This window comes from Gopherus flavomarginatus, chromosome 9 (assembly GCF_025201925.1).
Source record: "Gopherus flavomarginatus isolate rGopFla2 chromosome 9, rGopFla2.mat.asm, whole genome shotgun sequence".
In the NCBI taxonomy this organism is placed as follows: Eukaryota; Metazoa; Chordata; order Testudines; family Testudinidae; genus Gopherus; species Gopherus flavomarginatus.
Window position 1 is genome coordinate 30,692,217 of NC_066625.1, and position 252,933 is coordinate 30,945,149.

A 252,933-nucleotide genomic window follows, 5' to 3' on the forward strand; every position below is an offset into this window, starting at 1 on the left:
ATAGACTCGACAAAGGGGTTATGAAGTTTTCCTGAGCTTCAATGACTGAATGTTCAGAACCAAATTCTGATCTCATTTACACCACTGTGGATCCAGAATAACTCTTCTGACTTCCATTTTGTTACTCTGAACTGACACAGCCTAATCCCCGGCCCTTTAGTTGAAATTCATCCTTGGTGTCAATTCATTGGCTTCAGGTACACCAGGGATGACTCAGACCCATATAAAACTAGATGTCATGGTCTGCTTTGACTCAGCCTTCAAGCTCAGGCAGCATCATGTGATTTGCAATGGTTCTCTCTCACAGAGGGGTTTCCCCAACATCTGCACCAGGCCTTGGGGTTTTTTTCACCATGTTTGACCTTGATGATCTCCTTCCTCTCCATCTTGGAGCCCACCATTTTAATTCTGAGCCCCTGATCCCATGTGCATGGAAACGTGGGGCTGATCCAGCAACAGGGAGTGGGGGAGAGAAGCCATCCCCAAGGTTACATCACTGTATTGACCATCAGGTGCTTGTACGCAATGAGACACTATTTTTCTCCCATAGCATTTTGGAGCTCCTCTAGGCCAGGAGTCAGATCCCTAAGGCTGCTCCAAAACTTGTGTGCACATGTCACTGAGTCCCACCAAGCCACAGGCAACACCATGATCCTTATTCGTTCACATCCCTACTGCACATTAGCCCACAGAGTGAGGAACAAAAGCATCTCCTGACTCCTGTGCACCTACGCCATAGCACGGGTATTAAGCCACTGACCCACGCAGTGAAGGGCCCAAATGTAAGCATAAGACATCACTTTGCTACACACCCCTAGTGTGTTTAACACAAACACCACAAGCCATTGCTTGGAGCTCTATGACTTTGAGAGCCGTGCAGTCTACATGAACTTGGCAAGTCATGGAAGCCATCCAAAGCATGACCAACCCTCCAGCAGACTGGGGTCTCCTGCGTGATAAGGCCACCCCCACATGTCCTGTTGCATACACCAAGCCACTGAAAGGAACAAGTCCAGTTTCCATCTCTTGCTCTCAGTCCCCCTGCTCAGATGTTAGCATGCTGAGGGTGTGGGGTGGCACGCAGGGAGATGTGGGAAGTGAGTTTGTGGCTTTCTTACCAATAGAACTATTGATTTGCATAACCACCCTGGAAACACTCCCCAGCACTGGAAATTCTTAGCATGCCAAATGACAACTGTTTCTCCATTGAGGATGCAGGCATGGGAGCTTGAGACGATTGTTAGGTTTGATTCACAGGGTTTTCAAATCCTTGGTTGGAAAGTGCTACCGGAAGGCAAAGCATTATTAATTTACAAGGCTGTAATACATTAACTGTCACTAAGGTCCCCTGCTGCCTTGGTACTAGACAGAAATAAATTGTGATGTTTTCAGGTGTGAAAGATGGCAAGTCGGACTCGGGCAATGAACTCGGTGGGCCCAGGAAATCTCCCTTGTTGTTCTCCTTCATGCTTCTCAATCTTCAGACCTGTGCTCTCTGATTTGCCCTGTCCTACCAGAAGAAGATCCTCCTTGAGCTGTGCAAAGCTTGCTGAGAGAGGATTCCCATATACTGTATATTGCCTGGTCCAGTCCAAATGGATCATTTGCCTGCGGTAGGTTTGGCTGGTTAGGTTTGCTCCCCTCCCTACAAAGAGCCTGAGGCTGCCCGATTCACTGAGCACCCTCAGCTCTCCTTATAGCTGTCACTCAGCACCTCTATGGATTGGGCCCAAAGATTTATAGAGTGTTACACTCATGGCCTGTGAGTGAACCACTGGCTTGGGGAGGCTAACCCCCAACTCCGCCCCTTCTGCCCAAGGCCCCGCCCCTTCCACACACGCTGCCAGAGCCTAGACTCCCACACACTGCGGCTGCTGGCCCTCGCGCCGGGCTAGCGCCCCCAGGCCCAGAGCCGGGTGGCCAGGCAGCACGGCCCCAACCTCCGCAGCCCCGCAACGCCAGGAGAGCAGGCAATGCAGCCCCAGCTGGGGCCATAGCACAGGGAAAGAGACACCTGCGGAGGGGAACTGGGAGCAGAGCATGGGTGGGGCCACACCTGGCTGTTTGGGTAGGCTCAGCCTATGATAACCAATACCTGCCGCCCATGACTCCTTCTCCCCCTTTTCAGTTAGCTTCATTCTCTGCATCCCATGTGGCTTGGCTCTAGTTTCCCCTTCTTCCTCCTCCTCCTCCTCTCCACCCTGGTGATGATTTCTTCCCTTTCCACCCCTATCACTAGCTTGGCAGCACCTCACACTATTTGTTCAGTTCCTCTCCAGGTAGCAGAGTGACGTCACCTCCCGTTAGCACCTCAAATCCCCTCTTTCATTGCAAAATGCTGGCTAATGAAATAGTTCTCTCTCTAGCTAGCTACATGTGCCAGCCTCACTCTGTCACTGGCAGCCAACGTGGAATGGGATAGCTGATCACAGACTAGCGGCACTGGAAAAGGACAAGCAGGAGCTCTGCGTTCACTAAACCAGCTTCTGGCATGCTCATTTCACTTGTCAGGATTGCTGCTGATTATTTGTTAATCAAGCACTAGCAATGGAGTCAGTGCTGTGTATTACAGGGGGAAAGATGGAGAGGCAGATCCTCAGCTGGTGTAAATTGTCCCAGACCCCCAGCCTCAGCATTTACCCTGTCCTTTCTCATCCCTATGTTAATGTCAAGGGAAGGTTAAAGCACTGGCAGGAGACCTACATTCCCACCTCTCCCACAGACTACCTGGCAGGCCATGGTCAAGTGACTTCGGCCCAGATCCTCACAGGTACTTAGGCTCCTAACTGCCACTGACATCAGCAAAAGACTTAGAGGCTTGGGCCCATTATTGCTCAGTGGCTCAGTTTCCTCATCTGGAAAATGGAAGTAACCTTTACCTACCTCACAGGGGTCTGGTGAGACTAAGATTTCACTGGGAAGTGTTTGAGCTCCTCTGATGGAAGATATTGTAGGAGTGAGAAGTAATATTTATTATAAGCAAACCCACATGAACCAGTCTTTAACACACCTGCTCATATACTGTTACCCTATTTACCTATGTAGATTGCTAGTGCCTCCAGATGTGGAAATAAAGACTTAGCCACACAGAATAGGTATACGGGAGCATCCCCATCCAGTATGTTCAAGTCCTAGTTAGCGGTTCAATAGAGTTGGCAGAGCAGATTTCTCTATCCCTTCTACATCAGCACTACCACTGGTACCTATCTATGTCCACTCTTAGGGGTAATTCACAAGCCAGCTGCCTACAGTGTGGTGGCACAAGTCACTTTTCACAGTACCAGGAGAGAGGCATGTTATGGTGTGATACTAGATAGCTGGTTGCCCCTGGGTTTAGCATGTGGTTACTGTGGAGTAACCACAAAATGCAGCAGTTTGCAATAATGCAGTAAATACCTTGGTTGAGCATTTCACTGCAGACTAGGAGATTTAGACACATCTCCTTCATACATCTCCTTTCTCGGTCTCACCCCCATTCAGATCTCGGGCTCCCTGCAGGGCTCTCTGAGGTCTGGATAAGAAGGGGAAATGGGGCAATGGGGTTAGCTGACACTCCCTTTCATGTGAGAGGGGCGAGATCTGTGCATAGAGAGGCAAGAGGTCCAGTGTTTAGGGCACTAGCCTAGGACTTGGGAGGGATGGGTTTGAGTCCTTGCTCCACCACAGACTTGCTCTATGACCTTGGGCAAGTCACCTTGTCTCTCTGTGACTCAGCGCCCCATCTGTATTCCGTGGACAATAGCACCCAAGGGCATTGGGAGGATGGCTACAGGAAAGACCGTGAGGTGCTCAGATACTGCAATGGCGCGATAGACCACACAGAGTCCACTCTATGCACAGCCCTGTGGGGCACAGGCCCCCACTCGCACACGGAGAGGGCAGCCATGGGGCAGTCCTGAGACTGCCAAGGCCTGCATTTTTCCAGTGTTGGGCAGCGCAGGGAGTGCATGCCAAGGTTACACAGCCAAGGTGATTTTAAATTATTAATTAATAGGAGTGTTAAGAGAGGCCATAGGTACAACATACATACACCCATCAGCACGCCCGCTCCCCTGGAGGAACCATGGGGCTCTCTTAAAAGGATCTGAATTTAATTCAGATCAACAGGCAGCTCTTTGGAGCTCACGTTTTCCTGCCGACGAATGAGCCTATAGCTAAACAACCCAGTGTCCTTTGGCCTGTCAGAGTCATTCATTATCCTACCACTCCCTGACTCGTATGCGGGGGAGACTGCCTGGGCCACGTTTGGCAGCACTAGCAGCCATGAATGATTGGCAATGCTGGGGAGAAGGAGCGGACTCTCAGCTCCTAGAAGAATCCTCTGGAAAGTCTGATGAGGAATGTGACACTAGGGCTGCTGCCATGAACTTCTGTAGCAGCTTTCAGCCACAGGGCCCCCAGCCCTTTCCTAGTACTCGGATGCTAGGGCGAGGGTGGTAGGAGAACCTGACTAGAACAGAATTCGAGACATTAAGGCCAGAGTCTCATTTCTATTACCCCTCTTTGCACTGCTCAATTGATGTAAAGGGGCCCGAGTGTGAATGAAAATCAGGCCCTTTAGGTACATCTATACAGCAAGAAAAACCACCTCACAGCAGCAGATCTCAGAACCTGGGTCAGGCTCCTGCTACAGCACTAAAAATAGCCACGTAGATGTTCCAGCTCAGGCTGGAGCTTGGGCTCTGAAATCCACTCTCCAGGTGGCTACACAGCTGTTTTGGTACCGTAATGGAAGCTCTACAAGCCTGGTCTGTAGACCCGGACTCCGAGCCTCGCTGCTGCACTGTTTGGGGTTTTTTGCTGTGCCCATGTGCCCTGAGTGAATGAAGCCTCTCAGCTTCTCAATGTGGTAGATTGAGATCATTGTCCTCATCGAGACAGGCTATGAGGAACAGACAGGGTAAGGACAGAAATCTCAGACAAGTTACTCCTGTTCTGTGCCCAACTTGCCACCACTTTGGCTGCTCTTCAGCGGCACGAAGCACCCGCAACTCCAACTGAACTCAATCGACGCTGTGGATGCTCAGCACCTCTCAGAAGTTGTCTCTGTCTGGGGCTCACACCCAGTGAACAAATCCCTTGCCTCTGTGGAAAACATAGCCATTACCAATCTGCCCACAGTCACATTCTGCATCCAATGAGTGACCTCACTGAGAGCAGGCCCCATCCCCTGCTCTAACCACTCAACTGTTCTGCCTACCAAGCAACCACTCCTGACCAGTTCGGACACCTGCATCCCACACAGTGCACAGGGAATGGGTCTAATGCTGATCTCCTGTGCACTGGTGCACGCTCGGATGAACTGCCCTGATATCAGTGGAGTTACAGGGTCAGTACGCCAAATCCTGCACTGACTTGCCCTCGGGACCTAACCGGTGTTGGATTCGGCCCTGATTAGGGCTACACAATCCTGTATTCATTTGTTTAATCTCATATGGCAGCAAAATCCAGACAGAACAGTTGCTCCCAATTGCTTAATTATATACATACTCCATTTTGTAGAAGCAAGACTCTGTGATCAATTTCCTCCATTTTGCAGTTGAACAGAACAGAACATAGTGACGTTTCCTTAGATTTTGTTTTATAAAGGTTTTAAAAAACTCAAAATCAGCATGAAGTGTTTAGTTTTGGGTTGAGTGAAACATTGCACTCAACCTACAACTTATTAAGAACATAAGAACAGCCACACTGGGTCAGACCAAAGGGCCCTCTAGTCCGGTATCCTGTCTACTGACACTGGCCAATGCCAGGTGCCCCAGAGGGGATGAACAGAACAGGTAATCATCAAGTGATCCATCCTGTCGCCCATTCCCAGCTCCTGGCAAACAAAGCCTTTTTTTCAGAATTGCCAGGGAACTGAAAAATAATCAGTTACACAGCTCTAATCGGCACTTGTTTTGCAAGGCACATTCTGGGGGCTCAATCTCTAGTCATTCCCTACCTCTGTTAACAACATGACGGCAATAGCCTGCAATGCTTAATTCCTGCTAGTGGCTGTAGTAAGCCCTAACCTTCACTCACACACACACAGAGATTTATATTGCTCATCATCACGTTTAGTAACCTCTGCTCTGCTCCAGGCAAAAGCAGACTGGGGAATTGCATGTAGCTCCGCCTGTGTCAGTGACATGTGTGGTAGGTAAGCACCACCTTCTCTGGGAGAGCCCTACCCAGTTTAGTGGGAGAACTCACACCCCTGGAGTAGTGACAGAGCAGGACTGGAGGCAGCTGCAAGTTTCCCTGTTCCTTCCTTCCCGAGAAGTGCACTGTACCTGAAGGATCTAGCAGCAACCTCCTTTAGCCAGCTGGGGAAGGAGCTGGCAGCCAGCATTTTGCACTGAGGCAGCTGCTAGCACCAGGGAAACCACGATGAACTCTCTCTTCAGGAAAAGAAACAAAGGGAAGTACAGCCCCTCGGCACAGAAGAAGAGGTGAGTACTTTGTGTTTCTTCATACTAGGCTACTGGCATTGCCAGCCATTGCAGCCTGTAGAAGTCAGACTCTCTTTGAGCTGGGAAGATGCAGATTATAAAGTGGAAAGGTAACAATTAGCAATTCCTACGTGTTCCTTGGAGAAAGCAGAACCAAACAGATCTGTAGCCGGGCTTCAGAGCAAGAGTCCAGCGAGCAGGTGCTAGCATGGCATCTGAGAGGTGCAAAGACCACAGACACACAGCAGAGAGAGCGTTACTTTGCATGCAGCTTTTCTGGGGTTGCACAGTGTTAGGCCAGTAGAACTGGTGCTGCTGTTTCCTTTGGCTTCCCTGCTTTTCAAAATAGGGCTTGTTGGGGTTGTTGGCACATTCCAGAATTTAATCTCTCCAGGGTGTGGCCACACCTCTGTGTCTCCCCTTCCTTCCTGCAATGCTGCCATGCACCTTATTTACATCTCCTTGAAAGGGCCAATTCCAAGGCAGAAGAACATGTCTCGATGTGTCCAGCTTAAAACATCAACCCACGCTGATTAATTTGATAAACAAGATATATTCCGTGCACAGGGGACCAGTGCCAAAAGGAGACACCCAGTGGGCGCTGTGCCAGCTCTGGCCAACAGGCAAGGGAACTCCAGAGGCCGAGCTATTAGGATGCTGCACAGTGCTACCAGGGCAAGTGCTGCAAATGTTCGGTGGCCTCCATGGGGAAGTTTAAAGGGCCCGGTTCTGTGAGAGGCTAACTGTCCTCAAACACCCATTGATTTCAATAGGAGCTGAAGGTGTTCTGCACTTCACAGGATCAGGCCCTAATCCCTTGGCAGAATCTGGCTAGAACAGGGGTGGGCAAACTTTTTGGCCTAAGGGTCTCATCAGGTTTTGTAAATTGTATGGAGGGCTGGTTAGGGGAGAGGGTCGTGGCCTGGCTCCCATCTCCTATCTGCCTGCCCCCGGGACTCCTGTCCCATCCAAGCCCCCCTGTTCCCTGACGGCCCCTCTGGGACCCCTGTCCCCTCACTGCCTCACTAACCCAGACCCCCACCGCCCCATCCAACCCCTTCTCTAATTCCTGACAGCCCCGTGACACCTGCCCTATCCAACCACCCCTTCTCCCTGTCCCCTGATTGCCTCGACTCCCCATCCAACCCTCCTCCTTCCTGACTACCCCCCTGGGATCCCTGCTCCCATTCAACCCTGTTTCTCGCTCAACCACCATCCACACCCCCACCCCCTGACCACCACCCCAAACTCTCCTGCCCTCTATCCATCCCCCCTGCCCCCTTCCCACACTGCCTGGAGCATTGGTGGCTGGTGGTGCTACAGCCACAATGCTGCTGCCACCACGCAGCAGAGCACCAGGTCAGGCTGGGCTCTGCACCGCGCTGCCCCAGGAGCTCACATCCCCACCACCCAGAGCATTGCGCCAGCGGTGGAGTGAGCAGGCAAGGCTGCGGGCAAGGGCGAACAACGGCAGAGGGGCCGGGGGCGAGGCTCCCGGGCCAGGAGCTCGGGGGCCGGGCAGGACAGTCCCACGGGCCGTAGTTTGCTAGAAGCACCTGTTAGCAATGAACTGTGCCTGTTAGTACATACTGGATCCCTGTGGTAAACAGGCCCGTGGATGGATTATCCAGTCTCTACAGGGGGCAGGCAAACGCCCCCCTTGGAGAGCAAAGCTCTGTCTAGGGTAGAGAGTCAACCTGTTGCTGACACCCATCCTCAGCCATCCAGCTAGTGGTGGAAACAGTTTATCCATGAGAACAGATGGCACAAAGCACCTGCCACTCCATTACAGAGCAGCTTGCTTGGATTGCATCAGAGGCTCTTTTCTCCATGAGGTCTTGTTAGCTAATCTATCCCCCTCTCAGTCCTTTTTGTTAGTTACTCATCCCTTGTGCCATGATCCCCAGCAGTGACAGAGCTTGTCTCATCCTCTGTGATGATCAGGCCCACTGTTGTGGGGCAAGCCTCTTTGGGAATGTTGATTTGAGAGCAACAGGTGAATTACATCTGCTAGGACTTAACCCTGCCTCCACTCTATTATTCCACTCCTTCCCCATCTAGGATCCCCACCACCTTCTAATATTCCCCGGTGTAGGATCCCTGCCACCCTCCACCCACAATCAGCTCCACCGTCTGCTCCCAGCTCCAGCTCCAGGACCTTCTCCCCCAGCAGCCCCCGCTTTGCTAACAATGATCTCTCTCTTTTCTCCATATACCCTCCCTTTAATCTGGAGCTCCTCCAGGAGCTCAGAGAAACCTCTTATCTCCCCCACCTCCTGCATCCCTGGGCGCATTCAGAATTTCCATGCTAGTGGAGGATGACATTCCTGATCACTCCTAACAAACCTCCAGAGAAAACTGAAAGAGAAGTTGGCCCAATTCCTCTGCAAAGTTGAATGGAAACTCTTTTGTTGTGTTGATGTTTTTGGAATTGTTAAAGGTTTCCCTGATGCGCTTCTTTCATCGAACTCTGGTGAGATCCAACAAGCTTGTCATCTGTGTGAGTTAGTTTCTTTTTTAAAGGATCGGTTAGGACGAGGCATCTAGGGTGGAGACTTGGAAAGGGCCTCTGTGTTTGTGTTATACACAATCTCCTTCATTAACTCAAACACACCCACTTCAAAATGAATGGGAAGGAACCAGCTGAAAAACACACTCTTGGCAGCTTGAGTTACACCGTGCTCCCGCAGGCCTGGCAAGCCACAAGGCCACAGCTAGCCAGGTGCTAAGTTATAATATCCAGATGAAAAAAAGAATCAAGACAGAGCCAAGCAAGAGAATCAGGTGCTAGGGGTTAACATTTCCAAAGGGCCTTTGGGGAGAGTTTACAGCAGCAAAAATGAACTGCAGGTGCAAATCAGAGTCCTTGCACCTCTACTTATCCTGATTTGCCCCCTTGGGCAGGTAATTAGAGGTGGAAAGAACCAGATCTGCACTGATAACTGAACTGGGGGTAGAGAAATGTGTGTGGAAATTGCACGCAGAAAGGAAGCCACTGTTTTGATAAGAAGTGCGTAAGTGACACCCACCAGCAGAGATATTAGCAGGGGAGGTGATGTAGCTTTGGAACTGCATTAAATACAACCTCTCTGGTGATTTTATTTTTCTCTTGAATATATTATGCAACCTCAGAGGAGAGATGCTGCTCATGCAATGTATTGAGTACACCAAGAGGTTGGACAGCAGGGCTAGGCAGAGTGGATCTATAAGGGAAAAGATGTCCTGCCTGAGTGGAAGGGACAGGAGATGGACGTAAATGGAGAGACAGTGTTGTTCAGAGGGATGGCAAGAGAGTAGAGCTCAGTCACAGCCAGTGAGCTGACCAACAGTAGCCACTAAATTCCTAGGCTGATTGCTGCTTCTGTGGTTGAAGGAAGCAAGGTGACATTTTTCCCCTTTCTATTGCAATTAACCCACACTTGACAAAATACCTCTGCTTTTAGCTCATAATGGGGTGAGCATGCAGCAAGTGAAGTTCTCTTGCCAAGTACAAAATATGATAAAGGCTAGATCCTAAGGTATCTTTACTCCTTCAGAATCCATGGACTTCAAGGACAATTTTGACTGCATAATGGCTTTGGGATTTTCCTCCATTTTTTATATCTCCAATTATAAACAAGTGAATGTGTTAAAGCTAAAGAAGGTTGAGGGGGAACAGGGTTAAATAGAGTTCCAGTGTTCCTCCATGCACAATGGAAATGATGCTAAAATTCCCAAGAGCCAACGTTAGGCTGCTATGAAGGCTGAATGATTCATTGTAGCAAGGAGAAGGAAACCTGGACTCCCTCCAGCCTCCAAACACAATTTGAGCTTGCAAATTAGAACTAGGGATGGATGGTTTACAGAAGGTGCAGAATTTACAATTCATTTGGCAAAGCAGAGAAGTTTGATTCTTGTGCGGCAGCTTCTCCAAACTAGCCAGACCCCGTGGGTAGGCAAACCTGGCCTGGAACTTAACAGAGGATGAAGTTGTCTTATGAGAATCAGTGTTTTTGGTACTCCTAATCAGCCAGGAAGTTGGGGAGAAACAGGCTGTCTTGCTGTAGCTTGAGGCTTCTGATATGCTGAGCTAGATCAAAGCTATAAAGCGAAGAGCCAGGAAAATGATTTGGGGAGGGGAGGGGGAGGAGGGTGGAAGCTAAATTAAACTTTTTCAAACTTTTGAAAATTCAGTTCAAGTTGTGGGGGAAGATTCTGATCGGTTCTTGTTTTACCCCTGGTTCCATTACACCCCCGTCTCCTGGCTCACCATTACCCACTCACACTGCCTGGCGGCGCACTCTGCCTTTTACCCAGGTTTAGATTTTGATTTTTGAGCTACTTGCCCAGGCCTGCAGCTTGTACCTAACTGCTACCCACTGAACTCACCCAGCTCGCTTGCTCATTGCTGCTTCACACACAGAGGTTTTCCTTCAGTAAAGGAAAACTAAGGATTCAGTCTCTTTTCAGCCCATGCGCGAGTTGCAGAGACGACGAGATCCAGAAGTGTCTCCCACGACTGAGAGAAAAGCCCTGACCCAGTTAGCACCAATATTGGGCGTTAAAGACAATATCAATAGCTAGCTATTATCCCACTGCAAGGCCGGGGGATGGGGTGGGGAATGACAGGGGTTAAGAGGCTCAGGTTTGAACCCAAATCACCTCTCTTCAGATGGAGTGTAATGCAGATAGTCTGGTTTAACCTGAACTGCCCCCCCTCCCCTTGGTAAATGTCTCTAGCTGAACATTCATTCCAGGCAGTGCTGCAAACAGGAAAGCCAAGGGGTGCAACCCAATCCAGAGGAGCTCCTAGGTCACGCCAGCCCTCTCTGCCCCGATCAGCAGCCCTTACATTATTCTCATAGGAGAGTAGCACTCTTTTCCTTTAAAGTGTTACACTTAAATAGGCTAAGCTGCACAATTAACCGCCAGCTGGGAGTGCCTCCATGAGTAGGGTTACCAGATAGCAACTGTGAAAAAACAGTACAGGGGGTGGGGGATAATAGGTGCCAATATAAGAAAAAAAATCTCCCAAAACGGGACTGTCCCTTTAAAAACAGGACATCTGGTCACTCTGTCCATGAACCATCTCTGAACCCTGCCTGGGAATTAACCTCCACCAGCACCAGCTCCTTTTGGCTTGCACTTCCCCCTGGGGACACAAGTAGGGCAGCAGGACTTTGCAGGGGAGCCAAAAATACCTATGGATGTTTGGGGTCTGCTTCGGTGGTCTCTCCCACTGTCAAACAGCATCACCTCCCAAATGGGGCTTTAAAGACGCACCCATTCACCATTCAGGCAATCCAAAACAAGACGGCCCTCTGCGCTCATCACGAATGTTACCCAGGCGCTGAAAATGGAGACATTCGACCCTGCAGACTTGGCCCTTTGAGTATTAGGTGTAGGTGTATATAGGGCCTGATCCAGAGAGCTGCCTCCTGTGGTCTGCTGGGTATCCTCACCTCTGCTGGATGTCAATGGGAGGGGAGGGCCTGGACCCAGAAAGCAGGATGCTAGCTCTCCTGCTGGGAATACTTTGGACAGACACACGCAGCTTGGGAAGGCTGGACGAGGCTAAACAGCCCTGGCTCTGTGGATGAAGCACAGGCGTGTCATGCCAACTCGCTGGGTTTTAGCACCAGTCTCATGCTGTGGGGGGTTTTCCACCTAAGAACAGCAGCTCGTGGAGTCTAGTGATGACACAGGAATTTCAGCTTTGATATAACAGCTATTATTGGTATTACGGAAGGGCTTGGGAGTCCTTGTCGGGGCCCGGGGCCCCATTGTAAGTGTCTAGCCTCCATGAGTGTAGAGGAAGGCTTGAACCGTGCCCTGGAGGCTCAGAAGCCAGATAAAAGGAACCTGGAGCTGTTTAAAAATCTCATGATTTTAACCAAACTAGTGCTGGTGGGAGGGGCAGTACTGCACTGGCTCACTCCAAAGACTGATTGCTGTTTGGTAAGTGAGGCTTAGTGCTCGACTGGGGGGCCTAGAGACGCCACTCCAGATCCTCGGCTGCTGTAAATCAGCAGCGGGCAGGTGAAGTTATGCCAGGCTCTGGCTCTACCAGATCCAATAAACAGCTATAACAAGGGTCTCCATAGCGCCGGCTTCCTCCCTCTGCTTTACCGGTGTGCCCCAGCCCTGCTCTGGCCTCTTGGGCAGCTCTCAATTTTAAATTGCCCTAAGTTCTGGGACTATAACAGCGTTTAAAAGAACACTGGATAAATTCATGGTGGCTAAGTTCATAAATGGCTATTAGCCAGGGTGGGTAAGGAATGGTGTCCCTAGCCTCTGTTTGTCAGAGGATGGAGATGGATGGATGGCAGGAGAGAGATCACTTGATCATTGCCTGTTAAGTTCACTCCCTCTGGGGCACCTGGCATTAGCCACTGTCGGTAGACAGATACTGGGCTAGATGGACCTTTGGTCTGACCAAGTATGGCCATTCTTATGTTCTTAAACAGTCACCATTAGGTTTCAGAGTTAACGACACATCAGGCTGAATGGGAGCATAAACCCCCTTCCTCAGAACTATTGTTCTGGAAAGTCTTCAGACGCAGGTCGATGCCAGTGCATTGCTTTACACTTGGAAGGTTATCTTCCCGCCCAGAAAGGGTGGACACTTTTTTTGTTAATGAAACCTTAGATTCTGTTGATCAATTACCCAAGCTGAAAAACTAAGGGAATTATGTGCCCACACAATCACCTCAGACACAGGGCCCTGTCTGTACAGCATTCTGGAGAACTGGCTCGGAGCAGGTGCTGGACTTTCAAGTGTGTTTACTTGCCTAGAGGAGTGCTACAGTCATTAGGCTGGAATGTGGACCAAACGCTGTTTTAGTATATATAAATAACAACTGACAAACACCATCTGCAGTAATTAATCCTCAGAATGCTTCCAAGGTGGGGAAATCTCATCATCCCCCTGACAGAGATGAGGAAACCAAGGGAGGACAGGTTAAGTGACTTGCTCAAGGACACAATGGGAGTCACTATGAGAATGAAAAACCAGCATCTAGGAGTTTCTGACTCTCAGGCCTGTGTTAGGCCCTAGGCCTGACTCCCAATTCAGTTAGCCTGGTGTAAGTGTGGAGTAACTCTTCTGAGCCCAGTGGCACTACTCTGCATTTACAGCAGTGGAAATGAGATCAGAACATAGCCCCATCCCTCTCTTTCAGGCTGCAGGGGTTTGAGTGTTAAATAATAGCACATTCTCTAGCATAAGAGAGCCCCAACTTTCATTTTAATGACACCACCACCTACCTCTTACATAGAATTTTTCATCAGTGGATCTCAAAACACTTTACAAAAGGAGGTCAGTATCATTAGCCCCATTTTACAGATGGGGAAACTGAGGCACAGAGCATTGAGGTGACTTGCTCTAGGTCACCCAGCAGGCCAATGGTAGAGGTAGGAATAGAACCTGCATCCCAGTCCAATGGACTAGGCACGAGGGCAGTGACTGAGGCTTCTAGGCATGACTGTCATACAAGTAAGAAATAGCTAAACAATTTCAAAAAGAAGCCAGTACCCATCTGAGCATTTCTTGCGGGTAACAACTAGCCAGAAGAGCGATCCACTGGCAACATAGTGTCTTCTGGAGTGCTAACCTCCGGCTTGGCTGACACCAGGGAGTTCTACACTTTTTATAGCTTGAGTTCAAAAGCCAGATTGTGTAGCTGGCGTGGGAAGAGACACGTATCATCTGTGGCTCAGGCTCAGAGGGTAGGGCGAGCGGGCGGGCACTCCCCCCCCCCAGTTAGTTACATTTAGATTCTGCTCTCACTTACACTAGTGCAACTCCTTGGCCTTGAGTGCCTGCCCATTGAAGACAACAGAAAAGATCCCAGGGGGCCCTAAGTCCTTCCAGTTGATAAAAAAGATCTCGCTCATGGATGTCAAACACTCCCCACTTCATTTTCAACACAGTTCAGTTCCAACTTAACTCTTTAGAGCTCAACCAGAGACCTAAAGGTAATGGCGCCACATTTGTTTTGTAAACTTGTGAACAGCCTCCTTGGACTGGGGAAACATCTTCTCTTGCTGAAGAATGATGGAGGATGAGGATGATGGAGCCTCCACATGAAAGGAAAAGATCGTGGCAGATAATGAAGTCGGGATCGAGATAAATTGTCAGCACTACAGATCTTGAGCTCAGGTCAGCACCAACTGACATCCTGTACAAATCCCATTGAAATCAAGGGGCCTGAGTCATGTCTCTCTCACACCTGTGTAAGTCAGGAATAACTCCAATGAAATTAATGGCGTTACATCAGCATCAAACGTGCAAGTGAGAGGAGAATCTGGCCATTGACTCCAGTGGCGTTTGTGAGGGGGGCGTAAGTCAGTGCAGAATTTAGCCCATTATACAGAGAGGATTTTATTCAATACAGTGAAGCCTGCTCAGAAACATCTGTCAGGCCAGATGTACTAATTTGTGGATATGGGCAGAATCCAAAGCACTGACTTCAGTGAAGTTATGTCAGAGAATTAGACCCTGGATATCTTCATAGTGAAATCCTTTCGCCTGCTCAAATAATAAAACCATGCAGAGCTGTAGCAAACCCCCCAGGTACTGTAGGTATTGAAAGAGTCACCAGAAAGGAGCTGATTCTGCTCTCACTTACGCTATTTATATGCCAGGAGAATTCCATTGACTAGTTCCATTGATAGTGACTCACGATTTACCCCACTGTGAGAAGAGAATCAGGCCTGATGATATCAGACACATGAAGTCAGTAGCCCACTGTGCACTGGCTAGTCACGATTTGAAGCTGCAGCTTCTACAGTGCGGAGGACCCCAAGGAGTTGTAAGTGGTGTAGTGTGGACAGCATGCATCAGACTACATGCCCCATAATACCAGAGGCTTCAGCATGGAAGTGGAAATGGTATTGCAGAAGAGGAAGCTAAGGGATAGCCAGCTAAGAAGAGAACTGCTTAAACTAATGGGTGTGGGAACCATAATGAAGAAACTCAAAGGCAAAGGGTGCTATTGGTATTGGACAGATGAGCGTTACAGTAACACAGAGTCTTCCGGCACTAGTCCCAGCCATGACCGTGGTAACAATGGGATAGCTCAAGTTCCTGTATTGGATGTAGAGCTAACCCGTTCCAAAAGGGCACCAATACTCCATTTGAAGTTACTGAAAGTGTGGCTAGTTCTGCCTGCCTTCCCCACCTGTGGGGAAGGTGGTCCAGGTACAACACACCTGGGCTGTGGAGGAAGCTGCATGATGGGAATCCGTCACAAAACAAGAAAGATGCCCTGTCACCAAGTCCGCGTTTCAAACTTTATCTGCTCTTCGTTGCTATTGATCAGGCGGAGTCACTCCCTTCACTTTGTCGTAATAATTGGGCAGTGCAATGGGAAGAGCAGGAGCAGTCACGATTATCTAACCACCATTTGGTGAGCACAAGATGAACTGGACACCCTGGCTCAACGGAGCCTGTCCATTCACGGGTGCTGAAAAACTCCACTCTCATAGCAAGACATTTAGCAGCATGCCTGTCTATGGCTAGCAGAAACCCACACGGACCCCATGTGTCCAAACACCTGCCCATTCCTTGTGCATCATTCCTTCCACTCCTTGGCCGTCATCTCCTTGTCCTTCCCCGCAGGCTCCTAGCTACCTTTCTCCATAAACAACAATAATTATCTACACACTGGACACCAGCTTCACACCCACATGCAGGAGTTTGCTATCGCTTTAGTCCCAGTCATCCCCAGATGCGTCTCTCCCAAGGAAGATGCTGCTGTGCTCTGCTAGCTCTTACTTGTTGCATTTTACTTCATTAACTTTGAGATAGGAACAAGATAGAGATTTGGTCGATTACTTCCCTTGAAAATATTCCTCCCCTCCCCACCTCAAACAAAAGCAGGGCAAGTAAATACCTAAAACCCAGCCCTCCTGTCTTATATTCGCAGCGAGACCCAGAGAGGAGAGATGGTCTTGTGATTAAGGCACTGGGCTAGGACTCCAACTTTGTGCCAGGCTAGCTGATTTTGGGCAAGTTACTTGATTCCTCAGGGCCTTGCTTTCCTGTCTGTAAAATAGGAACAATAGTACTTCCGTTGTCTGTCTTGTCTATTCAGATAGATAGATAGATAGATAGTCCTTTAGGGCAGGGACTGCCTCTTCTCATGCACAGCAGCACCCATACAGCCCAAGGGCCCTTGGCCAGGGGCCTCAAAGGGTACATTTGTACAGTGAGCAACAGCAAGTCTCTGCAGCTGGGTTGACAGCTTTGGGCTTGCAAGTCTTACTCTGCAGTGCTAAAAGGAGCCGTGTAGAGACTGCGGCTCAGTCTGGAGCTCGGCTCTGAAGCCCGGGGACCCTCAGTGCTAGATTTTAATTTCACCAAAATGTTACTCACATGCGTAGGAGCTGATGGGATCATAGCCTGGAGAGAAACCAAATCAGAAAGCCTTGCAGTAAATGCTACTATTCTGTGCTTCCTGTGGCTAAATACAGAGCCAATAGTGTAATTCTCCCTGAAGTCAATAGAGAGACTGTCACTTATGCTTGAGCTGAATTTGACCTGTACACTTCAATGGAACGGGTGCGCTTTCACACAGCTTCAGCCTGCGTGATGAAGAGTAGCCGTGTGCTGAGAAAACAGTCATACACATCGTTCTTAAGGCTAGTCATTTTTCCATGGCTAAAACTTCCCCAGTTTTTGTGGGCCAGCTGTCAAGGGAGGGATTTTCCCCCTTTGGGCTGCACCAGTAATCCTAGACGCTAATAATAACAAGAGAAGACATAGGACCACATCAAGGTTGCAGGAGTGATTGTCAACACCTGTTGAAACTAGCACAGGGTATAATACAGAGCCATTTAAAACTGAATTGTAGTTTCTTCCCACCAAAATCCAGAACCTTTTGATTTTTGGACAAATCCCCTATAAAGTCGGATCCAATTCCCACTGGGAGTCTTTCTATGGATTACAGCAACCTGCAGCAGCCTGCTCTGATTTCTGTTGGATTGCATTCAGTTGTAGCCCAGAGCTGACTTGTGGTCAAAAGCGACCTGCGGGACATCCATGTGAATATTCCGCTATGAGATTTTGAGCAGTGAGGGAAACTCAAGAAGACAATGAAAGCCCCCCGAAGGGATTTCCCAGCACCTGTCATCAGGTGTAAAACTGGAATGCAGGATCATATCAGAGTGTGTGAACGTGTGCACATTCCAGAAATACCTGACCTCTGGACTTCAGGCATTTCATCAGTCAAATGAGAACCCTTTGGTTCAAAATCCTGTACGATTATACAAAGGAACTAACAGCAAACAGAATTCTTATCAGTTTAGGAGGCAGGCTGAAACTGCATGTTACAGAGTCAGGCCCTGATCCTGCACACATATAAGCTTTTGCATGGGAGCAGTCCTGTTAATTTCAAATGCCAAAAGTGCTCGAATCCTTTGTCAGACAAACATGGTGCCCTCTCAAAATGACAGCCAAGTTATTGGGTGGGGAGGAGAGAAAAGTAGGAGAACCACTACTTTGTTTGGCACTAGTTTGCCTGCCTGTTGCCAGTCTTAAGAGAAAGGCCAAAAGCCGAATGAAGCGTGAAAACGGAACTTCCATTCCACCGTAAAGCGATCCCTGCCGAACGGGGCTGGGGTGCACTGGTGCGGCCATGGGGGTTAACTTCTTGTTGCTGCTGCCCAGGGTGAATAGAAGCCTTCAGTCTCCAGAGCTGAGGAGCAAGATGGCCAAGAAAGGAGAGGGGTTCTGTACAACGATGAGGTCCATCCACTTTCAGTCCCTTGCCAGCTCACGTGTCTGGGTAGAGCCGTCCCTTGGGAGGGCGAATCAGGATGATCACTCCGGGCTCCACGCTTTGGTGAGCCCCACAGGCTGGTGTGATTGGCTGACATGGTTGGTCCTGGAAGGGATGAATCCGTCACTTCCACCACAGGCCTCACACCCCTCTGGGGATGGCCCTGTATCTGGGCAGAATTCCTCCAGGTAGCATCTGCCAACTTCTGGGACCCCTTCTCAGAGGAGCCAGCCTCCACATTCTCAAAGGCCATTTTCCAATGAAAAAAGGAGCATTTTTCGAACGATGACTAGCTCTATAGGATCCTAATCTCATTTATCCAAAGGACCTACCTGTAGGAACATAATGATTGCTGGGCTGGATCAGACCAGCAGGCCACATAGTCCTGTCTGTCTCCAATACTGGTGGCCAGATGCTTTAGAGGAAAATGCACAAATAACCTGCCATCAGCAATTGTGTAACAATCTGCCCATAAGACAAGCCTCTTCCTAGCCCCCTCAATAAATTGCCTTCTGCTGTGGAGCAGATGGGCTTAATATCTATTCCAAACTTTATTTCCAGATCATTAGTATTGTGGTGCTGGATGTTCACCCTGGTTACATTTCAATCCCCCAACTCCCTCACTCGCCTATATCCTTGTGCATCTAGAGTGATTTTATATCCCCTCATGACATTCCATTCAGACGATCAAACCTCCACTTAGGGCTCATCCACAAATTTTCCATCAAAACTCTTCTTACTCCCAGTGGAAAATTGGATCTTTAGTAAATGAACATTTTCATGTATAGCATACACTTCCCTTAAAATTATTCAATTTTTGGCAGAAAATGGAAAAGCCTAATTTTTTTTTAGTTTTCAACCAAAAAAAAAGGTTCTTTGGTTTTGTCCAATTTTTTCATTGAGTGAACGAACTTTTTCCAATCAGCTGTAGTTTCACTAAACATTTCCTTACGTCTTTTGGAACTCTCCAATGAATACTTTACTCCAGTACAGCATACCTAAACTCATCTGGCAGATCACTCCTCCAAGTGGGAGAACCATCTTACTGATGATGTGTGGAAAGAATATAGGGTAAAGAAAACTGACTTCTTAGGTTCTATCTTACAATAACAACAATGATGTGTATCCCAGTGCTGCCCTAATCATGTGCTTGTATACATCCATGATGCAGGAACCAGCAATCAATCAGGCCATATCTTCTCTTCTGATTCTCTAAAGATACTTAGCTGACTCATGATGAGCAAACAAGATGCAGAGATGATGTTTAACAAGTCTTCACCTCCTTACAAATCATTCTGTTGTCATGCTTTACCCCTAAGACAGACCAAGCTATTCGAGAAACAGGTCTAGGGTAAATTATAAACATGACTAGCACTTCTTTACAAATATTTACCTACCTGGGTAGGTTTGTTGATTAAGAGATATAGAAATAAGATGAAATTCTTTACACTAGGCCAAAGATTAGATTTAAAGTTTAATTAAAATTCAGGTGATTTTCCCCATTCGTTGTCCTGTAACATGTTCTGTTGCAAGTTTGGGGCTGGAAGATTTTAGGGTCACGGGATCAACCATAAAACTCACTTTACAAATAGTGGAAGGGGTTTTTTAGATTTCCCTGGGCCAGATCCTCAGCTGGTATAAATCAGAGCATCTGCACTGAAGCTAAGGAGCTGGTCCCTAGCTTAAACTGCAGTCTGCAAATACCCATTGTATTGCTAAGGTGCTTGCTTGAAGGAAACAGAGAACCGAGTGGCAAAGAGCTGCCAACAACACATGGAAACGTGTTCTCACCTGCTCCAAAGACCAGCTTCACAAAATCTTCCCGTGCTTGTCTTCTGCTAGTTACTTCTAACAAAACACCTGTAAGGCTAATAAAAAGTTTACAAATTACCATACAAATTGTCCTCTCATTACACTGACTTCAGTGGCCAGCTGCGAGGAGAATTTGCCCTATGGTGATTCAGCTTCTCCCCAAAGGGTCAGTTTCTGTCCCTTGTATCTCAGCTCCTTAGTCAAAACTCCTGTATCCTCCTTGGGAGGGTCTCATTGGCTTGTACTGTAGCTTTCCTCTCCATTATACAGCAGCAGTGTGTATGCATGTTGTTGCGGCCCAGGCAGTCTCTTTCTGTTCCAGGTGAGGGGTGGATTCCAGACTCAATGAACATAACTTTGCCATTACCCGCATAGGGAGGTCCTTATTCAGGGCCAGATTGTGCCCCCAAGGCCACATGGGAAGGCATCCCTCTGTGCCCAGATCTCCCCTCTTCCATATGGATGGGGAACGAATGCCATCACAGCACCATGCCTCCCCACTTCCCAAGACCCCACAAAAGGCTTTCTAGGAGAGGGATCAAGACTGGGCAGGCAGGGAGTAGGGAATGGGCAGCCCTGCCTTAGGAGAAGATGGCCATTGGGGAAGGAGAGACATGCTGGCCCCTCTATTAGCCCCCTAGAGGCTGTATTCCCTGACCCACAGAGTTCCCTCTGAAGTGGGGACCCCATTAAGATAGGGTCCTAGAGACAGATAAAGTCAGGTGGTGTCCATGGAACTCTATAGGAGCACATATTGGGGGATCATTATGATTTTGAGATGTGCCCTGCAGATCATTCCACTTGGGAGAGGGGGGCAAACCCTGCCCCGAATGGATCAGTCAGGGACCTGAGCCCTCTCCTATGGGTTTCGCTGCAGGAAGCAACTCTCCGGCACTCAACCCTCATAGACAACTCCCATGGAAGCCAAGAGCTGAGTAACAACCCAGCAAGGGGCACCGTGCTTGGCCCATGCGCTGGATGCACTGTTCCATCAGACCAAGGAGAGGCTGGTCTCTAATCAGACAGGACATCTCAGCTGTGGAGAGGGTTTAGTTTCACTGTTCAAACTCACTCTTCTAAGTAGGCAGTGCCAGGGAGCCCAGCAGAGTATCTCCAGCCTAAGCCCTCTGTGGCTGCAGCTTCAGAAAACCAGATCAGTGCATCCGTTCTCTGAATTGTTTAAAACAGTCTAACCCCAAACCAAAAGGGCCATGATCTCCTCCTTTACCAAGGCTCTAGCCAGTAAACCAACAGCCTCTTCTCCACCTCCTCACAGGAAGCAATCCAACCACCTACTTAATAAAAAAAAATACAAGCCAAGCAAGCAAAGCACAGCACGGTCCCATTGTCCAGAGTGACTGCGTGCCACATCTGCTTTTCATTAGCATTGCGTCCATTTGTTGTTCCAGTTGTAGTTATGAAACAAGCCTGAGCATTTCCAGCAGAGAGGAGGCCGGCGTCAAGAATCGCTGCATTTCCCAAAGGCTCTGTGGTCAGAGAGGACTCGTGAGTGCCACTCTTTGGGAAGCACGAAAAGGTTTCCCCTGCAGGTTTCCTGACATGGCCAAGCCAGAGCATCCTGGTGAATGGTCTGTGACACAAGCCAGAAAGCTTCACTGGCCAGCAAGCCTCTCGGATGATCAGGCTGATTCTGCTCAGCATTGTTGCATCAAAGGTCTTGCCGGTGACTTGGAGAGACTCTGGAGCTGTGCCCAAGATGACAGTAGCTGGTGGCACTCTTCTTGCGGCGGGCAGGCCTCAGGGCTGCCAGGGGACAGCATGCAAAGGAGTGGCAGCTACCACAGCCTTGGAACGTTTGCAGGGCATGCTCATCGCCACCCCATGTCACTAGCAAGATGCTTGGCAGGTAGGACAGCGATGACTCCCCTAATCCACATGGCCATGCCACTTCTGTTTTATGGCACTGATTCTCAGCTGCCATGCATGCTTTCACTATGCCTGGGCAGAGTGGGTATGAAATCGAGCCGCTCCACAATGTCCATTCTGCACAGGTGTAAATTATGATTCAAGGGGCAGTGGAGAATCAGGCTCAAGGAGCTCAAATGCCTGTGCAAGTGGAAAGGGCTGTGTATACCTTCTCTGTCTCACCTTGTGTGCCATGCAGGGGCCCACAGGGCCAGATCCTAAGCTGGTACAAATCAGTGCAATTCAATGGGGCTATGCTGATCTACACACCAGCTGAGGATCTGGTCTGTCCTGCTTGGAGTTGCATTAACACACGTTCTGTTGGTGCTCACAGCCTGTTGCAGGATCTTAGCAGGCCCAGACAGCCGTTAACTCGCCATTTCCCTCATCACTGCAGAGGGATTTTCAGCACCCTTTCCAGGCTGAATGAACTGAACGAACACAGCATACTGCTCACAGGGTGAGGAGTTAGACAGTGGAGTTGACGGTAAAGGGAGATGGGGGAGACATTGCTTAAAGTCTCTTAGACTCATAACTGGGACTAGTTAGAAAATATGGACATCCAGGCAGGATGATGCAACGCACCTCTCGACCAAACTACCATGCCTGTAAGTCTCAGTACAAGCCTTTCATGATTAAAGTGCAGAATTATAAGATCATAAGATGATCATTTGCTTTTCTCTTCCTCCTAGGATCTCAGAGCACATCGAGTGCTCCATCTCTAAGAGCTTAGTATTATTAACAGCCACTATTAATTCATGAACCCTCAAAAATGCCCCTTTGTGGTTGGGAAGATGTTTTATCTGCATTGCCCATCTGTAGCCCACAGAGATATTGGAGCAGGTTCTGTCCTGCTTGCCCATGGTGAACAGTAACTTTGCACCACCGAGGGCCCCAGCAAAGTCTAGTCAGCTGATTCTTCACTCACTCATGCTGGTTTTATACCAGTATCATTCCAGTGACTTCACTGAAGTCATTCCTGGGTTTCACTGAGGGAGGCAAGTGGAGAATCAGGTCTACTGGGGCCCCTTGTGGAGTAAGGTGCTACATAAGCAAAGGAAGGAGCCCTAACAGGATCTAGCCCAGGTGATGTGTCTAAGGTCTCTCAGAGATTCAGTGGCACGTTTAGGAGTCCTGGTTCCCAGTGCCTATCTATAACTAGAGCCCTGCCAAATTCACAGCCATGAAAAATGTGTCTCAAACTGCGAAATCTGGTCTTCTCCATGAAATCTGTTTTTTTTGGTATACTTTTACCCCATACTATAAAAGTATCCTATACTATATGGTAAAAGTGTACAAACGTACACAGCGCTGCCTTCAGAGCTGGGCACCCAGCCAGCAGCCGCTGCTCTCCGGCCACCCAGCTCTGAAGGCAGCACAGAAGTAAGGGTGGCAATACTGTGACCCCTCTACAATAGCTTTGCAACCCCTTTTTGAGGCGGTACCCCCAGTTTGACAAATGCTGAGTCTTAAGGGCTTTACGTGATTATATTTTGCCATTTTTAAATACATATTTATATTTTGTTACTACACCTTGAAATTTAAGAGTTAAATACCTGAAACCATGAAATCCAATTAAAAAATGCGATCAGAATGAAATTTATGAAAATGGACTGAATTTGGTAGGGCCCTATCTATAATGGCAAGAATTCTGCCAACATTAATTCTATAGAGGCATTTTAATCCAACCCCTTGAACTCTTACATTAAAACAGGACACAAGTATTTTTGGCAGGAGTCAAAACACAATGAAAGCTTACGAGGCTGACGTCTTCAATCGCCTTTCAGGCACCCAGTGCATCCGAACGGGGCTGCTCAGAAACACCGGGGAGTGTCTGCACAGCATGTTGCTTTGCATTGCTGGGAACACAGAGCCTTGTAATCCTCTCCTTAATCTAATCAACTCCTTGCACTGAGAGGCTCCATGGAAATGAAGTCACTGGCTGTATTGCAAATTGCTTCTAAAACAGACATAATGCAGGGTCTTTCCCTCACCTGCCAGATGGGTACACACACAGAAACCAGCTTGTGATGGAAAACCACACTCCCCTTAGGTGAGCTGCAGAAGGCATATCCTATCATCCTCCCTTGGTGCACTCCTCACCCATAAGTACTTTCCCCACAGCAATGTGGACTTGTGCTATTTTGAGACTCTGTAGAGACAGTTTCTTCTTGGCAATGAATTACTTGCAGCTGCAGGCAAAAGTCAGCAAGCAGCATTACTTATCTCGGAGCAGTCAGATGACAACACCAAGTGCATCTGCTATACAGCGACTGACCCCCACCTTTATGTCTGAGGAAGTTTCCGACCAGTAATAACTTCATTTGAGTCGATGTCTAGGGTCACATTTTCAGAAGTGGCTTGGGGCCAGAAGTGCAAAGGTATTTAGGTGCCCAGAGATGCTCATAGGTGCCTAGTAGCATTTTCAAAAGCACCTCAGTGCTTAACTCCCTTTGAAATCAGTAGAAGATAGGTGCCCAGGCACTTCTAAAATGCCTATTAGGTGACTATCTACACAGCCTTAGGTGCCTAAATACCTTTGAAAATCTGTCCCCAAGTCACTTTTGAAAATAGGACTTACGCATTTCTGAACATGTTTTTCACACTTTTGAGCATGAAGTCACACCACACTGTGCTCACAGTGGGGTCTATTATTTCCTGTTCATGCATAATCCACGTTAACACAGTGGGCCAGATTCTGATCTTAGTGACAGTGATGTAAATCCAGAGGAACTCCACTGAGGTGTAGCACTAGTGCAAGTAGCTCAGGCCCTTTATGGCTTTCTAGGATATCACGTCTTCAAACTGTTTATTTCTCAACATCTTGAATCCCATTTTGTCTGTGGAGCTCATAGAAAAAGTTACACACGGCACCACACTCCTAGATAATTTTCACTTCTGAATATTTGAAGAGTTGGGCACAAAACTGAACATTTCACATGCACGTGCAGTTTCTACAATTGTGCACACAAATCATGTCCGCACAATTGCTGTTTGTGCCTGTGATCACCCAGGTTGCCTGAGCAATTGCAGCATTTGCCTGCATGTTAGATGCACAACTGGGCATACATTTTGTGCGTGCAACTCTTCTTAAAAGCTGGTTCTGTGCTTTTAAGAGTGCCCCATTCTGGCCTGGCATTAACAATAGCACTGAACACGTGTGATGTGATTTGAAAGGCAAATGGTAAGGGTACTTTCTTCTCTAAAACCCCGTTCATTTGCTGCTGCTTTGAGAGGCCTCAGAGCAATGTTAGGACTTTGGAAATTAAGAGTTGCTAAACAGAGAGACAGTGACAGATGCTGAGACTAAGCTAATAACGAGTACCAGTGGTTAGCAATCTGATGACAGAAGCTTCCTGGCTTCCATAAAGGAAGACAGAGCCAAACATTGTGCTTAGATGGAGTGTAGAAATACTAGCATATGTGTTCACTGCCACAAGACAGTGGCTGGATTCCAGGAGGGGCTTGTGGTGGGCAATGGGTAGAGAGGTTGAATTTTTCTGATCTTTTGGAAAGGGCACTAACTACACCTAGCTAGTACGTGCTGCACAGCTCAGCCCTCATGCCAGTCAGCTTGCCCACATCCCACGATGTCCTGGGTGGTCCATGGTGCAGGAACTGAGAGTTGAGATGCATGTCCCTCTGAGAGCTCTCTTGACCACCAAGGTTAGATTGTGTTGCAGCTGAAATCACACAGCTGCAGCGAGAACATTGAGACCACCTCCTGCCCTCCAACCATTGGCGCTACCGGGAGATCTGCCTGTAGACGAAGGGCATGGCATGGCCCTATAGCTGTGTAAAGTCTGCAGAGAGTTTTGACCTGATCTATGGAATTGGACAGCTCATTATAAAATCCTCTGCTAAGTTTGGAGAAAATGGGTGTTGCTCAAGCAGACAGATAAGCTTAGTGCTTTGAGGAGCTTGGACAGATGAGAGTCTGGTTCTGAAGTAGGAGAGGCTTAGTCCATGTTCCACTAAGATACCTTCCTGGTTCATCTTTATCCCAGGCTGCGTTTGCCCGAGGCTCTGGTCTTGTCATAGGGCGTTTTCCTGAACTGAGTCAGGCCTTGGGTGGGACCTTGCCACGGAAACCCCAGGTGCTGTTAAAAGTGGGGTTATGGGACCAGCACTCTTGCAGCGGAGCTGGCACTGACCAGCGTTCCGCTAGGCTGTGCTGTTACTTCATGCTGCTACAAGTGCCCTACTTTGGAGGAAATATGAAACCCTGATCTTGGAATTATTTTAATGAGCAATGAATATAGTCAAAGCACTGTATCAAGGTTAAGCCTTCCACCGTCCGTTAGTCCCATTTTATAGAGGGGAAACTATCTATTGCCAAGAGGTTTAAATGTCTTGCTTAAGGCCAAACAACAAACTGGTTTCAGAGAGAGGATTTAAACTCAGGGCTTCCTAGCTACCAGGCCTATACTCTGGCCTGTGGACACTGCTGGTTCTTGTAAAACTGGCTGGGATTATTCAACATCCCCTGGCACTTTGCTCAAGCTTGCAGCTGGTGCCTTGGCCGCATGCCAACTCAGCAAACAACACCCTGCCTCACTCACTAACCCTGCTGGCTCTGGCTGGATGCCCTGCTCTTCAGTTCCCGACTGGCGCTAATGTGCAGAGTTGTGCTGTTGCCTCTTCAGGCCTGAGTGAGGTGGTTTGTGTCTATAATTTGTGAAGCATTTCAGGACCCTTCGGCAAGCCAGGCAATAGCAACGGATGGGGCTCGCTCTACTCATTGCTAGGAAATGAGCGGATCCGTTAGAAACCAGAGGTTCACCAGCCACCATTGTAAGGGGTGGTTGATAACGCCAATTTCCCACTTGCAAACTAGTAGAACGGACAGAAGATGTAGCCATCCTAAGCCATCACGGAGTCTTCCATACCCAGAGGTGGAAATTCACTCTCCAGCAGCTGCCACTTTGCACTGGCTAAGCTGATGCAAAATGTCTGCAAAGTGACCAGAAAGTCTGCCCCGCCCCGCTCCTACTAACACCTGCAGCTAGTTCCCTGGCAGGTACAGAGCCAGATAGCCAGCTCTATGCCACCCCTCCCCAGGCACAGCGGTGTATGAAACACTCAGTGGATGAGCAAACACTGGCAAGAAACAAGGAGCCTTCACTAGATGACCAGGATCACTGCATAGAAAGGAAGATGCATCTCCCTGTGAATTTCAGCGCTGGCCACCAGCCCGAGCACTGGGGCTCGGGGCCTTTCCTTACATTACTAAATCACAAGCGCAAGATCAGTTGGGGCCTGATCCTGCTAACTCGCACTCATGAGCTGTCCTGCTGACGTCAGCCAGGCTTCTCTTGTGGGGGAGTGAGGCTCCCCCAGCCACACCGCCCTGCAGGGACAAACTGTCCTTCTCTCAAGGAGTGCTCCTTGGGCAACCGCCCACATGGACAAAGCCGACCTGGGTGGGCCCATTCCCCTTTGTTTGGTTTAGATAGCAAGGTGCTTTCCTTACAGCGTGAGTGCCCTTTACCTAGGAAGCTGCCAAGGACAGCGTCCCCACTGCTGGCCCGTTCCTGCAGCTGATACACTGCAGTGGAAATGTACAGTGCTGGTCATGGAGCCTGACCACACCAGAGTCTTTGCTCTTACTGAGCTGGTGGCTACTGGGTTTGCTAGGTCCTCAGGCACTGGAGGCTCAGCTGGGCACCTCAGAGCTCTTTCAGGCCATGGATCACATCATGTTCCAGACACGCATCTCAAACAGCCTCAAGCACAAGACTCACAGGGCAGATTGTAAGATGTGTCCAAGGGTGGGCAACTTCCAGCTGGGACTTGCTGAGCATGGCTTTACTGGCCCAGATGGAGCAGGAGCTCCCTCTCGACTCACCTGGCTAAGGGGCTGCCAACAGCATCCAGGTTGAAGCCTCACTTGCAATGACCTGCGGGGAGCGCACAGAGCCAGCAGCTCAGGGAGCTACAGTAGATGGTTAAGTCAACTGTAGTGACCAGCCTGTGACTAGTGGGAATCCTCCAGTGCACACCAGGGGTCAGATCTGCAGCTGACGATCTGATGTGCTATCTCCATGGCTCCATCCTCAGTGAACCTGTCTCTCCTGCAGACCCATGGAAATGCCCCTATCTATACTCTGTAACATGCAGTCCTCTGAATACCCATATGGCCCACCCAGATACATCTTGCCTTTTAGGGCCTAGGACTGCTGATTAACAAGCAGCTGAGGAAGAAAAGGGCAGCTCAGCCTTGACTTCACTGGGAAGGCAGTGGTGTAACTAGAGGAGGATGTGACCTCAGATGCATGGCCACATCGCCAGCTGGATGTGTACATAAGCCCATCCGGTGGTGCTGGGCTCTGCTTCCTGTGCCTGGTGCTAGTCAGGCTCGTTCTGCAGCTGATATTCAGCTGCGCTCTGTCCTTCCCAACCACCCAGAAATCCATGGTAGTCCTTTGCCTCTTACCCAGCACATGCAGGAGTATCCCTGCATCCCAGCCTCAAACTGTGATCTCAGGGCCAGGCAACACCAGACCTGGATCCATACGGCCAGGATCACTTCCTCTCCCTTGCTACGGTTGGCGGGGGACAACCTGCACCAGCTGGGATTAGCTGTGACCTAATCTCTGCTGAATGCACAGAGCAGCGTCTGCTAGACTGGAGCAAGGAGGTGATGCACCCGTATCGGTGCTGCCCCCCGGAGTAGCTGCTGGCTTGAAGGGGGGGTGTAGTGCAGCCAGCAGCCCACTTCAGACTGCAGGTTGGGCCAGAACGTCGGGGACATCCTGGCTGGTGGTGATTGACCATCACAGGCTGTATTTGGGACTTAGAAAGCCAGGGAGACTGACGGGGTCCCATCTGTGTCCAGCAGCCTCATTAAACAAGCAGGTTTGCCTTCACTCCGATGGACCTGTATCCTCTCTGCCATGAAAGATGGGGGTTTGCACACAATGATCAGTCAGGGAGCCCCACCCGAGAGTCCCATTCCCCCTTGCCCTCTTAAGGTCATGCCCCTAGTTCCTGAGGCAGGGCCTGGCCTGGCTGTGGTGGGGAGAGCAAGGTGCTCCCATCCTGCTGCGTGGCCCCTCCTGGCAGGGCAGCCGAGCATTCTGGAAACTATTCGAAAGGCAGCAGTGAGTCATGTGCAGCTGCAGCGCCTGGCAGGCTGAGCTGAGCCCTCTCCCTCCCTCAGATGGGGTCAGGGTCATTGGGCACAGAGAGCAGGAATGGCTCACCGCCACCAGGGCGAGGCACTTCCAGAGATCCCAGAGCCTGGCAGCAGCTTAAGAGATGGGTCTCCCCCTTTACTCTCCTGTAGTCACCGGCATCAGTTCCTCTGCTCTTCTCTCCCCACAGCATCTCCAGCAAGGAGCTGTCAGAGCTCATCGAGCGGCTGCAGAAAAATGCCGACCAGGTGGAAAAAAATATTGTAGAAGCTGACTCCCGAATGCAGAATGTGAGTAAGAGCTGCCCCTGCACTCAAACCCCACCCCACTTAGCCACACTCCTTCCCATGCACACCCCCACTCCTATTCTTCTGTAGGCACCTGTTTCCAATACATCCTCCCCTCTGCCCATTCTCCCTCTGGGATTGCCCCCTGACATCATCCAACCCCTAAACAGCCTCTCTTTATGTACCTGTGCATTGCTCACCTTCCATAAACCTGCCACACCACCCTGCAGGCATCCAACACCTATCGAGCCATCCCATGCATGCATGCACCTCCTCCACCCCCCTTCTCCCTGAATGCACATCTACCCTCCCTCGCCTGCATGGGCCCCCATCCTGACCTCGATTGCAACTACCTTAGTGAGGGAGCTTTCCTTCCATTGCACTTAGCTCTTAGCTTGTCGGTCCACACCAAGCCTGCAGCTCAGTCCTTCTCTTGGAGGATCCTCTTTGCATCCATCTTCCTTTCACGTGCACCTGCTGCCTTCCCTGCTTGTGTGACTGAGAACACCTTTGATCACTACAGCCGAGAGAGTTTGCAGAATTTTGTCAACTTCAGGCTGTTCTGCAGTTTTGTTGCCATTTGCATTTCACTCCCACGGGACAGTGAAATTAAGCTGGTCAGTTTCACTTTCTATTTACAGTCAGTTTCATTTCCCATTTCTTAACAACCACTACCATGCTGAAGGGTGGGAGATTCCCCAGACTACAGAGGCAGGTTTAACCCTGTTCATTCCCCTCCCCTTGTAAAAACCCCAACCAGTGTTATTTAAACTGGTCCTAAATATATTTCTAGTCCTCTGATTTTGTTAAAAAAAATTAGATTATATATCATAAATGTGAGGTCTACCCTACTGGATCATGTCCCCCATACACAGCAACAGCAGAGCTGCTTCTGTGATGGGATGCCTACTGGCTTTATAGAATCGTAGGGTTGGAAGGGACCTCAGGAGGTCATCTAGTCCAACCCCCTCCCTGCTCAAAGGGGGAGCAATCCCCAGACAGAATTCTACCCTAGTTCCCTAAATGGCCTCCTCAAGGATTGAACTCACAACCCTGGGCTTAGCAGGCCAATGCTCAAACCACTGAGCTATCCCTCCCCTCCAAGAGCTAGCCTGGGGAACATGCTACAACACTGGCCCTATAACACCAGTGCAGCATGGCTAGATGAGAGGGACATAAAGAAGGGGAAATGTAGTCTTGTGAAGCTAGGAGGTTAAACCCTCAGACCCTAGTTACCTGTGACTTGGATAACGGGTTTCAGAAGAGGCCTGCTGTGAAGTGGAATAGATTACACGGCCTCCTGGTATTTCCATATAAACTAGTGAAAGGGTTCCTCAGGAGGAGGTCTAGTCACAGGCAACCAGGGTGTGTGATCATGAGAAAAAACAACAGACATGAACATCAAGGGAAAAGGAAATAGAAACTCCAGCTTGGGGTTCAGCTCTCTCCGATGAGCCTAGCCACAGTGTCCAGCCTGCCCAAAAGTATTCTATCCTTGGCCTCCCAGGCAGGCAATCTATAGTCTTGCTCCTGAGCATCTGTGGCTGGGGAGGAGGACAGTGTGTGAAGGTTATTATCCTGTTCATGGGTGCCCCTCCTCCTTACACACTGTGCCTCGCAACGCAGGCTGTATGACCTGCCCTTATTTAATAACTCCACACGTTGGGCAGTTTTATGTTTTCCCATCATTCAGGTGCTGTTGATTTCAGCTCTTTCTGCCAATTCACCATCCTTTTCTCGTTGCGTCCATAGGACTTACACAAGCTCAAGGCCGGCCAGCCTGCTCAATACAAGGACCACACAGCAAGTAAACTGACCGAGTCGGATAAACTCCTCTATGTTCTGGATGGGGATGCAGCAATTGCCAGGCACATGAAACACCCACAGGGTGACATGATCACAGAAGAGTAAGTCCAGTGGGGACAGAATTGGTTCTGGATCCCTAATTGCATGCAGGTTGTTGGGCTAGCCAGAATCCATTATAGAGAGGCACATGTTAACACCCCGATAAGCCAGCAGGCATTTCTGTAACTCCTTATTGGAGGGCACTGTATGATATAGCTAGAATTGGGCAACATTTTTGGCTGAAAGTTTTTTGGTCAAAAAACGCATCTCCGGGTGGATGGAAACGTTTCATGGATTTGGGTGGAATTCGCCTAATTGTTTCAGTAAAAAAAATTCTGAAAAGAATTGAAATGTTTGGGTCTGACATTTTAGAAAAGAAAAGAGTTTGGTTTTTCAATTCTAAAAGCCTTTTCATTCGGACTTTTACTGTCATTTTAAAGAGAAGGTTTAAAAAAAAATACCTGAAAAGAAAATGAAATGTTTCATTTAGGATAGAACAAAATGTTTGTTTGATTGAAAAAATTCAGTTTGCTGGAAATTTTGGTTGGTTGAAAAGTTTTGAAAAACGTTTGTTTCTAGTCAACCCAAAACTATTTTTTTTTTTCCAGTTCAGCCACTGAACTGGAAAGTCAGTGATTCACATAGCTCTAATTACACCACAGAGACAGCCCATGCTAAAGAGGGCTTTTGTATGTCTGTAGTTACAGCACCTTAGACCGGACTCTCATGTTAAGCAGGGTCAGCCCTGGTCAATACTCAGATGGGAGACCCTGCAAGGTTGAAAAAAGGGTGCTGGTGCTGTTCTTCCCTCAGGTCAGTTCTGCACCTTGTGGCCCCACACTATGCTGCAGCAGATGCTGACTTTTTGGTGAGATGCAAAATCCTATTCTTGAGCGGTCATTAAAGATCGCATGGCAGTGCAGTCCGACCATGCCCCATCTTCTCCCAACATGACAGGGGACTTGTCGGGGGGGATGAGGAGGATGACCCAGAGCTGATGGTGCCAGCTCTGTGCCAGCCCAGGGATTGATCAAACCAGCTCACTTACCACATCCTCGATGCCCCTGGGTTGCTTCTCCCTTTCTTCAGCATCCGGCAGCTGAAAGAGCGCGTGGCAAACCTGCGTGCGAAACACGACCAGATCTACAACTTCACTCCGCAGGACGTGGAGCCGCAGGTCAACTGGTCCAAGGTGATCGACGAGAAACAGGTACAGTGACCCCGGCATCTGCCCCTGAAACACCTGTGCCTGCCTGCAGTGACCCTCAGGGCAGCTCTAGAGATAGGCTTGCACCAAAAGTTTGTCATATGGGTGCCGGAATTTTTTTTCCATGGAAGAACACACCAAGGAGCTCTCACTCAAACCATCAAGACAGCTTAACATTGCATGGAGCATACACCACAGCAGAATGTATTGGGTGGGGTCAGATGGCGGTGGCTTGGAATATCAGAGTGGAATCAAGGACTCCAAGGGTTTTGGAATGAGTTGAAAAGGACCAAAGGATGGGTGGGCAGCTGTCCTTAACTGAGTATTTAGCTGCGCTGGGGATCTGCCCTGAGGATAGCTATCCATGGCCAGCCACTGGGCAAAGCTGCACCAATGGAGCTCCCTAGGGCAAAGCACTATTTTACCAGTGTAGCTTGTACCTGCCCCATTGCTAATTAAGGCTTATCACAGTTTGCCCTGTCTGCTAAAGTTAAGTGATGCTGGTGGCCATCCACCAATGCCTAAAATTAGACAAAAAATGGGCAAATCCTCCTTTGGAGGCAGTACATCCTAGTGGATAAAGCACTTGACTGGGATTCAGGAGACCTGGGTTCCATACTCAGCTCTGTCGCTGCCCTACTGGCTGAGGTACTTCCCTGCTGTGCCTCAGTTTCCCCATCTGTAAAGGGCGGATAATGACACAGACCCCCCTTGTAAAGTGCTCTGAGATCTACAGACAAAAAGCACCATATAAGAGCTAGGTATTAGCTTTTGTCTTGGTCTTTTCCCCATCACCTTCTTTTATTCTCGTCTCATTCTCTTTGATGCATTACTTTTTCTATCTGTCTAGCATGAAAAACAAAGGGGCAGATCCTGAACTGGTATAAATCAGCACAGATCCATTGAGGTCCAGAGAGTTGTGCCAGTTCACACCAACTGAAAGTCTGGCATAAATGGATGCAGCAGTGGTGTGTGGCAGCCACACCTTATGGGTTCTGATCCCCTCCGCTGCTGTTCGTGGCTGCTCAGTGACTGGGAACGGAATTGCATTTTATTCAGACAATCCTGGGGACTTTGGGTCAGTTCTTATGAACAAAAGGACAATTTCACATCTATTGAGGGCTGGCCTACAATGCCTGCTGTATTCATTAGCCAGATCCAGCACAACAACAGAGACAACTGGTCGCTCCACACTGTTGATTTTGCTGCTATTCAAACTGCCAAGTCAGCTTCGCTTTGCAAATCCCCAAATCCAGCCTGAGCTGCAGCTTGTTTAATTAGCACTTTGCATTAGGACGGCCATGCTGGCCTTGCAGTTCTGCCCATTGCGCGGGCTCCGCTGCCTTCAAAGGGGAACAGGCTCATTAGCAGGGAGAGGAGAGGCCCTTGCAGTGACGGAGGTTTGTACAATGCTGGGGAAATGCCAAGCAGTGGTTATTAGCATTCACATCACAGGCGGTGGCTGCCACCCATCTCGTCCCCTAGCACCTTGCAGTCTTGGGCTGCTCCTTCTCCCACTGACGCTGCTAGCCAAACTCCCAGCAGGCCCATCTTGGCCTCTGGAGAAGAGACTCTTCACAGTGCAATCCAAGGCTGCTTCCTAGGAGCTTGGAGACTGCTATATTAGACCAGATCTTCGCCAGGGGTGCCCACCCTCTGGCAGCACCTGGCAATAGACACTCGAGGAGGCAGCTTGTTAATCATCCAATGCTGTAAAGAGGCGGGGGAGGGGGAAAGCCCAGGCCACAGCTGACACCCTGTAGCTCAGAATGGGTCACCCTTGCATAGCTGCAAGCAGGCCATGTTCACACCTGCTCTTGAGGGCCTGCTGCAGCAGCAAGACCTATGGGCTGCCTCTGCTCTGAGAAGCTCGTCCTAGAGGTGCTGAGTGCCCCTGGCTCTGACGTGACGCAGTGGGAGGAAAGAGGAGGTCTGGCTCAGAGATCCCTGCACTGTCCGTGATGCTGAGTGCTGCAGCCAAGGCTCTTTCTAGGTCTTCCAGGAGCAGAGATTCCTGTGAGACTTCCCAAATTCCCCACTGCAATGAAGCAGAAAAGGGCACCCTAGGCTGGGGGTATCTCTGCCTTAGCTCCTGTCAGAGAGAGCCAGGCAGACAGAAGAGCTGGAGAGTGGTTCCTGGTACGCCTGTCGCTAACCTTAATCTCTCTGTGCACCAGGAAACATTGAACAACCAGGGCTTTGGGACCGACCTGCCGCTAGTCAACAGCCAAGTGGAAGAGCACAACATCTTCCACAATGAGGTGATGGCCATCAGGCCACATATCAGCAAGGAACGGGACAAGGTAGGGTCCTTCTCTGCCTTACTCGCTGGTGTTCCCTGTGCCAGTCTTTGCTCTGTGGCACATGCCAGCCTCCGCTCTTTCTACCCTGCCCCCACCCAGCACTTCCTACACAGGGGATTGCAGAGCACAGGACAAGCAACAGGAACCAGAGGCCAGGCTGGAGGTGACGCACCCAAGGGAAGGACAAGCTTCCAAGGACACGGGGAGAGCAACACTCAAAGTTGCTTGCAGTGCCATGGGCCTGAACCAAGCCGGGTGTCCAAATACCCCCAATTGCAGGGTGTCCTGAAGCCACACCTGTACTCAGATTTGAATTTCACGCATGGACCCTAACTTTACAGTGGCAGCCCCCCGAAATGTCCCCTCCTAGATCCAGCCCCTTTTGTCCTACAGACTTTGAGTCACTCCAGCTGTGCTCTTTGGCCCTTTTCATGCCTGGCTTTTCTCTCCTTTGTTTGCAGGAATATATGAGCAGCCTCCAGGTGAAATACCAGAAGCTGCTGGTAAGAACCTCCCTCAGCCCTGAGGAGACCAGATGTTGGTGGCTAAGCACCAGAGAGCTGGGTCAAGGGTCTGTGCACATGTGAAGGACGTGTAGGAGGGAGACGCATTGCCCAGAGATGCTCATTGCTGGTGGGGTGGGGGGTGCAGAGCCCTCACACACACACCCCCCGAGGAAAGTTCTGAGTAGGCGGCCTCCTTAGGCTGCTCTTCCAACTCCACAACTGGGTGGTGAGCTCTGACCCTCTGTAATCCTCTCCTTTGACAGTCAGGGTCCCAGCAGCGGCAGCAGGATTTGAACTCCCTGCAGGATTACATGCAGCGCTGCACAAACAAGCTCTACTGGCTGGATCAGCAGGCCAAGGACAGAATGCATTATGACTGGAGTGACCGCAACCTGGACTACCCCAGCCGGCGCCGCCAGTACGAGGTATGTGTATACCCTCCCCGGCACACAAAACCTGCCTATCTCACCAGCTGTCTCCTACTGGCCAGGTGTATTACACCACTAGGCAGAGGCAGAGTTGCCAAAGGGAGAGAACACTGCACTGGGACTCTGGAGACCTGGGTTCTAGTACTAGCTTTGTCACTGGCTAACTGGGTGACTTCACAGCCCAGCTCTGTGCCTCAGTTTCACCATCTGTAAAATGGGGACAACGATACTGACCTCCTTTGTAAAGTACTTTGTGATCTACTGATGCAAAGGGCTGAGTAAGAGCTAAGGCTTGATGTTATTACATATGCAAACAGACCGGGCCCTAAAGCAAAAAAGAATGAAGATATCTGTCTTGACATGGGGCCTGAGTCTCCTCTTGCTCATTCTGGATTTACCTTGGTGGGAGCAAGGACAGAATCCAGCTCAGAGACTTTACAAGCAGCTATAAGGAAAAGGAGGAGGCCAAGATGCAGCAGGGTTGGGGCTTCCTGGCCTTGAGGGAGTCTCTGTTTTGAGTGCACTGAGGAGTCAGATCCTTTCATTTTAAGATAGGTGAAATCTGGAGTGTAAGCAAGGGATCCCTTCTCTCTGCTGTTGCCTGGGTTCCTGTGTTCTGGTGTGTTAGCAATAGGTCCCCTCCACGCATTCCCTTCTGAGCCTGACACCTTAACTACCTCTGTCTAGAACTTCATCAATCGCAATCTAGAAGAGAGAGAGGAGGCTGTCAACAAACTGCATGCGGAGGGAGACAACCTACTAGCCCAAAACCACCCTGGGAAGAACCCCATTGAGGTGAGTGTCCCAGAGAATGCTAACGGGTATGTCTTTTCCCTGAATACCCTGGAGAGAACACCATCCCATCCAGGAAATGCCTACTTGACCCTGACCCAGCACCCTGAGGTGACACTCCATGGAGAAAACTCCCGTGCCCTTTGTCCTGTATTGTCACTCACCCTGCAATGGCTCCTCAGCTTTGCACGGCTTCCTGAGCTGCCAAATGCCAACCAAAAGGCTCCCCTCAATTGCAAGTGTATAAATCGGGTACAGTGGGAAAACACAGATCCAGCTACTCACCTCCACCAGGCCTGTTATCTTGTTCTTCCCATGACAAGCAGAGCTGGTTAAAAAAAAAAAAAAAAGAATTTGTTGTAAAACATGACATTTTTTCACATTTGTCCCCCAAAATGTGTCCCATGTTCTGGCCCGCTCACCCAGGCAGCTCTGCTCAGACATGAGGATTTCTGGCTGTGGCCTTAGGCTGCCCACAAGGATTCGTTCAGTGGAGATGGAAGGTGGCACTTTCCCCTGGGTAACAAGCATGCTGAGTTAGGTTCACTCCTGGAGGAACTCCATTGACTCCAGCGGCATTACACCAAGAGAGAATTTAGCTCCCAGAGGAAAACTGGCTAATGTGCTGCTCCTGCTATGCATTGCTACTATTCTTGGTCTCAAACCCCATTCATGATTGTGTCACCGAGTAAATGCCTCCCTGAGATTCTTCTCCGGAGCCGATATTAACCCACTGAGGCAGGTGACAAGCCTCTGTAACATGCCCACTGCTCCCGTTGTGTCATAGGCTCACATGGAGGCTGTCCATGCTGACTGGAAGGAATATCTCAACTTGCTGATCTGTGAGGAAAGCCATCTGAAATTCATGGAGGACTATCACCAGGTACCAGACCCCAAAGGCTAGGAAGGCTCCTACTTTTCAGTGGGCCCTGGGAGAGCAGATGCTGTGTCCTGAGGGATCTGCGAATGCAGGGAACAAGCACCATGTGCTCTAGTGTCTATCTGCCCATGCTAAAAGCCAGGATACTAGACTCGGAGTTTCATGGACTTCAAGGCCCAAAGGGATCACTGATCATGCAAGCTGACTGTGTAGCACAGGCCAGAGTTACCCTGTACTGAGTATAGTAACCTGTGTTTGACTAGAGCGCATCAGCCAGAGAGGCCCCAGCCTCACACTGAAGCTATCAAGAGATGGAGAAGCCACTCGCAAGGAGAAGGTTGTTTCTGTGGTTGGGCACAGGCAAGCTGGGTTTAATTCCTGCCTGCCACAGGCTTCCTCTGTGACCTTGGGCAAGTCACACGGGCCCAGATCCTCAAAGGTATTTAGACTCCTGTCTCTGAAACAAACAGAGCCTTTGAGGCTCTGGGCCTGAGTTTCTCTGTGCCTCATCCCCCACCTGTGCCAAGGGACAATACTTCCCAACCTCCAAAGGGCATTGTGAGGATAAATGCATTGGTGAACATGAGGCTCAGACACTCTAGATAACCCCAGAATAAGACTCCCAGAGAGCAGAGCTTCTGCTGTGAAACCCTCAAGCATGAACCCCGCAACCCCTTTCTCATTTACTGCCTTCTGTTGTCTGAATTCCCTTTTCCACCCCATGGGGCAATTCAGTCCCCGGAGCCCTCCCCGCCCTCATGCCCAGGAGCTCTGGGCTTGACTGGGAACAGGGAAGAACACATTCTAGAAGGTGCTGAGACCAGAAGCAGCTGAGGGAGAGAGGGGACAGAGCAAGGGCAGCTGGGAAATGAGGAGGTGGTATCAGTTCCTGAGGGTGTGTCTCAGACAGGTACGTCGCATCTCCCCAGGGTAATCACTACCATGCAGGTTTGGGGCTGGCCCCTGACAGTGCATGGTGAGGGGAGCAAGTGCCAGGCTGTCCTGCCTCTCAACAATCAAAGCACTCCCCACATCCCTAGGGTGGGGCAGGGCAGTGCTGGAGGAATCCCAGTGTGATATTTCCACATTGGCTGGAGGCAGGGGCTGAACAAGGCCCTCACTGCTTCCCTGCCGTCGGCATTGGGCACTGCATGGAGCCCCACAGATGCTCCGAGCAGGGAGACAGGCAGAGCAAGAGCAGGGGCCTAGGTCTGGTAACACCCAGAGGAATGATCCACGCTAGGATGTTTAAACAGACAAGAGGGACACTCAGGTGTCTACCCCTTGGGGGCGGGGGGATTACTGAGAAAAAGCAGCTCAGCACCTGCAGGACACTTCAGACTCTTTCTGCAAGACTCCTCCAGCCTAGTACCAAAGAGGATCAACCCAACGCTGGGGAGACATGAAAAGACAGGGCAAGATTCTCAACCACCCCCAACGAGCATTGAGCAGAGGAAGTGCTGGGTGGGGCTGCAAAGGAACCACCTCACCCCCACGCACCCTGTTGCCCTGGGGCTCACTTGGCCCTAGTCCAGGCTCGCAGGCCACCCCCCTGCCGCTCAGAGGGGACACAGCACTCACCTGTGGTGGGCCCATGCAGGGGTCTGATCTCTCTGCCAGCTGGGGGCTCTCTTTTAAACAAGAGTCTTGCTTGGCCTTCCGGCAGTTCCAGAAGAATGCTACGGATGCCCAGGAGCTGTTGAAGAAGGTGGACACAGACCTGGACCAGAAATACAACCCTGACTTCAAGGACAGTTACCAGCTAGAGTCACTTCTCAGGGAGCTGGATGTGAGTAGCAGCACAGTAACAGACGAGCACACCACCAACCTTGGTGACGGGAAAAACCTTTGTGGCATCAGAGCAGGTGCTGCCTAGAAGGGTGCAGGCAGGCCAGTGGGCTGCCTAGTCTCTGCCCATGGCAGGCACTGCGGCCTGGACACTTCTGTCCCTCTGCATTCACCTATTTATTGTTCTGTGCTGGCCACACGCTCTTCCCCTTTGGCCTGCTATCACACCTTTCATGACAAGACGAGGGAGCGTGGGGCTGAACTGTTTCTGAACTGGTTCTCCCGTCACACTCGTACTTGGACAGGTTGGGAGCATCATTAGATTGTCATGGAACTTGGCAGAACCACCCCTGAGGGAAACGTTAGTCCACAGAGCCACCTACCTAGGGAAAAGCCAGGCAGAGCAGCTGGGCTGCTCCCAGGCTGGAGCGCTGCAGAGCCAACACAAGCAGTAAGGGACATGCTGCCACCCTAGTGCAGGCAGCCACCCTCCTCCTTCCCCATGCACCCAAACCAGACAACCCCCCCAGATCCCTCTCCAGCCTCTGGTTCAGCGCTGGTCCCATGAATTGGGGGCTGGGGCTGAGGGTAAGCATATGATTCTGGGTGGGGAAGGTGCTGGGACCCAGCGAACAAACTTTCTTTCTGATAATTGGTCACAGACATGTCCTTTAGAGAAATTTACTGGTTGGGGCCGCATTTGTACTGGTCCCACCCTACTATTTCCCTAGGTGGCACTGGGCCCCTGGCTGTCACACCTCACTCATTACACATTCCCTCAGTGTTTGTGTTACTGGTGAATGCTGAACAACAAAGACAAGTTCATATTTGTCCCTCCTCTTGTTCCCTCTCCCCACTGACGTCACAAGCCCTCCTCCCCCACTGACATCACAAGCATTTCCTTTGCACTTCTCGGTTGCTGCAATGGCGCAAAGCAGTTAAGGGGAGGAAGGAGCAGACAAGCACATTTTCCCCTTCAGGTTGCTCACGTCCACCACTCAGTGTGCCTCTTGCCTATGGAAATAGGAAATGCCAGCTGGAGACTGAGGCTTGAACAGCACCTCAGCCTCTGTGGATGAAAGGAATCACTGTTGAGGAGAATGTATTCATATTTCTTGACATTTTGCATTGTGAATATTCAACACCAAACAGCTCTTTTAAAAGGGCCAGAGTAGCTGAGATGATGCCCAAGCTTTACAAATCAGCTCTGTCAGCCAGGGCCCGACGGAGCATTTCAGGCTGTCCTAGCAGCTGTCTCCATGGCCCATTCAGGCGCTAAAGGTCTCCTTTCCATGGCCAACATGCCACATGCACAGCCCTCTAGTGGTCCACGGGTGGCAGTGGCACATTTTTAAACCTCTCACCTCAACACGGCTTTTCCTTTCCCCCTAGGACCAGGAGAAGGCCTTGGACAAGTATGAGGCAGTGGTGAAGTCCCTGCAGACGCACAGCCTGCAAGTGCTGCCTCTGAAGTACCGCCGGGAGAGCCCGCTCAAGCCCATACCTGTGGAGGCACTCTGTGACTACGAAGGCGAGGAGGTAAACCTTCCCTCTGACAACCGGATCCTGGGGCTCCGGGGGGCACGACCCTGCAGGGAAAATGGCTCACCCATTCCATGCCTCCCACTCAGTGGAAACCTGGTTAGGAATGAGAGTTTTCCTTGTGCCTAGGTATTAAAATATAATTTATTCTGGCCAAGGCCTTGGCCTTGCCTGGAAAAGAGAGGAGATGTGGCAGGGGAGGATGGTAGCTTGTGACAGCAGCTAGACCCAACTAGCCTTGAGGGTCATTTCTCCTACAGAGATTCTCTGGGATTCAAGTAAGACACTACATTGTATAAGAAGCCTCCTGAAGTTAGAGCCTCCTTGACCTGTAGCCTGTGAAGCACTCCCAGGTTGGCTGTTCTGTCACATTCAGAAGCTGTGCAGCTTCCTGGTGGTTGTAGCCCAGTCCAGGATAACAGGGAGCAGGCACCTTTTGTGACTAATTAAACTCAACCCCCAAGCACCTCTCTGTCTCCCTTTGCCAGGCATTTTGCTAATATAAATTCCATCATCATCCTTTGCACATGCTGCTGGCTGAGTGCCATGTGACACCAATGCTGGAGGAGCTAGTGCACAGGATGACAGAAGCAAAGCAACCTGTCAGAGCAAGGGAGAGAGATTACCCACACCGGAGCCCCTAGCATGCAATTTAGGAAAGGAAATGAACAGCACAGACACAAAATGCAGGGCTGTAGCCTGCCAGCCCCAACTAGCCCCTTTAAGGGCATTTATTTGCATTGTGCTGCCTCAACCCCATCCTCACATTGGCGTTTCCTTGGTGTAACCAGCCCTTGTAAAGTGATACAAGCAGGGGGAGGGAGCAGGACTAGGAGGATTAAAGGTGTCCTGAAGGGGCTTATGTGGTCCACATGCAGGGTTTGAAGATAAGCACTCTATATCTAACCCATCCCACATCCAGATGAGATTAGCAGCTAGACCCCAGGGCCATTTCTCCTGCTAGCAAGCAGAGGAGGGACCAGGGAAAGGTAGGGGACCTGAGCCTCACTGTGGCCATTTAGAGTTTGTTGAGGGAAGCTCAACACACCCCTGGCTGCAGAGAGGTACTCTGAGGATTGCAGAGATGGCAGTAGTGTGTCTGCTCATACGCAATGGTGCTAGCAGCTCACAACCTGCAAGCAGGCAAGTCAGTCAAACCACCCCCAAAGGAGAACAACAGCTGTATTTTCTCTAAGAACCTCTACTACCCAACTGATGGTGGGAACACATGCCTGCCTGTGAAAAGCCATAGGGCTGCGCGTTAGCCAGGATAGCCAGACAGGAACCCACCCTGGCCTGTGTCCCTCCGAGGTCGGCATGCACTAGACCAGAGTGGTGGTCGTTATTAACTGACTGGCAGTTGTGACTGGTTTCTGCCCTAGGGCCAGGTTACCCGTGGAGCCCGATACACCCTGACTAAGAACAACGGTGACATCTGGGATGTAACAGACAACTCAGGAAACAAGATCCACGTCCCAGGGGTCTGCTTCATGATTCCTCCCACAGACCCCGAAGCGCTAGCTCTCACTGACAAGTACGTGCGGTCAGGCCCTTTTCAGTGTAGCCTGAGCTAGGGTGTAACTGGACCTTCTCCTTCCTGCTGAGCTTAAGACACACGTGGGTAGCACTTTGCTCTTTCTGAACCAAAACATGGAATTATGGAAATGAATGCACAGGGGTGGAAAGTGCTTCACTGGGCCAAGCTCTGGGGTTAAGGCAGTTTGTGCTCACAGCTCTTCTGAAACCTAAACCCTTCCTGTCCCGAGAGATAAACACAGCAAGAAGCTGTTAAATATACTTAGCTCCTCAGTAGTCAAGACTGCTCTCTCTCTGTGGAAAATGGAAATAAGGACACTGACCTTCCTTGATAAAGCACTTTGTGAGCTGCAGCAGCTTCTTAGCATATGCCCAGCATGCATCAGGTGGCATGTGACCAGAATTCAGATGTGCTCCGTGACCATTCACACTTAGTGCTACAAATACAGACATCACCGGGCAGATTCAGGGGCTGTTTCGACAGAGCAGGGGTTAGTGGGACTGTCCTAAATTCCCCTCGCAGCCCTCCAAGTCTCCATCTTATGTCAACCCTGCTATTGCCAAGGGAGGAGGAAGTGGCTCTTTCCAGAACCTAATAGCCCTGTTCTGCCCATCCACCAGCACCAGAGCCAGGTTGCTAGAGAGCAATTCAAGGCAGCCCCTTTCTCCACTTCCTCTGCAGGTGGACTGGAAAGGACACCAGATTTGCCCACCCTTAGGGTCTGAGTGCAGCTGAACAACTGTGGGTGCATCATGCTACCACCATCCAGGGCTTTGTCCAGAGAGGGAGATGCACCCTTGTGACTAGGAGAAGTCCCTTGGTTTTGGTGAAATGTTCTCCCCTATGGCAGGGGCAATAGGTTAGCTGGCACTTGGGTGACAGTCCAGATGTTTCTGGCCAACTGGATGCATATGGCACTTAAAGGGTGAAGGAACAGGCCCTAACCTCAATTCACACACTGTCTCATTGTGTAGCATTGCCAGTCAGTATCAGAGTGTGAAGCAGAAGACAGCCAGCAGCAAGAATGCACTACAGCAACGCTATGAAGGGCTGAAGGCTGACGGTGTTGGAGGTGAGTCTTCACACCCGGATCCTTTTGACAAAGCCTTTGCAGAGTCGTAGGGTCAGAGCACCAAAGCATATTGGGAGCTCAGTTTGAACCGGTGGCAGTGGGCTCTGACTTCCATTCTTGGGTCACATGGTCCTCTGTATGTTCTTGACCAGGACCTTCAAAAGATTTCTCTTTCTCTTCATCCTGCCAGAAGATAGTTTGGTCTGTAGTCAGCTGCTTCCTTAGCTGAAGCTCTATGGACATCTGACAGCTCCCAGCACTTCTGTTCTCTTCAAATGTAAAATGAGATAAAGTAGCTGCCACAGCCACCGCTAGTGCCCAGCTTATTTTCTTCTCACGGGAATAATGGGATGGCGTTGCTAGAATAGGGAGTCAGGCAGGTCACTTAGTCTCTGTGCCTCAGCTGTATGGTGAACCCCAGCTGTGCATGAGGAAGTACCTCCTGCAATGGCTTGTTTTGTGCTGGCCATGGAGCAGCATCAAGAAACGGACTGGAGCCATCAAGCTATGATGCAAATTTCTAATAGCCCCAAGGTCCCAGGGTTGGTGGCAGAATTGCGATAGTGAGAGCTGGAGTTTTGGTTTTCACCGAGCTCTCTCTCTCTCTGTGTCTGAGTCTAGCCCAGCCCCTATTTCCCATAGCCTCTAACCCAACATCCTCTGGTTATCTAGATGCTGCATCCATACAGGTCCGCCAGCTGCTAGCAGGATTAGACAAAGTGAACAGCGAACTAGACAAGCAGGAGAAGGCAATAACAGCAAACCTACGCCCCCCACTGGAGCACAGCCGGGCAGTGCAGGACAGTGCTGAGCGCTCAAAGGACCTTAAGGTAACAGACATGGAGAAGAAGGTAGGGAAGGTCATTTGCCCACCTCATAGGCTAATCACTGTAGCACGAGCCATGAAAGCAACCTCGGTACAGGAAACACGACAGCAGAAAAGCCAGCTAGGGAATTGTCCTAAGACTATTAAGGTAATTTGAATGTGTTTATTCAGCTACCAATCTCATGGCGGCCAATGCACAGCTGCAAGCCTAACTCCATAAAAAACCCTCTCCCTGTATTAGGAAAGAAAAGGAAAGGTACCAAAACATCACTATTCTTAGATGCAATTGCTCCTCATGCACCAACTCCCAAAAACATCATTGCTTGCATGCAATTAGATGGCTTCTCCTTTTCCACTAACAGCCCTGGCATATTCCTTGAACGTACAAAGCAAGCCAAGCGTCTTGCTCTGAGTGATGAGACCCTTGCCATTGTCTTGGCAGGAAATTCAGATCTCTCTTCCCACTGTGATGGGGTCAGAAAACAAACACCCAGGAAGATGAAATGGCCATAACAGCTAGGGGCTATTCTTTAAGGACCTCAGTGTATGGAAAGAATACTAGTGGGATAGAGGTATGGTGAATGGAGGGGACAGAGTCTTGAATGTTAAAATAGGGTAGATGAGGGAATATCGGATGTGTGGGTCCAAAACCCTTAACACAATTTACAGCTTCATCCCTGCATCACAATGGCATGATCCTACAAAGAAATGCCATCCTAGAGCAACATGCTGCTGTTTGACCCTAAATGCCCTCAAGAAACATCACCTTGTCTCTACAGGCTGAGACCCACCTGGCACAAAATCCTTCCCTCATATCTGAAACAGGGAGCCTGCCTCAGTGCAAGCCTCCCTGCTGGCCCAAGGCAGCCAGGAGCTGCTGCCTTATTCGTCATCCGGTCGCTAGAGCCCTGTTCAGTGGCTGTAAGGACTTTCTTCTCATTGCAGAACATCTCCAATGAGGTCCGCTGCATCGAACCTGAGAAAGCAAAGATGATCCAGGAGTGTGAGGCCTTTATTGACACAGTACCCAACACTGGCAGTGCCGCCTTGGTGAGGAACAAGGTAGAGGACACTAAGAAGAAATACGACCAAGTGGTCCAGCTGCTCAGTGCTGCCCAGGAAAAGTAGGTTATGGCTTCCTCCAGCCTTAATCCAGACTTTTCAGCTGTGGCGTGGGAATGCAAGAACATTCTTCTTGTATTTACAGGGTGGATGTGTCCAATCGCCTTGAGAAGAGCCTTCAGCAAGGCAGAGACCTGCTGTCTGCATATGAAAACAAACTGGTGATAGAGGATACTGTGCCAGAGGACTTGGGGGCCCTAGATCATAAGAAAGAGGAGCTCTTGGTAAGTGGTTTCTTCAGCCAGTTTTCTAACCTATCGACATGCTCAATAAACAGATATACACTAGAAAACCTGGCCCAGGTGTCTGCTCAAGGGACCAGCCAAAACACCAATGGGTTAGCGGAGATGATCTTCAACAAAGGTGGAGAAGACTTGGACTCGTTCCATTTTCATCAATGTGTCTGCAGTCCTGAGATAGGGAGGTTGCTTGACAATGGGTGATCTCTGTACAGACTTCATTGTAGCACAAGGGATTCTCAGCACAAGGTGCTCATGGCACAGGGATGGTCCCTGCCTCATTGCCACCAATGTGCATCCATTAAATGAGCGCCCCTAACTTACCAAACCTGGCAGGCACTACTGACTGGACTACAGGGCTACCACTGGAATTTGGATGACAGAATGGCTCAGCGACCACTTGGTTAAGTAGCGACCTCTAGGTCCTAGTCAACGGGTCACCTATCCCAATCTGCATCCTTGTGAATAAGCTCAATGGAGAGGTGTCATGGTACAATTCCCCACTCTGAACCTTAGCGTCCAAAAGATGGGGCACCAGCATGAATTCCTCTAAGCTCAATCACCAGCCTAGAACCCGTAGTGCTGCCACCAACCAGGAATTCCAGTGCCTGGTACACTCTGGTCCCCCCAAAACCTGGCCCGGGGACCCCCAAGACCCAGACCCTCTGGATCTTAACACAAGGAAAGTAAACCCTTTCCCTCACCGTTGCCTCTCCCAGACTTCCCCTCCCTGGGTTACCCTGGAAGATCACTGTGTGATTCAAACTCCTTGAATCACAAAACAGAGAGGCCAATTCACCTTCCCCCCTCCTTCTCTTTCCCCCTCCCAGATTCTCCTTGAGAGAGAAAGTAATCCTGACACAGAGAGAAAATTAACCTCTCTCTCCCCCTTCCCTCCTTTCTCCCCACCAATTCCCTGGTGGATCCTGACCCAGTCCCCTGGGGTCTCACCAGAATAAAAAAACAATCAGGTTCTTAAACAAGAAAAGCTTTTAATTAAAGAAGGAAAAACAGTAAAAATTATCTTTGTAAATTTAAAATGGAATAGGTACAGGGTCTTTCAGCTATAGACACTGGGAATACCCTCCCAGCCTAAGTATTCAAGTACAAATTAAAATCCTTTCAGCAAAAATACAAATTTGAACTCCTTCCAGCCAAATACACAATTAACTCCTTCCAGCCAAATGCACATTTGCAAATAAAGAAAACAAACATAAGCCTAACTCGCTTTAGCTACCTAGTACTCACTATTCTGGATCTGTAAGAACCTGTATCAGGGAGATTGGAGAGAAACCTGGTTGCACATCTGATCCCTCTGAGCCCCCAGAGTGAACAACAACCAAACACTAACAGCACAGCACAAAAACTTCCCTCCCTCAAGATTTGAAAGTATCCTGTCCTCTGGTCAGGTGACAGCCAGGCTTACTGAACTTGTTAACCCTTTACAGTCAAAGAGATATAAAGTACTTCTGTGCTATTAACTTTTCTTATCTGTTTATGACAAAAGGCCAAGAACTCAATGTGCTGGTGCCTGATAGCCTCTAGAGTCTGTCTCTCAGGAACAGGGTGCAGGCAAGCATGCAAAAGTTATTGCAGTGACAGGGACGAAAGACTTAAATCTTCAGCACTTTTCACAAACACTGTTACCTTAAAAATTAAGAAAAGGGGGAAGTCAGGACAAGAGAGAGGTGATTTCCTCCCCAACAGATCTGCTGGATGGCTCCTAGCCTTTATCTAGAATCCCCAGGCCTGGGGCCTGAGTGTCACCCTTCCACAGCCAGGACACAGCAGCCTCTGCAGCATTAGCACAAGCCTGGTCATCTTCCAACATCACCCGCAACGCCAACACCGGATGCTACTGGAACAGAAGGGCACTCTCATGCAGAGCACCACACTCATTGCACTGGAAGCAGGCCTAGCGCTCTTCCTTCTTGCTTTGCATCCATGGTCTTTGCAGGACTGGGAAGCAGTGCATTGCTATGATCAAAAGAAGGATCCTGCATACTGGAGAAATCTCACACGAAGCCAACTTTTCCTAACTGGTTTAACCACATGAGCTGAAGAAATACTTGCCATTCCCCTCATTCTATGAGCCATGATCTGGGTGCAATTGCATGGGGTAGCAAAGAATTCAGGGGTGACAGGGTTAGAGGAGTAGGAATGCAAGGAACACTCATGAGTGACCAGCAAACTTCTTTCTTTAAAGCTAGAACTGCAGCTAAGCTATGTCAGAGAGATACTTGGTGAAAGCCTAGGATCTGTCTAACCACCCTATTGTTCTCCTGCTCCCATTCCAGGCCATGGGCATAGAACTGCAGTCCAAGAGGTCTCTGCTTAATGAGGCAGAGCAGAATTTGAAAAAAACAAAGACATGCTCCAGCACCCTTGCCAGCCGCTTTCAGGAGCACTGCCCCGACCTCGAACGTCAGGAAGCTGAGCTCCACAAACTCAACCAGCGCTTCAACAACCTCAGCAAGCAAATTGACCACAGGTGAGGCTCCAGGACAGGCTGTTAGCTGAGCACTGGAGATACTGGTTAGGAGAGGGAGTCCCTTGTCTCCTAGCACATGGGTTTTTACAACAGAACACAACTGATTGGAATGGAATCAAGTCTGGAGGAATTGCAATATGGTCCCTAGGGATAGAGGGATGGGTGAACAACATGGATGCATCTAGAGCTGATGGGAGTTTGGCATTACAGGTCTAGGGAAGGAGGCATGGATGGTTCTTCAGCATGTGTAGGCTGAGCAGATCTGGGTGGCCTTTGGTGCTAAGTGCTCTCATAGCGGAGACTGGAGTTGTTACAAGGCTGGCCATTTTATCCACAGGGGCTGAAGAAAGGATGAATAAATTCCCCTCAAGCACAGCCTCTCCCTCCTGCCTCTGACTAGGTTTCCTCCCTTCACCGGTCTTCATTTCCCTTCCATATCAAGATCAAGCCCCTTCAGGGCTTTGCACACATTTGTCCTTACCCATCTCCTACTTCCTTTATCTACACTCTACCTGCACTCGTTTCCTCTTTCATCCACTCTTCACTACCCATCCGCCTTCACACTGTGCCAGATGCCTGACATAACCTCCCAGCACTTGCTTGCCACATACTCCACCACCCAATCATCCCCTTAATACCCAACTAGGCAATGACACAATCTGTGCTGGGCCCACCCCACTGCTTGCTTTAACTTAGTCAGATCTGTGCTGTATTGCATGCACATCTTTGGATTCTAAGTTTCTCAGAACACAGATCCTTTTTGGACAGGCACGTTGTATGCCACCATGTCTATCGATAGTTACATTCCATTGTCACCGTGGATTCCACCGCATCCTCAGATCTAATCATAGTGTGGTTTGACAAACTGCTGGTGCTTGCGGTCCCTGATAGACTGGTGAGAGATAGGCACTGTATGGAGTGCTTTGTTATATACAGCACAGCTGAATTTCACAACCATCTTCCCTGACTTAGATCTGCAAGTGGAGGAAGGAGTATAAAACCACAGCATGTTTTAACATGACCTGAAGAAAAGACCTCCTAGGAAATACTACGTAGGATCCTGCAGAAGATGACTCCTCCTGGGGGAAAACTCAGGCCCCAAATTTGTGTCTAGGGGAGGGTGGGGCCAGAGACATTTGCAGAAACGGCACTAGCTTGGGAAGTATTACATCTCATACCCCCCTCTTCCAGATCTCAGACCCTGCAGAAAGCAAAATCATCCTATTCCACCTATCGCTCCGGCTACAATGAAGTCAACCAGTTCCTTTGTAACATTCCGAACTATGAGCCACAGGAGACGGACAACATCCAACAAGTGGAAACGAAGCTGAAGAACCAAATGGTAATTCCTTCTCCTCTGAGCCATATGCTGCAGGGAGCCTCTCTACCTCTTCCCCACACTTCACATTCACAGTCACCAACACTGATCAGAACTGTTGCATGGGGAGAGGCCAGCAGCGGCTACAACAGGGGTTAAGGATACAGTGGGGGTAAATAAGTCCTTGTTCATTTGATGAAGAGTTCCTGCTTAGCTAATGCAGAGGTAGGGCACTGGAAATGCACCTCAATCTGAAATCTAGTGCTGTCCTTAATACAAAATTATTCAGTGTTAATGCACTTTGCCCACAAGTACTACCCCAGGGGGCACATGTCCCAGTGGTGGTGAACCCTCCAATGAGCCAGAAAATAGGTGAGGGGCAGCTGCACCCATTCAAATCACGTTTAGAGAACTGAGGAAACAAAGGAAAGAATTCAGACCATCCCTTAGGTGTAGCTTTAACTGGAACCCTCTAAAATGCCATACTGCTTGGTCCTTGCTTTTCCTGTGCCGTTTGTCCATTTATAGACGCTGCTGGGTGATATTGCACGAAAGGAGCAGGAGGTACAGAAAGTCTCTGCTGATGCCCGGCGGTACCAGCAGGCAGTGAAGGTAAGAAGTGTGATTCTATCACTAGAGGTGTTCTCAATAGACTCAGAGACTTGAAGGTCAGAAGGGACCATCATGATCATCTAGTCTGACCTCCTGCACATTGCAGGCCACAGAACCTCCCCCACCCACTCATGAAATAGACCCCTAACCTCTGGCTGAGTTACCAAAGTCCTCAACTCATGGTTTTAAGACTTCAGTGTTACTGAGAATCCACCATTTACACTGGTTTAAACCTGCAAGTGAATCATGCCCCATGCAGAAGAGGAAGGTGAACCTCCCACCAGAGTCTCTGCCAGTCTGACCCGGGGGGAAATTCCTTCCTGACCCCAAATAGGAAATAGGATAGCAATGGCTGCCAAAAGCAAAACACTGCGGCCCAGTGGTGGAGCAAAAGGATGGGGAAGGTAAGGACAGCTTAGTTCCAATCCCTGATTTCAGAGCAACTCCCTCTGTGGCCTTTGTCCCATCAGTTAACATGTCTGTCTCAGTTTCCCCATACATAAAGAGGTCAATTCTTCCCTCTTGAAGACAAGTGGCTTTAAAGCACTTCATATGAAAGTCACTATACAACCATGAAGGTGCATTAGCAGGATAGACATGACAGGCAATGCCTGAACTGGAACTCCCAATGAGACAGAAAGGTCTCACTGCTGTTGCTGTAGATCCCATCATTCTAAATTAGCTACTAACAGAAGACCAAGGGTTGGTGTAAGTTTGGGTCCATGCACAAGCAGAGGGGTGCATAGGTCAGGCGGCCTGCATCCTCACCTCTCTAACATCACCACTCTCTTGCAGGACTATGAACTGGAAGCAGAGAAGTTACGATCCATTCTTGACATGGAAAATGGACGGAATGGCTACATGAACAAGAGACCCAGACTCCAGTCTCCAGCTGCCAAAGTGAAAGAAGAGGTAAAGCCATGATGGGGTTGAGAGAGGCTAAGGCCGGGTTATGGCTTTGAGGAGCCATCAGTGATTGTATGCACAATGATTTTCTGTGACCTCAGCCTCATTCGGGGTTGGGAATTCTTCAGCACCATTAGTGGATCAATTATCTAGCATCCCAAAGGTTTTTGGGAAGGGTGAGAAAAAAAGTACCTGAACTTGCACTTCGTTCCAACGAAATCTTCCCCTAACAAGACTTTCAGCAGAAAGGACAGGTTTTAGGGGCTAAAATTCTGTGTGTAATCTATAGATACTACACAAAGACCATGCAAGTTTTCAAGCTACTTTATACCTTTATAACCCACTGTTTGGCTATCTTAGTTCACCCTTCATCGTATATTGCACCATGCAGCTGAAGTTGTCCACATGAGTCCCCGGTTGTCCTACCTTTTGCATGCGTTTGGTAGAGCAGGTTGCAAGAAGGGAAACGATTGTTCTTCTTTGAATGATGGCCCCTCTTGGTACTCCATACGCAGGTTACGCAATGGCTGTCTGCTGGCCCGCACGGGTGCTGAAGCTCTCCTCATGCTCCCAAGGACATAAAGGGTGGTGTGGGCTGATTATGCCCAGGTCCTAGGGTTCAAAAACTGTTTCCTGCCCCCGTTCCTCTTCTGTGAGTGACAAACATCAACGCTGCCTCTACTGCCTGGCTGAGGCTCATATTTCTGTCAAGTGCAGCATCTGCTTCTCTCTTCTCCCCAGAACTCATGAGGATCGGGAGCAGACTCAGAAAACACCTCCTGGAGAAGGCAATGAAGCCCCAAACAAATGTGGGCCAGAGACTCCCCTCCCTCACTCCTCTTAGCATGCTGTGCCTCTCTGAGCACAAGCTTGGGAACAGAGGTTAAGTCTGATAAGCCTAAAGAAAAGGCTTCACAGGAAAGTAAGAGGCACTCTCATAGATAGAGATAGAGGACTTGTCCTTAATAAGCTAGTCCCAAAAAGAAGGGATCCCTCCCTGACACCATCAGAGTCAAGAGAGCCAATGTGCACAGATACTAAGATCTTAGGTCCAACTAAAAGTTCCTGACGAGGAGATGGCACATAAGGGTATGGATCCAGTGGTTCCAGCACTTGCTGCAGTGGTGAAGATGAGGTATAGATAGCTGCTGGTGCTTCCATCCACTTCAGGAACTCAGACAGTACTGATAGCAATCTGGCCCCAAAGGGAGCCAAAGGGTGACCAGAGAGGCTCCAGCCCTACCAGCTCCAAGAATGGACTCTCCTCATACTCCAGGATGGTTGGAGATGTCTTCCAGGGAGATGTACATTTTTGCTCTCCCTCATCCAAGTTCACTGCTCCTATTGGGTCCATCTGTATTCCAGGACATTGTTTGCAGCCCTCAACATGAAAGATGCATATTTTCATAAAGATATCCAGCCTTCAGGTGGAGGTTCTTCAGATTCTTGTTCAACCAAGACCATTATCAATCCAGAGTCCTCCTCTTCAGTCTGGCCGCAACACCTAGCATGTTTACAACGTTTTTTCCACTTGCGGCTGCTGGAGAATCATAGAATATCAGGGTTAGAAGGGACCTCAGGAGGTCATCTAGTCCAACCCCCTGCTCAAAGCAGGACCAATTTCCAATTTTTTTTTTGCCTCAGATCCCTGAATGGCCCCCTCAAGGATTGAACTCACAACCCTGGGTTTAGCAGGCCAATACTCAAACCACTGAGCTATTCCCCCACTCCTCCAATCTTCTCTTGGATGAGAAGAGAAGGATTTACAGTCTTCCCATATCTTGATGACTGGCTTCTCAGGGGCAACGCTAAAAGGAGGTCCGCAGGGCAACCTGTGTTCTGCTCAGCCTTTTATCATCCCTAGAAGTCTGTGGCAATCACACAAAAAAACTTCTGTGTTGACCCCCACATGGAGCAGAGACATCATAGAAGCAACACATTATGCTCTTGCTGTAGTTGAGTCTATCTGCCTCTCAAAAGATTTGAGCACTTTCATAACCAAGTTGCTCTCAGACCCAGGATATCACTCAGAACTTGCCTTTCCCTCATTTGCCACATGGCTTTCATGCACATGTGATACCATTCAACAAGATACATCTAGAATGCCTACAGCCTTGCTTCTCTCAGTGTACTCACCAGAGAACGGCATCATAAATGACACGGTCACAATTCTGCCCAAGAATTAGGGCTCTCTTGTCTGATGGACAAAACCAGAAAGGTTCAGGTAGGTACCCCTTTCCTCACATCAACATCCGAGGCAACCACCATTACCAATGCCTCCCTCTTGGGTTGGGGGGTGCATATGGACCATCCCATGGCACAAGGCATCTGGACCCGAGAGTCCAGAATGTACCTAACTTACTAGAACTCTCAATGGTTTGTTGGGCCTGTAATGCCTTCCTCCCACTCACCCAATCCAAATGTCACAATAAGACAAGAGTATTTTATATAAACAAATAAGAGGGAACAAGATCTCTCTCTCTGTGCATAGAAGCAATCACCCTCTAGAATTAATGCATCAAACATCACATAACCCTATCAGCTGCTTCATCGTACTTACCCAGGGTGCAAAATTCCCTAGCAGACTGTCTGAGAAGACACTTTTCTGCAAACCACTAATGGGAGATTCACTATTTGGTTCTCAGCGACATCTTCACTCAATGGGGAATGCCAGCTTGGGACCTTTTGGAAGCTTCCTCAGTACTGCTCCAAAGCAGTCCTGGGCAAAGACTCTTTAGAAGATGTCCACCTGATGTCTAGGAAGGGTTGCTTGGGGTATGCTTTCCCTCCAGTTCCTTTGATACCATAGGTTTTACAGAAGATCCACCGAGCCAGAGCTTGAGTCATCCTGATTGCACCCAACTGGCTAAGACAGTTCCAGTTCATGGATCTGTTGAAGCTCTCAGTGCGACCTCCCAGGAACATCCCCACGTTGCTGGATCTTCTAATGCAACACAGGGGTAAATTCACACACCCAAAGCAGGAGTTGCAGCATCTTAGAGTATCTACTTACCCGTAAGTCTTCAGATATTGCATCTGGTTCCCTGCAGTTGCATTTAGCAGCAGTCAGCACTTTCCATCCTCCAGTGAATAACAATACGATCTTCACACCCACATCACAACTAGATTTCTGAAGGGGCTTTTCAGATCCTTTCCACTGTGGTGAAGTTTGCATCTCCCTGCAACCTCAACTTTATTCTATCATCTCTCACTGAGACTCTCTTTGAGCCACTGTCCACATGCTCTCTGACCCATCTGTCCACGACGGTGGCATTTCTGATAGCTGTAACATCAGCCAGAAGAGTCAGTGAACTGAGAGAGCTTATGGTGGCCCCACCATATACTACCTTCTACAAAGGAAAGGTCTCTCTATGCCCCCACCCCAGATTCATACCCAACATGGTTTATGAGTCAGGTCATCCAATTTGTATTTTTTTCCTAAATCACCTGCCTCTGAAGAGAAGATTTCATGCTCTGGATCTTCAGAGGGCTTTAGCCTTTTATCTGCGAAGAACAAAGGAGGTTAGAAAGATATCTAAACTATATTTGTTTCCACAGCAAAGTGATCAAGAAGTCAACCTATATTGGGCAGAGACTTACAACCTGAGATCTATTTTGAATATCCTTTGTTACCAACTGGCTGGTATTCCCCTTCCGTCTCCTCTCCCTCGAAGGGGTAAAGACTCATTCTACCAGAGGACAAGCTACTTCAGCTGCATCTCTGAGAGACACACTCATACTAGAGATACGGCAGCCATTTGGAGCTCTTTGCATACCTTGGCGAGACATTATGCCCTGGAACAGTCATTAGCTGCAGATGTGGCTAGGGGGACAGCAGTACTACAGTCAGCTATCATTTCTGCATTCTCACACCTACCACCTGATTAACTAGTAGTCAATCTCCCACGTGTAGAATACACAAAGGGACCATAACACATAGAAGAAATGGCAGTTAGTTACCTATAACTGGAGGTTCTTTTGAGATGCGTGATCCCAATCTGTATTCCACTCCCACCCACCCGTGAATTCGTTACTCTGTTGTAAGAATAGGAAACCGGAGAGGTGACAGCCCACACCGCACATTATGCCCTCAGTTGGGAGCACAAAGAGAGCTACAGAGCATATGCAGGCCAATGGATGTTGCTTCCAAAATATTCTACACTCAGACCCATCACGTTCATGCATACCCCATGTATGGAATACACATCTCAAAGAACTTTCAGTTACAAGTAAGTAACCTCCATTTCTGTGCATGGAACCTATAGAACAGAACCCACAACACAGTAAGATCACAGTAGAGGGAAGATTTGGAGAAAAATACCCAGTTGTCCTGCCGTGCCTTCCCTACCTATCCTTCATGTCGCCATTTGTTTTGTTTCTATTCAGAAAGTCTTGATTAACAGTTCTGGTTCCACTTCCTTTTCTGAATGCCTTTCTGTTTCACAGGAAGCAATTCTGGCTGCTAAATTCACTGAAGTTAATGCTGTCAATAAACAGAGGCTGCAGAACCTGGAATTTGCCCAGAATCTCCTGAGGCAGGTAACTAATAAATAGCAGGAACTGAAGATGAAACTAGGAGCCTGACCTTCCAAAACATGCACTATGCCTCCTCTTAAAATCACAGCTGCTGGGTGACTTAGGATGGTCACATCTTCTGCACCACAGTGAAGGATTTTGGAGGTTTACGCATACATTAAAGTAGATTATGCTAAGCAATTTTATTCTACAAGAGTATTTAATAAAGCAGAATTGCACAGTTGTACACCAGCTAGAAATAGTTCTAGCTAATGTGTCACATCCTGGAAGTTACCACCCAGAAGGAACCTAATTTGAGCCCACCCATCAAGAACAATCTAGCCCACCCAATGACTTCATCACATTCCCGATTTGATGCGAGGGAGTGTTATGCAAGTCTTAGGATGCACTAGTTGAATGGTTTTCAACTTTTTTCATGAGCGCCACCTACAGATCCCCTTCCCACATATACTACTCCATCAAAGATGTGTCTGGCTGAGAAAGAAGGGGTGGTCATGACCCCATGGTTAACAACCCATGCACTAGTTTGACGGGGGGACATGTACTTGCTAATATGCAATATTCAGTCATTTCCAATGGACCTCTGCATTAGTTTGAAGTTATCCCACAGTAGTTTTACCATTATAGATGCTGAAGGTAGGTACACATAGTAATTGCTAATGAGAAAGGCTGTCCTTACCATGCATTCTTTATTCCACTGACAGCAGCCAGAGGTACAAGTGATGCAGGAGTCTGTCCAGACTAGCAAGTCTGAGAGGCCGCAGGAGGAAGTCTGGAAAATAATGAAAGAGTTGGATGACGAGAGTCAGCGTCGACAGCAGCTAGAGGGGGAGATCAAAACCATCCAGAACGACATCCTCCATCTACAGAAACAGAAGCCCCAGGAAACTGTGCTGAAGAAGGAACTGCTGAAGAAAGTGCCTGACCCTCAGCTGGATGAGAGCTACCAGAAAATGCAGCAGAGCCTGGCAGAAGAGGAACGCAAGAACCAGGTGCTACAGGATGAGCTGGAGGCCCTAAATCTGAAACTGCGAGCCTTAGAGCATGAGAGGAAGGAAGGGGGCCAGGAGTATATCGTTAAGGAAGTCCTGCGTATTGAGCAGGACAAGGCACAAGCAGATGAAATCCTGAAATTGAAAGAAGAGCTGGAGGACCTCAAGAGGCAGGAAGGAGTCAGAGAAAATGAGGTTACCCTCCTGCGCCACCAAATCACCATGCTATCTGATGAGAAGAACAAAGAGCAAGAGAAGGTTACTGAGAAGGAGGTGGTGAAGCTGCAGAATGACCCCCAGCTGGAGGCGGAATTCCGGATGCTGCAGGAGAACAAGGAAAAGGAGAGCACCCTGAGGCAGAAGCAAGAGGAGGAGCTCAGCTACCTGCAGGACAAGATGAAACGGCTAGAGAAGGAGCGGGCCATTGCAGAAGGCAAGATCACAGTCAAGGAGGTGCTGAAGGTGGAGAAAGACCTGGCAACAGAGAGGAAGGTAAACGAGCTGCGACGCCAGTATGAAGACGAGAAGTCCAAGGGCCGTTCCAATGAGAGGGAGAAGGCTGAGCTGCTCAGAAAGATCCAGGTCCTGGAGGAGGAGAACGCTAAGGTGGTTGTCCAAGAAAAAGTACGTGAGATAATGCGCCCAGATCCCAAGGCTGAAAACGAAGTAGCCAACCTTCGTCTGGAGCTGGTAGAGCAGGAGAGGCGATACCGAGGTGGGGAAGAGCAGCTGAAGAGCTGCCAGAATGAGCTGGCTTACCTGAGGAACAGAAGTGGCCAGGTGGAGGTGAAAGAAATAATCAAGGAGGTCATTAAGTACAAGACTGATCCTGAGACCGAGAAGGAATTGCGGAGACTCCGGGAAGAAATTGTAGACAGGACCCGAGCAATTGAGAGAGCTGATTTGGAGATCTACCAGCTGAAGCAAGAGATTAAGACCTTGAAAGACACCAAACCTCAAGTGCAGATGAAGGAAGTCGTCCAAGAGATACTGCAGTACCGGGAAGACCCCAAGACAAGGGAGGAAGTGGAGTCCCTGAGAACACAGCTAGCAGAGGAACAAAAGAAGCACATTGACTTGGAGAGGGAGAGGCTGCTCCAGGAGGAGAAGATTAGACAGAAAGAGGAGGAACTCTCACAAGTGAAAGAGAAAGTGGTCCAGCAGGAAGTGGTGAAGTTTGAGCAAGATCCTGCCTTGAAAGCAGAGATCAACTGCTTCTCTCAGAGCATTGAGAGTGAGCTGAAACAGATAGACTCCCTGCGGGAGGAGCTGCGCAAGCTGCAACGGAAGAGATCTGAGCTGGAGCGCCAGCTGGAGGAGCTCGAGAAAGAGAGGCATGCCCGCAGAGAGGCCGAACTTGAGGTGCAGAGGCTGAAGGTCAGACTGAACGAGCTGGAACAGCAGGAGAGGGAGACAACAGAGAGAGTAACCGTGAAACAGAAAGTGATCCTCCAGCAAGACCCGCAGCAAGAGAAAGAACACTCTCTCCTCAAGCTGGAGCTGGAGGAAGAGAAACACCGAAGGCAAGTCCTGCAGGCTGAGCTGGAAGCCCTGAGGAAGAAGCTCCTCACACTGGAGAAGATGGAGGTCAAGGAGAAAGTAGTCTTTTCAGAGAGCATCCAAGTGGACAAAGGGGACACCGAATATGAGATTCAAAAGCTGAAGAGCAACCTGGAGGAGGAGAGTCGGCGAAAGAGGGAGCTGGATGCAGATGTCAACCACCTCGAGGCCAAACTATCTGAGGTGGAGTTCAACAATTCCAAATCCTCCAAGGAGCTAGATTTCTTGAGAGAGGAAAACCACAAGCTCCACCTAGAAAAGCAGAATCTTCTGTTGGAAACAAGGAGGCTACAGTCCGAGATTGAGCTCACAGCAACGGAAGCTCGGGATTTACGGAACATGACCCAGACTGACAGTGGGGCGAATCTGGACTCCAGATTCCAGGCCTTGGAGAGAGAGCTGGAAGATCTCAAGAAGTTATCCAGAGAAAAAGATGCAGAGATTGAGCAACTTCAGAACCGCCTAAAGACAGTGGCCATCAAGAGAGAACAGAGAGAGAACCACTTGCGGCGCTCCATTGTGGTCATAGACCCTGACACCGGCAGAGAGATGTCGCCAGAGGAAGCTCATAAACTTGGCCTCATTGAATGGAGCTTGTTTGTCAAGCTGAAGAGCCAGGAATGCGACTGGGAAGAGATCTCAATAAAGGGGCCTACTGGGGAGTCCTCTGTGATCCTCGACAGGAAGTCTGGCCAAGAATTCTCCATTGAGGATGCCTTAAAGAGCGGAAAGTTAACCATGGCTCAGTACAATCGTTACCTGAACAAGGAGATGTCCATCCAAGAGCTGGCGGTACTGGTGTCTGGAAAGAAGTAGTTACAATGTTCCCTCCACTCTACATTGAAACTTTTCTTAAAGCAGCTTGCTCAGAGCGGCACTTGTTACAATTCCAGATTGCTGCAATCCTTTGTGTCTTCCGAAATGCTATAGCCTTTGCACAGTCCAACATGAGGCTGCCATGAAGTCATGCTGCTTGCTGCATCCATTGCGTAAGAGCACTGCCATGCCAGAGGTGGAAAATGCATTTGTCAACATTACATTAACCTTTCTTCCCCACTACAACCTTACCTAAGTACTCACGCCAACAGAAAACAAACAAAAAATCGTCTTCTGATGTTGTTTATTAATGTGCTCTCAAATTTAGCAACTGAAAAAAGGCTGCACATTCCTTTTTTATTTTTATGTCAAATACGTACTTCTCTCTAGAGGATACTGCAAAGCTGTATATAGAGCCACTGGAAAGAGACAAAAGGTCAAGAAGACCCAGAACAGTAGAGAGAACCTCGTAAGCCACTCACTTGTATGAAAATCTAGAGAGACACTTTCATTATGTACAGTTGAATGAATGGTGGTATTGTCATCTGAGAAAGGCAGTTAAGTGCACAAAAAATGAAATTTACATCTTCACAGTCATGATACTCAAATCTAATCAAAGTTGATTCAGACATACTTCTATCACCTCAGTGCCTCTAATGCCAAAGGAGTGCGGGACAAAAAGAATTGTAATTTGATACAGTAATTCCTAGATTAAAAGGAGGTATTTTCATATGACATCAGCAGAAATATGTAAAGAGATGTCAATATTATGTAGTAAAGCATGCTCCTGTAACCTAATGCAGAGGTGCCTTCTGAACAGTCATGCTTACCTCATGGTTAAAAGCCACTCATACCAAGATTTTATTCACTGAAGTTACGTTCAGCTATATGTATCATTTATTTGTGTAAGGGAATGGGAAATATGGGGAAATTCTATTTATAGTACAAAATAAAAATGCAGTGGTTTAAATCAGTTTATTTTTCCTTTTTAAATTGATGCCTGCCTTTTGATCTAATGCCTTAAAGGAAAGGAACCCAAATTTCAGAATCAAAGGCAAACTTTCACCCAACACTTACATTTATTTAAGAAATGTGCATATTAATGTTGTACCTATATCTTTGGAAAAAACACAAATTGCTTGTTGGTAAGTTTACTAGCAAGAAAGGCCTGCAGCTGATCATTAGCATGTTGTCCTGACCCTTGCAGCTACTGGAAAAGGTGAATTACAGGCCAATTTTGCTTTTGGGTTAGAGTTTCGGAATTTCTGCCTTACCATCCAGCTCTGCTATGAAAAAGGGATACTAAAAAGAGCACCTGTGGGGCTCCATGTTTATTGCATCATGGGATATCTTGATCCCATGTGCTCAGTTTACAAATGGAAGAGCTTTTCCTGCAATCTCAGTTTAGGAGCTGAAAGGCAAGCTGGGTTTTTCCCACCTCACATATCCTCCTGGGTAGTACAGGTTCTGCAGGCCAAATGCTGCCTTTAGTGATACCCACGGGGATGTGATCTTAATAATGTCCTGAGTGCCACTTGTGCAATCCCATCGCCGTTAAGAAACTTACACAGGTGTAACTGATTGGAACCTGGTACACAGTTCTGCTCACTTTCCTGGAGCTCTGCTGACTCTACCGTGCAGGGCTAAGAACACTAAAAATGTATTTTACACCTAACCCTGCTCCCACTAAAGTCAATAAGAGAGTTTTGCCATTGACAGTGACAGGAGCTCGATTGGGCCTTAGATCACCGTTATTAAGCTAAAAGGATGGTCCCTCCCAGCAGATGTAACACACACAGGAATAGGTCTGTTGAGTAAGAAGATGTCATTCTACTACAATGGCAATTTAAGAGTTACAGCCGTATTTTAAAAGGACTTGGTCATTTATAAAACATCGGCCAAAATGCATACTAATAATTAGTCACCCAGTGAGTGGTTAGAGACAGCAATACAGTCACGAAGATGATCTTCCAGTCAAATTACATGGAAGTGAAGAGACTGAAAAGAGCATTTTGGAAACTTTGAAACAAATTTATTCAATTCCTCTGTACAAGATCGACAGTTTTCACACCACCCCCATCATTGTCATCGAGACAGTCCCAACCCAACACTCACAACAAAAATAAAGTAAATCGCAGCTCTTACACACAACAGAAACTGCCATACTAAGTAAGTGCCGGTGGGAGGCTCGCCCCCCACCATAAAGAAAACAGCTAACATTGCCTAGTCAAGACAGAGATCCCAGATGCTCTGCTCCCCAGGGCTTGTGATCTCATTCCGTATTTCTGCCTTGCCACGGCGGTTTAATTCATTCACTCGTTCATTACAGCATGTAAAGAAAAAAAAATCCCACAGAATTTCCACCGAATAAACATTTCCCTGAGGCAAAGGCTTTGCTAAATTCCTAAAACAAGGGCATTCCGCTCCAGCTGCGACGCACAAACGTGCATCCCAGCAGAAACACCAAAGTGAAAGCAAAAAGAGGGAGTGGAACCAGTACCTTGGGTTGCTCATTAAGGGCTGGGATCCTGTCAGGTGTTTGAATGCCCTTTCAGCTGCCACTGGCTTCAGTGGAAGTTGAAGGGGCTTGGTACCTTTCAGGATTAGGTCCTAAATGGGAACCATGCGACATCCACTGCTCAGAGTCCATCGATAACTGCTGTACTCTATCTTAGTAACGCAAATTCTGTCTTTGGCTCTTTTGCTACAACTTAGAAATATTTTCTTTTTTTTGTAAACAAATTTTAACTCTGAGCTGCATTTTTAAAGAAAAATATGAACAGTGAAGTGATCTTGAGAAGTCCTTTATCAGATCCACTTCCAAACGTGTCTCTTGGGTCTTACTAACAGAGAAAACTAGAGCGACTACTGGCCAGCCTACTTGATTCCAGTATCCCTCCCAAAGCACAGGAAGAAATTCTGCAAGCTTTTACTTGAAATACCAATGACTAATTTTTGGAGCAGTGCTACTATCTCTGAAGTCCAGATAAATTAGACCTGGTTAAAAGGTGACCTGAAAGAAGGGAGATCACCACACCACAACTACAAGTCAATGGGGTTTACGATCTGAGAACCGCAGACTGCCCCCTCAATCTATGCAGGCATATCAAAGGGGACATGCAGACAGACTGAAATCAGCTTACAAGGCTAAAGCTAAAAATATACACTCAGATCCTAGTAGATCCCCATTGCTGCAGCTCTGACAAGGAAATGATTTTAGTGCAGAAGTCATCAAGGGGAGCAATATTCACTGGATTATCAGTGACTTTTCTTAATCTAGATCACCAGAGAGATCATTATTGAAGACCTTAGTAAAGAATGGCTTTAGGGGAGGGTCTGGAACCTACTTGCACAAACTCAGATAAGAATTGGTGCTCTTGCTGGATTTGGTACTAGATTTAAAGTAACCAAGTCACCATTTAAGTCCAGACAGTGCAGCTTTTGATGTGCAACCATAAAAAGCTCTATTAAATAAAAACAGAATTCATCTTAAATATAGCGTGATTAAAAAAAAGAACTGAGGCGCGCACACAAAAAACAGTCGAAATGGATGTTATTAGTCCATTCTTGCTCCACCATAAAAGGCACTGGAATTATGTCTTCCTATACATGTGACATGCTGAGAAGTGTTCCAATCGATCCAATGCATTCAAAGGTAATGATAAAACTGAGCACACAAAAAAATCCCTTGAGAGGAAATACAAACGTAGAAGCATTTCAATGTCCGTGAGTGCATCTAAAAATGTCTCTCTAAGAGTCTTCATTCTCCTCCAGCGGGGAATATCAGGCGATTCATGATAGACACCATAAAGGAAGTGCTAAGTCCTCCAACTAACTTGAGCACTGCTTTATAGTACAATTAAAAAATTAGGACAGAGTCAATGTCTTTGAAAAGCACTAGCAGTGCTTGAGTTATCCAAGTAAATCCAAAGCAGGAATAAGCACCTTTCATGTACTCTCCTGGGGAACCCAGGAGGTCACTGAACTCAGAGGTACTTGGCAAATTTAGACACCGGTGGGGGGAAATCCACCAAGGCGCTTGACTTTTTGAAAGAAAGACGCCCCACCAGTGCTTCCCCACAAGTTCTAGCGCTTGCCAGGGAGGACCAGCAGCAGTGAAACAGTGCCGTAAGTGCTTCTCTCACCAGGGTGTGGCGTGAGGCAGCTTGCTTCCTGCACAGCTCCTCTCTGGATGCCACTAACCAAAAATGCCAATGAGCTCTTCACTCAACTCAGTTTCTCCAGCTGCTGTCAGGAAAAGAAAACCAAAGAGCAGGCGGAAAGCGGGCCATCTGCATCCAGTCTTCACGGCTGACTCCTCTTGGTTTGTCCTGGGCTTGCATTAGCTTCCTTCCCTTCTTGCAGACATCACAATTTTCGCTGCTGCACATTGGACCCTTTGCCATGAAGCGGAGATGCATCTGAAAAGAGAATGGAAAAAAAAAAGGAAGAGGTTTCAGTGTCAGCACTAGGATTCTGTGCACAGCTGGGAGGCACCAAGATACCATTGCATGTAAAAGCTATTGAGTCACCAAGGATTCAGACTAGAAGATACTGGGGAAAGATAGAGATTTTTATGGACATGTGGTAACTGGGAGTGGTCTTCACTGTGCTTGTATATTATATGGTCTCTGGAAGCAGCAGACCTCTTCTATGGACTTCCAGCATAAGCATCACCAAGGGCCATAGATGCAGGTAGCTGGGAGGAGGGAGCTGCTGGCCAGCTAGTCTAGCAAGCTATTCTCTCATCATCCAAACTAGCCATGGATAAGGGCACTTGCTAACAAATACATGATTTTACTGATTACCCAGACAACCAGGAAATTGTTGTTACTGAGAGTTCAAATAGGACCCAAAGAAACTCACTACCACCAGTAATAGGAGTCTAAACACCAGAGGTAAGGGAGAAGAACAGTAGGAGGAAGTAGAGCAAGGAAAAGGGGCATCGCAGAGGAGACGTGACAAGAGAGCCAGAGAGTTGAAGAAAGCAGAAAGTTTCCAATCGCAATTACACTCGCAGCAAACTATAACGCGTGAACTGGTGTATTTGAAATGCATAGCTTGGCAGAAGTGGTACCGGGCATGGGGTACTAACAGTTTACCCTGTACTAGTCACTCCAAGGCAAAGAGGGTTTTGCTGGTTCTAGAGTGGGCTCATGACACAGATTCTTTCAAAACAAGAGACAAGTAAAGGTAGAATCACCCCTAGGAGAGAAATACATGTGCATTTCCACCAACAAGCAAATGATGACCGCCTGGCAAACACACGCTGCATGCCATTTGCTCAGATGCTTTTGGACAGCTGTTAGTTACACATACTTTAATTTAAGATACCATCAATTCCCAGCACTGGCAGAGACATCCCAACACACTGCAGGCTATGCAGTTTTCAGATGGCTACATCTGCATTACCCTGAAACACAGTCTTAGGAGGTGTTCCTCTCCAACAGAAATGAGATTTATTTCCATAGTCAGTCATAGTTTATTCCACCACACAGATTCATAGATTTTAAGGCCTGAAGGAACCCTTATGATCATCTCGTCTGACCTCCTGCGTAACACAGGTAATAGAATTTTACTGAAAGATTTCTGCATCAAGACCATAACTTCTGGTTGAGCTAGAGTATGTATGTTTATTTAAAGACACCAGGTGATAAAGAATCCATCATATCCCTAGGTAAATTGTTCCAGTGGTTAACTCCCCACAGTAAAAACATGTGCCCCCTATTGCTAGTCTGAAAGTGTGTAGTTTCAGCTTGTGGCCACTGGATCTCATTAGGCCTTTCTGTTACAGAGCTATCTCCCATCAGAAATCTTCTCCTCCTATAGATACTTGTAAGAGCATGATCAAGTCACCAATTCTCCTCTAACAGAGAGATTTCTTCTTAGCAACACACAGAATACATTGTGTAAGATCTGCTTAATTAAAAAACAATGCTCCCTAGAGGATGTCGTTTTATCATCACAACATAAAGCAAAAGGTTTTTGTCTCCTCCATTATCTACAGCAGGGGTAGGCAATCTGTGGCACACATGCCAAAAACGGCATGTGAACTGATTTTCAGTGGCACTCACACTGCCCAGGGTCCTGGCCACCGGTCCGGGGAGTTCTGCATTTTAATTTAATTTTAAATGAAGCTTCTTAAATATTCTAAAAACCTTATTTACTTTACATACAACAATAGTTTAGTTATATATTATAGACTTATAGAAAGAGACCTTCTAAAACATTAAAATGTATTACTGGCACGCGGAACCTTAAATTAGAGTGAATAAATGAAGACTCGGCACACCCACTTCCGAAAGGCTGCTGACCCCTGATCTACATCATAGATACAACTTACTGATTTCACCCACCTAGTCACTGCAGGCAAGCCCTGTTCTCTGCTCCTCCATGTCTATTACTCTATTGCATATTGACTGGAGAGAAACTGTATCTCAGCCAGGACTTGGGTGATGGAGTGGGGAAGAGGATTGACGTGGGTTCTCATGAATGCACAGTGCCCATATCCTTTGCTCAGCAGAGGAACACATTCCTTGATGATAGATCACACAATACTAAGCTATGTTACAAGGCTAAATTAACTAGAGGGTCACCCACCCCCAGTGGCCTTGCCACACCAAAAATAAGCTGCCTCACTCACCTCCATACGTGGCACATTGCTCAAGTGTGAAACACAGCAGCAGGAAGTACTGTCCTCCAGTACTGAATTGTATTAACAGAGCTATGTGGTGCATTGTCCAAGATTAAGAAAGCAGGAACAGCCATCGATCAGGACTGAGCTGCACTTGCAGCATTGCCTGGGGAAATTTGAACAGCACTCTACCCTTGGATCTTAATTTTGTGAACACTGACCGTATCCCTGTTCCCCCCTGCTCCCAGACCCATAAAATGCTACTGCCATTATGTGGCTTTGTCATGTGCCACACAAGCCACAGCAGCTATTGTTCTAATTAGAAACTGATAGAGAAAGAAACATCAAGGAGTCCGGTGGCACCTTAAAGACTAACAGCTTTATTTGGGCATAAGCTTTCATGGGTAAAAAAAAACACACTTCTTCAGATGCACATGCATCTGTTAGTCTTTTAAGGTGCCACCGGACTCCTGCTCGTTTTTGTGGATACAGACTAATACAGCTACACCTCTGATACCTAACACCATGCAAGAGAAGGAAAGTCACCTGCTTCTTACAGATCTCCCATGGTTTGTGTTGGTTCTAAAGGTATCCAACTGGAGTCACAACGAACGTACTCACAAAAAAGTCATGTGACCAACACTAGAGAAAGCGGTGGCTGAAGGAGAGGCAGCTAACATGATATTATGCATGGGAGCAGTATTTCCTCCTGGAAATAGCTCAACGCCCTTTATCTGGATAACAGGTGACAATTCTCTATGCAACTAGCACATTTAATCCTAGACAGTACTGGCAAGTTATGCAAAACCACATAAACCTCTTAACCCTGGCAACGAGGCCTTTTACCATGCACCAAGAACAGAGCCAAACCACTTGAGATGCTCAGAAATCCCAAAATGAATCTAGGGGGGAGGGGTCTGACTTTCCGGAATGGAAGCTTTCTACCATCTAGTCAGAAAATGCAAAGAATGTTAAGGACTCTAAACCTCATGAGCTGGTGAGATGAAGCATCAGCAGAGACTACACCAGTAAAGACAACACTGAAGGTGGTGGTGCTTTCACTCCAAGATGAGGCATCCATCAAGGCAAATGACGACTCACAAGGCACAAGACAAACAAGACTATCTGACAAGTTACCTGGCAAACTCTGCGGTAAATGGGTGGACAGGGCAGAGTGTGGGAGTGGTGCTGCATGGTGCGGGCTGGAGTGCAAGCCAGCCAGAAGACCTAGAGAGAAAAACAAAGAAAGGAAGGGGGGGGGGGAAAAGAACAAATGCACGTTGAGGACGGAAACAAGCAGAGGAGCTGCAGCAGTTAGAGCCTGTAGCCTCGCCTCCAGTACTAGTTCTACTGAACAATGGAAGACAGGGATGGCTGGGACTTCTGAGCTAGCTATAGGTACACGCCCAAAGGACTCCAAAACACTGGCTTAAGACACAAACGCATGAACTTCAAGCACATTGCAACAACATGAGAGATGGGCTCATATGCAACGGTCTAACAAAGTACAGTCCTGTTGGCCTTGCAATTCTACAGCACAGGCATGAGAAACACACACAGGGGAAAGCACTCACTGTGGCTGAGGCCATGGTGGAAAGTTCCAGGGGCAGGTCCCGTGACAATTGCATCCTTGGATACTCCTGCTTTGGGGGAGGAGTCTGAGCTGAAGGAGATGACGTGAAGAGGGAAGGAATGGATGGGAGAGATAATCCCCAGCGGCGTGGAGCTCAGGGCACCTGGCAGCTTTGGACTGCTGGACTTGTAGGATGGAGACAGTACACTTAAGGGAGGAGAGCTTGTTAGCAGCACAGCTCCACTAGTTCCTTTCTAGGAAATGAAACAGCAAAAGTTAGTCAAAATGGAAACACAACGGCACCTCATCAGCCTTCCCATTGGATGAGGAGAGCTCTGATCCCCCCTCCATGTCCAAAGCCTCCTCCCTCATACACCTGCCTGCCAGATACCAGAAGACCAGTTCCATAATGCAAACAATCCAGTGTCCAGATATTCTGTTTCTGGGAACAGAACCACCACCACACTGGCCCAGACCCATGGTCCATCTAGTCTGGAATCCTGTCTGCAGCCATGAATGGATCCTTTAGAAGGTGTAACACTTCCACAATGGGCTGTCATTCATGAACATTGCCACATGGGAAGTTTCTTACTAACCCTTGGCTTATGTCCTGAAGCATAAGGGCTCATTTCCAATCAACTTGTATCCTTATCCTACCAGTGTAACTGAAAATATTCTTCAGTCACATGCCTACTTCTACTTCTCTAAGCTCTTGGTCTGAGTAACATGCATGGCATAGAACTCTACAGCTTGATTTGAAATGGCAGACACACAAACTGTTCAATCCATTTAAAATGTGCTCCCTTTTAATTGTGTGGTGACCCTCTCTCAGCCCATCCCCTTCTTGTGTTATGAAAAAAGAGTAGATATGAATGGCTGACTTGACAGTCGATTGTTATAGGAAGACATCTAGAATTGATAAGCTTTCTTCTGGGGGTGAAAACCGTGGGGTCCATTGCATTAAACACAAGTAGTAAATATGAGAAGTAGCTCCATGCTTATTTAGTGAGATCCTACATTGGGTTTATTTTGCACAGTCGCTGAATTTCCAGTATGCTGCAGAATTCTGTACAAAACAGGCTGAACTGGATTCTGGAAATGATCAAGGAGAAGCAGGAGGTTGTGGTAGCTGGGTTGGAGACAACTACAGGATTTTAGCCCCTGGGAAGGGTGGGAGGCAGTTTGAGTTTGTGGAACAAACATATTTCAGTGTCCAGTTATCGATCAGCAGTGAAACAAGTGTTAATACTGAAATCTCTAGGGTGGGAGGATTGCAATCAGGTTGAAGTCTGGAAAACTAAATTTGTTCTATTGCAACTTTAGATTAAAATGGATATGGAATTCAATTATAAATGCTCTCATGTTTAAATGCCACTACAGAGCAAGTACATGTTTGAATTTTATAAAACTGCTACAGGCAAAAAACAAATCATAAAAATTAAGGCCCTGATCCTGCAAACACTTAAGCAGGGAGGTATATTTACTCACGAGTAATCCCACTGATTTCAATGGAACTACCTATATGCTTAAAGTTAAGCATGTGCATATGTATTTGCAGCATTAAGGGCTAAAATTGCATTTTTATTAAAAAAAATTCTCTTAGACTTACTCTACAAATGTTTTGCCAGTAGAACTATATTTGTATACTAGTAGGGCTTTGCCAGACAAGTGTGGATGCGATTTATATTGGCAATACTACGCTTTTCCTGGCATAACTTATTCCAGGCCGCCTGAACAAAATAAGCTACACCAGAAAAAGCACGGTTTTACTCATGTAACTGTCTATACTGGGGACTTCTGCCACCACATCTATGTCAGTCAGGGTGTGATCCCTGGCCAACAGAGCTGTGTCAGCAGAAATTTGTAGTGTAGAACTGGCCTCGGTGGCATAAAATCTTTGATACTTCAAACCAAAGCTTGGCTCAATGTTATTCAGACTTTAAATGCATTAAAAACTTGTGTTTCTTTATATACACACAGAGCGTCTTTAGAAATAGATACCTAAAGTTAGGCTCCTAAGCTCATATTTAAACACTTATGGGTGGTGTTTTGAAAAGCAACTGGATGATTTATTAGCACCAGTCCCATTTGACTTTAAACTGCAAACCCTAGTGGAAGACTTATCGTCTGCTTGAAGCATTACAGCTTTCTTGACTCGTTCAAGTTTAATCTATCGGAAAGCGGTGATGTTTGTAAATCTAGCATGCACAATTTGCTTATCCATTTTGTGTCTGAGCTGGTTTTGTTCTCACAGGAAGAAGCTTAATGAAGGCCTGGACTTGTCTTTTTTGGCACAGACAAGCTTCTGTAGTGTGAAACTAATTAGTAAAAAAACTTCTATGTAAAACCTGAAAATCTAAGAGTTAGGAAGTTAATTAAAGTAGTACAAAAGATCTACTTTGATGATTTAAAACTATAAAATGGGAAGAAAGTAAAGAATCAGCAATATGAAAATGAGAAATCTGATTTCTCTCCTATAAATGCTGATTTTTTTTTAAATCACAATTTTTATCCACCCTGGAAATTTGTCTCGCTGGATTTCAGAGTTTACATCCTATTGAGCTGAATGGGGCAGCGGACATGGACATTTCTTTGAGCTACTGTTTCAGGCTGCCTGCAAATTCAGGCACTGCACAGATTACACTCAAGTCACAGTTCAGAAGGTTTTCTTCATAACCCATAATGGGCTAAAAACTTTGGTTCTTTTTAAATAAAAATGAAAGCTTGGATTCTGGAGCACCAAATTTGTGGCAAAGGGTGGATTCTGCAGCAAATCCCACATCCATGGAATCTAAGTACACTCTGTCCTGAATCTAAACAGACAGCTTGGGGCAGGACTGTCTTTGTTCAGTGTTTGTACAGTGTCTAGCACAGGGATCTCAGATCACCACGAGGGCCACATGAGGACTAGTACATCGGCCTGAGGGCCACATCACTGACACCTTTTCATATAAAGATACAAAAGCCCCCCTCCCATGAGGCCCTGACCCATCCCGCCTCTTCCCAGCCCGCATTCCAACCCCCTCCCCAAATCCCTGCCTTGACCCCGCCTCTTCTCCGCCTCCTTCCCTGAGCATGCCACATCCCCGCTCCTCCCCTCTCCCTCCTGAAAAGTCCTACGCGTGGGAAACACCTGGAGGTAGGCAGAGGAGCGGGGATGCAGTGTGCTGGGGGGGTGGGGGGTGGCGTAGTACAAGAGGGGAGCTTGGCGGCCGCAGGAAGTAACTCGGAGGGGCGGGAAGTTGGCAGGCTGGAGCAAATAACTCCACAGGCTGCATAAAGCCCGTGGGCCGCATGTTTCAGACCCCTGGTCTAGCACAATGGGGTCCATAACAAGGGTTCCTAGATGCTACAGTAACACACAAATAAATAACTTCAAGAAACAACTGAAATTCTTTTGAAACTTTCACTTTAAGGCAGATCTTAGCAAGACATTGCTCGACACAATGACATTAGGTTGGGCTGACCCAGCAACATACTTACCGGCACAGAGGTAGAAGATGTGGTGCTACTAACCACAGCGGGCTTTATGGAGGAGGTTAGTAACTTGGCTACCCCCTGAGTCCCTCCACCAGAATCTCCATTTGGACCACCAGGTGGCGCTACTAGAGTCAGCTTCTGGGAGACAGGAGTTTTTTTGACCATGGAGCTTGGGGAGGACCGGCTGGAAGCCTGCCCTGGGGAGGGAGTCTGTACACCTGACAGCAAGCCCCCCGAGGAGGAGCTCTGGTGTGCAGACACTGCTGACGTGGAGCTGCTGGAAGAAGCCCCGTGCTTGGAGAGGGAGCTGGAAATGAAGGGAGATTTGTAGGACGGCCCTGAAGAGCTGGAGCTGGTGGAGTGCTTTCCTGTGTAGCTTAGCGATGCTGTTGAGGAGCCAGGGCTCTTGTGGGAGCTGCTAGAAGCTGGTGTGCTGCCCGCAGATGAGACCAAGGAATGGAAGCCCTGAGCTTTGGTCGATGGCTTGACCGGCTGGAGGAGGGAACGCGGGGGCACAGGGGAGACAGACTTGGGGCTCTGCAGTTTGACAAACGGAGCTGGGGACGTGAAGCTTTTCTGCTGCTGGCTGCTCGAGTGAAAGACTTTCACTTGGGCAACTGGCACGGGGGTGGATGTCTGGAGCCCGTGACTCATTCGCTGCAGGCTGTGATGCTTCTGTTTGGACTGGTGTGCATCGGGGAGGATTTTACTGGGGGACACTTGGCAGGGCAGCTCTTTGTAACCAGAACTCTCTGCCTTTTTGTCTTGAGAGGACTGGCCCAAAGCCAGTGCCTGTTCGGCCAGGAAATTGAGAGGTGATTGCAGAGAGCCAGCAGGGGGTGGGGTAGGAGAAGAGCTGGACTTAGGAAAGTTCCGCTTCTCCTCTGAAGTTGCAAGGCTTGGGATCTTCTCTGAAGGAGGGTTTGGGGGTCCGGGGAGAGTGAAATCAGGGCTCCCACAGGCTCGGCTGTTAAGCACAGCCAATTCCTTGGACACAGCTTCCAGGGAAGAGGTTGGGTTACGAATTAAGTCCTCATCCAGGGAGTCATCCATGCTAAAGGCAGCAAGGGTGGTAGTGCTGCTAGATGCTTGGGCAACGCTGAGACACAAGAGCTCTCTGGTTTGGGAGCTGATGCCAATGGCCACTCCCTGCGGCTCAGAAGGCAGAGAAACTGGGCCACTTGAGTGGATCAGTGGAACAGAAACCAGCGTCTTCTTATCTGGCTTACTGGAGGATTCCTGCAAGAAAGTTACAAGGAGTGAGACACCCGGCGAGAGAGAGTTTACTGGTGAAAATGAATGAAAGTCAGCTTTGCAGGCTGCCTGTTCCATGCATTCAGGTGGCAGAAGTTGGAGAAGGCACAGCTCAGGAACTTGTCCTGCCCGCAGATCCCGTGAGAAACAATTGCAGCTGTACAGTGCCACAGCTGGTTGCTCTTTTTTTCCCACTTGCACAATATATTCAAATTACTCACATACCCCTGCTGCAAACTACCCATGTGAGCCCCAACCCAGAGAACAACCACCCCATGCAGACACCAGACAAAGCTAGAAGGGAACTTTTGCCAGAACAGACTTTCAGTTTCCTTTCTGCTCTCAGCTGGGCTGGAAATACCCCATTGAGGAGCCTCTCATGGGGTAAAGAAACTGCCTTTGCCATTACTGCTGGTGTCTCCTAAGTATAGACAGAGGTAACTACTGGCAAGAGATTTGATGACCACTGGATTTCAGTTGGGACAAGGAATTGAGGAATCCTGTTAAAATGTAAGACAAGTCTACAGACTTTGGGGGCCTACAGACTCAGGGGAATCTAGATGGAGGGTGGAGGCTTTGCCCTGTTTCAGCTAAACAAACACACTCAATTCCTCTCATGTTATGAGCACCGCTGAGTACTTCACTTCCTCAAAGAAGAGTGTTACAGGGGAAACTTAGCGAGTTTATATATTTGTGTTCCACGGTGGTTCTAAAGCAAGATCTTTTACACCTGTTCTATTAATGTAGCCTTTGCAGAGCTTGCTACATCTCTGCTTCGTATACAATCATGTTAGTATCCAAATGCCCTGGAACCAGCTGGAGTTTACCTGCACCCCACACATTCTCACAGGCAGCATCTGACCTGTGGAGACTGAGGCCACGTCCAGACTAGGAATTAAAATCGATTTTAGATACGCAACTTCAGCTACGGGAATAACGTAGCTGAAGTCGAATTTCTAAAATCGAGGTACTCACCCGTCTGGACGGCGCGGCATCGATGTCCGCGGCTCTCCGTGTCGATTCCGGAACTCCGTTCGGGTTGATGGAGTTCCGGAATCGATGTAAGCGCGCTCGGGGATCGATACATCGCGTCCAGACTAGACGCGATATATCGATCCCCGAGCAATCGATTTTAACCCGCCGATGCCGCGGGTTAGTCTGGACGAGGGCTAAGAAGCATCCTCCCTCTCTGATATAACCATCTGATATGGGGACAGCTCAGCGCATGTCATAAGCAACATTGTCCCTCCCCACCCTAAGATGGGTAAGTACAGCCACCGAGAGCCAGGGAGACAACAAAACTCACTTTCACCTTCACTTTTGGAGGAGCCATAACTTTCTTCTTCGCCCTGTTTGGAGAGAGACAAAAGACATATGAACTTCCCTGGAGAACAATCCAATTAAGGAGTGCACTGGAGGCTGTTAGTGGGAGTGCACCAACTGATCTCCACTGAGATTCACAGGAACAGAGGCAGCTTCTCAAGTTGCTAAGATTCAAATCACATGAGGTTTGCTATTGCTCTGGAAAGTCCTGACTTCCATCCAGGAACACAAGGAAGGTGGGGGAGGATGCAGAAGTGTTGATGGAGCACTGGTCACTGAAATCAATTGGCGGCCATGTCCTGAACCAGCTATCGCTTCAGTGTATTATTATTGCAGTCTTAAGTGCACTGCAATAATACATCCCAGAAGTCACAAAGGAACAGATAACTATAATAAGAGGCTGCAGAGAGAAACTTCCACAATCATTTGTGCTCAAGCCAGCCACAAATGCTACCTGAGATGCCAGGAGAAATCACGGATAGAGAAGCATCCTCAGATAAACTCTGTCAGTAAGATTCTTCTCAGTCATTAGGGCAGGCACCATCTCAGCTGGACTTCACATGGTTTTCCTGGCAAACTGGTATCCCTCCTTCTTGCCTGCAATGAGCCTAGCTACCAAGCTTATCCTAGACCCTCCTTCAATAAGAAAAAGTCCATGTTTAATGAAGACCGATAGAGCAGAGTGACATCTGCCTACTGACGGAACCAAGCACAAGCTGTATTCATGCTCCCTCCAAGGGTAGAGCATACAAGTGGCCCTTTCTGCTGAATCACTAAATTCTAGGAAAGCCCAGCCCAGGTTAGAGTTCTTATCTAGGGGAATCAAGGTGAACACATGCCAGCGATTCTATTGTTGGAGGTGAAGTCATATGCAAACAATAGCTACACTACTTCCCAGAGACGCTCTCCGCTCATGCAAGCCAAGCTGCATCCGGAGAGAGCTGAACAAGCAAGACTGGAGGCCTCACATAGGGGCAAGGAACGAATGGGGAGAACTTTATTTGCTAGCAACCAATCTCACATTGTACAACAATAACCAAGGAGGAGGGCAAGTGCTGCAAGATACTCACAGGATTGATGTCAGGTGTCCATGCACACGCCTGCTCTCCTTGAACAGAGTCCTGAAAAACAGAGAGAGCAGTTCTATACAGCCCTGCTCACTAGAATGACAGGGATGACGGGACACAATGGAGCTCTACTGTACCATGATGCATGCTGAGGTGAGCCAAACTGCTGGAGGCAGGAAACGCTAGTAACTTGGCACCCAATTCTTTTCAGGAAGCCCCTCTCCTACTGCAACAAAATCTCCCCATTCAATCCTTCTCTGGGGTGGGAGCTACTCTCTTCACAGGCTCCAAGTCTATTAATTATCACAAAACTTCACAGGGAGCCCTCTGCTACTGATATTGATTAAACAAACCGGCCTGGCAATACCAACACCATTTCAGTTAACAGAAGGATAATGGCGGCTGCTTCTCTAGGCCAGTGGCTCTCAGCCAGGGGTACACAGAGGTCTTCCAGGGGGTACATCAACTCATCTAGATACTTGCTTAGTTTTACAACAGGCTACATAAAAATCCCTGGCGAAATCAGTACAAACTAAAATTTCACATAATGACTTGTTTGTACTGCTCTACATATTATACACAATATTTATATTCCCATTGATTTATTTTATAATAAGGTAAAAATGAGAATATAACCAACTTTTCAGTAATCGTGTGCTGGGACACTTGTATTTTTATGTCTGATTTTGTAAGCAAATAGTTTTTAAGTGAGATGTAATGCGGGGGTACGCAAGACAAATCAGACTCCTGGAAAGGGTACAGTAATCAGGAAAGGTTGCGAGCCACTGCTCTAGATGTCTGGGAAAAGAGCTTACAAACATGCAGTCAGGGTTTATGTTTTTAAATGTATTTGGTTGTTAAAACAAACTTAAAAAAAAAAGCCAGCTTACTTTCACTAACTGCTGCTCTCTCAGCTCAGACCCTAAAATACACCAGCCATGCACCACCACGTCTCTGAACTCATCCACAAAATCTCTACTCTGTCCACATGGAAGGCCCTCTTCAAGATCATCATCATTTGCATTTTCATAGCACCTAGAACAGGTGCTGTACAAACACAGAAGCAAAAGCCAGTCCCTTGCCCCAATGGGCTTACCCTCTAAGTACATTAAACAGGAGACAACGGGTGGATGCTGACAAACTGGGGAATACAAGGAAACAAGAGACAATATTGGCTTGCATCATAAGCAGAGGTCTCAGCACACCATCAGCCTAACCAAGTTCTGTCTTCTTGTGTACAGTGAATTGAGTTGTCTTGTATACGAACTGTATACAGTTTGCCCAATGTTCCCATTCCTTTTCCCCTGCCTGCTTGTCTGCCCTTAGCCTGTGAGCTCTGGGGAGCAGAGAATTTTGCTTAAGCATTTGGAAAGCAACCAGAAAAAGCAATTTTTGTTCATAGTCACTGTCTAGTCAATTTCACATCTAAATGCTCATGCACTTAGTTGTAAATTGCAATGGATACCTTACTCCTAAGTGCAGGAAATGCTTGTTTATATAGTGAAATGTTCATTGTTTTCTGTGTTTGTTTATTTGGAATTCAGAACACAGCAATGGAACTATTTCTATTACTCTCACATAAAAGCTGATGTTTTACAAACCTCAGGTTGCGTCTCCAAATCCAGCAGTGTCCTTCTAAGCTCCAGAATCCTCCTTACCAATTTCCAATCCCACTGCCTAGCTCACGTTCTCTGAATGGCATGTTACAAATGTTCACGTTTGTGAACCTCCTTTCTGTGTACAACTGCAGTAACTAGGCATGCAGGTGTCCAGGTTCACATGATGGTTATAAAAAGCTGGGACCTACTTTTCCCCTTCAGACCAATTCACTTCAGACAAAAGGATATTAGAGGTTTAACCACTGCTCTTCTTTTAAGCTACTGAGCAAAACAAGCAAGACAACTGCCAACAGTGGCACCAAAGAGACTCTGCTTCCCACTCATGTGCTGGCTTCCTCAGTGGAATGTGTAAGGAGGAAACACAGCCTAGCAAATAAGAGTGAAGAGCTCAGGTTCAATTCCCACTTATGGAACAGACTCACTGACACACCTTGGGTGAGTCACTTATCCATGCTGATGCTTCTTCCCTTCTGGGAGATGGGGACACTACTGAGACCACACTCATGTCTGACATGCAAGATCCTCTGAGATAAGGAACAACAGAGCGTGAAGTATTAACAGGCTCACTCTGACTCACCTGGACTGCATCCAGCCCTTCGGCCAGAGGGGTTTGACCTCTGCGTCTAGAAAGGTCTTCACGTAATCCTCCAGAGACTGAGCCTTGTTCTTCTCCAGCTCATAGCCATCCAGTTTAATCTTCACCACGTGGCAAAGCAGCTCCCTGAGGGATGGGCAGACTTCAGACCAGGTTACCCACAACAATTTTCCCCGGAATGCACTCAATTAACCAGAGCTGAGTGAATATTTTATCAGTCTCCTCACATTAGGATTTGCCATTCTAGGTCAGACTATGGAACAGATTGAGGCTCCCAAGCCCAGAAGTTCCCAAGCAGTGATCCTTCAGAGAAAAGCGACACCTCCACAGTAATGCACCCAGCCAACTGGGCAGAGTGGGTGAGTAGGTGAGTGTGTAGATACTTCCCAGCTCCTACAACTTAATACCCTGAGGCAGAAGATATGGTTACCCACTGCCATAACTTCAGCTGTTATTAATGAAATTAAGTCTGTTTGTCTTGCTAGCCAACTGCAGCAGTTTGTTCTAGAAGGCCACTAGATGCTGTGTGAAGCAAAGTTTCCTTTATGTTCTAAAGGAACCAGCCCTTAATCTAATGTTGTGCCCTTGTTATGGAACAAAGAGACAAGGGGTGGGGGGGTTGATCAGTTTTCTCTTTGCCCTTTATCATTTTCCCCTTCAACCATGCCACCCTACCCATATTCTTTGCCAGACTCAAGAATGCAGCAGCTGGGATTCTAACCAGCTCTAGTCGTTTTAATTATCAGCAATCTGATTACTTTAGAGTCTGTAGGACCTCATGTCCTCAGTGTAGCTCCTTCTTTCCCAGAAAGGTTCCCTACTATCAAATATTTTTAACCTCTCATCTAGCCACTATCTTGGCATCTACCCATTGAAGCCCCTTACTGTATCCTGCAGAGCCATCACCATGCCTGGAAGCAGGAGCATTTTAGAATACACGCAGGATCTAAGACTAACAAATGTTGCACTGCCCTCCTAAAAATTGCAACATCAAGCCTCTGAGCAGCCTCTGAATGGATTCATTATTTAGGGTCAGACACATTCAGAAAGCCAGAGATAAAACAAAGTCACACTGTGTACTACCAACTCCATCAAACTTATGGGTCTGGAATGGAAAAGATTCAGTCAAAGACTCAGTCTGTCCAAACCTGATTTCATCGTTCCACTGAAATTTCTTCCGAGGTCCCATGATCCGCTTCCCTCCCTTCTCTTCATCGTCCTCCTCATCAGAGCAAACCCGGTCTCTCTGCTCCTTGTCCTTTTCCTCTTCCAGCATCCTGAGAAGAGAATGGAATCAGTAAACTGTGGAACTCACTGCCACAGATGTCACAATGTTGCATGATTCAGAAAACGACTGGACACGGACAAGAAGAAAATCCGGAGTTATAAAATGCTAACATAAGCTATGGAAGAGATACTAATCCTCATGCTTCAGATTTTAAAACAATCTCTAACAACTAGATATTAGGAGGTTTCTCACACCTTCCTCTGAAGCATCTGGTGCTACTACAGCAGAATCCCCTAACCTCTTGTACTCTAACACGGATGCTACAGCAAGACCACTGCACAAGGGGCAAGGACACAGCTTGACAACCCTTGTGCCCTTCAGCAATTCGCCCTCTGGGCTTAAACACACAAACAGAAGACTGAAGAGAAGTAAAAGGCCACAAGAGCAACCTGCAGGTGGAGGGAACCTGCTAAGAGATGCAATGGATAATGAGAAGAAAAGAAAAAGTTTACTTAGCAAACTTGGCCTGGGTATGTGCTTGACACTCCTCCTGATATTTAGCCATCTGCTCTGGCATCACACGGCCAATGGCTTCCTTTAGCTTTTGGAGAGGCTCCTTCAGACGGCCACCCTGAAGAAAGCGACAGGACACAGTGAGGTTTCACACAGAACTTTCCATTCAAGAGATCCCATAGTTCAGAGACCACAGCAGTGTTGTAACTGTACCACTAGACATGGTGACTACTGTGTAGCCAGCAGAAGACAATAGTGCTTAATATAAAGAAGAAAATTCCTGATCTCCAGAGCACGGTCAAAGTGCAAATTAAAGGATATTGTGGTGCTTCTAAGATCACCCACCTGTTCATAAAGATAAAGTCTGCGGGCACGCTTGACCAGTGTATCTTTGCTGCAAGGAAGGAAGGAGGCCAGGTGAGCATACACCCCGGATCGGATCTGGCTATTCAGCTCACGGGTCTGCAGCTCTATGCTGAAGAATAGGATAGACAGACCATTGACTGTGACTTCAACATGGTTTCCTCAAAGTAACACAAATATTCTGACATGAAGAAAGAGTCGTATAATACTAGGGATGTGGTGAGCTGACTCCAGGAATCACACAGTCTAGGCTTTTCCACTCAATACATGCCCACCACCATCATAATGGAGCACATTAACAATATAGGTCAAAAGTCTCATTTCTTCCATACTTCCTTCAAGGCAGTCAGGATCATGATGACCAGGAAAGCTTTAGGCAATGAAACAAGAAAGATATTCCTCAAGTTGCATAGTACCCTAGTCAAAACAGATCACAACAGAAACACTGCAGACTAAATCAGAGATAACCTACCGTATATACTCGATCATAAGCCGGTTCGTTTATAAGTCGACTCCCCCAAGATGGATAAGTAAAAATGGAAAAATTTTATGATCCATTCATAAGCCGACTCTATAATTCAAGGGTCAGCAAACTTTGGCTCCTGGGTCATGAGGATAAGCTGCTGGCCTGGCTGGAGGTGCTCCGGCGGGCTGGGCGGCACAGCTGCAGCCTGCTCCGGCGGGCCAGACCAGGTAGCACGGCCACAGCATGTACCAGCAGGCGGGGCTGAGCGGCACGGCTGCAGCCTGCCAGCCCTGGAGCTGCAGCTGCTTCAGAGGCTGGGGGGAGAGCAGCGTGGCCAGAAGTGGAGACACTCTGGTCACGCCTCTTCCCTTCTGGCTGTGCTGCCTCTGTTGGGGGAAGGGGCTGTGTCCCACCTCTCCCTCTCTATACCCGTTCATAAGCCAACCCACTTCTCTGGTGCTTCTCTTTTTTACTAAAAAAAAATTCGGCTTATGAATGGGTATACACAGTTCTTTTCACATTTCACCCTTCATCCAAGGCTCTCAAAGCACTTTGAGAAAATTACGCTGGATAAGGCATGTAGGTATTCTCTCCACTTTACAGATGGGCAAACCGAATATTCAGGGTGGTTAAGGGAAACGCTCCAGGTCACAGAGCAAATCAGTGGCATATCCAGGAATTAAACCCAGCAGCTCCAGCTTCTAGTCCCCTCTTCTAACCAGGGGACACTCCCTATACCATTATGGATTGGATGGCAAGAAATATGACCACTAAGAGCCCTCATGGAAAAAGGCTACTGTAATTAGAAGAGGCCAATTTATTTCCAGTTATAGAATCAGGATTTGATTCAATTGACCAAGCACAGCACATTTCAACAGTTTATCTCAAACACCAGCTGGAGATGGAAACAGGATGACTGGACACACCTCTTAATTCCCTGCCTCCCCTCCCCCCAAATATTTGATATACTCCAATTTAAGGCCAATTATGGAGTACATCAGGGTTAGTCCGAACTCACCTAGGAGGAGTTTAAACAGAGTGGTTCCCCACCCATGCCCCGCAACCCAAGAGCGAGGAGATCTCCTCCCCCTAGATTTACCAATGGAGTATGTTCATGTAACTTTCACCCTTCCCTAGAATTGTGTCCCCTTCCACTACATTAATGGCAGGTAAGAGATGAGGGTACTTACTCCAGTATGATGTTATTGATATCCTGGGTGAAGAATCTCTGTTTGCCTTCTCCTTCTGCAGCTCTGGCAGCCTGGTTCACAGTAAATAATACGAGCTGTTAGCTCACAGACAGCTACAAAGAGTCACAAGTAATCAAATGTTTTTCAAAGCAGCCTCAGGGATACGGTAATAAAACTCTACCAGCAACTTCATCCCAGGGAGACTCTGCATCGGTTATGTACCACGACTCCAAGTGGAAGTAGCACCTACTATGCATGGCATGCGCTTCCCTGAATGAGCCTGGATCTTGTCCCACTTGACAGGAACTGGAAGGACTGCCCCAAAACCCCAGCCAATCAGCTAGCTGCACTAGGACCCCTCTAGTTGAAGCTTTGCCATTAACTCTACACAGGGACATTCTCAACTGGGATGCAATCACTAGCTTCACATGGAGGCTGAGTTTTGCTCTATTTCACTGGAACATACTCCAAGTAAACTACACCAACATAAGATACGCTCTGCTTTCCCCCGAGTTGCCCTGGGCCTCTCTGCTTTAGGAAGGGGGTGTTCTCGCCCCCTTGCTCTGACCTGCGTCTACAGCACTGCCTACTCTCACCTCTACAAGGAAACCATGCGGCTCTCCTGAGAGGTGTTCCAGAGTAGAATACCAATGTGCTGGGCAGCATTCCAAGGAACATCTGAAAAGAACACTACTCCAGTGCAGCCCTGCATTTCTGGGCCACCCAGCCACTGCCTTCATTTGAATGGATGCACTGGAAGATGTCTGCCAATGCACATGCGCCTGCCAGCAGGGGAGGGTTATAGAAACTGAAGAGAAAAGGAACCAATACTGCTCATTAACAAACCCAGATGGAGGCACCAGTGTACAAGAGGAGACACGGTGTGACTAAGTGGCACCCACCAGCACTGAAAGCAATAAAAGCCCGTATAATGTGCCAGGTAAGGCATCACTTCCTCTGCTGCATAAGCCCCAGATTTGTTGTGTTCTTGTCACACAACTCCACACATCCAATGCAGACAGTCTATAATTAAATAACCACCCAGGAAAACCAGGAGCACTTTAGCACTTCCTCTCAGAGACTTCAGCCAGCCATTCATAGAAAAGCAAAATGTTTCACGAGAATGTTTTGATTCTGACAAAATGTAATGTAGAACAAATTTGGAAAAAAAAGGTGGTTTTGATAAGCTCAAAAATATTCCATTTCAACCTTTTTGGAATGCAGCACTTGGATTTTCTGTTTCAAACTGACTTTTTATTTCAATTGTTTTAATTTACATGCTATCAGAATGAAATCTTTCAATTGCCTCAAAACAATTTTTTTCCCCCAGAATTTTGTTACATGGGAAATTTTGAAATTATTTGTTTTCATTCTGTTTTGGAATGGAACAATATTTTAGAAAATCAAAAGAATTTCCTGCAAATGGAAAATCTACTTCCTGCCCAGTTCCAGTTTCTTACTGGTGAGGCGGAGGTCTGGGGAGTTCAACACGCTGGCCTGCCTGTTTGGAGACAAGATCCTCTGCATCACCCAGGAGATGGACTATCATCCCACAGATCTGGTCCAGCTCTAGTTTTAACAATTCTCATTTATTTTCTTCTAAACAATTGTACAATTTCTCGGTTGAGGCAAGAGTGAATAAAGAAGAGACTCAGGCCCTACATGCTATCTCATTTCTTGGCAGCTTCTCGGCAGCTCCCAGCTTGCCTTCCCTTTGTGTCAAATATCAGAGTGGTAGCCGTTTGAGTCAGGATCTGTAAAAAGCGACAAAGAGTCCTGTGGCACCTTATAGACTAACAGACGTATTGGAGCATGAGCTTTCGTGGGTGAATACCCACTTCGTCAGATGCAACTGACGAAGTGGGTATTCACCCACGAAAGCTTATGCTCCAATACGTCTGATAGGACTCTTTGTCGCTTTCTTTTGTGCGTAAGCCTAATAATGTCAACAGAAACACCTAGCGACAGGAGTCCCTCCCCACTGTCAAGCCTCAATGAGGAGCAGTGTGAATTCACAAATGTAGGGCTGGAGGAAGGGCAAGATGGCTGGACTGTAAATATGATCCCATCAAGCCAGAAGCAGACAATGTAAGGAGTCCTGCCCTCACTTCTCAAAAACTGTCCCCCACTCCCAACCCTGCCCCAGAAAACCCTCCAGCTCAACAGCCAACGATAGTTCTCACTTCAATGCACCTGTGAAATTGAGAGAAGCACTCTCCCTCCCTTGTGGCCAAGCAGATGACTCCTTAGCAACTAGCGTACCTGGTATGTTTCAACAGCAGTCTTCCCCTAGGAAAAAGGAGATTCTCCTTGCAGCTCAGCACAAGATGGCTCCAGGGCACAATCCTTTATTTCATGCTGCAGCAGTCAGACCTGCACTTGCAGTTTGGGTAGCATATGCAGCATGAGACAAGGACTGCCTCTGGGAAGGAGAGGGGCCTCTTACTTACCCCTAATTTGGTTTCTCCTGGTCCCTACTAGGCCAGTCTGGACACTAGGCAATAGGACTTTCTAGCAGAAGACAGAGGACCAACCAAATGTGCTAGGTCAACACATACAAAAGGGTCAGTTCCAGCCAAGGAATCCTGTACAGGAAGTTTCCCGAGTAACAAAAATTGCAGACAAAAACCCACCTAAAAAAAAATAATCAGAGCAATAAGAATGTGAAATAATGGTAAAAATAATTCAAACAACTGGAGGAGGAGGGATAGCAAGAAATTATAGGTTGTGACTGAGGCTGCCTAGTACCATTTCTGTGCTGGTGAGTGGAAGTATACAGGAAAGCAGTGGCTGGGGTTACCCAGGACGTACACACGCAGTTAGCCAGACCTAGCAATGGCAGATGGCTTTGAAATCCCTTACACTGATGCTTCAAGCTCCAGGCTGCTAAGGGATGAATGAGTGAGGAGAGGTCCTACATTCCTACAGTGATTCCCATCTCTGATAGCAGCAGCAGACAGATGGCCAACAGGCACCACCCCACAGACGAAAAACAAAAATTATTTTCTAAAGAGAGGCCACACTATGGAAATCCTACCAGGGAGGAGAGGGTTAAAACCAAAAACTCAAAGGAGCGAAAAGAAGAATGCCTGAAAGTTTCATTTAGACAGAGGGGTGCTCCCAGCTGCTGATATGGGCAGAAAACTGGCCTCTTTTAGGGTACGTGCATCCAGAAGTGTGGCCTTTGTCCACCTTCAACTGCTAACAAGGTCTGTTCTCCAGAGTCCTGACTGACCAAGAAACGCAAATTTGAAAATGCAGCTGTTTCTTGCCCCCTAGAAACATATCCCAGCAGCGACCCTGCTTTCCCACTGTGAAGTGTTCCCCCATAACCACACAGTAACTGACCATCACACTAACTCACAGTAGTGTAATAATTAACTCTGTCAAGGGAGCCACTGTATTACTCACCACTAGCTAACCTACACTCCAGGGACATCCATTCCAGCTGTTATCCATTAACAAAAAGAGCAACAAATGGCTACCTCCATGAAAAGTTCCATGTCATTTTATCACCCACTCTTTGCTGAACTTTCTATCCTGTGATGCCTCAGTGCTGACAGCTCACCACCACTACAGAGTTCAGGTGTCTAAGAGGGCCGTGCTAATGGAGAGGAACTACCTCAACAGACATGTAAGAGCACATTCTCTAAAATGGTGACTGTCCCATTGTTCTACATTAGGATAAGAGCAGAGGTTAGGACCTGAAGTCTGGGGGTATGGCTACATTTGGAATTTCAAAGCGCTGCCCCGGCAGCGCTGCGGGAGCGCTGCCGCGGCAGCGCTTTCAAGTGTGAGTGTAGTCAGAGCGGCAGCGCTGGGAGAGAGCTCTCCCAGCGCTGCATGTAAACCACATCCCTTACGGGTGTAGCGTGCAGCGCTGGGAGCCGCGCTCCCAGCGCTGCTGCCCTGATTACACTGACGCTTTACAGCGCTGTATCTTGCAGCGCTCAGGGGGGTGTTTTTTCACACCCCAGTTGCAGCGCTGTAAAGTGTGAGTGTAGCCAAGGCCTAAATTTAAATGTTAGTAGCAGGACAGAAATGTCACCATGACTACATGTCCATAAACAAATGACGTGACAGCTCTTACATTAGCAGAGAGAAATACCAAATGGTTTTTAAAATGCAATTTCCTAAAGTATCCTTAAGGGGCTCAGTGTTTACTGCCTCTCAAAATCTCCATATCACAGTCTTCTAGAATTAAAAATACTCTCTCCCTTCTCCCACAATGGTCAGTGCCACAACAGTGGGATCTGAAAGTCAAGCTGGGTTCTGTCTTTCCATCTCAGGCCTCTCTGCCAGTAAGAGAGACATGGGTGATGCGTGTGAAGATATAGTTAAACCTTAACTGAGGCATCCACCTCTGTGCATCTCAAGGTGAAGATTCTGTAACTGGAGCTGAGTTAACAATATTAATGAACCTTCATTCCTGGATATATGGATTCTACAATGTTACAAGATGTCAAGAGAAGCTAAAACTTATCGCTGGCATCTGCTTGTTTTAGTGTACAGGAGGCTGAATTTAGTGCCACTTCAGAGTCACTTTTCTTACCACCCACTGGACTTAAAGGCTATTATCCTGTAACTTGGCTCCCAGCTTCACTGACTCCTAATATAAGTCCACTCAGGTTAAGTCAGTCATGGAAATTAGAGATGAAACTGACTTATTAGCTCACCAAGTCTCTATCTCTCCAAGACAAGGATAAACGTTATGCTTACCAGCTACTGAACGTAGTATGCTTCAGCTAAGCAGCATTTTAATACCATCTCAAAGCACTGAGTGCAGAAGAAGTGCAGCAAAAGCTGGGGTGACCCCTACCTGGACTACACTTGGTTCTACACACAGTCCCTCACTTCGATAAGTGGTTTGGAACTATGTGAAGTAAAGCCAATCCTACTTCAGAAAGAGACCCACCAGACTGACCAAGGAGGCTTAAAACTTGCAGACCCACCTCTGTATGAAACAAAAGAGGCTTGTCCTCCATCAGCTGCACAATCCATCCACCACCTACTCGGCAGTACACCCCATGCCTACCTTAGCGGCAATACCTGAGTCAGTTCTTTGATGCGTTTCTCCAGTGTGGCTGGTACTCCGTCTGGGAGGGAAGGTGGCTGTTTGAACTCCTGTTCCAAGCCCATTCCAGGAGGGTCACTCCCATCTTCCAATTCATGGAAAGGACTCCCTTCTGGAGATTCATTGAAGAGATGCTCCAGATCTAGCTCGGTCAGGGAGTCCATAGCAGTGGCAGCCTGAAGTAAGTCACTGGCACTGGCATGGCCAAAGAGAGATAGCAAAGGATCAGACATAGTCTCCACTTCCCGCGGGGTCGGAGCTTCTGCTGGTGAGGGTGTCACCATCTTCTGCTCCTCATCTCTCTTCTTCTGAGCTTCCTTCTCCTTATGGAATTTCTTCAGCATCTCTTTGACACTCAGAGCACCAGAATATTTCTTCTTCTTCTTCTCCTTACTAGCATTCAGTGCTGTGAAGCTGTAAGCGAGGGAAAAACAAGGACATCCTTATGACAATAAGCCCCGTAAAGGGAAGGGAATATCACAAGAAGAAGGGAGGAGAGAGGAAATACCTGAGCTGATACAAAGAGCATCAACCACACATGCTGATCCCCCGGTGAAACTTAGTCAGGACCTGCTCTAGTTCCCCCAGAACATGGAGCTACTACCTCTAGAGGCCATTGCTAGGAATTCAGGGCTGTGTTACTGAAAATGTACAACTTTGTACAGCACCAAGTGCTGATAGTGACTCAGGGATATTCCTGTTCAACATACTACTTTTTTTTTTTTTTTAGATTTACCTGACTATTAAATGTTCTCCCTTCTAGTTCTATCACATAACAAGTTCACCTCCCATTTTACAATCCACTATATCTCTTGTACATATTTGTCCAATCATTCTCATGTCAGACTTTATGAATATATTTCCCACGGAACAGTAGTTAAGTGGGGAGAGAAGATGTTTAATGCGACTACCCTCAAACACGTTACTACATCAGAGAGGAAACAGCTGAAAGGCCACTGGAAATGACGGATAGTCCAATGCACACTAGCCATTTTCAGCAAGGAAGGGCTGAGAATGCCCATCACAACACTGCTCTAAGTGCTCCACTTGCTCCCCATTTGATTCCATCATCACTCTGAAGTCTCGGTTCTAATGTTAAGATTCTTCATGCACTACAGCGTAGCTCTCTTAGAGCCTACCTCCCCATCTATGGCCCACTCACCATGAGCACTCCAGGGGGTACTCTTGTGAGCTGTGTCTTAGAGGTGCAGGGAGGACAGAGATTCTTGGTGTGGGGCAGATGTGGAATTCCTTATACCAATGATAGGGCCTAATACAATGCAAGATCTAGCTCATGCACAAGTCCTCTCTTGCTGATGGGACCTCGTATGGTGGAGCTTAAATCTCCTGCTCCATCAGGGTATGCTTTTAATTAATCAGGTGCATGCAGCCCAGATAGCACAGCAACGGATGCACTAGAAGTGCGCAAATTGAAACCTAAACCGTTAGCACTAAGGACTGAAACATGAGAAGAGTTGATTTGAAGGAAGCCTTTTAAACATTTCCCTTCTAGTAGCAACACCACATCAAATTCCCTTTTTTGATTGACTTTCAAGGTTCCAAGCACTCAACATGACAAGTCAGATGGCTTTTAAGAGAGAGACAGGACTGGAACAGAAATGAAACAGCACAAAAGAAAAGAAAACGCAGGAAAATAATTGAAGAGAAGGGGGAAGAGGCCAAGGGGAAAAGGCATCGAGCTGGCTGCAGAGCGGAGAGGGGAGGGGTGAATGGGGAAAGAGCCAGCAAGGGAAAGAAAGCAGATACAGAAATCAAAGCAAGTAAAAGCTGCAGCTGTTGGGAAGCATTAGAACACTTATAGTGACAAAAGGAACTGGTTACATCTGTAGCCCACCAATGACAAGCCAGTTTCAAAGGAGAGAGACTAAAGAGAGCAAGCACCCAACACCAGAAATGCCTTGCGCAAGGGGTCAAACATCTGCCACGGGGTGGCACTGGCATGCTGCTTTGCATTTCAGCTCTGATCGCTCGCCCCAGCCTCCTAACATCTCTCTCCATGCTAGCCTAACACTCCCTGCTCCTTCTCATCCCTCCCTCCCTGCTCCCCCCATTTCAATATCCGTTTATCCTCCTTTCCCTTCCTCATCTACACTCACCCCCTCATGCCAGTCCCCCTCAGCCATCCCTGTGCCCATCATGAATAGAGAGAACACAGCTAATGAAAAAAAATGCATCTAACAAGCCAGAAGCCCCTCCTGCCCCCACCCCTTTGCTTGGATGCTGGGCCCTTTTCCCCTAAACCTGCATCTGGCTTTTTGCCCATCTAGATTGTAAACTCTTTGGGGTAGGGAAGCATCTTCCTAGGAGCTTATCCAGTCCCCACCACCACAGTGCCTTGACTGGGGCTTTTGGGCACTACTGCAGTACAGATATATGCAATCTGGCCTTGGAGAGGCAGGGGATAGACTGGCACCCAGAACTTCCATCACCCCCATGAATACATAGGGCTCCCTCTCACCCAGCTTTGGGGAACTTGGATTTTTTTGACTTCTTTTCCTTGTCATAGGAGTCATCTTTCTTCTTCTTCTTCATCTTTTCACCTCCTTCTTTCAACTTCCGCTTCTGGGGATTAAACACAAGCCAGAGTCAGAGGGAGTGGGCTGTACAATAGTGCCCTCTTGCCCCTGGGAGGCCCTTCTAAGCCCTACTTCTGATTTGCCACTAACAGCCGCTGAATGTCTCAAATCAACCTCTGCTGGATACTAACACCACGTACACATAGAACAGCACATAGCTACTGTCTGCTCTAGCACACACCATCTTCGCTCTTCTGGGATCCCTCTAGCTAAGCCCAGCACCACATGAACAAAGACAACTGAATTTCCCACCTCCTTTTTATTCAGGTCAGTTTAGTGCTGGTGAAATCTGCCTGTTTGACAGCCCTGGAGGTTTAAACCCTTCAAACAGCTGGTACCATAGGGCAGTAGCACAAGCTTCCCCAGTAGCACAAGCTTCCTCCCTTCCTAACATACCTCAGCACCAATGTGAAGGGCTCACCTCCAGGGCAAGAGAGGAGGATACTTCCACTCCAGCCTGAGCTTCCCTGCTAAGATTTACCACCTCCGAAGGGTGATAATTGTGGTGCCATTTCTCTTCTAGGAATGACTGGAGACCACTCGCTCATTCTCCCCAGGCAGAGCTTTCTCTGGGTTACTACCAAACAGGATAGGATTTGAACCAGTGATCTGGGGCTAAGCGCTCCTAATATCTCCATAACCAAGCCCCCCTCAAACTAGCCAGAAACCCAACCCAAAGTTACAAAACATTATTTCTCTTGCAGCAAATCCAGTCTATCCACCAAAATGTAATGACAGAAGACACTCTCTAATGGCTGAATCTCTGACCTTGGGAGATTTCTTCTTTTTCTCTTTGATAAAGTCATCCTCTGATTCGGACGCCTGTCGGAACTGCAGCGTTCCCGAGTTGATGTAAAACCCTCCATATTTTGTAGTTAGAGAAGCTGGAACAAGCTCGTCGTACTGGGAACAAAAGAACGAACCACCTATTAGTGGGGTAAGTTATTCTGTTCCCATGTTAGATAGCAGCGGGACTGCACGCTCCCACTCCCCACTAACAAGTCTCCTTGGAGGACAGCGTGTCTCAGAACTAGGGATTCTCCCACCCTGCAGATGCCCCTGGAGTTGTCATTGCACTGCCCCAGCATGCTCCTTCCCTGCACTGCACTAACTCTCCCACATGCCCACCTGCAGCCCTAGAAGCAGCTGAATGTACAGCTCTTCATTCACTACTCACCGCTTCAGAATTATCAATGAAGGAATCAGATTCGTCGTACCCATACCCCATATCAATCAAGTCCTGCATACGGTCCTTCCTGCGTTTCTTGCCACCCTGAAATGATAGAGATCGATGACATCCCCCTCTCCTCAGTCTATTGCAGGGACCAGTCCTGACACAGGAGGCTGGCACTTCTCAGCCTAGACCGAGGTAGCGCTCCCTCTTTTCACTCTTCACATCATCGGGAAGGGACCTGGCTGGGTGAGTGCTGGGACTGGATCCAGGCTTCTCACATACGAGTACAGACCTCCTCTAACAGGAGGGGTTGCTACTCTCTGATCATGTAACCAGAGTAACATTGAGTTGAATTTATTTCTCCTCCATTGGCATGAGCGAAACAGCAACATAAGAAAGGCCGAAAGAGACCTTAGGACCGGTCTTTAAAAAGGCACTCAACACCTACGAGCCCAACCCAAAGTGACAAAAATCCTGCACTGTCACGCCTCCTCCCCAGACCATGCCCCTAAAGCCAACCCCTCAGAACAGATTAACCACTGGAACAAGATACCAAAGAAGATGGGATTCTCCACCACATCAGGTGTTCAAACCAAGATTAGGTGTTTTTCTAAAAGGTCTGCTGTAGTTCAATCAGGAGTTAGAAGGTCTGACACAGGAATTCCAGAGTGAAATTCTCTGGCCTTTTTTTGCAGGTCAGCCTAGATGATTGGTTTTCAAATTGTGGGGCATGCCCCAGGAGGTTATCGTGCGGGGGAGAGGAGCGCAAGGACCTGACTGGTTAGGAACTTTTCTTGTTTCTTCAAAGTATTGATGATCAAGTAAGAATTCCTCTCACAAGCTGTGTCACCGGCTCCCACTGTCACTGCCATGCTGGAAGATCAAAAAGGGAGCGAGGAGGAGCAAGGGCGCACAATCTCTTCCTTGGCAGGAGGGGCCCCATTCCAGCTCACTTGCTTCTACAGAGGCTGATGTCCAGGAGCCCCCTTTGGAGGTGGTTCCTCCCTGCCTAGACAGACTCCTGCACATGCATGCTGGGGACTGCACCAGGGCCAGAGGTCCCTGTAGCCTGTGAGTGATTCTGGGGGCAGTCCTAGGGTGGGGGCAGAGCCTGACTGTCTGTATCCTGCTGGGTTACTTACAGGCTGGGGAGCAGTGGGGCACCCAAGCCAGGATGGGCTCCCAAACCCCAGGCATTGGTGGAAATATCATTTCTTAGGACATGAATCTCCTGGGGTGGGGGGAGCATGCAGCAAAAAAACATTTGGGAACCTCCGGCCTAGGTGATTATTATGATCCATTCTGGCTTTAAGATCTATGAACATCTGTGTAATGTTTATCGTGCAATGTACTGAATTTAACATATTGTCCATTCAATTTCTAATTTAAAAAAAATACAAATTTGATACTAGGGCTGGTGGAACAGCAGAATACAATCTCTTTTGTGTATTATTTGAGGAATTTTAGCAGTATTCATCAAATACATTTCTTCAAAGGGTATTTGATCAACTACAGAGCTCATCAGACACTGCAACAGTTATTAATTGAATAAATTATTCACTTTATAGTCAATGACATTTGTTGAGTGATGTTTGCTAGATATATCTGTGACAGACTGACAGTATCCTGGACAAACCTCAATGAAGTAAGTTAAACTTTATTGAATTAAGTTTAACATCTTTGGAACATATTGTATTAGAAATTAAAATGTTTACGTACTACTGTGAAATTATATGGAACTGCTTTAACAAGCAAGACTGATGCAATCTCTGGAAGGTACTAGGTACTTCAAAGGTCTTTTTGGAAAGTGTGAAGTGGATTTCCTAGGAAGCCGCCTGGGGTGAAGGGAATGTAAATTCTCCCCTCCAAGCCAACCTTCTGAAGATATCTACTGAGATGCATTGGGAATGCCAGATCAAAGACCTCTGAAGTGTATAAAGGATGAACTGAACATGTTTGTTCTGACCAGAAGTTGTGATGAACTGGTCACCACAAGGAAACCTCCTTGAATGGGGGTTTGAAGGACTGTTCCTGCCAGAAGCCATGTTAGGGTTGGGGTTAATATCAGCGTGCAGGTAGGCTCCTTTATTGCTTTTAATATGCTTTCTCTGTAATGCTTTTTATCTTACAAATAAAGTGGGCCTGCATAGGAAGTGCTGTGTGGTACCTTGTAACTAGCAATTACACCCATTAATGTTCTCTGAAAAGAAAGCAAACTGGTGTCCCTGGGCAACCTGCCAGTTCAGGGAAACACAGTGGAGGTAGGGAAATGTGCAGCCCGGACATACCCCACTCAGAAGGGAGAGGGACGTGGGTCTCCTCCAAAAGAATGGCTGGAGTGCTGGAAGCCAAGAGTGGGTGCCCTTGCTGAACCACTGAGGGGAAACACAAGTGCAGTTGCCCTGAACTATGATAATATCTGGCCAACCCTACTTACTGGCAGCCCTTGCTTTTGTTAAACCTTCTTTTCTTATGACAGATCACACTGTATATTTTCTTGTGTGGTCTTCAGTGTCTCTTTACCTTCTCCCGCTTCCCTATCAGTTTTTCCTCCCTCTCTTCCTTCCCGTGTTATTGTGGTGTCTGCCTCCTGTCCCCAGAGTTGGCAATTTCCCAAGAAAAACTACTTTAGGACAGGCAGCTGGTAAATACCAGCTTAAACCCAGTTTAAACCAGGAAACTACGAAAAATAATCACATCAGTGTTCGGCAACACAGAATGAATCTTTTCAAGCGTTGGATACATCCATTCAAGACTGAGAAATAGGCTCAGCTCATCCACTCTATCAAAGCTGGTCTTCTGTTACAGGACGCTTTGTGCCCAATGGACCTGGACTGGTAGCCTGAAACTGTGTGCTTCTGATGGTTTAATGTTTCAAGCCTACAAATCTGCATTGTCGTTTTCATATAAGCAAATGTTTTCAACTTTTCTTTACAAAATATTGAAAACTGAAACCAGTCATGAGGTGTAATTTCCTTGAGAAAATACCAAACCAAAAGTACACAGATATTACAATGTTCATTATTACAATTACATATATTAAACTTATGCCCACTGCAGTTTTACTCTATATTTGGACAACCCTAAATTAACCTCCCAATCGACTTCCTTATGTAACCACAACCGCAATATGGAACTCAAACTAAGTGTAATGTGGTGTCATTAACAAAACCATTTTTAAAATAGAAAAGGCCTTAAACTGGGACTAACTAGTTTTTCCCAGGACAGTAAAAAACATATCTGGTAAATACCATGCCATCCCTACCTCACCCATATTTCCTCCCACCCTTTTTCTCTCACCTCTCCCCCCCAAATCTAATAGCATATTTATTTTGGAATGTCTCATCGACCTTGTCCTCATGTCCACACTCACACCCCTACAGACACCCACATCAGGCACCCAATAGCCAGAGGACTCAAATTTCTGACCACAGCAGAGCATTAGAAGTAAGAGTCCAGGTGACAGGAAAGGAGATAGCACTGGCATTCCTACTGAACTGATATCCCTGGACTCTGTTTGGAGACTTTGTCTTTCACATTAGCTTCTAACTAGTAAGTGCCTGATAAATTTGAAGCCTTACGCCCACAAAAAATCCTCGAGAGAAGAACCATTAGCATCCCTGCAAGTAACACCACAGTTAATTGACCCAGTTCTTATCAATTTCACTGTTGTCCACAGAATTCACAGAGCAGCAGTGAAGACTGGCACCACTCTGGTTGCAGTTTGGCAAAGTTCTGAGCAGCAACAGAAGCTCTGAATCTGTGTGCAGATTTAAGATGACAGCATAGCACCATTTTATATATGAGTTTAACATTTTGAAAGTGGCTTTTACCACCATAAAGGCTAGGTTTTGTTTTGTTCGTTATTTTTAAATGAAAGCTTAGATTCAACAGAATTTGATAGCACTCTACCAGGAGAATTCTCACTTTCCCTGGGTGAATGTACTGTTTGTGCCCTGCTTGTTATTGTCATGGACCTCTTTAACCTTAAAATCTAAGGCATATCCACCAACTGAAAAGACAGGAGGGTTGTTTATATAGAGCTGCAGGGGCTATTTCTGATGATGCCTTATTTTACCACCATCTGGATGCTTGAGTGAATAGCATGTTAAAGAAATTTTTTGACTTTCTTTAATTCAGAATAGCAGAGCTATTTTTACCTAGCCTTCTGACTGCAGGAAAGCATGGGAGCATGCTACTCTACCACTCCCTAGTCTCCATTTTATCAATACTTCTCTCCAGAAAATAGTAGAAGTATCCACCCTCCAAACAATGCTGAAAGCTTTCCCAAGCAACAACACAATGAAATTGAAACCTAATTCTTGTCAGTTTCACTGCTGGGACCTGATGACCTAGACATCATGTGTTTATTAAACAAAAAAAAAAGTAGTGAAACTGACAAGATAGGTTATTTTTCCACACTCTTGTGCAGCTTGGCAAAGTCCTGTATGGTAGCAGAGGTGCCAGAGATGCATGTCTACAGACTTAATAGATAGCACTACATTCTTTCATACTCATTTCATATTAGGAAGGTATATTCACAAACAAAGGACATTTTTCCTTTAAAAAAAAAGTTTACACTCTGCATTAGTTGATGGCACGTCACTAACAAGTGAAAATGAGAATCCTTCATTTATTGGCCAGAATTTGTCTTTACTAATGAACGATAGGACTGAGAGAACCAGAGAAATTTCTTTTCCAGCTGGATAAAGGATCTCATCAGAAGTGGATCACAAGAACCAATGGCCTTTATTCCTAATAAAATATGATTAGTGGAGAGGCAAGAAGTTTGAGTGGAAACTAAGCTAATAGAATTACTCATTATGGTAGAAGAGAGTGTAGGAGGAGGATAAAACATACGTATTTCTCTTCAAACTTCCTGGCAAGAGCTTCCACTTTGAGTCTTTCCTTTTCTTCATCATTGAAGGGATCACCAAGGTCTTTCTTCTGTGAAAATGAACAGAGGCAAACGTAAGAATCGACTCCATCACACTGTCTGACTGAGAAGTCCCACCACGAGCAGAGCCTCTGGAAAGAAGCTTAGATAAACCAACTTCAATATGCTGAAGAGCTGTTTTCAGTGGATATACTACTGCAGCTCTTTGCACAATTAGAGAACCACTTTAGGGGTTCTCAGAGTGCAAGGAATAACCAGCAACAGAGAATATACACAAGGATTGAAAATTTATCCAGACACTCATTGGCCAAGAAGTCAAATTACTAGCCAGAGGGAGGCCAAAAAGGCGAAGTAAGCCTTCCACCACCCTTCATTGAGGTTTCATGAGAAACCCAAGCCTCCATGGACAGTTACAGAGAAAAAGGGAAAAGAGGGTGCTGGGATTCATTTCAGGACGCTGCTCACGGATTTCATCTTTTGTATTACCGATAGCTAGCAGTTGACTAACCTGAATGCTCATTCCTCTTTTCTCCCTTGGGCAGCTAGAAGGAAGGAATTTGCTCTTGTTCTCTCCTCCAACTTGTTACATCCCCCAGAGTCCTGGCTGCCACACACACAGAAGCATATGTTCTACCCACTCGGATTCCCCACAGCTTCTGTCCTTCAGGTCGTCCTCACATGTAAATAGCTCCAGTGCCTGCCCCAGTGCCTGCCACTGCTGCTCCTCAGAGCTTTCACAAGCAGACACATGAAACCATCAGTTGACTGCCCAGATGGTTCTAGACAACAGACATGAAACTGACTAGAACTTGTTAGTTTTCCCAAGCAACACAATAATGATGTTATCAGTAGTAGCACTGGAACCATCCATTGCAGACTGAGGAAATTAGTATTTCTACAGATCACATTAACAACAATTCTAGCTCTTGCAGAGCACTTTTTGTCTTTCAGATCTCAAAGTGCTTTACAAAGAAGGTCAGTTTTAATTTTGAAGCACTTTGCATTTAAATTAAATTCTTTAAAATCAAAGTTTAGTTTCTGCTGAAATTGGTGAGCCCTCTTAAGGAAAAAGTTTCCTACTCACTACTGGCAAGCGAATTTCTCAGGTGCTGACTGACAGCAACGTAAGTACAAAGCACGAATCAACAGAGAATGCTCAAATTGAAATATCTGTGTACAGTATGAGTCTGTCTCTCTGCAGACTCCCACTGTACAAGCTGTATGGAGAAAATCTGCTTTCAATGTTCTTTTAAGGATATTCATGTTTCAAGCAATCCAGGTACCAAAAAAGCGCTGCAGTCAGTGTGGATCAAGTCAAATCATCATTATATGACATTGTCTGTTGTACCTTCCAAACAGTGTTTTTTCCATTTCAAGGGAAATTCTAATAAGGCAAAAATATAATAGGAAGTGCTGTCCAGCAGCAAGAAGTCCTGGTTTCTATTCCCAGTTCTATCACCAAGTTGGTGTGTGATCACTGACAAGTCATTTCACCTCTGTGCCTCAGTTTCCTTCCCTCATCCTTAAAATAGGGATAAAACATACCCAGCTCCCAAGAGCGTTGTAAGAATATCGTGAAGCAATCTGAAATCTTTAGTTGAAAAGTGTAGGTTATTAGATGCTCACCTTGTCTCCTGAGGAAACACCTTTCACTTTCCCTCGAGTATTCTTCAGAAGCTCTGGGTAGAAGAACTCTGGGCACCGTTTGTGATCTGGCTCAAATAGGGTGAGTGTGATGCGAACTGCTGCTGAGTCCTGAGGCTGCTCTGCTCCTGCAGCATCCTCTTTACGAGGCTTCTTCAAGAAAGTGTTGCTTAGTGGACCTGGCAAAGATGTGAACTGAACCCTGTGGGGCTCCGTCATGGCTATTATCAAGTCTTAGCAGGTCTCATGGCATGGTTTCCATTAGTTCAGAGAAGTTCTGGTGAAACCTTGTGCATGTGCATACATGGGGATTTCAATCACAAGGATAAACATAGAGATGTTTAAGGACGCAGGAGCACACTGGAAGCAGAAAAGATTATTGGAGTTGGATGTTTCTTTAAGGAATGGCTCTCTCACAGCTTGCTGCATTCATCAGAGAAAGGCTGATTCTCAGAGCAGAAATACCTCTGAAGTTTGCAGTCCCCTACATTTTAATGTCAGTCCATCTGTAACGTTACTGCTTTAATGCTGCAAAACTCCATTTCTACAGGGTGGCGAGAAAGGAAAACAATAATCTGGTGCACAGTGCAACCTCCAGAAAACCAGTTTTAATATGCCTGAACACTCCTTTGTCACAAATGTCGGTCTGGACTGTGCCACGTTGCATCAGAGCGTTGCCCTCGATGGCAGATATCAAGATGCAAGGAGAGCCAAATACACCTGCTCCTCCTCTGCACTAGGCACAGACACATGCTTGCTACTGTCAGATCCCTGGTCCATGCCCGAAGATCAGCACTCACAAGACTGTCTCCCAAAGAAACTTCGTCACATTTCTGACTGGAAAGGAAAATAAAGAGCCAGCTTAAACACAAAAGGATTTTTTTTTTTGAGAGGATGACACTCCCCTCCCCCAGTCCAGCTCAGATAAGCGAGATTTAAAATAACACTCTGGCTCAGAAAGAAGCCTCAAAAAATCACCTCAGTGACAACAGGTACTCGGCTCAGAAGCTGATCCCCAGAGAGCTTCCGGGCCACAAACTCGAAACTCCACAAACCCACTGGATGAGATACCAGCTGCTGCCTCACATGCTCCACTCAGCTCCTAGAGAATAGGGGAGCCTATGGCCCGGCTGCTCTGTGCAGCCCCAGGGAATGGGGACACCCTCAGGCCGTGAACGTGACCCAAGCCCAAGGGAAGGAGACCCCAGACTGCTCAGGGGGAGGGAGGGCCTTTCGGGCTCGATGCCCCAATACAGCCCAGGGAAAGGTAACGGGGGCGGAAAGAAAGGAGAACAGTGGCTCCAGGGGAGGCACTGGGATCCCCTGTAGCTGGTGAGCCAGAGGCTGTCCCGGGGGCGGCCAGGAGGGGGGCCTGGGCCGGCTACCCTGCGCCGACCCCGGTGGGAAGCAGACGCGGCTTGACCCAGTCACACCGCTACCCAAGAGAGGTGCCTGTGCGCCAGGCTCTGCCCCGCGCGGGCTCGGACTCACCCACGCTCCAAGCTCGGCCGCCTCCGCTCTCTCCCAGGCCGGATCCGTTCCCCGCTCCCGTATCACGTGCCGCAGGCGCTACCCCGCGCTGAGGCGGCCGAGCAGGATCACGTGATACTCCCGAACCCAATGGGCGGAGAGACTGCGGTCACGCGCGGAGGGAGCGGCGAGGTGACACAACGCCTGGATCACGTGACGCGGTCTGCCCTATCCCGGCGACACCACCCCCTCCGCTGAGGCTGGCCGCGGCGTGGGTGGTGCCCCTCCGGCCCGTCCCGGCAGCCCCTGCGCCGCGCTGCTCCTGGCTGAGTCGGTAAGATGGCGGCTGTGAGTCTGCGGCTCGGAGACTTGGTGTGGTGAGTGTGGGGGCTGGGAGGCGGAGGCAGCGCGCGCGGGGGCTGGCGGGAGCTGCCCTGCAGGGGTGTGGGGCTGGGTGATACCGGAGTGGAGGTAGAGAGCGGGGGGTGGGGGCGTTACCGGGCTGCCTGTAGCGTTAGCGGGCAGACGGAGGGGTGGGGGAGGGTATAGGTGGTACCAGTGAGGGTGGGCACCCGGGGTGGGGTACGCCGGGCTCTCTCACCCTGAAGCGTTGACTAGGGGTTGGGAGCAAGCCCCGCCTTCCCCATGTGAAGCGGCCCGGGCTGTTCTGGACAGGGCAGGGCAGGGCAGAAAGCAGGGTGAGAGCTGGGGCACTTGCCCCAGGAGCGAACGGGGCAGTTGAACAAGAGGTGTCAGTTTGGAGCAGTGACGGTGGCGAGATGGTGCAGGGCACTGGCCTGTTGCCTACACAACACTGGCGGCAGAGAGTTGATGGGGGAGTTATATGGGCTTTGGGGGATTCTGCGGTGCGGGGGGAGCAAAATAGAATCAGAGCCTCGACTAATCAGGAGGTTTTGCGTTGAGGACAGGGTGGGGTACGGAGCAATGAGCCTCTATTTCAGGGTGAAATGTGGGGCAGGCTTTGCCTGTGGGGTGGGTAATGTGCTGTTATCTGGGAGTCTTTAGGAGTAAAAGGGATAGGGAATCGTTGCCTTAGCATTTTTTGAACTAGAAGACAGGGTGAGGCAACCATCTAAAGAACAGTAAAGGTAGAGGAATGAGGCAATGGGATGATTGCTTGGAGGATGGTGCTGGATATACAGGAGTCACCTGGGGGTTGTGAGCAGGGCAAGGAAGGGGTGATCATTAAGATCTGGGTGCCACTTATAGGGAGTGATTTATGTGATAAGCAACACGATATAGGAATGGGAATTTTTTTCCAGGTTGGGCTATCCCTGTTGGAGCTCACAGGAGCAGCTTTCCCCTGTAACCCATGCTTTATCCCCAAACACAATTGAGGAGTCATGGTCTCTGTACTTCCAGCTCGGGAGGACTGATGGGGCCTCCTTCAAAACTTGTTAGCACTGCTCCTGAAGTGTACAGGCTTCACTGTGCTTCTACATGGCATTGAATGATGGGTTAGCATCACACTAGGGCCTTCAACAAATAGCTAATCCCCAACACGCAAGTGTATGCATTTATATTTATATCCCAGATAAAAAGAAGTGCGTGGTCCAGGCTGACAACTGCAGTTTCTCATCCGAAACATTGACAGTGGTGTGAAGTTGTCTAATTTATATAGCAAAGTAAGTAAAGGTTGATTCCTTTAGCTGAACTTGTTTCAAATGAGTGTTTTGGGAGTGCACTGCTGTTAGTGATGTTTCTGAATGCAGATCATCCAGCTTGAGTTTCATACATGGCCATGTAGTCAAGGCACAGCCGCTAGGCCCACCCAAAAAGAACTATAGCCATAACACTTGGAGGGAGATGGGAAAGCAGAATAACCTTGATAAAAGAAGAATCGATGGATGCAACAGTAAAAGAAAGTCATGGTTAGTGTCCTCCTAAGTAGTGTTTCTGTAATCACCAGCTTGCCCTCTCTGTGGAATCCTCACCTCATGGATGTTGACATGCTACTTGCTGAGAATTTTAGTTCAGGAACTGGCAGGCACTAAGGATTCTCTGCCAGTCTCATGCAAGACAGTGACTGATGCCAGATAAGGTTTTGTGAACATTTGAAGCCAGTGTGACGGGGTAGGAAGACTATTCTTTCATGCTGACAGCAACCCCTCCTTTCCCCCCCTTCTGTGAGGAAATGCTTTGGCTTAGACTTGTGATGAAACTTGCAAAGGCAGGAAATCAACTTTTCTGTGATTATAGTGGGCCTGCAGTATGTTTCACAAATCTTAGTAGCATGATGAGCGGCTGAAAAAAGAGTGATAATGGAAGTAACCTTGCAACCTTTGATATAGGCATTCCTACCTTAAATTCTAAAATAGTACATTTTAGGAATCACAGCTACATGAATTGGAAACATGATGCTTATTAGACTGTTCTGTCCTGAAAAGTCTTAACTTATGAATCCAGACTCTGGATTTCGTATTGATGCAGGCAGACATTTGTAAGGGAGGAAAGAAATGTCATCCAGTCTTACCAAAGTACTAAGAGCTTTAGTACTGATCTTCCAGGTGCTAGCTTTACCACTTCTATTCTTAATGACTTAGGCCCTGATCCTGTAATGTTCTCCATGTGGGTGGTCACCTGTACCCATGCAGACTTCATTGTGGCTCAGTGTGGCCACAGCTATCTGCTCACATGGCACTTGGGAGCATTGGTGAGTGCTCTTCCAAGCGGAACAGTTCTTTCTGTCCTGGTAGGCGTTGTGATTATATTGTGTAAGCTCTGACTTTTGAAAATAAATTGTAATGGAAGCAGATAGAAGTGGAGCAATTGTCTTTTCTGATGCTAGTGGCTGATATTTTTGTTTTTCCTTAGGGGGAAGCTGGGCCGGTATCCTCCTTGGCCAGGAAAGGTGAGTCTGCTTCTGTCCTGAAGGGAGCAGTTCATGAAAATAATTCCAGTGAAGATTTAAGATTCTTATCGTTTTCTTCTTTAATTTTTAGCTAAGACGCTTTTTGGCCTTAATTGTGAACCAGACTATGCATCAGGGATTTTACTTGATGCAGAAGTTCAGTCTGTCAGTAACAGCTGTTCATTCAGATGGAATGAAAAGCAGTACAAACCAAATTGTCAGAATCTGGAACTGATTGTGTTCCCTAGTCGTAGCAATTTAATCCCTACTGCTTTCTGCAAGACAGGTTTCTCTTCTCCCACAATAAATTGGCTAAATTGACTACATGCACTGTCTTAAGTAATAAACAGGAGAGGAGAGTCCAGATTCCCAAACTAGTACTTAAAAGTTACAGTTTTGTCATGTTCTTTGGGAGAAGACAGTGGGTGATTGTGGATAAAAGTTCAAGATATGGAAAGAAGATTTTGTTTTTAAAGTCAGATTGCAGGCACCATTTATACACCCCCCAAAAAGTGTTCTATTTTCTGTTTTTAGTGTAGGTACATGTGCTGACCTCACAATATAGGTGTTGTCTATACGACAAAAAAAAGTGTGTTCCTAACTTGTTAGCTTGAATTAAAATCCAAAGCAAATTTGTAAATTTTAATGTGACCTGCCAACTCTTGTGAAGACTGAGAGTCTATGGTTTAACTTGTTCTGGTAACTTGTGTTAAAATTACAACCACCTTGTCTTCATTCACATTTTAACTGAGAGAAACACCCTTTTCTGTACTGAAGACTAGGCCTTAGGTGATAGTTGCCCTATGGGAGCAAAACTCTGTAAACCCAGCCTGGCTTTCCAACTTTTAAAAAGATATTTTACTCCTAGGGGATAGGGAGAACCTCATGTTGCTGATCTTTTGGAACAGTAAAACCTCACTAAAATTCCACTGATGCGTCTGGGTAATATGCCTGAGCTCATGCAACGCAGGTATAACTTTGTAGTTTACAGTGAAGTTTATTCATCTTTACTCACATCTGCCCCCTCTCTCAGGTCCAAAAGCACCATAACACCCAAAGTCATGACTATTCAAAAAAAAACAACCCATGAAAATCATGGAATTCACAACAGCTGTGACAAAAGTCCAATCTTATCTCCTGAACAGCAGGATAAACCTATAATGTGATAGGGTGATTGATGCTAACTCTAGGTATAGTGCTGTGAGTAACAAAGAAATATATGGATTGTGTGCTTGGGAGGAAGACCTTTGCTATCAGTACAAGCCCCCTCCCCACCACCATTTTGCTTTAAAAATATTTTTTAGCAAAGAACTGTGAAGTAGATTTTTTTTCATAGACTGAAAACTTTAAAAAGCCACAGAATTCTGTTGTTGCCTCTGTAACTAACACTGTCTTCTATCTTTGCCACTCAGATCGTTAATCCGCCTAAAGACCTGAAGAAGCCTCGTGGAAAGAAGTGCTTCTTTGTGAAGTTTTTTGGGACAGAAGATCAGTACGTACCCACTCTCTTTATCTGATGACAATGTTGGCCTTTAAATCACAGGGCTTTCCTGGAAGAGTTTTATGCTAGCATAATAAGATGTAGCTTTGAGAAAGACTTCCTTATTATCTATATATAACTATTATTCCTTGATGTAGCTTCTTGTGTGGGTGTTTGAGGGCTGCAAAGACCTTCTCAAGCATGTTTTGATTTTAGGTGCTGCTGTGACAGGGAGTTCTGGGTAGTCGATCTCTTGCCTGGGCGTAGGTGTGCCTGTTAGTGCAACTGTCACCATTTTTCAAGTATAGTTTGTGGTCTCTCTTGTTTCTCCTGCCATAAATATAAAGTGGTTTTATTCGCATCACTCATAAAGAGAACACTTTATGATGTCTGATGTCGTAAAATATGCTTGTTTTGCATTTGGGAAGACTGTGCAACATGGCGTGGTAAAGTTATTGTGAGACATTTTTCTATGAATTAGTGTTTTGTGATAAAGGCACATGCCAAAATGAGGAGAATCGCACTAGTCTGACAATTACATACCTGCTGTTATTGCAAATAACTTAAGATTCCTGGAACTGAAATGTTAGCAAACACCACCATCCTGCTGTGTTGTTTATTTTTTATATTTGAAGTCAGTTTTCGTCTGTTTTGCTATTTCCCTGTGTAGTCATTTAGCAAGGGAGAAAATGAACAATTGGAGAGGGATAACATAACACCTTGTTATGAACACCAATAAGTAGAAAAACTCTTTACTTTTTTGAAGGACTTAAACAAAAGTGAGGACATGCACGTTAACAAGATGCTCTGACAGGAAATGGCAGTTTTATTTTTTAATTGTCATTTTTTCAAAGCATAATGTCAAAGCTTCACTGTCCCTTTAAGGACTGAGGTCATGTAACCAGCCCAGATTAGAAATGGAAGATGCACACCAATAAAATGGAGGCTACTGGCTTTCAAATAATGTAAAAATGGTGTCTTTAGCTCACAAGAAATCATGACTAATCAGGCCATAAAGTTGTTAGTAGTCGAAGAGTGGATATTTTCATTGCTGCCCCTTGATCACTATAATTCTTGGTTATAACTAACTCATGTTGTTTTTTGGGAGAATAGGAAAATATTTTGTGGTAGGTTTGGGTGGGGGAGGGGGATTTTGTCCAAACGACAGCTTTTGAAAAACTGGTCGTATATCTGGAATGTTAGCAAGTTAGGAGGCCAAAGCTACAAAATAAAAGTGGCTTATCACATGATTCTGGAGTTCAGGTTAGGTAAAATCCTATCATGTGGCAGACTGGGACAGCCAAAAACCCATCATTTCCTGGTGGATAGTCACAGGATTTAAAAATCCTGGTTACCCTAACTGATAGGTGTGTGCAACTTGAAGTTGGAGCAGAAATTAGTACTGTCCTTCCACTTCAATTTTCTTATAAACTCCACTAATCAAGAGAAGAAATGGATGCCTCCTATGGCTCTGTTCTATCTCATACTGGACCTTGTGGAGAATGCTTATGTTTAGATCTGCTTGATTATGCCAAAAAATGGGAAAATTTTGTCATCTTAGAACCAAATTTGACATTAGATTCTTTAACTCCAGCAAGCTGGGAAGGAGAAATTTCATGGTTGCAAAAATAAAGTGATTTATTCCATAGTTGGCTTTAATCTTATACAAAAGTAAAAACAACAAGGATTCCTTGTGGCACCTTAGAGACTAGCAAATTTATTTGGTCATAAGCTTTCGTGGGCTATAACCCACTTCATCAGATGCATGGAGTGGAGAATACAGTAGGCAGGTATAAAAATACAGCACATGAAAAGATGGGAGTTGCCTTACCGAGGGGGGGGGGGGTTCAGTGATAACGAAGCCAATTCAGTTAGGATGGATGTGGCCAATATCCAACAGTTGACAAGAAGGGGTGCATATCCTCCTAATTGAATTGGTCTCGTTAGCACTGACCCCCCACCCCCCACTCGGTAAGGCAACTCCCATCTTTTCATGTGCTGTATTTTTATACCTGCCTACTGTGTTTTCCACTCCATGCATCTGATGAAGTGGGTTATAGCCCACGAAAGCTTATGCCCAAATAAATTTGCTAGTCTCTAAGGTGCCACAAGGATTCCTCGTTGTTTTTACTGATACAGACTAACATGGCTACCCCTCTGAAACCTATACAAAAGTAAAAAGTGATGCATCTAGGTGGAGTTAAGTGCCCTGGCTAAAGATAATAAGCCTGAAAAATATTAGTAAGTCAGCTGAAAACAAAACTCCTGTCACCTCCTTCCCTGCCCCACCCCTGTCAGTCTCCATCAAGCTATGTGTGCGCGGTTACAAAGACCTAGTACTGGACTATTCTAGTGTAATTAATGCCCAGTTTTGCCTGCTTAAGTTTTTGAGATGGCATTAGCTATAGTATCATCCATATGCTAATGACACTTGGCTCTACAGGTTATATTGTCTTGGTTTGGCAGAGATGGGGATCTGGACAAAAGCCATTCTGGCTTATGTTCGGTGTATATATACACAATGGAAGAGATGCTGGCTGGCAGGGCAAAGCATTTTGAGGAACTGTTGAAGTCTCACTGCTCTCTCAGTTGAGGACATTTGCCTGTCTGTTGGCAAAAGGATCTACAGTCTCAGGCTGTTGATGGGCTCCTTTCTACTCAAGATTCCCAGATGGCAAATGTGGCCAAAAATGCCATCTTTTCATCATATGCTAGCTGAAAGACTGCAGTATTGTCATCTCCATGCCTTTGTCATCTTGAGGCTGCAGTGTGCCCTACCTCGGATTAAGCGTGAAGGCTGGTCAACTAAAAAATGAACACTGGTGTAAAATATGACAGCCCACCCTTTGAGCAGAGTGGATGGGTAGGAACGTGTTATACCTGTGACTTGCATTCTGCAGTGCTTGTTGGTGAAACTTTCAGGTGAAATTCAAGGTTCTCAAAGATCTTAAATGGCTTAGGGCCCAATTTAGAAGAGACTGCCTTTTCGCTCCTTGCTCACCACAAAGCTTATGTTCATGTGCAATGATAAAGCTAGTCTGTTCCAAGGGCAAGGCTACAGTGAGCAAGGATAGGGTGTTCAAGATTGCAGAATTGGCTTTGGCCAAAGATGTATAAACCTGAGCCTGCCTGCATTCAAACATCCAGCTTTTCACAGGCTTCTTGCTGACTGTTACTCTGTGCATTTAGCCTCTTGGTAAAGTTTCCATTGTTTCTGCCCTTAAAGTAATATAATAGTGCTCCTAGAAGGTGTCTTCCTAGCATGTAGGAAATGTTTGAACATAACCATGTCCATACTGGGTGAGACCAATGATCCATCTAGCCCAGTATCCTGTCTTCTGATAGTGGCCAATGACAGGTCCTTCAGAGAGAGTGAACAGAACAAGTTTGAGTGATCCAAATCTTAAAATGTTTTTGCATTTTAACTTAAGGCCCATGAAGTGCACCCGCTACTTCTGGGAGCATTCTGCTCACAAGATTTTAAAATTCTGCATATTTTATTTGTCAAAATAACACAATATAATCACACTGGTTTCAATTATTTTGGTAATTTATTTAAACTACAATACAGTGGATGGAGAATGGAAGTGAGGAGAATTGGAAGAAATCCCCAGACCCCCTTGCCTAATAGTAATGTAGCTAGGTTTGACCCTTTATTTCTAGTTATTAGTCAACAAATATGTGCAGCCATATGCTCCATGCTACATCATAGGCAACTGAAGAGCAAGTGAAGGCTGGAGAATCAAACTCACAATTTATTTTGGCTACTTACCATCTTCAGAAAGGTCAGTAGCAAACAGTTCATGGAGCACATTTTGATAGGAAATTTTTTCAGTTCAAAAACGTAGACCAGTTCTAATCAATAAAGGACAATAAGCATTTATAAGGCCATAAGGCCTTTACACCACTCTGGCAATGTAGAGGAGCCTTAAAACTTTTACACCTGTTTTATACTCCTTGGTGAATTCAAAAAGGCAGTGGGAACAATTCACTACACGGACAGGCTGCTACATTCTGCTCTGCCTGAGGGGACAGAGCCTGCCCCATGCTTATCTCCTCAGAAGCATCCTGAAGCCCTGCTCCTTCATGAGGAGCACACTGCAATAGCAAGTGAGAGGGACAGAATGTGTATCTGTGTGTGTGTCTCTCTCTCATGCATGACTACACATCCTCCCCCCACAGAGGTGATTTACATCTCTACAGGCTGCTCTGGGCACCTGAACCAACCTGCCTGTGCTGCCGGGGAGGGGCACGTGACTGCTCTTGCAGCTTCGCTTCGCTTCCCCGTTAGAAGTCATTTTTCTGTGGGGAAATGAAATCTGCGGGGGACATGAATTTTACGTTATTCCCCCAGAGTAACCCCCACACCATAGCAATGGGGGCTTTATCAGTGTCTGCAGTAGTAATATAGTACTTGCACCTTGCTCTGAAGTATTCAGTAGTTATGGTACACATATTGTTGGTTATATAGCTCGCTCACTGGCTCCATGAAAGAATGTGAGATGTTTCAGACTGCCTTAGTGTTCATTTTGGAACTTGGGTGATTTTTAGCTATTGCTCTAATTCTGCAGAGAAATAACACTCTGAAATGTCTTTCCTTTCTATCCCCCAAATCCCAAGGGAAGTCCCATATACCCTTTTCTCAGCAATGGAAACCTTGTAAATAGGTTGGGGGTCTCTAAGCTCTGCTGGAATATATTAAGCAGGTCTCTCTCAAAATATTGGTATAGATAAGCTCCCTCATCCAGCCAAGATATAACTGTGTTCCTAGGTATATGATCACAGCCCATCTTATTTCCCAAGCCTACAGACTTGTCATAGGAAGGCTTAGTGCACCCCCACAATAACAACACAAAATAAAGTAGGCAAGAAGAACCCTAACATGTCTTTCTCAGACAAATGACAGGACTGAATCCCATAAAAATCAAACTCTGTGAGAGACACTCAAGGCGTGCTTCATACAATTCAAAATAGCAATTAGCATTGGCAAACAGACATTAGCTATGTGCTATGACAGTGTCATTCCCTATAGACATGAAGCCATTTCAGTGAAATACTGGAAAGTACACTGCAACCACCACTACCTGATAAATACTACCATGTTCTTTCACTTAACTCACAAGCCTTACAGCTTGAAAAAAAATTCTTAAGTGTTAGCGTATTATCAAAATTTTATTGTTAACATCCTGGAGCACCCCGTAACATCTTTCTGAAGTACCAATGTACAAACTAAATAACCTCATCAGGAATACGGACATCTGGACTCGCTTCCTAACCTGAGCTATCCAAAGAAAAATCAAAGACAAATCTTGCAATCCAGGATAAAAGTATAATATGAAGACTATTTGAAAGATACAAAAATTATGGCCTTAGCAAAACTGTGTTAGCAGTTTCACCAAGCCCCGTATCCTTCTGTGATGCCAAAGCTTAAATTCTGCTGCTGTTCTTTCCTGGACCCAAGGGTTCAGCAGGGATGATAGAGCTTTCTGCTGCAGCTGGTTGGAATGTTCCCCAGTGATCTTGCATTTAGAAAACACTAATTTGGAGTTGGCACGGTAGTGAATGTGCGGCTTTTGAAGGTCTGATCAGGTACTTGGAGATAGGGTTATGTTTCCTATGGGTAGGGTATTTAGAGCTTGAGTTAGGGTCTCTTTGGATAGGGTACTTGTAGCTAGCATTAGGATTCTTGTGGGTAGGTCTCCGTGATCTAAGGTTTGGGTTCATATGGGTAGGGTACTTGGTGCTAAGGTTAGGGTTCCTATGAAAGTACTTTGTCCTAGCGTTAGGATTCCTATGGGAGGGTGGGTATTTGGAACCAGGGTTAGGGTCCTGTGGGTAGGGTACTTGGAACTAGTATTAGGGTTCTTATGAGCCCAAAGTACTTCAACCTAAGGATATTCCTCTGAATCATGTATTTGGAGCTAGGGTTAGGGTTCCCAGAGGTAGGGTTGGGGTTCATATAGGTAGAGTATTTGCAGGTAGGGTGAAGTTCCTATAGTTAGAGATCCCCATCCTAAAGCTAGGGTTCCTGTGGGCAGGGTACTTGGTGCAAGGGTTGGGGTTCCTGGGGATGGGGTGTACTTGGCACTACAGTTCGGGTTCCTATGAGTGCCTTGAATTAGTGTTCCTAGAGGTAGGGTACTTGGAGCTAAGGTTATGGTTTCTGTGGGTAGGGTACTTGGAGCTAGGAATAGGTTTCTTCTCGGTCTAAGATTAGGGTCTTTTGGATAAGCTATTTGGAACTAGGGTTAGGGTTCCTATATTTCTGTGACTTGGAAATAGGATTATGGTTCCTTTAGGCAGGTGATGTGGATTTAGGGTTACGGCTCATGGGTAGGGCACTTTGAGCTAGGGTTAGGGTTCCTATTAGCAGGCTGCAAGGAGCTGGGATATTGTTCCTATGGGTAGGGTCTGTGGAGCTAGGTTTAGGGTTCCTATATGTTGGGCTCCCTACCGTAGTGTTAGCGTTATAATGCCTAGGTTCTTGTAGAGTTCCTATGGGTAGGATGCTTGAACCTAGAATTAGGATTCCTGTGGGTAGGTTGCTTGAACCTAGCATTTAGTAAGGTTAGCACTTATTTTATGTTATGCCTCAGAAAACTCTTATCTGGATACTTGACCTTCCTTAGCTATGAGATCACAGCCTAATATGTCATATTTGAGAGGACTTATGCTAGGTCGTTGTTTTTTGAGGCATACATGTGTAGCTATGAATGGCTTTGTTCCGTGGTGTAGCTTTATTTTTATAGTACTCTACAGTATTGGGTGCTTTACAGACATTTAAGAGGACAGGTCCCTGCCCTGGAGAGATTAGATAAATCTATGGCATGTAGACAAGGGACAAGATAGGGAGAGGAATGCAGATTTTTTTTTTCTTATTGTGTCTGTGACTTTTCTAAGCCCTTGCCTGCTTGCCCTTATCCCTTAATCCTTTATATAGATCTTTAATCCTTGTCTCCAACAATCCCAAGTGTCTGTGTCTCCCCTAGGCCCAGCCTGATGTATAGATCTTGCCCCTTCACTACCAAAAGAATAGTGAGCAAAGAGCTGGTGTAGGTATGAAGGAGGTGGGGAGTGGACAGGTACACACATCAGAGGCAGTTGGGAGGAGAAAATGCAATGGATTCCCCTTCCAATAACTTTTTGAGGAACAGACTAGTGGAAATAAAGTGATTTCATTGAGCGGCCCAAATCTGGAAGGAAGTTGGGGGAAATGCTTCTTAAATGACTTCATTGACTTGTTTCCCAACATTCTTATCACGCGTATGTGTGAGAGAGCGAGCTAGCTAGCTTTTCGTAGACCAACACTGCCCAGTTTCCTAGTGATTCACTGTCATTTGAAGACCCTAAGGTGAATGGTTTCATGCCGGTCAAGAGAGACTCCCTGGACAAGTTCTAGACTGTTGTCTGAGAATCACTGACTTCACTTGTTATATTGTGCTAACTCAAAGATGGCTATGAAGGGGGATGTAGGACGAGGGAGAGGATTCTGTAGGGTGCACAGAACGGAAAGCATTGTGTGATCTTCCACCTTCAGGGCTACAGTGGAAATTCTAGAGTAAGAACCTGCTTGCAGTAAGTGGAAAGTGTATAAGCACGCTTCCTGCACAGGGAAACCTGTACTAACTGCAACCTCTAAGCAACAGTTACCTGTTCTAACAGCCATGAAGTTTCTGGTCTCTCCTATATTTAAGTCCTATGTGAAAAGCATCTACCTGTGAAATGTTTGCAGTCCCATACTGAATGATCCAGTGGCTCATTGTATACAATGGCCCATGGTAGTGGAAAGGAAGCTGCTTCACCCAGGCCTTAAGATGGTAAACTGGTCATTGCATCCTGAAAAAAGAGCAAATAGGAACAGGCAAAGGGGCAAGATCCAAATGTGAAGTGGAAAGAAAAGAAAATTCATCCATGAGCATGAGACTCGGAACTCTGCTATTTTCCTGTGTCCCAAACAGATCCAGGAAACACAGGCTACTTGCTATAACTGGTCAGAAAACCTTGATGCAGAGGCCAGAGACTTTAAAATGAAAAGCAAAGAATGATGAGATCAGGGAAATACTCTGGGCTTTAAAACTGCACAGATGAACATTCTAAAAAGCATTGGAGAATTACAATTTTAAGGCAGATGGATGGAGAAAGCTGTCTCACACCATGGGTTGTTTTTGAAGCTGATTCTCTCAGAGACTGTAGTAAATGAGAACAGATCTTGGGCAGTCTGGTTCCATCATTCTGATAATATATGGAACTGGGATAAGATTGCTTGTCTGAGTATATGGACAAGCCATGGAGAAACAAACTAGGAAAGTGAGCCAAAGAGCTCCTAGGTATTCTGCTGTGGTAGCACAATTGGAAGGTGAGAGAGAAAAGCTGCCATTAATTGGGAAAATTCTGAAACTTTTTAAACATTATGAAATACTTCAATACTGAATGTACCAGTTATGTGGAGGAGGTCCAATTGAAAATAGAGGAATCATGGCATAATGGGTGAATTTCTAATTTCTATTCATTTGGAAAAATGAGCTACTGGGGCATCATGTCTTAAAATTTGTCTTCAGTTTACAGCGATGTAGATGAGAGTCTTGAAAATATGAAATTGAAAAGGCTTCCTGTAAACAGCAGCACCTGTCTGCAGGAGATAACCATTGCTGGGGATAATCAAAATGTTTAAATCTTCTACCACTGACATTTAACATCTTTTGTTTTTCAGTGGTGCCCGTTTTTAAAATTCATTTCCCTGCCTAATGCTGCCTAACACTGAGCTGCTCCCTGATGAAAAATGCTGATGGCTGTTCCTGTTCAGAAAAGTTTCCAATAAATGGTGCACAGAACTCTACTCTCCCCAGTAGTAATGGGGAAATGGCACTGCAGCCACTTAACTGATCAGCAGCAGATCAGCTGAAGTGCCCTTTTCAGATTTTGTGATAGATGAAAGTGGTCTTAATGCTTTATGAGGCAGTTGGAGAATAGGTGGAAAGGTACTTTATGGAACTACAGTTCGGAATGAAAATTTTGAATTGGTAGAAGAGGTGGACAATGTGAAAGAAGGCGATCATTCTGCATGAGAGCGTACCCATTTCAGAAGTGTCAGGGAAAACCAGTACAGCAGCAATTGTTATAGGGAGAAAATTTAGGAGTTTCTTCACAAAGCAGAAGAGAGCTCTGCTCTGATGTTACTACGTTATAAAATACAGTGGTGCGAGCCTCTCTTAAACACACTGCCAGCAATTGAGGATGAATGCTTTTTTCATCAAAAGTGAAAAATGTCAGTTTATTATAAGGCATTTGATCCTTTGTGTGTCAAAAGCGTGATGGCCAGTGAGCTATGGTGTGTGTTCTTCTGTTTGTGGTGGTCACCCATGTGTTACAAAATCTAATTTTGAAAAATATTGTCTATTCTTCCAGCCCTCATGGGGATTTATACATACATACATACACAGTACTAAACAAGAATAATCTTGTCTCTGACAAAAGATTGTTTTGTCAGAACTGTTAAGTGGTCTCCTGTTGCAACAATCCTAGGAATAAAATCCCACACTGAGTGTGTGGGTTTTTTCCCACACCAGTACAAGAGCAATCAGTCATGCACTTATAAATGTGTGTGCTCACATGTGGGTGTATTGGCAGAGCACATGAATGGTGCCCAGAGGCAAATTTCATTTACACAATTGGGTATGCTACTTGTTGAGGAGGCTGAAGAAAGACTTCAGCGAATGTAGGAATTGAAGCCATCGGGGAAGAGGGAAAAGAAGTGAGTTTGCTGGTATAGTCAGTCCAATGTGGCCATACTATTGTATATGTCAGTTTTATTGCTACAGGTGGAGTTGGGTGAGGAAGTTGATGTGTGTTTTGATTGGAAAATATATCAGTAAACTTTTTCTGACATTTATTATCAGTGCTTGGATCAAAGTGGAACAGCTGAAGCCTTATCACGCCCACAAAGAGGAAATGATCAAGATTAACAAGGGTAAGCGCTTCCAGCAGGCTGTGGATGCTGTGGAGGAGTTCCTTAAGAAAGCCAAAGGCAAGGACCAGGTGAGTGGTTTTAGCATTGCTTTATGTGCCAAAGTTGGACTTGACGTGATCAATAACCAAGCTTCTGTTTTACCTTTATTAAAGCTGGTGACCTCTAGCTTTAAACTTTCCATAAAGAGTGGTCATTATGGCCATGATGCTAGTTGGCACTCGCATAGTACTTTCCATCTTCAAAGCACTTAATCAAACATGAATTTCCCCAACCCCATTGTGAAGTAGGTGGTAATTGTCCTTTTTTTTACTGATGGGGAAACTGAGGCAGAGAAGCTAATTGACCACACAGTAAATCAGTGCTAAATCTGGTTTCTCCTAAACCTTTGTTTTAGACTACATGATTCCCCCAGTGATCCTTCACATGGCATGTTCTATGAACCAGTTTTTGAAACTGATACATTTGACATAAATGCTAACTTCAATAACTTCAAACTCAACAGCTTCCAAGAGCTAATTTTTGTTGGACCTGGTGCTGTAATGTGACTTTGTACCATCAGTTTCCTGATAATCAGCATTGCAGTCTCAGTATCCCTGGGTTTTTTATGAAAATCACTCAATCTCTTCCTTCCTCGCAACCTTCTGTTCTGTAATCTCTCAGGCATCTTCCCATAACTCCAGTGAAGAGAAGAACCGGCGTAATTCCAGTGAGGAGAGAGGCAAGCAGTCTGCTGGCGAAGAGAAACGCAAAGCTGGTTTGTCTGAAGGGAAGTTGAAGAAGAGCACAGGGGAAGGGAAGAAGCGAGCATCTTCTGTCTCATCAGAGCGAGGCTCAAAATCTCCCCTGAAAAGAGCACTAGATCAGAGCCCCCGGAAGCGGGGACGGCCCCCCAAAGATGAGAAGGTTTGTGTTCTGCATGTCCTGCCATGACCTGTGGACTTCACTGATGGACCCTAGGGATGGTTGTCACTTTGGTTTACAGGCCAAAAGGAAGAGTTCAGTTTTGTACCATTTGTAAAGCTGTTTGTGTCGATTCTTCTGAATCTATTAGCTGACCAGGTTATTGTTAGAACATAAGACTATAAGAATGGCCATACTGGATCAGACCAAAGGTCCATCAAGCCCAGTATTCTGTCCTCTGACAGTGGCCAATGGCAGGTGCCTCGAAGGGAATGAACAGACAGGTTATCATCAAGTGATCTATGCCCTGTCACCCAGTCCCAGCTTCTGGCAGACAGAGGCTAGGGACATCATTCCTGGCTATCCTGGCTAATAGCCATTTATGGACCTAGCTTCCATGAATCTATCTAGCTCCCTTTTGAACCCTGTTACAGTATTGGCCTTCACAACACCCTCTGGCAAGGAGTTCCAGAGGTTGACAGTGCATTGCGTGAAAAAATACTTTCTTGTTTGTTTTAAACCTGTTACCTATTAATTTCATTTGGTAGCCCCTTGTTCTTGTGTTATGAGGAGTAAACAACACTTCCTTATTTACTTTCTCTATACCACTCATGGTTTTATAGACCTCTATCATATCCCCCCTTAGTTGCCTCTTTTCCAAGCTAAAAAGTCCCCGTCTTATTATTCTCTCTTCATATGGAAGCCATTCTATACGCCTAATCATTTTTGTTGCCCTTTTCTGAACCTTTTCCAATTCCGATATATTTTTTGAGATATAGCGACCACATCTGCATGCAGTATTCAAGGTGTGGGAGTACCATGGATTTATATAGAGGCAATATGATATTTTCTGTCTTATTATCTATCCCTTTCTTGATGATACCCAACATTGTTTGCTTTTTTGGCTGCCACTGCACATTGAGTGGATAATTTCAGAGAACTATCCACAATGACTCTGAAATCTTTCTTGAGTGTTAACAGCTAATTTAGACCCCATCATTGTATATGTATAGTTAGGATTATGTTTTCCAGTGCGCGTTACTTTGCATTTATCAACATTAAATTTCATCTGCCATTCTGTTGTCCAGTCACCCAGTTTTGTGAGATCCTTTTGTAGCTCTTTGCAGTCTGCCTGGGACTTAACTATTTGTATCATCTGCAGATTTTGCCACCTCACTGTTTACTCCTTTTTCCAGATTGTTTATGAATGTTAAATAAGACTGGGCCCAGTACAGATCCCTGGGGGACATCACTATTTACCTCTCTCCATTCTGAAAACTGACCATTTAATTCCTACCTTTTGTTTCCTATCTTTTAACTGGTTCCAATCCATGAGAGAACCTTCCCTCTTATCCCATGACTACTTATTTTGCTTAAGAGCCTTTGGTGAGGGACCTTGTCAAAGGCTTTCTGAAAATCTAAATACACTATATCCACTGGATCTCCTTTGTCCACATGCTTGTTGACCCCTCGAAGAATTCTAGTAGATTGGTGAGGCATGATTTCCCTTTACAAAAATCATGTTGACTCTTTCCCAACAAATTATATTCATATATGTGTCTGACAATTTTGTTCTATACGATAGTTTCAGCCAATTTGCCCAGTACAGAAGTGAGGCTTACTGGCCTGTAGTTGCTAGGATCACCTCTGGAGCCCTTTTTAAAGATTGGTGTCACATTAGCTATCCTCCAGTCATTTGGAGCTGATTTAAATGATAGGTTACAGATGACCATTAGTAGTCCTGCAGTTTCACATTTGAGTTCCTTCAGAATTCTTGGGCGAATACCATCAGGTCCTGGAGACTTATTACTGTTTAGTTTATCACTTTGTTCCAAAGCCTCTTCTAATGACACCTCAATTAGGGACAGTTCCTCAGATGTGTCACCCTAAAAGAATGGCTCAGGTTTGGGAATCTCCCTCCTATCCTCAACAGAGAAGACTGATGCAAAGAATTCATTTAATTTCTCCGCAATGGCCTGATCATCTTTGAGTGCTCCTTTAGCATCTCGCTCATCCAGTGGCCCCACTGTTTGTTTAGCAGACATTCTGCTTCTGATGTATTTAAAAAAAAATTTCAATTACTTTTGGAGTCTTCGGCTAGCTGTTCTTCTAATTCTTTTTTGGCGTTTCTAATTATATGTTTACACTTCATTTGCCAGATTTGATGCTCTTTTCTATTTTCTGCATTAGGATTTATTTTCCACTTTTTAAAGGATGCCTTTTTGCCTCTCACTGCTTATTTTACTTTGTTGTTTAACCACAATGGCTCTTTTTTGGTTCTCTTACCATGCTTTTTAAATTGGGGTCTACGTTTAAGTTGAGCCTCTATTGTGGTGTCTTTAAAAAGTTTCCATGCAGCTTGCAGGGATTTTACTTTTGGTACTGTTCCTTTTAATTTCTGTTTCACTAACCTCCTCATTTTTGTGTAGTTCCTCTTTCTGAAATTAAATGCTACAGTGTTGGGCCACTGTGGAGTTTTTCCTGCCACAAGGATGAATATTTCTATGGATTCCTAGCAGGATTAGATAGTCTTTCTTGAGTGTTTCCATTCATTTTTTTTCTGAGAGATCTTAGAGGGCTCCCTTGTGCAGTTGCACATGGTTCCATCTTGCCACTCCACCTGCTCAGTGTATGCATGAGGGCCGATTTGAAGATTAGTGAGGAGATGTGAGCTTTAGTGCCTTGAGATGATATCCTTGTGTACATCTCCCATCTAATTTGAATTGTGTGGTTGAATGACTGATACTCTTCCCTCCCTTACTCCCAGTGCTAACAGAGATTGGAGGCTTGGGTCAGGACATCTGAGAGTTATTGAAGAAATGCTTGTGGGTAGGGGGAAGCTATCAGAAGCATCTGAGGCTTATTTTAGCTTCTATGAATGTGGATGTATTCCCTCTGTTACTGAGATACAGTGCAACGCCAGGTTTTGTATTTTCAGTTGTTTCTGGGTGTCTCTGCAGCAGCAGCCAAATGTATTTATGCATCTGTCCTCAGCTAGAGGGTTGCAATTTTTTATTTTGATTGTGGACCTCACTGCAGTGATCCATATCTTTGTCTCCTCCAAAATGGATTACTGTAATGCACATGCTCTACAAGGGACTGCTGCTGAAAACTGCACAGCATGGCAGCCTGCTTGCTCATTGGTTCTTCAAAGAGATTACTTTGTACCTGTGGCTCATGTTCTTTGCTGGCTTCCAATGCACTTTGGAGTACAATTCAGGATGTCAGTCTTGATCTCTAAAGCTCTAATTGGATTTGGCCCTGGTTGTCTGAGCAACAGCCTTTCTTCTTGATAACTCTGCAGTTAAGTTCCAACTATTACCAGGTAGTAGATGTGAGGGTACTGCTGGCAAAGCAGGTTTAGTGATGGGCTACTGACTCCCTCTTTGTCAGACTGAAGAGAGTGGTCAGGAAGAGAATTCCAGAGTCTGTTAAGGCCTATCTGTTTCTCCTTTCTTCTGAGAAGAGGAAAAGGTGGGTGGGTATTGGTGGGTTCTGAGCAGTATTGATGCTCTGGGGGCTTAATTGGTTAATGTACAATAAGTTAGTCAATAAAAAATTATTCTGCATGTTCCTTGTGCTTCTAGATAGTCATATCTTAAAAGTTCAGGTATAAATACATGGATTAAAATGGACCTTCACAATCTTCTGGGGATGAAAGATGCTTTCTTGGATCAGAGCATGATTCCAGTCTTGGAGGGTGCATATTGATGAAGGTTGTGTATGTGAAATCAGTTGCCAGTCATGAGTTTGATTCTCATTGGCCTGAAGACTTGTCAGTTGTCTTAGCATTTGTCACATGCGGAGAATGCAGCTGCAGGAGTCATGCCAGCTGCCATAAATGAGTTGGAGGGATTTATAAAGTAATTATTTTATTGGCAAACCTCAGCAGAGGCTGTGGAAAGCTGTTCTTATGACATTGAGCTGATCAACTGGCTAGCAAATGTCTGGCCAGAGACAACAGGCTAACTAATACATGAAGTTGATAACAATATGTGCCTCCAGAGAATAATATGCTGTCTATTAATGCCATCATGGAAATTTAAAAGCCCAGGCATAAATTCTGCTGTTATTCGTATTGTGAAAATAATCATTAAAAATCTAATATTTTACTTTTCTGGCCAAAAGAACAAATACTTTACATATATTTTCTACCTGCATAGGTTGAGTGGTGTGAAATGTTGGCTTCTATGACAGCGTCAGTTCTGTTTTGTAACAGAATCCTTCTTTATCCTTAAGGGGGGGAGGGGGTGGTAGAGAGATAAAGATAGCTACACTGCTTAATGATGAGAGGTGACATTGCTGAGCTGCCAAGAAGCTCACAACCACAGCTGTACTCTTCTTTAAAATATGCTCAATTTTAAACTAAAGAGATGAATATTTTTAAGTTAGGCAAAATCTGGGCATCCATAACTTGTGAAAATCCTAAGGGCCACTAACCTGAATTAAACAAAGCAGATTGTAGCCACCTTCAGCTGTCCAAACAGCAGTGCTGTTCCCACAAATTACAACTTCCAGCAGGCAGTGCTTCACCTTGATCTGAGTCGAAGGCCTCCTGGATCTAGATGCTGGGGTCTGTAATGTCCAGAGTTCTGTTCTGTTTCAAAAAGACAGCAGCAACAAGCCAGATTAGGTCCAGGAGCCATACTTTTGCCATATTTGTTTTAAGTAATGCGAGCTGCTGCCTTGTTCCCCAAATGAAACTGGCAGTGTTTGGACAATAATGTGCTCTTTCAGGAAGTAGATCTGGGGAGGGAGAGCGTCATGTTTGTCCATTTCTTGACAGCTGAGGAAACACCTTCCCCCCCTTCCAGGAAAATGAAACCAATTGTGCCCCACCTCCTTCCTGAATCCTGCTATGTGGTGTCATAGGGGCCTGTGCAGCTTAATTTATACATCTTCTGCACACCGCATGTAGGAAATGCTGCTATGGAACTTCATAATATACTTCCTCTTTCTTACATGCTTTGCTGAGTAGTAAAATACTTGAAATATTGACATGTTAAGTATCATTCTTGTCATTGGAGTTAGCGGCTATTGAAATGAAACAAACATCTGAGCTACTGTATCAGGTACTCTGCACACTGAGGCAGGCATTTGTGCTTAGGTTATGCTTGCTTCATGTTGTGAAGGTTTCCTCACTTCATAGCAGAGACTAATTTTTTAAAAAGTGAAAGTTGAGAATCTGGAGAACAATTAAGTTGTCTATGGCGACTAATCAGTACTTTACACACTCACGCACTCTCTCGCGCGGCTGAGGAATGGACCCCCAAATGCTGGAGATGGGGGTTCCCAAGTTCGTTTTGCATTTGTGTAAATTTATTAATTCCTCCCGCGTACAGTGGCCTTGATTTCTCCTGAAATCATAACTGTGTTAAACTCCCTGTGTCAGTGATTCCTGATCTCCTTCATTTTGCCCACTGCTGGACTAGTCTTACACTGATGATGCAATGCATGGTGCAGTATGACCTTCTTTGGGGAGCGATTTCCCAAACGCTTATGAAATGGGAAGTGTTTCATGATGCTCTTCAAAAATTGTCTTGTTTGTATGTCATAAAAGCCAACACTACATGGTCAACCCTTGGGACTCTATCAGCTATGCAGGGGTTGGCCACCTTTCAGAAGTGCTGTCCCGAGTCTTCATTTATTCACTCTCATTTAAGGTTTCATGTGCCAGTAATGCATTTTAACGTTTTTAGAAGGTCTCTTTCTATAAGTCTATAATATATAACTAAACTATTGTTGTATGTAAAGTAAATAAGGTTTTTGAATGTTTAAGAAGCTTCATTTACAATTAAATTAAAATGCAGAACCCCCCGGACCGGTGGCCATGACCGGGCAGTGTGAGTGCTGCTGAAAATCAGCTTGCATGCCGCAGGTTGCCTACCCCAACCTACAGTCTTTACCACCCTCCTTGTCTCTCCTCAGGACCTCACGATCCCTGAGTCCAGTACAGTGAAGAGTGTGATGACTGGAACAGTGGCAGGATTTAAGTGGCCTCCAGGTGTAAGTGAGGTAATTAAACTCTTAGCTTTCTTTGCACCAGAAGTGATTTAGGAGCTAGAGTGACTCTTATAGGAGTGGATACACTGGGGACAGCTCATTTGACTCTCACATTTTCCTAGGCTGTAATAATAATCATAGATCTTTCTTCCTCCTATATGAGGTGGAAAGGATAACCAGCCTTTTTTATGATACTGAAGTGTAACTGCATCAGCCAGTCAGTGTGCAGGAGAGGCTGAGGTATAAATGAGCAAGCTTTGTTCCTCAGTTAGCCAATTCCCTTCCTATGGGTCTATGTATCCTGTCTGCATATTTTCTATATGGTTATTTGTCAGCAGTCACACAGTATTTCAGCATTTCCGGTTTAACATCCTTTTAGTTTTATCTCTGCTATCATTAGCAGCACAAGTAAACCCTTACCTTTTAAATGATTTTTTCCTGTCTTCCTAAAATCCCAGTTTTAAACTGGGAAGTTCTAGGAAGTTGCATGATTGCACCTCAAGCGGCTTAGATGTTGTGGAATATATAATATGGAAGATCATCTGCTGAGTATAATCTCAAATTTAATCTTCCTAGTCTTTCTAATTTGACATGCTTTAAACAAATAGCACTTGAGTATCTCTTCTGACCAGGATTCTAGGCTGGCTGGTATGCCACTTCATTCTTAATATATTTCAGCCATTTTCTCATTCGCTCATTCTCCTCCCATAATTTCCTGTTTCCCACACATTCCCTGAGTTGGGAATTACTCTGTCAGAGGTCCTAAAGTAGGCAGGCAGAGAAAGGGAAGCAATTTATCAGGTTTCCCAAATAGGGAAATGCTGTCGTCCATCTGGGAGAACAAGGGAATCAGTGCTGAGGTTGCTCAGTAAATCTCTGGTGATGTTTCTTAGCCTGTGCTTTTCTGATTGCAGCCTGTGAAGGATGGTGACCCACATTTCCATCACTTCTTGCTCAGCCAGACAGAGAAGGTGAGCCATAGTAACATAGGTGTTGGCAGACTGGCTCAAACAGCTGGTCCATCTAGCTTGGCCTTCTGCCTTCTGCAGAGTCTAATGTCTGATGCTTCAGACAGAATGCACAGTAGCCAGTTGTCCAGTGCTGTGCATTTGGAGCTATAGCTATGAAACTCTTTCACACCCCATAGTGGTCCTCTCACTCCCTAACCTTTGGACTTAAGTGAACTTTATAACTACAAACTTTACAGGCAATAAAACATTATCCAGCCACACCGATGTAACTCTGACCATCAGCTGCAATGAATTCCCCATGTTGATAATATCACATGAGAGGTGATATTTCCTGTGTCAAGTAACCCATTGTTCTTGTCTTCTGGGACAATTGATCTGCTGGTTCTTTCATCTGGGTTAAGCTTGGTGATTAAGGTCCTGATTAATCAGTGGACTAGGTAGGGGAGAGCATTACATTGAACCTTCTTGCCCCTGGGAAATGCAATCAATTAATGCCAAGGAACTCAGGTTGTCATGTGGGATTTTTATCATCAGGCTGTGAAGATTAAGATTAAAGAGAAGGTCAAATAAATGAAGTGGGTTTGTATCCAGGTAGGGATCTGGGCAGAGACAGCTGGATTAAGAGAAGATAGCTGCAGATTCTAACAGGTTCTTATCTTTTAATCTAGATGAGCTCACAAACAACAACACAGGAAGCGAAGCCTTTATCACACTCCATTTGTTTTTATTTATTATTATTTTTTGAAGTGAAGATATATTTACCATTGAAATAAACTGACATTGGAGGCCAGGGCATAGGCAGTTGTGAACCAGATCTAATGCTGCTGCAGCCAGCGTGAATGCTGGACACAACCCCCATACACCTTCTCTCTTAGGCCTGGTCTACACTTGGCGGGGAGGGGTGTGTGTGTGTGTGTGTGTGGAATCGATCTAAGATACGCAACTTCAACTACGAGAATAGCATAGCTGAAGTTGATGTATCTTAGATTGACTTACTTCGCATCCTTGCAGTGCAGGATTGACAGCCGCCGCTCCCCCATCAACTCTGCTTCCGCCTCTCACCCTGGTGGAGTTCTGGAGTTGACAGGGAGCGCGTTCGGGGATCGATGTATCGCGTCTAGAGGAGACGTGATACATTGATTCCGCAATAGATTGATCACTGCCCACCAGTCCAGCGGGTAGTGTAAACATACCCTGTCTAATAAGGGTTCTGCTTTTCCGGCTGTCAGTGACACGCTGCGTGTAGGTGTGAGGCAGGGTATTCTGCAAAATGCTAATCTGCATCCTCTGAGGGAGAAGGGTTTAGGGGTCTCCATCTTCTGCAGTGTCAAATGTGTGAACAGGTAAGTCCCCTATACTCTGGGCCTGCACCTTCCATTGGTGTGGATTGTCGTATAGCAACATGTAGTACCTACGTTAGAAGAGAGGGTGAACAGCCTGAGTAAGAACATTAGGGATTTTGGTACCCTGCATTGCAGGAAAGTTTGGGTTTTATTTTTTCTAATGGGGAGGAGGGTAGCAGTCAATTCCTGCATTGCAGATGATGGTGTGGGGATGAGTTGCCTCTTTTTTCTTTGTACCAAGTTATGGTCAGTTTCTTTCTGTACAGGGCAAGATAAAGCACAAAAGCACCAGCCCTTTCCCTAAATGTTTTTTTCTCCTTTTCATACAGCCAGCTGTCTGCTATCAGGCAATCACTAAGAAGCTGAAGGTGTGTGAAGAGGTAAGGCAAACCATCCCGTTGTCTTATTCTTATTGTGTTGAGGTCTGGCAGTTCAGCTAAAGTAAGAATATCTTATGCCTTGTCTTCACAGGAAACAGGATCCACCTCCATCCAGGCAGCAGACAGCACAGCAATTAATGGCAGCATCACTCCTACTGACAAAAAGTAAGGCCCTCATTTTTTCCAAGAATCTGCCTTCTCTCCCCTTCTGCCACTCAGCTCTATTTCTCTTCCTCCACCTCCTTCTTCTTCTGGGTGGAGATGGGGAAGCAGTCATTGGTTCTGCTGAGAGAGTCTGCGTGGGTTAAGTAATATCATTTATTGGAATAACTTGTGTTGGTGGAAGGAACAAGTATTCAGGCTTCAGAATTACCTTCCCCGGACCTGAAGAAGAGCTTTGTGAGCTAGAGAGCTTGTCTCTCCACCAACAAAGTTGGTTCAGTAAAAGATACTACTTCACCCACCTTGTCTCTTTGATATCCTGAGACCAATATGGCTACAATGACAATGCAAACAGCAATTATCCTGTCATTCATAATAAACCTTCCCATCCCTCCCCCACTGTTTCTGCACCATATTCTGTCCCAGTGAGACTCTCATTCATGGGAAACACCACATATGAGGGTTGGGATGCTTCACCATGGAATAGTTCAGCAAGAGGCCTTCAGGATGCTCATAGGGGATTGGGTTTTGTCTGACCCTGATACACACATTTGCAGTGTGTGACGTGACATGACAGAACATTTCACAGATCAGCGCTTCTGAATGCAGTGTGGGCTGCAAAGATAAAATGTCTCCAGTAATGTCTGGCAGACGACCAGGTTTGTTTGCTCACTAGCTCAAGCAGCTAGAATGCAAGAGGAAGAGGGTGGCACTTTCTCGCATCTCACAGGAGCACGTGAGCCTTCTGGTTTCTTCTAACGTTCCCCTTCTCCTTTCTAGAGTGACAGGAGCCAGAGCTGGGCTTCCTGTTTCACTCTGTGACTTCTGTCCTGTTCAAATGCCGATCAGGCTCTGGTCTGTTGTTTGACGTTAGATCAGTTCTTTCTCTGGAGATGTCAGCTTTCAGCCTTACTAAAGGGGACCCAAAGTAAAGATGAAATTATTCAGGTAAAACCCTTTCCCTGAAGCGGGGCAGGGAAAAGGGGAGGGGGACATCTCTTCAGCTGTGAGAAACGGAAATGGGCAAATCCTGTTGCTGAAGGAAATAGTGACTCATTCCGACCCTTATACATTGGTTTGCTTCAAAAGCAGCGTGTACAACCAACTGTGAACCAAAGGGCAAATGTAAAGCTGAAACTGAAATTCATTTGAAATGGCTCTGTTCAAATCAGCATTCAGAAATGCTACATCATGGGGGACAGAGACATAGTTCTCATTGTGTAAACTCTGAAGTGTAATTTAAATCCACTCTTACTTAGTATTTCAGGGTCTCCTACTAGCATGTCATTTTGCTGCAAAATGGCATGATGTATACAGGTTCCCTGGAGCCATAGCTGCAAAGAAGTTCCTAGTGTGGAGTAATAGGGAAGGAACTTTTGCATGTTGACTATAAAAATTTTGACACCCATTAGGCAGCTGGTGTGCTGAGATCACTGCCACTATTGTCTTATTGTTTCCTTGTGCTCGAGTACCAGCTTGCTCTTCATATAAGCCTGAACTCTGCCTTTGGAAACAGGTGGGTTCAAAAAATGCTCTTACTCTACCTGAGAGCAGTGGCACAAGTTCTTGATGTGTCAGACCTCTATCATGTGATGTATAGTATTTTCACTGGCATCAATGTCTGACATCTGTTGTCTCCATGTGTTCCCTTCTCTTCACTGATGTCTGTCTCTTTTCCCCAGGATAGGATTTCTGGGTCTTGGCCTGATGGGAAGTGGCATTGTCTCCAACTTACTAAAAATGGGGCACACGGTCACTGTATGGAACCGGACTGCTGAGAAGGTAAGTGTGTCCGTGAGAAGTGTGGGATGGAGTCTTTCACAGTGGGACCTGTTTAAGTGCCTTAACTTCCAGAAACGTGTGCACCTGCTTGGAGGAGCGGCATGCATAATACCATTGGGTTATTGTATTCAGGTAGAAAAGCCACACTGGTCATGGTGTGGAGCTGGACAGCCAAGAAAGGTTTAAGCAAGTTCACTCTGTGAGAGATGTGCCATTTGGATGAGACTCTCCACCCTGGCACCGTGTTGTGCTAAGCTGGAATATCTGCTTCATCTTGAGAACCTGAACTGCTGCAATGAGGCTGAGGTAGTTTTCCAGGTTCCATCATCAGAAACTAATTCAAGAACAGCCAATTGGCCATATAATGTTAGTTCATAGTATCCAATGTACTATTTCCCTTCCCTCCTCCGCTTTTGGTGGCCAGTGGGGAAGAAAACACCACACAATATTTTGACCCCAAAAGGATTGCATCAGTGTGACACCAGTGTCTGAGCATGGAGAGAAACTACTGTCTTTGGCAACAGGAGTCATTTGATGTTCAGCACAATTCATAATGCTCTAGAAGGTGACAGAGGAGTTCCAGGCTAGGATTTAGATTCTTTAAAGTGTTTTTAAATAATAAGGTTGGTATGTGTGTATAATCTGCTTTTTTCATGAGATCATGGCATAGTGATGTAGATATTGATAGATATCTATATAGATATATACACAAACACGTGCGCACAAAATAGTGTGGCCATTTTTCGTATGGATGACAAGACCCCCTCTCCCCGCCCCCCCCCCCCCAACACAGACAGTGGCAGAAGGCTGACCAGCTGAAGAAGCAGACAGTCTAATAAATAAACCCCACATCGTTCTCAGTACAGTGGATATTTCTGCTGATAAAAGAGGAGGTGCCATTTGACAGTCATCTTCCAGCATTTTCTCCCCTTCCCTCAAACTTTGGAGTATCCAAATCTTCTATGACTTCTCACAAGGTGCACCCCTCCCTTCCCCCTTACATGTTCTCAGAACATTTTCCTTCTCTTGTACTCTGTCCCTGCCTCCTGGGGTTCAGGAATTGTTCAGGAGGCACTTTGTGCGTGAGAGTCTCCGTAGCGGTCTGCCCTTCTTCTAAGACACCCGGCCTGTCTCACATCAGTCTGGGCACGATGGTTAGTGTGTGTGTTATGGCAGTGGCTTAGAGGACCTATTGCTTTGTGTTTCCTACTCCTTACATTTGGATCTGTGACTTTTGCAGTGTGATTTGTTCATCCAGGAGGGGGCACGGCTGGGAAGAACCCCCGCTGAGGTGGTCTCGACCTGTGACATCACCTTCGCCTGCGTATCAGATCCAAAGGCAGCAAAGGATGTAAGGATTATCTCTTTCTTTCCTAACTGGACTGCAGCTTAGAGTCTTGACCTGTCCTGCCCTACCCAAACCCTTTGGACAGTCATGGAATACAGATTCCTGGTTCCACTGAACACATTAGTCAGGGCCATTCCAATTGCCAGACATCACACTAGTAATTTTTTGAACAAAAACATTGCTGTATCCTGTGCACGTATTTGTTTATATTTACATTGAGAGCACGGACACTTCTGGAACCCTTTCAGTAGACTGGCACTGTAGATTCAGGTTTGTTTTAACTGCTGACATTGAAGGATTTGAGTTTCTTTGCAGACACCCTATTGCTTTACCCCTTGTCTATTCCCACAGCTGGTACTCGGTCCAAGTGGGGTATTGCAGGGAATACGCCCAGGGAAGTGCTATGTGGATATGTCAACAGTGGACGCAGATACTGTCACAGAACTGGCCCAGGTAACTGCCTTGGACTAAACATCTGACATTCACCGCGTTGGAATTTTTATTGTTTCAGGAGGTTAACTCTTCTTTGTTGCAGTACTGGGAGATACCCAGGTCTCTTCTAGGGAAAGTGCAAGCCCAGAAAGAATGAAATAAAGTAACTTGTCAAATGATGTCCAGTTAACAAACTCAGAATAGGTTTGCTCAAAGGATTATGTACAGCAAACTGTATAATTTCAGTTCTGTGCTGTCAGCTGACTAAACTCCAGTTCCTGAGAGAGTTCCCATCCTCTGTATTAACTTTCACAGTAGAAGCTTTGAGGGAGGGGGAGAGAAGAGGTTTGAGAGTCTTATTGGTGGCTAATAAGTTTCCCTCTATTTGTTCAATAGACAGAATCTGGCTATTCATTGGTTTGTTTTTAAATACTCCAGGGCATGGGAAGGAAGCTCCTTCATGTGCCTGGTCTTAAAAATATTTACATCAAGGGAGACCCAGATATTTCTATCTGTATCTGAGGGAAGCAAGGTTTCAACCACTTCTAGCAGAAACTTTGATTTCCTATCTTGACCTCTCAAGTCCATATACCTTTGTCTTGAAACTGGATTTGGTCCAGGCCTTAAAGCAGGAGGACTGAGCAGTACAGTAGCGCACAAAACTTGCATTGGTGAAATGTAAGGTCATGTCTGTTGGTGAAACAAAAGGTAAACTTCAGACTGCAGATGTGCTATGAACTCACATGCTCCTGTCGGGAACAAAGGTCTAGGAAATCACTAGAAGATCTGTCAAAGGCCTGTGGTCTTGGGTCTGCACTTGCTTTCATGGGCAGCCAAAGTAAAATTTAAAAGAAACTGTTCTATGGACTTAAATGCCAGGATATTTCCATCCTTTAGACTTCCAAACCCCAGTCCTTATGTTTCTCCTAATTTAGGATGGTGCCGGTGAAATAAACACATCTTATCATGAACAAGGGCAGAGTCCATGGAGTGGTTTTCTATTCAACCAACTCCTTTTTAGCATCTCTTCTTCCCCCCTCGCGCCCCCCACCGCTCTATAATACAGACTTTCAGTGTTGTCCCAAGTTCCTTAGACTTTTCCAGTGGCATGTGACAGTCACATATTTTTCAGATACTGAAATGCATAGTCCTCTAGTCCAGCTTTGTAGGGTGGGGAAACATGAACAGAGGTACAAGTACATAGCTAAGGCAAGTTCCTAGCTAGGGCACCTTTTGCAGTACTCTGTTGTATGCTGTTTTCTGTTCTGCAGTATTTCCATTCTTCATCTTATCTGTATGTATAGACAGTATCCTTTGCCTTATGCTTCTGTACCTAGTGCTAGAAGCACCTTGCATGGTGTTCTTGTTTGCCCTGCTGCATAAACAGCGTGTGTCTATTCTGTTTGTGCATAGCTAAACGGAGTGTGTTCTCTTTGTTTCCAGGTGATAGTATCCAGGGGTGGTCGCTTCTTGGAAGCACCAGTCTCAGGAAATCAACAGCTGTCTAATGATGGGATGCTGGTGATCTTAGCAGCTGGAGATAGGGGTTTATATGAGGACTGCAGTAGCTGTTTCCAAGCAATGGGGAAGACCTCTTTTTTTCTAGGTAATTGAAACACCAGGGGCCTTGCAGTTTCTCAGTCAATGCAAGGAGCAGGATTTCCAGCAAGGAGTCTCAGGGGGACATATATCCTCTTTGCAGACCACTGGTAAGAGGTTGAGCATATCAGCTGGTTGTCTCCTCTCTCTCTCTCTCATGAGATATTACAAGAAACTGGACAGGTACATGGTCTGTCTAGAATTGGGTTGTGGGTTCTGAAGTTGGCTGAAGCTCCTGCTTGAAACACTGGAATTGGAAACATGTTTAGGGTGAGGTTTATAACTAGGGCTGCATGAAGCTTTTTAGTTCAAACCATACTTTTTATCACAGTAAGTTTCTCCCTTCTCCCCCAAGACAGTGGCCCTAAAGATCAGCAATCTGTAAGACCAGGGGAAGGGAGAGCTACTAGGGCTGGAGGGTCTTGTGAAGTGTCTAGGATTGCTGATGTTATGTATATGGGGAGCCTGCCTTGCTACGGAGGAACGTCCAATGGTATGTCTCTCTCACAGGTGAAGTAGGCAATGCTGCCAAGATGATGCTGATTGTGAACATGGTCCAAGGTAGCTTCATGGCTACGATAGCAGAAGGACTGACCTTGGCTCAAGTGACTGGTCAGTCCCAGCAAACTCTTCTGGATATCCTCAATCAGGGACAACTTGCCAGCATCTTCCTGGATCAGAAGTGCCAAAGTAAATTTCCCTCTTGTTTTGTCGTAGGCCATGGTTGTTGCCTTAACCTAGCAGGTGTAGGCAGAGATGATGGGGGAAAAAGTAAACATCCCATTTGCTATCTGCCTATGGTCCTCGGAATTTTCTCTTGATGGCCCCTTTACATCAGACTTGACATGAAAGGTTGAATTCTATGTCTCCCAGCATGGTAAGGGCTTCAGAGGACACAGCACCTGCAGCCAGTGTCTCCTTAGGACTGGTGGTAAGGAGTTGACTGGGAAAGGTGACGAATGAATGGAAGTCTGCCCTAGGAACTGTTTGGAAGTCTGGGCTCAGTTTGACAATTGTGCCGGTGAAATTGTTCGTTGTGTTGTGTGTGTGACTGGAAGAAGGGGCAGGGTGGGGAATAGAGGAGGAGCAACTTGGGAGTTGGGGGTGGGGAAGTGAAGATTTATTTTGAATTGCATGCTGTTGAGGTATTTTACGGTTGATTTATAGAGTTAACTTTATAGAGTTAAGTTGGCCTCTTTTTACAGATATCCTACAAGGAAACTTTAAACCTGACTTCTACCTGAAGTACATCCAGAAGGATCTTAGATTAGCCATTGCACTAGGTGATTCCGTCAACCACCCTACTCCCATGGCAGCTGCAGCCAATGAGGTAAGTCACTTAGCATCTCAATTTAGTGTGTGGACCTGTCTCCTGCAGGACAGAGCTGGAGTCTTGTTGGGTGGAGCGGGGCTGCTTCTCAATAAGGGGGAAAATCTAGGAGGGAAGGCTGCCTTGAGACAAGGTAGCACGGATTGATGTATATCTTATAGTATGATGGATGAAATGGAGACTTAAGGAGATGGGTTTGATGGGAATTTTACAGATCATTTGTGCCCAGTGCTTAAAGTGCTTCTGCAAGATGTGTGTGTTCTATTCTATGTTGTACTAATTCCCCAGTGTAATGTGTGCAGTGCTGTGGTTAGTGATGGCTACTCAGTAGTTCTGCTGGATGCAGACTTCCAGGGAAAAGTGTAACTGATCCTTTGCCCCTTTCTCTTCTCCAGGTATACAAACGAGCAAAAGCATTGGACCAATCAGACAACGATATGTCTGCTGTGTACAGGGCCTACATCCACTAGGCTGCACCATTCTTACTGTTAATACCATGATTATTAATTAATATTATGATGATACTGGGTTTTAACTCTGGACCAGTCCATCTCTGTCTCTCCATTTCCTTTTATACATAAACTTTGTTGAGATCTGCCACAAGGGCAGCTGCTGCGGTGAGCCTTCCCCTGGTGGCACAAGGGGGAGGAGGGGGCTCGGATTGTTGCAGTCTGATTAGAACATCCATGCCATGCACTGACAGTCACGGAACAGAATGGTGGCGGCTGGTTCAGAAGCTCTGAGGCAATTCAGCCAGAATCTGCTGCTTGGCTTTTTTTTATCCTTTGTACGCTTGTCCAAGATGCTGTTTCTTACAATTGTTTCTCTCCTTTCCCATGGGTAACATATGCATTGGCCTCTCTGCATCGAGGGACAGTTGTAATACATCCCATCTACCTGTGAATATTAGTAGAACCTGAGTCCCAGTTCGGGGGTGAGAATTGCTCCTGTTCATCACCCACTGCTATAGAACAAAGCACCTCCCAATGGAAGTTCTGCAAGTTGATGGGGCTGTATGTAGGCTGCATGCAACACTGTCTGATCCCCAGCATCTTGATGGAGGAGCTCCTCATACTGATGGGAAGAGCAAGCTGTGTTCATGTCTTCTCCTCTATAGATAACTGTAGCTTAGGGACCACAGGTCATGGTGGATGTGAGACCCGGATATAAACACAGCCTCCTAAAAGGCTAATCACAGCTGCACATCCTTGTAAACAGTGTTAAGAGATTTTTAGGGGTTTGCTTAAAAAAATCATAAGTAAAAATTCAAAGATTAAAATTTAGTCAGATTTTTTTTCTTGATGAAGGAGCAAACCTTGAGGTCCTTCCTGCCCTTATTTTATGTGGATTTTTAAAAATCATCTGCAACCTCCACTTTTTCCTAACAGTTATTTATAAACGCTTCTTAGGTTCTGCCAATATCTCAAGTAGAGTCATGAATCTGACAGAAGGGGCTAGAGGAATGATCGTAGGGCCAAGAGACAGAAAGTCGCACAGTTTCAGTCCATGCTGTTCATCTGTGGCCTTCAGGTGGTCATTTTAGCTCTTTGCCTTAGTTTCCACATCTGTAAAAATAGGCTTGATATTAACCTACCTCACAGGGATGTTGTGAGGATTGATTAGTTAACTTTGAAAATGTAAAATTTCACGTACAAATGCTGAGTGTTGCTGTTATGGGCACCGCACTAGCATAGCATAATATCTCTTTTGCTGCAGCTGTGACTGTTTGGCAGGATCCCAAGTTTAAGGAAGGCCTAGTAAATAAAATGGGGGCCTAAAGTGCTGCTAAACATGAGCCTAGAACTGTTGGAGCTGAACTGCAGAAGTGAACTCATGAGAACACAGAAAAAATTTTTAGTGCCGAAGGTGGAGAAAGCCAGAGCCCAAACGATGCCTGAGTCTGTAAAAACACAGAGCTTTGTTATTTTAATTCTCTCAGTATTAGCCTTTAAGGAGGGTTTTTGCATTTTGAACTCAGAGAATGAAAAGGTTAGTAAAACACCAGGAACCAGCTTTCTTGGCCGAGATCACTCCCCACCTCCTTAGGTTGGGTATCACTCTCTACTCCCTTTATGCTGGAATTCTGAAGTGAAAAAGCAAATGCAGAGCAGCCTGCGTTCCACTAGGTTCTTAAGGGCTGCTTGTCCTCTACCATCAGATCCTGTTTGTTGCATTGGCTAAGAACAAACAGCCTTGGAGCCCACCTTGGCATTGTTGCCCCCTTCTTTGTTAAGGGCTGTTTAGGGGCTGCAGTGTTTAGGGAAACCCTCTGATAATCCTGTGACTCGAGATTTCTTTAATTGAAGCAGATGCCTTGCCTGCAATGGGATCTATAAAGTTGTGGGTCTGGTTGATTAAGAAATGGGAACTTATCAGGTATCCATTATGTAATATAACATCCAACTCCTCTCTAAAGCTGTAGATGTGACTTACGTTTAAAAACTTTACCTCTTCTGATGACCCATTACTGTTTGTGAGCTAACACTGTATTACACATCCCCTCCTATGGTAAGCCTCTCCCTGCAGTAAGAGATCCTGTTAGATATCACTTTGCGTGATTATCCATTACTGTGTTTGTGCACAATCTTATATTATATATGTCTGCTCATGAAAACCAGTCATCCTGCACCTAGGTATCCTATGTTAAATGTACATGTAACCTTACTTGCTACTACCTGTCAGTCTGCTTTTGACATCTTGTATGCACACTTTACAATCACAATAAATCCACAGTCAGCATTCAGAATCCTTGGTTAAACGCATCAAAATTGTAAGATGGTGCACAGCTTATGTCAGTTTGAGGTATATGGGGAAAGTTACTCACCTCTTCAGTGTGCAGGAGATGGATCTTAGCATTTATGCTCCACGGTGTGTCTGTTAGGGACACTTGGTATCTGAGCTGGTACAATGGAGGGCTCTTATAATGTCCCGCAGAAGCCTCTTGGAATAAATTTAGGATGAGTGGATCTGAGCCAGTGTAGTCAAGGATCTCCCTGCATTATACTCTGGAACCAGTTGGGGAGAAGGAGCTCTTAAGTCTTGTGATCCATGTTCTATAGTGAATTCAAAGAATTATACATAGAGGAAAATAGTTCCTGGGTCACTGCACTGCTGCAGGTTTGTTTTGTCAGAAACAGTCATGTTTTCAAACTAGGGATCAGAATGTACATGGGAGTGGCAGGGCAGAGCAGCAAAACACTGTAATTTATCCTGTAAAAGTCTAACTGCAGCTCTCTAGCTAGATGGATACAGATCTGCTGGAGGGTGTGGTGTTTCCGGCAGGACTGTACAATTACTGATACACAAGGGAGCTAAGAGCACACTCTGAAATAGACATGAAGCATGGGGGTGGGGAGGAAATGGCAAAAAGTGGACTGTTTCAGATGCCATTTCAGGTTCTGGCCCAGGAGTTGGTTTCACTTGGACTCTTGTATTTATCTCTGTCTGTAGTCTCTGAACACGAATCTCATTCTATTTGCAGGCCTGAGACATGCGCGGGTGGGAAGGGGGGAAGCTGTGGATTGAGAGATGCTATAATGAAACTGGCTAGTCAATGTTGTCTTAATATTGTTGACAATTCTGTAAAGTTCCTTTTTATGAGGATTTCTGTTTTAGCAATTTGCTTTATTTTTTGACCCCCTCCTTTTTAAAAAGAGAATGTGACACTTGTGAACAGCTTGTAAAGAAAAGCAGTTTCCTTCTGTTTCCTCAATGACAGATCCTATAGGTAATTAAGATTGTGAATTTTTATTTTTTGCCTTGTTTTTAATTAACGTTTGTCATTCAGAATAGGATGTGTGATAATGTTTAAATGGCAAAACAAAATTTTTTTGTGCAATTAACAAAGCTACTGGCAAAAGAAAATAAAACCTTTCTTGGTAACACTGTGTTCTTATGGCGGTTTCTAAGGCCATCTCAGGTCCATCCTCTGGCACTCTCCATTCCATACACAGATTGTAACAAGCTGTCCTATACCTCACCTAGCTCAGCAGGCACAACTGTCATGTAGACCTCTGGTCCTGCAATGAGTTGACCCCTGTGCCTTTGTGGATCCCCAGTGAAGTCACTTGGGCTCTGCAAGTGCAAGGGTCTGCTCACATGGAGCTAATTGTGGGACTGAGGCCTAGTATAGGAATTATAAAAACAAAACTGTCCTGGTACAACAATTATTTCTCTCGTGACTCCTAAATATGGAGCTTCTGCAGACCTGTGGGAGGCTGGCACTGCAACTGCTCCCAGCCATCTAGAATTTCCTTCATCCAGAATATGCTTTTATTAAGTCACATTTATTATTTGTATGGCATAAATGGTGAGGGGCTCTCCAGGCAAGCTGTGAAGATAAGATCTTTTAACTGAAGAGCTTACAATCTAGAGAGGAAGCCGCAGAGCGCTGTGACCCTTTGAATTCTGACATTGTCACCGTTCCTTATTGCGAAGTTAGTAGCTGAAAGCCTTTGCTATTGCATGGGTGTAATTTGTAAATTCATGTGCTTAAAAAAGAGAACTTTAAAAATTGGATGGTAACAAGACTGAATCTCAGTGATGTCTGAACATGGTGGTATTCTAAACAGGGCTTTCAACCATGCTGCTAGCTGTTTTCATCGCTTCACATTGACTCAGTGGACATTCTAGGCTTAAGCATGTTTGGGTTATTGTGGGTGTGCTGATTGGGTGGTTGTGCTGACTTGTGAGTTTTGTGCTAGGGAGAGTTGTGTGGATTGTGCAGGTCATGAATGGGGGGGGTGCTGGGGTGAAAAAGTGATAATTGTTTTTTTGGGGGGGTTGATATTGTGCTGGGAGATTTGTGTTGATTCAGGTAGGTGCCAAATGAGGGGTGTTCTCTGTGGTGAGAGGCTGTGTGTGTTTCGGGTTATTGTATATGCTGGTTGTGGTGATTTGTGCCTGGAGGCTGTGCGGGAGACTTGTATTGATTTGTGTGGCTGGCAGTTGGGTGAGGTAATGCACCTTCTGTGCAGTCTGCCCCATACAACCAATGAACTTGTTGCAGGCAATTTAGCCCTAGAGCAGTGGTTCTCAAACTTATTTGATCAGGCCCCCTTTCTTTGTGTCTGTAGTTGTTTATTCCCCTCCCACCCCCATGACATATATAAACAACACTCAGCTCGAGGCAGAGTGAGGAGCAGCAGCTGGCTGGGCACCCAGCTCTGAAGGCAGTGCCACACCAGCAGCAGCACAGAAGGAAGGGTGGCAATGTGAAAAGTGATATTTGTCACCACTGTTCACAGTAGACCTAGTGTCCCATTCCCAGCCTTACTTCTGCACTGCTGCTGCCTCCCTGGGGCTGACAACTGGAGCCCCACCACCTCCAGGTGAGGGATTGCGGGGGAGGAGGAGGAGAGCCTGAGCCTGGGCTGCCTCCCAGTGAAAGCATGAGGTGTAGGGGGGAGAAGAGCCTGAGGCCACATGGCAGGGCTCCAGCTGTCCTCTTTATCCCTGTCTCCTGGGTGTGCACAGCCCTTCTGCACAAGCCCCAGCCACCTGGGGCTGACAGACGGAGCTCTTCCAAAAAAAAATTTATTTTTTTTTTTTTTGGAAAAAGCACACAGCTCACACCTCCACTGACACGTTCCCATGCCTCCCATGGGAGGCCTGCCCCATAGTTTGAGAACCGCTGCTCTAGAGTAAGGGTGGTGATTGGTTGAGTTACCTCTGATGATATAATGGTCTGGGTTTCTTGGCATGGCATAGCTACATGTCTTACTACAGTTGTACACTGCAGAGGTGTAATCTGTAGAGTCAAAATGGCTGAGAACGTAACAATTATACGGTAACAGCCATGAATCCCACTCAGCCTAGTGAGGTTCTGAACAAAAAGAGCCCTCTACCCTGCCTGTAGCTGCTAACGTTGCTTCAAGCTGACTGTGCCAACATTAAGCTTCAGAGTTACATCCAGTGACATTTTTTTTTTCAGTCTTGAATTGGTAATGGCACATGCTGAGCCTTTCACCTCAAATGCAGGCTCATGACTACAATGGGTGGCTCATCAGCCATCAGCAGGGAGGTCTATTTGAAATGAATTGCAGTTTCCAATGGATGAGATACAACATCTTAAAACTACCATCAGAGGTGACACAACTGGGACTCTTGATAGCAGTCTTGGCAGTGAAGCCAAAGACTGAATGGCTCATGGAGTTGGAACTACTATTTTTTTTTTTTGCCCAGAGATGGTGCCCCCAGCTCAGGGTTGAGATTGGCAGTGCGGAGAATCTTGTATTGCTGATGTCCATGCTGTACCTGTTCTTTGGCTAAATAAGGCTGTAGTCCAGGGTCCCAAGTTGCTTGGATGGTAGGGAAGAGTAAGAGCTGTCCAACCTTCAAAGCAACCCTATTGCATAAGTTCCCTGCTCTCAAACTGCTGTGTGTTTACCATTCTGGTGAAATGGCCCCTGCTGAAAAGCAGCCACTGGTTTGTGTGCTGAAGTCCCTGGGGCCAGTATTAAAGCAGCAGAGAAGCAGCTCACAGAAACACAATCAACACTCTTCTGAACTTACAAGATCTCTGGAGGGCTGACAATATCCAATCCATTTAGGAGGCTTTATCACCATTATAATACTGTCGGAGGAGCAGGGGGAGTGGAAGGAGCAGAATTTCACATCCAGTCTCTGATCATCTGCATGAACAGTGGGTGTGTCCCATGTTAGAACACTTTTGTTGCCATGTAAATCAGAGTCTCAGGCCTGGTCTACACTAGAAAATTAGGTCTGCTTAACTAGGTAGTGGGTTGTGAAAAATGCACACCCCTGAGCAGAGTAGTTAAGCCTACCTAAGTCCCCACGTAGACAGTGCTAGGTCAATGGAAGAATTATTCTGTCAACCTAGCTATGGCCTCTCAGGGAGCTGGATTACCTCTGTTGATGGGAGAACCCCTTCTGTTGGCGTAGGTAATGTCTATACTGAAGCACTACAGTGGCGCTGCTGTAGCATTTCAAGTGTAGAAAGCCCTCAGTAAGTGAGAGTTCATTTAAATTTTCAAGCTTGATTCATGAGATCAAACTGACTTAACTTCCTTAGGAGCTTCTAGTACTGTCCATGTTTGAGGATTCTTATTAGTTCTATGGTATATCCTACAGCAACAACTCAGTAAGATTTCTGTAGGGTTTTATAGTACCGTCCTTATCTGTACTATAAAACAGGAGAAACTTACACTTCTGAGATGCTACCTTTTAGCTAGTAGTGATAGCAGCAAGTCAAACAAAATGGTTGAGTGATGGCACTTCTCAGAAAGTTCAGCCTTGCTTGGTCGTAAGATCAATAAACAGGCAGACTTAGCAAGCCATGTCCTATGTTGCCCAAGCAACAGTGCTGCCAATACTAATAAAAAACAATCCAGTGCCAACAGTTGCTTTTAAACAAATGTTCTTCTGCAATGTTTGAAACCTAAACAGTGCAACAGTCAGAGTCAGAATGTGCAAGTAGCTGCAAATCAAGTGAAATGGATTTCACTTCTGTTACCGTGGAAGCTGGGGAAAATGGTAAATGGCAGCAAGCAACAAGACAGTCCAGGTCTCTTAAAATTCCTTCACTTTTAATCATCTTTAAGAAACTGCTTTTCAGTTTAGTTTTAGAAACTTTCCCAAGGGAAGATAATGCACCTTGGTATCCATGCACATTAGGAACTTATCCCCAACCCTCCCCCTGCCCTTCCCTTACTCATACCACAGTTCAAATACTAACCTGAATTAATCTGTAAAACTGCTCTCTGCCTGGTAGGGATGCCAAGAAAGTGCAGACCCGGTATGATGGAGCTCTCAAGTAACACTAATTCTGACTGTTAATGCTCTAGTGATGAAGTTAGAAAGGATATTAGTTCTCTGCAGGGATGGGTGTGTATCTTAGACAGGTCAGTGAAGGCTGATGGGTTCAATCTTATTTATTGGTTTTGTAAATTCAGAAAGAAAACAGCTTCCAGAATCAAAGCTCTTAACTGGAGAGCTCAGGATATAGAAGATGGTACAGGAACGTTCATCCTAACAAATTTTGCTCATGCCTGGAAGATGTTCTACCTGTAATTAGTTTGTTACACTTCTGCATTCACACACAGCTGTTTTTAAATGTAATGGTGTCTATATAAGGTGAGAACTAAGGACCTGGGATTGGAGGGAAGAGGCTGCCCCAGGAAAAACTATTAAGCCCTCCTTCCCCCACCACTTCCCCACAGAATAAGACAAGGGATATTAAGCCCAGAAGAAGGTGGAGCTGTGGGAGGGGTACTAATGCACTCTTCCAGCACATATTGTGCAGCCCGATCTATTATTATTCTCCTTTTTTAAATGCCCAAATATCTAGCATGTTAATATAATGAGACAAGGTGGGTGGGTAGTATCTTTTACTGAACCAACTTCCATTTATGAGAGACAAGCTTTTGAAATACACAGAGCTCTTCCTCAGGTCTGGGAAAGGTACTTAGGCTTTCTCTACACTAGCACTTTTGTTGGCAAAACTTCTGTCAAGGGTGTGAAAAAAATATACCCCTAACTGACAAACATTACACCGACAGAAGCACTGGTGTGGACAGCCCTATGTCGCCAGGAGATGCTCTCCTGCAGACATAGCTACCACCGCTCGTTGGAGGTGGTTTAATTATGTTGACAGAAGAGCTCTTTTCCATCAGTGTCAAGTGGCTACAAGAGCAATCTTACAGCAGTACAGCTGCATCGATACAGCTGTGCCTTGTAAGCTCGCTAGTATAGACATGGCTTTAGTGTCTAGCAAAGTTATGTATTTAAGCTCTCAGGCTCGTTGTGACAGGTTAGATCACAGAAACCCTCTTGGGAGCTGCCACCCGATGTGCTAAGACTACTTCTACCCCTGCTTTCCCTGCCAGCTCAGGACTCCAGCACCCTGTCTTGCTGAGCCAGACACTCTCGTCTGCTCCAACAAAGACCCAGGGTCTGAATTACTTGCCCCAAAGCTGCAGGTTTACCTGAAAGCAGCTCACAGAAGTGTTCCTGTCTTTAACACTCAGATGCCCAACTCCCAATGGCATCTAAACCCAAATAAATCCGTTTTACCCTGGATAAAGCTTATGCAGGATAAACTCATAAATTGTTCACTCTCTATGACGCTGACAGAGAGAGATGCACAGTTGTTTTCTTCCCCTAGGTACTAATACATACTCTGAGTTAATAAGTAAAAAATGATTTTATTAAATACAGAAAGTAGGATTTAAGTGGTTCCAAGTAGTAACAGACAGAACAAAGTAAGTCACCAAGCAAAATAAAATAAAATGTGCAAATCTATGTCTAATCAAACTGAATACAGATGTTTCAGTAGGTTTTTTTCCTCAGATTGGCCACCTTCCAGACCTGGGCAGAATTCTTTCCCCTGGTACAGCTCTTGTTCCAGCTCAGGTGGTATCTAGGGGATTCTTCATAATGGCTCCTCCTCTCCCTTTGTTCTGTTCCACCCACTTATATCTCTTTTGCATAAGGTGGGAATCCTTTGTCCCTCTCTGGGTTGCCACCCCCTCCTTCTCAATGGAAAGACACCAGGTTAAAGATGGATTCCTGTTCAGGTGACATGATCACATGTCACTGCAAGACTTCATTGCCCACTTGCCAGCACACACATATACAGGAAGACTTACAGGTGTAAAGCAGTCATCTGCAGACAATTGTCCTGGTTAATGGGAGTCATCAAGATTCCAAACCACCAATAAGGGCCCACACTTTGCATAATTACAACAGGCCCTCAGAGTTATATTTCATATTTCTAGTTTCAGATACAAGATTGATACATTTATACAAATAGGATGATCACACTCAGTAGATTATAAGCTTTGTAATGACACCTTACAAAAGAAGCATGAAGCGTATTTCAGTTACATTATATTCACTTATTAGCATATTTTCTTACAGTGGCACAGCTGCATTGGTACAGGTTTGCCACTGTACGCCTGCTAGTACAGATATGGCTTTAGTGTCTAGCAAAGTTATGTATTGAAACTCTCAGGCTCGTCTTTTGAAAGTGTTGTGCAGATTTCCTTTGAGGATGAGGAGTGATAGGTCACATAGAGAACGATCTCTTTGTGAAAAGTGTTCACCCACAGGTGACAGGGTTTTTTGGTCTTTTATCATTTTCCTGTATGAACTCATGTATGAGCCTAGTGATTATCTGGTTTCATTCACATTACATCTCTACCTCAATATAACGTGACCCGATATAACATGAATTTGGCTATAACATGGTAAAGCAGCGCTCAGGGGCGGCGGGGCTGCACGCTCCAGTGGATCAAAGCAAGTACAATATAACGCAGTTTCACCTATAACGCGGTAAGATTTTTTGGCTCCCGAGCACAGTGTTATATCGGGGTAGAGGTGTAATTGTTGTTGAGGCATTAAGTGCACTGGATGAGGTATGTCACATGTTGTGACAGACATGTGTAGGATACACAGATCTTGAAATGTGTGTTATGGGGAGGTATTGATCAGCGTAGCAATGGACTTATGTCTGCAGGTTTTGCATTTTATTTTGGCAGGGTCTGGTGCCGCTTACAGTTGGTGTATCCTGGTCTTGTTATAGCGTCAAACCAGTCAGCATTTCACTGACTAAAGAAAACATCTCAGCACCTCTTGGAATCTCTTTCCTTGCAGATAGATCCTCAACTCCTTAGTGAAAGTTCAAGACAAAACAGGGTAATGAAAGCAAACGTCTTTGCTAGCATCTAATAGAGAGGAATTAATCCACAAAACTGAGCAAGCAGTTGCAATGGCCCAGAACATTTTCCATTTTTGAGGTTATGTCTGAGTCCCTTCTGAAACCCTCCAGCAGTAACAACCTGGCTCATTTCATATCTTCAAACCTGAGCTTTTTTTTCTCTCTCTCCTCCAATGCTGTGCTAACAGCTAGAGGTGGCATCCAAAATCAGAGCTAGGCCAACTTTTTTTTTTTTTTTTTTTTTTTTTGTTAACAGCATGCAGCAGAGAACTGACTGCTTCTGTAAACTCACCCCAAAACTTTTCAGTTGTTTTGGAAGCTGACACCAGGTGCGTTATGCAACAGCTGACAGAGTATTCTAAACAAACTCGGCCAAAAAATCTGTTCTGAACATGTTGTCTGAATGTTATGCTTGTTTTCACTGAATAATTCATTTAAATTATGTTTTGTGGTATTAGATTAGCTCCATAACAATAGTAATTGAATAATTTATTCGATAGATATTCTTTCCTGTAGGTGGCCAGCTCTGAGTATTGGCAAGTAAATACTTACTCTAGGCATTCCACTTTGAAGTTAATATGCATCTAGGCCTGCTGGAAGTAATCTCTTCTGAACAAAGCTCTTCACCCCTTTCCCAGTCCCAAAGCAGGGGAGATCAGCTCTGCAGGATCAGATTATCCCCTATTGCAGCTGGAACAAAAGCCAGTGCAAGAAAACAAAAACATCCTGGAAGCTGGCTAAGAGCTGTGCTATTTGAGAGCATTAGATTTGCCTTGCCCCTCTTAAGAAAATGTACAGTAGCTAACAGCATGGCTTGGGAGATCAATACAAGCAGCCCTTTTCATTTCTACATCATGGGTTTGAATCTGGCCAGTCAGTTATAACCAGAAGCTGTTCCAGGATTGCTCCGGTAGTAGCCCTTGTTTACTTCTCTGATTTTAAAGAACAAAACAAATGCTCTAAAGCAAGTGGTTCTCAACCGGGGTATGCATACCCCTTCCAGGAGGCATATCAACTCATCTAGATATTTGCCTAGTTTTACAACAGGCTACATGAAAAGCACTAGTGAAGTCAGTACAAACTAAAATTTGATATATATAACTGATTTATACTACTCTATATACTATACACTGAAATGTAAGTACAATGGTTATATTCCAATTGATAACAGGTTTCAGAGTAGTAGCCGTGTTCGTCTGTATCAGCAAAATGAATGAAGAGTAACTTGTGGCACCTTAGAGACTAACACATTTATTTGAGCATAAGCTTTCGTGCGCTAAAACCCACTCCATCAGATGCATGCAGTGGAACTTATAGTAGGAAGATATATATACACAGAGGACATGAAAAAATGGGTGTTGCCATACTAACTATGATGAGAGTAATCCGTTAAGGTGGGCTATTATCAGAAGGAGAAAAAAACCTTTTGTAGTGATAATCAGGATGGCCTATTTCCAACAGTTGATGTATTTTATAATATGGTAAAAATGAGAAAGTAAGCAATTTTTTCAGGGATAGTGTGTTGTGATGCTTTCATATTTTTATGTCTGATTTTGTAAGCAAGTAGTTTTTAAATGAGGTGAAACTTGGGGGCTAGGGTATGGAAGATAAATCAGACTCCTGAAATGGGTACACTCATCTGGAAAGGTTGCTCTAAAGCAGTGATTCTCTAACTGCGGGTCATGATCCCGTTTTAATAGGGCTTAGACTTGCACTAATACAGGTAAATTACCTGCTGCCTGTTGGTTCATCTATGTGACGGGCTCTCAGTCCTGCATGGCCTGCGGCACATCCCTGCTGCATCTCCTGGACCCCGACCACCTCACCACCATTCAGTCTCAAGCCCCGCCCCTCTCAGGCTTGCGCATCTGCACATACATTGTGATGTCACGCCAGGCCCGTGCGTCTTTGCCCCCAGCTCTGGGGGGACGGAGTTATTTCCAGCCACTCACCAGCAAGCACTAACCAATTCCAAGGCTGGTGGTGCCGCAGCCTAGCCAATCAGGAGTGAGTGGGGCGGGCACGAAGCGGAGCAGGCAGCCTGGGCTGTGCTGAGGGGGGCGGGGTGGAGCGTTGAAGGATGGCGGCCGCGATGGCGAGCGCTGCGGAGCGGGCAGTGTTGGTGAGTCGGAACCCTCCTTCCTCTGCCGCCAGGCAGCCCCGAGCGAGGGGTCACCCTGCCAAGGGCCTGGGCCCGCCCCTCTGTGTCTCGGGCCTGCCCCCCCTGGGGTTGGGTCCAGGCCCTGGGGTAGCTGCCGCCCCCACCCCCCCGCTCTGGGACCCTTCCCCCAGGTGTCCCGGAGAGTGGCGCTGCCCGACGGGGGGGGTTGCCTGGCAACGGGGGGACGGCGAAGGGCAGCTGGGGATGGAGGCGCTGCCCGGGGCCTGCCTGTCCTGGGACCGTTCTTCCCTGTCGGGCGGTGCCCCCAGCACTGCACCCCGCCCCTCGCCGCCGTCGCAGACACCATTAGCCCGGACAGTTTGGAGCTGGAGCATCTCGCCTGGATAGCGGCTGCCCCTGCACTGGCCAGGTTAATCGTGGAACTGGGAGGGACCTCGAGAGGTCATCTGGTCCAGTCCCCTGCACTCAAGGCAGGACCAAGGTTCGGCCACCTTTCAGAACTGGAGTGCTGACGCTTCATTTATGCACTCTCATGTAAGGTTTCGCGTGCCAGCAATACATTTTAACGTTTTTAGAAGGTCTCTTTCTATGTCTATAATCTAGAACTAAACTATTGTTGTATTTAAAGTAAATAAGGTTTTAAAAATGTTTAAGAAACTTCATTTAAAATGAAGTTAAAATGCAGAGCCCCCCAGACCGGTGGCCAGGACCCGGGCAGTCTGAGTGCCACTGAAAATCAGCTCATGCGCCGCCTTTGGCACGTGTGCCATAGATTGCCTACCCCTGATCTAGACCATCCCTGGCAGGTGTTTGTCCAACCCACTTTTAAAAAATCCCCAATGATGGAGATTCTGCAACCTCCGTAGGCAATTTATTCCAGTGTTTAACCACTCTGACAGGAATCAGAGGGGTAGCCATGTTAGTCTGGATCTGTAAAAAGCTTTCGTGGGTGAATCTGATGAAGTGGGTATTCACCCACAAAAGCTTATGCTCAGATACGTCTGTTAGTCTATAAGGTGCCACAGGACTCTTTGTCGCTTTTTACAGAAGTTTTTCCTAATGTCCAACCTAAACCTACCTTGCTGCAATTTAAGCCCATTGCTTTTTGTCCTATCCTCAGAGGTTAAGAAGAACAATTTCTCTCCCTCCTCCTTGATAACAACCTTTTATGTACTTGAAAACTGTTGTCATGTCCCCTCTCAGTCATCTCTTCTCTTCATGTTTTCTAGACCTTTAATCAATCATTTTTGTTGCTGTTCTCTGGACTTTCTCCAATATGTCCACATCTTTCCTGAAATGTGACACCCAGAACTGGACACAATATTCGAGTTGAGGCTTAATCAGCACAGAGTAGAGCGGAAGGATTACTTCTCATGTCTTGCTTACAGTACTCCTGCTAATACATCCCAGAATGATGATTGCTTTTTTTCTGCAACAGCGTTACACTGTTGACTCATATTTAGCATGTGATCCACTATGACCCCCAGATCCCTTTCCGCAGTACACCTTTCTAGGCAGTCATTTCCTATTTTGTATGTGTGCAACTGATTGTTGCTTCCTAATTGCAGTACTTTGCGTTTGTCCTTACTGAATTTCATCCTATTTACTTCAGACAATTTCTCCAGTTTGTCTAGATCATTTTGAATTTTAATCCTATCCTCTAAAGCACTTGCAACCCCTCCCTGCTTGGTATCATCCACAAACTTTATAAGTGTACTCTCTATGCCATTCTCTATATCATGGATGAAGATATTGAATAGAACCGGACCCAGAACCGATCCCTGTGGGACCCCACTTGTTATGCCCTTCCAGCATGATGGTGAACCACTGATGATTACTCTCTGGGAACGATTTTCCAACCAGATAGGCACCCACCTTATAGTAGCTCCTTCTAGGTTGTATTAATGGGGTTCATGGCATGGGGTCATTGCTGACTGTGAACTAAGCAGGGGAGCGAAGTTTGTCTAGCAGCCAAGAGGCATTTCCCATCCCTGACCTCTTCTTTCAGGGCACGCTTTCCTTGGGCCTCCCTTAAATACTGCTTGCGGGAGGCTGCCCACTTGTCCAGTGTATTAGGGCTGGTCTACACTGGAGGTGGGAGGATCGATCTAAGATACGTAACTTCAGCTATGCTATTCACGTAGCTAAAGTAGAAGTATTTTAGTTTGACTTACCTGGCTGTCCTCACGGCAGCGAGTTGACTGCCGCGGCTCCCCCGTCGACACTACTTACTCCTCCTGCTGAGGTGGAGTACGGGCATCGATTTGCGGATTGATTTATCACGTCTAGATGAGACACAATAACTCAATCCCAAATAGATGGATTACTACCTGCCAATCCGGCAAGTAGTATAGACCTACCCTTAGTCTCTTGTTCTTAGTATTGAAAGCCTTCATTGATATAAACAACAGAGTCCTGTGGCACCTTATAGACTAACAGAAGTATTGGACCATAAGCTTTCGCGGGTGAATTCACGAAAGCTTATGCTCCAATACTTCGGTTAGTCTATAAGGTGCCACAGGACTCTTTGTCACTTTTTACAGATCCAGACTAACGTGGCTACCCCTCTGATACGTCATTGATATAGAGTCAGTGCCCCTTAGGAACTGTCTGGTGCTGCCCTGTGTTCTGTGAAGAGGATTAAGATCAGCAAATTGGAGCTACTGGTCCTTCTCCAAGATAGGATCTTGAGGATGGGAAGCAGTGCCTTATCATGCTTTCAGCCCTGGAATGTCCTTACTCACTAGTACATCCTCTGTAAATCAAGGTTCATGACTCTGTAGCATTTTACTCATGTTGTTTTTGGATCAGGATTGTAACTCGCTGGCTCGAGGAAATTTTACAGATGCTGTCTCTGATAAATTTTAGCTATTTCTAAGGTACCCAAGAGGCCTTTGGCCTTGGATGGCTAAAATTAAACATCAGTACTAAAGGACATTTATATGACTAAGATGTGCATGGATTTGTCCATCAAGAACTTAATTAACAAATGTGTCTGAAATTGTGTTCTAATTGAGAACCTATTGTAATCAATAGGTGGGTGGAATAGCAGTTAAACAACCTTAGCCTAAAAGCATGTCTACACTATAGACTTAAGTTGACCTACAGATACCGCAGTAATTACTGCTGATGCCCGCACTGCCCTCCTTCTGTCAGTGGTGCGTGTCCTTAACGGGAGCACTGTCGCCCATGAAGAGCTGCAGAGGGGGAGGGAGCTGAAAGCCAGGGTGCTCAGCTCCACACAGCTCCTTTCCAAGAGCTCTGTAGCCACCGGACTTCTTGCCTCCCTGTTCTGCACTGGGAGTCCTGGCGGGGCTGGGGACAGAGGGGATCAAGCACCCACTGGCGCCATTAGAAGTCAGTGCCTATGCACATGCGAGCCATGGGTTGAGAACCGCTGCTATAGTGTGTACCCTGACATAATTAGGTCAACTTTAGCTGCCTTAAATATACCTAACTGTGTAGTGTAGATCAAGACTATGTAACAAAATAACCAACCAACCAAGACCTGCAGGAATATAAACATACCCCACCCTCTCTGAGAATCCCAGCCATTCCAAGCCCCTCAGCTTTTCTTCTCTGATCAGACTTGTTTGATTTATACTCCCTTCTGTCAATCCCCAATCATAATTCTTCATATTAATTTTGATTAGGGCAGTGAATCAGGTTCTGCAGAAGTCAGAGGAAATACCCAAATAGTAACACTTGGATTGTATCAAACAAAGCCAGAGAACTTGGGATGTGTCTTTTTGTGTTTTATTTCTTATGGTCTCATGTGATGTGTATGAATTTATAATATCTGAGATCTGATGTCCAGGAATTCAAGGAAGGCAAGAATTTATGTGGGTGCCATAAGTAGCTCCCCAGAGGTATTTGGAAAGCTCAAGAAAAAAACAACACAAATACTAGAGCCTGTGCACATCCTAGTCTTTTTCTCCCACCTCCTTCTGTCTGTGCATTCTCCTTTATAAAGGGATGTACCATCATGGAAACAGAAACTGGTTAATTATTAAAACTCTGTGCTTTCTGAGTTAAAATGGGCTTGGACAGAGGGATGTGTTTATGATGTGGTTTTATCTGCTTTAGAAAAAGGTCCAGGGTACCCTAGGAAACTGAGCAAAACAAACTGCTGCTGTGTAAGTCACCTTGGATGTGTTAGTCTGTGACATTGCAGGTGTCATATGCCACTTGGTGTAAATTCATGCTTGGATGAGTAAATTGCCCCAAATTCTACATATTGAGATTTGAGACTTCTAAATCAAAGATGCCTATTCTGAGCTGTAGGTTTTTAACAAGTTCATAGAAGTATTCCAAACATAGTTAGGCTGGAACTGTGCTTTAATTGACAAAATAACCAACTAACCAACACTTGTGTGAATATAAATATGCCTCACCCTCTCCAAGAATCCCAACCATTCCAAGTCTCTCAGCTGTTCTTAAACATCTGCGAAAACATAGCATGCCCTGAAGATCGATACACTGTTTGATCTGGACTGATCAAAAAAGGATGAGAACCAAGCCAGTCTGTGTGTACCCTGAAAATGGAAGATGTTTTTAAGCTTAAAAGTGGTTTAAACAGTTGATATGGTGTTCGTCTTCTTCGAATGACTGCACATGTGCATTCTACTCTTGATGTGCATGCACCCTGCGCGCAGTCACCAGAAATTTTTCCCTCAGTGGTACCCATCATGGTGGATCAAGCACCCTTTGCTGCCACACACTGTTTGCGCCAGTATAAAGCGCCCAGCCAATCCTGCGCCCTCTCAATTCTTAGCGCCTGTGACGGTCACTGGAACTGTTCTCCTTGCATTTGCAAGTTCTCCCAGTGGACTTTCTTTTTTTATTGTACATAGTTAGTTTTAGTAAATTAGTTATCGTGTTTATTGGAGTTTTCATCTGATCCCCAGTACTGAGGGAGGCCTCGGTCACCCAGCTTCAAGCCCTGCATCTCCTGCAACTAGGCTATGCCCTTGAGCAACTGGCGTTCAAGCTACTTGAAGTGCCTGAGGGATGCTTATACTGGAGACCATTGCTAGATCTGCAAGGACTCGGACGGAGAAGGATCATGAGGCCAGGTGGAAGATCCTGCTCACAGAGGTGGCACCGAGACCTTCATCTGAGCCAGGCCAAATGCCTCAGCATCAGTAAGGACTGCTCCTCCTACCTTACCAGAGTCCCAGCACCAATCACCATCTCCAAAGCCCAGAAAAAGACATAAGAAACAGCGTGTCAAAAGGGGGCATGCCCAGCATTGATTCCCATGCCTGGCAGCCTTTAGTCTAGAGTGTGATCTAAACCAAAGCACTCCTCTACCTCAGATCCATAGAAGCTGGCACCATTGATTCTGGCACCTGCGTAGGCACTGTCAAGTCTGGTACCAGAAGAGCTTCTATATTGGTGGCACTGTGCAGTACCGACACTATTTTGGTACCTACCACACCGGAAGAATTTGTAGCTGCCAGAGACCTTCTCTCGCTGCCGGTACCAGTATTGTTGGCAGTACAAGAATTGGTGTTATTGGTACTGGTGAACAGGAATGAACCAGCTGGGTCATTTCAATGCGAAGGGCACAGCACCATCAGAAGGGAAACCTGCAATGCTTGCTTCAGTGTGGACCTCTCCACTCCGTCACTGATCTCTAACACGGTTGGGAACAGCACCTCTGCGGTCACTAGAGAGAGACTCATCCTCTTCAGAATCGGAGATCGGGTCTTACTCTTTCCATCCTTGAAACTATTCTTGCTACTCCTCTAGGCATTTCCACCCTTCCATGGGTCTGGGCACAGGAGCACCATTGAGTGGCTGGCCAGGAGGTCACTAGGGACCTACACCAGTCCAGTGGCCCTTTTGGAACCTGTGGGGTTTTCCCCCAGTTTCCAGGGCATATTCTAGGTGCTCCTATTCAGTGGCCTCTGAAAGATGAGCAGCACCGTCCTACTGGGTACCAAGCCCAGTGTCAAACTCAAAGAGCCAGTTCAGTGGGATCCTGCTGATGCAGAAAGGGAAAAAGAGCACCCACAGCCAGTGCTGGCTTCCTCCCCTGATGAAACAATCTCAGGAAGGGACATGTCGTCTCCCTCAGATGATTATAAGGCTCACCAAGAGTTGTTAAAGATGGTGGCCCTGAATCTGAGTGTACAAATGGAGGTAGGGAAGGAGTCCTCCCACAGCCTGGTTGACATTTTAGCCACTGTGAGCCCTTCTAAAATAGTTCTGCCTCTCAATGAGGCCATTATAAACCAGTTAAGATTCTGTGGCAGACCCTGCATCCATTCCTGCCTCCTTCAAAAAGGGCTGACAGAAAATATTATGTTCCCATCCAAGGTTATGGGTTCCTTTTAAACCTATCCCCCTGGAATGCCAGTGAGAGAGAGAGAGAGGATCAATTCAGGACTCAAATTAAACATGTTCAGTAGGAGAGTTTATTCTGCTGGGGGAGGCTACAACTCAGAATTGCAAACCAACAGGAGCTGCTGGGCAGGTCTGACTTTAACATGTGGGATTCCCACAAGAGGCTAGGCAAGAGTTCTTCTTGCTAGTGGATGAGGGAAAAATCGATGGCAAGGGTCTCTTTACAGGCTGCTCTGGATGCGGCTGACTCAGGTGCCAGGTCCATGGCTTCAGCAGTTGCCATACACAAGAGTTCATGGTTACAGTCCTCTGATCTCTCGCAGGAGGTCCAACAGACTGTTCAGGATGTACCCTTTCAAGGAGCCTTGCTCTTTTTGTGACTCCTTCTGTTGTTCTGAACTCTGCTCCCAATGAGGTCATAGGCAGGTTCCATCACAGACACCTTCCTGCTACCTTGGACAGGACAGCTTTATTATACTTTTTCCCCAATCCCACTCTTATACAGAGTGCCGCTAAAGATCAAGTGGGACCAGGTCCAAGTTATTCTGATAGCCCCAGCATGGCCCTGCTGACACTGGTTCTCCTCTCTGCTAGACCTCTCAGTGGCGACTCCAGTCCCATTCCCATTGTACCTGGACCTGATCTCTCAGGACCATGGCTGTCTGCTCCACCCAAACCTGAGTTTCCTTCATTTAATGGCCTGGGAGCTCCCTGGCTAAATCCCAGAGAGCAGGCTGCTCAGAGCAAGTTTGCCAGGTCCTTCTAGATAATAGAAAGCCCTCCATCTGGACTACTTACCTCTCAAAATGGAAGCTGTTCTAAGTCTGGGCATCCCAGTCCAGAGTCTCACCCATGCATTCATCCATCCAAAACATTGTCGCACCTGAAACAGTAAGGCTTAGCAATTTCTTCTGTCAAAGTTCATTTGGCAGCAATATTAACTTTCCTCCTGAGGGTGGATAACCAGTCTGCTTCTCAAATGACATGTCAGTCAGATTCCTCAAAGGCCTCAAGTAAGGGAATCCGTTCCCCCTTGGGACCTGATCTGGTCTTGTCAAACTTATGGGACCACTGTTTGAGCCATTAGCAACGTGCTCTTTATTACACCTCTCCTGGGACGTGGTTTTCTTAATTACGATCACTTAGGCCCAAAGAGTCTCTGAACTCCATGTCCTCACATCGGAGCTACTGTATTTAGCCTTCTTTAAAGGTAAGTTGTATTTACAGCTTCACCCCAGTTTCCTCCCGAAAGTGGTTTCACAATTTCATAGCAATCAGGCAATTTACTTACCTGTCTTTTACCTGAAACATCGTGCAAATAAGAATGAATAATGTCTTCATTCACTGGAGGTTAGATGGGCTCTAGCTTTCTACATAGAAAGAACTAAACCGTTCTGGTGGTCGACCCAACTAACCTTCCATGGCTGTACCGGACAGGATGGAAGGTCTCCCAGGGTATGGCTACATTTGGAATTTCAAAGCGCTGCCCCGGCAGCGCTGCGGGAGCGCTGCCCCGGCAGCGCTTTGAAGTGTGAGTGTAGTCAGAGCGGCAGCGCTGGGAGAGAGCTCTCCCAGCGCTGCATGTAAACCACATCCCTTATGGGTGTAGCGTGCAGCGCTGGGAGCCGCGCTTCCAGCGCTGCTGCCCTGATTGCACTGACGCTTTACAGCGCTGTATCTTGCAGCACTCAGGGGAGTGTTTTTTCACACCCCAGTTGCAGCGCTGTAAAGTGTGAGTGTAGCCAAGGCCTTAGTCTCTTCACAGACAGCCTTGTCCTGGATGTCATCAAGGAGGGCGAGGTTGCCATCCTCTAGGCTTTGGGGAAAGTCCTTCATGTTGCAGTGAATCTCTTTGCCTACTCTTCCCTCAAATGGAATCTCTTACCACCCCAGAAGTGACTGTTCTTAGGAGCTGAAAGGTTTTTCTTTTAATGTGTTCAGTGGTTTTGTAAAGACTCTTTCTAAGGAGATGTACTCAGAGAGGGATTGTTTGATTCTCTGGATTGGATCCATATCATGTTTGACTTGCTGTAAGCTACCTCATTCTAGCAAACTCCCAAACCTGATTCTCCCAAAGGATCAAACCTCTCATTGTTTCCCGCTATACCATATCTCAAGCTTTTGTTGGCACTTAGTGGTTAACAGGTATTCTATGAAATGGAGTCTTATCCAGATGTGCACCCAACAGGCGCATCTGGCAGGTTAACAAGTGTTATAACCAACATCTTTGTCCTAGCCCTCATTCAAAAAGTGTTTGCCAGTAGGACATTTCCATCTCCTGTAAAAAGAGCTAGGTGGAAATCCTCAGATTTGCTAACACTTCTCCTAATACATATAAGTAGGAATGGTATAGTAGTAAGCCATTGGACTAGACTGGGATTTGAGAGACCTTATTCAGTTCCTGACCCCCAGCTGCAGACTGCTTGTGACACCTTGGGCAAAACACTTATTTACCATGTGCCTCTGAAAAATGGGGACTGCCCTTCCCTACTTCGGTGTGGTGAAAGTAATCCTCCCCCCAATGCCCATACACCTACTACCTTTGTTCTTTTGACCAAGAGTGTTTTTATACTAATACTTCAGGTTTGCAGTTTCATATTCAGGATCTGGTTTTCACAGGCTTTCTCCATATCAGACATCTGATTGAGGTCAGCTGAGAAGTTGTTCCATCAGATCTGAACTTGTTTATTACTGAATTTGTGCAAACAGTCCAGTCCCCTCAGCTGAATTTATTTCAGGTTCTTTCCTAATTAAGCTGCTGCTGTTTGGTAAACCACATGGATGAGAGCAGTATAAGAGCCAGGCTAGAACAGCCCCAGAGTTTTCAAGGAGGCAGGATCTGGGCTTTATACTTCATCTGAAACTGATACCGCCAGCAGCACAGGGCCACCTACTGTCATTATTATTCATATAATGCTCTAAATAAATAAACATTTGATCAGTGAAGTCAAAGCAAGATATTTTGAAAGGCAGCATGGAGAGGTAGAGAAAATAGCACCTTCAAACAATTCAGTCAAAAACTGACTACCTTTCCTCTTGTTACATTTCCATCTGCACATACCAGTAAACTTGTTCTCCATGGGTTACGTGCTTCTGTGTCTCAGAAAGAAATTAAGACCAAGCATCCTGTGAAAGTCCCAAGAGACTCTCATAAATTATTTCTGTTTTGTCTTTCCATGGCTGTAGGAAGAAGAGTTTAAATGGCTTTTGCAAGAGGAGGTTCATGGTGTCCTGAGACAGCTGCAGGATATTCTGAAGGTAACGAGCCAGTTCCAGCCATGCATAGGGAATTTTCAGTTGCTTTTTTCTGGTTGCTGTTTTGTTCTGTGTGAACACAATGATGGGGTGGCAGCCCTGGAGAGCAAAGATCTCTCTTTATCCCCAAAGAAAATATATTAAAAACAATTTAAAAAGCCCTACATGCATGCTAATAAGCTAACCAGAGGACTCCCCCAACCCTGACATGAGCTCTGGCAGGAGCAGCCCTTTAAAACTCCACTCAAGGGGTTTCCTTGTGGTTTCAAGTTCATCACAGCTTCAGTTCAGAATAAGACCACAGTCTTATGGGCCCCAGTCCTTCCAACCCTTCCCTAAGGATTAGGTCCCTTCTTAGACCAAGGGACTTGTCTGTTTAGTTAATAAGGAAGAAGGCCCTGAGCTAAAACAAGGCTGTTTATCCAAAAATTCTTTCTTGGTCTGGTGGTCCCTGGAGAATCCAGTTTGAACGAGCGTATTTGCACCTCTCCAGGAGTGGCTTTACATTGGCATCCCTCTCCTCCTAGAAGAGTTGCATACAATGCCACAATAACACCTACACAATTGCATTTTTAATACAATGAACCCCATAGGTTTAAACCTAATTCAATATGGTTTAACTTAAATTCAGTAAAGTTAATCCCATAAAGTTTGTCCAGGATATTGCAGTATTTTGTTGGTCAGTCACAGTGTCAGCTCCCTTTGCTGTTGTGCAGGAGGCTTCTCACAGATTCGCTTTGCCTGTTGGTGGCACAGAAGGACCAGTCAAACAGGAGAATTTTATTCTGGACACTTCAAGGTAAGTGTTTTTTCTCCATGTGCACCTTTGGTCTTGGGATCGTTCTTGCGTAGGAAAGGAGTAGGGAGGATGTGACGGACTGAGGCAATTCATTCCCACTTTACACAGATTCTCCTGTTGTTGCTATCCCCCATTTAACATCTGGACACACTAGAACACTTTCATAGTTGAGCACATCCACCTTCTAGTGACCCAGGTGCCTGGCTTGCAGAGCACAGAAGCTGATTTACTTTGGTGCACAATTACACCTTCTTTCCTACAACGTCTGTGACAGTTTGGCTTTATTTGTCTCTTCTCGCCTGCTGCTCTCCTAGCTTACTTTAATCATGTGCATGTCACATCTTCCTCCCTCCCCCATTTCATCTGCTTTGTTACATAACATGGAGATCTGAATGCAGTGGCATTTAGAAAAGCAGCCGTTCAAGGCTAAGATAAGACAGGACAGCTGTAGCTGGAAGCTACCTGCCCTGTGCTCTGTAAATCCCACCTTACCTGTTGTACTGTATTACTCCCACAGCTGAGTGGTTGGGTCGATAGCTGAATATCTGCTTCGAAATAGATGTTGAAATATTCAGCCATAATTTCATTATTTGAGCCTTTGCTGCTGCAGATTTCCAGCTCTTTAAAAAAGAGACTGTCGCTCTGAGGAAAGCCTGATGATATTTTGCTGTTTATGTTGTAAAAGGCAGTTATCCAATGCTCATTTAATCATTGTTTAATAACCTTCTAAAGAATGAACACTTGGCTTTCCCATCTGTTTTGCTTTCTTGCCATTTTATCAAACATTAATTGTATTTGCCTGGTGAAATACACATACCTGTCCTTGCTTACTCTATTTATATGCATTAGCATCTTTGGTAATGTCCATACAGAATGGGAAGTTCATTTCTTTGATCCCATAAGAATAAGGCACTCAAAAAAATCACTCCTTTGGTAGGGTTAAATAAAATTAGATGCCTCCCATCAGATGAAAGTACTTTTTAAAATGGATCATATTTTAGGCTTTGCCAATTTCCTGTTTGATTCTTTAGTGGAATCACCAGGTGGTCATATTCTGATTCATTACATCACTGCAGAATAGTTAGATCAGTTCTCACCATGTTCAAAGTGTGAAAAATGAGGAGACCCTGTCTAGCACTTACAGCTGGAGACCTGGACTCAAGGAATCTGAAGTCTGTTCTTGGCTCTGCTGCTGATTCTGTGTATGGCCTTGGGCAAGTCCCTTAACCTCTGTGTCTTAGTCTCCCCAAATGTGAAATAGGAATAACATTTACCGACCTCCCAAAGCAGTGAGAGATCTGGATGAAAGGCGCTGTATAAGTGCAGTTACTACTAAACTGCATCTGTAATAGTCACCATTTCTGAGCCTCCAGTCCAGCTCTACTTCTGTAGAGTTACACAGTAGACAGTGAAACAAGCTTCCACAAAAGTTCTCAGAGCAGCTGTGGAGCAAGGGATTCTGGTATCCACAGAGGGAAATCTGTGGGTGTTTATAGTGTGTGCAGAGATTGCCTCTGTCCATTCCTCCAGATGTTTCTCTCTTCTGTCAACTATTACTTCAATCTGCTTTGGGTTGAACTGCAACAGGTTTGTCTCTATCTGGAGACAGGTCTCTCTCAGATGCTGGGAGGTCAGTGAGATCATGGTGTCTGTGTTAAATGAAATGGGCTCATAAAGTGAAGTCCTTAAAGCCCAGATACTTTAATCTCCTGTCATTGCTTCATGTAAACATGTAACAGGATTGGTGAGAAGGTGGGACCTTTGCAGAAGGTGACCAGTTACCCAGCGCTACTCTTCAGCTTCCTCTATGGCATAAGCAGAAAGCATACACAATGTCAGATTATAACCTAGTTTGTGATTTACATCCCTGCTGTTAGTGCCAGAACTCTTAATGTTTAAACAAAAGGTGTTAATGTTTAAATGGTGAACAGAGTGTGGATTGTTAATACAGGGAGGAAACTAGTTTAGGATGAGATCTTAGTGCTCTAAGCAGGTCAGTTACACAAGAGAGCAACTGTCAAGCAATATTATAGTTGCTGGCAGGAGCCTTGATCTAAGGCCCGGTCTACACTACGAGTTTATTTTGAATTTAGCAGCGTTAAACTGAATTACGCTGCACCTGTCCACACAACGAAGCCCTTTATTTCGATATAAAGGGCTCTTAATATCGATATCTATACTCCTCCCCGACAAAGGGAGTAGCATTGAAATCGGTATTGCAGTTTCGGATTAGGGTTAGTGTGGCCGCAATTCGACGGTATTGGCCTCTGGGAGCTATCCCACAGTGCACCATTGTGTCCACTCTGGACAGCAATCTGAACTCAGATGCACTGGCCAGCTAGACAGGAAAAGCCACTTTTGAAATTCATTTCCTGTTTGCCCAGCATGGAGGGCTGATCAGCACAGGTGACCATGCAGTCCCAGAATTTAAAAAGAGCTCCAGCATGGACCGTACGGGAGATACTGAATCTGATCTCTGTATGGGGAGATGAATCAGAACTCCGTTCCGATAGACGAAATGCCAAAACATTTGAAAAAATCTCCAAGGCTATGATGGACAGAGGTCACAGCAGGGACTCAACACAGTGCTGTGTGAAACTTAAGGAGCTGAGACAAGCGTACTAGAAAGCCAAAGAATGAAATGGACACTCACGGAGGGAGGGGCAACTGACGACTGTAGCTATCCCACAGTTCCCGCACTCTCCGAAAACCATTTGAATTCTTGGCTGAGTTCCCAAAGCCTGAAGGGTCAAAAACATTGTTGCGGGTGGTTCAGGGTATATGTCGTCAGCCTGGCCCGCCCCCTCCCACCCCCGCTGTGAAAGCAAAGGGAAGAAAATCATTTCTCGCCTTTTTTCAGTGTCACCGTATGTCTACTGGATGCTGCTGGCAGAGGCGGTGCTGCAGCGCTACACAGCAGCATCCCCTTCCCTTGCCTTGCAGACGGTATAGTAGGACTGATAACTGTTATCGTTGTCCCGTGAGTGCTCCTGGCTGGCCTCGGTGAGGTTGGCCGAGGGTGCCTGGGCAAAAATAGGAATAACTCCTGGTCATTCTCTTCTTTAAGCTTTGTCTCCTGAAGATTCACTCCTTCCTGGAATATCATAGCAGCTGGAGGCTGCCTGCCCCTCCCCCCCCTTTGATCTCTGCTTGCAGAGGCAATAAAGTCAGTGTTGTTTCTTATTCCTGCATTCTTTATTACTTCATCACACAAATGGGGGGATAACTGCCACGGTAGCCCAAGAGGGGTGAGGGAGGAGGGAAGCAATGGGTGGCATTGTTGCAGGGGCACCCCCTAGAATGGCATGCAGCTCATCATTTCTGTGGGATGTCTGGGACTCTGACCCGGAGCGGCCATTTGCCTCTCTGGTTCTTTAGTAGGCTTGCCTAATAGTCTAGGCAAGACTGACTCTCCCTTTGGATAAAACTTAAAGAAGAGAATGACCTGGGGAGTCATTCCCATTTTTGTCCATGCGCCCCCGACCGACCTCACCGAGGCCGGCCCAGAGCACCCATGACAGCAGCAGATGGTACAGTGTGACTGGTAACTGTCATTGTCAACTCGCAAAGCAGCAGACGGTACAGTAGAGCTGGTAACCGTCTTTGCTAACTTGCAAAAGGCAAGGGGAAGCTGCTGTATAGCACTGCAGTACCGCGTCTGTTAGCAACATCCAGTACACATACGGTGACAGTAAAAAAAAGCTGAATGGGCTCCATGGTTGCCGTGCTATGGCGTCTGCCCAGGCAATCCAGGGAAAAGGGCACGAAATGATTGTCTGCCGTTGCTTTCACGGAGGGAGGATTGAGTGATGACATTTACCCAGAATCACCCGCGACACTGTTTTTGCCCCATCATGCATTGGTATCTCAACCCAGAATTCCATGAGTGAGGGAGACTGTGGGAACTATGGGATAGCTACCCACAGTGCAATGCTCCGAAAATCGACGCTAGCCTCGGTACATGGACACACACCGCCGAATTAATTTGCTTAGTGTGGCCGCATACACTCGACTTTATACAATCTGTTTCCGAAAATCGGTTTCTGTAAAATCGGAATAATCCCATAGTGTAGACATACCGTAAGAATAGGTGGTGAGAATGCATCTGCCTAGCTGAGCTGTCCACAGGACATACTAGGCCCAGCACTGGAGAGCTCCTGTGTGCCCACTTGGGAATGGGGAAGGTCCTTGCTGCCCTCTGCTGTGTTGCATTTTGGTTGGTAAAGGTGGAGGCTGGTCACCTGTTCTTGCAGTCAGCCTCCTATGACTCTCACTGTTTGGAACTGTTTTGTCATTCCAGCGCAGACCAGGTGAAAGGAGTGTTGATGCTGCAGGGAGATGCTCTCTGCCAAGCTGTGAGTACCAATCCACACCAATCTCTTTGTGCTAGCACTGGGGTGAGCAAGTGGTGAATACCTGTATTCTTCTCTTTTCTGATCAGCAGTGAAGCATGCTCCATGCCTTTCTTCCCCTGCTAGACTTTGCTCTGTCAGATGTCAACAAGCAGGAAGATGTGTCAAGTTCACTGGGGCTGGAGCTGCCCTCTGTCGTGGTGACTGGCTGGTTGCTGTCTAGTGATGGCACCTTGGTACCACAGTGATTGCATCTTGCCATAGCTTTGGTTGGTTTTACAATAGGCTCTGGTATCAGCCAAACTCTGTCAGGCAACTGGATGAAGATGCAGCCAAGTTTGTGGCTAAACAAGGCAGTTCTTGCATAGCTGACATGCTGCTGAGACATGATGCCAGGGGTTGAAATCTGCATCTAGGAAAATCTGAGTACAGAGATGAGGAGAAGGAAGATTCTGTCCTTACACGTGTGTGGTATCCTACTGGGGTGTGTTCTCTCCCAGTTAAGGAGTGGCACCTTGGTTAGCTGCAGTCCAGTCTTAATATGCATGATGTATAGTCTTAGATCTGTTTTAACTCAGCCTTCCAAAACTGCCACTCACTCACTTGGGACAATTCATTATTTATGATGACCGAGTGAAATATCATTATCAGTATTTTGCAATATTATAATCTCAACAGTAGGTATTGCAGTAGACCCTTCTTAGTTGATGGGCTTCTCATCTATGTTGCCTCTTTTCTCTATCATCAGAGTTCTCTCAATACCACCTAGAATGAACTGGCAGTCTCCTCTCTGGGCCCGATTCAGTAATGATGTTGTCATTTACATCCTGCATCTCCCTCTCATAGAAATAAGAATAAGGCAAAAAACTGGCTGAACCAGTACTGCTGAAAATGCCCCCACTCAGCAGTCAGTGTCGATGGATCTGTTGGAGATGAGATACATGGCTTTGAAGGGGTATGAGCAGCACCTTTTGCTCAGGAGAAGCCCTGCTCTGAGTTTTGTGGGGGAGCTCCTCTCATCTCTGCCTTTTTCTCTCTCTCTCTTTTAAAGGATATTAACTTGAAAATGCCCAGAAATAACCAGCTCCTGCACTTCACATTCCGCGAAGACAAGCAGTGGAAATTGCAGCAGGTATGGTTATCAGGAGTCTTCCTGATGTTGAGCTTGTGCCCTCTCTGCAGGCTGCATAGGCCCTGTCTTTCAAAGAGGAAAGGACTGGTCCTCATTGTGGTTCTCCAGACACCAGTACCCACCTTCCTTTCTTTATTCATTGGAGTGTGATAGAGGAGGTTGGCAGAGGTGTGAACTAGTTGGGATTAAGATTTTAGAAGAAAAAGGAGTGAGTGCCACTAGTTCCTGAGACATCGATGAGCTGAAAGCTCTCTGGGCTGGGGTGCTGAGCCTGTGAAAGGAGTGCTCAGAGCACCCGGGCTGTATCTATCTCTCTCAATGCATGTTGAATCTTGGCTGGCTGAACAGAGAACAGTTCACCCGGCTCTGAGCTGGCTCACAATTCTGCTCTCATTCCCTGTATGAAATCATGTCTTCTCCCTTCTCCTCACTAACAGCATATGACAGTGCCTGAGGGTATGTCCAGACTACCCGCAGTATCGGCGGGTAGCGATCGATTTTTCGGGAATCGATATATCGCGTCTCATCTAGACGCGATATATTGATCCCCGAACACGCTCCCGTCGACTCCGGAACTCCACCAGAGAGAGCGACAGTAGCAGAGTCAAAATGGGGAGCCACGGACATTGATTTCGTGCCGGGGGGACCTGTGGTAAATTGATCTAAGATACTTCGACTTCAGCTACGCTATTCACGTAGCTGAAGTTGTGTATCTTAGATCGATACCCCTCCCTCAGTGTAGACCAGCCCTTAGACTCTAGCTTAACTGGATTCTTCAGTTGGAATAAAACCAGATAACACCATTGAATCCAAATGGGAAGAATTCTGAATCTCTTCTTCAGACTGGTATTGCTTGCCATTTCTATTGCTGGAATAGATCTGGCTTCTGGAAATCTAGTGCCCAGTCTCATGGAACTAAAGTTTCCCACTATTGCTCTGAAGTTTAAAAACTGACACTGGGGTTCTATGCTATGTAAGTCCTTATACAATGTCTTGGATTTTTTTTTATAAGCATATTTGGACTTTGGTGGTTTGTTTGACACGTCAGTCTACAGCAAATTGAGAATTCTAATTTACTGGCATTTTAAACATGTTAGCTACTCTGTGGTAGGTGAATCAAGCCTTGGGTTGATCTGGGCTTTGAATCTGCTTACGGCTCTGTTGAGTTGTTTGTGCTTTGCAGACAAGGGAGCTTTTGTGATGCCCTCAGCAGTGTTGCCTCTATATAAGTGACTCTTCTGTGTTGCTGCTGTATTGATATTCTTCCACCGTCTCTTAAGCACAGCTCCCGCCTTGATTTACTTTGGAAGGACTTGGTCTCTTAACGTTATTTAGACAAGGAATGCGAGAGCCTAAAGGAGGCAGAATAATAGTATTTTGTGAGATTATGGGGAGACCCTTGTCCTGTTTCTCTCAGAACAAGCCTCCGATAGTGAAATATCCTGAGTTTCTTCCATGAGAGAGTGGGCCTTGCCAATTGGAGGAACCGCTGTGAAAATTGTGATGGCTGTGTCACTCCAGAGCCTAGTGGCATAAGCTGCTTCCAAGTCTGTTGTTCTGGAATATTCCTGGAGTGGGGGATCTGGAGAGTAGTGTCCTGTGATGCCATGTCACGAGTGCCAGCAGTATCTAAGCTGCCAGCTGCTTGCACCATAATGGTGGTTTTGCACTGGAGATGTTTCCTCCATCTAGAGACGCCCTCCTCTGAGTAACAAGACCTCTGCTGAGACTTGTGTGTTCTGGGGAAGCAAGTGCAAGTCATACAAGAGCTTTTCTTGTAAATCTATCCAGAGTCTGCAGTAGGTAAGGTTCAGTATAGCACTCGGGAGAGTTGTGCCGAGATTTGGGGGAGAAAGGAAGCTTCAGATTACAAGCTTCCCAGGAACAAAGTCCAAAGCTGTGTGTCCGTCTGTTTCACTGTTACATTTGCAACTGGCATCTAGAACCTGTCTGAAAACACTAGTGAAACGTGCCCTTCACAGCGTCCTGTGCTAAACTTGATCAAGTGCTTTTCTCTACACACCCACTGCCTCTTACCCTAACTTGTGCCTGCCTTTTCTGTGTTCATCCTGCCTGTTCATTAATGCCTTCCTCTGTTCCAGCTCCCACACCGGCCTCTGGTGCTGACTATCCGAGTCTCACCCCCACTTGGAGTTGCTCCTCTGCTTTTCTCCCCCTGCCAGTGAACCCTTTCTTTAGGTTGTTTTTCCTCACTCGTGTTATGAGCAGCTCTGGCAGGATTGCTCTGTTAATGGACCATATGCTGCAGTCTCTCTTGGTTCACAGGGGTTCATGCTAGATGTGCCTAAGGTCTATTCTATCAAAGGTTGTTCAAGAGGCAGGCCCCAGTGATGTGTTCCCCTGCACCCAAATGCCACAGCAGCTACTCTAGGGTGTTGGTAATCTGCTGTTCCTATGAACCTTAAAAGAACAGAAAGCATTGATTTCTAATTTAAAGTATTCACATGTTGTATTGATTTTAGCTCTATGGCAATGATTTTTAAGAGCAGCCACTGTAATCAGATCACAGCTGAAGAAGTCAGAGACTGGGCAAAGACAGTAGCCAGAATGTACTCTGAATGCCCTGTATCCTGGACAGAGGGAATGCCTAGCTGGAAAGCAACGTATCACTTTTGTTTCTGGCCCCGATTGCTCACGAGATCTGTCTACCTGACATCACTGCTCCTTCAAACCAGCAGGCCCCAGACTTCAGACCATTGTTTCTTAAAATGTCTGGTCTGGTACACCAATAAATTTTATGATCTGAATGGCAGAGGTAACAGCTTTCTTTAGTGGTTGAGTGCCAAGTGCCCAGGGGAAAATGCCATCAGTATTATGCGATGATCAACATTTCATTTCCTGTCTGTGCAGTGGTATAGAATGGATCCTGGGAGACAACAGTGGGATAATCCACCTTTTAGCATTACTTTAGAGGGAGCAGATTTGACAGGGCTGCATTTTGTACCTTTGCAGATCCAGGATGCTAGGAACCACGTTAACCAAGCAATTTACCTGCTCACAAACCGAGATGTAAACTACCAGTTCAAAACCGGCTCTGAGGTCCTCAAGGTGAGCTGAATGCTCTCTGGGAGGTGGAGTAAGAGGGCAAACTCTCCAATTCCATATTTCTCCCTTCTTTTTAATGCAGCTGCGCTGTGTTGTGTTTTTTTATCCTGAGTTGAAATCTCTGCAGAGACTGGTCACACAAGGTAGTGCAGGGATGCAAACCCAGGTCCCAGGCTAGCGTCCTAGCCACTGGACAGGTTGGCTGTAACTTCTCACCGCATCAAGTGTGAGAGAGAGCCTGTTCCATTTTGACTTGGCCACCAACCCTTTTTCTCCCCCTTGGGAGAAGAGTCATAGTTCAGAGTACCTTAACGTTCTAGTAGTCATGAGCGCTGTAGCAGATGAACACAGCTCCCCCAAAATGCTGGGTTGGGCATTCTTCCCAAAATAGGGACTATATCTGAGGAAATTCACCTTCAAGGTGCAATATTCCTGCCAGGTGAAAAAGCCACCACTGTCACAGAGTCATAGGAAGGAGCTTGCTCCACAAATGCCCAAGAGTGTGCATAACTTTATTCACGTGAGTAGTTTCATTGACATCCATGTGATGATTCACATGAGTCAAGTTCTGCACATGCAGGATTGGAGCCCATCAGAGCAATTAGGCAACATTTTTCTCTTCTTTTGTATATAAAGCTTCTAGAAGAGCTTTCAGTGTCTTTAGATCCCTCTTTGACTGTCAGATCTTAAAATCTTTAAATTGTTTTTTCTGCTGTTTCTTACATAAGGCACAACGGGCTTTTTCTTTTTTTTAACTGGAGTTGGCAGTGACTTACCCTGAAGAGGGGTAAAGTGGGGTGGAGGAGAATGTGGGCTGACGCTTCTGTAAACGTTCTTGTCCTTTTTATGTAAGGCTGCATGACAGTGGTACATTTTTGCCAGCGAAATTACACTTATAAACAGCAATTTTCTTTCCCAGTAAGTCTCTGAATTCCCGCTCCTCTTTTGTTAAAGCAGTACAGTCTCTCTCCCAGCCCAGCTTGAGCAGGTTCATTTTGTTTCTAACCCTGTTGCCAAGGAGGGTGTAAATTTAGCTTGAAGATTTCACAGTAGGATCCTGTAGGTCAGAGGGGTCGGGGGGGGGGAACAACCTGGGAGAGAGGTGACTCGGATGCAAATACCTTTCTGCTGGTTAGAAGAAATTGCAGAGCAAATTATGATGCTTGGTGTCATTGTAAGGATGCCGGGAGAGGTCTGTGGCATGAGTGACTCTCTTTAAAGCAAGCTACGTGGTTAGGATTCAGAGCAACAGAATATCCAGGAGCTCCAAGCTCTTCCAATGGCAGATCCTGTAGAAAAGCAGAGACTCTTATATGAAATGTCAGCACTTTCTGATCTGGAAGTTTCTCCCGGTGACAGTAAGTTGTTGACAGAGCATTGGAGTGATGCCAGTTAGGCTGATGTGGTTTTGTTGGGAACATCAGCAGGGAGATGCAGTTGACAGAACATGCCTCCCCGTGGGTAACATGAGGAGGCCTTTGCTCTCTAGGGGCCTGAGAGAGAGCTGCTTGCATCTGTTTGAGCCTCGGGCGGGAGTGTGTGTGTAGAGTTGACACCCTCCCTTGAATCAGTGCAACTCCTTGATGCAGTTTCCCCTGTAACAACTCATGCATGTTACCCAGGCTTTTCAGCTCGCCCTCCAAAGTTACATCATGGCCTTCAAACAGGAATATGTGTTTTCTTTCCTAGCTGATGGATGCGGTGATGTTACAGCTGACACGAGCTCGGAACCGGCTCACTACTCCAGCTACCTTAACCCTACCAGAAATTGCCTCCAGCGGGCTTACGGTAACCTTATATCACTCTTAGCCTTTACAGCCCACTCCCTCTTTCCACCCACTAGTGAGGGCTTGCATGTCCCTCCACAATGGGGACATGGTTTGCTGTATTCTTATCTACCCTTGTTGTACCCAGTGTTAGAGAATCCCCCGTTTAGTCTTGTATAACTTCTGTTGTATGGAAGCAGATGTAGACCCTGTGCTCAGTATTGGTCGTCGGTCTACCTTTCTCTGCTGCAGGGAGCCGCAGACCTGGGGTTAAAGAGCCCACAGCCAGGAGAAAGGGTTTTGGCTTTGTCAGCTGGGCTTCTCCAGGGCAAAACTCTAAAGAGAGACTGAACTATGGAGTCTAACTCCCATCTCCTCTGTTCTCTTACACGCTTACACAGTGTTGGTGCAAGAGCTGTCTAGAAGTCATGCAACAAGAGAAATAGCCATCGTGTGTGGTCAGGTCCCTATTCAAGTCTCTCTATAAAACATAGCTTTTCTCTTTTATCTAAAGCTGTTAATGTCTCTCTGCCTCTCTCTTTCTTTCTTTTTTTTTTTTTAATGGAAGAGACTGTATGGTAGTATTACCCTAGCTTTAGAAACAGAGGGTCCTGTCGCTGATGCAGAAATCATTTTTATTTTCTTGCAGAAAATGTTCACCCCTGCTCTGCCCTCGGACATCCTTGTGAATTTTTATATCAACCTAAATAAGCTGTGTTTGACTGTCTACCAGCTCCATGCACTGCAGCCCAATTCCACCAAGGTAGTCTCCTTTCTTCACCTTTACCATTCAGGGGAGATATGGGCTAAAAAGAGGAGATCTCAGTTCCCTGGATGATGCTGACACCTCATGACGTGAGGTAGTGAGATTTCCAGAGCATGGAATGAGTGTGTGTTAGTGTTAGTTACCTGGAATTAGGTCAGGATGCAGCCAGAACAACTGGTCCTCCTGGAAGTGCAAACCTAGGTTTGGGCATGATGATTTAGCAAAGATGGAGCTATTTGAATGAGCCTCAAAGGGGATAATCACTAAATTTACCCGCATGATATTTTATTTTAAAAAAATGTGTTTGGGTCAGTTCCTTTATAGTGTTAAAGGGACGCAGTCAAGTTAATTGATGTTTTTCTAAATAAAAATCCCTTATCTGTGTTGCAAATACATCTTAGATTATTTAAACCAAAGGAATTTTAAAGAACTAATTTCATTTTCACAATATTGCTTGACCACTTGCATTTCTCAGCTTGGACAGTGGAAATAAGGCTAGTCAGTTTCATTTGGTTTATAACCAGTTTCTAGTGAGTTTCACACTCAGGTTCTCAGTGGTGGTGTGTTTTGGGATGCAAACTCTGCAGGGAAATGGATTTTGTTTTCAAAAAGTTTCTGGGACCATTCATAAGGTGCAGGAAGGACCGGATGCTAGAGGCTCTTTGGCTCTGCCTTTTGCTCACTCTTAACTCCTATGCATACACCTGCCCATGTTTCTTGATATCAAACCACTGTCTTCCTGTATATAGCAGTAAATGTGAGTCTCAGTTGCATTTTGTCAGTACATCCTGACAAATCATTTGATTGTATTTTTTTACCTTATGTCCGATTTTAAGTGACTTAATTTCTCTCTTTCATCCTTTGTGTAGAACTTCAGACCTACTGGAGGGTCTATTCTGCATAACCCTGGAGCCATGTTGTAAGTACTGTCTTCTGAAGGTTTGTATAGCATGTGTAGGAGAGAGTCATTTCCTACACTGACTCATGGCCAGAACACAGTCATTAGCATTAGCCCTGCTTATGAATAGCTTTGAACTTTTGGCCAAGAAGAGAATCTGTTAGGCCAGGTCTACACTACAGACTTACGTTGGTATAAAAGTGTCACTCGGGTGTGAAAAATCCACACCCCTGAGAGACGTAGTTATACCAACCTAACCCCAGGGGTAGCCAGCCTCTCAGGGAGGTGGAGTAGCTTCACCAATGGGAGAAGCTCTCCTGTCAGTATAGGTAATGTTTTCACTAAGGCCATGTTTACACTAGCACTTATGTCGGCAAAATGTTTGTTGCTAAGATCTGGTCTGCACTGTGGGGGAAGGGGGGAGTGATGTAAGATACACAACTTCAGCTACAGGAATACCGTAGCTGAAGTCGACATATCTTATTTCGACTTACCTCTCGTCCTCATGGCGTGGGATCAATGGCCGCGGCTCCCCTGTCAACTCTGCTACCGCCGCTCACTCTGGTGGAGTTCCAGAGTCGACAGGAGCGCATTCGGGGATCGATCGCTACCCGCCGATATGGCGGGTAGTCTGGACGTACCCTAAGGGATGTGAAAAAACATACCCCTGAGCGACATAAATTTTACCAGCATAAGCGCTTGTGTGCACAGGGCTGTGTCAGCAAGAGATGCTCTCCTGCCGACATAGCTACTGCCGCTTGTTGAGTTGGTTTTATTACATTGACAGGAGAGCTCTCACCCTTCAGCCTAACATGACTACACGACCGCTCTTCCAGCGGCACAGCTGTATCGGTCCAGCGGCACAGCTGTACACTTGTAAGTGCAGACGTGGCCTAAGTGCTACAGTGGCACAGCTGCAGCGCTGTAAGTGCAGACAAGCATTTAGGTAGAGCAGCTCCAGTGAGCCAGTGCTGGGGCTGTACCTGCTGAGCACTGGTGCAATAGCAAGATCTCTTTAATGACTCATTCCGTAGCCCAGGCAAACCTGGCTGTTCAAAATACAGTCTTCACTTAGAGAGGAAGGGGCTGGCAGGGAGCTCTGGCCTGGCACAAAAGAGAACATTAACCTCCCATCACTACAATCAGTGTTTCATTCCTTGTGCTGCTGCCCCTGCATGTGCCCTGGTTAGTGCTTGACACTACATCTTGTCTAAGCTAGGCTGAAACAGTTTCATATTCAGCATGTCTGGCAGGTGTCTGGTGTAACCATGTGCTTCTGACAGAAATCCTTGTGGTTTCTTTCCTAACAGGAGGAGGGAGGGGAAGAGTTCTAAGTGATTCATACTGATTCTCCGCACCTGGGGGTGGTAGCAGTGTAACTGAAACTAAGCTATGAAACTGGTGGTGCAGGGAGCTAAATGCATTAGCCTCTCTATTAAGAAGCTTGGGTTCAACTTAATTTGACTACAGGTAAAACTGAGTTAAATGTCTACTGGATGTGGCGGCCAGTGGATAGGTTTCACAGTCTGCCATCTTTATTGCTTAATCTAGAACTGGACTATTGGGGGAAGGTGCTTTGGCAGAACTGTGGAGAGGAAGCTGTGTAGCATATGTCTGCTAACTAGCACACTGAGCCTCCCTCTCATGAGCACTACTTGCCCCTATAATTTACAGTCCAACCCTGACTTAGCTAGTGTAGCCCCTGGATTCATCAGAGTCCATGGAGCCCTGTCTGTGAGCAGCTGTGGTGTGTTCTCTTTGCAGTGAGTGTGGCAGCCAAAGATATGAAGTCAGCCACGTCCATAAAGTGGAGTGTGTGGTACCTTGGCTAAATGATGCCCTTGTCTTCTTCACGGTCTCTCTGCAGCTCAGCCAGCAGCTGAAGGACAAGGTAGGGACATGGGCAGGAGTTCTGTTAGTAGGTTTCAAACCTGTTCAAATTAATTACCTAGGTGCTCTCGTGAGCTGGAATGGATTTGACCATGAGTGCTTGGCACAGAGATCAGTATGCAATATGATGTAATTTGTTCTCTGTATTGATGGCACAGGATGTTCAGGGAAATAATGAAAACTGTTGCTATGGAGCTGACAGATGGTAGGTGCTGCACAGCAGGAGTCTAGTTAAAATTCTGAATAACTGGGTGAGATTTAGTAACAGGGTGCTGTTAGCAGCTGCAGAGAGAACCCCTTGGAATCCAGCAGTCTGGTCACTTCAGAGGGGAGTTTGCAAGGTTACAAGTGTCGCTTGCACTTGTAGAGAACCTGATTTGCTAATGAGGTAATTAGCTCACCAGCTGAATGCCAGGGAGAAGGCAAACAGTATAAAATGCTGGGCCGGGGACTCCCATTAACTGCTGCTATGTTTTATCATAGAATTTCAGGGTTGGAAGGGACCTCAGGAGGTCATCTAGTCTAACCCCGTGCTCAAAGCAGGACCAATCCCCAGACAGATTTTTACTCCAGTTCCCTAAATGGCCCCCTCAAGGATTGAACTCACAACCCTGGGTTTAGCAGGCCCATGCGCAAACCACTGAGCTATTCCTCCCTTGTACTTGGAGCACAAGGGAGAAAACAATAATAAAGACACTTGGTGAAGGTACCGTGATGTGGACTGTGTGTGCTGTGTAGCTCATCAGGAGGGTTTCCAGGAACAGAAGGGGGAGTCTGTTCATAAGGGACTAGTCATGCTGTTTCAGAAATGTGTGTTCCTGGGCTAAGGACCATGGCCATACATTGAGAAGCTGAAATGAGGAGCCAGAGCTTCAGAGCCGCTGAAGAGGCAGTGTGGTCAGACTAGGATTCAGGAGGATCTGAGATCTGTTCCCAGCTCTACCACTTATCTGGTGCGTGACCTTGGGTGTGTCACCTCCTCATGCTGCCTCACTTTACCTATCTGTAAAATGGGGATAATATTTCCCCGCCCTTGCAGGGTGCTTTGAGCTCCTTGGTTGAGAAGTGCCATGGAAGAGCTTGGTGGTCTGGTGTGTATCTGCTGTACATTATATGATACCTGTAGCAGTGACACTCTCTCTCTGTGTAAAACACTATGCACACCTATGGCTCCATAGACAAATGTAACAAATAATAATTGGCCTATTGTAACTGCTCTTGAACTTTGAACCAGGAACCACTACTTACGTAGCCAGGGCTAAAACACTCTGGCAGGATCCATATAAACCCGTCAAGAACCAGTAGACTGTTGATAGCACTGGTTCTGGATCACTGCTGAGATGCACACATTTGGTCCCTAGGATTCAAGTGTGGCCTGTTGCTCCTGGCCTGAGCTGTGTGCCCTTGAGGAGGTCTGAAGGGAATATCACTCTCCAGAAATGCCACTGGCTGAAAGGAGCTCTGCCCAGCCCCCTTGAGCTGGGAGCAGCCATTGTTCTGAGTTAAAGGGAGGGATGTAAAAGAAAATGGAGGCAGATCCTGGGATTTGGGAGGGGTGTGGCCAAAGAGAGATCTAAGAGAATCATAGCCTCCTTCCAGCTTCTCTCATCCCCGGAGCTGCTTCCGGGTCTGGCCTGTGAGGCAGGGTCGGGGAGGAAGCTGTCCCTTTAACAGAAAGAAGCAGCTTTAACGTGAGACTGATATTTAATAAGGATCCAGGGAACCCAAAGACCTACCTCTTTTATCCCTTGTTTTCCAGATCTCTGTGTTTTCCAGCTACTGGAACTACAGGCCGTACTAATCCTTCCAGGAGAGTTTGCCCCTATGTGATCCCGAACTCTACTGCCCTGCCCTCTTAGGAGGAAACCCCTGTGTACCAACCTGAGAGGAGTGCCATGTCGCATTGGCCTGTGTCCTGCCATACACCAGGGTCAGTGCTTTCCAGAGACATCACTTGTAGCAGCTGCTTATGCTTCAGACCTCAGGGTTCAACACATGGCAGCACTAAGCAGGGCCCCTCGCAGTGCTGTGATGTAGATCATGAGCTTGCTCGTGTCTGCGTAGTCACATGTAGAATGTTACTTATTTGCACCTTGCAAGCCCATAATAAGTTATGTGGACCATGTCCGAGGGGAAGACCATGAGCCAGTAAAGCTAATATAATTTGCACATACCATCAGGATTGCTGAACCATGAGCAGGGCTGGGGAGGGACGGAGACAGACAAACACTAACTGGGGCAGGCTGAGTGCTTGTTAATGTGCAGCACATCATGGGTCAAGGGGATGCTGTGTAATGTGGTGACCTAGGATGGTCTAGCAAGGTTTTCGAATGGCCCCAAGACTCATTCGTTCCTGTCCCAAACCCTCCCCAGCATCTGTCCAGATGTGTCTTGTAATTCAGTTTGAGATGTTCTTATTTGCAGCTATTACTTCCTTCTCCCTGGCACCAATGTGACTGCGTGTTACTCCTTGTTTCTGAGCCCCAGGTGAGCCAGTCATTTCTGTCTGTGTTAGAATGTAGCCTCTGTTCCCATTTGCACATAAACCTCTCTCTCCCTAGCACAGGAATGAGCGGAGCCTCTGTCCGCATCTGTGCCAGGTCTTCCGTTGTACAGTCTCAGTGGTCTACTACAGGGTGACACTAAACACAGATCTGTGGACAAGACCATGTTATTCCTGTGGAAGGATGGTTATTGTTACCTGCCTAACCTATTGATGCTACAGTATATGAATCATCCCCATAACCAGTCAATATTTGTGAAATAAAGTTCCTCAGACCAAGCGCTGCGCTGTGTGGCTGGCACAGGCATTGTTCAATGCTAGGACGTGCTGAGAATTATTAGTGTGTCAAGTGATTTACTAACTCAGTAAGCCAGGATATCTCCTGGAGGTGCTTAGTGTGACTCAGCTAGAATAACCTGGATTACTGCTCAGGGGGGAAGGGTGGAGGGAGGACGACTGCAAAGTAACAGCTAAAGGGAGGGTTAGGGGGAGCAGAGCGGGATATGTGGGGTGCAGTGCAGGATGAAACAAGTTGAAATTGAGGTGGGGATAGACGCAGGCAGGTTCTGGAAGATCAGGATGAGTAAGGTAACCCTAGATCATGGCAAGAGTCTGGAAATAGTTGCAAGTCAAGTGCTGTACTGAAGGGACACTCAACCTCTTGCCACCCAGTGCCGCTCCGTAACATACCCGCTTGGGGGGGTTGTGGTGGTGAGGACAGCTCCTCCTTTCCCCAGTGCTCAGCTTCAGTAGGCCCCTTCCCCAAGTTAAAGCAGCACTCTCTCTCCATTTGCAATCACTGAGGGTTCCTCCCAGGTGGTTCAGCCTTAACTCAGTCAAGATGCAGGAGTTTTCCATCCTCTCATGTGCTAAGAATGGCTATGTAGCCTCTGTGCTTCCTTTCTCCTGCAGCATCACACACTCCTGGGTTAAAGGTCTCTGGATCTGGACACCAGCCTGAAATCCCCTGACACAATCCGCATAGGGTGGAGACTCTTAACAGTGATTCTTGGGGAAACTGAAACTGGCATCCATGGTCTTCTGTTCTGGAAGGGAGAAGCTGAAGTGTCTCTGTTTGCTGCACTCAGCCACTGCTGCTCTGCCTGGCCTGTGGGGCCTGCGCTGGACCGGTACTCTGCAGATACCTCAATGGGATGCAAAGGCCTTTCATGCCATCCTCTTGTGCGGCTCCCCAAAAGTGACAATACAATAGAAAACGCATTACAGGTTCCCATCAATAATCTTTATGGCCAGCAGTGCTCTGGACTCTGGGTATGCATTACCAGAGCCCTGCTCCACGCCTTTGTTACCAGCCTGCTGAGAATTAGACTTTGCACATGCATCAGTTCTCATGTCTACAAGGACAGTAAAGGATGTGTATAGTTAATGGAGTTTCCTCTCCATATTTGGAAGATCCCTGATCTTTAATTCTGTGTGGTAGCTTGACTCTAAAGGAGAGTCACCCTAATATGTATAATCTAAGAGCGGTTGCCAAGCGCTGTCAAACCCAACGGTTGGCTGCCAGCTTGTCAGGGAAGTTTTGCCCATAGCATGCAACCAGGGATGTGTTATTTCCTGTGGGTGGAAATAGCTTCCTTCAGGTCTGGAGACATAGGCTAAGGGAAATAGCCATCCTGCCATTCCCTACTGCCCTTTACGAAAAGCAGTAACAGGAGCTGTAGGCTGGCTCCTGGACTAGGATGATCTGTAACATGGCTTGATCTACAGCACTGTGTAAATGGAGAGTACTGAATAATGTGAGACTCTTCCCAATAAACCCCTGAGGGCCTCTAAAATTCTTTGGTTTGAGAGGGATGATAAATGTCTCACCAGCTGTCCACAGTGAGGATAAATAGACCCAGTCTCCTAGCTCATCTTCAGTTGAAGCTGGAAATGCAGATAAAGGAGTTACATAGGGCCCTAGTACCTAATAGATGCTATTTCTGGGTTGGCATTCTGCATGCCTGCTCAAAGCCATTCACTTGTGATCAGGCACAAATGCCTATAAACCCTCAGCAGGAGAAATGCTGGAACCTTTCTGGCAGCTAGATCTCTACCGGGCTGTAGGAAAGCATCCCCTTCTTTGCTGCCACACGTGCACGGAGAACAGGTGTTCTGACTGCACGAACGCCTAGTGCTATAGAATGTTGGCTGTCTTGCTTTTGAGTTTCCTTTCAGGCAGAGTTAAATGTAAGTTCCCTCTCCTATCTGTGTTTGCTCCTTTCGATTATCAGGAGGTTGTCTGTGTCGCATGTAAAACATCTTCCAGCAGTGCTCCCACCCAGCATGGCCATTCTTTCCCTTAGGAGGGCACCTCCAGTTCTTCCTCATTGTGTGTGCAGGGAGAGGTAGAGGTCTCAGAACCAGCGTGGGCTGCAGTTCTGGTTCACTGCTCCTAAATAGCTCACAATATTATAGTCCTAGCAGCCAGGTCCTTGCCGCATGGAAACTGGCAAGGTTACGGTCTCCGTGGGCACTGAGCACTAGAACCTAGGCTGCTACCTTTCTAAATGACCTTGGTAAGGCTGCTGAGGCAGGCTTAACTGGTGGGGGAAGCTGAGGAAGTTCCCAGCAGTGGCATTCTAGCTGGCACTAGAATCATGCACCAGTGACAGAGTTGGGCTACCAGGAGAGCCAGGAGCAGCGCCATGAATTGGTCCTAGAATGATGATCACCAAGCGGAGAAATGTAAAGCAGTGACAGGCGTTTATTTGATGCATCTATTGTGTATCATCTCAGTCTGAGCAGTTAGTCCAGCATCACCCATGGAACAGGGACCAACTGCCAGCCAAATGAATACCGCAGGTCCCATGCTACATGTATATGTATGTACCTGCTCCCACATAGTATCCAAGGGGTTTAATGTACAAAAACACCTGGCCAACGGATCTCCATCATGTGCTTTTTATTTATAATCATGAGTCTTCCTGGATTCAGAGATGAAATTAGAAAGTTTTATGAACATACAAGTCCGTGGGAAACCCCAAAGGACATTGTTTGGAATGTTAATTGAACTGACCCTAACACCCTCCTTTCAGGTTTCCTATGAGCCACTAGTCAGTGAATAAACAGACCTGGGCGGGAGAAGGCAGTCACAAGCACTGGAGCAGCTGACCAGCAGGAAGGATGTGACACTCCCTGTGCTTGACTCTAATTAGCACACAAAGCACAGGGTTGTAAGGCACCAGTCAGTGGCTCGGCTCAGCCAGAAGTGCTGCTGAAATTGATAAATGTTCCAACCAAAGGGACTCCTGTATTTCCAGCATGCCCTGCTGCTAGCTGGGTTTGAAAGCAAACTGCTGGGCAGAAAGGGGGTCTGCTCCAGCTGCCACTGAAGTCAATGATCTTACTGAGCACAGGATCGAGCCCACAGGGTGAAGAAGCCTTTTCTTCTGTGTGTGTCACTCACCTCTGAGCCAAAGCGAGTGCGAAAGGGGCTGGGGATGATGAAGCCCTGTACCTTGTGGGCCTTCGCTTTTAGACACACTCGCTAGGCAGAGTGCAATATCACTGCAATGCAGAGATTATGCCGTATGGAATAAGGCTCTGCAGGGGTGTTCACAGGCCAGTGGGGCATACCTAAAGACTGTACTGTGATGAAGGAGAATGTGCAGACTGAATAGAAGCACAGATCCATTTGAAGTCCCATGTGCTGTCTGAACACTGCTTATTTAGAGGGCTTCATGGAGGAGTCAGAAGCGGCTCTCCTGTCCGGAGCACAGCTGTCTCTGTGACTCTGGCTTCCCTTCGCAGTGCCAGGCAAGCTCCTGTCTAAACTTAGTCCAGTGGCTAAGTGAGGTCTGTTCCTGAATGCCATGCTCAGGATGTTCCTGAGTACCAGAGAGGGGTGGGGATGGCAGAGGCCAGGCACTGACAGGCCCTTTGTTCGGAGCTGGAGTGCTCAGGCCCCCTCACTTTCCATGGCTTCCAAGCCACTGACCAAGTTACTCTCTTATTTGGCTTGTCCTGCTGCAGGGAGTCAGTGTCTCAGACAGCGGATAGGCTAACTTAACCTGGCCCTGCAATACGCCTCCCCAGAGGGAGACGGTGGTGAGTTCTAACCCCTCCCCTACCTGCTGAACAAAGCGGTGTTTGTGGTAGTGTCTCAGGGAGCTGGACAGGGTCACTGGCTAATTGGATGTGCTTGCTGGCTCCGTAGACTCAGCAGAAGGCCACTGACCATGCACTACATCCACAGTGTAAAACCAGCTATGCAGAAAAGAAATGACATTTTGGGCTTTCCTGAGCTCTCTGAACTAGAGCCCAGTGCGCTTGGCTGGGGACTGGCCTTGCCATTACAGACACAGTGAGCTGGGGTCTCTTGAGCATTGGCACCAGCACTACCCTAGTTCAGTGGTGTTCTGCAGAGCTCCGTCTTCCTTCTGCTGGATGAGTGGAGACAGCAACATGTCCGTGCACAAGACGTGCTTCCTCCCCTGAGCCTGTTCTCCTTCAACTGGTCATATGGGCAGTTCTCTTGGCTATCAGGGACTGTGCAGGTAGCAATTTAACTCCTTGGCTGCTGCCAAAAGGACTCAAGAGCCTGTGTGAATGGGGGCTCTATAGGAAAGTGCTGCCAAGACATTTGCCTCCGCTGTCTTCAGCTAAGCCAGGATGGGCTTTCAGGGGAGCTGTTCCTTCCCCTATGGTCAGTTCTGATCTAGGGCATGTTCCTTTCCAGACTCTGGAAGTGTCAGATGACAGGTGCCAGTGAGGGACAAAGCAAGGGATGTTTTCAGGGACCTGGAAGAGTCCCTGGGGGCACTGTTTTAATTGGTGACTATACACACACAGGAGTTGCCTTTCAGGACCAGCCCATCTAGTTGCAATCCCTGATGCCAGTAGTGGCCTTGGAAGGTATAAACTCCCTGTTATGTACAGTACTCTACCACAAGGGGGCAGACTTCCTCTGCTGACCCTAGGCTGATGAGCAACTTCTGCCCTGTGGTTTGAGGACCAGTGGGTATAATTGTACAATGTGAGATGGCTGTAGATGCTGTTCTTATTCAGCATCATAGGAGTTCCTTTTAATCTTCATCGTTTGTGCACAGAAAAGGAAGAACAAGTGCTGGAGCCAGTGCAGCACAGCTGTGTGAGGCCAGGGCCCCACCAGGTCAGCACTTAACACAAAGAGTTTGATCTGCAGTTGATTGCTGTGTAGCATAAAGAAGCAAGCAGAGAAGAGTCTTTTGCCCGTTGGCTCCAGAATCAGTCTGTCCAAGGGAGGAGGCGGGGCTATGGCTCCATGGCCTTGTTATCAATGCCCACTTTCTTTCTGGGGACCTAATTGTGATTTAAAAAAAAAAAACGGTGAAAAGGAAGAACATGTCTATAGTCTAGTTATGTGATGGGAGCAGGGTTCATCTCCCAGGCTCTGCCCACACTTACAGTTTGAACCCAGTTTTGCTTGCTTGGGCCTAGAAACTATGATCAGGGACAGGGATTTCTTGTCTGAGAACCATTTGACGGGAGGTGGTGTCTGCTCAGTCCTTTATGGCCCCCCATCACCATATTGTGTCTGCACATCTCCTAGTCCTTAATGCATTACAGCTCCCGTGGGGGGTAGGAAAATGTCCCCATTTTGCATAGGGAACTGAGGCACACAGGAATGGAACTTGTGTCCCAGATCAACCCTGTAAACACAAGGCCTCCTTCCCTTCTGTTCACACCACACTGTGAAAAACGTAGGTCACGGAAAGAAATTCCTTCCCACCCCGTCAGAGGAAGCTGCAGGAACCATGCCAGCAACCGCCGTGGTTAGACAGGGCTTTCATAGAATCAAGAATATCAGGTTGGAAGAGACCTCAGGAGGTCATCTAGTCCAGCCCCTAGCTCAAAGCAGGACCAATCCCCAACTAAATCATCCCAGCCAGGGCTTTGTCAAGCCTGACCTTAAAAACCTCCAAGGAAGGAGATTCCACCACCTCCCTAGGTAACCCATTCCAGTGCTTCACCACCCTCCTAGTGAAAAAGTGTTTCCTAATATCCAACCTAGACCTCCCTCATTACTTGAGACGATTACTCCTTGTTCTGTCATCTGGTACCACTGAAAACAGTCTAGATCAGGGGTAGGCAACCTATGGCACACATGCCGAAGGCAGCACGTGAGCTGATTTTAAGTGGCGCTCATACTGCCCAGGTCCTAGCCACTGGTCCGGGGGTCTCTGCATTTTAATTTAAATTTAGGTGAAACTTCTTAAATATTTTGAAACCTTATTTACTTTACATACAACAATAGTTTAGTTATATATTATAGACTTATTGAAAGAGACCTTCTAAAAAGGTTAAAATGTATTGCTGGCATGTGAAATCTTAAACTGGAGTGAATAAATGAAGACTTGGCACAGCACTGCTGAAAGGTAGCCGACCCCTGCTCTAGATCCATCCTCTTTGGAACCTCCTTTCAGGTAGCTGAAAACAGCTATCAAATTCCACCCCCCCCCCCCAATTCTTCTCTTCTGCAGGCTAAACAATCCCAGTTTCCTCAGCCTCTCCTCCTAAGTCATGTGCTTCAGCCCCCTAATCATTTTTGTTGCCCTCCGTTGGACTCTCCAATTTTTCCAGACCCTTTTTGTAGTGTGGGGCCCAAAACTAGACAGTACTCCAGATGAGGCCTCACCAATGTCAAATAGAGGGGAATGATCACGTCTCTCAACTGCTGGCAATGCACCTACTTATACAGCCCAAAATGCCATTAGCCTTCTTGGCAACAAGGGCACACTGTTGACTCATATCCAGCCAAAAGGTGAAGAGCCCCTTTATAATCCAAGTCCACCGCGTAGCACAGAAGGGACAGAGCCATGTGATATGCCAAGGCTGTAGCATGACTCAGTCCTGTCTGTGCCTCAAGACTGAGCTGTGTTTTAACGGTGGGAGGACCCGCTTCTCTCCACCTAACTGGGGTTTGCTGCGGGGAAGGCTAATTGAACATGCAACACTTCCAATCCAGCAGAGCCGAGGAGGTTTGTGAGGAGCCAAGCCCTGCCTCTCTGCCGTAAGCTGTGGGACAGCTGGCTGCTTGAGTCCAGTGCCAGAACACCACGCACAGGATCAGACTCCACTAGAGACAAACTTTTTTTTCTTTTTTTTTTTTTTGTACCTTCTTGTGTGATCCCCGGGTGTCACAGCAGCAGCAGCAGCAGCAACAATGGATCAGAGCCAGGAGAACCATCAACAGCACGGTACCTGGGGGAGAATCAAGCAGTCACATCAACTTAAGGTCCCTTCCCATTTTACTAGCACCAGGGCACCAGCAGTGACTGCACCTTCTAGAGAGTCAATCGGGCCTGTGTCTCTCAGTCCCTCTCCAAGCCTCTGGCAGGATCAAATGTACGTGCCCATTGCAGGTGCTCTTCCTGGACTGATGTAATACTCTGAGCAGTAGCACCTTGCTGACCCTTGCATGCTCCCTAGTGCTGCTGAGTCACCCAGCTGGCAGCATGCCCTGTGCACAGCACCTGCTGAATTATGAGCCCTAAGCATAGTTAAAGCCACTGCGCATTGCTAGAGACAGGAGATGTGGAATCCTTGGACTCTAGATCACTAACCAAGGCAGTTGTCATCTCCAGGGTTCCTCAACCCCCTGCAGTAAGTGATGGAGGGCCAGGAAAACAGCTATTGGCAGAGTGGACCAGGCACGAATCGAACATCTCAAGGAGCCAGGCACAGCCTGGCCTACACACAGCTACACCAGTTTAGTTAAGCTCCCATGTGGACACTCTTATTGGGGTCCAAGAGGTGGCTTGTTTCTGTTTACCTTAAACTAGTTCTTAACTGATGTAAACTAACCTGAACCAAATCTGGTTTAAACCAAATTAAGAATGTCCCTCCAGCCTTTTACATCTGTTTAATTAAATTGGTTTAAACTGGAACCTAAAAGTTGAAACTGCTGATATAAACAAGTTCTGGGAGGTTAGGCCCTCAGGCAATAATTCCCACCCATTCCCATTCCTCCCAGAACAGACCATTGAGGAGCCCTTTGCAAACCCATGATCTGATCTGGTGCTGGCTGGATGCAGCTCCCCAGAAGAGGTTGGGATGCCACCTCTCCCTCAGGTTTGTGTTGACCTATCTCCTATCTCAGGGTTTCGATCACCTAGACTCTGCAAACCCATGATCTGATCTGGTGCTGGCTGGATGCAGCTCCCCAGAAGAGGTTGGGATGCCACCTCTCCCTCAGGTTTGTGTTGACCTATCTCCTATCTCAGGGTTTCGATCACCTAGACTCTGGACATACTCACAGGCCTTCTAGTTTTGCTGAGAATCATGCAATAAGCCATCCCTGTGATAGCTTTGCACTATGGCTCAATGAGGTCAGGGAGAGGGAATTTCTGTTTACAATGGACAGAGAAAAAACCATGCTAGGAGAAATAGGTTTAGACACAGCTGTGGCTGGCCAAGTGGTCAGCTGGAGCATCTCCACTGCTGTCTCCCTCCTGTCACTCCTCCCCTTTCTAGCCCTGAATGGTTCACCAGTACCTGGGAGTAATGCAGCTATCAGCACAGGGTATGTAGTTGTACGCATTACTACACGGTCACATACATGCTGAAGCTTTTGGCATCGGGGCTAAAATACAGCTTGGACTTGGGATCAACATTTATTCTAACTGCATTCTTGAATGATGCTACACAGATGGACTTGCCTGAACTGCAGTCTGTTGGCTGCCATCTTGGCCAACGTACCAGGGACTGAACTGGTGACCTGCAGCACTAAACGTACAAGCTGCTGCACCTTGAGTTAAAGGTTCCTAACTGTGCTGTAACAGACTCACCTCCTCTGCTGACTGGCTCAACGGGGCCTGTGACAAACACTCACCAAGGGTTACAGCAGCACAGTTTGGCCAGTGTTTTAAAAACTGGTTCCCTTCTGTCTATTCCCCAGACACAGCGCTTCCTTTTTATTGTAATAGGCAGATGACGACCCAATGGATGGAAGCTAAAGTGAGACAAATTCAGACTAGAAATAAGATGCAGATTTTTAACCGTAAGGGTGATGAGCCACTGAGACAACTTCCCTACGGATGTGGTGGATTGTCCTTCATGTAAGTCTTTAAATCAACAGTGTGGGTCTTTCTAACAGATCTCTCTAGCTCAAACAGAGGTAGAGGTCGCTGGCTGTGATCTACAGGAGATCAGACTGGATGATCTAATGGTTCCTTCTGAGCTTCAAGTGGATGGACTGTCTTACAGTGGTAGCACTTATGGGCCCCTAGTCCAGTTGTGCTAGATGCTGCACACGTTACAGACCATCTCTGCCCCCAAAGACTGGAATTTGCTGGAGGTGCCAACTGCAGTGACTCCAGCTGCTTGTGCCCAGCATCTCTAGACGAATTCAGAACAGCCCTACAGACCCTGCACAGATAAGGGTTGGATGGAGGGTCTGGGTTTGCAGCACACCCACAAGTATCTCGTCTGCCCTGTGTGGGAATAGAGAGCAGCTGCAGGCCATGGGCTCCTAATCCTATGCCCGTTGCTTGGCCCCACACTTACCAATGAAGATGAAGAAGATGGCGAAGGCAGCAATGTCCCAGTCTGACTGGAACATCTGTTTGGTTGCCAGTCTGCTCAGGACGTCATTGATCTGGTTGTTGAACTCCTCTCCCAAGTTTTGCCCTTCAGATCCCATTTTTGGTTCCTTTCCGAGTTTCCCCTGCGGTCTGATCTACAAAGGAAGAGAGGGAGGATTGGTGCTGCTAATAACCGCTTCACCCCAGCCGAATGGCCTCCCCGTCCCCAAATGCTGGAGTATCCTTGAGAGACACGATCACCTTGTCCCTAGCTCTGGCTGCGCTGGACTTTACCCATATTGGCTGCTGGTTCCCTCTGATACAGGGGGGCAGAGATGCTGTGTACAAGATGACTGCAGCAGTTCGGGCTTGCTTCCCCGCCCCACAGGCCACTGATCCTACTACTCCAGGGCAAGAAGGGGCCAGTGCATTCTGCTTGTGGAGTTCCAGCCCCCAGAGTGGGGGGAGGAGGGTCTGACCCAGTCTGCAGCGGGGTAACCAGGGTGAAGTGATGCCGGATGGCCACGAAGGGTTAACAAGTAACAGATCACAGCAGAAGTTGCGGAATGTCTGAGGTCTTGGCCACACAAGAAAGTTGCACCACAACCTGCCTAGAAGCAGACTGTCATGCTGTTGTGACACCCCCTCCCCACACACAGGACACGCTTGTTGCAGTTTAACAATGTCTAGCCATCCCTTTATCATGCGTGGGTTAGAACGTCCCAGGAGGACCCAGCTATGAATTTGTTGTGTGACCTTACACAAGTCACTTGTCTTTTTGTGCCTCGGTTTCTCCATCTCTAAAACCAGCTTGCTCTGGAAGACACACAGATGCCGCAGTGACGGATGTGTTCTAAGAACCTGCACAGAACAGCCTAGAGAAACTTAAGCGCTGTTTACCAAATGCCTGCTGGTTCCTTCCAGCCAGCCAGAGCTGGGAGCACAACACAACATTTCAGACAATACCAGTCGTGCCAGTTAAAGATGCAGGAGCAGCTCCGCGAAAGCAAACAAACTCTGGTAACTCTGCAAGGCCTGAGTAAAGCTGAGCCCAGCCAGAGCTCACAGGATAGTCACTCCTTTGGCTGCACGTAGACTAAGGAGCCTGGAGGGAATTTCTCACACACTCTCCATTATGATGTTTGCAGCAGCATGGGAGCAGTGTGCTAGAGACCCAGGCAGCCTGCAGCATGAGAAACAAAGATGCAGTCATTCATATTTCCCAATCTGAACCAAAAAGCTGGCAATTCTGCATTCTGGAAGCTGCCCCTATTGCAAAACTGAAATACGATCGATTCCATAGCGCTGGGCTGATCCCCTGCAGTACCTGTGTTATCACTTTAAGGGGGTGTGGAAGGGTGAGGGACAGAAGCAAGGAATCCTCCTCTGCTCTGCCAGTGCCATGCAGGGAAAGCCACATGGTGCAATTTGGGAAACCTGCCCAGATTTCTTAGGGATACACCCAGTGAGTCTCAAACAAGCCCCTGTAGTTCCCAAGGCTGCAGGCTGACACCAGAGCTGCATTCTCTCTAGTGGGAGACATGACCTGCTAGAAACACTCACACCAAATAGCAAACCACCCCTTGTGGGCTGGGCCAGGCCAGTCCCTTCCATTTAGTAACTGACTTGCAATGTATTGTAGGGAAGGAAACCATTTTCACACCGCCAACTCATGAAAGTCTCCTGCTCTGTCCTTTATCAGGGATCTGTCCTGAGCCAGATGGGGGAATCCAGAGATAACAAAGCTTAAAGGGATACGATGCCCTCTGGAAACTATGGATAGTAGAGGGGGAAGGCTGGAGAGCAGAACAGTAGTGCTGGCCTAGTGATTAAACACTGAACTGAGGCTCTGCCACAGCCTGCCGGTGTGTCCTTGGGCAAGTCACTAGCTCGGTCTGTGCCTCAGTTTCCCCACTTGTAAAAAGAGGTCAATACTGACCCATCACCCACGGATGATGCGAAGTGTTCCGATACTACAGTGATGTGGGTGTGTATATAGATATGTGCATATATGTAGTTACTGTGAATGGTTCCTCTCTTACCTTGGCCCCAATCAGACACTGTGTTAAAGCCAGGCACTTTAAGTGCATGGACATGGCTGAGGATAATGGCAGCTCCCCTATCCCAGGGCAATGCCTTGAGGTAGCAGAATGTCAGTGATGGGGGAGGGAAGGTTAGTTCCTAGTTTGCCTATGGCAGCAAACCCCCTGCAGCCTGACTTGCTGTTTCCAGTTCAGACTGAACAGCCTGCGGAATGTAGGGACAGGACCTGACTGGGGACTTTCCTCCAGATCAGCAGCAGTGGCCAATTTCCCACAGCTCCTGAGAGCTGCCGGTCAGGGGCTCTCTGTGCCTAGCCCTCTCCCTTGCAAAGCTAGCCTTGATTGAAAACAGGCTCGCAGGTTTTGGCACCCCTCCTCTAGGCTTGTCACGTCGATTAATTGGAGAGGGCAGAGAACCTAATCTAGGGGTACGTCTACACTACGGGATTATTCCGATTTTACATAAACCAGTTTTATAAAACAGATTGTATAAAGTTGAGTGCACGCGGCCACACTAAGCACATTAATTCGGCGGTGTGCGTCCATGGTCCGAGGCTAGCGTCGATTTTCGGAGCGTTGCACTGTGGGTAGCTATTCCGTAGCTATCCCATAGTTCCCGCAGTCTCCCCCGCCCCTTAGAATTCTGGGTTGAGAGCCCAGTGGCTGATGGGGCAAAAATCATTGTCACGGGTGGTTCTGGGTAAATGTCGTCAGCCATTCCTTCCTCCGGGAAAGCAATGGCAGACAATCATTTCGTGCCCTTTTTCCCTGGATTGCCCTGGCTGACGCCATAGCACGGCAATCATGGAGCCCGTTCAGCTTTTTTTTTTTTTTTTTTTTTTTTTACAGTCACCGTATGTGTACTGGATGCCGCGGACAGAGGTGATACTCCAGCGCTACACAGCAGCATTCATTTGCTTTTGCATGATAGCAGAGATGGTTATCAGTTGTTCTGTACCGACTGCTGCCGGTGTAAATTGGCAATGAAATGATGGTTATCTGTCCTTCTGTGCTGTCTGGTGCTATCATGGGTGCCCCTGGCTGAGATCAGCTGGGGGCACAAAGGCAAAACTGGGAATGACTCCCCGAGTCAATCCCTCCTTTATGGTTTCTAAAAATAGAGTCAGTCCTGCCTAGAGTATGGGGAAGTGTACTAGAGAACCAGTGTATTAGAGAGCACAGCTGCTCCGTGTCAAATCCCGCAGAAATGATGAGCTACATGCCACTCACGGGGGGTGCCTCTGCAAGAACCCCACCCGTTGCTTCCCTCCTCCCCCAACTGTCCTGGGCTACCGTGGCAGTGTCCCCCACATTTGTGTCATGAAGTTATAAAGAATGCAGGAATAAGAAACAATGACTTGTTAGTGAGATAAAATGAGGGGGAGGCTGCCTCCCGGTGCTATGATAGTCCAGGCAGGACACTAAGTGGTGCGGGGGAGAGGAGCCCAGCATCCCGCTGCTATGATAGTCCAGGCAGGACAGAATCTTTTCTTTACACAGGAAAGGAAGGGGGGGGCTGATGGAGCTCAGCACCCAGTTGCTATGATGAGGACGGTTACCAGCCGTTCTGTACCACCTACTGGGAATGACTGAGAATCATTCCTATTTTCACCCAGGCGGCCCCTGCCAGCCTCACTTGAAGCCAGCCAGGAGCACTCACAGGCTCATAACAAGGACGGCTAGCAGTCCTACTGCACCGTCTGCCACCAGGGAGGAGAGAGGAACGGATACTGCTCTTCACTGCTGCAGCATCGTGTCTACCAGCAGCATTCAGTAGACACAGGGTGACATTGAAAGAAGTCAAGAAACGATTTCTTTCCCTTTTCTTTCACGTGGGGGAAGGGGGGAGTAAATTGACGATCTATTCCCTGAACCACGCCGGACAATGTGTTTGAACCTACAGGCACTGGGAGCTCAGCCAAGAATGCAAATACTTTTCGGAGACTGCTAGGGACTGTGGGATAGCTGGAGTCCTCAGTACCCCCTCCCTCCCTCCATGAGCGTCCATTTGAGTCTCTGGCTTCCCGTTATGCTTGTCACGCAGCACTGTGTAGCCTGGAGATTTTTTTTTCAAACGCTTTGGCATTTTGTCTTCTGTAACGGAGCTTTGATAGAACAGATTTGTTTCCCCATACAGCGATCAGATCCAGTATCTCCCGTACGGTCCATGCTGGAGCTCTTTTTGGATTTGGGACTGCATTGCCACCCGTGCTGATCAGAGCTTCACGCTGGGCAAACAGGAAATGAAAATCAAAATTTCGCGGGGCTTTTCCTGTTTACCTGGCCACTGCATCTGAGTTCAGATTGCTGTCCAGAGCGGTCACAGTGGTGCACTGTGGGATGCCGCCCGGAGGCCAATACCGTCGATTTGCGGCCACACTAACCCTAATCCGATATGGTAATACCGATTTTAGCGCTACTTCTCTCGTCGGGGAGGAGTACAGAAACTGATTTAAAGAGCCCTTTATATCGATATAAAGGGCCTCATAGTGTGGACGGGTACAGCGTTAAATTGGTTTAACGCTGCTAAAATCAGTTTAAACGCATAGTGTAGACCAAGCCTAGGATTCCATAGCACGCCTCAGTCCACAGCAGAGCACCCATCAATAACGGAGGGAGAGTGCCACAAAGACTTCCCATGACAGTCAGCATCACTCAGTGGGGAAATATGGCCGCCATCAGGATCCAGGACCAGCTCTAGTCATTTCGCTGCCCCAAGCACAGCAGCATGCCGTGGGGGGGCGCTCGCCGGTCCCACGGCTCCGGTAGACCTCCCGCAGGCATCCCTGCGGAGGGTCCGCTGGTCCCACGGCTCTGGTGGACCTCCCGCAGGCGTGCCTGCAGATGCTCCACCAGAGCCGCGGGACCAGCGGACCCTCCGCAGGTATGCCTGTGAGCGGTCCACCAGAGCCGCCTGCCACCCTCCCGGCAACCAGCAGAGCGCCCCCCGCAGCATGCCACCCCAAGCACGCGCTAGGGCCTGGAGCTGGCCCTGTCAGGATCTCAGTTATTTCTGCCTTTTGTTTCTCTTCCCTTCCCCTTTCTCTCCCTCTCCCACTTCCCTGTCTTTGTGTATCTCCTCTGAACTCCTCTTCTAGCCATAACATCCAATTCCCCCAGCGCCCTGAGCTTCCCTTCCACTCCTTCCCCTTTTCTAGCGGCTACAATGATCTGCAGTGAATTAGCAAATGCTGACATGTAAGGTGTCATCATTACACTCCAGAGCTAACAGCAGACATGCTGATGACAAAAACATACCCCTGCTGTAGGTGAAACTGAGACATTGCTTCAGGCTGCTTGCACGCTCAGGAAGACAGCACTGCATCTGTTCACCGCTGCCTTATTGTCTGCATGGTGAAAGTTACAACCAGGAGGGCGAGAATCTCTTTTAAATGTATATAAATGGAATCTGAATCTGGACTATGCCCTGCTGCCCTAGGGACATGTCCGAGAGGCCAGCTGTGGCCTGTGTGTTTGCAGTCACTGCCGTAGTCACTTTCAGATGGTGATGAGTGCGAAGAGGCACCAGAAATACACCTGGCACAAAGTGCATTCCAGATCATGTGCAGCTGCTGAAAGCCAGAGGCCCTATGTGCTGGTGACCAATATGTATGCCTTCGCCAAGTGAAACTGCTTCTGGCATTGCCCAGCAGCTGTCAGGCTCAAAGTACAAGCAGAGTGTGGTTCTATCCTCCCTGCTGAAAGCTTGCTGGATAACAATTGCTTCCCCTTCTAGCACTGTTGCATGGTGCTGCCATGAGAGAGATCCACAGCTCCACTCCAGAGGAGGCTGCATTTCAGCACAGGGGAAGTGACTGCTCTCTCTGAATGCTCATGAGCCTGGGGGAACTGCGTGAGCCCTCTGTTAGCAGGTCCAGCCTTTGGTTCCATGAAGGAGAAGCTCAGCTTGCAGATACAAATAATTCGCTCTCTAGCCATTTTTCCTTGGGAAGCTCCTTGAAAACATGACTGACTGTGATGGCAGAAAGGAACACAGCAGCTGAGCAGAGAGGAGTGGGGGAATCTAAAGATCCCCCACATACACACACAGTTTGGGGTGGTCTCCCCAGAACCCTTTCACTGGCCCTCCCCTCATCCCAGCCCTGTCTGCAGCACGGGGTGGTGGGCAGCAATCAGGCTTGCAGGCGGGGGGTAGTTGGTTCTCAGGCCCAGCGGAAGACCCCAGGCCAGCCCTGCTTAGCAGCATTTCAGGCCCTCTAGGAGGCTGGAACCAAGCAGCTGCTGCTCTCACTGCATTACCATTGTGACTGCAGGGGGTTGCCTCCCTTGTCCCCAGCCAGCCTCACTGGCAGTGCTTAAGGGACACCCCGCAGAGTTCTCCTATCTCCCTTCCCGGGGCTGTTCCAGCAGGGGCTGGGCTCCAGCTGCTGCAGCTGGGAGTCCTGCAGGCACTGCTGCCCACCTCTCTCCACACGCACTGCCAGGCTGGGGTGTCACAAGCCAGCATGAGGAGGGAGCCTGGAGACCTGCTCCTTCTGTCAAGGGAGACCTCCCATCCCTGGGGAGACCTGCCTGCCAAAAGAGCACTGGTTCCCTAACCAGCCAACCACGCAGGCCCCTCATGAGAGGGGATTTACTTCCCGGCCGCGGGGTGTCCCACCTGCCACAACAACTGCCTAGAGGCCTAGCTGCCAGGGCAGGGAGCCAGATCTCTGCAGGAAGCAGAGGATGGACCAGGAGGGTCTGAGCAGCTCCACTTATGTGCACCCAGCTAGCCAGCCTGGCACATTTTTGGATGTGGCTCCTACTTGTGGGCACCTCAGGGCTGGGGCTCCGGACCTGAAGGCCTATGCCAGCAGAACCTCCTTGGAGTGGTGAGATCCTGCCAGGGGTTCCTAGCTCCCCAGTGACAGAGCACCGTACAGCTATGGAGCACCCCGCAATCCCACCATGCTCTGAGGCCCTGGCCATTGCAACCCCCCAGCACTTCCTCCTCGCTGGGCTCTGCAGTGGCTCCCGCACAGAGAACCCCCTGGAAGAGGTTCCCTCATTTCCTTTGCAGCATCAGGATTTTCCTTTAGCAGCCCCAGCCCTCTCAGCGCCCGGCCTCGTACTAAGCTTGACCCTATGCCTGGGCACACCTCTTGGCTGGCCCTGGCCCTTGCCCCCGAGGATCTGCAACCCCAGAGTCGGCTGCGAGAGCTGGCTCCTGGTAAGCAGAGAGCTCCCAGAATGAGGAAGTAACTACAGTTCCCCAAACTCGCCTCTGAGACAGACCCAGAACTGCAGCCCTGGCTGAGCAGCACAACCCCCAGGGGGCAAATAACCCCCCGTTCCCTGAGAGGGCAGCGTCCTGAGTGGAGTGTTTACCTTGGGACCACTCCGAGCGCTTCTTCCAGCCGATCTCCTCTGCAGCAAGCTGCACTCGCTGGCCTCCACTTCCTGGTTCCTTCTGCTGCCAGCTGCACAAGGATGTTGATTGGGATCCACCTGAGTCCAAGGAGCGGCAGACACACCTCCAGCGTCCAGCGTCCTCCCTCTTTGGGGAAGGAAAGGCTTGCGGGGGAGGGGGGTAGCGTAGGCTGCTTGTTTTGCTTTGTCCTGGCAGCATCCACCTGCTGAGGGCTGCTGTTGGCAGAGCTTTCATGGAGATCCCCCTCTGCACCTTGCAACTGGGGTTGGCCCTGGGCTTCAGAAGCCCTTATGCTATAGTTTTGGGAGCAGTGGCTTGTTTGAAAACACCAGGCTGTGCTTTGTCAGATTGGGGCAGTGCTGGACTTATAGCTTCCCATCCGTTGTAGATTGCCCTGGTTCAGCTGAGCTAAAGTCCTTGTCCTACAGGGGGAATGTTATGGCCCAGGGTTAACCTGCAGGATGGAGGCCTCCCACTGCTAGGCTGGCTAATAGACAGCTCCATTCTCACTCATAATGCCACTTATTTCCCTTGCCCTGCAGCACAGCACCTGGCCTGGGACCTCTGAAATGCTGCTCGCAGAGCATGCTCTATGCACCAAGCCCCCCACAGGGGTGAAGGTGGGAGGCCAGCGACAGAGAGCCCTGAGAGACGCCAACAGAGAGGGACCTGGGAGAGGAGAAGAGACAAAAGGAGAGGCTAGCGGAAAAGCCAGGCAGGGAGAGGCAACCAAACTACAAGGGGGGAACAATCAACAGTCTGCAGAGCGAGGGAGGGAGATGCGGACAGAGTCTGGGTCCCGGGCTTCACCCTGAAGAGGTCGCTGTGGCCCTTGGGGAGCAGTCTGAGGGGGATGGAGAGAGCGGAAGCCAGACTGGAGGGTCCCAGAGGGATGTATCACCAGCGCCAGCATCACTTAAGAAACCCATTAAAGGGAAGGAAAACAGCTTGGGTGGGAGCTGCAACCTGGCTCTCCTCTTACTTAACGGGAAGGAAAGGGAGCCACAGAGCTGACCCCCCTCATTGTCCTGGGCACAGGAGGAAGGAAACAGTGATGTAAGGCTGGGATGGCGCAATGACTGGCTCTTATGCATCCTCTGCTCCCATTAACAGGAACTGCCCCACTGAGCAGCTCTCTGCCGCTCCCCCCAGGTGCTCCTGATGCCCTGACTTGCAGACTCCCTGAGGCCCGCACAGGCAGGAGCTCCCCAGGAGAACAGCTGATCAGACTGGAGAGGCACTGGAGCCGAGTGGACCCGGCCTGCAGTCAAATAGGTGCAGGACAGGCCGAGGCAGCTGATGGGTGTGGGCCGAGCTTTGGGGGTGCGACAGAGAGCTAATCACATGAGGCACATGGAAGTGCGGGGTCTCTGTCACACCAGGCAACCAGGCTGCTTCTTCAGGGGCCAAAATATGGGTTTAGCAGTGTAACTGCCAGACAGAAGGGGTGGTCCTGAGTCTCCAGCGGACTCAGCTGAATAATGAAAACATAGATTCACCCAGAGATGCAACTAAACAGTGGGCTTCTCCGTGCTGCTGCTTGCAGAAGTGTGTTATTTGTGGGTGGCCAGGTGGGAAAATGTTTCTGAATTGCAGAGATTTCATCGTATTTTAAAATTCTTACAGGAAAAAAAATAATCCCAGAAATATGTTGCTGTATTTGTCACCTAAAGTAGGGTGCTGGGTGGGCCAGTGGTTAGGTCACTCCTTTGGACTATAGGAGACCAAGGGTCAATTCCTGCTTTGCCACAGACTCTGAGACAGGGTGACCTTGGCCAAGTCCCTTGGTTGCTCTGTGTCTCAGTTTCCCCCTCTGTCAGGGCCAACGCTTCCATTGAGGCGAACTAGGCAATCGCCTAGGGCACCAGGATTTTCGGGGGGCGGCATTTTGCTGGGGGGGGGCGGCAGGCGGCTCCGGTGGAGCTGCCGCAGTCGTGCCTGCAGAGGGTCCATTGGTCCGCGGCTCCGGTGGAGCTGCCGCAGGCATGCCTGTGGACAGTCCGCTGGTCCCGCACGGCTCCGGTGGACCTCCCACAGGCACGGCTGCGGCAGCTCCACTGGAGCTGCGGGAGCCGCGCGCGGGGCGGCGAAATGGCCATGCGCTTAGGGCGCAAAAAACTCTAGCGCCGGTCCTGCCCTCTGAACAATGGGGATAATAGCAGTGTCCTACCTCACAGTGTTAGCATGAGGATAAATACATTAAAAATCATGACTGATGCTATGGTGATGGTCAGATCCGTGCAAGAGGGAAAGCACCTCACATATGTTAATTCTCAAATCCTTGTGCGGGAGCTTCCTATTAACCCCTCCCTCTCATGCAGAAACAGAAGCACAGCACAGGTAGGGGAGCTAGTAGAGGTGGAGCTGGGAACTGAAGCCAGGCAACTGAGGTGGTGCAATGCCAGTGGCTGGAGGGATTTGAAAGCTGTTGTAAAAGAAGCACATTTGGCAACAGGTGGGCTGTGGGGAGGTGACTGATGGGTCAACCCCCGGTGGGCACCTGCGGTCAGCCTACAGGGGAGAGTGCATTAACATTGTTGGCAACAGGATATTCTTCTCCGTTCTCAATTGACCAGTCATTGCTGCACGGCTCCGAGGATTAATCCTGCCACATTGGAAAGCAGGTGCACACGGCAGTGAAATCCGGTGTGACGGGTATGGTTTGACCACCCACTTTCACAGGGCTGACAGGTACATGGCTCAGCCCTACTCCTGCCCCAGGCAGCTCAAGGGAACTCAGGTGATTCTGCAGACATGAGGCCAGAAGGCAGGCCGTGAGGAAATGGAACTGGCTGGAGTGAGGCAGACAGCCTTGGGAAGTCATTTCTCAGGTACACTAGCTACTGGAGAGATCAGCTAACCAGCTGTATGGATGTCACGCTGGCTGGGAAAAGCTAAGTGAGATTATTCCTGCATCATAGGCTTCCGGGTGCGAGAGAAAATGAATGAGAGAAGCAACAGATGGAAAGGAAATGGCCTGGAGTGAGAGGAGAGAGGCAAAGCCTTGATGTGAATTCTGATGTATAACAAAGGTACAGTTGGCCTGTGAAACTCACTGCCACAGGATCTCAGTGAGACCAAGAGATCAGCAGGATTCAGAAAAGAATTGGACATTTTTGTGGACATCCAGAGTAAATTCCAAACATAAAGAAGGAGTTCTGGACAGGATACAAACCCTCCAGCTTCAGGGCATGAGCCACACTCTAGCAATTATGGATCAGGAGGGAACTTTCCATGGGGGTAGGTGTTAAGATAAGTTCCTGTCTGCATCCTAAAAACTTGCCCATACCAGTATTGCCCTGGTCTCTTCCTTTGTCATTCAGTGTTAAACACATTCTGAACTATATGCATTTCCTTACCTTTTGGGGGCGAAGCCAGACTTTCAGGCACCTGCTCCCCTACTTGGTGTACCAATTTGCTTGTACCAATCAGAAACGAACACACACAGTTTTTGGGCCCCGTCCCCTATGACACTTCTATGATGTCATAGTGGGTATTTTAGGCTGGTCTGCCATGTGCAGGCAGAAGAGGAGAAAGAAAAACGAATCCTGTGTACCTTGTGCACACCCATAACCGAGCCTGATCACCTCGAAGCCTCTCTCAGCTCACGTGTTTTAAGCAGAGTTTCTACGTTTGCCGGTCGTTATGAGTTGGTTTGTATTCGGAAGTATTGGTTTTTACTAAATGCTGCATCTGTGTTTATAAATATTGTTTGATAGTAAATACTTTAACCATTGTATGTTTTAAGTTCCATTAACCCTATTAGCTAATCATACGCTGCTCTCCTACCCCTTGTAACTATCCCCAATAAAACGTTAAATTAATTAATTTTAGTTGTGTGCGTGCCTGCAGTTTGCATCATGACCCATATCCTCCTTTCATCCCTTACCTATACAGTCTATTGCCACGTGCAGCCTGGTAAATAACAGGTCTGCATTTTTCTTTCGACCCTAAAGTACGTGGCAATCTACAGTAGGCTGAGCCTATAGCTGCTACTGCAGGGTTTATTGCACCTTCTCCTGAATCATCTGATAATGGCCACAGCAGAGCCAGGATACTGGGCTAGATGGACCCCAGGTCTACTCCCATCTAGCAGTTCCTGCATTCACATAACAAACAGGCAGTACAGATTGAGTGTCCTTGCACCCAGCTTCTAATTAACCACACATAGACGCGTGCCCTTCCTAATGCATACACAAAAATTAACTCCTGAACAACAGAGATTGGGGATCAGCCCTCTTGGGGGCCACACTTTGTACACAGAGGTTTGTTAGAAGCACTGCTTAGCAGCTTCCTCATGACAGCATCCATCTGCCAGCTGGGATGCCGGCAGGGTGAGCGTCCCCACAGCAGCGCCCTCCCAGTGCAGACCAGGTGGGATGCTAGCTCCTGTTCATGCATGGGCCAGTTTTGTGTGCTGACAGTGCAAGCACACCCAGCTATCCTCAGCTTAGCTAAAATGTTGGGATGTGTCTGGGAAAGAGACTGATATGTAAGTGATCTGCCTTGGCACTCAGCTCAAAGAAACCCTGTTCTGATTGCTCACCTTGTGGCCGCATTAAGGTGGCCTGGTGGCCTGTCTCCCTGCAGTGCGATAATAGAGGGGGGAGATGTAACCCTGCAGCTCTGCAGAGCCGTCTGACATTCTCCATAACAAGTGGGATCCCAGAGGTTGGTCTCCAGCAGATGGCCCCATTGCACCACAGTTACCAACCCTGGCAGGCTGGGCAGCATGCACAGCATTGTATGCGCCCTGATACCCCCCTCTGCCCTGGCTAAATGGATTTGCCATCACTCTTTGGAAGGCACCCGGTCAGTGTTGCCCTGTCACCTTCCCCCTCTCATCTCACCTGGCCCCTGTTGGCAGGAACTAATTCCTCCCTCCTTGCCCTTCTTCCGAGCCAGAACCACGTCCCCTTCTCGCTGTGTTCGTCTTGGCTCCAGCGCACTGAGCCTGGGTGGGATGGAGAAGCTTGTGTCCAGCTGGTGGTAGGGCAGACCTGTGGGACATGTGGATTCCGCACCTGTGAAGCACGCCGAGTCCCGTGGTACGTTCAGAGAGTCAGTGTGTCCTGGGGCATGGCCCTCAGCTGGGCCTCAGGAGACTTGTTTCCTGGCTCTGCCACCCCCTTGGGCTGCCTTCAGGGCCAGCTTTAGGGCGATTCAGCCGATTCCCCGGAATCTGGCCCCACACCCCTAAGAGGGCCCTGCAACGTCCTGAAGGAGCTGCCACCAAGTCCTGCCACTGTCTTTGGCGGCAGCTCATTCACTGCCGTGGAGGAAGGTCCCTCCACCGAAATGCTGCCGAAGGCACCGGCAGCCAGCTGAGCTGCCACTGAAGTACCGGCATTGTCGGTGGCGGCAGCTCGGTCATTGCCTCTGTCTTCGGCGGCATTTCGGCAGAGGGATCTTCCTGCACGGCAGCTATTGAGCTGCCGCTGAAGACAGCGGCAGGACTTCGGCGGCAGCTCCTTCAAATCGGCCCCGCGGTACCTAAAGCCGACCGTGAGTGTCTTTCCCACTGGGCCTGTCTTTCCCTCACACTCTAAACAGACAAAGGGGGAAAAGCTCTCCAGGGCAGGGACTGGCTCTTGCTATGTGTGTGTTTAGCCCCAGCATGCAGGGGCAGTGCCAGGTTTACAATGGCACCAGTGGCGCCATGGAGCCAGGCCCATGCTCAGAAGGGGCCCCAGCCTGCTCTGCTTGCACTGTGCCCTGTGACCCCCCAGCCTGCTGGCTCCCCCCACCCTGCCCACCACTTGCTTCTCTCGGCCTTTCCACCAAGGGTTCCTCTTTACCCCCTGGCCTCACCCACCAGCTTCTCTCTGCCCCCTGGCAAGCCCCCAGTGCCCCTCCAGCTCCAGCCAGTCTCTGCTTCCCACCGCCTGTGAGGCCCCACTTGTTTCCCTGAAGCTGAACTGCCTGGGACTGGTGCAAAGCCTGGCCAGTCTTGGCCAGTTGCGGGGGACAGTGTAGGGGGCTTGACTGGGCCCCTCCAGGCAATTGGGTCCTGAGGGAGCCTGGCCGGGGCAGGCCCTGACTTGGCTGATCGCACCACTCCCGAGGGGCCAGTGTGATTTCCCACCCTGGGACCAGTCCTGGCAGCTCACCAGCAGGATTGGTGAGTGTGGCCGGGAGGCAGGGTGAGGGAGAGTGGGTGTCTGGAGGGGGTGCTGGGCTGTGAGGGGATGGGGAAGATCTGTGTGGGGCACTAGGAGTGGGGGTTCTGTTGGGGGGTGAGGCTGTGGGCAGGGTGGCCCTGGGCAGGGGTGGTGTTGTGCAGGGCGCTGTGCATTTGTGGCAGGGTCTGGTGGGGGCACTGGGCATAGCAGGTTCAGGGGGGCTCTGGCCATAGGGAATCGGAGGGTTGTTCCAGTATTGGGTACGGGGACTCTGTGGCATGGCATAAGCCCACCCCCAAGGGGAAGGGGCTTGCTGCCCCTTGCCAGTCACTCACTCCAGGGACCAACCCCCCTGCACCATGCTCCATTGCCCCCATGGGGGCCCTATCATAACCTTAGTCCCAGATTTGGACCTTAGCGTCCAGATTTGGACCTTAGCGTCCAAAATATGGGGGTTAGCATGAAAACCTCCAAGCTTAGTTACCAGCTTGGACCTGGTACCTGCTGCCACCACCCAAAAAATTAGAGTGTTTTGGGGCACTCTGGTCCCTCTGAAAAACCTTCCCTGGGGACCCCAAGACCCAAATCCCTTGAGTCTCACAACAAAGGGAAATAATCCTTTTTCCCTTCCCCCCTCCAGGTGCTCCTGGAGAGATATACAGACACAAGCTCTGTGAAACTACACAGAGTGACTTCCCCTCTCTGTTCTCAATCCTGGAAACAAAAAGTACTTTCCTATTCCCCCAGAGGGAATGCAAAATCAGGCTAGCAAATCCAACACACACAGATCTCCCCCCCCTGATTTCTTCCTCCCACCAATTCCCTGGTGAGTACAGACTCAATTTCCCTGAAGTAAAGAAAAACTCCAACAGGTCTTAAAAGAAAGCTTTATATAAAAAGAAAGAAAAATACATGCAAATGGTCTCTCTGTATTAAGATGATACAATACAGGGTCGATTGCTTAAAAGAATATTGAATAAACAGCCTTATTCAAAAAGAATACAAATCAAAGCACTCCAGCACTTATATTCATGCAAATACCAAAAAAAAAAGAAACCATATAACTTACTATCTGATCTCTTTGTCCTTACACTTAGAAACAGAAGACTAGAAAGTAGAAACTACTTCTCCAAAGCTCAGAGAAAGCAGGCAGACAGACAAAAGACTCCGACACTAAATTCCCTCCACCCAGAGTTGAAAAAATCCGGTTTTCTGATTGGTCCTCTGGTCAGGTGCTTCAGGTGAAAGAGACATTAACCCTTAGGTTCAGGGGGGCTCTGGCCATAGGGAATCGGAGGGTTGTTCCAGTATTGGGTACGGGGACTCTGTGGCATGGCATAAGCCCACCCCCAAGGGGAAGGGGCTTGCTGCCCCTTGCCAGTCACTCACTCCAGGGACCAACCCCCCTGCACCATGCTCCATTGCCCCCATGGGGGCCCACAAACATGTTGGGCACTAGGCCCACAAAAAGTTAATCTGGCTCTGTGCAGGGGCCCTGCTCTCGGCTGAGGCCTGCTAAGTATCGCTGTGATTTAACAAAGTCTGCCTGGAGCACCATCCATGTGTGGGTCTGATACATGGGAGTGTGCCATGTCAGGGGGCAACCCAGCTGGGGGGGACTCGAATTGACCATATGCAGCATCAGCAGCAGGGTTTGAATGCAGTTAGCAACCAAAGCAGCTGACGAGGTTTCCCTCCTGACAGTAGGCTGGCACCTGGCTGCCTTCCTGTAACCAGTTTAACAGGCTGATTTCCACTCTGGCCGGGACCCTCTGATCTGCTTGGTGTAACCAGTTCAGCTGGTCTTGCTCCCGCTCAGTTCATGGTGCAATAGGGCATCCCACAATGCACTGCTGCTAGTGCTGCTCTGGACTCTCTCACATACTGGCGCACTATGGGAGAGCTGCTCAGATTTTCCCACAGTGCACTGATACAAGCCTGGTTACACCGCACAGGAGGTGGGGAGGCATAAAGTCTAGTCTATCTAGCAGGGATGGGCAACTTTAAGGTAGTAGAGGACCACAAGATCATGAAAACTCTTTAGTGGACCAGGAGTGGTGATATAGGGATGTGATGTGGGGAGGGGAGAGTGTCAGGTCCTGCCCTCAGGTGGGTGGGATGCACTGCTGGATCGCCAGCTCTCAGCAGGTCTGGGGCAGGCCAAATAAAATAACCTGGCAGCCTGGATATGGCCCCCGGGCCGCCAGTTGCCCATCCTCGCTATATAGGGCCTTACACAGCACTCATCATTGTAGAATCTGAACGTCTTCCAGTAATGCATTAAATGACATGCCTACACATCTGTCCCATGTTGTGTGTTCTCTCGTCCTCTCCCCAGTGGATTCTCTCTGCTGTCTGGTTCATCTTGGCAGTGGGAGATGCTTCTGCCCTGGTGAATGTGTCTTGCAGAGAAAGCAGCCTTGGACTAATCACAGAAATGATTCAGAAAAACCTGCCATCCCAGATTTCCAGGCCGTGTCACCTGGGTCCATTCAATGCAGAGAACGTGAAAAGTAGAGATTGGGGCTGATGCTGGGACATCCAGAGCTGGTCAATGGATCAGTGCTAAATTCCCAGGAGAGAACAATGATGCAGCAGTGGGTGTGTTCTTCCGCTGGCCTGCTGGACCAGACAGCTTAGAGACACAAGGCATAGGAAGTGGAAGGAGCTCCTATCTCTGCAGGTAGTTTGTCCGCGTCTCACTGCTATAGTGTCCTTCATGAAGCCAGCAGAGCGCGTTTGGGTCTTTGGGGGCCATGCTTTTGCCCAGCATTTCCCATCGGGGATTGCAGCTTGTCCCCAGGTACAATGCTGCTATCGGAATACAGTGAATGTCTGATCCATTTGTGTGACTCCAAGTCCTCCAGCCAGAATAAACCATGAATGGATGTGCTGGCTGCAGCTGATCTTCCCCGGAGGCTGCTGCTGGCCTCTCTTTCTCTGACTCTGTTTTGCCTCCTTCATGTCACTGAATCACTTTCTTTTCCTAGTCCCTCAGGAACTGGATAGCGCCCCTCCAGTGCCTTCTGCGCAAGGATCTCAAAGCACTGTGCAGACATTAGAGAATTCAGCCTCACCACACCCTGGGAGGCAGGTAACGTTTCCCCGATTTGACAGATATAGACACCAAAGCACAGACAATACCTTGCCTAAAGTCACAGAGCGAGTTAGCAACCGAGTTGGAAATAAAACTCCAGATCTCCTGACTGCAAGTCCTCTGCACTAAGATATCCTGCTTTCCTGAAAAGTCACCTGAACCATTTCCTCCTTCAGCTGCTAGACAGAGCAAACTAACCAGTTCCTAATAAAGTCTTTAGAGGAAAGATCATTTGGATCCGCAGGTGGCCTGTGCAAGATTACAAGAGTTTGCCGCACTGCCCTCAATCAGTGTGAGGCCAGCGAAATGGGCAGCAACTGCATTTGCTCTGCCTGGGAGGTGTCAGCTTGAAATCTATCCATTGCGCAGTTTCATCCCTTAGATTTAAAGAGTTGTTCAAAAAGCCATTGTTGGTTGGAGATGTTCCATCTACAACACTTACAGAGAGAGGCCTTAATTTAAACCCCTGTTGGTGGGCTCCATATACACCAGATCCACTGGAAACCTCAGACTTTGTGTGTTGAGTGAAATCTCCTGATGTGGTTTAAAGAGCTTTAATACAGCAGCCGGAGGCAGGCTGATTCCCTGTCTCCAGAGGAAGGTGGGAAGGACAAGGCACTTTCTTTACAGCACATGTACGGCGGGAGAGTGATTCACTATCACTGTGTCTCAGCAGCTACTGCGGGGACTGGAGCGATGCACTGGGAAGCAGTGAGAGCATATTGCAAATAGCAGCATCAGAAGGGAAACTAAGTCACTGGTCTCTGCTAGGGAAGGTGAGTGGGGAAGAGGGCCGTGTGCAGTTGGGATATCTGTGCCACCCCTTCATGGCTCTGAGAAAGCAATTCAAGCCCTAGCAGCCCTGGGAGCCAGTTCCTTCTCCGTCGGGTCTCCAATCAACAGGAGTATGGGGACACTATCAAAGTACTGAGTCTCAGAGCCCAGCTCAATTGACTTGGGTTCACCTGGGTCGGGTGCTGGGTTGAAAATAGCAGTGTAGACGATACCACTTGGCCTGGAGCCCAGACTCTGAGGCTGTACCCACTTGTCGGGGTACAGAGCCTGGCTTTATGAACTGCGGGGTCCGATTTGAATACTCAGCAGCGGTCCGGGGCTTCGGCGGCACTTTGGCAATGAGGGTCCACTCTGGGTCTTCCGCGGCACTGAAGGACCTCCTCCCCATCGCTGAAATGCTGCTGAAGACCTCCAGAGTGGACCGCTACCGGGTAAGTAAAAAAAAAATTAAAAAGGCACCTAAGGCGCAGGGCCCAATTCCGGGGAATCGAGGGAACCGGCCTAAAGCTGGACCTGGAGCCTGGGCTCCATCCCAAGACCAATGTCTACGTGGCTCTTTGCAGCCCCATGAGCCCAAGTCAAGTCACCCAAGCTCTGAGCCTCAGCCCTATGGGTCTTTTATTGCAGTGTGAGACACAACAGACAAGCTGCTGTCTGGAAAACAGCCCTGCCAAGAAGCCAATTCTCAGGCAACTGAGTCACAGTCTTCACTGCAGTGTTAGCTCAAGAGGAGAGAACTTGATCTATCCCAGTTTGAGTGAGAGCAGTCACACCGCGAAACAGCACTGGAGCAGCACAGGAGGAATGGATTAGGAGCACAGTGGGTCTGTCTGCACAGCAAAGAAAAACCCATGACTGGCCCATGCTAGCTGACTTGGGCTCATGGGGTGTTTCACTGCTGTGTAGACTTCTGACCTTGGGCTGGAGCTCATCTCTGGGACCCTCCCATCCCAGTATCAGCAGTTCTCAATCATCAACGCACACACCCCTGCCAGGCCAGCTAGCTGGAGTTTACAACACCATTTACCTTAAGCTGGGGACTTGTGTGTGTGGATGGAAGTTGCATTAGGGGCAACACTCACATTATAGCTCAAGCTAACACTGCAGTGAAGACAAGCCCTATGAACAACAGGCTAGATCCTCAGCTTGTGTAAATCAGTTAGCTCCACTGAAGCCAGTGGTGCTTTGCCAGCTGTGGATCTGGCCCAGGAACAGCAAGAGAAGGTCTGCTTGGAGAGCATTGGCTGGCATTGGAGATGTATGCTGAATGCAGATAAGTTCACAGAGACAGCAGCAGCTGAAGAGCCTGGCTTTGCTCCGGGAAGTGGCTTTGTAATAATGGTACCTTCTCAGTTGGCAGCTCTGCTCCCTGAGTGTGTCAGAGTGAAGGCTGCAGGGACAAAATTAAGTGCATCCGTTTTCTTTCCTGGTGACCCTGGTAAGGGGGTCAGCTGGGCTGTATCCTGAATCAAAATGGTTTATTAAACTCCAATTGGTTACAGCAGTGCAAACCCACCCAGGGCTGATCAGGCTGTGCAGGTGTTCTGAGGACAGGAATTGGCCTGCAGTTTCTTTATTGTTGGTGAGATGTGCAGGGCTCAGTGTATCCTCCTACATTCTAGGCTTGGTTTGTAGTTAAAAGGGAGATACCCATTTGATGTGAAATTGCTGAAGGGTGATAGCCATAGGGTTCCACCATGGCATTGTTTGGAGTCACAATTCAGGGCAGAACCATGCTTCAAAGAAATGTCTCTGTATGTGGATCTCCTGACCAGGGTAAGGAAGGGTGGCTGCTCTGTAGCATTTGCACTGGGGGCTGTGATTCTCAATAGTTCAGGTGTGGTAAACAGGGCTGGTCTGGGTCAGAGCTTGTACAGGGAGCCCTCTAAGAGGTGGCACTGCTCTTCCCTCTGAGTTGATGCTAAATATGTGTCTACTGCTGGAGGTATCATTGCTCCAGTGGAACTAAATGGAAACTACTGTTTTTAAGGTCACTAAAACTCCTGAGACATGTTGACAGGAGCAGCAGTGGGAGGCCTTAAGTGCTGGACAGCTTCCATATGGGTCATTGCATCTACCTGCCTACAACCCCCTCACACAGATGCAGGGATTTTTCTCTTCCAGCCCAAGTGGTTGTGTTGTGTTGCTGTATGGTGGATGTTTCACCCCTGTGGTGCTTAAAGCAATTCCACTACGTCTCGAAAGTGCTTTGGGAGTGCAATAAATGAAGTGATTCTTCTCTGGACCCTGGTCTCCAGCTTTCCAATACAGAAACCATCATTAAACAAGCTACCCATAAATAGACTGCTCTTTAATACACATGCCTTGTGTTAGATTCCCCTCTCTTACACAGCCTGTTTGTACAGTCTGTACAGAGACCCACGCTTGAGGCCTGGCCTGCATTTAGAGGGCTCGAAGCTGCAAAGGCTGCTCTATTTTTTTTTGTCCCCCCCACTCTTGACAATGGCTTCTGCCTCTAGTGCTGGTCCATTCATTAAAAGGTGTAAAGCTGTAAAAGCAAGTTGAAAATTCAGGCCCCACTAATTGAATCTCACACCCACGTAAAGAATCTCTCCTTTTCTTTCCAAGTGTGTGTCACTCCAAAAAGCTGTGTTCCTAAGGGGACACCACTACATAAACAGAGAAACAAAATACCAGTGGCAATTTTTATTATTGTACAGTGGGAGGGAACCCACAGTAAGAAGTGTTTTTAAAGCACCCCAGCTACTGGAAGGAGAGTATAGCTTGGTTTCACTTCTGCGTACCATACGGAAAGTAGCTAATGCAGAGATGGGACCCAGCGTGGCATTTCAGCTCTAGCTTGGGTGGTCCTAGCTCAAGATTCGAGGCTTCATTCAGGTTTGGGTTCTGATTCAATAGTATGGGAAATCTTGTGAGCATGTGACCCAAGTGTGTGACCCTAAAGATCACTGGCACCAATGAGACAGCTACTCTGTCTTCATAGTGCTCTTGATAGAGTAATACAGGGTGGTGGCTGGAGTAATAGTGCTGGAGTCTTTAGATCTGATCCAAAGCCCTTGATATCACTGGGCTTTGGATCAGGCACTCAGTGAACACTTCGGGCTAAATTCCGCATTCAGGATCAGAAAGTTCCGTTCGTGTCAATGGGCTTGCGGTGCTGTCACTGAGAACGGGCTCTCGCTCTCTGTGCCCTGCACTGAATGCTGTCTGATGTGAAGTTTCTAGAATTAAATCCGTCCCTTGGAGCTGGTGGTCTGGAAGAAGAGACTCACCTTAGCGCCTCTTTCTGTGTGCTGCAGACCAGAATGTAAACAGTCATTACATACGGGCCACCTCTCTGAAGATGTAGCGGATCCTGATGTGCTGGGTTTGGGACCAGACCAAAGGGTTTTTCCCTCTAAGGATGTGATCCTGGAGATGAGTTTTCTGTTTGCAGGCATCTCAGAGCTGCCAGTACTGGGATTATCTGATCTGACAGCAGATGAGAGAATCTGACAGGCTGTTTATTGTCTCATCTGAGTGGCGTTTCACACCTGTCTGATCCCATCTCCCAAAGCTGATCAGCAGGAGGGAGGCAATACCCCAGATGGCTGAGCATTTACACAGTGACCTGAAGAGAGGCTTCTGGTTAGAAGGGGACCTTCCAGCCTTGCCCACTTTGAGATGCAAGAACGCAAGGCCTTGAGAATGTCCCCACTCTGCTGCTTTCTCCTCCCTTCTCAGTGCAAGGCTGAGAGTGTCCTGTTGGCACTGGCAGGAGTCATGGGAAAGGGGTGAAAAGCCAGCGCTATTGCGCAGCAGGGTGGGGCCGTCATTTTGAGTCCTGGCACTTTGAAGCTACTGCAACACAGGATTCTGCTGAGCTAGCTTGATGTTACTCCAGCTTCCTCCATTCATGTAAGTCTAGAAACTGCCCTGCCACATTTGGACATCTCAAATTCCAAGCACAAACAACGTCCCGTGGGGAGCATCTCTTGCAGGACCATCAAGATGCTCCTTCCTGGGGTCCTGTATCTAAATGATGCTCGGCACCAGCATGCTGAAGATCCCTGGATGAGAACAAAACACATGGATAAAGGCTTTGTTGGCTTCTGCTTGAAACACGCAGCCCAGCCCATTGCCTACGTTCAAGTCTGCAGCCAGCCCCCAGAACATAGTCCTGCCCCCACCATATCACTGCTGCCTACTGGGCACCTAGTCATCCTGCAGTATGACTGGGTTTCAGCTCTAGCTTGGGTGGGTGTAGCTCAAGATTCGAGGCTTCATTCGGGTTTGGGTTCTGATTCAATTCAATTCAAACTCCCTAAAACCCTTCGGCAGAGCAGAATGGCCACTTGCCCATTTGTTTTCTTCACATGGTTTTACATTCCTCCTGGCCTCACAGCTCGGTCTCATCACCTGCTCACACCACTGCTTTTGCTGTAATATTCCAGGAAGCACCCCAGTCCTCAGACTTCCCCCCCCCCACCCCACTGCAATACTGCTTGCAGATTGGTCAGCTGGATGGCGGCATCACAGCATGCCTGGCCAATCGGCAAAGGACACCAGAGCATGGAATTCAAACAAGGGTGTGAGTTTTGCAGGAGAATTTCCTTGCACTGGATGCAGCTGGGTTAGTAGCTGTGCATCCTGCTCTGCCTGGAGAACTAGGACATGCGTGACAGCCCCAGGATTCCACACTCGCCCTCGAGGGAATGGACGCAGGCATCCGCATGACTCCAGAAGCCGGTGCTGCGTTGCCCAAATAACTGTCAGCTGATGCAGCATTCTGAAGTTAGCTTCTTAAAGACTTGATCTTGTACTCGGAGTCAGTGGGAGTTCAGGGCTGAGTAATGAATGTGGGATTGGACTCTAAAACTATATTACATTGTGGGAGGAAAGCACCTAGGCAGTTTAAGCAGGATAATATCATAAACAGGTCGGATTGCCCCAAAATGAATGCTTTGGCATGATGGCTTCCCAATGGGCATCTTCTTTGCTATTGAATAAAGCACGCCTGTTTCAGGAACAAGCCAGAGCTCGGAGGAGAATAAGTGGCCTTTCCATCTCCAAAATGCTTTACAAATATTAATGAATCCTCCTGCGAGGTAGGACATTATTGTCCCTATTTGATGGATGGGGAAACTGAGGCACAGTGAGGCAAAGTGATGTGTCCTTGGAGGGGGAGAGAGGTGCTGTCAGACAGGCTCAGGCCTCTGGGTCTAGATCCCACCTGTGTCTAGTGTGCTGTCCATGCTGGCAATGGCCTGTTAACTGTCTGCTTGCTGATGTCGGACAACCTGCCACGAGTTATCACTACTGCACAGGAACTGGAGAAATGGGGCTAAAACATGTGGCTGCTAGGAGAGGGAAACCAAGCCCTCAGCAATGCCCATGCCGATCCCTGTGCCTCTCGCCACTTCCGGCTATCTGTGCCTTGGGAGGTGTGTGAGCAGGGGGACTGGGGAGTCAAATGAATGCAACTAGCACTTGAGTTTAATTTAGCTCCTCAACCCCTAGGCATGTCTGCACACATACATAGATCCAGGGCGGGGGGCTTCTGGCACTGTTGTGGCTCCAGCTGTACTCAGAGGCAGGGGATGTAAAGCCTGACTCTGGCGGTAGCAACCCTTGTGAACTCAGCAGCGTGGGTCTGCAACTACTGGCTAGAGTGACCAGAGAGCAAGTGTGAAAATCAAGACAGAAACCCTAATATCAGGATGGTGCCAATAATATTGGGACATCTGGTCACCCTATTCCTGGCACTAGTGCACTTCGTGTGGGTCCTACTGCACTGAGGGATGCTGGCTCAGCCTCCCACCCCAAAGCACCAATTTATTGCTCTGTGGACTCCCAGGTCTTAAATGCTGCTAAGGGAATGTGAGGTTGCTGTGCTTTGCTTCGAGGCTAGCCATAGCAGCTGTGTTTTGATTAGTCTGAGGCCTGCAGCATAATCAGTTAAGACATTTCAACAAAGAGCACTTGGGGCCTTTCCACCAGGAAATTCTGGAGCAAGTGTTGGCCGAACAGTTAATTGTGCTTTGCAATCCCCTCCATCCTTCGTCCCGGCTCCTGAATGGGACTGCTTGGCACAGGCACTCGTGCACCCCAGGGTCACTCTCTCCTGTAAATCTGATGGTCCCTGGGTAAGAGGAGGCAACAACTGGCCTTATCTCCATGACAAGTGCGCTCACTGCAGTGCCAAACACTCGGGAATTCATCCCGCTGCAGCGCTGCATGCCCCCGTTCTACACAGGCAACTTCTGACCCTGCCGGAGAAAGGCAGCTCTCTGCTTTAGTATGGCGGGAGGAAGGAAGGACAGAGCGGGTTTGCTCTATTGCACGTGCGGGAGGCAGACGAGGGTTTTTCAATATGTTAACGTAGGCAATTTGTGAGTGTGCTGCAGCTGATGTCAGCTGTTTTCTCCCACCTCTCCCAGGCTTCCCTTGTACCTATTGGGTTTCCGGGAACTGGGTGGGTGGAAGTCCGCCCACTGCTAAAGGATCCCCCCCAGCCTAAGGGGAGGATCTACAGGACCTCAGAACCCAACTGATTTTGGGAGACAACTAATAAAAGAACAAGGACAGGAGTGTGGTCAAAGGGTCATAAGAAGGGAGCCTGATGGGGACACCGAGCAGAGAACCCCGGACAGCGCCCACTGCTCCTCAGATCAGAAACAAGCCCCACAGTCACAGGAGTCTCCATTGGCCAACCTCCTCTCCCTGGTTGTGTAGATGGCCATGTTAGGCAGGGCAAGGAGGAGGTTGACCAGGAGGTCCTGTGACTTTGTGGGGCCATGGAAAAGAGGACTCTAGAAAGACAGATTTTTAAGATCTTAGTGAGTAGCTTATCACTTGACCAGGGACTTGAACCCTGGACCCTCAGATTAAGAGTCTGATGCACTACCAACTGAGCTAGCCAGGCTCGCCAGCCTTCCCTTGTAGGGAGCTAAGGGCCTGATCTTGTTCTTCTTACTCTCACACCAGCAGTCCCACAGAATAAGCATCGCAGGATCAGGCCCCCAGGATTTGATCCTATAAAATGAGCTGTGGTAACGTCTGGTGCAGGCAATGGGCTTTTGGGGGGTAGCAATGGTAGGGGGTGCTAATGCCGACCACGCACAGTGGTTTAGACCTTCTCCATAACAGGCTGAGATGGGAAGGGGCTAAAACCTCAACAGCTGGTCTACGCTAGTGGTGTTGCTAGCAAGAAAGGGGTTGGCATGCAGGTCTAAGGGCCCCAGTATAGGAGGTCTCTGAGTCCCAGCTCAGAGCTGGCTCTGCTAGCTCAACACTAGAGTGGGGGAAATTTTTTTGGACACAGGTTATTTGCCAAAGAACTGCAGTTTTGGTCAGCCACAACTCTCTGGGACCTTTTCCCCAGGTGGGGGAGAGGGAGGGAACAAAAACGAACATCCTCCTATAACCTTTAGCACAGTGGGTAGGGCACTTGGGTGAGCTGTGAGATAGGCAGGTTTGAATCTGTACTCAAGGCTTGACTACAGATATTCCCCTCTCCCAGGTAAGCACTCTCCCCACCTGGCTATAGGTCAGTGCCTTAACAAGGGCAGGTGAGTGAGGCACTTGCCTCAGACACACAAAGCTGGGGGGCACAGAAAGAGGTAGAGAGGGGAAAAAAGGCTGTTGGCACGGAGATATTTATAACCCAGGTGATCTAATCCTTGGCCCCATCTGCTGCCCCCCACGCACCTCCCCCGAGTGTGACTTGCTTCCCCCTTCCTGGGTCCAGGAACAGAGTCCCTGTCCTTCCCCTGCAGCAACTGCTGCCGCAGAGTCCTAGTGCCGCCCCCCCATCTCACTGCCAGGGCAGACTGACTGTGAGCCTGCCCTTCCCCCTCAGACCCTTTCATTTTCCAATGGGACTCTCCAGCAGTACAGGCCTCCCTACCCACAGTCACTGCTCCTGCCCCATGCTGGGCAAGGAGGCAGCCCCATCCCTCACCCCAGTGATGCTACAGTCGGGGCAACAGCAGGGGAGGAGGCGCATGCAGCACCCCACGGCACCCACCACGGGGGCGGTGGGGGAGATTCCTGGACCTGAGAGGGGCCCTAGAAGCACATGCAGTGACAGTGGTAGAGGTGAGTGTGCTGCTGCGGGGGCAGGAAAGGGGGGCTCCTCCCCCAGAGCTCGCTGCTGCCGGAAGGGAAAGGGCTGGGGGGAGTCCCCCTCTCTGGCCCCTGTCCTGGACCAGCCTGCTTGCACTCCAAACTCATCCCCAGCCCTGCCCCACTCCAGACACCCCCAGTCAGAGCTTTCACCCCCCCCCACGGCACCCTCAACCCTCTGCTCTAACCCTGAGCCTCTCCAACACCACAAACACCTTATCCCCAGTCCCAGCCAGAGCCCTCATCCCCCCACACTACTACTCTTGCCCTGAGCCCCTTCCACATTCCAAACCCCTCATCTGCAGCCACAGCCCTCACCCCTGCAGCCCATCCCTCTTCTCCCTTCCCATCCCTAAACTCCCTCCCAGAGCCTGCAGCCCAATCTCCTGTCCCAGCCTAGGGCCTGCACCCCAGACCTCCTCCCCCACCCAAATTCCCTCCCAGAGCCTTGGGTGGGTGGGGGGTGGAGTTTGGGTGGGGGCAGGTTCTGGGCACCACCAAAATGTCTACAAACCTGCCACCCCTGATCCTGCCCTGCGGACCTGAACTCCCAGCATTCTCAGGACACATGCTGATCCCTAGTGTCCACTGTTGATATCCAGCACCTCCGTCCTCTCTTAACTTGTGAGTCCTTCTCTGAATTGGAATTGGACTGGAACCAAGACCATCTTGGAAGCAACATTACCAGCCCAAGCAGTCAAAAATCATGAGTTGACCCCCCAAAATCACAGGCTCTACCACTGCCCCTTCATTCATTCTTCGGCAGCAATTTGGCGGCAGGCCCTTCCCTCTGAGAGGGTCTGAGGGACCCACTGCCAAAGAGCTGGCCCTGGGGGAGGGTGCAATTTTATATTCTTGCCTCAGGCACAAAAATACCTAGTTACGGCTCTGCTATAGGTTATTCTGCTCTCAGTCTCTTCTGTGGATGCTGTTCTGCTTTGTGTAGATACTTAAATAGTCATTGGACTGAAGAGAGACTGAGAAAGATCTGTAGCCCAGCAATCAAAGCACTCCACCGAGGAGATGTTGATTCAGATCTTTTCTCTTGTTCTGCCTCCGTACCAGGACTGGGCTGAATTTGGCTCAGAGGGTGGGCTGTAACATACTATCAATATGAATGGCCGGGAGATGGGTTGTGGGCTGTGTCTGAACAAACAGCCATGTTGGCCCCAGAGGTGTTACCAGGCAGACAGCACTTACGGGTTTTGCGAATGTCATTTTTACTTAATGTTGCAGAAATAAGTGTCCCTAAATAATCCAGCAGACCGGGAGGAAATGAGCAACACAGACATGGCCGTTAGCATAATGCAAGGTCACTGCTGGCTCTAGCATGTCTGGTACACAGACGCCTGAGTCCAGAAAGGGGAAACCTGTGGGGTTCGGGTCACTGTGCCTCCCAAAAGGGGGAAGAACCCTGTGATGAGAGCAAAATCCAGCCCTGCATGGGAGGTGGGGGTGGGGGGTGCCAGTGCATGGGTGAGCTCCACCCACTTCAGCCCATAAAGGAAAGGAGATCTTTCCCCTTGCCCCTGTATTTGTCCCACCACTGTTTCCAATTACCACTTTCTCTGTTGCTGCTGTGCTTTGTTCACTTATCCATTGGGTAGAGGAGTCTCGGCCCTCCATCTCCTCAGTTGGACTCTCCCGCACCACTGCACTCAGCAGTCCATGGATTCCCTCTGGCAGCGGTATTCCACCAAACCCCTCGTATGCCCGGCTGAGTGACAGTTGGATGCAAAGTGCCTCGCACTGAGGCAAGAGCTCTGAATGCTCTGTTTCAATAGGTGTGCAGTTCATGGCAGGAGTGGACAGCATGGGACCAAATTGGCCTGCTGCTGCCTGCATCATCTCCAGCAGTTGCTGTCCGTGCACAGGTACCACAATGGACAGCTCTTAGCATTGTTATTAGCTGCATTCCGGCAGCGCCCACGATGTGCCAGGATTCCACAGGAATGAATGGAGAAGTAGGAGGAGAGCCAGGACCAGCTAATAAAGAGGATGACAGTCCCAGTGGGGATTCAAGGGCCTTCGATAACTGGAGTTAGCCCCCCTGTGCTGAATTAGCTGCCTCCCAGGTGATAGGACCAGATGATCTGCAGGCTTAGATAAAAGGCCAAGAAACATCCCATGGGGGGTGGGGCTGACTGGCTCACTCCTGCAGGTGACCCTGGGTCAAGCAAAAGGAGCTGGAAGCAGGATCGGCAGCAGGGTCTTTGGATTTCCATCGGCCTGCTTTTATACTAAGGCCTTGGCTACACTCACACTTTACAGCGCTGCAACTGGGGTGTGAAAAAACACCCCCCTGAGCGCTGCAAGATACAGCGCTGTAAAGTGTCAGTGTAATCAGGGAAGCAGCGCTGGGAGCGCGGCTCCCAGCGCTGCAGGCTACACCCGTAAGGGATGTGGTTTACATGCAGCGCTGGGAGAGCTCTCTCCCAGCGCTGCCGCTCTGACTACACTCACACTTCAAAGCGCTGCCGTGGCAGCGCTCCCGCAGCGCTGCCGGGGCAGCGCTTTGAAATTCCAAATGTAGCCATACCCTGAGACATAAAGCCACCCCTGAAGATAGGGACTGACATGCTGCTGGAGGGAGCTTTATTTGCTGCACTGGATTATTATTTGTATTGTGCTGGCATTTAGGAGCCCTAGTCATGGCGCTGTAGAAACACAGGCCCAAAAGATGGTCCCTGTCCCAAAGAGCTTACAGTCATGTGACGATAGGTGGATACAGACAGGGGAGCACAAAGAGACCATCTTGGTCATCATGACAGGCTGAGGTCTCAACATACCAGCAGATGAACTATTGCCAAGGTTTTTTGCAGGCCTCACAGCAAAGGAGAGTTGATGGGTTGGGCCTCACTGACTTCCATGGACTTAAACAAGGAAACTCTTCCCCAGATCATCTTGAGCTGACCACCAAAGCCTTGTGCATGTGGAGTAGGTTACTTGCTCAAGCCTTGCATTAAGGCTCAGCTGTTTACTGATCCCTGCCCCGCAGTGAATGGGGAGATGCACAGTCTGAATTCTGTGAGGTCTAGAGAATCTGTTTCAATTGGCCTCAGTGAGTGAAAGAAGTGATCAGCAAACCCTCCAACTGATCAGGTGTTCAACTCACTCCTCCTACGAACCAACCAATAACCCACAATCCTTTAGCAAATGTAACAGCAAGACTGGCGTCTGGTGCCATTTCTCAGCATTATCCAATGTTCTTCCCTCCCGCCACAGCTGGAGTGGTCCCTGAAGACATGTCCCTGGAGAGGCAAATGAAAAGTTCTTAGATTACTAGGGATGATCACTCTGATGTTCCCGTTGCAATCCTATCCAACCAGGCTACCTGTCCAGAGCCACACGTCAATCACAGCGGCCAATTTGACCTGGGCTTCTGCCAAGTATCTATCAATTACAAGGCAGCATAAACATCTATCCCCTCTGATCAAACTAAAATACAAACATGCTTTAAATGCAAAATTCAGGTCAACTGTATTCAGAGCTGGCCTTAGGGAGATTGGCACCCTGGGCAAACTTGTATTTTGGGGCCCCTCACTCTCATGGGCTCCCCAGGCTCTCCCCCCTCCTGCACCCCAACCTCTATCCTGTGACCCCTTTGCCCCTAATCCCTACACTCCCCTCTTCACCCCAACCCCTGCATCTTCCTGCACTCTAATCTCTACACTGTGCCCCCTTTACCCCTACTCCCTGCACTCCCCACCTTCACTCCTAACCTCTGTACCCCCTCCTGTGCCAATGTGAAGAAACTGACCTGGATGCATGGTGCAGCTGGCATTCCTGATCATTTCCCCCCCTGAAACCCTGCTCCTCTGTGCACCTTGAGGGGGCTGTGAGGAGAGAGGAGCAACATCAGGGCTCCCTTTGTAGAGCTCACTTTCCCCACCTGGGCTGCATAAGGGGTGGGCAGGACAGCAGCAGCTCCTGATGTTCACCTCCCAGCACAGCCCAGGTGGGGAAAGTGACCTGATGCACCGAGTGTGTGGTGTTGCTCAGGGCCACCCAGAGGATTCAGGGGGCCTGGGGCAAAGCCGGGGAGCTGCGGCGCTTGTACTCACCCGGCAGCAGTCCGGGTCTTTGGCAGCATTTCAGCAGCAGGGGGCCCCTCAGTCTCTCCACGTCTTCGGCAGCACTGAAGGGGCCCCCTGCCACCAAAATGCCGCCGAAGCCCCAGACTGCTGCTGGGCCAGGGCTTGTGGGGCCCCTGCGGGGCCTGGGGCAAATTGCCCCACCTGCCCCTCCTCTGGGCAGCCCTGGTGTTGCTCCTAGATTTCTAACCCCTCACAGCCCCCTAGGGGGGCACAGAGGAATGTTGAGGGGAGAGTAATATCAGTGTGTCACCCTTCACCCCCCTCCCTTGCATGTTCCTCCACTGGGGGGAGTAGGAGGAAATCTGGGTACCACCCACGCAGTGCTCCCCTGCCAGCTGGGAGCAGTTTCTGACACTACACCAGCAGCGTGCACCTCTGCACAGCCACAGGCGCCCCCTTGACCATGGAGCCCCAAGGCGGTCGCCTAGGCAGCCCACCCCTAAGGCTGGCCCTTACCTTAATTATGGAGTTGCAACTTGTGTCTCCATAATGTGAACTGTATTTAGAACTGTGCTACCAGTGCACAGGAAGTGTGTGGGTAGCTGATGGATGGATCCTGTTCCATGACTGAATAGTAGAGCTAGTTGCAAAGCTTTTAACTAATTTTTTTTGTCAAAAATGCCAGCTTGTTGAAACCAAAACTCTTCTCAGGGCTGGTGTTGATGAATTTCTCAACTTGAAAAAATTTTGAGAAAAAAGTTTTAAATGCCCCGTTTTAACATTTTTAAAACAAAAAAATTAGTGTTCTGGCTTGAAATGACTTTTCTCTTTTGAAATTTAATTATAGTACATTTGGGAGGGGGAGTCAAAATGAAACTTGTCAAGTGACCTGAACTGAAGATGTTCAGATTTTTGGTCTGTACAAATTTCAGAAATTTTGACTTTTAGTCTGAAATCTCAAACTCCTGAGATAGGAAACCATTTCCCTCCCAGCTCTAATGTGCACATTTGTGTGTGTGACCATTGTGACCAATGTTCTCTAATTTTTTCTATCCATCTGCAGAATAAATTTTATGTGCACTGAGGGATGTGCACCACCAGTAGAAACAAAAAAACTAGATATAATATATTTTTAAAAGTTACCATAGGGATAATTACTCCAGCCAGGACAGGTTAGGCATTTTAGAACTCACTACTCAAAGAATTAAATTTAAATGTAAGAGAAATAAAAATTATGAAATTCATAAACTAGTCAAAACACTAAAATAACACACTTTGAAAGAATAAAATTACAGAGAATATATGTGCATTGCAGGAAGTACTTGTAGTATTTTACTTCTTGGTATGAAGTGAATGTAATGGGCTAGGAGAGAGGGAGGGGATCCCTTGGGGTTTTGGTCCCTCCTTTTTATAGCATCAGTTCCCCCAAAAAATCATTTCCAGCTGAGATTCAGGATACAAAGAGTCTATAAGGAAGGATGTTCCCTGCTGCTTATAACTCACCTGTTTGAGCATCTTTTGTTTCCCTTCCCACTTGATGACTCTGTTTACTGCTTAAATGCAAATTAAGCAGAGCATACATTCCTTTGTTGGAGACAGACCTGTTTGCCAACCTCAGTTTGGAACATGTGTTAAGAACAACATGCAGTGGAATCTTATGACTTCACATACAGTGTTGCCACACACATATTTTCAGGACAATAATGATCAGCAAATTATGAGTTTTCAAATGATACCTCACATGGCATACTTTGTACAAAGATGGTTGCAACAGTGTGTGTGGTGTGGACATGAGTACCATCTGCCACAATCGGACATGTCTGTGCAGTGAGGGCTGTATGCTTGCGCACAACTAAGTGTGTCTCTTTTTATGTGTATAGATAGATACGTGTGTGTGTGTGTGCGCGTGCGTGCATGGGTCTCTACATTGGTGTATGTCTTTGTTCTTGAATGGTTGTCGCTTCCTGTGCATTCGCATGCAACGCGGTCTGTGTGGCAGGAGGGAGCATTATCTATCCCTGACTGTGCTGTACAATAGTAGGTAAGATCTGTCCCTATTTCTCTGCAGCAGAATCCAATTAATAAAATAACACCATCTCCACAGGTTTGTCAGAATTCTAATGTTACCCTGCTCCACCCAGCAAAAAAGACTCCATCCAGTGTTTAACTTGAGCAAATGAATCTCTTCTCACTCAGCCGCTTATCCACTGGCTAAATACTCCAATTTGGAAAGCTGAGAGGTATTTCATATTCATGCCTGCATGTTGGAAGGATGATATTTATGTCTCACTGCTGAACTCTTGTCTCTTAACATCCTATACTGATGGGCAGATGAGTTTGAGTGACTCTAGTGGAGGAGAAAAGGTTAGGAATGGATTATGGATGGATGAATTTACTCATGCAGATGGCTGACTGAAGTGATGGTTAAATGAAGGGGATGAAAACTTGATCTGCTACTGAATAGGTAAGTGACGAAATGATGTGATCTTTTTAGGTGAATGACTAGAATGGTGTGAGGACTGATGGAGATGAATAAGCAGGAATTGGAGCATAGTGCAAACACATGTGGTTGGTCAGTGATGTTATTGTCTCAGCAAACTGAATGGAAATAGGGCAGGGTGAAAAGTGGCTGCTGGGGAGAGTTTATGAGAACTCTGTGTGCTGAGCTGGGCTACTGGACAAAATGGGCCGAGCCTGAGCCGAGATCCAGTTAGGAACCAAGAACTGGAGCTGAGGGCTAAAATGGGTCTTGTGCTGCATGTGAACAGGGCCCTGGCCAGAGTGTCTGGGGCTGGAGAAACAGAGAAGAACCCCTCTAATGGTTTGGTAAAGGAGATGCAGGGCAGAAAGTCTATTAGTGGCTGTGTGAGCCACTCGATCCTGCCCTAATGGGAGTCCTATAAGTACCTAGGGAGTGCAATAATGTATGGGTTGTGGGAACTGGGTGCTCCTGGGCATGCCCTGAAAGGACGTGGCCTTTCCCAGTGTGCCAGAGTTCCTCTCTTGGGAAGTAACTTGGAGCAAATTTGGGGTTGGGGGCAGCTTCCTGACAATGGTAGAAAGGGGCACCCTTTGTCCCAGCAACAGGAAGGGAGCTGTCACCCCATCTGCCTCTGGTTATAAATGGATGTGGTACCATTTACTGAGCTTGTGCTGGTGTCATTGTGCCTGAGACTCTGCCTGGCTGTGCTAACCCGCCAATGGCATCACCTGACCTCCCCATTTCTCTACGTGGAAACCCTGATGCTATATTCTTCTGAATAGCCCTAGCTCTGTAGCTTGAACGCTGCAGCCCCCTGTTCCTAAAATGTGGCTAATTGGATACAGCTGGATAAGTGCAACCTCTGCCATTGTCCTGCAGTGATGCAACTGTACCTCACTCACTGGCTTCCAAGGGGGCGTCATGCAGCTAGCACCCTTACAGGGGGTTATAACTTACTCCTGTGCCTCCTGATCCATGCCTGGTTCTGCCTGGGTGTGTGTGTGTATATATATATATATTTTTTTAGAATCTAAAGGTTTATTCATAAAAGGAAAAAGATGTAGATGAGAGCTAGAATTGGTTCAATGGAATCAATTACATACAGTAATGGCAAAGTTCTTGGTTCAGGCTTGTAGCAGTGATGGAATTAACTGCAGGTTCAAATCAAGTCTCTGGAGTACATCCCCAGCTGGGATGGGTCATTCAGTCCTTTGTTCAGAGCTTCAGTTCGTAGCAAAGTTCCTATTGCAAAGGTGTCTGCTCCTGCTCTGATTAGGCACATAGGGGATGAAGTCAGGATGGAGTCTGCCTTTCCTGAGCCCTGTGGCTTCCCTTGTATTATAATCACCTCTTCCAGTCTGTCACAAGCAGGAAGCCAGCCCTCTCTCCTGTTTGCCTTCACTGCTGGGTTAATGTCCGAGCGAAGCAGCACGGCCATTGCCTTTGAACGCAGCATTCGCCTGGGCTGGGATGGTGCATGATTAAACAGGTTGCCAGAGTGTGTCAGAGCTGATGGAGAACTGCTAGGCTTACCAGTCACCTGCGGGGCGAGGAATGTGAACCATGAGTGGGTGTGATATGCTCAAATTAACCCCGGCCCCTTCCTTGCTGGGTTGTTCTGCTTGGTTAGAAGAGAGTGCGGCAGAGGTAGGAAGCTTCTGGAGTGGGTTGTTCTATTCCCCGTCAACGAGAGCACCATGCACACCGAGAATCGGAGGAGCAAGTTACATCGTCCCACTGGGGCAGTGACTCTGTCCCATGCTGTGTATCCTGATAGTGGGGAGCAGAGGGAATCCCAGAGGAGTTGAGGCAAGTTCCAATTTAAAACGATCTAGGGCTTAAGAGCCAAGACCTCCCTGGATCAGGAGCCCACTGTGCTAGGCTCTGTGAAAACACAACAAAAAGGCTGGTTGGTCTGCAGCTAGCTTTGGCGTGAGTGTGGGCAGTTTCAAGTGCTGATGAGGGCTTGGCTTGCTTAGGGGAACAGAAGTGTCTGTTAAGCTCTGAGCTGACTCTTTGCAATGAGAATGAAAGGGCAATGTGCGGGTAAGGCTGAAATTCTGGCTTTGGGCAGGAGAACTCCCAGAAACTCCTGGATAACAGCTAGGATATTTGCACTACCTTTCAATTGTTCAAATAAGTTCTCATACCTCACTGATAATCTCCTTCCTACACCAGCCACAGACGCCTTGTGGCCTAGAGCAAAGGTCCGTCTTATGGTATTGGAGGAACTGGGTTCAAATCCCAAAGAAGCCTTGGTGGTAGGGTGAAATCTGTAGCAGTCTCTTTCTCCAAAAAGCTCTTGGCGGCTAACATGCAAACTCTGTTGCATGAGAAGCCAGATGTAGGTCATTTGTTGGTTAGAGGTACAGGCCTGGGTGGGGGTGTGGCAAGCTCTGAGTTCTGTTTGTTGTGACAAGAACTCTGTGACATCTGTTACCTGACTTACAAATACAGTCCTCAAATCTAAGCATACACTGTGTCAGGCTGCTGCTGCACCTAACCTTGAGTTATCTACAGAGCTAGGCTGCCTGCGCTGGGAGCTTCCTCATAGTAGTGAGCTTTCAGTGGGCTCTGGGTTGAAATCTTCAGACCCGGGGTGCCTAATGTTAGATCCCTAACTCTTTCTTTTTCTATCTTGACCTAATGTGGTCTGACTTTTTTTTTCAGAGGTGCTTGACACAGGTGTGGGAAGTAGGGGTGCAGGGGATGCTGCAGCACCTCTGGGTTTTATGTGGGGTCTCGTCTGCCAGTCCCACGCCTACCCCTAGCTGTGGCCCAGCCTTGACCCCCTTACTCCTGTCCATGCCCCCCTCCTCCCGGAAACATGGCCCTGCTTCTGGCCTCAGCTCTGAGAGAGAGGTGGAGGGCAGATAGGGGTAAAGGAGGCACAAGATAAAAAGTTTGGAGATCGTTTTGTTGGTTTTCAGCACCCCCACTATAAAAAGCATTCCAGTGCCACCGATGCCTGATGTCTGAAAATACAGTTTCAAAATGTCTTCCACAGGAGATGTTTATTTAAACGAAAGACTACAATCCCAGACATGCAGGCTTCCACTTAGCTTGAGTTCCAGCTTTATTGCCTTTGTTTAACAGGGACCACACCTTGTCTGGAAATCTCTACAGCACAGAAACCTAATGGCTAAATAGTATGTTGCCAGTAAACATGTCCATTGCAGTGGGGACACAACGCCAAATTTGAAATCAATGAGAGCTGCAGGTGCTCAGTGCCTCTGAAAATCAGGCCATTTTTAAGGGCCTAAATATAGAACTTCAAGTTTGGAGGGGAGGGGAAAAAAACGGAAAGCTAAGACACAAGCCAAAAACGCAGCTAAAAAGAACTAGTCTGTTTTGTGGTGCTAGTAGTTCTGGTTTGTTCTCTGGCAATGGAAGAGTCCTGCATCAGTTAAAATGTCTGTAGGAGTGTGTAGCTTTTTATAGAATAAAGGAAATTTATGAGCATCTAATTATCAGAAAGGAAAAAGAAGCAAGTCCTTCCTAATGTAGACATAATTATCCAAATTATGATCATTAGACAAACAGACCCTAGTTTGTATGGCTGTGTAACTAGGCTAATCTCTTAGATACAGTTTGTAGCATGGCCTGAGCAATTACAGCCCATCTTCAGTGCAAATGCTTTTGACATCCTGTGTTCTAATTGCTAAAGCTCTGGGGCATGATGGGAAGGGGACGGTGAGTGCACAAACTGGCAAGGGCTGTTCAGTAACTGTGAATCAGTAACTGGTTGACAAATAGGAAACAAAGCGTAGGAATGTGTGGTCAGTTTTCCCAATGGAGAATGATAAACAGCAGGGTCCCCCAGGGATCTGCACTGGGACCAGTGCTGTTCAACATGTTAATTAATGATCTGAAAAGAGGTAGCAAAACTTACCTGTCTCGAGTTATTTTGTATGGTCTGCAAGTCCAAAGCCCATTGTGAAGAGTCATAAAGAGCTCTCAGTAAACTGGGTGACAAAATGGCAGGTTGATTACATGCAAAGTAATGCACGTTGGAAAACAAAGTCCCACTGTATATACAAAATGGTGGAGTCCAAATTAGCTGTTACTACTCAAGAAAGAGCTGTTGGAGTCATTTTGGATAATTCTGTGAAAACATCGGCTCAATGTGCAGCAGCAGCCAAAAATGCTAATAGAATGTTAGGCACCATTAGAAAAGGGATTGATAATCAAAACAGAAAATATCATATGCCCCTGAATAAATCCATGATTACCTTGAATACTGTGTGCAGTTCTGGTCACCCCATCTCAAAAAAGCTATATTAGAGTTGGAAAAGGTGCTGAGAAGAGCAACAAACATTATCAGGAGTATGGAATAGATTCATATGACAAGCGATTAAAAAGATGGACTGCTCAGCTCAGAAGAGAGATGACTAAGGGGTCTATAAAATCATGGAGAAAGTGAACAGGGAAATGTTATTTACTCCTCCACATAACAAAACCAGGGGTCACCCAATGAAATTAATAGTCAGTGGGTTTAAAACAAACAAAAGGAAGTACTTGTTCACACAATGGACAGATAACCTGTAGAACTCATTGGCAGGGGATGTTGTGAAGGTTAAAACTATAACTGGGTTAAAAAAATTAGATAAATTGATGGAAGAGAGATCTATCAATGGCTATTAGCTAAGATGGCTGGGGAGAAAACCCATGCTCCAATGTCCCTAAATCTCTGACTGCCAGAAGCTGGTACTGGATGATGGGGGATGGATTACTCAATAATTGCCCTGTTCTGTTCATTCCCTCTGAAGCACCTGGCGCTGGCCACTGTTGTAGGACAGGATACTGGGCTACATGAACCATTGGCCTGACCCAGTATGTCCATTCTTATGATCTTGTGTATATTTTAGCTATGGGGCTTAGAACAAACCCACAGATCCGAACACCTGAGTTTTTGGGAGCTGCATCTTGGGACTGTCTCTAATTCAAGTGGTGGCTGTTGCTTTAGTGTGGCCTAGTGGAGAGAGCACTGGAGTGGGAGTCAGGGTTCTATTCCCAGCTATGCCACTGGCCTGTCAGCTCACCGCTCTGTGCCTCAGTGTCCTCAGCTGTACAATGGGGATAATGATCCTGACATCCTCTGTAAAGTGATCTGAGATCTACTGATGAACCATGTCAGATAAGAGCCAGGTATTATTATGTGGTAGGCACTGTACCAGGCAGAAAGGCTGGGGTTTTCAAAGCAGCCAAAGTGGATTAGGCACTTGATCCCCACTGAAAGTCAGTGTGGTTTGGGCATCTAACTCCCTTTGGCTCCATTGAAAATCTGAAGCAAACTCCAGGCATCCCCTGCCCCGAAGAGCTTACACTAGAATTGGAGGGGAATGTGAAATCAGCCAGGAGCTCAGTTCCACCCTCTCATGCCCTTCTGCCACTGAGTTCTCTAGGGGTTAAGTGAGCCCTCCTGAGAGCAGAGCTGGGCCTGCAGCCTAGAAGCTGCTGAGCCAGAAGTGGTGCTGGGTTCTAGCATTTTGGCCTCTTCTAACTGAACCTATTCCCACTTGGCCGGAAAGCACTATCTGAACTTGGAGTGGGCATCTGTACCAGAAACAGTGTCCCTGGGAAAACTCCCTGTGTAACCTGCCACAGGGACACACTGTGGGCTGAGGGACAGACAGGGCAATTGCCTTAACAAAGCAACAAGAAAGCAACTGGTGCATTGCAACCCTGTCTGTTTGCTACTCTCCATGCATAGGTGGCTGCAGGATGTCGCTTCCTGTTTGAAGCGCAAAGGAAGCTAGATACCACGACAGACAGGTACATATTTACTTTCTATTACAGATAAATGCATCTTGCATTTTGCAGAGGGAAACAGTATCCTTTGTAACTGTCGGCTAAGATTAAAGGCTTGATTTGCTTTTTGTCCTAAGGTAAAGATTATCTGTCTATGGGCCAGCTCCTGAGCTGGTGACCAGGACTTTAACTTACTACGTGGATCCAATTACAGCAGAGTGAATGTCCAGGAAGTTGATGCACTGCAGATTCACACCCCAGTGTGCCATGCATTAACTCGCTGTGTGGACTAGCCACGAGTTATATTTTGCTGTATTAAGTCTTTCTTAATAAACAAGCATATGCCTGGTTCTTCAGGGAGCTTGTGTTCCTTGCACTAGAACCTGCATATGAAGGTCATTGGTGCAAGTAGTGGAGGGCTTTACCTCTTCAAAGCACAGGGCAGACATCAACTCAAAACTATAATGCCCTGAAAGGTTAGGGCTTGAGTATTAAAGGGGCCATGAAGTGCACACAGGCATAATAGCAATTGCTTGTCAGATCTGCATGTTTGCTTACAGTCTGGGTGTAAATGGAGTAACCACACTGGCTAGTTAGAGGGATGAGCCAGGAACCCTTTGTGCCTCAGTCTCCCACCTTTGTAACGCTCTGTCATACCATCAAAGGACATAATTGTTGCAGCAGATATTTTGTTGTGCAGGTAGAACGGTGTGGGAAAAGTGTGGCTAGCTCTGTCCTTGTTCTGTAGATAAATGTCAAAATGGAAGTATTTCTTTGTAGTTAGTCCACTGGCCTGGGATTTGAGGGATCTGGCTTCAGTTCTTGGCTCTGCCACAGGTGACCATGGGCAAGTCACTTAATTTCTCTGTCTTGGGTCTCCCTCAAAAAGGAAGCATTGTCCCCATTTTACTTGTCTGTTCAGATTGTAAACTTTTTTAGTGTAAGGGCTGTTGTGTTTGTCAGGACCGGCTCTAGGCACTAGCAAACCAAGCATGTGCTTGGGGTGGCACAATTTCAGGGGCAGCATTTTCCCTCCTTCCCCCCCATCCCACTTTTTTCCTTCAGTAGTTGCACTCTCAGAGGTGTGTTTTTTGTTTGTTGGTTTCGTTCTTTTTGCTTGGGGCGGCAAAAAAAACCTAGAGCCAGCCCTGGTGTTTGTGCAGTTCTTAGCACCATGGGGGTCCGGTGCTTAACTGCAGCCTCTAGATGCTCCAGTAATCTAAAGGAGAACTAGAGGGCTGATTGCTTTGGGCACGTGTGGAATACTCGTGACTGTAGGATGCCACTTGACATGATCCTCTAAGACATGCTGTACTCCTCTTGCTGCCAAGGGGCAGTGAGCATCCAAGGCTCTGTAGATAAAGCTGTTCCTGATGTGACAGTGCCTTGGGGAAATCCTCTCAGCCTCTCTTTGGCCCTCATCCTCCCCTCTGTGTCCCCATCTCCTTTTGCCTGCACCAAAAGTCGATAGCTACACTATTTAGCCATCTAACTGCTGGATCAGCAAAGGTAGCTAGGTGTTGCAGGTCACCCTCCAACCTTCTGACTGTGCCAAGGCCGGCTCCAGGCACCAGCATTCCAAGCAGATGCTTGAGGCGGCAATCTGCAAGGGCTGCTGCCACTCTGAGAGGACACAGCTGTCAGCCCTCGTACACCAATGGTCTGTCCCCCTGGAAGAAGGGAACAAGAAGCCCTGGGGAGGCATGTTACGTCCACTTTGGCCCCTGGCCTTTCAAAAGCCCTTACATGTGGGTACTGCAGGGTCAGGGCAGTGCAATGTGGGAGGGGCCAGGATATAATGGGGCAACCATGGGAGATGGCTGCTTCCCAGTATCTTACCCTTCTGGAGACACACAGGGCTGTGGCTGCTAAGTTAATGCTGGGCAGTTAATAGGAGCTAGAAGCTCCCTATCTCTGGGCAGAGCTGCCCTTAATAATGAATCAGTCAGCAGCAAGCTACAGAGTAAAACAATTCACCACCAGCCCTGGAGATGAGGCCTTGTCCATACACAAGAGGGTGAGAAGGGGCATGTCAAGGGGGCACCCCCTCATACCCAGACATGACATTGCAGGGGACTTGGTCTCTCACACCCCTCTCCTGGCTACATTCCTGGCTGCAATGTTCTCCAGACTTTCTCCCTGGTCTTTTTTATGGCTCAATCCTCCAGCCGAGTCCCACAACAGTTCAGTCCCCCTCCTGGTTTGACTTCTCTTCATCCCCTTTGATAGGGCTCTGGCCAGCTTCTCTCTGCTGGGAACTTCAGCACCCTTTAAACTGGCTTGCACACTTGAGGGGCTTTTCTCTCATTCCTACTCCTCACAGACCCTCGCTCAGGGATCGTCTCCTCTAGGTTCCCAGGAATAAACCCTGCTCCTGTAGCTCAGCCAGTCCTGAAGTACAGGCCCTTCCCAGGCACACAGAGCTCTCCCTAACTCCTCTCTCCTTCCACTGCCTAGTGACACCTCCTCTGGCCAGGAGGCAAGCGGCTAATCTCCTCCCAGGTGCAGAGCCTAACTAATCAGGTTTTTTCCCTTGTCTTACAGGTGATGTGGAGTAATAAAAGGTCACCACATTTGCTCACCACTGACTGTGTTGGACTGGAGCGTGGGTCTGAGTGCCTCTTTTCTGAGTATTGCTTCCCTGGCTAACCCTGGTGAGTCACAGGGCATGGTGCACTCATCTCGGTGTGGGTTCTGTAAATGGCATGGCATCTTGGGGTCGGTGGTTAAATGTCCAGGATCAGGAGAAATCTAAGCCAAGGTGTTGTCAGGAAGGCAAGCAGGCAGAGGCTGCTCTAGCTATAGGCACTCTATCTAAAGTGGCAGTTGGCCTGGCTGCCCCTCAGTCATGATGAAGGGGTGGCCAGGCTAAATTTGAGCCGTGGTGAGCAGGGCCGGCTTTAGGCTGATTTGCCCGATTCCTGGGAATCGGGCCCCTGGCCTAAGACGGCCCCGCGCTTTAGGCGCCTTTTAAATTTTTTTTACTTACCCCAGCTGCGGTCTGCTCCGGGGTCTTCCATGGCTCCACTCCCCTGACCAAAGCACCCGCAGGAGGGCTGCTGCCCCACAGCCCTGCTCTCTCAGCTGGAGCTCTGACCAGAGCACCGCAAGCCCCGCAGCCCTGCTTTCCTGGCTGGAGCTCCGGCCGGAGCGCCACTAGCCCTGCGGCCCCTCTCTCCTGGCTGGAGCTCCGGCTGGAAAGCGGCAAGCCCCATGCCCCCGGCTGGAGCTCTGGGCCATTTAAATAGCCCCCAGAGCCCTGGGGTAGCAGGGGGCTCTGGGGGCTATTTAAAGGACCAGGGCTCCAGCTGCCTCTGCCACCCCAGTCCTTTAAATAGCCACCGGAGCCCCGCCACCCCCATGCATTCCCCAGGGCTCCCACGGCTATTTAAAAGATCCGGGGCGGGGTAGAAGCAGGGGAGTCCTGGGCCCTTTAAATAGCCCCCAGAGCCCTGGGATAGTGGGGAGCTTGGGGGCTTTTTAAAGGGCCGGGGCTCCAGCAGCCTCTGCTGCACCTCCTGCCCTGCCCGCACCAGCCCCGCCCCCCCCGCTGCCTGCAGCCAGCTCTGCACCCCCTGCCCACAGCCAGCCCCTACCAACCCCCCTGCCCTGTCTCCAGCCAAACCCTTCCATACACCCCTGCCCGCACCAGCCCTGTACTGCCCGCCCTGCACTGTCTCCAGCCAACTCCTCCTGCACCCCCCTGCGTGAAGCCAGCCAGTCCCATACTCCTGTCTCCAGCCCTGCCAACCCCTGCTGCACCTCCCTGTGGCCCTGCCTGAAGCCAGCCCGCCCCACACTCCCCTGTTTCCAGCCAGCCCCGCACCCCTTGCCCTGCCTGCAGCCAGACCCTACCTCCAGTCAGCCCCTGCCCTGCCTCGAACCAGCCCCATGTCCACTGCTGCCCTGCAGTTCCCAGGCCAGTAACCTGCACACCTGCTTCAATAAGGGGGGCAGGAAGCTGCGGGAACCCACACATGTGCACGCCCACAGGGAGTGGCGGGGACCCACACATGTGAAATGCCAGTCATTAATAACCAGTCAACAGCATATATGATGCAATGTACATAATATACAATTTTATTATTTATATAGTTATGGAAAGTAAATAATACATGGAAGAAATGGAAGGCTTTTTTTTACACTTTTTTCTTTTTAAGTCATCCCTGTCAGGGCCCCGCCGAAAGTGTTCGAATTGGGCCCCGCACTTCCTAAAGCCGGCCCTGGTGGTGAGGAGGACTGAAGTATTACCTAGGGCGGCAGCCTGCCTTGAGTGGCCTCTGAGGGCCAGTCAAATGTGAGTTGAGCCTAGCTGTGCACTTTTAAGCACGTGTGGCTTATCGACATGTGGAGCTGGTTCTGATTAGCTCAATGTGCGGACTCTTGTATTCCATACAGTTGTTCCTGATTGACTCTGTGCATTAAACAAGCCTCTAGTGTTTAAGCAGCAGTGGTTGCCTTCTGCTTGTCAGACGGGTGTTAAGGATGGTGATGGGTGGGAGGCAGGGACTCACTTCAGGGCCTTGGGTAAGTCACTAAACTTCTCTGTGCTCAGTTTCCCTGACTCAACGTTGGGGCAACAGTAAGGCAAACCTTGACTTTCCTGACCTCTGCTTATGTCCCACCGAGGCTGCACTGACTGAAATCCTGCTTCTGCCTAGTCCTTGCACTCTGCATTGGCTTGAGTTCTGCTGTAATGCTAGGAGCTCTGTAGACCTGACGGTTTCAGCTCCCCAACCCTTCGCTCCTTGAATGTCTGACCAGACCGGTAGTCTGTTGAATGCTGACATCTAGCTCTCTGTGCTTAGCTGACGTGCTCAGCAGGTGAAGAGCACTACAGATGTGCCATGTGGTGCTATAATTTGGTCACTGCAACATAACAGATGAAATCACTTCATAGCAGGAACTGTGGCCATTGCTAGCAGGAAGTGCCTGTGTGAGACTTTAACTAGAAACCTTGGATGTTCAAATCCAGTGTAGTTTATGGGCAGAGAGAAAAGTCGGCCCCCGACCAAAGTACTGAACAAAACCAGTTCCTATTTTGCTTTCACAGACCTGGTGTTCTGCATTGCTCTGCTTCCTATGTAATTCTGATGACCTGGAAAGGAGACCTCATTTTTATTATACCGACGATGTAGTTAATTAAGACTGCTTACGGGTGATGCTAACAAAGGGCCCAGTCCTGCTATCTTAATACAGTGGTGTCAATAACAGTGGTGCCTGCCTGAGCGCTCTGGAACTGAGCTCAGAGCTAGCCGGCTGGTTTTATTGTTGCTGCTCTGGCTTTCTGCCTGATGAGGGTTTCCTCTTGGAGATGCAGTGTTAAGACGCTTCATGAAGTCGTGTCTCCTCCTGAGCTCTCTTCTTATGGCCCTTTAAGCACACTAGCAGGAAAGTCTTAGGGAATTCTGTGCTGTATGTGCTGTGCTCCATCCAAAGCACTCATTAACCCAAGTTTTGTCCATCAAAAGGCTCTCCCATGTTTACTGCTACTTCAAACCCCTGATCCTTGTTCCAGATCCTTATTGTACTAGCTACCCTACACACAGTCCCTGCCCCAGAGCTCAGCCTAGAACTTAGGCAACAGGTAAATAAGCTGATCCCCAGAGGAGGGTGAGTTAATGGTAGAAACAGGGGCTCTTGCATAAATCAAGTCTCAGGCAAACTCTCTCTCCTCTAAATCGCTTAAACCTCGATCAAACAGGGCACTGAGAGCAGAGCTGGGCCTAAAATAATCAAAGCTGAGCAAGTCCCCCAGTGTTATGCATCCACAACCTAGGATAGGATATGACCCAATGGTGACCTAAGGCCTGGGTCCTCCAAAGGGAGGCCTTTGAACTCTAAGATGGCTTCCACCTTTGGCCTCATTGACCTGTAAGATAATTGCTCCCACCCTATTGCTTTAGCCTTCCAAAGACCTATTTAAGGGTTCTGTGAGGTATCTCTTGCTTGATGTGTCTTAAATAGAGCTGGTTGGGAACCTACTGATGAGACTTTTTTTTCTGATTCATCCAAGTTGAACTCTTGCAAAGATGGGTTGGATTCCATGCAAGTTTCATTGGGAAGGTCTGTTAGGTCCAGGATGGAATGTCTGCTCAAAACTAGAGCTCCGCCCTCTGCCAATTAGCCAATAGCATAATGGTTAGAGAAACAACTTTGGAAGTCTGCTTTTTATCCTGATGTGGAATGAGATCAAATGCTGTGCTGGAATCTCTAAAACTTTGATGAAATAGAACTCTTGTTTACCAGCCAGCCTTCTCTTTAAATGTGCCTGTAACACATTAACCTAGAAAACTCTTTTCTACAAGGCTAATAAAACATGCCATCTAGAAAGCACCCGCTGTAGGAGAGAGAAGGTAGTTATTAAGCTAGGTTGCAATTTAGCTCTTCAGAAGTGACAGCCAATGAACACCCTGATTGCCCAGCACCCTGCAGTTAGAAGATAGACACAGCAAATCCATTTAAGTAGTGCTAGATCTGATATTTACAAATGACTTGAATGTTATCAAGGAACTTTTCAGCCACCTGACACTCCTTTTCATTGCTCTTCTGAAAAAGTCACATAGTCCCAGTCCTTTGAGGCTAGGTGTACTGGAACCCATCATAAACCAAACTGCAAATAGAAATGTGAAGTGCAGTTCAGTGCTGGAGATGGCAAAGGGGAGAATGAGCCGCTCACAAAGCAAGGAGCAGAAATCAATCTGGCTTCTTCAAAGGAGAGTTGTAGCCTCGAAGGCAATCGTGTTTTAAAGCCAATAATAGATGTTTTTCTAACAGCTGTTGACAGCAATCGGAGGACCTGGGAATAAATAGAGCTGGATCAAATCTTCGTAGAAAATGCTTTACCTAACAAATCATGCTGCTTTTTCTGCTGACTCTTCCATGAGAAGATTGCGAACCTGTGGGATCTGTTGATTGTTCAGAATAATCTGTGAATTTCTTCAGCAAATAATTGGTCTGCAGGATGTTTGGAAGGCTTGTTGTAAATATTCAAATGTTGCATTCTGCTCATGGTGTGGTATTGGTTTTTGTTCCTGGATTGGATCACTTATCTAACCAGCATGCTCATTGCCTATTTCAATGTAAAATTTCCAAGTAGAAACTTTCACTACTTAGTTATTGGAAATATTTTTGGTGAACCTTAGTATATGAGCTGAATTTCCTTTTTGATTAAAGCTCACTTTTTAAAATATGCCTGGAAAAGAGGCACAAGTTGATGTAAATTCATCTGAGAAACTCCAGTGTTTGGGGGGAAAAGGGTAACTGAGATCAGGGCTCCATTGTGCTAGGAACTGGCCAAATTTATAGGAAGAGACAATCTCTGCCCCAAAGCTTACTATCTAAATATAGTTTCTAATTCCATTGCAATGAGCGGGAAGCAAATGATTAGTTGTTGTGATGGGTGCTGTGCAGAACCTGTGCTAGGCAGAAATACCAGTCCAACAAATGGAGGAGCATTTCATTATAAGTGTCATTAGAGCAGTATGCACGTGCATGCACCTATGTGAGGAACCCCTCAGGCTTTGGGCAAGTTTTCTGGTGATCTAATTTAAGGCTAAGGTTTCTCCAACAGCACTGCAATCACCTTACAGAGCAAGGGTTTTACTGGTACTTGTGTGGTGACAGAGCAGAAGGAAGTGTGGCTGAACCTTTCTTAGTTTCAGGGTAACTGCACCTGTTTCCCTCCTCTATTGTTCCCCAAGAGCATCCACTTAAAGGTTTCTATTTCCCAGCTGCCACCTCTTGGGCAGAGACCTGTGTGTCTCTCCCGCTCTTGACTGGGGCTTTTGTTGGCTGCACGGTTCCCTGCCTACACTGTGATATCCCCAGCAAGTCAGACTGTCTTAACAGGCCAGCTGTCCACACTTGGCTCTCTCTGAAGGCTATGAACAATGTAATTGCCAGCACTTAGGAGTTACCACATAGCTCTTTCTAAGCAAGCACACCTATTCTTAAGGCGAAAGCATTACAGAGAAAATGTATAGAAGAACCTAACCACGAATTAAAAGCTCACCAGAGGTCACCCATCAGTCTTATAGGCCCCAGTAGGTCAAGTCCTTCCAACCCTTCCACAAAGATTGGGATGGGGAGCTTTGAACAGAACCTTCTGTTCACTGGAATGGGAGCCCTGTATCTGTTAAAACTCAGTATATGTATGCAAAAGGCCTTTCTTTGTCTACTGGTCTCTGGAGACTCCAGTTTAAAATAGGGTGTGTGTGAACTTTCCCAAATGGTGGTACCTCTCGGGGTTGGGGGTTACAACCTGAGTGATTTGTTTCAATCACCACCCACTGCTTTTTGTTCCTGGAAGAGCTGTGATAGCCATTCACCCAGGGAGTAGAACACAACCATACAAAACCATTCAGTTAGCACAATGGATCCCAAAGATATTGCCTAGCATTGCAATATCTGTCAGATCTCCCCCTTAGAGAGAGAACCTACAATCCCAGCCCCTAATAGTATATAGACTTAATGCCATAAGATCTTGCAAGGATATTGCTGGATATCTGTCACAGAATCACTGGAGTATTAACTCAGATAATGAAGAATCATCCTTAATGGGAAATATTTCCCCATGCATCAAGCCCAAATATATTACAGCTGCTTTTTAATGTCAAATGCCATAAGTCCCTAGATTGTAAGACTTACAGTCTAATACCACTTAAATCCCTGACTTCCTGCTTCAGGGCCAGATCCAAAGCCCACTGAAAGGAGTGGAAAGACACCCAGTGACTTCAATAGGGTTTGAATCAGGTCCTGGGATATTATTTCATGCGGTGGTTTGAATTTCCAGTTAACCAGGCTATACAATTGCATGTCCTGCTTGGCTAGTCTGCACCACAACCATGGCCCTGAACCAAAGCCCATTGAAGTCAATCAAAGGACTCCAGTGGGCTTTGAGCTGGGCCCAGCGTGAACCCATGAAAGGGGGATAGCGTGGAATGGCTGTTGCTCTCTTTACCAGAAGAGTACAGGGTGGGGATGCCTCTGAGATCATTTGAGCTTGAGAAAAGCTGGCTCCCTCCATAGAAAATTCCAGATTGTGTTGACAAATACAGTGGCAAACTGGTATTGGTGATTGGCTTGACATTAGCTGGTCAATTTTTATGCTGCTAGATCTTGATAGAAGGCTCCAAGGGATTTTAATTGGCTTTTGGTCACACCCCCCCGGCAGGGTCTAGACTTCCAAAGAGCCCCGCTCCCATTTAGGTACCAAATGAAGCATCCAGACTTTCTAAAATGCTCTGCAACCTGCAGCTCCCATTGAGAATAAGACCTGGTCTATACTAAAAAGTTAGATCAGCCCAGCTACATCACTCAGGAGTGTGAAAAATCTGCACCTCTGAGTGATGTAATTAAGGCATATTTACCCCATGTGTAGAGAGTGCTTGGCCCATGGAAGAATTCTGTCAATCTTGCTACTGCCTCTCAGGGGAGGTGAATTACCTACGCTGACTGCAGTTGTGCTACTGTAGTGTTCCAAGTGTAGACAAGCCAACAGTATCCATACTGATGACTGACAGGATTTAGGGGCTTGAATGAGGATTACCAGCTGCCACCTTCCACCCCAGAGGTGGCCGTGTTCCAGTAGTGGGGGGAAGCCATTTGTATATGGAGTTTGGAGTCCTGTGTCATGAAAGATGCTCTGAATAAAGTCCTTTTTTCAAACACACCCCATGGAAATTGCCTAGGGAGGTTGTGGAATCTCCATCTCTGGAGATATTTAAGAGTAGGTTAGATAAATGTCTATCCGGGATGGTCTAGACAGTATTTGGTCCTGCTTGAGGGCAGGGGACTGGACTTGATTACCTCTCGAGCTCCCTTCCAGCTCTACAATCTATGAAATGCAGCCTTTTCTGGGCTAGAAGGTGGTAGCTGCTTAACCCCAAACCTGCCAGTCACCATAACAAAAATCCTTAGGAAAATAGATTTGTATATCATGATCTACGTGGCGCACGGACACATGGGTGCATGAATGCATCCCAGGCACGTCCCCACTGCCTCTGATTAAAGGACAGCCGGAGCTGTGACAGTGGCTCCGAACTGTCGCAGCACTGCCCTTTGATGGCTCTGAAGTAGACAGAATGATGGAAGGATAAACAAATGTAGATCCGGGATTAGGGTTTTCGACTTCCGTAGGGCTAATTTTAAAGAGTTAAGGAAATTAGTTAGGGAAGTGGATTGGATGGAGGAATTAGTGGATTTAAATGCGGAGGAGGCCTGGAATTACTTTAAGTCGCAGCTGCGGAGACTGTTGGAAGCCTGCATCCCAAGAAAGGGGAAAAAAACCATGGGCAGGAGTTGTAGGCCAAGCTGAATGAGCAAGCAACTCAGAGAGGGGATTAGACAAAAGCAGAAAGCTTACAGGGAGTGGAAGAAAGGCAGGATCAGTAAGGAAAGCTACCTTGGTGAGGTCAGAACATGTAGGGATAAAGTGAGGAAGGCTAAAAGCCGCATTGAACTGGACCTTGCAAAGGGAATCAAAACCAATAGTAAAAGGTTCTACAGCCACATAAATAAGAAGAAAAGAAAGAAAGAAGAAGTGGGGCCGCTATACACTGAGGATGGAATGGAGGTTAAGGATAACCTAGGCATGGCCCAACATCTAAACAAGTACTTTGCCTCAGTTTTTAATAAGACTAGTGAGGAATTTAGTGATGATGGAGGGATGATAAACGGGAATGAGGATATGGAAGTGGATATTACCACAACTGAGGTAGAGGCCGTACTAGAACACCTCGATGGGACGAAGTCGGAGGGCCCGGAAAATCTCCATCCGAGGATATTAAAGGAACTGGCGCGTGAAATTGCGAGCCCGTTAGCGAGAATTTTTAAGCAATCGATAAACTCGGGGGTTGTGCTGTATGACTGGAGGATTGCTAATGTAGTTCCTATTTTTAAGAAAGGGAATAAAAGTGATCCGGGTAATTGTAGGCCTGTTAGCTTGACGTCTGTAGTATGTAAGGTCTTGGAAAAAATTTTAAGGGAGAAAGTAGTTAAGGACATAGAGGTCAATGGTAATTGGGACGAATTGCAACACGGATTTACTAAAGGTAGATCATGTCAAACCAATCTGATCTCCTTCTTTGAGAAGGTGACGGATTACTTAGATAAAGGAAATGCGGTAGATATAATTTACCTAGATTTCAGTAAGGCGTTCGACACGGTTCCGCATGGGGAACTGTTAGTTAAATTGGAAAAGATGGGGATGAATATGAAAGTTGTAAGGTGGATAAGGAACTGGTTAAAGGGGAGACTCCAGCAGGTCGTATTGAAAGGTGAACTGTCAGGCTGGATGGAGGTCACTAGTGGAGTCCCTCAAGGATCGGTTTTGGGACCGATCTTATTTAACCTTTTTATTCCTGACCTTGGCACAAAGAGTGGGAATGTGCTAATAAAGTTTGCGGATGACACAAAGCTGGGGGGTATTGCTAACACAGAGAAGGACAGGAATACTATTCAGGAAGATCTGAACCACCTTGTAAACTGGAGTAATAGAAATAGGATGAAATACAATAGTGAAAAGTGCAAGGTCATGCACTTAGGAATTAATAATAAGAATTTTGAGTATACGTTGGGGGCGCATCAGTTGGAAGCGACGGAGGAGGAGAAGGACCTTGGGGTACTGGTTGATAGCAGGATGACTATGAGTTGCCAATGTGATACGGCTGTTAAAAAAGCAAATGCGATTTTGGGATGCATCAGGAGGGGTATTTCCTGCAAGGATAAGGAGGTGTTAATACCGTTATATAAGGCGTTGGTGAGACCCCATCTGGAGTACTGTGTGCAGTTCTGGTGTCCCATGTTCAAGAAGGATGAATTCATACTGGAGCAGGTTCAGAGACGGGCTACAAGGATGATCAGAGGAATGGAAAACCTGCCTTATGAAAGGAGACTCAAAGAGCTTGGCTTGTTTAGCCTGGCCAAAAGAAGGCTGCGGGGGGATATGCTTGCTCTATATAAATATATCAGGGGGGTTAACGTTAGGGAGGGAGAGGAATTATTTAAGTTTAGTACTAATGTAGGCACGAGGACGAATGGGTATAAACTGGATATTAGGAAGTTTAGACTTGAAATTAGACGAAGGTTTCTAACCATTAGGGGAGTGAAGTTCTGGAACAGCCTTCCGAGGGAAGTAGTATGGGCAAAAGACTTTTCTGGCTTTAAGACAAAGCTTGATAAGTATATGGAGGGGATGTTATGATAGGATCGTTAATTTGGGCAATTGATCTTGGATTACCACCAGATAGGTCTGCTCAATGGTCTGCGGGGAGATGTTGGATGGGATGGGAACTGAGTTACTGCAGAGAATTCCTTCTTGGGTGCTGGCTGGTGAGTCTTGCCCACATGCTCAGGGTTTAGCTGATCGCCATATTTGGGGTCGGGAAGGAATTTTCCTCCAGGGCGGATTGGCAGGGGCCCTGGAGGTTTTTCACCTTCCCCTGCAGCGTGGGGTACGGGTCACTTGCTGGTGGATTCTCTGCAGCTTGAGGTCTTCAAACCAATTTTGAGGATTTCAATAACTCGGTCCTGGGTTAGGGGTTGTTATAAAATTGGATGGGTGGGGTTCTGTAGCCTGCCTTGTGCAGGAGGTCAGACTAGATGATCATATTGGTCCCTTCTGACCTATGAGTCTATGAGTCTATGTTTGAAACTTCAGGGGATATTTCTGTTGGCTTGTCTCCCACAGGAGCATCAGCACCTCGACATTTCCTCATGCTTGCAAGTTCCTGTGTCTCACACAGCAGGGCTATTTACAACTGTCTGATACAGCCTCTTCCCAGGGAGAGGAAGATGCTTCTAAACTGCGCTGTTCTCATTCAGTTGACTAGATTCTGATCTTTCCTATATGCAGTTCAATCCAGAGTAATTCAACTGACTTCAGTGCAGAAACTGGTTCTTGGTGAGCAAGCACTGAGCCACTGTGCTGTGCACAGACCCTGTTTACATAGAAATACAAAAACGAGGGTCTGTCTCTTTCACACCAGTACACACGGCTGGCTGGATCAGCATTTACAGTTTGCTTGCTTGGTGCTTTTTAAGGGGTAGTGAGACATCTGCTATAGGCTATCCTGGGATTGGAAACGGACCTGTGATACAACTTCCGGACAGCTCTGGGGCAGAGCTGTGTCTTTCCAGCACACCAATATTTGTGTTGGGGGAACAGCTGGTCTCTCCTATTAAAACCACTTGTGCCGTGGGTTACACTTGACTCTGGGGCATGTGAGTTCTTAGCATAGCAGCATGGGGAGTTAGAGATTTTGCATGGAGCTGCAGGTCTGGGACAAACTCAGTCTTCTCCTAGGACAGCATTGTTGGGTGGATTACACCCAGCTGGATCTTCCCATAGAGCAGCATGTGGGATGGGCTGCAGTGGGATCTGGAATACTGGCACACAATGTGGGTTCTGCTTAGATTGATTAAACAGGGTCTTCCAGTACAGTGGGATATGGTGTTGGCTGGGTTTCAGTGTGGCCCAGCTGGGGCTGAGGGCACCTGACAGAGGTTGCCTGTGGCTCTGCATCAGCTCTGAAGGGACAGCATGCGATATTCCCTGTTAAGTAGTTGTAGCTGCAGCTGAATCTGATATGGAGCTGCAGCCTATCAATGGAAGAGGGGCATTGAGATCACATTCCTAGGAGTCCTCAGTGCCACTAAAGAGCTGCTGCTTGTGTCTGTGTTTAGTTGGAGACTTTGACTTCTGTTTCAAAAGGGGAAAGTCAGGCTAGTGCTCTGTTATCAACAGCCCAGACAGGCAACCTGCCACAAGTCCCTAGAACAGTCACTAATTTTAGCTGGTCCTGCTAATCAGGAACACCAAACGGAACGCCAAAGTCCTGGAGGGCCAGAGGGTAGGACCTGAAATCAAGGCCAGGATACAACTGTCGTATTCCCCAACTTGTGATATGATGGGGAGGAGAGATCTTCCACTAAGCACTAAAGCTCAAGGGGTGCACACAATATGCTGCACGTGAGAAAGGTTTATTGGGTAACTAGATGGACAATGGAACCTGGCAGCATGGCTGGAGTACAGCAGAGCACCCTGGGGTATAATGCTGGTGCCACAGGAGGTTGGGGTGTGTGTCTCTGCATCTATCTTCGAACTAGAACATCCTCCTGCACTCTGACGCTGGGGGGACAGGGCGGGGTGGTGGTGAATCCTGGTGCTAACATGCTCTTTCTCAGCTTTCCTTGCTCCTTTCTGATTCATGAGAGAGAGAAACACACAGCGTCAGTGTCTCAGCATGACTGGAGAAAGCTAGTGGTAAAAGCTAAGAAGGGTTATGGTCGCGAGAGCCAGACGCTAGATAACACCAGTGTCATAAACAGATGGTAAAGGGTTAATGTCTCTTGTACTTGTAAAGGGTTAACAAGCTCAGTAAACCTGGCTGACACCTGACCAAAGAACAAATTGGGAGACAAGATACTTTCAAATCTGGGTGGAGGGAAGTCTTTGTTTTGTGCTGTTTTCTTTGTCCTCTGTTCTCTCTGGGGTCTAAGAAGGACCAGACATGTATACAGACTCTCCAATCTTTCTAAAGTCTCTTCTATTCAATACTGTAAGTACTAGATAGCAGGCGGATTAGGCATTTGTTTGTTTTCTTTATTGCAAATGTGTATTTTGCTGGAAGGATTTTAACTCTGTTTGCTGTAACTTGTATACTTAGGCTGGGAGAAGGAGTTCCTCTGGTCTAGGTGAAGCTGAAAGACCCTGTAACATAGTTCATCTTGATTTTACAGAGATACTTTTTTCTTTCTTTAATTAAAAGCTTTTCTTTTAAGAACCTGATTGATTTTTTTTTATTCTTGTGTGAGACCCCAGGGGACGGGGTCTAGACTCACCTGGGATTGGTGGGAGGGGAAAGGAGAGAGGTAGGGAGGGAAAGGTTAATTTCCCTCTGTCTTAGGATCACTGTCTCTCTCTCAGGGAGAGTCTGAGAGGGGGAGAGAAGGTGAATTTCCTCTCTGTTTTAAGATTCAAGGAATTTGAATCATAGTGATCTCCCAGTATAACCCAGAGAGGGGAAAATCTGGGAGAAAGAAAGGAAGGGGGAATGGTTTATTTCCCTTTGTTTTAAGACCCAGGGGGTTTGGGTCTTGGGTCCCCCAGGGAAGGTTTTGGGGGACAGTGTACCACAACACTATATTTTGGGTTGGTGGCAGCGTGATAAGATCTAAGCTAGGAATTAAGCTTAGAAGGAAACAGGCAGGTCCCCACTTTCTGGATGCTAAAGTTCAAAGTGGGAAACAGACCCTGACAACCAGTATCCGTGCAGGCCAGTTATCCTGGATGGAGCTGCACTTCTGCTTATTTAGTGGGGGCGGAGGGTGGGGGAGATGCTCTGTGGAATATAATGTGTGTTCCTATAGCATCTACCAGCTGAAGAACTCCCAGCAGTTTACAAACAATGAACAGATTTCCCACTGCCCTGCCTGTATTAATGTGAGCCCCTTCTGCAGATAAGGGAAGGGGGGAAGCATCCCCAAGGCCTCAGTGAGTCAGCAGGAGAGCAGGGGGTAGATCTCGTGTCTCCTGATGTTCAATCCCCTGCTCTGACCACTAGACACTGCTCCCTTCATTTCTTTGTGGGGGTGGCACTGCTTTGCAACAGGAAGCACAGGGGTTCTCCGTGGAGCTCTCTAGATGTGCAGAAGGCTGGCCAGGTGGGGCAGACCCAGGACAGGCACCTGGATGGGCAATGTTAATATTCTGGTGTGCATGCTGTGGGATGGGGAGATGTGGGGAGACAGCTCAGGGGAAGAAGGAAGCTCTCTCCATGCACATGGGTTGCAGCAGGGATGAGTTACAGACATCTGAGTTCAGTCCCACAGCTGATGTCAATTGGTGTAGCTCTGCTGACTTGATACTGATTTACAGATCCAGATGTGGTCCCTGGGCTCAGGTGCTCATGCAGGAACAGCCTGGGAGGTTTCTTTGTTTTATTTCTGCTTTGGTCTGCTCAAATATAAAGCAAGAGGCAAATGGATTCAGTGCTGTCACCGGCCAGTTACAGAGAACACAGCGTGCAACCTAGGCAGGGGGCTGTCATTGGTTAACTTAAAGACGTCAGATAACTAGTTTCAGAAGTAAATGAAATACCAGGCATGTCATTAAAAGAAAGGGGTGGGGAAGGCATCGTTAAGTGCCCAGAACTGGCACACAGGCTTCAGTGTAGCAAAACCCACATGACAAACCCCACAACCTGTATCAAGATTAGCTGGAGACTTAAACACATAGTGGAGTCAGTGAAGTTTGCGTAAACTTACCTAAGACAGAAGGGGTGTATGAGGGGGACACGGGGAGGTTGTGAGGATCCTGGGGTTGGCTGTGGGAAGAGGCAGAGGATGGAAGCACTGGGTCTGGGTCTGACAGTAGTTTCATGACAGAGGTCTCTGGACCCTAGCTCTGCTCTGCATGTGTTTCTCGGTCCCTTCTCCTGCAGCTGGGCATAGCTGTGGGGTGCGAATCCTGGCTCCTGCTTTGGTCTGGAGAGCTGCATTCCTTCACTAATGGGATTCAGTTCATGCTGGTGCCTTAAGAGTAAACCAGAACTACCAGCTGCCAAACGCCAGGGTGGCCACTGGCTGATGCCAAGGAACCCCCGAAAGGTGGGAGAGAAACCTCAGACCAGCCCCATGGAGTGCTAGTGCTTGAAAGGTGGGGAGGGAGCGGGTGTGTGGATGTGAACAGTGTAACTCATGCCAGCTCCTGGGCTAGCCCTGCCCTTTGCAGGTGTGTGTATTTCTCACAGGCCTGTACAGTGCCCTGGGCTGCTCATCAATATCAGGTGAGATTGAAACTCCTCCAGCTATCTAAGTCCCCAAACGATGCAGTTCCAGGAGGTGACCAGCTCTTGTGGCCTTTGGCTCCATAACAGCTCTGAGGCATGAAAAGTGTCCATGAAATGTAAATATTAATGGTAGTGGTGGTGCCCTCAGGTGTTCCCCACGCGCTCCACTGACTGCAGCCAGCTTCCTCCTAGCACCTCTCCAGGAGGGGCTGCATCTTCTGTCAGCCTTGACTGCTCAAGTCTTTACTGCTCTGAGACCCTCCCCCTGAGTCAGAGCTCAGTCTCCTCTCTGGAGGAGAGGAGATGAGAGTGGGAGGAATGGCAAGGTGCAGCTGTGAGAAACTAGGGAGATGAGGCTATGGGTGCGTAGGGAGGGGCCGGGAGGAGCGGGGGAGACCGGAGTCGGGAGTGGCCATGAGGAGCTGGGGGATGAAGCTGAGGAGGGTGGGGCTGTTCCCACTAATGGTCACTAAATCCAATCTGGGTGTTAACCAAACCAAACTTAGAGAACAAAACCAGCCCAGCTGGAGTGAAGCTGTGCTAAGCAGAGCTAGCTAGGCCCCAAACCAAGCGACAGATGGGGTGACCACCTTTGGATAGAAATGAGGGAAAACCACAGCAAAAAATAAGCGACAATGCTTTATTTTAAGGAATGTTTTAGGGAAATGCTATTTCCCTTAGCAGATCATGTCTTTCTCTCAAGTGTGCGCTTCTACTGCTCTCAAGTATATGATGCATGTATTATTAGCTTCAATGTAATGTATAAAATGTTTTAAAATAAGGGATGGCTGGCACCCTAAGGGATGGTCCCTTGAAATAAGGGATTGGTGGTCACCCTAGACAAAGGTGGTGTTTAATAGACCTTAGAGTTTTCTAAAGTCTCATTTGACTTGTGGCTCAAAAGCTGTCTCCCTCATCCAGAAATTCCCCCTGTACTATGGGAGGTCTCTATACGTGGAGGACAGGCAGTTCTCTCTGCCTGCCCCACCCCCTCCTTCTCCTCGGTACCCCAGGGCTTTCATTCCACACTGCACCAGTTCCCAAGCCAGCCTGGGCCTGCCTCAGCCTCCAGCTGGCAGTCTGCTCTGGCACCACTTCTTTCTCGCCCGGCATAGTCCTCCCACCACAAGGGAACAAGGTCTCTTGTTTCCAACCGGTCTTTGATGAACTCTAGGGTCTGATCCAAAGCCCATTCCAGTCAATGGGAGTCTTTCCATTCCCTCTGGTAGGCTTTGGATCAGACCTTTAGTGACTTTAGAACAGCAATGTGGTGATGGGTCTTTCATTAGCAGGACTCTGGAGGTCCCTTTCTGAGCACCTGTGAACAGTAATTGCAGCTTTAACCACCTCCTTTCCCCACCTCCAACAGCTTCTATGTGTAGAAGGCACATCATGGATTCTACAAAATAAAACTACTTCTAAGATCAGTGCAGCATACTAGAGCCATTACATACAAGTTCAGAAGTGTGATACAGAATGGCAGCCCAAGTGTCCCAGTGCAGCCATCCACAGACTGGGATATTAGGTGTGACTGTTGAGGTTCATCTAAATATGATCTTCCTATGAAATCTGAATGCAGAGCCCCGTCTGAGATGCTGGCCAGCATGTGTGCATGGAAAGGATGGAACCTGGTGTAAGAGCAGTGGGGCTATTCCTTGCTGCTTCAAAAATTATCACCTCTAAGGTGTTGGATAGGTCATAACGAGTGCTCCTTGAAATGTCATTATTGCCTCAGAGTTTCAAGTGTTCTGTTTTCATGGTAGCATTAGGTAACTCTGCACTTAGCTATGTATTTCAAATTTTCTTCCATCTCTTCACTCTGTGAGATGGGACCCCAGTGAATGCAGCCCAGCCACTCCAATAGCTCCAAGAGATGACCCTGCCCATTTTGGAAGGGGTTTCCCTTGACACTATGAATTCATTTTCTCATTGGAAAGAGGGTTATCTGTTAAAGCAGGGGTTCTCAAACTGGGGGATTGGGACCCCTCAGGAGGTCACGAGGTTATTACATGGTGGGTCGTGAGCTGTCAGCCTCCACCCCAAGCCCCGCTTTGCCTCCGGCATTTATAATGGTGTTAAATTAAAAAACACTTTTTAATATATTTACTGGCGGGGGGGGGTCACACTCAGGCTTGCTATTTGAAAGAGGTCACCAGTACAAAAGTTTGAGAACCACTGTGTTAAAGGTCATTAACAAGGCACCTAATGCCCTCGTTCAGTACCCTCCTGGCCTCTCTGTGGGCATGGCATTGTCTTGCCCCAGGCTTGGCATAGAGAGTGCTCTGAGGCTGCAGGGTCCTTAGCCCTGTATGGGGATGGTAAAGCTAATCTGAGTGGGGTAAGTTGGGTGGCAGAACATCAGGCCTTTCATTGGAGGCCTGGAGACCCAGCCCTTGTTCAGCTGCTTTGCTCTTGGTTGATAAGGGGCGTTTCTGGGGGAATACCTACAGTTGTCAGCTGGAGGGCTGAGCTCAGGGCTGCAATCACACACAGGGAGACCAGCAATACCCCTGCTCCTATAAATGACTCTCTTCTCATGGACTCCTGCTGATTGAGTGCAGGCTTCCCAAGAGAGATTGGTGATTATGGGCCAACTTGCCATGTCTCCAGACTCAGCATATTCCAGCCAGGGTTATGTTGAATGTCTGAGAAGCTCAGAGGGGAGTTAACCCCAGCTGAGCTGATGGTGGAATGGAACCGTGGGCCTGAGGAGCTTGCTCCTCTTCTAGCCACCACCGCCCCCTGCTTGTCTACAAGGCTACGTACTGGCTATTGTCTGCAGAAGTTCTACCAGATCATATCAAACTCTGACCTGAGACCGTTTCAAACTATAGCTTGTTTTCATGCAAACCTAATCTAATCAGCTGTCTGCATTCACATGGTTTGCTGTTAGGGGAGAGGCATGTCATTAACGATTATAAACAATCACATGGCATGCATCTACCAAGCTGTAATTCACATGGGGCAAATGTATATATAATTTCAGTCCATCTGCTCAACAGAACAGAAACTATCACCACACTGGGTGAAGCCTGGAGAACTTGGGGTTGGGGGGAGTTAGAGAGTGTATGTGCATGTGCATGTGTCCCACAGGGGACCGCCTTGGAGCAGGTACTACCAGGCACTACGGAAAGGTGCGGGAGACTGTGCCACAGTGACTAAGCCCCTCTACCTGTGCTCGTGACAAAACGGGACAGCAATGTGTCCACCTGTCTTGGTCCTCTGCTGACTTGTCACTCTGGGCATAGTGCTGGCTGGTATCTAGTATCCGTGGGGCCACTTGGAACCCCCAAACTCACCGTCTCCAAAGCAAGGCAGTTCCTGCTAGTGAAGTACCCCCCACTCTATGACTGTCAGCACCTTCCTGCTCAGCCTCTCATCTTGATTCCTTCACCATCACCCCCTTACATGCGTTGCGAAGATGCTGTACCACAGGTCTCTTGCTACCACCTCACATCCCCACTTGATCTCCTTGAAGCCTGGCCAGGTGGGACTATAGTGGGGAGCGTCATGTGCGTAGGGCAGCTGGAGACCCAGCCTTGGGTGGCAAGAGAGCTGGAAGGAGCCCTGTGCATCTCACTCTGCAGAAGACCCAACCAGGGCCGTCCTTACCCATACGCAAGCTATGCAGCTGCATAGGGCACCAGGAAATTTGGGGCACCAAATTGTCCCAAATTTCCTGGTGTCCTATGCAGCGGCATGCTGCTCCAGCGGCCAGCCTGATCCCCCTGGCTGGCTGAGCTGGCCAGGAGAGCTGCCCCCGCCTCTTTCTGCCCCAGCCTCACCCCCACTCCACCCCTTCCCCTGAGCTATGTCTCGGGGGACTGCAGCAGGGTCGGACATGCCCTGCACTCACCAGGCAGCAGGAAGTGGAGTGACCCGGCCCCAGCCCACTCCACTCCACAAGCTCATACTGGGGAGTGGTTCCCCTCTGCCCCCCCAAGCCTGCTCTTGCCCCCCACAGACCTTGGGTGCAGTCCTTCCGCCTCCCTCCCCCCGTGCAGAGGCCTGGGGCCAGCCTTCCCCTCCCCCCCCATGGGGGTGCTGCATAGGGCACCACAATGTCTAGGGATGGCCCTGAACCCAACACAACCTTGGGTCACTTCAGCTGGTGGCTCCTTGACTTCAATACAAGTTCAGTCCCTCCCTCTACCATGCAGCAGGCTCAGGGTGTAAGTCAGGGCTGTAGCCCATGCACTTCATTCCTTTCCTCTGTTATCTCACTCTGTCCCACTTCACCTTTGCTGCTTCTGCTCCATTCCCCCTCTGTCTCCTCTCCATCAGGCCTCACTTTCCTCCTGCTCCCCTCTCTCCATGACACCTCTATCCTTCCCTCGTTCCTTTCTCCCTCCTCATTCACTGTCTTCTTTTTCTGACCTCCAGCCGCAGCTGGTCTTGTCCATCTCTATCTGACTCTGCTCTTCCAAATGCAGGCCCCTGCACCAAGTCCCAAAGGCACCCGCCGGCTCTGGCTGACCCTGGGTTGGAGCAGACAATGTTTGCATGTTGTTTGCGCGCTGTGTGAAATGAGATGACAGCATCCCGATAGGGCCTGCTCTCCTCTGCTAATGCAAGGAGACAAGCTGCCTCTGCAGGCAGAGCTGCCTTCTCTGACAATTTCTCACCCACAAAACCGTTCTCCTTCTCAGCTCTCATAGCGGTTATCTAACTCAGAGGTCCTGGGAAACCACTGGAGGAGAAGTGAAGTTAGCCAATGAGGGGATGTCTACACTGCAATTAAAAACCTGCAGCTGGCCTGTGCCAGCTCCCTTGGGCTCAGACTGGGGGACTGCTTAATTGCTATGAGCTCTGGGGGGCCCTCCCACCTTGCAGAGTCCTAGAGCCTGGGCTCCTGTCAAGGTTTTTTCCCCACTTTGAACTTTAGAGTACAAGAAGTGGGGACCTGCATGAACACTTCTAAGCTTAATTACCGGCTTAGGTCTGGTACGCTGCCACCAGCCTGAATTTAGTGTCTGGCACACTTTCTGTTCACCCAAAACCTTCCCTGGGGAACACAGACCCAAACCCCTTGGGTCTTAAAACAAGGAGAAATTAACCATCCCACTCCTTTTCCCCCCAGACTTTCCCTTCCCTGGGTTGCCTTGAGAGGCTTCACACCGATCCAAACTCCTTGGATCTTAAAACAAGGAGGAATTAACCATCCCCCCTCCTTTCCCCCCCCCCCCCCACAATCCCTGGTGAGTTTGGACTCAATCCCTTGGATTTTAAAACAAGGAAAAATCAATCAGGTTCTTAAAAAGAAAGCTTTTAATTAAAGAAAGAAAAGGTAAAAATTATCTCTGTAAAATAAGGATGGATAATGCTTTACAATGTACTCAGATTCATATAGACTAGAGGGACCCCCACCCCCAGCCTTAGATTCAAAGTTACAGCAAACAGAGGTAAAAATACTTCCAGCAAAAAGACACATTTACACGCTGAGAAAACAAACGTAAGACTAATCCGCCTTGCCTGGCTATTACTTACAATTTTGAAACATGAAAGACTGATTCAGAAAGATTGGGAAAGCCTGGGTGTATGTCTGGTCCCTCTTAGCCCCAAGAGCGAACAACGAACAAAACAAACAGCACAATCAAAGACTTCCCTCCACCAAGATTTGAAAGTATCTTGTCCCCCTATTGGTCATTTGGTCAGGTGTCAGCCAGGTTCACTGAGCTTCTTCACCCTTTACAGGTAAAAGAGACATTAACCCTTAACTATCTGTTTATGACAGCTCCAGAACAACCCCAAATATCTACACCTCAGTAAAACAGCCCTGGGGCCAGAGCCCTGCAAGCCCGAGTCCGCTGGCATGGGCCAGCTGCAGGCTTTTAACTGCAGTGTAGACACTCTGAATGGCTTAGCACTGGTGTGCAGCTAGGAGGGCTGTACCCAGCACATGAGTGTAGAAGGGGGTGAGCATTGGCTCTTTCCAAAGATACACAGGGGAATACTAGCTATAAGGCACTCTTATCTCTGTCCCTGTGTAACACCGACAAACCCCAGTCGTTCAGGTGGAATCGAACCTGGGACCTCTGGAGCTAAATACACAGGCCTTTACTGCAGGGATGGCTAACCTGAGTCTGAAAAGGAGCCAGAATTTACCAATGTACATTGCCAAAGAGCCACAGTAATACGTCAGCAGCTCCCCATCAGCTCCACCCCACTCCCAGTGCTTCCTGCCCACCAGCAGCCCCGCCGATCAGCACCTCCCCCTCCCTCCCTGCACCTCCCGATCTTTTGTGGCATGCAGGAGACCATGGCGGAGAGGGAGGAGAAGCCAGAGTATTGCAGGCTCAGAGGAGAGAGTGGGGAGGGGTGAAGCGGGGGCAGGGCCTATGGCAGAGTCAGGGGTTGATCAGTGAGCACCCCCTGGCACATTGGAAAGTTGGCAGCTGTAGCTCCAGCCTCAGAGTCGGTGCCTATACAAGGAGCCGCATTTTAACTTCTGAAGAGCCACATGTGGCTCCGTAGCCACAGGCTGGCCACTCCTGCTCTACTGCATGAACTAAAAGCCGCGTGGCCTGTAGCTAAGGCTTTAGGAGCCTCATTAATCTCTAAGTGGTCTCAGTGCCACTAGAGGGGACAAAGCACCACACCCAGGAGGTATGTGGGTTACAACTGCACCGGGGGCATGTGGATCCTACCGCAGTCACAGGGAGCATGGATTTTAATCCTGCTGGCCTGCATTTATGTGTGGCAATCAGTCACCGCAAGGCTGATGTCTGGCACTAGTTTGTTGGTGTGTGGATCTCCTCGCACTCTGGTTGCGAGGGTGAAGTCTGGCACTGGAGTGCTGCTCTCTGTAAATTATGCGTTCAGACCCTGTGACTGTGAACTCCAGCACTAGTTCAGTGGTGTGTCTATCCTGCTACCCTTGGGCTGTGTGAACTCGCACTAGCGCTGGGGTGTGGATCCCTCTGGACTAAGTGCAGAATCCCTGCGTATGCACCTGGACGCCCCCACCAGTGCTAAGCTGGCAAGGAGGGAAAGGTACAAGTGACCACACACGCCGCACTAGCCATGTGTAGTGCATTGCTTGTGACCTTTGACTCTGAGAGAGAATATCCTGCCACCTCTGATTAATTCTGGGGGGTCGATGTTAAAATTCTTGCCTTCCTTCCCTGGTGAGATCATCACAGGTCCAGAAAGATACATGCTGTCGAACAGCAGAGAAAGAACCTCAACTCTCCCTTTAATCCCCTCTCCTCTCCATGGCTTCAGGGCTCAGAATTCCCCAGGCACTTGAAATACACCCCTGTGCAGAAAACCAACACCAGGCCTGCGTCCCATCTAAGCCCTGTTTTGAGAGGTTAGTGGTGCAAAGGCTATGGGCTGGCCCTTTACGCTGGTGAAACTTCCCCCTTGAACTCTCATCCCATCAGCTCTCCTTGCTGTTTTCAGCAACTTTGGGGTTAAGTGGAGCTTAAACACTTCCCCATTAAGCCTCTTTCCCACCTAGTCCTGTGGGTGAAGCATAAGGTCTGGTCTATATCTAAAACTTAGATCAACCTAGCTACATTGCTCAGGGCTGTGAAAAATGGTGCACCCTGCCTGACGGAGTGAGGTCGACCCAACCTCCATTGCAGACTCAGCAGAAGAATTCTTCCAGGCTGCCTCCTAAGAGAGGTGGATTAACTACAGCGATGGGGAAGAAACATTCCCTTTATTGTGGGGAAATGTCAACATTGTCAGCACTACAGCTGCAGCCCTGTAACTGGGCTATTGTAATGTCACCCTACCCTGACTTGCCTTCTCTAGCTATTTGGAGGACTGGTCATATGGTCCATTCCCCAGCTACGGCTGCCCAAAAATTCAGTCCAAACTGAGTTTCACCATTTAATTAAAAAAAAAGTACCATTTTTTTTGCCAAGTATCTGCTTTTAGTGGAGAATTCAGATGTTCTTTTTTTGGTTAAACAGAACCAAAATAGGTAGAGTCTGAAATGCTGCCTCAGTGCTTCATAGGGGTTGTAGGTCAGATACCTCATGCCCCATTCTTCCCAGTTGTCATATCTTATGGCACACTGTGTAGTAGAGAGAGCAAATGAGCCTGGAGCACTGGGCCTGGTGCAGGATCTGAGACCTGAACCAGAGGCTGTGAACCAAAGCAGATGCTCACAAGTACACCTCTCTCCTTGCCAGTACATGAACTTGGCAAAGTTGTTGCTAGTTTGTTAGGCACTAGGTATTTATGTCAATGTATTTCTGCTAGTACAGCTACATCCCAATCTAGTACGAGATAAGGTGGTTTGACAAAACAGTGAATCAGGATGTTGTGTCCAACATATCTGTAAGCTCTCCTTGTTCCTATCAAATGTCATGAAATAGGTAAGGCAGTGGAGAAGTTGTGTATGTTAGCTGTTTCTTAGCCTATAAATGTTGGGGCACTTCACCTTCATTCTTTGTCTGGCGGAGGGAGCAGTGGACAGTCCCGATGCTAACTGAGCCATTCTCTGCCACGAGGCACTCATGTGTTAGCGTACATGTAACCATGGAGCTAGGGTGCTAGGACTGTGTCTTGATGGCCATAAACCTGGCCGAGTACCTTGTCACCGAACCTTGCCTGTGCTCATCTTTATGAGTAACATCGAAGTGCAGCATGTTAATTCAGCAGACTATCTACTAATAACACTGAGGCTTCAAGGACAGAAGTACTGAGCAGCCTAAGCAGTGTTACTGAGGTAACGACATCCCAGCCTTCAGCGCTTAACAACACTGGGTAATATTCTTGAGGTCTGATAAACCAGATATGTGCACAGAGCTGGACAGAACATTGAAAGAACACACACACACATGCCAACTGACAACACACTACAGCCATAGGACTGCTGTGCTGCACCACCTCCCCTCTGAGAGGGGAGAAAGTGGCGCAACATGGGAGATGTCATTCAACCAGGCAGCCCAGCTTAAAGAGGGGAACAGGATCATGAGGCACTGAGGTGACATTTCGGAATTGAAATATTTCAGTTTTCAATTTCTTGCTGAAAAGTCACAATCTTCTGCTGAGGAAAACCCTGCATTCTCCAGCCAGCTCTACTGCTGTCTTCCTGGCTTGCATTCACTCTTTGAAGATGTAATGTCTCCCTATCACAATTGAATGGAATAACCTTTCCAGTGGTTGCAGTCCAAGTAGCTCTGTGGGGGGCAGGAAGTGCCCTTTGCTATATATTTGGTAACGCCTGGAAACCAGTCAGGTCAGGGCCCCATACTCCTAGGCACTGTAAATGTAGAAATGTTGAGGAAGAATAATTCACAGAAACTTAATGGAGAGCTTCAAGTAATGAGAGCTCAAGCAAATTGCCATCTTGGACAGGAAAAGACCAAATTTGGTCTTTTACTCTGTTACAGATTATCTGCCCAGCTCTGCTACCGTGGGCCAAATATGCTGGCAATGTCCCAGAAGCCTGGCCATCTGCTGAGCACGGCAGGAGCTGTGCTTCCATGAAGCAGTGGGTGTATTATAACCAAGGTAGCATTGGTGGAAAGCACACGTAGCTGGCGCCGTTGGAGAATGTCAGTCCCACAACAGGAGACGACAGCTGTTGTGGTGTAGAGCTTAATCAATGCTAGGGAACTCTTAAGAAAGGGGTTGATCTGATGAACAGTAATCTTCGTGGGCAGAGATGTTTGACCTTCAAATGATGTATAGGACAGAGCATTTGAGGCACACTCATCAGTATGGGGAGCCTGTAGCTTTGCAGAGAGCAATTCAGCCTGCAGGCCTCTCGTGAGATAAACCTCTTGTCTTGAGTCTTTTCATGAAAACTGGGCCGTCACTAAGCGCTGTGTGTAGGTGACAAAGGCCCTGCAGCACACTCTTTCTCTCTAGGGTTTTGTTTGTGATGATGTCTAGAAGGGGGAGATCGATTGTGGGTTTGGCATCTAAGCGAGTACCTTGCTGAGAGAAATTGACTGATCTCTGGTACATCTCTCTCTTCTCCAACCCTCTCCTCTCCCCCGGAGCAGGTTGGATGTGCCCAGGGGAGAGAGAGGACCTCCTCCTTCACTACAGTCCAAGGGGGAGTCAGGGCTATTGCAGCACTTAGACCTTGTCTACACTTAAAATTCAGATTGACATAGGTATATCCTTCACAGATGGGAGAAATTCACACCCTTGAGCATCGTAGTAATGTCAACCTAACACCCAGTGTATATGCAACTAGGTCACCTTGGTTGGAGTAACACGCCTGACTGGAATATTGGTATAGAAGGGTGCAGCTTGCTTAGGAAGGACTAGAAGGGGGGAAAGGGAGGATTAAAAATGTATACACTGGGACTGAGGCTGAGATGGAAACAAGAGACAGACTTGTTGAAAGTCTCTGGGTAATGATAAAAGAGATAAAAAACAAGAGTGATGTCATGGTAGGGGTCTACTACAGACCACCTAATCAGGAAGAAGAGGTGGATGAGGCTTTTTTTAAGCAACTAACAAAATCATCCAAAGCATAGGACTTGAGTGGTGATGGGAGACTTCAGCTACTCAGATATCTGCTGGGAAAATAACACAGCAGGGCAAAAATTTATCCAAGTTCTTGGAATGTATTGGAGACCAATTTTATTTCAGAAGGTTGCCAAGGCTGATTTCCCCACTTTGGCATTTTGAGTGCAGAAGGTGGGGGGCCTGCAAGGATTAAAAAAAATTAATACTTACCACTCTAGGCTTGTATTAAACTCCCAAGGTTACAGCTTTTCTCTGACCTTGGCTTGGTAAACGCTGCAACCACCCAAATGCAAAACCTCTTCTTTTGAAACCAGGAAGGCGCACTTGGGAATTCCTTCCTGTGGGGTACACTCAAGCCCTTTCATGCTCCCCCCCCCCCGCACCTCTGGGGAAGAGCTGAGAAAGAAAACAAAGGAAATTAGCTGTTGCCACCAGCTAATTAAACAACATATGCACAAACCTCTTAGGACACCAAAAATCCAATTCTGTTCTTAAAAAAAGAACATAAGAATGGCCATATTGGATCAGACCAAAGGTCCATCCAGCCCAGTATCCTGTCCTCTGACAGTGGCCAATGGCAGGTGCCCCAAAGGGAATGAACAGACAGGTTATCATCGAGTGATCCAGGCCCTGCCACTCAATTCCAGCTTCTGGCAAACAGACGCTAGGGCAAGGGCAGGCAAACTTTTTGGCCTGAGGGCCGCATCAGGTTTCATAAATTGTATCGAGGGCCAATTAGAGGATGAGGTCATGGCCCCACCCCCACCTCCTATCTGCCCTTCCCACCAGGACCCGTGCCCCATCCACACACCTCTGCTCCCTGTCCCCTGACCAGCCCCGGACCCCCTCTGCCCTATCTAACTCTTCCTCTCATTCCTGATAGCCCCCCCGGGACCCCTGCCCCATCCAAGTACCCCTTCTCCCTGTCCCCTGAATGATCCCAGAACCCCTGCCCCTGACTGCCCCCAGCCACCCTATCCAACACCCTCTCCTTCCTGACTGCTCCCCTCAGGACCCCTGTCCCCATTCAACCCCCTGTTCCTCTGCTGACCGCCCCAACTCCTATCCACATGCCTTTCCCCTGACCACCACCCCGAACTCCGCTGCCTTCTATCCAACCCCACTCTGGTCCCTGCCCCCTTCCCGTGCTGCCTGGAGCACCATTGGCTGGTGGCGCTACAGCTGTGCCACCCACTATTTATGTCTCTCCATTCTGAAAACGTACCATTTAATTCCAACCCTTTGTTTCCTATCTTTTAACTGATTCCAATCCATGAGAGAACCTTCCCTCTTATCCCATAACTACTTATTTTGCTTATGAGTCTTTGGTGAGGGACCTTGTCAAAGGCTTTCTGAAAATCTAAATACACTATATCCACTGGATCTCCTTTGTCCACATGCTTGTTGACCCCTCTAAGAATTCTAGTAGATTGGTGAGGCATGATTTCCCTTTACAAAAACCACGTTGACTCTTTCCCAACAAATTATGTTCATCTATGTGTCTGACAATTTTGTTCTTGACGATAGTTTCAACCAATTTGCCCAGTACTGAAGTGAGGATTACTGGCTTGTAGTTGCCAGGGTCACCTCTGGAGCCCTTTTTAAAAATTGGTGTCACATTAGCTATCCTCCAGTCATTTGGTACAGAAGCTGATTTAAATGATAGGTTACAGATGACAGTTAGCAGTCCTGCAGTTTCACATTTGAGTTCCTTCAGAACTCTTGGGTGAATACCATCAGGTCCTGGAGACTTATCACTCTTTAGTTTATCAATTTGTTCCAAAACTTCCTCTAATGACACCTCAATTTGGGACAGTTCCTCAGATCTGTCACCAAGAAAGAGTGGCTGAAGTTCTCCCTCATATCCTCAACAGTGAAGACCAATGCAAAGAATTCATTTAGTTTCTCCGCAATGGCCTGATCGTCTCTGAGTGCTCCTTTAGCATCTCGCTCGTCCAGTGGCCCCACTTTTTGTGCAGCAGGCTTCCTGCTTCTGATGTATTTAAAAAAAAATTGCTACACCTCTACCCCGATATAACGTGACCCGATATGACACGAATTCGGATATAACGCGGTAAAGCAGTGCCCCAGGGGGGTGGGGCTGTGTGCTGTGGCTGATCAAAGCCAGTTCAATATAAAGCGGTTTCACCTATAACGCGCTAAGATTTTTTTTGCTCCCGAGGACAGTGTTATATCGAGGTAGAGGTGTATTACCTTTGGAGTTTTTGGTTAGCTGTTCTTCAAATTCTCTTTTTTGGTCTTTCTAATTATGTTTTTACACTTCCTTTGCCAGAGTGTATGTGCTTTTCTATTTCCCTCATTAGGATTTATCTTCCACCTTTTCAAGGATGCCTTTTTGCCTCTCACTGCTTCTTTTACTTTGTTGTTTGACCACAGTGGCTCTTTTTTGGTTCTCTTACTGTATTTTTTAAATTGGGGTATTGCTTCAGCACATAAGAGATCTGCTAATTTATGGGCACTCATTGACAATTACAGGTTTTTCGGTTTTGTTTTGTTTTTTAACCTGCTGTGCAACATCGGGCATGGGCCATTGTCAGAGACAGGATACTGGACTCGACAGTGCGGGCACATCCATATTAAACCATTTAGTGAACACTTCCCCATTGTGCTTGCCCAGGGGACTCTGGGTTAAAATGGCTTTCTTAGCAACCGGGGAACCTGCAGCACCGTCGAGTCCAGTATTCAGTCTCTGACAATGGCCCATGCTAAATGTTGCACAGCAGGTTAAAAAACAAAACAAAACAAAAAACCCTCAAATGGTCAATGATTGCCCGTAAATTAGCAGTTCTCTTATGTGCCAAAGCAAGCAGGGTTAGATATCTTAAATTGTATCCCCTTTAATGCAATACTGGGTGCTGTTATTATTATTATTATTATACCTTTAATGCAATACTGGGTGCTGTTATTATTCAGCTGAGTTTTCCTAACCCTTTTATGAATATTAAGATCTTCCCCTCCATCTCAACGAGCACTTTTTTTAAAGGACCAGAGCAGCACCCACTCTTCAGATAAGATTTAATCTCTTCCTCTTCCAAAGAAAGAAAGACAGGGCTGAAAGGGAATTTGGTCTTTGACATTTTCTCATTGTTGCAATGCATTCATAGTCCTTCTCCCACCGTTGTCACATCCTATAAGTGCGGGTTTGTAACAGAGGCACTAACATTCTGCATGGGGTGATCACACTGGCTTTTATCACAACCTCCATACATGTGATGCATGACTGTCTGTCTAACCTGGTTACTTGTTGAGGAAGCCGTGATGGCCTGTAATGCTTCAATCCAAAGCATGGGGGTAACTTCAGCTGTAAATCCCTACCCTGATTTGCTTTTGCTTTGTGCTATTAGATTTTGTGTAGTCTGGACCTAGATTTGTCCGTTTTTCTTCTAAAACATGGCACACAGGTTTGGTTGAGGTAATTGCACTGCTCATGTCTTTAAAAAAAACAGTCATTTTGTTGAATGCATTCTATACAGATACAATCATTTCCTCCCAGAACTGCATTTATTTCGTCTCTTTCTTTTAATTGCTTTTGCCTCGAAAGACCTTGCGCTGCTTCCCACTCTCTTCGATGATTAAAAACCCCTACATGTGGAGGGAAGGGTGACCTTACAGCTAAAGCACAGCACTGTGGGACAGGAGATCAGGGTGGTATTCCTGGCTCTTCTGTTGCCTTCACTGGGCCACCTTTGGCAATTCATGCAATCTTTATGCTCAGCTGTAAAATGGAGATATCACCTATGGGGTGGCTGTGAGACTGAATTTATTAGTGTCTGTAAAGGACTTGGAGATTCTCCAAAGATGCCAGAGCTAGAGAAAGCTGAAATATTGTCTTAAGGATTTCCTAGGCTAGTAGTTTTCAACCTTTTTTTTCATTTGCAGACCCCCTAAAAATTTCAAATAGAGATGCAGACCCCATTGGAAATCTTAGGGTCTGTGGACCCTCAGGGGGTCCACGGACCACAGGTTGAAAGCCACTGTCCTATCATAACGATAACCTTTTGTGGACACTGTAGACATAGTCCACAGACCCCAGGTCAGAAACCACTGACTTAGGCCAAAAATACTGGTGATAACACAGATCCATCTATCTGAGACTTCATTTGCTACAATTGGCTGAGGATATGACTCACCTGTGATCTGCCTCAGGCCAGTCAGGGTATGTCTACATTTAAACCACTGCAGCAGTGTGGCTGCAGCACTTCAGTGTAGACACTACTTGCACTGATGGGAGGTTCTCCCATTGGTGTAGGTAATCCACCTGCCAGAGAGGTGCATTAGCTAGGTCGATGGAAGAATTCTTCCGCTGACCTACTGCTGTCTACATCAGGGGTTAGGTCAGCGTAGCTACATCTCTCAGGGATATGGATTACGTGTAAATTCCCAGTGTAGGGTAGCTTCAAACCAGTCCCACTGATGAAAAGGCCTCCACAGTTGCCTTCATGTGGGCATGCAAAGGGCGCCTGACAGGCATTCAGCTAGGGCACTTGGAAGAGATGCCATTTCATAGGACCCACGTGCTGGCAAAGAAGCACTCAAGAGACGCACAGGTAATATCTTCGGCACGTGACAGCTGCCATCTTGGCCAGCCCACTAGGGACTGAACTAGGGACCTCCGACCTGAACGCACAGGCTGCTACAGCTTAAGATGTTACAGGCGTCTAGTCTGTGGATCAGGCTCAGAAGAGGACCTGTAATACACACTGACCAGTAGGTTACCTGTACAGAAATGGGGCTGTTCCTGTGTGGGGATTATGTGTTTGGGTGTATTTACATATGCAGGGCTGCAGGTCCTTGTTTATGTGCCTGAGCCTATTATAATGTATCTTTCCATTCATAGGGGTGTAAGAGCCTTTTTCTACACGAAGCATGTGCAATTTGAGGCGATGAATTGGTTTCCCTGCTAATTGATTTGAACTAGCTAATCTGGCAGGTTCAATTATAATGTTTGCTAGTTAATTAGGATTTCACCATGCATTTACTAACTGAATACAATATGCAGTATTCCAGCCACACTGTGTGAGTGTCTCCATGGAATTGTTTGTGTGTGAGGCGTAAGTATCTTTCCTCAGAATCACCGTGCCCCCATAGATGCATTCAGTCTGATCTCTTGGATTACAAGCTCTTAGTAATTATGCTCTCTGGTTTTTGGAAGTGGTTTCCATCTGAGGTTCTGGTAATTGCTGTTTCACTCCATGATTTCCAGACAAAACAAATGCACCTTTTGGCAACTGCTACTCTAGCTTTGAGTGTCAAGTACTATTTTTATTGTTTCCTTATATAGTAATGTCACAGGGTAGGTCCACTGCATTAGGGGGTGTTGGGTTGTGGGGGAGCTGAAGTAGAACTGGGGCAACCCAAGTGTCCTCATCTTCCCCAGCCAGCACAGCAGCTCTGTCTCCTAGGGCAGTGTGGCCTCATGGTCGTGGTCAGTGCAGCAGCCCTTTGGAGAGAGCCTGCAGCCCGATGGTCCAAGTCACTAGGGCTACCCTTCTAGGTAGGGCAGTGTGACCTAGCAGCCGGAGCCAGTAGGACTACTTTCTGTGGCAGGGCAGCATGGCCTAGTGGCCATAATTAATAGAACTTCTCCCACCTGGGAGAAGAAGTCTGCATTTTGTGTGGGCCTTCCCTGGCCCCGATGTAACACGCGAAAGTCATAAGGTTGGAGCGAGAGATACTACCTCATGATTCAGGCATCGGTGTCCTTCATGTTGTTAATCCATTGGAGGGATTGCATAGTCAGTGACCAGTTGAAAAAGACTCTCCAGCAGGTAATATCTCACCCAGTTGACATCTAGGGCCTCCCTTTCTATAGTAAAGTAGCGGGTCTCCGGGGGGAACAGCTTGCAGCTGAGAGGAAAGGATCGGGTACTCCTCTACGTCTACTTCTTGAGATAGTACCACTCCCAGCCCTACCTCCAAGGCATCCATTTGGAGGATGAAGGGCTTTGTGAAGCCTGGATGGGATGGGCCAGCTGCTTTCACAGGGCCTGGAAGGCTGCCTCGCAGTCCTCTGACCACTGGACTTTCTGCAGCTGGGTGTTCTTTGTCAAGTCCAATAATGAGGCGGCCAACATGGTGATATAAACCCACTCTACCATCATGAGAGTAACATTGCATCTGACACCATCCCTTCTACCAAAAGCCCCAAGCAACCAATTAAAAAAGATCCTAAAAATTTACAGCAAAATGAATAACACTAAAAATCAAACCCCCCACGCACAAGCAAAGTTTCCCTTTTACCCCAAAAAAGAGAAGAACCAGAGATGCCCTGAAGTCTACTAGGGACGTAGCTATTGTTAACCATTTGATGTGGAAGTTGTTCAGCTGCTTCGGTGACGGGTAGCATCATAAACCCTGCTTAGTATGTTCTTTCTGCTCTTCTCCTGGCCCAGGTGAAGAGCAGCACTGGGAGCCCAGGGAGAAGTAATGTTGTTAAGGAAATGAAAATATTGATTTGTTCTGAGCTGAGAAAATCAAATCCTCTTCCCTACTGACTGAAGAAAGTGAGTCAAGGTGGTTGCTGATGGGACAGGCTAGCTGGATGCTGAACGATCAGCTTGGCCTGTAGCAGGTGAGTTAGCAGGCAGAATAGGCGTCCTCATTAGCACCACAAACGGGGGGAAGGGAGGCAGAAGTAGCACACACGGGCGTGATGGCTATTTTCTGAATCTTCTGTACTGATGCACGCACATTGGTCCCAGAGCCGGAACTAGAGGGGGAGATCCACTTTCTCCTCAGTAATCGGCCGAGGGAGTTGTTGAGGGTGGTTAGGCAGCTGGGGTGCTGAGACTGTAGCCTACAATGCTGGCACTATTGTTTCCTGGTGCTCCTCCTGCCCAGCTACAATGATTGTCTCGTCTAATACTTAGATTGTAAGCTAGTCAGGGTGGGAAGTGTCTTCTTGTTCTGTGTCTGTACAGCACCTAGCACAATGGGATCCTTGCCCAATGGCTGGGGACTCCCAGGTGCTACGATACTCCTAACAATGAATGACGCAGGAGAGGCTACTGCTGCCTAGAAAAGCCAAAGAGGGCCTGGCTCTGTAAGGGGCTGAGCAGAGACTGGGGAGAGCTCCATTGTGTGCAGGATTTTGATATGTTGAGACTGGGTTTCATCCTGATAAGACGTGAAAACCCACCACTATGGAATTCACCAAAAAGGAGCAGAGTGGGGCAAGGGCCAGAACCAGGAAGTCAGGGGTTCCCCACCAGCCACTGGTGAGCAGGCTCCAAACCAGGCAGGTTTCTGATGGAAATCTACCTGATAGGCAAAGCTTCTCAGGATGCCTTGCAGGCATTTTGACCGGCTCTAATGCTGATGCTGCTTGGCTCTCAAGTCAATAGGAGCTATGAGTGCTCTGCTCCCAGCCACTCAAGGCCTTGGAAGCTCTTTGGTGTGAACCCTAGATAAAGGGATAGGATTCATGCACGTGTTGGGTGTGTTAGGGCCTGGCTGTGGATCACCCTGCACCTGGTGGTGGTGTTTACACCCAGGCAAATTGCTACCAGGTCCCCATTCTCCACTCGCTCACGCCAGTGACCCATCCTACATTTCTTCTGCACATCCACTAGCTACACAAGAGTGTGGAGAACCAGGCTTGATGTGCACTAAACATAGCTCTGGCTAGTTCTTCTTGATCTTGTTCTCGGGGAGGGGGGCTGGCTTTGGGAGGATCTTTCCATCTATCTGCAGTGGCGCCTCACTCTGGTGTGGGTGGTGCCACAAAAGTGAGATGGAAGTGTGAGCCACCAGCCCAAATCCATAGCAAGAACCCCTGTGCTCATGAATCTGCAATGTTTGAAGAGGCCACAGCCCTGAGAGTGGAGGCGGGGGGAGGGGGCCTTGCAGTCACCTGGTCCCATTGTTTAGAGAGAGCAAAGAATCTTGTGGCACCTTATAGACTAACAGACGTTTTGGAGCATGAGCTTTCGTGGGTGAATACCCACTTCCTCAGATGCATGTGTTCACCCATGAAAGCTCATGCTCCAAAACGTCTGTTAGTCTATAAGGTGCCACAGGATTCTTTGCTGCTTTTACAGATCCAGACTAACATGGCTACCCCTCTGATGTTTACAGAGAGGATCTTGTGGGGAGAAACAGGCTGTCTGTCACTAATTACCTACTACAGCCTGCCACGAGCCACCAGGGGATCCTTCGCCCAGTAGTAAACAAACCACTAACTAACTTTTTTAGTGTTCCCTATGAATTGTGTGTGAGTACTGCAGCAGCAAATCCGGAGAGGCCAGAGCCAGACAGTTTGTTGGAAACTGGCAGGAAATTTATTCTAGGATATTAATTTGCTAGCAACTCCTTAAAGATTGATCAGTCCACAAACCCCAGCCCTGCTATTCCTTCCAGCCCGGTGGAGCCTGGAAGGGGCCAACCTGCCATCGGGTTTTCATTCAGCCCTTGGATCTGCACGTTGCACCCCTAATGCACCTGGTCTCTGGTACACCCATCCTCTCTGGGGCATTCCGTAGCCCTGTGTATCCAGGTACATGTCCGATTGGCCTGCCATGATCTCAGCCCCACACAATGCCAGTGCTTGTGAGTTGGGAGGGGTGGGGAGGGAGCACCACCCAGCTCCGCTCCTGGCCCCACACCCAGGGCCCCCGGTTGCCAGCCTCACCCCCCACTCCCAGCTATGGCCCCAGCCTTGGCCTCCTTACCCCTGTTTGTGTCCCTCCCTCCTGGAGCCATAGCCCCACTCCCGGCCCTGTCCCTGTGGGGAGAGGGGGGAGACGGATGGGGGGCCATAAGGTAAAAGGTTTGGGGACTACTGGTTTAGAAAACCTGACCTAGGAGAAAAGGTACAAAAAACTGGGCATGTTTAGTCTTGAGAAAAGACTGTGTGGGGGACCTGGAAAACCATCTTCAAGTATATTAGGGACAGGTATAAAAAGGATGGAGATCAATTGTTCTCTGTATCCACTGAAGGTTAGGAGAAGTAATCAGCTTAATCTGCAGCAAGGGAGAGTTAGGTTAGATATTAGGAAAAACTTTCTAATTCTCTAGACTAGGCTTCCAGAGGAGGTTGTGGAATCCCCATTGTGACGGGTTCCCTCCAGGGTGCCACCTGGAACTGGGGTACCACTGAGCCCCCGACCCACCAGCCTGGGCTCCAGCTCACATGGTACTGCTGTGATACGCTGCCCTTGCTTTACAGCTTGGACTCCCCAAGTGTTTCTTACACCAGCTAGAAATCCCTTTAGCCTGGTTCCAGCACTTCCTCCAGTTCAGTCTTTGTTCCTCTGGTGTTTCCAGGAGTCTTCTTGTCTAGAGACATGTGCTCTCATCACATGTCCTTTCAGAGTCCTAGCAGCCATTAGCGGGCTGTAGCCTTCTCAGGAAGGCTCCCCAGGTGGGAGATAAGCTTCTCCTAAGGCCTATTGTTCTCCCTAATGGCTTCTTTCCCTGAATAGGCCCTTCCCAACCAGCTGTCGAGACTGAAAGCATCTTGTCTAGTGGGCATTACCCAGGTGTAACAACATTTGAAATACAGATACATAGTCAATATTCATAACTTCACATACAAAAATGACACATGCATACAAACAGAATACTCATATTCAGTAAATCATAATTTTTCCAAAGACACCTCACATGACTTACCTAAAATGCATCATAATTATGCTATAACCATATCATAATAAAATTACTATGAAGAATATGGGGTACAGTGTCAGGTTTTAAGAACAGGTTGGACAAACACGGTCAGGGATGATCTAGGGTTACTTGGTCCTGCCTCAGCAGAAGAAGTTGGACTAGATGACCTCTTGAGGTCCCTTCCAGCCTGCAGTTCTATGATTCTCTGCTCCCAAAGGTTCTTTGCTTTGGGCTGGGTCTCCTCAAATAAATAGCAGGCTTCTTTCCTCAAGGAGGATTTTCTTCTGTGCCAGCAAAACTTCATCTGTTTGGGGTCAGGGCCGTGCTGTGTATGGTGGCCACCGTGGAATATCTGTTTCCCCCTCTGTGCAGAGAGAGAACATGAAGGCATTAATTCCATGTTTGGCCCAGCAAAGATGGCTTCACCAACAGTGCTGGAAGCACAGAGGGCAGAGCAGCAACTGCTCTAGCGGTCGCAACCGAGCGTTCAGCAGCAAGAACTGTTCTAGGCGTTGCTGGGCCAGAGGCTGGCAAACTCCATCCATACTACAACTCCAGCTGCCCGTCCCAATCCACAGGTGTTGCCGCATTTCCTGATACTTTTACATGGGTTGGACTACAGGGCATTCAAAATCCAGATCCAGCCTGAGCTTGTTTCTAATATTAATACAGAGGCACATGAAGGGCCAAATTCTCCATTAATTTACTGTGGTACCATTAGAGTCAATGAATGGCCCATGCTGTGAATCAGCACAGATTTTGACCCTGTGTGATTCTCAAGTCATGACAGCGCTGACCACATGGCCTGCATGTCCCTCATGAAGCTTGGTCTTTCATGGTTTAGAGTAGGGAGATGCAGTTCCCCTCCTTGGCAAACATCTAGATTAGGAGCTGCAAGCTGTGTAGGGAAATACCACATCCCAAGCTGCTCCCTGCTCCATCTAGAAACCACCCTGCAGGGCATTAAACAGCATAGACTGGCCTGAGGGGACAAAATGTCACATGGTTCGAGGTGCAGACCAGATCAATGAGGCTTGTGTCACTGTCTTGCTGCTGTAGCTCCCAACCTGGGATGCTCACTACTGGCCTATCAGCATACAGGTCACATGCTGAGTGTCTGTGTGCTTAAACAGCCCTGGTTCAGCAACTCTGACCCCAGAGCCCCATTCTGGCTTCCACCAGCCTTGCTTATAGCCAGTGAGGGGACCCCAACACAGTCGCAGTCCTAAATTTCCCAAAACCATGTGATCTGCAATGTCCAGCCCTCCCCTGGATGGTTCAGAGAAATAACAAGATTTGTTTGTTCCTCTGAAGATACACAAACACATAACTTATTCACTCAACTGGGGCAAATACACCCTTTCATTTAAACACAGCACTGAGCTGGTTTATAGTAACAAAATAAAACAGACTTATTAACAATAGATCAGAGGTTAAGTGATGCCAAGTAAAAGGAATACAGTTAGAAAGGGTTATAAACAAAAGTGAAAACACTCATCTAAAACCTAATCTAGCAAGATACAGATGCTGTTTAAGATATTTTTTCTTTCCTACATTCAGTTCCCAGATTTCATCCCCCCACACACACACTTGGCTGAAGGACCCATCTTTCTCAGCTTGCAAGAGCTCTGTTCCCCTGTGTCTAGGGTGACCAGATGTCCCGATATTATCAGGACCACCCCAATATTAGGGGATTTGTCTTATATAGGCAACTATACCACCTACCCCTGGAAAAAAGTGTCCTCATTTTTCACACTTGCTATCTGGTACCTGTGTCTGTCTAGTGATGGATGCCA

The 252,933-nt window shown here is 47.6% G+C and overlaps 5 protein-coding genes, 1 long non-coding RNA gene and 1 other non-coding gene across 17 annotated transcripts; 3 read left to right on the top strand and 4 right to left on the bottom strand.

Moving 5' to 3' along the window:
- Positions 1 to 6,187: 6,187 nt before the first annotated feature.
- PPL (periplakin) lies at positions 6,188 to 59,203 on the top strand. The gene is made up of 22 exons (XM_050968774.1): positions 6,188 to 6,431; positions 29,258 to 29,357; positions 31,107 to 31,261; positions 32,289 to 32,409; positions 34,584 to 34,709; positions 35,171 to 35,212; positions 35,479 to 35,640; positions 36,331 to 36,438; positions 37,223 to 37,318; positions 38,982 to 39,104; positions 40,496 to 40,642; positions 42,028 to 42,179; positions 43,157 to 43,254; positions 43,927 to 44,084; positions 45,026 to 45,204; positions 45,288 to 45,426; positions 47,739 to 47,932; positions 49,124 to 49,274; positions 49,779 to 49,862; positions 50,658 to 50,774; positions 55,215 to 55,307; positions 56,009 to 59,203. The coding sequence occupies exons 1-22, from the start codon at positions 6,370 to 6,372 to the stop codon at positions 58,670 to 58,672; spliced, it is 5,271 nt and encodes a 1,756-aa protein (XP_050824731.1). The 5' UTR covers positions 6,188 to 6,369; the 3' UTR covers positions 58,673 to 59,203.
- A 1,479-nt stretch (positions 59,204 to 60,682) lies between these two features.
- UBN1 (ubinuclein 1) lies at positions 60,683 to 96,942 on the bottom strand. 5 transcript variants are annotated; one of them, XM_050968776.1, is made up of 18 exons: positions 96,855 to 96,942; positions 95,346 to 96,200; positions 93,683 to 93,769; positions 88,826 to 88,921; positions 88,417 to 88,551; positions 87,531 to 87,634; positions 85,027 to 85,465; positions 79,978 to 80,048; positions 78,304 to 78,433; positions 77,958 to 78,076; positions 77,366 to 77,494; positions 76,200 to 76,343; positions 74,007 to 74,057; positions 72,920 to 72,962; positions 70,363 to 71,598; positions 66,881 to 67,133; positions 66,444 to 66,533; positions 60,683 to 63,093 (listed from the first exon to the last, which is right to left on the bottom strand). In XM_050968776.1, exons 2-18 carry the CDS (start codon positions 95,580 to 95,582, stop codon positions 63,041 to 63,043), a joined length of 3,417 nt encoding a protein of 1,138 aa, XP_050824733.1. In that variant the 5' UTR covers positions 95,583 to 96,200; positions 96,855 to 96,942; the 3' UTR covers positions 60,683 to 63,040. The 5 variants fall into 5 exon arrangements, with proteins under 5 accessions (XP_050824733.1, XP_050824734.1, XP_050824732.1 ...); XM_050968777.1 differs by having other exon boundaries at positions 72,926 to 72,962; positions 95,346 to 96,196; positions 96,855 to 96,920; XM_050968775.1 differs by having other exon boundaries at positions 95,346 to 96,196; positions 96,855 to 96,920.
- Positions 96,943 to 97,121: 179 nt separating this feature from the next.
- Positions 97,122 to 131,284, top strand: GLYR1 (glyoxylate reductase 1 homolog). Of its 4 annotated transcripts, XM_050968784.1 has the most exons (17): positions 97,129 to 97,210; positions 98,389 to 98,479; positions 99,669 to 99,705; positions 101,118 to 101,197; positions 111,082 to 111,220; positions 111,813 to 112,055; positions 117,981 to 118,067; positions 118,970 to 119,026; positions 120,699 to 120,749; positions 120,841 to 120,914; positions 122,594 to 122,693; positions 123,934 to 124,044; positions 124,393 to 124,494; positions 125,917 to 126,079; positions 126,583 to 126,762; positions 127,278 to 127,402; positions 127,798 to 131,284. In XM_050968784.1, the coding sequence occupies exons 5-17, from the start codon at positions 111,134 to 111,136 to the stop codon at positions 127,870 to 127,872; spliced, it is 1,455 nt and encodes a 484-aa protein (XP_050824741.1). In that variant the 5' UTR covers positions 97,129 to 97,210; positions 98,389 to 98,479; positions 99,669 to 99,705; positions 101,118 to 101,197; positions 111,082 to 111,133; the 3' UTR covers positions 127,873 to 131,284. The 4 variants fall into 4 exon arrangements, with proteins under 4 accessions (XP_050824738.1, XP_050824739.1, XP_050824740.1 ...); XM_050968781.1 differs by lacking the exon at positions 98,389 to 98,479 and having other exon boundaries at positions 97,122 to 97,210; XM_050968782.1 differs by lacking the exon at positions 98,389 to 98,479 and having other exon boundaries at positions 97,122 to 97,210; positions 123,952 to 124,044.
- A 5,262-nt stretch (positions 131,285 to 136,546) lies between these two features.
- Positions 136,547 to 139,973, bottom strand: LOC127058602 (uncharacterized). The gene is made up of 2 exons (XR_007776403.1): positions 139,813 to 139,973; positions 136,547 to 137,027 (listed from the first exon to the last, which is right to left on the bottom strand). It is a non-coding gene; the product is annotated as an uncharacterized LOC127058602 (long non-coding RNA).
- Positions 139,974 to 140,130: 157 nt separating this feature from the next.
- Positions 140,131 to 185,821, top strand: ROGDI (rogdi atypical leucine zipper). Of its 4 annotated transcripts, none has more exons than XR_007776402.1 (11): positions 140,131 to 140,202; positions 149,740 to 149,811; positions 150,525 to 150,607; positions 154,908 to 154,962; positions 156,011 to 156,091; positions 159,065 to 159,160; positions 160,847 to 160,945; positions 161,573 to 161,686; positions 162,559 to 162,608; positions 166,237 to 166,407; positions 184,445 to 185,821. XR_007776402.1 is itself a non-coding variant. In XM_050968785.1 (11 exons), the coding sequence occupies exons 1-11, from the start codon at positions 140,161 to 140,163 to the stop codon at positions 166,276 to 166,278; spliced, it is 861 nt and encodes a 286-aa protein (XP_050824742.1). In that variant the 5' UTR covers positions 140,131 to 140,160; the 3' UTR covers positions 166,279 to 167,260. The 4 variants fall into 4 exon arrangements, 3 of the variants coding, with proteins under 3 accessions (XP_050824742.1, XP_050824743.1, XP_050824744.1); XM_050968785.1 differs by lacking the exon at positions 184,445 to 185,821 and adding an exon at positions 164,352 to 164,478 and having other exon boundaries at positions 166,237 to 167,260; XM_050968786.1 differs by lacking the exon at positions 184,445 to 185,821 and having other exon boundaries at positions 166,237 to 167,260.
- On the bottom strand, positions 169,871 to 189,297 carry SMIM22 (small integral membrane protein 22). The gene is made up of 5 exons (XM_050968655.1): positions 189,247 to 189,297; positions 183,860 to 184,114; positions 176,470 to 176,641; positions 174,080 to 174,165; positions 169,871 to 172,263 (listed from the first exon to the last, which is right to left on the bottom strand). The coding sequence occupies exons 1-5, from the start codon at positions 189,295 to 189,297 to the stop codon at positions 172,216 to 172,218; spliced, it is 612 nt and encodes a 203-aa protein (XP_050824612.1). The 3' UTR covers positions 169,871 to 172,215.
- An 11,432-nt stretch (positions 189,298 to 200,729) lies between these two features.
- TRNAK-CUU (transfer RNA lysine (anticodon CUU)) lies at positions 200,730 to 200,802 on the bottom strand. The gene has a single exon. It is a non-coding gene; the product is annotated as a tRNA-Lys (tRNA).
- Positions 200,803 to 252,933: the final 52,131 nt, after the last annotated feature.

Coding starts and splice junctions, on each gene's coding strand:
- SMIM22 (XM_050968655.1), bottom strand. CDS start 189,297: ATGCCGCCGAAGACAGAGGCAATGACCGAGCTGCCGCCACCGACAATG. Junction 176,642..183,859: donor GCGCTCGGAGTGGTCCCAAG/GTAAACACTCCA, acceptor CTTCCTTTGTAG/ATCAGACCGCAGGGGAAACT. Junction 172,264..174,079: donor CCCGGGGATCACACAAGAAG/GTACAAAAAAAA, acceptor AATCACAATTAG/GTCCCCAGAAAGAAAGTGGG.
- GLYR1 (XM_050968781.1), top strand. CDS start 97,173: ATGGCGGCTGTGAGTCTGCGGCTCGGAGACTTGGTGTG. Junction 101,198..111,081: donor TTTTTTGGGACAGAAGATCA/GTACGTACCCAC, acceptor ATTTATTATCAG/TGCTTGGATCAAAGTGGAAC. Junction 120,915..122,593: donor ATCACTCCTACTGACAAAAA/GTAAGGCCCTCA, acceptor TCTTTTCCCCAG/GATAGGATTTCTGGGTCTTG.
- PPL (XM_050968774.1), top strand. CDS start 6,370: ATGAACTCTCTCTTCAGGAAAAGAAACAAAGGGAAGTACAGCCCCTCG. Junction 44,085..45,025: donor AGCGCTCAAAGGACCTTAAG/GTAACAGACATG, acceptor TTCTCATTGCAG/AACATCTCCAATGAGGTCCG. Junction 47,933..49,123: donor AGCAAGCAAATTGACCACAG/GTGAGGCTCCAG, acceptor CCCCTCTTCCAG/ATCTCAGACCCTGCAGAAAG.
- ROGDI (XM_050968785.1), top strand. CDS start 140,161: ATGGCGGCCGCGATGGCGAGCGCTGCGGAGCGGGCAGTGTTG. Junction 156,092..159,064: donor AGCAGTGGAAATTGCAGCAG/GTATGGTTATCA, acceptor GTACCTTTGCAG/ATCCAGGATGCTAGGAACCA. Junction 164,479..166,236: donor GCCAGCAGCTGAAGGACAAG/GTAGGGACATGG, acceptor CTTGTTTTCCAG/ATCTCTGTGTTTTCCAGCTA.
- UBN1 (XM_050968776.1), bottom strand. CDS start 95,582: ATGACGGAGCCCCACAGGGTTCAGTTCACATCTTTGCCAGGTCCACTA. Junction 85,466..87,530: donor TCCAAGTTCCCCAAAGCTGG/GTGAGAGGGAGC, acceptor CCTCGCTTACAG/CTTCACAGCACTGAATGCTA. Junction 63,094..66,443: donor TTTACCGCAGAGTTTGCCAG/GTAACTTGTCAG, acceptor TTCTCTTTTCAG/ATGCATCTCCGCTTCATGGC.